Consider the following 288,358-nt stretch of genomic DNA (forward strand, 5'->3'; position numbering starts at 1 on the left):
CTATGGGGACTATGTTGTGATTCTCCTCTTGAGGCTGCCTATAAACTCCACATGGTATCTTTTCCACCAGTGATACAATTAGAACCATGGGTTCTGCTGCTTGAACCACAGCCTGGACCTGGTGTAGAGCCCTCTCCTGTTCTAGGCACTACTCATACCTGAGAGCATTCCACATAGATGGGTCAGAGCAGTATTCTGTGAAGTAGTCTGTTAAGAGTTATTAGTTCCATGTGTTCTAGACTTGGAAAGTAAAAAGAAAGTAGGATATTATTATTATTATTACACTTTCTGAATGTCTTATAAAAAGTGGGGCAACCATAAAAATGTATGGAGGAAATCTCTTTAATCCACAATCATGAATGCAGCAGAGTGTTTAAAGCAAACACTAGAAATGATTAAGCTTAGTGAGGAAGGCATGTTGAAAGCCGAGACAGGCTGAAAGCTAGGCCTCTTGTGCCAGCTAGTCAAGTTGTAAATGTGAAGGAAAAGTTCTTGAAGGATATTAAAAGTGCTACTCCAGTGAACACCTAAATGATAAGAAAGTGGAACAGCCTTATTGCTGATATGGATAAAGTTTTGTGGTCTCGATTGATCAAAGCAATCAGAACATTTCCTTAACCAAAGCTTAAACCAGGGCAAGGCTTTAGCCCTCTTCAATTCTGAGAGAGGTAAGGAAGCTGCAGAAGAAAAGTTGGAAGCTAGCAGAGGTTGGTTCATGATGTGTAAGGCAAGAAGCCATCTCTTTAACATAAAAGTGCAAGGTGAAGCAGCAAGTACTGATGTAGAAGCTGCAGCAAGTTATGCAGAACATCAAGCTAAGATGACTACTGAAATTGATGATAATAAACAGATTTTCAATGTAGACAAAACAGCCTTCTGTTGAGAGAAGATGCCTCTAGTGCTTTCATAGCTAGAGAGAAGTCAATGCCTGGCTCCAAATCTTCAAAGCACAGGCTGACTCTCTTCTTAGGGGCTAATGCAGCTGGTGACTTGAAGTGAAAGCCAATGCTCATTTGCCATTCTGAACATCCTAGAGCCCTTACAAATTATGCTCAACCTATTCTGTGTGTGGTCTATAAACAACAAAGCCTGGAAGACAGCACATCTATTTACAACATGGTTTACTGACTATTTTAAGCCCACTGCTCAGACCAACTGCTCAGAATAAAGGATTCCTATAAAAATATTACTGCTTATTGACAATGCTGCTTGTCACCCAAGAGCTCTGATGGAGATGTGCAATGAGATGAATGTTTTCATGCCTGCTAACACAACATCCATTCCATAGCCATGGGTCAAGGAGTAATTTTGACTTTCAAGTCTTATTACTTAAGAAATACCTTTCATAAGGCTACAGCTGCCATAGATAGTGATTCCCCTGATGGATCTGGGCAAAGACAATTGAAAACCTTCGAAAAAGGATTCACCATTCCAGATGCCATTGGAACATTCATGATTCATGGGAAGGGGTCAAAATATCATCACGAACAAGAGTTTGGAGGAAGTTTATTCCAACCTTCATGGATGACTTTGAGAAGTTCAAACTTCACTGGAGGAAACAGCAAGAACTAGAATTAGAAATGGAACCTGAAGGTGGCTGAATTGCTGTTCTTTTTTTTTTTTTTTTCCTTTCCAATGCATCAGATAAAACACTGGCTAATGGTTCAGCTGGATCAACAGGGTTAATCTGATGGGGAAAAATGTTATGTCATCAGCTGCATTATTGCTTCTACCTTATGATAAAAATTTAATGGGTGAGGAGTTCCTTCTTATAGATGAGCAAGGAAAGTGGTTTCTTGAGATGGAACCTATGTCTGGTGAAGATGCTGTGAAGGTTGTTTAAATGACAACAAAGGATTTAGAATATCACATTAATTTAGTTGATCAAGCAGTGGCAGGGTTTGAGAGGATTGACTCCAATTCTGAAAGAAGTTCAATTGTGGGTAAAATGCTATCAAACAGTGTGATATGCTACAGAGAAATTGTTCATGAAGGAGTCAATTGATGCAGCAAGCTTCGTTATGGTTTTATTTTAGGAAATTGCCACAGCCACCCCAACCTGTAGCAACCACCACCGTGATCAGTCAGGAGCTGTCAACATTGAGACAAGACCCTCTACCAGCAAACAGATTATGACTGGCTGAAGATGGTTAGCATTCTTTAACAATAAAGTCCTTTTGTTTATTTTTATTTTTTAAAAATATTTATTTATTTATTTTAAAGAGAGAGAGAGAGAGCAAGCAGGGAGGGGCAGAGGGAGAGAGAAACTTTAGCAGACTCCTTGCTGAATTCGAAGCCTGATGCAGGACTTGATGTTGCAATGCCGAGATCATGACCTGAGCTGAAACCGAGTTGGACACTTAACCAACTGTGCCACCCAGGGCCCTAGCACAATGTACTTTTAAATTAAGGGATGCATATTGGTTTTTTTTTTGACATATTGCATACTTAACAGACTACAGTATAGTGTAAACATAACTTTTATATGCACTGAGAAACCAAAAAATCTCATTTGACTTGTTTTATTGAGATATTCACTTTATTGGGGTGGTCTGGAATTGATTTGCAGTATCTCCAAGGTATGCCTGTAGTTAATTTGAAAATGATTTCTGTAAAGATTTGACTAAATTAGAAAAATGGATGAACTATTTTGAAGCTGAAATAATCCATCAGTATATGTCATCTACTTATTTTTTAAAAGCACATATGAGGGGTGCCTGGGTGGCTCAGTTGGTTAAGCATCTGCCTTTGGCTCAGGTCATGATCCCAGGGTCCTGGGATCGAGTCCCGCATTGGGCTCCCTGCTCAGCGGGAAGCCTGTTTCTCCTTTTCCCTTTGCCACCCCCCCCCGCCCCCGTCCACTTGTGCTCTCTGACTCCCTCTTTTTCTGGCAAATAAATAAATAAAATCTTAAAAAAAAAAAAAAGCACATAGGAAAAAAAGCATAGGGTTAAAAATGACATTGCTGTTTATATCCTTTCAGACCTCTCTGAGTACACACACATATTTGGATATGTACATATCATTTTCCGTAAACAGTGTGACACGGTATCTAGGTTGGGTCCCGGTGGAAAACACATGGCACACTCAGGAGTGATATGCTTGAAGACAGTTTTGTGAAGTGCTCATAAACAAAGGTTTGGGAAGCTTTAAAGAAAACAGAAAGGGATGGTGATGTACTCTAGAACTAGTAACTATAGGAAGCTATTACCACCTCTAGACCTGAAGGGGCAAAGAGAGAGAGTAGTTAACTGGAACCTGAGAAGAAGCTGTGGCTATATGGAGGGAGTTGTGACCTTCTGCTCAGTGCAGGCTGTGGTCTTCAGGAGAGGACAGCAGAAATGGCCAAAATATGGCTCAGCAGAGAAGGAAAATAAATATCCTGACCTTTCTCTTCTCCTTTCATTTGATCTCGTGTTGGTGCTTTCCAAAGACCAAATCCAATCAGAAGCCATTGAGAAGGGTACTTGGTTGATGCAGTCTATAGGGGGCCTCCTAGGGCACACATCAGAGTGGAAAAGGGCAGAGAGTGGGGAGAAGGGGGGAAATAAAGAATGTCTAGCTCACAGACAGAGCTTTCAATAACAATAACTATACATATATGTAGTCCTAGCTTTGCATGGTTCTGATATATACAACTCTCAGTTACCACTGTTTTGTTAAATTACACCAGTCTTCTAACAACATGGTTCAAATTCCAGTTATCATGGTATATTACAATTGCAAAAATACAAACTTCACGGCTAACTCTCCAGTCCACAAATCGTTCTGCAAATAACAGATGTTCATCATGTTTAGGGATCAATCATGTCACCTCTTTCAAAATCTGTCAGTGATTGGTCACTGCACATGTTGTTAGTTTATACAGACAGCAAAATGTGTAGTTGCGTTGCCTCCTTGTCTCCCACTAATGAACCTATGTGACATTTTATAAAAGCAGATAATTGAAAGAGGGAACTGGCTAACAAAGATGAAAGTAACACAAAGAGGGATGCCTGGGTGGCTCAGTTGGTTAAGCGTCCCCCTTCAGCTCAGCTCATAATCCCAGGGTCCTGGGATCGAGTCCCACATCGGGCTCCTTGCTCAGCAGGGAGCCTGCTTCTCCCTCTGCCTGACGCTCCCCCTGCTTGTGCTCACTTGCGTGCTCTCTCTCTGACAAATAAATAAATAAATAAATAAATAAATAAATAAATAAATAAAATCTTAAAAAAAAAAGTAACACAAAGAAAAACAGAATTCCATAAGTGAAATCTGAATAGAATGTACATGGAGTCAGAAATAGTAGCTGACCATGGAGACATGGTCCTATTTGAGAAACTCCAGATATGCAGCCAGAGGAACTTAGTAAAGATGAACTTATTGACATGAACAAGGAAAGTAGTTGTGATTGAAAGGATGAAGATATCTCAGAGGAAGTGACAACAGCAAAATATTTCACATTAAAGGAACTCTTGCAGATATTTCATGACACTGCAAGTACAAAGGATAAAGTGTGGGAGGCTATCTGAACTCAGGAAGTAGTATGGTAATTCACCAAGGTATAGGAGAGTCACTCCATACTGAAAGTTTTATGACTAGAAGAGCAGTACTGTTCAAATTACTCTTGCTAAGTTTTCTTACAAAGGAATAAAACAATTGAATTCTTAATCTTGTAATGTTTTAAATCATAATGTACTAAATATTAGTTTTCCTATTTTTTGTTTGACAAATTTTAAAAGTCATAGAATAATCCTATTCTCCTCCCCTCCTTTTTTAACATTGTTTTGCAATTTAGTTTGTATGGTGATTTTTAGGGTCCTACACAACTGTGCAAAGCAAGGATTGCCTGTATTGTGTTTTCCAATGACTGATTAACATTCTATAACATGCACAAAAGCATTATTTAGTGGAAATTTGGGTTTTTTGCATTTTTTCTACTGGTATAAACAATGCTGCAATAAATATCCTTAAAACATCTTATTTTGTGCACCTGAATTCTTAGGACAAATTCTAACAATGACGGGTCAGAGGCTATGCACCTTCACATTTTGATATGTGCTGCTAAACTGCCTTCCTGACAGGCTGGCTGGTGCCAGTTTACACTTCACCAACAGTGCCTCCAAGTTTCCAATTCTCCGTCCATGTCTTATCATCATTGCCAGTTTGATATCTCAGTGTTTCAATTTGATTGCCAGAGAAGTTGAAAATCTTGAAGAGATAAGGTTTTAAGAAGTTACTTGGAGGGGCGCCTGGGTGGCTCAGTTGGTTAAGCGACTGCCTTCAGCTCAGGTCATGATCCCGGAGTCCCGGGATCGAGTCCCTCATCGGGCTCCCAGCTCAGTGGGGAGCCTGCTTCTCCCTCTGACCCTCTCCCCTCTCATGCTGTTTCTCTCTCGCTCGCTCTCTAATGAATAAATAAATAAAATCTTCAAAAAAAAAAAAAAAGTTACTTGGAAAGAGAGTTCCCTAAAGATTACTCATGTTGTAAGTAGACAGAGCGTTTACTTGCTCTAGCGACATAATGACGTCTTGATCTATTAAAAACAAGGGAAGCCACCAGTCCATCTCTCTGAGCAGCAATTAAGAGTCTGGTGTTTCGTTTTAATTAAGCAAAACAAACAATGATTTGAAGAAAGAGTGTACAGAAAAGTGGTAAGACTTTACAAACTGGTGGCTACCACTCTACCAGATGGCTTGTTTTTAAAGGCCTCTGGGTCACACTTTGGTCTTTCAACTAAATATATACACACAGGGTCAGATTTAAATGAACATAATATACTGTCAGATGTGAATGTAAAAATAAACTCCTGTGTAAAAACATTTTATCCTGGGCTTATTATTAAGTTTCATCCCTGAACTACCAAAATTAACCAATTTATAAGTAGTATCAGGCACAAGCCATGTATTCGTTTTGCTATGAATATGGGGCTATAAAAAGTTTAAGATGCGGTCTCTGCCCTCATCATTAACAATACCTGTTCAAGGAATATATTTTATATGCATAGAACTACAAAGGAGCTTTTACCTGTGTCTCTCACTTAGTCCCCACAATCCTGCAAGGTAGGAATTAACTACTATGCAGATGAGGAGATCTGAGACTCAATTACACACCTATTTCCTGTCAGGACTGAACTCAAAGTTTTCTAATTCCCCATTGCTATACCAAATTGTTTAAAAAATCCAGTTGAAGAAACAACCGGAATGAAGAGTAACAAGAATTTTAGACAAAAATTAGGTATAAAACCATGTGGTCTCAATAGTAAGGTGGTATAGTTTTCTATGGGTTGAATAGCCTAGGGTGTAGTCGATTGGATAGATCAATATTTAGAAGATCCTGAGCAACCTTGGGAGCAAAAGAGCCATTCTTCTAAGTGTGTGGGATCTTGAGAGACAGATGCAGGTATGGGAAAGGAAGGGTTGAAGGAGCTTTGCCAGGGTCCTATGAGATAAAAGGAAAACATTTTATGGCTGAGCAAAGGGAAGGAATGACAGATGCAGCTTCTCTGAAGAAGGGTCAGAACATCAAGGGGCAGGTGGTGTGGGCTCTGCTGTACTGGTGAAGTAACGTATCATACAGTTGAACAAAGGGCTACTCTGGTGAGTTCACCATAGTCCTTTGTGTTGGTGTTGACATTTGGAACAAAGTGGCAAAATAAAAATGTTTCTATTGGACTTTTGAGAAACTGAAGTCACCAGATAACAAATACAACTCAAAATCTAGAGAAATCCTCAAATGCCAGCAGGGTGAATTAAAACAGAAATTAGGGGAATGTTGTATTTTCTCTACAACTAGTGCCAAAGCCGGTATCACTGAGTCTGTAACTGCAGCCTTAAAAAAAAAAAAAAAAAAAAAAAAAAAAGACCAGGCTGACACATGCAAGAGAGTATTTTAATGGTCTAAATATTTCCAGATATGTCAATTATATCTCAATAAAGCTGGAAGAATAAAGAACCCCTTCCCCGTTAAAAACCACCTTCCAGAGCTTGCAGGAGGCTGTTTGCTGAAAAATATATTCTTATATGATCCATCTGTATAGTAATGTACTAAAAAGAAACATTTACTTCAAGGAAAAAAAATTTAGAAGTCTTGAACTCATGTTTCAGCCTGAGTTAACAAAGTTTTACTTCATAAAGTGCTGTTAACTATAAATAAGTTACAGAGAAAAAAGAAATCTGAAATACAGGAAGTTATTCAGTCCAAGAGATGGTCCATGGCAAAAACCTCAAAACAAATTTGACTCTACCCTAGAACCCTTTGTCTCTCCATGCAACAGCCAAAGAGAGAACTTACTGTGGAGCCTGCTACGCTCAGCCACTACAAAAGCCAACTGGGCAACAATTCAATATGAAAACTACTGTGCTAGGAGATAGCATTTACTCATTGTTCAGATATTATTTTCTTCTTTCATGTTATAATCATCCTCCTCAAGATGGTCCATAGGGTTTACATGTGATAACTCCTTCTATGTGAACACATGTCAAGAACAAAACCAAAATAAAATCAGCCAAAAATATTTTGTAGGACAGTATGATAAAGCATTTATTGAAAGCATAAATGATGGCATAACTCCCAGCAAAGAATATATGAACAAAAATAGGCATAAATGAGGTAAGAACTAATTAGAAATTTTAGAAATGAAAAATATAGCCACTGGAAAAAAATCAATAAATGGGGTTTAGACTAGACATATTTGAAGAGTAATTAAATAAATTAGAAGATAGCACTGAGGAACTCAATCAGAACATAGAACAGAGACAAAGATGAAAAATATGAGAATAGGGGTGGCTGGGTGGCTCAGTCGTTGGGCGTCTGCCTTTGGCTCAGGTCATGATCCCAGGGTCCTGGGATCGAGCCTCGCGTTGGGCTCCCTGCTCAGCGGGAGGCCTGCTTCTCCCTCTCCCACTCCCCCTGCTTGTGTTCCTTCTCTTGCTTTGTATCTCTCTGTCAAATAAATAAATAAAATCTTAAAAAAAAAAAAAAAGAAAAATATGAGAATAGTTAGAGACCTAATAGAATATTCAGAGGCCCAAGCTTAGCCAACTGGAGTTAAAAAAAAAATGGAGCAAATGGTAAAGAGCAATATTGAAGAGATACTTGCTGAGAAGTTTTCATAATTGAAAAATAGATGTGGGTCTTAGACAAAAAGCACATTCATTACTAAGCAAGATGAATAACTGTTGAACAGATCACAAATATCAAAGATATCTTTGATATCTTTGATATTTGTGTAGAATATCAGAGATAAAGAGGCAACTTAAAAGCTTCCAAGGAAAGAGGCCAGATGATCTACAAAGAAAAACAATTATACTGACAGCAAACTGTTCATAGACAACAAGAGAACTGAATGGTATAGTATTTTAAAGTGCTAAGGGAAAAATAACTGCCAACGTAGAATTTTATACTGCGCCAAACTATCACTCAAGAGGACAGCACATTTTAGCGTTTATAATCAACAGGCTCTAACTTAAAGATATACTAAAGGAAAGAATACTAAATAATACTAAATACTAAAGAAGAAGTGAACCCAGATGAAATGTACAGATATAAAAAATGGCACAAAACTTGATAAAAATAAAAGTCAGTATATTAACTACAGACTATAAAAAAAAGAAAACTGTAACTTAGCAAACTAGGGGAAAAAAACCTTACAGAAAGCAGAAGGAAGGAAAATGATACAAGAGCAAAATTAATGAACAACAACAACAAAACAAACACAGAGGATCGATAGGATCAAAAGCTCAAGATATTAGGTGAAGTAATTTAAAAAAATAGAGAAATGCCTAATAAGACCTTAATGATTAAAGAGAAAAAAAGTACAAGAAGATGAAGTTAAAAAATTTTAAAACCCTAAGAGAATACTGGGAACCTTATCCCATTAAATAGAAAACTTTCTATCTCAAACAAAACTTTTCTTTCCTTTCCTTTTTTTAAAGATTTTACTTATGTATTTGCTTATTTATTTAGACAGAGTATGAGCAGGGGGAGGGACAGAAGGAGAGGGAAAGAGAGAATCTCAAGCAGACTCCACACTGAATGCAGAGCCTGACTGGGAGCTCGATCTCACGACCCTGAGATCATGACCTGAGCCAAAATCAAGAGTCAGACGCTTAACCGGCTAAGCCACCCAGGCACCCCTCAAACAAACCTTTTCAAAAATCAGAGGCTGATATGCCATAGATATCCAAACTGGAGAAAAAATATAAAAAAGAAAACAATGGCTATAAACAGAGACATAAAATCCTTAAATAAAAAATTAGTAACTATAAGTGGACTATAGAAGTTAAGAATGTACATTATAGTCTCTAGAGCAACCACTAAAAAACAATACAAAGAAGTTCAATTAAAATACTAATAGGAAAGTGAAATACTAAAAAAAAAATATTTAAAGTCATTACAAAAAAGACAAGAAAGGAAAAACAGGAACAAAAAACAGAGGAAGCAAGTAGAAAACATTAAATGGTAGATACAAATCTAACCATATAAACAACTACATTAAATCTTTTGGGATAAACTTTCCAATTAACATGTAGAGATTGTCAGAATGTATAAATAAGACCCAACTATATGCTGTCTGTAAGAAACTCACTAAACACAAATACAGGTGGGCTGAAGGTAAATGATGAAAAAAGATATGTGCAAACAATAAGCACAAGATGTTAATAGCAATATTAAGATCAGATAAAACAGATTTTAAGAGGGAGCATTACCAGAGTTATAAAGGGACATTTCATCAGATAAAAGGGTCAATTAATCAGGAATATGTAAAAATCATAATATGTATTGCATGCCTAATAACATATACAAAGAGCTTCTCAATACTCGAATCAAAATTTTATGGAATTAAATAGACAATTCCAAAATCATCTGTTCAATTTCTGCGACTGATAGAACTAGACAAAAAACCCAGCAAAGATGGAAGTTCTGAACAACACTATCAATACTATTTCTATCAGTATACCCAACAAGGGCAGACTATACAACCTTTCCAGAAGCACACGGTTAGATTTACAGAGATGTGATGAACTAGTACACGGAACACCAAAAACTACTAAATGCGATGATATTTCATATTCTTGGATTGGAAGACTCAAACTATTAAGATAGCAATTCTCCTCAAATTGATCTATAGAATTAATAAAATCCAAGTCAAAATCCTAGCAGACTTTTTTGAAATTGACATGATGATACAAAAATTTAAATGAAAAGTCACAGGACTTAGAATAGTTAAAATAAACCTGAAAAAGAGGAGGAACAAGACTGGAGGACTTAAACTCCCTGATTCAAGATTTACTTAAAACTGCAAAAATCAAGGTATTGTAGTATTGATGCAAGAATAGACAATATGGGGCGCCTGGGTGGCTCAGTTGGTTAAGCGACTGCCTTCGGCTCAGGTCATGATCCTGGAGTCCCGGGATCGAGTCCCTCATCGGGGGGTCCCTGCTCAGCAGGGAGTCTGCTTCTCCCTCTGACCCTCCCCCCTCTCATGTGCTTTCTCTCTCTCTCACTCTCTCTCTCTCTCAAATAAATAAAATCTTAAAAAAAAAGAACAGACAATATGGATCAATGGAATAGAACAGAGTTTAGAAATAGACCCATACCTATAGGGTCAACTCTTTTCTACAAAGGTGCTAAGGTAATTCTACAGGGAAAGGATAGTCTTTTCAACAAATGGTGCTGAATCAACTAAATATCAGTATGAGGGGGTCGGGGTGGGGGAAGAACCTTGACCCTTACAAATACCATATACAAAAATTAACTCAAAATGGATCATAGACCTAAATATAAGAGCTCAAATTACTGAAATTATAGAAAAAAATATAAAACACTTGTGACACTGGCTGAGGCAGAGATTTCTTAAACAGATCATAAGCACAGCCATAAAATTTAAAACTTTTGCTCTTTGAAAGGCAGTTAAGAAAAAAAAAAAAGGCAAGCCACAGACTGGAAGAAACAAGTTGCCAAACATACATCTGTCAGAGTCCTCATATTCAGAATATATAGAGTTCTTATAACTCAAGTAGAAGACAATCAACCCAATAAAAGAAATGGGCAAAAGATATAAAGACACTTCCACAAAGATACAGATATAGCCAATAAGCATATGAAAAGATGCTTAACATCATTAATCAGTAGGGAAATGCAAATTAGAGCCACAATGAGATACTACTATACAATCACTACAACAGCTAAAATTAAAAAGCCTGACATTTCTAAGTGTTGGTGATGATGTGGAGCAGCTTAAATTTTCATTCCCTGCTAGTAGAAATGCACAATGGCACAGCTACTTTGGAAAACAGATTGGCAGTATCTTACAAAGTTAAACATAGACTTCTCATATTACTCAGAAATTTCACTCCTCAGTATCTACCTAATAGAAATGAGAATATGTCTACACAGACTTCCAATGTTCACAGAGGCATTATTTATTATAGATTAAAATCTGGACATACTTATATGTCCATCAACTGAATGGGTAAGTAAATTATGGCATATCTATTCTATACACTCATCAATAAAAAGAAACATACTGGGGCACCTGGGTGACTCAGTCAGTTGAGCATCCGATTCTTGATTTCGGCTCAGATCATGATACCGGATCAGGTCATGATCTCAGGGTTGTGTGACTGAGCCCAAGTGGGGCTCCACACTGGGTGTGGAGCCTACTTAAGATTCTCTCCCTCTCCCCCTTTCCCTTCCTTCCCCTCTCCCTCTCTAAAAAAAAAAAAATATATATATATATATATATATAATATATATATATTATACATATATACTATTAATACATGCAACATGGATGAACCTCAAAAGCATAATGAATGCTTAAAGAAATCAAGCACAAAAGACTATTATATTGTTCCATTTATATGGAACTCTAGAAAAGGCAAAACAATTGTAATTAAAATAGATCTTTAGTTGCCAGAGGTGGAGACTGACTAAAAAGATGTACTACAGAACTTGCTGGGGCAATGAAAATGTTCTGCAGTTTGATTATGGTACAGGTTACTTCACTGTATAAAATTACCAAAATTAATCAAAATGACACACTTAAGGTAAGTGAATTTTGTTGTATATATTAGCAAGTTGAATTCAGTAGTACATACATACATACATAGTAGTACATACATACATTACAAAGTAATATGTAGTGATCAAATACTATTTGTTCCAGAAAAATACTAGGAATTTCTATTACTGTAATCTACCATATTCAAAACTAAAAGAAAAAAAAATTGGGCGCCTGGGTGGCTCAGTTGGTTAACCGTCTGCCTTCGGCTCAGGTCATGATCCCAGGGTCCTGGGATCGAGCCCCGCATCGGGCTCCCTGCTCTGCGGGAAGCCTGCTTCTCGATCTTCCTTTCCCTCTGCCCCTCTCCCCCCACTCATATTTTCTATCTCAAATAAATAAAAATTAAAAAAAAAGAAAAAAATTGCAGCAAATACAGAAAAAGTATTTGACAAATTCAACAGTCATTCGTAACAGAAACTCGTAACAAATGGAATCTTCATTAACCTGACAAAAGCATCTGTTAAAAATCTACAGAAAATATCACACTTAATCTTGAGACTTTACAAGTATATAAATAACAACCAAGAAAAGCATGGCCCCATCACTGCTTTTATTCAACCTTCTACTTGAGGGCTCAACTAATGAAATAAGTAAGTATGATATAAGAATTAGAAGAAATAAAACTGCTTATCTGCCAGATATTACTCTAGATGACAGGCACTGTTCTAATGGTTTCACGCTTTTTAAACCCCACAATAGTCCCATGAGATAGGATTATGCAAATGAGGAAAGTTAAGGATAAGCCAATTACCCAAGGTTATACAGCTAGCGAACAGCAAAATCAGGATGTGAGTCCAGGCAGTACAGCCACAGAATACATACCTTTTACTCCTGTGCTACCCTTCTTCACATCTGTCTACGTTGAAAATACAAGACACTCAATACAAACTATAAAACTAAAAGTTCAAGTATGTTGCTGCGCACACACAAAAACATAAAAACTGGTAACTGATAGTGTTCTTATGCCTCAGTAACAGACAACTTAAAAATGTTGGAAAAAAGATCCCATTTCCAATAGAAAATAGTAAGGTACTCTAGCATAAACTAAAAATTAAAGAACAATTTTCAAGGATAGTCAAGAGTACCAATATATTTTATAATTAAAAAAATACCAAAATGAAGGGATATACAATGTTCATTCACTGGAATACTAAAGAGAAGAAAATTCCAAGTCTTTCAGATTAGTCTACAGATTTACGGTAATTCCAATCAAAATCCCAGAATATATCAAATAAATCTGCACAAATAAATACTAGGTAATGTTAATAGAAAGATAAGTATTTAGGTAAAATATAACATGAAAAAGAATTAAAAAACACTGCATTCGGGGGTGCCTGGGTGGCTCAGTCGTTAAGCATCTGCCTTCGGCTCAGGTCATGATCCCAGGGTCCTGGGATCGAGCCCCGCATCAGGCTCCCTGCTCGGTGGGAAGCCTGCTTATCTCTCTCCCGCTCCCCCTGCTTGTGTTCCCTCTCTCACTGTGTCTCTCTGTTAAATAAATAAAATCTTTAAAAAAAAAAAAAAAAAGAATGCTAGCAGATGGCCCAGGGTGATCATGAAAGACATTTAAAAAACAAAAACAAAAACAGAAAAACACTGCATTCATATAACAGTCACCACTAGGGTAGGAAAGAATAGGATCAGAGTGGGTACACATGACACCTTAACGGTTTCCATGTCTTTTCCCCTAAAAAATGAAAATAAAATATTTGAAAGCAAATATGACCATGTTAAGATTTGATAAAGCTGGGTGGCAAGTACATGGATGACCTTTTTATCATGATCTAATCTGGTTGGCATGTTTGGAATACTTCATAATAAAAAAATTAGATAAAAAAGATCATTTATCAGGGGCACCTGGGTGGCTCAGTTGGTTAAGTGTCTGCCTTCAGCTCAGGTCATGATCCCAGAGTCCTGGGATGGAGTCCCACATTGGGCTCCCTGCTCGGCAGGAAGCCTGCTTCTCCTTCTCCCTCTGCCCCCCCCCCCCCAGCCCACTTGTGCTCTCTGGCTTTCTCTGTCAAATAAATAAGTAAAATCTTAAAAAAATATCATATCATTCTAATACTTTACATTTAACAATTTACATTATTTTGAAAGAAGCTATGATTCTATGAATTTGAGAATAGCTTTAGGCTATTTTATTTTAGGGCCTGGGAATTAATACACAAAAAGATGGTTAGTAGTCCATTTATTCTAGGTGTAGCTTAAATTTATTAAATAGTTTTAGAGTGCCTACTATACTCAAGATAGTCTGTAGGATATGAAGGAAAGATATAAAAATTTAGTCTCTACTTTCACAGAAGCTTATAATCTAGGTGGTGAAATAAATTAACTTTCCAAAGTAACAGGCAGATGTTTATGGTCCGGGGTAATGTCCTACCTTTCAGACCTCCCTGTTTTTCTGTGTTATTTTTTCTTTTCCTGTAGGAAAATATCGGTTTTGTTTCTGCCCATTACATGTGGTTCACTGTAAAATTAACATTAGCATCAACCATCTAGAGGGAAGGTGTTCCTAACTGTAATTGTTACACAAAAGTTTCTTTTTGGTAGGGAAAATGAGAGTGCATTTTAGTGACATTCACTAAATATTAGTACCAGTTAAGAATAAAAAAAAATTCTGTAGTATTTTTAACCTATATGAAATAAACTACTAAGCAACCCAAGCTTTCAGCTTTAAGAATTCTATCCTCTTATACCCAATCTGAACTTATATCTTGATATGAATATATGTTATGAATATATCAGCTTTCATTTGTTTTTAGGTATTTACATAAACTAATTGTGTACTTTTTCTTTTCCCAAATTATAAATGCCAAGAACCAGTTACAAAATCAGACTGCCATGAAGTTACACAAAGACAACTATGACTAGCTTTAAAATTTTATTGAAATTCAGGTTAGAATTCAACAATTTAATACAGCATTATATTGATTATCTTCTAACCAGTATTCTCACCTGCTTTACATGATTTCTGGGCACAACTTTAAAGAATTGATACTTTCTGCCTAATTTTCCATGATATGCCAATTATACATTCATTAAAATCTCAGATACTGCCCTAAAATTGTCCTTATTTCAATGTCAGAATTTAAAAAAATAAGCTCAAATATTGAAAATTTAAGACATTAATATCATAGCTACTATAGTATAGAAAAGAAAAAAAACCTTACACAATCTGAACTGTTTAAAATTAACATTTATTGTACTAATGCAATATGAATTTTTAACATAACCAATTTTTCATTAAAATGTTCAACCATTTCCTACTGAAGCATGTCCAAAGTTATAAAAATCTTCTCTTTTAAAGTAACCTATAGTGAATTAATCCAAAGTAACTGTGGCATTTTAGAGAAGACATTTACTCCATTGCATATTTTAAGTAACTAAGGATAGCCTGATCAATAGCACGTTACTGGAAAGAATAAAGAAAGCATAGCTTTCTTTAAGGAGTGAGTCGTTTGGGATCACGGGGAAACATTGAGGTCTGACGAACATTGTGCAATCCCAAAAAAAGCATCGTCACTCGTTCCAACCCTGGGGAAAACAAAATAATCATTAATTCCTTTTCTGAAAACCTTTCAGGGTCTTACTTACTGAAACTACCAACACAGTATCACTGATCAAAAAAATACTTCTATTATTTTGAGTTTATTTAAAATGAATTATTTTGGAACACCTGGGTGGCTTAATCAGTTAGTTGAGCATCTGATTCTTGATTTCTGTTCACGTCATGATCTCAGGGTTGTAGGATCCAGCCCTGTGTCGGGCTCTGCACTGTGCAGGGAGCCTGCTTAGGATTCTCTCTTCCTCTCCCTTTGCACCCCCCCCGCCCGCCCTTGTGCACCTATTATTCTCGCTACAAAATAAAATATAATAAAATGGACTGTTTTGGGTCTGACTCAGGAATAGAAAAAAAGAAATGATGCTGTATGTGGGAAGGACTAAATCAGATATCCTTAAGTTCTCTGGATTCTGTGAACTACAAAAATCTTGTAAATGTCCAAAACTTACAATTTAAATAAACACAGAAAAGCCATTTTATAAGTCTATATGTGGGGCGTCTGGGTGGCTCAGTAGGTTAAGTGTCCGACTTTTGATGTTAGCTCAGGTCGTGATCTCAGGGTGTGAGATCAAACCCCACATTGGGCTCAGGCGCTAGGCATGGAGCCTGCTTAAGATTCTCTCTTTCCCTCTCTCCCTCCCCTCAAGCTCTCTCTTAAGAAAAAAAAAAAAAATACACACACACACACACACACACACACACACACACACATATATGTGCCTACATGTTTGCCTATATGTTTTCAAATGGGACCAGAATCTTAATTATGTAGTCCAGGCCATCAATATAAGATGAGAGCCATAAACTTGTTCAAGGAAGTTTATTAATGGAAATACCAGAAATTTATTGTAATTCAATAGATAAGTAACATGGTGGTTCTTAGTATAAAAGACTCTAGGATACATTACTGTAAATGTTCCAAGTGCAGAAGAGACTGATTTTGACATGTGACTTAAATATTGTATTACTGGCAAGAATTAAGACCATGTATCACCTAAGAAACAGAGCAGAACTAGCAAATGAAACTTCATGTGTGCAATTTATCTATTTTACCCAAGTTGTATAAGACATGTATTACAGAAAAAAGGCAAGGTCAAAGAATATTTTTATATAGTAATGACTTTTAATTTTAAAGGAATGTATTTAACACTAAAACAAATAAATATAAGAGCATTAACATTGTTATTGCTATTCCTTACCAAAAAAATCTGCAAATATTTGAACCTTGTATTACAGTAATCTAATACTAATCTTAAAATAAAAACACCATATCCCATCTTCCCTTCAATCATTAATTACCAAAAAATGAGTAGTATTTGATAACCATTCAAATGGTCTTCACAAGTATGATTAAAATTTACACTGTGTAACAAAAATTTTCAAAATATACAAAATGCACATTACTGAATATTTTAAGAGAAAATAGTTGTCACTCTCCCATTAAAAATTAAACTATATATCCAACGTAGCACTGGTATCAATAACAAAAGGCTGGTATCAATCCACATGTCCATCAGTAAGAAGCTGGTTAACAAGATTATGGTGTACCCTTTCAATGGACTGATTCTATGTAGTATTAAAAATATCTTTTTAAAAGTATATTTTTGCATATGCAAAGATTATTTTTGCAAAGGTATAAAGAAAACTAGAAACAATAGTTTCCTGTAGGGAGGTGAATACACACTCTTCTATACCCTTTTAATTTGGTAAATTTTAAAGTATATTACCTATTCACCAACCCCCCCAAAACAAACAACAAAAATTTTAATAAAACTATAAATTCAGAATTCTTTTAAGAGTCTCTGATATGGACATCCAAAATTGAGCTAAACATTTATCCTTTTATTTATTTATTTTAAAAAGATTTCTTTATTTTTTTAAGTAGTCTCTACACCCATTATGGGGCTCGAACTCACAAGCCTGAGATTAAGAGCTGCATGCTGCACTAACTGAGCCAGCCAGGCACTCCTTACCCTTTTTAAATCAGAGTGGTATCTTACATATACTCTAGAAGTGGTCCTAAAAGTCAATGAAATGTTACATTACAACAAAAAATTTCGCAGCAATCTGAGCTAACTTGAGGGAGAGCTTTAATTTGGGCTAATCAGAATGAACTCATGGATGCAGAGAGAAAATAGGATACTCAATTTATAAGATGTTTTGCTTCTAAACTCTTCAGAGAAAAAGATGGCTAGAAATGTATTACAATATTTTAGAATACACAAATTAGCTGTTCATTTTGTTCCCTTGAAATCAAATTTTTCATTTAGTCACAACTCAACTTAAAAATTTGTTATAATACTTAGCACGCATGGACTTATTTGTAAGCAACAGCAATATACAAAATTTAGTTTTTGGAGTCCAGTGCTGAAGAAATTAGAACTGAATGAACACTCTGCCAAATGAAATCTGGGTTGGAAATATATAGTCATAATATTAAAATAATATTACCAATGCCTCCGCCAGCATGAGGAGGGGCTCCAAAGCGGAAGGAATCAATGTATGCCTTAATTTTCTCCAAATCTAAAAAAAAGACAAAAACAAACTCAAAAACCAAACATAATGTATCATCTTACTTAGTAACTTAAAAAAAGGTACAAAAGCAATTATCGTTCAATAAAAATTAAAACAAATGATGATGTTTCTAAGAAGTCTTTAAAAGGTTTAAAATGTATTGCTTTCACAATATATATTACTCTCCCAAATATATTTAAGTTGCTTACCAATTCCATGATGTAAGGCTCGCTCTGTTAGCAGCTGAGGATCATGTATTCTTTGAGCTCCTGATAGTATTTCTTCTCCTCTCATGAACATATCATAAGAGTTGGACTGTTTCTTCAGGGAAAAGCAAACACAAGAAAAGACCACTCTTCAAGTTACTGTCATTCTATTTCCATTACTCACATGAGGAATAAAAAAAAAATCTCTTTTGCACGAAGAACAAGTCCATTTTTCCCTACAATTAATGATGCAATCTCCTCCAATGAACACAATTGTTTCTCTAAAACAAGGTTAAACTAGTGAGAGCTCAATAATAACTTCTTCCTTCCCTCTATCAGATTTTATGATCCCCTTCTCCTACACCTTCCAATAACAAATTAGAGTGCCATATCTAACTTTAAGAAGTAGTGCTGATTCTCATTTCACTTTATTTTTTATTTTTTTAAGATTTTATTTATTTGACAGAGAGATAGAGAGCGAGCACAAGTAGGCAGAGCGGCAGGCAGAGGGAGAGGGAGAAGCAGACTCCCCGCTGAGCAGGGGCCCAATCCCAGTACCCCGGGATTATGATCTGAGCTGAAGGCAGCCGTTTAACTGACTGAGCCACCCAGGAGCCCCTCTCATTTCACTTTATCATCTGAAATGTTTTTAGGTGTGATATGATTTGGGGTCATTCTTGGAACTTCAAATTATCAACAGGTGTTAGTCTTTTTAATTAAAAAAAAATTTTTTTTTATTTTAACAAAAGTAAATGGAACATCAATTTGCCATAGCTTCACCTATTCCCATATCAGGTTTTAAGTTATTTTCCCTGTCTTTGGACAAACCAATGGTTCTCAAAGTGTGATTCCTGGATCTCAAAGTATGATTCCCGGATCTCAAAGTATGATTCCTGGTAGCCTCAGTATTACCCAGAACTCGTTAGAAATACAAATTATCAAGCTCTCCCAAGACCAGCTAATCAGGAAGTCTGGTGATGGGGCCCGGTCATCTGTGTTTTAAAAAGCCCCCCAAGTGATTCTGACGCACACTGAAGTTTGGGAACCACTGCAATGGAAAAACAGTAAAAGGCCACAAAACACAAATTAGATGAACTCCCAGGACAAACTGTTGTTCTTAGTTCAAAGTCAATGATAATATGATGTGTTAAAGTCTGCAAGTCTAATGATACTATTTACTATTTAAATGGCATCTCTTCCTCATAAATCTTTAAAAAAATGACCCTTGAAAATGATTTTTAATGCAGGTTTTGGGACTAATTTTTTAGAATTCTCACATTTCATGGTATTCTTTTGACTTAAGAATTGATAGAAACTAGTAGTAATATGTATAACAATGGCCCATTAAAATTGCAAATTACTAAGGAAAACCATTATTCCCATGGTCACAATAAAGTTTTCCTTCTCACCAAAACAAATTACTTAAAATAAAATTACTTACAGGATTTCTTGGGTCAGGCATGGTATAGAAAGGTCTTACAGCCAATGGATATTTATCAAGAATATAAAAGTCTGTATCATACTATAAAAAGAATGATTAAAATTAATTTTAAAAAATTTTAACAAAAGTAAAAAGAAGGCTAACATTTTGATAATTGTCCTTTTAAAAGTAAGTTTTGTTCTTCAAAATTACTATAATTACATTGTATATACAATAAGTATTCTGTTTCTTTCAATTAACATTTGTATCCTCTAGTATTTTGCCATCATGTTAAAAATTTCTCCAATACTTAAATTGTGGGAGCTATTGACTATTCTATCATAGTTCAAATATTCGTTTTCTTTTTTTTTTTTTGGACTTGTAATCTCTTTCCAATTTCTTCCCCATTGAAAACTATGCTGTGATAAACTTCTTTGAATTTCATTCTTTTCTTTGCTAATCTAATTCATTTACTCTTTCAGATGCAATTTGTTAACTTCCTGTTAAATTATCCTAAATCTCTTTGGGTTTTACAAAAACTACATTAAATCTATAAATTACTTTAGGAAAAATTGACATCTTTTACAATATTCATCTTCAAAAAAACCTTGATTATTTTCCCAATTTAAATTTTTGTGCGAACATCTAAAAGGAATTTGGTAGTTTTCTTCATATGAAAACTATAATTGAACTAAATAAGTAACATTAACATGAAATTATGACATTTTTGTTACAAAAAATAGTTACTACATGACCTAGATTTAATTAAAAAGAAACCAATCACATTTCAACTCTTTTGACATTAAACATTTTTGCTAAAACTCAAGCGTAGAGGGAATGTCAACAGAGCTGACAAACTGGAATCTGCTCTGCTGAAACAGCATTTTGAAGCTATAAACTCAACACAGCAGTTTCAGAAATAGGTTAGCTCCCCAGTCAATTTTGAGTGCAGCCAGCAGGAGGAGCTCAACGACTGTTTTCATTTATACACAATTCTCTTAATTTCTTGGCTTCTTTGGAGTTTTAGAAAATGAGATAGGAAAGCAGCTTTCACAAAAGAGGCCGAAAAGAACCTCATTCACCTTCAAGTCCCATGAGTCATCAGGGGTACTCAGGGAAGACCATTTCTAAAGAATTTCAAATCATCTTGAGATTGTTTCTAATCTAACAGTCTGATACAGATACCACTTTTAGAGGGACCTCAGTACAACTTAGTACAAAAATCAGATACTGAGCTAATCAAACTGAGCAAAGCCTATCTGAATATTTTTTATTTTTCCAAGAATTAAAAAAAAAAATTGTTCCTTGTGGTTTTTTATTTGTTCTGGGATCTTACCATTCTGGAAAACTGTTCCCCCTCAACTATTCTTTAGTACCAGAATATGTTTCAGATTTAGAAAAAGAAATCCAGCATGCACAAGAGTCCTACCTTTTCCTTTACCAAACGACCCAAGAGTTTTTCATTTGGTGTACTGAAAAACAAAAACAAAAACCCCCATGAAATTAGGTGTTTGAAGATCAAATAGCAACTTAAAGAGTAAGGCCCCTCTTCTATTTGAGGTTCTCAAAGGATAAAAAATGTGGTCAAAATACATAGTTGTCTATCCTGCTCCTTTTTTAAAAGGCAAGTACAGTCACAACATTTAGTAGGTGCTGCTCAAAAATATTTAAATAAAACAATAAACAGATATAGCAATTCACAGATTCAGAAATAACATGGATGAAATAATTTCCTACAATTATATATAATTAAAGTTCACTATAGCAACATAGGCTATTCTTGCCATTAAGTGGTTCTACTTCAAGATGCTCTCTCCTTTTGTTACTCTTTATCAAAGGTTTATAAAACAAAAATCGGTATTTCCAAGTCTTTAAAATGTAATCGTGTTTCTATAGCTAAGAGGCTGTTATTTTAGCTTCTATCCTAGGTAAGAACAACTGACAAAATACTCAAGAAAATATTGCTCAGCTTAAAATAATCATAGAATTTATAGTTTGCCTTAAAAATGTAATCTAGCAATGAAGGAGATGCTTAAAACCATAAACGTATATTTCTGTTAAACAAAAATAAAGGGTTTTGAGCAAAATATGCTTAAAAAAGCCCCAAAAAAGACAATAACCATTCCTTTCATTCCTATATCCATACGAATTATTGTGAGGGCTTAAATATTTTAACTTAAGAACCCTTGAGAAAAATGTACTAAGTACTGTAGACAATAATTTCTTTATTAAACTACATAATTTATTCAAATTATAAGTTATATGATCTGAATTTAGATAACATAATACTATATAACAAAGAACAGATATTTTTATAACTTTTGGAGATATTAATTTTATGCCCTAGTCCGGTGTGGGGATGGATTAAGACTGCTGTCTACCCTCTCTAACACCACTGATTTAGAGAGGTAACATATTAGATGATAAAAAGATCACAGGCCAAAGTCCCTATATATTCTTTAAAGTGTTACAAATATGGGGGTGTGGTAGGGTAAAAAATGGTGTTTATAAACAAAACTATCAAAGCTCAGGCAAACCACATTAAACATAATATTTTATTTCAGATCACACATTAAACAAAACAGCATCATACTATATATATACCAAAGTTAATAAAACTGAAGTTTATCAGCTGGGTGGAAAAAATCATCATTCATTAATATATGCATTCTTTCATATCTTAAACCTAATTACTAAAGTTTAAAAAATCAGAGTCAAACCTCAGATCTTCTTCATCTCCCATTTCGATTCCAGCTTCCCTAAGCATAGCCAATGCTTCACAATACTCGAGTCTTAAAGTTGGCTCCAAAAATTTGAATGGCTCACACGGGAATTGTTTATTCACTGTCTGAATTTCAGTTTGAAACCTATTTGTACAAGATAGAGTTAATAAAAAAAAAAAAAAAAATGTGTCGTGTTCTCCCCACAAGAGGTCACTGTAGCAATACATAACACATTTTTTAAGAAAGATTTTACTAATATAAGTGAGATAATGAGTAGATAGCTTTATTCTTCTACAACTTGATACATTTTTTTTTTTTTAAACAAAGAAACAACATTTTTAACATTTCACAGGAGTCACTGTATGTGCGATGATGAGGAAAGGGCAATCTGAGTAGGTTCAGGGGTAGTAGCAGCTCCATGGTCAGCGAAGTGCCTTTTCCAGCTGAGCCACTCAGCCCCACCCCCACAGACCCTCCTAGCTGTCTGGGAAACCCATTCCCTAATGGCTGGCTGACATGAACCCAAGAGTCTACTCTACATACTATTAGTTCTATGTGTTCCACTGATAACAATTTTGAAATTCAGAGGTAACTCAAAAGTAAATGCTTTTATTTTATTTAATTAATTTATTTTTTAGAGGGGGGAAGGGAGGGGCAGAGGGAAAGGGAGAAAGACAATTTTAAGCAGGCTCCATGCTCAGCACTGGGCCCGACGCAGGGCTCCATCTCACAACCCTGAGATCATGACCTGACCCAAAATCAAGAGTTGGGCGCTTAACCAACTGAGCCACCCAGGAGCCCCTAAAAGGAAATGCTTTTAGAGAAAGTTGTTTTGTGTAAAATCAGCCTCAATACAAAAATTGGAGACTTGCAGTCTCTTTTTTTTATTTTATTTTATTATGTTATGTTAATTACCATACGTTACATCATTAGTTTTTGATGTAGTGTTCCATGATTCATTGTTTGTGTATAACACCCAGTGCTCCATTCAGTCCGTGCCCTCTTTAATACCCATCACCAGGCTAACCCAACCCCCCACCCCCCTCCCCTCTAGAACCCTCAGTTTGTTTCTCAGAGTCCATAGTCTCTCATGGTTTGTCTCCCCCTCTGATTCCCCCCCCTTCATTTTTCCCTTCCTGCTATCTTCTTTTTTTAACATATATTATTTGTTTCAGAGGTGCAGGTTTGTGATTCATCAGTCTTAAACAATTCACAGCGCTCACCATAGCACATACCCTCCCCAATGTCTATCACCCAGCCACTCCATCCCTCCCACCTCCCACCACTCCAGCAACCCTCAGTTTGTTTCCTGAGATTAAGAATTCCTCATATCAGTGAGATCATATGATACATGTCTTTCTCTGATTGACTTATTTTGCTCAGCATAATACCCTCCAGTTCCATCCACATTGTTGCAAATGGCAAGATTTCATTCCTTTTGATGGCTGTATACTATTCCTGTGTGTGTGTGTGTGTGTGTGTGTGTGTGTGTGTACACACACACACACACACACACATCTTCTTTATCCATTCATCTGTCGATGGACATCTTGGCTCTTTCCATAGTTTGGCTATTGTGGACATTGCTGCTATAAACATCAGGGTGCACGTACCCCTTTGGATCCCTACATTTGTATCTTTGGGGTAAATACCCAGTAGTGCAACTGTAGTAGTAGAAACAGCTAAGAAAAAATATCTGGTAGGTACTGAGTACCTAACTATGTCACATAAAATCATTCTTTGAATCAGTGTATGCACCAGGAAAAAGTGTTACCAAGAAATTATTTACATTAAAGATGAAATTTAAATACTCAAAATATTTAACACCTTTCTTAGTCTCCTCTTGTTTTGTCACCACAGTGGCATTAAAGGATTAAAAACTTTATACCTCGTATCAGCTAACACTGTTAGTAACGTAAAATACCCATTTTATGAGGCATTAGAAAGAACTGACTTTTTAATCCTTTAACAACACTTGTTATCCGCAAGGTAGACCAAATTAATGAATATTTGTCTTATCTTCCCCCATTCCCATTATACGGTAAGTCTGTGAGTGCAATCTCCCATTTTAATAACCACTATAGTACAGTGTCTAGCCTTTAAACAGCGGGCACAAATGTTTACTGTATTGAATTGTGGAAGATCATATTTTAGTAAGATTTAAAAAGTATATTTTTGCCACTTATGGATGAAATGATAGCTGGGATTTGCTTCAAAATAATAGGGGATGGGAGAAATGGGTAAACAAAACTGGCCATGGGTTAACAATGGCTGAAATTGGGTGATGAGTACATGGGGGTTCATTAGGCTAGTCTCTATTTTGTATGTGTCTTGAAATTTTACATAATTGACAGAATTGAAAAAGTATGTTTATATTCCATGAAAACACTAGAAATTAAAACATTATCATTTCCTGATTAGTCTTAAAGACTTTCATGGGAGCAATAAAGCTTAGCCATTGATTTATTCAAATCTTGATGTAAGAAGGGTTAAGAAGATCCCAATAATTGATTTCTAAATTCTTTCTTTGCTTTGGATATTAACCCAATCATGTCTATCAATATTTTAAAATACATTTGCCTATTATTCTTCTATGAGAGATAAGTACTAAGGATAAACATGAGAGGTATATGACACTAGCCAGGTAACACAACTTACAACTGACAGAGAAACTCAGAATTCCTAAATGACTTACAGAATATAAAAATAAGGCTTTTATTTCTAGGTTGCCACCTTAAATCTACTTGAAAAAGTCCAGTGATGATGGTGTCTGAATCTCTAATTTGTAAACAGAGATTTGATTAATCCCAAGGGCCCGATTAATGCTCGATCTATTATTACAAAAACTGAAGTGGAAATTTCATATCCCAATATTAGAGAAGATATCAATACCCAAAATAAATGGGCTTCAGAAACCTTCTTGAATTATAAATGTGGGGAAAAAAAAAAAAAAAGAGAAAAGCTCTGTTCCTTCACTGTAGTTTCAAAGGGTATTTTATTTTATAAGGAAACATCAGTTGTTCCATAGACTACGTGAACGAAAGTTGCTTAAAATAAACGGCATTGAAATTTTCAGAGTACAAAGGTTTAAAAAAAAAGGCTGTCTACAATGAGCTAGTCATCAACATACCAATGCAATGCGGAGAATGCCTGGAAAATATCGGTACTTATGCTACAAGATTTTTGTAAGATCAATGATTAATTTCTGCGTCCTTGAAATTACTCATTAGACTTGCAATGGAGTAAATAAGATTCATAGTATTTTTGAACTCTTTTTAAGTATCAATGAAGCATATCCAAATACATCAACAATTAACAGTTAAATCAGTGGTCTTTAAATAAAAATTTCAAATACAGCCCTTTGTCAATTATCAAAGTGCTAGATAAGTCTACAATAGCCTACTTAATATTTAGTACTGTCTCAAGTATGGAGAAAGTAAAAAAAGACTCTCTTGTTCCTACTTAACTTGTTTTCCATTTTCTTTTCCTATTTTCTCTGTGTTAAACATCATCACAAGTAAACAACTTTCAATGACCTTTAAGGAAGAAACTATTTGCCAGTTTAGAGGGTGTACCTAATGTGAACATTTTACATAATTCAATTCTCTGCACATCCTGAACATGTCTAACAATTTTCTGTAAGATTCTTATCACCACATTATTACCACTACCAGTTTAATAATAAACTGCTATAAAAGTAACATAGGTGCTATTTCTTTCAGACATTCAGGATATTTAATATAAAGGGAAAAAAAAAAATAGTTAGACTGGTTCACAATCTGGTAAACTTCCCCACCAAAATAAGGTTAACTAGCTGATCCAACTGACTTGGATCCAGAAGTACTATTCTGACTGTTCATTTTTTCACTAATTAACTATTGATCATCTATGTGGCAAGTCCTCTCCCCACCATATATATATGTATATTCAATATAAACTTAGTTTACATGTTTCAGTTCAAGAATTACTTTATTTTGGAGAACCCAAATTGGTTAGACATTAAGTCCATCTAAGGGATATACAGTATTTGTTTTTACCTTTTTTGGAGTCCTTTGAATATTTGTACTAAGGTGTCAGCAATTTCTTCCACAACTTCATGGTAATGGTAATTAAAAGCCATTTCAATGTCCAAACCAACAAATTCAGTTAGATGTCTGTGGGTATTTGAGTCTTCAGCTCTGAATACTGTAACGTTATTAAGAGAAATAAATAGTAAATAGTGCTTTAAAGTTTTGCAAAAATTGTGATTTAAATACAAAATTTTATTTACTAGTACTCAAATGGTATTATTTTCATTTATCATTATGGGGTTCTGGAAAGACTTTGGATAAGCCATATACTTCAGCATTCTCTTGGACAGCAAGTTCATTACCAACTCCTACAGTCATGTAGTAAAAGCTCTAACAAATGTAAATTAATAAATGAGGCTTCGGAGAATCCTAAGGGAATGCAAGGTCCTGAAGTGCCTTCTCAATGATTAAAAATAGTGAGTTCTTCTCAATTTTATTAAAACTTGACTCCAGCTAAATGAAATCTGTACCAGTGAAGTAACTTTATATATATATTCCAGCCATTACCTCTGTCCAGCTCTTACTGTCCTCACTGCACTTTCTTCCTTTTCCAGTCTTCCTGACTCTAGCTCTGCTCCATCTTTCACATCACTTTAAGACTAAAATTCCTACAACACATCCTTGCTCAGTAATTAACTATTGATCATCATGGTTCCCAAATAGCACTGTAATAGAATATAAAATGACAAAAAATCTAAAACCTTTATGCTTTCATATTTAATCTTACCCTATATTTTCCGTTTATTCTTAACGCTACGTAGCCTTTTTATTTTCTCCCATGCTCTTTACTCATTCTGCTTCTGCTGACTAGAATGCCATTTCTGTAGTCTGTATCTCCTACTCTGTTCTTAAAGCCCACTTCAGTTTGCATTTTCCTTTATGGTAACTATAGCAAATTCCATCTTCTCCCTCTTTTTACACTATCTATACCCCATAATTAACACCAATCTTGCTGTGAAAACCAGTTGATTATTCCCTGCAACTGCTATATGTATGCATGTCTTTTTCTGTCTTGGGAGAAGGAACAATGTTTCTTCCCTTGTCACTCAAAACATAGTTTACTAATTGGCAGCATCAGCAGTACCTGGGAGCTTGTGAGAACTGTAGAATCTCAAGCTTCCCTCCAGACCTACTGGTTGGAATCTGCATTTTAACAAGATCCTCAAGTAATTCATGCACACATGAACATCTGAGAAGTGCTGGTTGATTTTTCTTTTATGTACATGTTACCTAGCACAATGCTATGTATGTAGCAGGCATTCAACAAATTAGTAAATTCAGAAAATTAACACAATTAATGCTCTTGCCAGTTTCTCTAACAGCAGGCATTTAATTTTTATTTAGCTATCAAAAAACTTACATATATAAAATAACTTGTAAGTTTTACAGAACGAAGCAAAGCTGGTTTTTGCTTATAATCGGCTTCATTAAAGAATCTACCACATGATTATGTGTCCATGCTTAACTTTTAATTTCTAATGGACTTTAGCATATTCTCAATAGTAAGAACAGTACAAATAGTGATAGTAAAACAGAACAGCTTTGAAATAAATTGGTAGCAAAGTACCCAGAAGTACATTTGTAAACTTACAAGAGTAGTAAGGGGCTATCAAGGACAACAAAATACATTATTTGGAAGACTGCAACTACTTGTTCGAAATTTCGTGTTCATGGAGAGTTGAAAGGCGAGTCCAAACAGGAGCTAATTCTGTTCTAATTACACTGAAATAATAATAAATAATATACTCAAGGTATATTTCAGAGGGTATATATTTTCAAGGCATGCATTTTTAAAATGAGATATTCCCAAGGCAAACATTTTCTTCAGCAATCCTCTGTAGGAATATAAAATGCTTATGAATCTATTCACATAAATGATGTTCAGCTACTTAAAGAACTATTGAGCATACAATTTTTTTTTTTTTTTTAGGAAATGTCTACCCAAGCACATTATCATTTTTACCTAAAAGTCTAGTGTTTATATAGCCAACATATAAAAGGATTTAAGCTTCCAAAATGTCTGTATGCAAAATGTGTTCCTAAAACCTTAACTATTGTACAATTAATAAATTTTGAGAAAACTATAACCACCAAAACCTTACCTGGTCCAATACAGAAAACCTTCTCAAAATCAGCACAAATACACATTTGCTTGTACAGCTGTGGGGACTGGGCCAGGTATGCATTATTTTTAAAATATGACACAGTAAATACATTGGCTCCTCCTTCACTGGCAGCTGAAATGTAAACATTTATGTTATTATAACCAACTGCAAGCTTATCAATGCAAATTTCTAATAAAAACAGTTTATGCTTTTAAGTATTTCACTTAAAAAAAATAAAAAATTTCAGAGAAACTATATATGATTTATACCTGATTCTAAACCATTTATAATTTAGGAGAGATTTACTTCTTTGGCTATATCTTCACTTTATCAGATATATACACTTCCTTTCTGCATCAATTTCAAATCTATTAAAACTACTTTGGAGTTGTAAATATTTTTTTCAAAAAGGAAAAGATATTCTTACTGATTTTTCTAAGTATCAAGAAAGCAATGTTCAATTCTTGATTTATAAATAAATGCCACTTGTAACACATTTTTTAGTGTTATTTAAGCAACTCTAAAAAGGGTAAAGTGATTAAAATAAGATTCTCATATGAGACTGAGAATTAATGAGATTTTCCCACTTGCAGTATTTAGTAATATTACAATGCAGTTTATACAAAACAAAATTGCAATACCAATTTAGAAAGAAACCTACATAATGAAAGTAGTTTCTGGTACAACTTACATAATATCAATCTTGCTTCATCTGTTACTGCCTCATTTTATAATCACTATACATAATGACTCTTGAAACAAGAAGATGCTATATTATTGATGTCAGTGATATGTGACTGCTGATATATATATATATATATGGCATAGTCTTCAAAATAAAAAGTCTCACGGATAAACCTTAAGGGACAGTTGGGATTCTCAATTTAAAAAAAAAAAACAAACTAAGCAACTTGGGAGAAAGCAAATTTATTTTTAAAAATTAAGAGAAATGTCTTAAAGCATACCTGAGATAATTTTAGGAGTTTGGATCTCCATAAAACCCTTGTGAATTAAAGTTTCTCGGAAAAGATGGCAGATGCCAGACTGGAGACGGAAGACTGCCTGACTAGTTGATGTCTAAAAGACAATAATAAAATCTAATGAAATCAATTTGACACATTAACTGAGATGGAGTATTTTCTAATCAGGCCACCTGCCTAGAAGGTTCACAGAGAAAACAATTCATTATATGAGAGAAAAGTTAGGTTATATGACAATTAGTATAAGGATATATCTTGGAATTTCTTCCTATTATAGGAGAATGGCAATTTTGCTCTTTAAAATCTCCAACATCTCCAACTTGACTTTGCTGAGAGTCTATAAAAGATTAGAGAGTAGTTTAAACATAAACTAAGATGCTTAAAAGACTTCAAGTACCAACAATGCTTCCCAAAATGTAAAGTCAAAGTAGAGGTTAAAACTGTGAATGCCTAGGGGCACCTGGGTGGCTCAGTCCGGACGTTAAGTGTCAGACTCTTGATTTCCACTCCGGTCATGATCTCAGGGTCATGAGATCAAGCCTTGTGTCAGGCTCCTAGCTCAGCACTCAGCGGGGAGTCTGCTTGAGATTCTCTCTCTCTCCCTCTCCCCTTTGCCCCCTACCCCACTTGCGTGTATATGTGTGTGTGTGTGTGTGTGTGCACGCGTGCGTGTGTGCACTCTCTCTCTCTCAAATAAATAAATCTTAAAAAAAATGTGAACGCTTACAAGGGCCAGACAAATAACATAAATGGAATAAATGAATGATACTTCCTGGGTGGTGCAGGGCATAGCAGAGGACATAATGCCTCATCTAGAGTGCTAGCTAATGTTGCCATGCCACAGTATTGCCAGATTCACCTCCAACTTTTTAAGAAAAGCCATCTAGATTTAATGTGTAAATCCTCACTTTTCAACAGTAGCAATGAATTTAAATTAAAAAAAAAAAAAAAGATGCTGAAGAAAAATACTTTGGGGCCAAATTCTATAGGCACAACCAATAATTTCTGTGAATAAATAGCATGGGTAAAAAGAGTATGATGTCTACCTACTGTGGCCAAAATTATGAAACATCTGAGGTTTCTAGGCAGTATCAAGAGGACTACTGATTATTGTTATAGCCTTTTCTATAGACTACAAATTAAAATGGAAAAGGAAAGGGACAAAAAAGCAAATAATCAGGGGAGACATACGAGTGTATAATAAAGGTAGACCCATACGACCGCAGAAAAGTTGTAAAGAACTCTTAAGGTGACAAAGGATTTAAGCTTTAGGTAGAATATTTAAGGAGGAAGATGTGGTCAAAACATTAAGAAAGAAAGATGACATTGGTTTTACTACAATGGTGAAACCACTGAACTCTTTCACTTGCAACCAAACCAGAAAGGGAAACAGAAGACCTATGAGATTACTAAATAAACCACCAGGGCCAACTACTTCTTTATTATTAATTCTGGGCTCAGATCAAATTCAAAGGATTGAGGCATTAATTACTAATCTCCACCTGGTCCACATTCTAGAATGTCATACAATTTCTTTCACAATTTTGTAGTGATATTAATGGTTATGTTTTTACTTATTAACTTGTCTAAAACAGGTATCACCTGGCAGCAAGCCCATTTATTGGCTTCATGTTCCTTTGTCATTTTAAAACAAAGCAAGTCAATACCCTGTGAATTATTACTTGACCGTCCTCGTTGCCTGCAATTATATTTAGGGAAAGGGTCAGTCAGAAAGGTAAATTGTTTCTTGTATTGTCGTACGTACAGGCAAATGCCAATTAGTTCTATAACTCTGAGACAGGTGTGGTATCCCTGCCCACCTTGATTTCGGCACAGTCACGTCACTTAATAAATAAATGAGGCATACCCTAAGATCAATGACTCTGTTGTCTAATCTTGTATCCTGGTTAACAGTAGCTCTTCCTTCCTAAAAAAAGATGAAAAAACAGATTTTACTAATTTTTTTAAGAACACAAAAACACTTTTAAGAAGCCATGTTTACTTCTAAGTGAGAACAGGTGTGCTTATGTGTGTTAATATTACACCCCCAAATCAGGGATTCAAGAAACAAGAAGCAGGGCCAGAGAGAAGCTATTGTTAAAAGAGAGATGGAAAGAAGAGAAATGCAAATGAACAGAGGTTAATGCTTTCCTTCCATCTCCCACCCCACCAAAGCCTGGCCTCATTACTGGGACATGAGAAGAATTAATCACTTGCACCTTCATTGATTCCTGGATTTTACCTGCTACAGACTAAAGGACTAGATAAAAGCTGACAGAGTAGTGGTTCTCAAAGTATGTTCTGGGCACCACTGAAGGTCCCAAAGACACTTTCAGGGAGTCCATGAAGTCAAACCTATTTTTCACAGTGACAAATTTTCACTCTGTACTGAGTTTTCCCAAGGCTTCATGATGTGTGCTACCACAACAGAATGAATGCAGAGGCAGGTATGAGAATCTAATTGTTGTCCATTAAGGCAGACATTACAAAGATCTGTAGATATGTAAGACAATGTCACTCTTGACACTAAATTATTTTTTGTTTTTGGAAATATTTTTCAAGGGGCGCCTGGGTGGCTCAGTCATTAAGCGTCTGCCTTCGGCTCAGGTCATGATCCCAGGGTCCTGGGATCGAGCCCCGCATCGGGCTCCCTGCTTGGCAGGAAGCCTGCTTCTCCCTCTCCCACAACCCCACTTGTATTCCCTCTCTCGCTGTGTCTCTCTAATAAATGTTATTTATTAAATAAATAAATAAAATCTTAAAAAAAAAAAAGAAAAGTTTTCAAAAATGTTATTTTTATCATTCATATAGGATTAATATATATAAACACATAATATACCTACATTACTGTTACTTTTATTAATACATACTAAGAATTTCCTATTCTAATTTCTAATATTATAAATATTGATAAAGATATACAAAAACAAAAGTTTATGGGGGAAATTATTTTTAAGAGTGTAAAGGGATCCTGGGACCAAAAAGTTGGAGAACTGTTGATGTGAGAGTAAATTTAGATAAAAAATGAAGCTCAAATCACTTCACAGGTACCCTTCATACAAAAATAGGACATCAAGTTTTCAATGTTCTATAAATTAAACATACAGAGGAAGCAAAATATTTCAAAAATGTAATTTTAACCTCTTCTCCTTCCACCTCAGGCCGGACAGCATCATCCAGCTGCAGGGGCAGGCGGGGTTCAGCCAAACTGATCACATAAATCTGAAAGTGAGAGATTACCAAAAATATCATGAAGCACACAAAACCTGTTATCTTTTACTTAAAAAAAATCTACAGTTGACATAAATATGAAGCTATGTTTGCATATATCTTAACTGAAACTACTTGCTAAAATCAAACAAAGATGTACATGTTTTTTCACTTATAAAATGGGAATCATAGTATTTCTTGCCTATTTCCCTAGGTTGTTGGAAGTCAAATGAGAGAACATATATACAAATACTTTGTAAACTCTAATGTGCATACCAGTGTGACAAATAAGTACTAACTGGGGTCAAGGGGTCTGAGTTTACGGCCTTGCTTTGTCACATAAAAGCTGTTGTTAGGCAAATCATTTAACCTCAGAGCTTCAATATTCTACTCTGTAAAATAAGGTCTGAGGTAAGAATCAAATGGAGTAATGAATATGAAAACACTTTGCTCTTTTGAAAGGGCCATTAAACAAATGTGTTATTATCACTGTTCACAGCATTTGGCCATTTCTACTGCTAGGACCAAAGTCACCCCAACTCTGCTGTCCATCAACTCCCTTTTCTCATTCTTTTTCTAAATATCCTTTCCTTGCCATCTTTCATCAAACATGTTATATCTCATTTCCTGCTACTCTCCTGGTTTGGAGCTGCCATAGAAGGTATTCCTCTATGGTGTTAAAATTCCTTTTTATTTGTTAAATTCACTCACATTAATTGCACATTTTAGTGCTAAAATGCAGTTAGGTCATAAAAAATGAGCTAGGGTTTTTTGGCTACTCTTAAAACATGTTACCCTATTAGTTACTCCCAACTATGCCTGGAAAACCTGTTAAAGCACGAAAGGGAAACAGACCTTATTTAGTTAATTCAGGAAAGGAAATTACATTCTTCCAGTTGGTAGATCATATTTAGCGTTCAGTTCAGACTCTTTAAGAAAAAGTGTCAGAAGGATACTCCAGTCCTTCTGATAGTAAAATAGAATTGTCACCACCTTCTATGCTCAAGTATAGTGTTTCCCTTCGATGAGTTAATAGAAACTTGATTTCCAATGCAAAGTTGTAGAATGGAACAGCTCCCTCTTCTATTTTTATAACTAGTAGAAATTCACTTCATTAGGTTGTGAGCATCCTACAAATTCACACAGTGCTGGCTCAAAGTATGTACTCAGTAACTGCTGGCTGAATAAATAAATAACTGATAAGAGTCAGTGCTTACTATAAGACCCTTTTTAAAATATAACACTTTATACTTTGTGAGATACTTTATAATTATTTCCATTAAGGCAAAATTTGTAAGCTCTTTAGGCTTTATATTTATCATTTATATTTATTAGGGTTGTATTGAATGCTAGATAATTAGAATATTTTAGAATACATTTGCTCTACCCACTAAAATTTTATTTATTGAAGTATTGAAAAAGATATGTTACTTGGAGGATGGGGGTTGTTTTACTTGGTCAGCATACGCTTAGGTTGGTCTGCCTTTATAGGTTACACACTTCTTGGTGTGGTTGGTTTGAAATGAAGCTCACACAAAGAAAAAAAAGTAATCTGGCAAGTTAGGTCAGTAAAAAACACAAGATTTTCTAAGTCTTGAGGAGTTCCCATGATGATTCCAGTTAAATATGACCTTACTCTCAAATGAGTGGTATGAGTCCATCTTTCTGTAATCTGTCAATCTGCCTGACTGCTCTATCTTATATATGCTCACACACAAGCAAATAAACATATAGGGATAAGGGCAGGAAGTGGCTACTTTAAGAGAAATTTAATGATGCATATGGTAGATACAAACTAGGCCTGGACCTGAGAACTGCAGGTTCGAAACTGCAGGGTTATTTCAAAAGTACTAAATATGTGTGAGTTCACTTATAGTATTTTAAAAGTCAATGATAACGAGCACTTATAGTTTTTATTTCTGAGGAGGAAATAGACGTGGGAAAAATCTTGTATGAAAGGAAGTTATTGCTGGAATGTAAGACCGACACAGTTTTGTCTCTTTTGATTTCTCTATAAAGTATCAGTAATATAATGACTATAAGGAAATATAATCATTAAAAATTAGTATAATTAGTCAACCTTTAGAGGTATACTGTCATAAGAAAGTTCATAGCAAAATACATGCATAATAGCAAACAAAGCTTTTTAGATGTGTTTTCTATTTTTCCCTATGTGACTATGGTATATTGTTTGTTTGCAAAAAATGGCTCTAATAATTCCTCAGCCTCCTATATACATGTCTTTTTTCAATGATGTTGCCTCTTCCCATCAAGAGGTGGAATCTCTTTCTCCATCCCTTAAATCTAATTAAGTTATTTCATGTGACTTGCTTTGACCAATGACATATTTAGCAAACGTGACACAAGGAGAAGCTTGAAAAGTGCTTGCACACTAGGGCTTCCCTCTCTTGCTGCTGGGAACCCTTCTGGTACCATGTCAGCAAGCCTGGGCTAGCCCGCTGGACGCACAGAGGCCACAGGGAGAAATGTCCCAGAAATATCAGTAGGCCCAGCTGATGTCATGCAGAGTAGATGAGTCACCCCAGATAGGCTGACTCTAACTGCCCCATACACAGAATCATGAGCAAATAAATGTTTTAAGTATTGGGGTGGTTTGTTATAGGACAAAAGCTAATTGATTCGGTAATCGATTTATAAATCTCAATATTTTATATCAACTCTAAGAACACATAGATTTGATATGAATGGTTATGAGAACCACTCAAATCTATTTCTGTACCCAAATTTATATTTTGAAAAAAGTTACCTTTTGAACATGTAACTCTACGTCTTGCTGTGTACAGCTTCCAATTTTCTGATTCACTTTTCTCACTACACCTTCTACATCTACGATGCTCTCTTTGTTAATGCTGTCAAAAGAAAAAATTCACAACTTTAATCATCTCATCAGAGGTGTCAGAATTCATTTGGTGTTTCAACAGTAAAGCCGAAATATTAAACTCTTTTTTAATACAGTAAGCCACTTGAGATAAAGCCAGTCTATTTAACCTACTTACAATAAGCTATTATGTAGCACACCTTGTGAGATTTCTTGAAGAGATGATTTTCTAGATGCCATAATTTAGTTACCATTCATAAAATACTCTGAACATAAATGGCAACAGGACCAGCACTGAATTGTGAAAAGTAGAAAAAAGTCTTTCAATTATTTATCAAAGAACATTTCCCTTCCTATAGTTGAAATTTACAAAGATCAGCATTTCTTCCTATAAGGAGAAGCATGGGCTTCAATAAATGCAATTACTGGTATGTAATGGAATTAAATAATAGAAGAAGGTCAACTGAAAAGATTTCAAGGTAATAAAAGGATATTAGTTGCTGCAATTAAGCTCTCCACACCTATAGTTTCTGAGTACACACTGTCAGTGAATTTATGGCAGACAGCCCACAGGATTGTGCAATCCCATTTAAGAATGTCTACATGAAGCTCAATATACACTAAATGGGTCACCTAGGCAGTTGAATTTTATAACAAACTTGAATTTTGAACATAAGACACTCATATTCTGAAATACAAAATTTATTAAGTAGCTTATTAAGCTCACCAATTGATTATTTTTTGATTTCTAGGACATAACCAAGGGAGAAAGGGTATAATCCAAAATGGTGGTTCCCATACAAAATGTACCAGTTTTATGTATATTATTGTACTGACAGAATATATCATAATATATTTGTGGAAAAGGATAAATATTTAACTTTCAGTTTTGGAGAGTGATGTCAGCATCATGGCAGCTCAACTGGCCAAAATTATCAATGTAAAACTACCAATTAAAACTCTCAGGTGATAATTGGAACTGCAGAAGTGAGGTGAAAAGAGAAGAAGGAAGAAAAATGCAAAAGTGGTAACTGGGAGACAGTGGAGTTTCTGACACAGCTGGCATAATAGAAAGGGCAAACATGCATCAAGAAAATCTGTTCTGGACTCCCTGTTTATCTGCTCTGTCATAAGCCCCCGTTAACTTTTATATTGACCTTTCATGGCTAAAGTCCCAACCCAGAATCCTGCAAAATGAATTACAAGAATCTAAAAAAAAAACAAAAGAAAAAAAAAAAGAGGAAAGAAAAAGAAGATTTAACTTTCACAGGAAAAGTTCTATTTATTCTGATGAGGAACTGGATCCTTAGTAGTTGCGGTGCCATTTGACAAGATTTCAGAAATCCAACAATGCTTATTTTACCCAAGAGAACACCACAATCCATTTCAATGAACATTTGCTCAGGGTTGGAAAATGATCAAAATGAGGATAAGAGGTGAAAAGTGGTGAAGAAAGGAAGAAAAATTTTCATTTCACTTTACTACACTGTCTAAAGCTCTATATGTCTGGTATCAACTTTAAAAGAAACCCAAAAATATGCCTATTTCTTACATTCATAAGTCTCCTGCACTAGAGCCATTACCTAATATCTAGCTAAAACTTCATAGCCTCAGATAATGTACTAATGAGTAATGCCTTATTCTTCAATGTTGCCAAAAATTTTTTTTAAGGTCTTAGCTTATCTCTATGGTGCACTGAATTCTTGCTCTCAAGTCTTTGCTCCCCTATTGTAGTAGTATTCATCCACACTTTTGCCATAGATTCAAGGTAGACAGAAGGTAACTTTTTGCCTCTTGGCTTTGGCCATATGACTTGCTTTATTAATGACATATCAGTGGATGTGATGCCAGTAAAGGCTTGAAATGTGCTTGTGCAGCTGAACTTGCCCTTCAGCATTTCTGCTTTTCTCCATAAGATGATGTCTCAAGTAGCTGTTGGTCCAAGGAAGCTGAGAAACACAAGGAGCAGACCAGGACACAAACCACAGCTTCAAAACAAGCTTAGATGGGGCGCCTGGGTGGCTCAGCTGGTTAAGCGACTGCCTTCGGCTCAGGTCATGATCCTGGAGTCCCTGGATCGAGTCCCGCATCAGGCTCCCTGCTCAGCAAGGAGCCTGCTTCTCCCTCTGACCCTCCCCCCTCTCATGTGCTCTCTCTCTCTCATTCTCTCTGTCTCAAATAAATAAATAAAATCTTAAAAAAAAAAAACAAGCTTAGATGAGCTGAATTCTAGCTGACCCACAGATATATGAGCAAGAAATCAAGGTTTATTGTTGTATGCTGCTGAATTTTTACTATTGGTGAAGTATACAATACATACAACTTACCATTTTAACCACTGTTAGATGTGTAATTCAGTGGCATTCACAATTTTGTGCAACCACCACCACTATCCATTTCTAGAACTTTTTCATTATGCCAGAAACTCTGAACTCATTAAACAATTAACTCTGCACTCATTCCAACTTCCTCCCACCCCCACCTCAGCTCCTGGTAACCTCTATTCTACTACTTTCTGTCTCTATGAACTTAATTACTCTAGGTACCTCAAGCATGTGGAACTGTAATATTTGTCCTTTTGTGTTTGACTTATCTCACCTGGCATAAAGTTTTCAAGGTTCATCTATATTATAGCTTGTATCAAAACTTCATTCCTTTTTAAGGCTGAATAATATTTCATTATATGTACATAATACATTTTGTTTATACATTCATCTGTTGATGGACATTTGGGTTGTTTTAGGTTATTGTGAAAAATGCTGCTTTGAACAATAGCATAACAAATATCTGTTTGAGTTCCCACTTTCAACTCTTTTGGGTATCTATCTAGAAGTGGAATTGTTGGATCATATGATAATTTTATGTTTAACTTTTTGAGGAACTGCCATATTGTTTTCCAGAGCAGCAGTACCATTTTACATTTCCCACCAGCAATGCATGAGGGTTCCAATTTCGCTACATCACTAATACTCATTATTCTTCCTTTTTTTGGGGGGGGGTAATAGTCATCCTAATGGATATGAAGTGATATCTCGTTGTGGTTTTGGTTTGCATTTCCCAAATGACTAGTGATGTTGAGCATCTTTTCACGTGCTTATTGGCCATCTATATATTTTCTTTGGAGAAACGTCTATTCAAGTCCCTTGCGCATTTTGGAATTGGGTTGTTGTTGTTATAAGTTATCGGAGTTTTTACATGTTCTAGATATTAATCCTTTATCAGATATATGATTTGCAAATATTTTCTCCCATTCTGTGGATTGTCTTTTCACTCTCTTGATAGTGCCCTTTGATGCATAAAATGTGTTAGTTTCAATGAAGTCAAATTAATCTAGATTTACTTTCGTCACTTCTACTTTTGGTGTTGTATCTAAGAAATCACTGCTAAATCCAATGTCATAAAGCTTCTGGCCTATGTTTTCTTCTAAGAGTTTTATAGTTTCAGCTCTTATATTTAGGTAATTGATCTGTTTTTTAAAAAAAAGATTTTATTTATTTGCCAGAGAGAGAAAGAAAGAGAGAGCACAAGCAGGGGGAGTAGCAGGCAGAGGGAGAAGCAGGGTCCCTGCTGAGCAAGAAGCCCAATGCGGGATTCAATCCCAGGACCCTGGGATCATGACCTGAGCCAAAGGCAGATGCTTAACTGACTGAGCCACCCAGGCGTCCCGGTAATTGATCCATTTTCAGTTAATTTTATATATGGTGTACGGTAAGGTCTTTGGCATATGGATATCCGGTTTTCCCAGCACCATTTGTTGAGAAGACCATCCTTTCCCCATTGAAAGGTCTTGGTACCCTTGTCAAAATTCCGTTGGCCATTTAAGCCAGGGTTTGTTTATGTGCTCTCTCTTCTATTCCATTGGTTTATATGTCTATTTTCTTTTTTTTTTTAAGATTTTATTTATTTATTTGAGAGAGAGAGAGAGAGAGAGCACATGGGGGGGGAGGGTCAGAGGGAGGAGCAGACTCCCTGCTGAGCAGGGAGCTTGATGCGGGACTCGATCCCGGGACTCCAGGATCATGACCTGAGCCGAAGGCAGTCACCTAACCAACTGAGCCACCCAGGCGCCCTATATGTCTATTCTTATGTTAGTATCACATACTTTTGGTTACTATAGTTTTATAGGAAGTTTTGAAATCAGGGAGTGCAAGTCCTCTAAATTTGGTTTTTTTTTTCTCAAAACCGTTTTGGCTGTTCTGGGCCCCTTGAGAGTCCACATGAATTTTAAGATGGATTTTTCTATTTCTGCAAAAAATGCCATTGGGATTTTTGAAAGGGATTGCACTGAATCTGCAGATGGCTTTGAGTAGTCTTACCATACTGCAGAATTTAAGATGGTTTGTTACACAGTAGTTTTTTTGCAATAGCTGACTAATAATACAATCGTAAGTTTAAAAACATAAAATTAAAAAAAAAAATGCTTGAGTTCAAAGCGATCATCTGATCCTAAAAAAGGACTCTGAAATAAGTGAAAGTTTATTTGTACTTATTACATACACACTGGAATCCTCCAGTATGTATTATGCATTGTAAAGGGATTTAAAAAAGATATACAAAATCTGACTATGAAATATTAGGCTTGATTTAATATCAAACACAGCAGAATTTACCCATTCAAATGAATACTGCCCTCTTCAAAGTGACTTTCAGGGAAAGGTTGTAGGGACTCTAAATGTGTTTCAAAATTAGCACTGCCTAAAACAATCTTAAAACAACTTATCTGGAATTACCTCTTGGTTTTGTCACATAAATTATTTTTTGAGGGGCCAATCTCATTTATACCTATTGTTTACTACTTGTCAGAAATGCCGACGACCATGACGGAATTCTGTGTGGGGGATAAAAGGAGAGCCCCTCCAAAAAAGAAAAATCAAAAGAGAGTGGCATTAGAGATGCAAGGAAGCAACATGTTTCAAAAAGGAGAGAATAATATATCAGCTATAGGGTTAATATAGAGATTAACCTTACATATAGGATTAATACAGATAGATTAATTAATATATCAACTATAGGTTGACTGTCTCCAAACATTTCTGATAATTTGATATACTCTATCAGTAAAAAAAATTGGAGGGTATGTACCCCAATGTGTATATAATTTATTTTTTTCAGATTTTATTTATTTGAGAGAAAGAGAGAGAGAGAGAGGGAGAGCACGTGTACAAGCAGGGGGAGACTGCCTGCTGGGCAGGGAGCCTGATGCAGGGCTCAATCCTAGGACCCTGAGATCATGACCTGAGCCAAAGGCAGCCACTTAACTGACTGAGCCACCTAGGCACCCATATTTTATTTATTTTAAAATTATATACATGTAATCCTAAGCGTAAGTATTACCCTTAGACAAACATAAAATCAGGGTAAGGTTCATAATTAGCAATAGTGAATGCAGATTCATACTTTACGAGTCTTCCTGGTAATTCCTTATTTGGAAGCAATGACATCTTGTCCAATCTTATTAGATTCTCCCTTGCCCTTCTTTCTCACACACACACACACACACACACACACACACACACACAAAGCAGTGCAGAACCTGGCTGATACAAAGATCTGTAAGAGTAGAAGTGTCAGCATTAACATTTCTCATACGTGCTTATGTTTTAAATTTCATCCTCAATCTGTGGTCTTTATATAAAAATATAATTTTTAACTTTAACAACTGGTATTCAAATTAACTGTAGCCCTTTATAGGAGTCACTATAACTTTAGCTTGAAACTTCATTTTTTTTCTCCAAATTTTTAAATTAGAAAAAAATGGAACGAAGACCACTGAAGGAAATATTACAGATCACTTAACCACTTGGACCTTAAACTTGCTACTCCTTCTTTCTTTTTTTTTCCTTCTAGCTTGAAACTTTAAACACTGTTTACATTCACTGTACTCCTTAACAGCAGTCAATACAAAAAAGGCCTCTATGGCTGCCTTTAAAAAAATTTTGTCTTTACAAAACTCAACCATAGGGCGCCTGGGTGGCTCAGATGGTTAAGTGTCGGCCTTCGGCTCAGGTCATGATCCCAGGGTCCTGGGATTGAGTCCTGCATCGGGCTCCCTGCTACTTGGGAGCCTGCTTCTCCCTCTGCTTCTCTTTCTCTCTGTCTCTCATGAATAAATAAATAAAATCTTTAAAAAAAAAAAAAAACTCAACCATAACTAACACAAGATTACTGTGTTCATTACTTTAAAATGGCACTAAATAAAAAATAATTTTAAAAAGAAAAAAGAGATGACTTCTTCTCTTAACTCAAACACCAGCTACTAAATATTAGAAAGTTAATGTCAACGTAAGACGGAGATCCAGAAACACAGGCCTGGATAGGTATCCCATCTTCCTGCTTCCAGACAAATTTCATTTAAAGACCACAAACCATTTTGGACACACAATTAAGAACCTCTTCTTAAAGATCTCTAGGGAATGAGATGTGCCAACCTTCCTATGTAACTCATTTAGTTGCTTCATTTTTATATGCATTCAACCATGAGAAAATTGATCTTTCCAACAAACTGATTAAAATAACGTGTCGAAGAGTCCTGTGGCACTTAAATCCAATTAGTGAGTCAACTTTTCAGATTAGTATATTGATGAATTGGATATTCCTAGGAAAGATAAGTGGGGAAAACAACTGACCCTATTATTAAGTGCCAATGTTGCTCTTAAGGAATACACTCAAAAGCTAGAAACTGCTAGCGGTACAATCTAGTTAGTAAGGCAAAGATAAGCACCTCAGATTTAATATCTAAAGTAAATGCTAAGATAGTTATCCACTTAAGATATTAAAAGTGACCTCATATTTTGCCTTTTAAATGATTGGGAAACCCCAGCTGGAACTATCTGATTTGATATTTTTAATAGTGGAGTCCTTGCTTTTTTCCACCTGGTATATGGCCAGAGGGAATAGACTTAAATGTAGGGACTCATGGAATTAACATATAAATACCATTATTTCTGCCACTTTGTTGCGTAGGAGTTCACATGTTTTAAATGTCCAGTCTCTTAGGGTAGCACTATTCAAAATGGAAACACCTTGAGAATAAACAAACAGTCCTTAGGCACTCCTCTAAAGATAATCGCAAGCATTTCACAAATAAGAACTAAGACAAAATGAAAATTAACTGAGGATTAGAAATGGCCTTTTTCTCATGGACATATTTCTAAGCATGCTATTTTCCAAACCAAAGACTCTAGCAGAAAGGGTGGTTAGCTGACTCACTAACTAAGCTGCTACCTTTCCAAAGTGAATGTATTAGTAAATATTCATTTGAATTACTCATGCTTTGCTGGTCCTCAAATTTCTAAAGTAAGCTAAAAACATCTATAAGTAAGGATTTTTGCTTCATTTAAATAAGTAACAGAATCCACCAGAATTTATATGTTGCTGTTCATGTGTTGTTTTTAATCATAATACAAGGCTGATGATATATTGAGCAATACAAGTCATAGTGTTTTCCAAATTTTTCTTTTCTAATTATAATTGTAGTTAGAAACCAAGGGATGAAGAGGAATGAGATACTGAAGAGTTCAGTGAAACAATGAAAACAGGGGGCAGCCTATAAACCTCTATTTTCATTATAAAGTAGAATACATTCCACTAGGTCCGGCTTAGAATAAAAATCAACTGTTGTGCCACAAATACACAATATACTCCTTAACCTCGTTGTTAGATTATGGGATCAGGAGTCTATGGGGCGTTCACATTCCAGGGCAAAAGAAAGGGGAACAGTGGGTAAGGATGCAGTGTGGGTAGTTCTGGGAATGGAACTGGCTTGTATAAGGTCAGATGAGGACAGAAAAAGTAGGACAAAAAGGGGAGACTGGTAAAAAGACCAGAAGTCTTGATGAGGTCCAACAGAAGATTAGGAGGCATGGGACAGGTAAAAAGTTGGAAATTATGGTTAGAGAGAATCGCCACTGGAGTTTAAAATTAAGTTCTAAGGACCGAAATCCAAGTGACGGCCCCAGGAGTGAGTTATTAAAATGAATAGTGAAGCTAGTGGAGGAGAAGTAAGGAATTTTAAGGCCAAGCTATTCCAAATGAATACCTAAAGACATTTAGCATGAGATGATTTGAAATGAGAGGAATACAGTACTATCAGCCAGAAAAATAAAATGGCTTTGAGTAAAATATCCTATTTCATTCAGTCTTTGGAACTCCATGAACTCAAAAGGCTAGAACTTCTCTCCAATTTACTCAGCACAGATAAGCTTAGGTGATACTGCTAGCTGCCTATTCAAACCCACTCTCCTTGTCTTCATGGCTAACAGAGCCCCACTCCCATTCAGTATCCACTCTATCTGGCAAAGTGCTCTAAGAGAAGGTGAGCCCATCACAGGTCCAGAGAGTGGGTCGTGTTTAGTCCCAGCCCATCCTGGGAATTTAGTCCAGATTGACAGTGTCATTTCCACATAGTATCTCAAACCGGAAACTCTGAAGTAATTTTCCACTTCTTTCTTTTCCTCACCCCCACACATCAGCAGTCAGTAAACAGATAAGACTCATGTTTTTACCTACTCACTGGGCAAACATGGTTATCTCTTAAGAGTACCATCAGTTTTGCTATAATACTTGTTTTGAAAATGTGAATTCCAACACAATTGATACATTAGGTATCAATTGAAGAATAATGAGAAGTTTATGCTACCTATGCCAGACTTCATCAGTTGAGAAACACAAGGTCAATATAGACAACTGTACTCAGGTGAACTCAAAACACATACACCTCAAACATCTATCTATGTTACATGCCACACCTATCCACATCTGGCGGTACAATTTTCCTTTAGCTTTCAGCCAGCCTTCCTTCCACCCACTTCACAATAATCTACAAGCTGTAACTCTCTGCCACCCATTTCCACAAGGAAACAGCATGTTTTTAAAATTTTTATTTATTTGAGAGAGACAGAACAAGAGCATGAGCAGGGTTGTGGGAGGGTCAAAGGGAGAGGAAGAAGCAGACTCCCCGCCAAGCAGGACACCCGATGCGGGGCTCGATACCAGGACCCCAGGATCATGACTGACTGAGCCACCCAGGTGCCCAAACATCATGTTTTGATTTGTTATGATTTCTCTTCTATGTAGAATCTAAAAGAAAACCAAAACGAACAAACGGCAAAATCAGACCTATAAATACAGACCTATAAATATATCAGAGCACACTGATGGTTGCCAGACAGGAGAGGGATGGAAGGACAGGCAAAATAGGTGAAGGGGAGTGGGAGGTACAGACTTCCAGTTACAGAATGAGTAAGTCATGGAGATGAAAGGTATATATATAGTCAGGGAACATAGTCAATGGTATTGTGATAGCACTGTATGGTAAGAGATGATAGCTACACTTGTGGTGAGCATAGCACAGAGCTGTCCAGTTACTATGCTGTACACCTGAAACTAATGTAACATGACATGGTGTGTCAACTATACTTCAATAAAAAAAATAAAAATGTGATACTTACTGTAGTATTATTTATGTATTTCTCAACCATTCAAGATGTATCAAGCTATTCTACCTATATTTAAAAAAATTAGGTTATTTTTAAAAAATTATGTCACTGATGACCATTGTGCTACTAATCCATTTTCCATATAAACGTTGAGGTTTTTACTGCATAATTTTGCACAGCACATGATTTTTAGGAAAGCATCTGTTATGTTACAGCAGAACTGAATGATTATTAGCTCTACTTTATAAAAAGTTAACCCTAAAGGACAACCATATTGTGACTGCCCCAACATCTCCTCCCTTGCTGACAACAGAGCAATTCTGAGAGGATTTTTGTTTGTACAAGTGTGTAACAAAAGCGATGAGTTAAGGAATAGCATCGGTTATCCAGCCAAACTCTTTCATTTCCTTCCTGAGTCCAGAATCTTAGTAAACGATAAATTCTTTTTTTATATTCAGAATTTGTGGACTTATTTTCCACATCAATTGCATACACGGTTGCTTTGTTGATTGACTCTGTTTTACTACTCACAAGAGTGCTAAGAATGTGCAAGATGCACTGTGTGGCAATGTTGATGATGATAAGAAAAAAAGACAAAAGGTTAAGTAAAAGTAGATGCAGTTATTAAATCTGCCTAGTGAATTTTAGGTTTCATGTTTATAATTATAGCTATCAAATATTTTTCATATTGAAATTATTCAAGAAAAATAATTATCTTTGCAAACACAAACTCTTTCATTTCTCCCCCCACGCCCAACGCTCCCCACCCCTGCTGTTTCCATTTTAATAGCATGCTTTTTAACAATGGGGTGACTCCTTAGGAAGCCAACTACTGCTTTATGGTAGAGGAGACAAGTTCACTAGTATTAATGATAGCTAGAAAAAAAATTTTAATTTCTCCTTTGGAACTGTTTTTAGCATTAACTTATGACTCAACATAAAAATATTTTTATTACTTTATCATCAGTTATACTTTTAAAACCAAAATTATTATTTTTAACCAGTTTTGGTTTTCAACTCGGGCAAGTATCTAAAAGTCATTATCACCATCAGGAAACAAAACAGGTATCTATCTATCTATCTATCTATCTATCTATCTATCTATCATCAATCAACTATGTATCAGAATAAACTACACACTGGAGAAAAGATACTGTTTAGGCAAAAAGCATTACTTTGAGACCGAAAGCATTTCCCAGGCATGAATATATTTCAATAACAGTAAGGTTGTATTCTAAGTGAGCTATATTATGGAGGGCTTTGAACTACTATCATTAGACTATCTCAGAGAAATAGGATGACATAGGAGGAATGTGAGCCCTAGAGTCAGAGACCTTACACTTAGTATTTAAATTTCAATTTCCTCAGCTGTAAAAATGAAGACATAAAAAAAAACAGTCTATTATCTCATAGCGCTGCTCTGAGGATCAAGGGCAAAGTACAAGTATGGCATTTTGCAGCTTCATATTTAGTGTATAGGAATATTTAATTATTACTGCTGCTATTGTTATAAGCAATAATATTAATAATGTTGCTGTTATTTGCCTGTACATCAGACTCTGATGCACTGCATCCCAATAAGTATAAAATTCATGCTAGACACTGGAAAGCTCAGCAAGATAAAGGAAGGGCAGGCACTATAATGAATTTTAATTATAGATTGTTTCTTAAACATTTTTTTTGTTTCTTAAAAATAATATTTCACATGTAATAAAAGTCCAGGGGTGTATGTGGGGGGGGTGTGTGTGTGTGGGCAGGGGCTTCCTTCCATGGTCTTTCATCAAAGAAATATATGTCGCCAGTTAACAGAGGTCACTGAAGAGTATCCCATCATTATTCATATAATCTGCTCAATACATTCAAGATAATGATGGAAGGTTAATAGCATAACCTTTGTATGAACAGTAGTTTTTACCTTTTATTTCACATTATTTTAGGTACCACATACTTAAGCCCCTCAAAGTGCTTCTACCAAATATCCTGTCACAGTAAAGGCCTAAAACATATTTAGAAATCCTATATATGAATATATGCTAATTGTTACCTGTTCATAGTAGGGATAAACCTGGGAGTTGGATGAAAGCTAGGTCATGACTACAATTACAATTTTAGGTAGTCCTCAGCTCATATTTTTCAAAACCATTCCCATTTTATTCCTATCTATCCTCTGCTCCCTCCGCCCCAAATCAATAATGGTGAAAAAGACACTATTTTAAGCTTTTCTTTTTTGCATATTTACATATTCTAATATCAACAGAATATCAACAAAAACTATTAAAATTTTAACACTTCCAGAAACTTGAGTATTAAAAGTTTATAGCAAAAAACAGCAACAAATTTGTTAGCTTTCTGGTTGTTAAAAATAATTTCTTGAATCTTAACCATACTCAGTGAGAAGTGTGCCCCACAGATCTACATAACCACCCATATTCAAAATGAATAATTTGTAAATCTTGGGAAAGGTGTAATAAAAGATTTAAAAAAAAGGATAGACTATAAAGTTGCTACACACTAGTTTTTCAAGTAATGCACCAACATAAAGTGGAACAATGATGTAAATTAAATATACAATTCATTGAGGCAAAGAACTGAAAACTCCCAAACATGAGAAACCACATATTTGCCAGTTAAATCAAAATAGCATCTGAAAAGCATAAATTATGTAAGTTGTTTTAAAAATAACAAACCACCTTTTGATAATAAAAATCTGTATTCAATTCTTTTTTTTTTTTTTAAGATTTTATTTATTTGTTTGAGAGAGAGAATGAGAGAGAGAGAGAGAGCACATGAGAGGGGGGAGGGTCAGAGGGAGAAGCGATGCGGGACTTGATCCTTGGACTCCAGGATCATGACCTGAGCCGAAGGCAGTCGCTTAACAAACTGAGCCACCCAGGAGCCCCCCCCCCGCTTTTTTAAATGTAGTCTTTATGCCCAGCGTGGAGTCCAGCACGGGGCTTGAACTCACGATCCTGAGATCGAGACCTGAGCTGAGATCAAGAGGTGGATGCTTATCCCACTGAGCCACCCAGGCACCCCTCTGTATTCCAATTCTTTTTTTTTTTTTTTAAGATTTTATTTATTCATTCATGAGAGACAGAGAAAGATAGAGAGAGGGAGAAGGGAGCCTGACTCAGGACTCAATCCTCAGACCCTAGGATCAGGACCTGAGCCGAAGGCAGACACTCAACCGACTGAGCCACCCAGACACCCTGTATTCTAAATCTAAGGTAGGCACAACTTGGTTTATAGGTCAAATAACTTCTATTACAGTGAATCAGTACTATCACTCAATCTAGACTTTTATATTTCCCAGGCAAGTAGAAATGAAGATGTTTATTAAAAAAGGTTCTTGGGGCGCCTGGGTGGCTCAGTTGGTTGGGCGACTGCCTTGGGCTCGGGTCGTGGTCCCGGGGTCCTGGGATCGATTCCCACATCGGGCTCCCTGCTCAGCAGGGGGCCTGTTTCTCCCTCTCCCTCTGCCGTTCTCCTGCTCTCTGTCTGCCAAATAAACAAATAAAATCTTAAAAAAATAAATAAATAAAGAAGGTTCTTAGCTGTAAAGAATGAAGACCAGCATATGGTAAAAAAATTTATGAAGTCACATGGCTAGTTAGTGGGAAGCCAAGTTTCTGGGCTCTCTGGCCCTCTATTATTACACCCAGCTGCCCAAAGGTGGTTTGTAAAAATTAATGGTTTAATAAATCATCCTAGTAGTTCTAAGATGACTTATTTTGTGAACTCATTTGTCTTCACCAAACTCCAATAATGAGTTCAAAATAAACTAGGTAAAAAATTAAGTACTACTCAATATGGCACAGACCACTGGTTCTCAAACTACTACATGGGCTCTCTTTCATGGTATAAACAATGTCAGGGACCACTTTATTTGGTTTTATCATGTTACTTAAATACCTACAAATATAAAAGTAGTATGAATCCATATGCTTAAAGCCCTTAACTTTATTCTATTTTTTTAAGTTTTAATTTAAATTCTAGTTAGTTAGCATATAGTGTACTATTAGTTTCAGGTGTACAATATAGTGATTCAACATTTCCATACATCACCCAATGCTCATCACAAGTGTACTCCTTAATCCCCCATCACCTATTTCATTCATCTTCCTCACCCACCTCCCCTCTGGTAACCATCAGTTTGTTCTCTATAGGTAAGAATCTGTTTTCTTGGTTTGCCCCCCTCTCTTTTCTTCCCTTTGCTTGCTTGCTTTTTTCTTAAATTCCACAAATGAGTGAAATCATATTTGTCTTTCTCTGACTTATTTCGATTAGCAAAATACTCTCTAGCTCCATCCATGTTGTTGCAAATGGCAAGATTTCATTCTTTTTTATGGCTGAGTAATATTCCATTGGGTGGGTGTATGTATGTATATATATAAAATACATATTTTATATATATATCACATATATATACATATACTATATATATACTATATCTTTTTTTTTTTTTTAAGATTTTATTTATATACTTGACATAGAGCAAGATCAAGAGAGAGAGAGCACAGAGGAATGGTGAGAGCACAGAGGCAGAGGGAGAAGGAGGCTCCCCACTGAGCAGAAGCCCGATGCGGGGCTCAATCCCAGGACTCTGGGATCATGACCCGAGCCAAAGGCAGACGCTTAACCGACTGAGCCACCCAGGCGCCCCTATACTATATCTTCTTTATCCATTCATCAATTGATGGACACTTAGGCTGTTTCCATAATTTGGCTACTGTAGATAATGTTGCCATAAATATCGGGGCACATGTATCCCTTTGAATAGTATTTTTGTATTCTCTGTTTAAATACCTAGTAGTGTGATTGCTGGATTATAGGACAGTTCTATTTTTAACTTTTTGAGGAACCTCCATACTGCTTTCCATAGTGTATAGCCCTTATATTTTTGCGACAATTTATTGAGATAACATTCACACACCATACAATTTCTCATTTAAAGTGTAAAATTCAGTGTTTTTTTACAGATATTTACAGATTTTTGCAACCACAATTTTAGAACATTTTCATCACCATAAATAGAAATTCTGTACCCTTTAGCTATCACTCTCTTATCCCCTCATTCTTCCCCTAGTCCAAGCAACCACTAATGTACTTCCTGCCTATATTAGCCCTTAACTTTACATCAAAATGAATTTTAAAGGAAAATGAAAGCAAATATTAAAAATAACAAAATTCAAATAATATTAAAGTTTGCTAAAACTCAAATGCTGACATTAAAGTTATAGTCTCAGATCCAGTTCTATATTTAATCTGTTTCTGTATCTTTACTTTATTACCAGTAAGGTGAAGAACGTCTGCTCACAATTATATAACATGTTAAGTCTGAGGTTGATTTAGGACAATTAGGCCCCATAATTAACCCAAATACTGCAAATAGCAATCCAAGAATGATAATTTAAATAAAGTATCAGTTGATAATTTTATAAAACTATCTTGTTCATATGAAAGTTAATAATGTAGCATTGTTAACAGAAATTTGAATCAAATAGGTATCTAATCTGATAACTACTAGAACTGGAAACATTTTTCCTTGCATAGGAACTATTATATTGTTAGTGATCTGCTGTCTCTATATAGACAAAAATAGGATTCAATAAATCTGCTGGAATAGCACAGGCTTTTAAAAGTTAAGGATGCCTCTTAACTATTAAGTACCACCTGTAATCCAACTTGTTCTCAGCACGTGTTGCTATTCAAACCACAGTAAAATCATCATTAGTACAGAACATGGATATCGTCTGGCTTCAGCTAGCATGAACACAGCTGTAAATATGACAGTAAATGCTATATGAAAAGTACTGAATTCACACAGCAGTTTTCTGTTACAAGTTAGCATTTAAAATGACATGGAGGGGCGCCTGGGTGGCTCAGTCGTTAAGCGTCTGCCTTCAGCTCAGGTCATGATTCCAGCGTCCTGGGATCGAGCCCCACATCGGGCTCCCTGCTCCACGGGAAGCCTGCTTCTCCCTCTCCCATTCCCCCTGCTTGTGTTCCTTCTCTCGCTGTGTCTCTCTCTGTCAAATAAATAAATAAAATCTTTAAAAAAAAAAAAAAAATGACATGGAAAAATACCCTTACATAATAACTTTAAGATAATCACCGAAATGTACACTAAATTAAAAAAAAACAAACAAAAAACTTCCAGCCTCCTAAGAACATATATCTATGGACCCCAAAGAAATGAAAAGAGAAATGAATGACTGAGGATCATCAAAGACATGGGCTTAAGCTAAGTGACAAAGAATGAGGATTCAACGAATAAAAGCAAAACCTTTAAAATAAGAGGAAGAGAGGTCACTGCCCAATATGAAGACATATATGGCAAAGTAGTGGGAAATAACATTGTGGTGAGGGAATCAGTAGGCAGAATTAATATTGCACATGGTTGGAAACAGGAAGCCATTAAAGATTTTAGATAAAAATACCACTTGAAAATAAACTGGCAAGTATAGACTTAAGGAAGAGCAAGAAGAGCTTGTATAAATATTAAGTTTATATATGACTGGACTATTTTGTTCCAACCCAACTAACATGTGGCAGAAATTACAAAAAACAATACTAAAAAGAGAACCAAAAAAAAAAAAAAAAAGTCAAATGCCTTAGAAAACTCATTTGGAGAGACAAAAAGAAGATTTTACTCTCAAAAAAATTTTAGAAAATAACTATATGATTACTTTCATTCTAGTGTCATATCTGAAAATTATTCTTCATGCTTAAGACTATAGATAGTCCATGTGAGCTTAAGGGTTTTGCAGTATGGTATAATAATAATATGTGAGTATAACTGACCACAGCAAGTTATAAAAATACTTACTTTTCATCTTTTACTGTCAAGTAATTTCTTTCTAATGTTATTTATGATTTAACAATAACCTCACACCTTAGATTCTTGTTTTACAGAAATGCCAGCACTGCCAGAGCAAGTAACTTCAAAGATAAATGTATGACAGCTACCTTAATCTTTGTTTTCACAATGGAGCCAATGAACATCCATTTTATTTTTTAAAGATTTTATTTCTTTATTTGTGAGATAGAAAGAGAGAGAGTGAGAGCACAAGCAGGGGAAGCAGCAGGCAGAGGGAGAAGCAGGCTCCCTGCTGATCCCAGGACCCTGGGATCACGACCTGAGCTGAAGGCAGATGCTTAACCGACTGAGCCATCCAGGCGGCCCTGAACACCCATTTTAAATAAAATAGTTTATGTAAAGCCTAACTAGTAACGATAATTTTTAGGAAAAGGATTCTGAAAGATGAAGAAAAAAACCAACACAATTTTTTCCTAAAAAAGTTCTGAAAGTTCTTTAGAATTCATATTATAACCTCACTTGATTTATTATTATTCATGAAAGGAACAGGTAATTTTCAAAGGAAAATTTTTCTGTTCTTGATTTTCTTCTTTAAAAATTGGCACTTTGATTATAAGATCATACTACTGGCTTTCTGTCAGAAATGACATGTGCCTTAGACTATTACCAAGAAAGATCAGGATTTCAGAACTACCTGAGAAGTACAGTCTAAAGTAATGTAAAAAAAGGCAAGTTGACTGACCTATCAGCAGCATGAAATCATGTTCCTAAGAAAATTATCAACCAACCACAAAAATTAAAAACTCATCATTTTTACATGGGCGGACCTAGAGGGGTATTATGCTAAGTGAAATAAGTCAGACAAAGACAAATACCGTATGATTTCACTTTTATGTGGAATCTAAAAAACAAAACAAATGAACCAATAAAGAAGCAGAAATATACCCATAAATACAAAGAAAAAACCGGCAGTTGCCAAGGGGAGGAAGAATGGGAGGATGGGCAAAAAAAAGGTGAAGGGAGTAGGAGATACAGGCTTCCAGTTATGGGATGAGTTAAGTCACAGAGATGAAAGGTACAGCATAAGGAATAGTTAATGGTATTGTAATAGCATTGTATGGTGACAGATGGTAGCTACACTTGATGGTGAGCATAGTATAATGCACTGAGTTCCTGAATCACCATGTTGTACACCTAAACTAATATAACACTGTGTGTCAACCATACTTCAGTTAAAAAAAAAACAAACCTTTTTTGCCACAGAGTCTTAGTCATGAGAATCTTCCTCTTTCACAAGGTAGCGAAGTTATTAACACACTTACTCTTAATTACTCAGGCTAGATACTTTAACGTATGAGTAGTGCCAAAAATTAAATAATTAACCTAACTAAGTACCACATGTTAAGCCTATTGTATAAAATTGGCTTCATTCACTTGTATATAACCAAAGGCTTTATAATTTGCAACAGCTCTATTATGAAACCATCTTTTCCCACACATTACTAATTATATAAAGTCCATTTAATACATGTTCTTTGCTTAAAAAAAAAAAAAATCTGAGTCACAATTTAATTAAGCTGAATTACATCTAGATCTTGAGTTCTACTTCAGGATTATGAAATCCAGACTAATTTATCTAAATTCTTGCCTTGTCTAAGACAAAAATCTCACGTTATACTATATCATTTATATGAAGACCCTTCTTTAATTTATGTATTATGAGGACATTAGTGAACTAAATTCTATTTGGGAGACCATTTGCAAGTAGGTCTGCCAGCTAGTAAGCTTTGGTTGACCTCTCATATGGTCAATTGCTGTTAATCAAGTCGCAGAAGTTTGAGAAGACCCAAAGTAATAAGAAATAACTATTTGTGGACTACTTCTAAAGACATCAAATGAATTCACTGTCCTTTTGTCAGTAGGATATCTCTTAGTAAATACTAAGGGTAAGTGGGAATTTCAAAAGATTTTTATTTTTTATTTTTATTTTTAAAAAAGATTTTATTTATTTATTTGACACAGAGACAGAGACAGCTAGAGAGGGAACACAAGCAGTGGGAGCGGGAGAGGGAGAAGCAGGCTCCTGGCTGAGCAGGGAGCCCGATGCGGGGCTCGATCCCAGGACCCTGGGATCACGACCTGAGCCGAAGGCAGACACTTAACCGAATGAGCCACCCAGGCGCCCCTCAAAAGATTTTTAGACTAGAATATTTTCTTTAGGCATGTAACACTAAGGTTATAATGCAATTTAATGGAAACACACATTCTATATAAACTGTCAGCTTCATATATTAGTTTTCAGAACCAATTTAATACACAAAAGACAAAAGCCATAAGGTTATTTGCTGATTTGAAGTTGACTTTTTCCCAGTATTTTTCAGTACATTTAATATAATTTAGCATATACATCTATGGTTTCCAGGGGCTCTATTTATAGAAGGCTCTGTGTGGAAAGTTTATTTCTAGGGACCAAGTTTATCTATGTCCCATGTCACAGGACTGACCTTAAAAGGCTAGTTGACAATGTACCCCACAAGCACACACCATTATAGACCATGAGATGAAAACAGCAAACCTACTCACCAAAAGATACAGACAGAAGAGATAGAAGTCTCTGGGTAGTAGGATTGGGAGAGGGTGAGGTGGGACTACTGTACCAGTAATACAAATACTACTGAGTTCATCAGTGAACTGAGGTAATTAGTGGCTCTGGAGTTTTTAAACCAGAATACAGACACTGCTGTGGTACAATAAAACTAAATGTGATAAATAAATCTCTAAACCCATACCAGTTACTGAGCATCCACTACCTGTGAAACACTCAGGGAGTCAGGGAGGGCCCAAATATAAATTAGGATGTTAAACTAGATCGTTTTTTAGTTCCTTTCTAGTCCTAAAATTGATAATTCTTTCTATATTCACTCATCTTTGAAAGTATACAACTAAAGAACAGAGATAAAAATCAATCGAAAAATATAACATTTATCCTAGATTTAATTTCTTTTAAAAAACATTTATGCCTATGAAGTATGCTATTACTTAAAATATAAAGATCATCCATTTTTCCAAATCAGATACCTTGATCATTATCATGGAAATAAAATTTTGATTAAATTGAGAAAAACATACAAACAAAACTATCCACATTACCAACTATTATTACCTTAGAGCTACAGCATGCACAAGCACTACACTATCTCTATATCCTGCCTCTTGCAAACTTAATAAAACAATGCATTTCTACAGGAACTCTGAGCCAGACAGCAAGACTTGGGTGGGGGCGGGGGGGGAGTGGGTTGATTTTTACTTTTCTTTAACCCTTTTAATGTCAAAGTTAAAAGCTGTAAAATGTTATGACATCTGTTTTACCTCCTTTAGAAGGGAATCATTTGCAAAACTACACTCTCATTTTATATGCTTTTATTTTTCAGTTAGAAAACTTGTTGCTTAATACGCAAATCTCAAAACTGGGGGAGGGAGGAACTGAAGCTCAACAAACACAACAAAATAAAGTTGCTTTGCTATGTTGAGGCTGCCAGGCTTTTTGTTACTCTACTTGAAAGTAAATGTGACTTGTCTGTAGAGAGTGCTGCTTCAGCAGTTCCAAATGAATTTCAAGCCTGTGCTCCATATTTTCTCTTTTGTAAGTTTAATGTATTCAGCAATACTGAACTGACAATTTAAATAACTACATTTTTAAACAAACGAAGCATTGATGTTAATGTATGAAAATGGTCCAAACCCCTGGGAGTCTTGGTTCCCACCATTGTTTATTCTGACAACAGGATATAATTGCTTACTTACTTGGCAGCAAATTTAACCATCTGCTTGCTTGCATGGTCTCCCACCGCCACGAGTGCCTGGACATTAAACTGCTGCTGACGTAGGACTAAGAAACACTGCTTCCCTGAATAAGACAGAAAGAACACAAGTGTATTAAGGACACGCTACTTCAGGTTTTACAAAGAAGAAAAATGTTTCTCTACTTTAAAATTGAGCCAAAATTTACTATACTCATTAGGTACGTACATACATGTATCTGGCTTCCACGGCCCAAATACTCAGACTGTTGACAAGCTTTAAAGAAACCCAAGTTCCCACTATGAGTAACAAAAATGCTTTTAACATGTTTGTTATGAGAACATAGGCAAATCACCAATTCCAAAAAAAATATTATAAATCAGAAAATTATTCTGTCATTGCATTGATTAAACAAATTTCAAGTAACTTCAGATCACTTTCAACATTCATTCAAATAACAAGTGTATTCTTCAGGCAAAGGCACTGTGCTAACCACTATGGGATCTTCGATCATCAATGATGAAACCACAGAAGTGCTAATAAAGTGCTTAATATCAAGAACACAAGCATTCTGTGCAGGTGGTCCATTTTACTTCCCACCAAAGTACATTTTAAAGAGCACTTAGAATGACAGGCCAGTTTCTTCCATGTTCTATTTTCCTCTGTTTTCCTTTATCATATTCCTCATCTTTCATCCTTTATAAGAGTTTCGCATTTTCCTCTTCACTCCAAATATCTTTTTTTTTTTTTAAAAGATTTTATCTATTTATTTGAGAGAGAGGAAGAGAGTGAGCAAGAGAGCACAAGCTAGGGGAGTTGCAGAGGGAGAGGGAAAAGCAGGCTCCCCACTGCGCAGGGAGTCCAACGCAGGGCTCAATCCCAGGTCCCTAGGATCATGGCCTGAGCCAAAGGCAGATGCTTAACCAACTGAGCCACCCAAGTGCCCCTCCAAATAACTTACTTTGCATATAAAAGATCATTCCCTTTATCCTCTATAACCAGTTTTATTTTTACATATTCTGGGCCTCATGAGCCCCCCAATCTCTCCTCCTTTCATAAGGAACTGCCATTTCCTATTCTTAACCTTTTCAAAAATATTATTCTAATAGATTCAGTGACTCTTTATCCTTGTGACATCCTTTTCCTCCAAACCAGATTCTTTTTAAGTCTCTGATCAAGTTTTGGGAAATTAATTCCTCATAAAACAAGTTAAATCTTTATAAGACCACTTTTCTCATCAGATTGTTTTATAAAACATCAAAAGATTTCAGTTTTTAAAGTCCTTGCAAAAAAAAAGCAAAAATGCAAGCAGACTTAGTCATTACTTTCAACATATAGTGTTTTGAAACACAAATCAGACCACAATCATGAGTCTAAAAAAAAACTTGCAAAGTGCCAACAGAGACATAATTTATGGACTTCAGAGTAACATATGACTTACATATTTTTTTTTTAAAAGAGATTTTATTTATTTATCTGACAGCGAGAGAGAGACCGCGAGAGCAGGAACAGAAGCAGGGGGAGTGGGAGAGGGAGAAGCAGGCCTCCTGCGGAGCAGGGAGCCTGATGCGGTGCTCGATCCCAGGACCCTGGGATCATGACCTGAGCCAAAGGCAGATGCTTAACGACAGCCACCCAGGCACCCCATGACTTACATATTTTTAACCACCAAATATACATTTATTTTCCCTTTCCTTTGGACTATGATGCAGTCATAAAGTAAAATCTTAAAAACGAAAGTTACACGTACTAAACACATTCAAGGGGATTTTAAGATACTGAATGGATAAAGATTGTTACCGTGAAGAAATCTGCAGATGGATCAAAATGACATTATCCTGGGAACGACTGAAACCACAGAATGTTTGAGAAACCTTTAACAGAATGTTTCTGTGAAATGGAAGGGAATGTGATTTAGTAAATATTTTAGCTGCTCTAATAGGGCAGATAGGCAGCACAGACCTAGCTGCACTACAAAGCCATGCTGTGATGAACTCCAATGCTACACAAAAGACCTTGAGAGAGAAAGGAGCTCTAGAGGACTTACAAAAAGGGTTAGCACATGAAAATGTCTCTGGGTCAGCACTAGGGGGTAACAGTGTAAGGGTTGGTAAAGAGTAAAAGGTTTGAAATCAAAAGACCTAGGATCCTATCCTATCACTTCCTAGGAAGGGGCCTGAGGGAAAATTATTAAACTACTTTATGCTTAAGTTCTTCATCTGCAAAATGGAGAAAATAATAGTATGTCACTCATGGGGTTTTCTCCTACAATCTTGAGGATTATACAGGTAATATATTTAGAACTGTGACACACCCAATTAATGTTAAGTATGAATTAATGTTATTAATTAATGTTAATAATTATTAATAGCACCACTGCTACTGGCTACTTATTTGATTGACTACCATTCCTTTTTCACATTTGGATTACAATGTGCAACAACCATGCCAGGTGCTGGGAACACAAAGTAAATATTTGATAGACAATCATGATAGACTATTATGCGAAGAAGGTGATAAAACCATATAAAGTATAATCCCAATTTTGTCTAAGTATATTAATATCGTGCAGAGGAAAAAAAACAGCAAAATGTGAAACTGATTGGATAGAAAAAAACACCACAATGTGGCTACTAACAGATGTGAAATTATGGGAAATTATGCTGTTCTTCGTATTTTTTTTTTTCTCTGAACTTTCTACAGTAAGCATGTACTATTTTTCTAATCAGAAAAAATACTTTTTAAGGGAATAATACAGTCAGGGAGGTAGGTATAGAAGAAACGTAAGGGTTGAAAGGAAATCTTGGCCATCTTCAAGATTTAACACAAATAGTATGTAGAACCTGGTGAGTTCTAGGAGGCTAAATATAGAAGCAAATGTGCTCCCTAAGATTTGACCTCACTGCTAGGGAAAACAAATCAAGAAATCAGTGGTAATGGGTGGAGTGAAAATTGTTCACTGTTCTCTTTTAATGTTTAATGTGTTTATTGTATGTAATTCTAAATATTACACCTCTTATTTTTTAAAAAAGGAAACAGATGGAAGGGAGGGGATGAAGTAGTAAAACCAGCACCATGAGATATTATATAAACCTACAAGTAAAAATGTATCAGCACAAAAACATCCAGATTAATGCAACAGAAAAATAAACTCAAAATAGACCCTATTAGAGAAAAGAAATTCTAATTCTAGATAGAATTCAGAAAATTAAAAAAACCCAACAAATAAAAAACTGAGTAAAAAATGAAACTGAATATTAAACTGTACAAAAAAGGAGGGGAGACCTTTCCAAGTTTAAAAGTTACAGAATATCTATATACAAAAAAACTGAAATACTGGGAAAAATTATTTGCTGAATGACATAACCTATATGAGTTAACATCCTTAATACATAGAGATCATAAAGATTTATAAGTAAAGGACACTGAGATTCTAATAGGTAAATGGGCAATAAACTATAACAAATCATTTGAAAGAAAGAGAAAAAGCCTGAGTAGGTAAATATAAGGAAAAAAATGAAATGAAGGTAATTCAAGTTGAAGCAAACAATGATGACACATAATTTACCTCTCAAATTTAAAAATATGTAATGTTATCTAATGCTTGATAGAATTAAGTGAAAACCGTTCCTTCATAAGTTGCTGATGGCAAAGTAAAGTTGCATATGCTTTCGGAGAATCATTTGGCAATGGGCATTAAAAGCTTAAAATCGTTCTCTTTGCTTCAAGAAATTTATTTCTTAGAATGTATGTTAAGGGGGCACCTGGGTGGCTCAGCTGGTTAAGTGTCTGCCTGCGGCTCAGGTCATGATCTAGGGGCGTCCGGCTCCCTGCTCAGCGGGGAGTCTGCTTCTCCCTCTCCCTCTAACCTCCCCCCCATGCCCCGGTTCATGCTCTCTCTCTTAAATAAATAAAATCTTTAAAAAAAATGTATGTTAAGGAAATTGAGTATGGAAAGAGTCAAAGTGACAAAGATGTTCACAGCAGTATTACTTCTATAAAAGCACTGAAGCTCTATTATCACTCCATATTTAGGCAGTCTTTACTAGTGGAATGATCTACATGTGACTTTAATGCTATGGTTCCCAGGTTTTTGGTGTTCAAAGCACTTTCAAATACTAGAACCTTGATGGTCCACTCAAAAAGATTTTTAAAAGACTCAAAAAACCCACAAAAATCCAGTACTGGTTTCCTGGTAAGTAGACCTGTCTACTCAGACTACTTCTATCAAGTACTTTCAAGACCAAGTTCTTGGCTGTTCGTAAACAAAATTGTTCCTTCCTTGGCTCTGGTTGGTGATACACTGCACTGCATGACCTGCTTTGTTTTGCATTTTGCAAGGCACTATCTCATAGACATTGGTGAGTGATAATGGGGAGCAGCATGTGAACTGCCATACCTTTTATGTAAATTTAAAAAACAAAGAATATACCCATGCTTGTAAACCCATTTTTTCCTGGAAGGATACACAAGAAACAATGGTCATTTTGGAGGGGAAGAGATTGTGATGACATGGAGAAACTAGAATTGTGAGACTATTTTTCCTTTTATATCTTTTTTTTTTAAAGATTTTTAAATTTATTTTTGCGAAGAGAGAGAGAAAGTGAGACAGCGAGCATGAGCAGGGGGAGGGGCACAGGGAGAACCAGACTCCAGGCTGAGCAGGGAGCCCAATGTGGGACTCAATCCCCGGACCCCAGGACCATTACCCGAGCTGAAGGCAGACGCTTAACTGACTGAGCCACCCAGGCGACCTTTCCTTTTATATCTTTTTTGCACCTTTAGAATTTTAATTTTTACTATATCCATATATTACCTTTTATTCTAAGAAGCAAATATGTAATTTCTCACTTTAGCAAAAAAGTCCTCTCTGTGTAAGTTAGTATTGGAATTTTATAACAAAGACTAATCAACTGTTAAATATTTCTCATCTTTCTTCTTGGAACCCGCCAACCAGGAGACAGTTTATAGAAAGGAAGATAGAGTCAATGTTCAAAATAGCTGAATAAATTTGCTACTTTTGGATATTTTAAATTTAGCTCCTAACAGTTACGAATTTGTGTTGCATTTTGATTCTTAAGTTTTTAGAAGAGGCAGTTTATTTCTTAAGTTTACACAAGAGTCCTGTTCTGGAAAATGTAAAGTTTGATACCTTGTATAGCACCTGGTGCATTCTTTATTTCTAAGCTGAAGAACAAACACGGTCCTGGTCAGGACAAAAAGGCTCACCCTCATCTCCATTACGGTGATAGCTCAGTAATAAAGTGAGCTTTTGTGGGAGAATTACGTTATCCAACATGTGAGGCAATCTTATGTTTTCATCTCTTCCTACTGTCTTTTAGCTTGCCAAACTCCTGAATTCATTATTTAGATAATGTACCTTAACTTCCTAATACCCAACATTAACATTTTCCTTCATCATTTATGTTAATTCATTACCGAATAAAACAGCAATGACCTAAATATTCTAAAGTACTTTCCATTTGTTATTTCCCCTGAAATATTCTTGCATGAACATAAATTGAGGTCCTAAACTATCTGATAACCAAAATAAACTAGCTATTTTAGAAGTATAAGTAAGTTTTCAGAAAGGACAGTACTGAAGGAGAAGTATTTTGTGCCAATGACTTCAATGTAGTATATATAAAATGTGAAAGGAGTCACAGATATTTCAATTACTCTTTCAGTATGCAGGCTTCAGCTCATAAGCTTTCACAATCTAAAGAAATAAATTTTAAGTGTATCACTAAGAGTTCAAAATTTCTCATTGCTCCTGTATAAACCACTTGATTTTAGGGATAGGATACATAAATCTAGTAAGAAATCTGATTTAATTTTTAAAAATTTATGAAATACTACCCTTAAGAATATTTGTTATAATAAGTTGTGGTTTGGTTTTTTTTTTGACATAACAGGATTCTAGTTGTCATACTTCTGACACTATGATTTTGACACTTCCATTTCCTTATTTGTGGTTTTCTAGAGCTTTGCACTACTTGAAATTGCCAGCATGGGTTATTTCCCCCAAGTCCAGTTTTAATGTGTTAACTACTTTTGGAGTTAAGGCACCTGAATGCTTCCAAGTAAGTCATATTTACTGGCAATTTTTCCTATGTAAGGAAGAAGGGAGTAGCAGCAATCAGGGTTTTGCAAATTCAAACCATAAGACTCTATTTCTTTCTTTAGATAATCTACTTTTTATTTTTTTTTAAAGATTTTATTTATTTGAGAGAGAGAGAAAGAGAGAAAGTGAGCGCGCACAAGCAGAGGGAGCGGCAGGCAGAGGGAGAGGCAGGCTCCCCTCAAAGCAGAGAACTTGATGCCGGGCTCGACCCCAGGACCCCGGGGATCATGACCTGAGCCCAAAGCAGACGCTTAACTGACTGAGCCACCCAGGCGCTCCTAGATAATCTACTTTGGCAGAAATAAAAAACATTGATGATCATTATTGGTAACAATATAGAGAAAGTGGTACTGTCATATACTTTTGGGACTATTACCTGACCAGTTTTTTTGGAGGATAATCTGGTGTAAGAAATTTTAAATAAGCATACATATGCCCTTCAACCCAAGAATTTCACTTCTAGAGATCTACCTTGGAAAAATACTGCCTTATGTAGATCTATAACTAGTATCATGGAAAGATGTCCAAGAAACACTTAATTGAAAATTTAAAAAGTTGCAAAATAACATGTAAAATATATCATCTACGTAAAATAAGACAAGTTAAAAGTCACATGCACAAAACAAAAACCTATATGTGTGCATATGTGCATTAAAAAGAAAGATTTTTAGAAAGACACTGAACAAATTATTAGGAATTAACAGAAAGGCTGAGGCAGAGGATAGTGTGTAGAGAAGAAAAAAGGGAGTATCAATTCTGTATTCTCAGAAAAATTTATGTAAAGATATTGATGTATTACTTAGGTAACTTACAGCTTAAATACAGATACAAACATATATACAAACTTAAAAACAAAAAGATTTTCCAATAAAAAATTATGAAAACCAGATTAATGCAAAATTCCAAGGAAAAAAACACTGAAACTTAACCTAGTACTATACTAAAAGAATACTACCCACACCTTTGCCAAATTCAGTTTATTCCAAGAATCCAAAAATGGTTCAACATTAAGAAATCCAACTACTATAAATCATTACAATTACAAAGAGTTGATTCTTGTTATTTGTGGTAGTTATGTTCTATAAAGTCAGCATGAACAATGAATTTGCAAACACCAAACCATTTTTCCTAGGGGAAATACAAGGTTAGGTTCCCGTGAGCCTCTGGTCACAAAATTTTCACCAGTCCATCAATACATAACCTTGTTTTGTAGGTGTTTGTTTGAAGGCACACTCTTTAATATATATTGTTGATTCATTAACATTGAACTAACGGCCAACAGCACTGTAACTCATGCTTGAATGAAGCTTATCTAACACATGTATTTTCTAAGCAAGGCATAAGCCTTCTTGCACTTAGGGACACTAAAGTACTTTAGCACTATGCTTGGTGGCCACTGTAAACAGCCATATCACCAACTTTTACAAAGCACAAGACTATGAAGAATGTGGCATTAAATAGATTGTGAAAGAACACTTGTTCAAGAGAGCTGATACAAGAAGGCAGAGCTTCACTGTTTGACCTCAGCTGGGAACATGTGCATTGGGCGACTCAAGTGTTTTGCCTCTCTGCACATGTACATGTCTGGCATTTCTGTGAATGAGAGCGAAAGTGCTGCAGGTATTGATTTTGGGGTTACAACTACATTTTAGCAAGCAGGAGAATTTGCAAATACACAATCCATGAATAAAGAGGATCAACTACATTTTAATTTTTTATTATATGGAAAATCTCAAAAAACACAAAAGCAGAGAGATTAGTATATGAACCTCTATATAAATACACTCAATACAATTATATTTTGAGGGAAAAAAAACTGATGAAAAAAGGTCTAGTAAAATTTAACATCTATTCCTGATAACAGAAAATTTGGACTAGAAGAAAACTTCTTTTAATCTAGTCTTTAAACTTTGGCATTGTTTTCTAATGACATTTTATGCAGAACACCCAAAGTCATGAAATAACTCATCAGGAGTTTAAATCTCTGCTGTTTGAAAAATTCTTCATTGAGGGAATCCCCGTAGTACTGAAGAATCTACTAATCATTGCAAAGAGAAACAAAAAATGAGATAAACATTTGAAAGAAAAGGACAAGATCATTATTTGTAAATGATACCAATGTCTACCTACAATCCCCATGTACTTCAATAATTATCAACTCATGGACATTCTTGTTTCAGCTTTATCCCAATCCTCATATCCCTCTATTCCTATACTACTGTGAAGCAAATTTCAGCCACATTATTTCATCCATACATAATTCAGTATGGATCCCTAAGAGATAAGATCTTTTTAAAAATAACATTACCACAGTACAATTATCCCAACTTAAAAAAGAGTATTTTTTAACATCAAACATCCAGCCAATGTTCAAACTTCCAAGAGTCTCAAGTGTCCTTCCTTCCTTCATTTATTTAACTATATATTTAACTTCTGATCCAAATAAGTGACTGTTGAGAGATAAAATTCTTAAGTCCATCCCTCCCTTTTCAATTTATTTGTCTAAGAGATATGGTCATTTTTGCCCAGTAGTTTCCTATAGTCTAAATTTTGCTGATTGCATCCTCATTGTTACTTAACATATTCCTTTGTCCTATGTTTTTCCTATAGGTTGGTGGTTAGATCTAAAGGCTGCATGAGATTCAGGTACAATTTTTTTGGGCAAGACTACTGCATTGGGTGGTGTTGAATTCTTTCATGAATAGACATAAAATATTTCTGGTTGTTTCTCTATTGTGTCATTAGCAGTCACTGGTGATGAAAGCCTGGGTAATTTACTAGGGGCAAAATGATGAAGTTCTAACATACTTTTTTTTCATTTTATTAGATGGAATACCTCTCCAGCAACTTCCCCCTATCTACCATTTGGTTAGCCAGTGATACTCAACTCATTCAGAAATGGTACTTTCTCTTTAACAGTTTTCAAAATAATGAGCTTGTTTCATTGGTGACCAACCAGGTTTTGTTGCCTGTCTTAGCATTATTATAAATTTAAGGATTTAAAAATATCTGATGTGTTTCGATTCACTGCGGTTATCCTTACTGATACTCAAATTGTTCCATTTGGGGGATGGGTGCAAAGGGAAATATTCTTGGCTCAGGCCTACATGTAGCATGCATTGTATCTTTTAACTTGCTAAATAACTATGTTTAGGAAACATACAAAGGCTCCCAGTCTAATGGGAGAAAGACAAGTAAATGAAGGATTACAATACAATGTGGTTATCTTTTGGTAGAATAAATGGCCCAAACTTTCAGAAAGGCAAATCAACATTTTTGAAAAAATTAAAACTCCACCAGTTTTCTCAAAGTCCAACAGTATTCAGCTATTTGAGGGGGGAGTATATTGGAAGAATAGACAAACGTTTAGTTCTAGTGATCCTGAGAGTGAGATATACGTATATGTACATGAGATCTATGTATAAAATGGTGTACATTAATGCTATAATAAATATTTTAGAACAAGTAAGAAATGTAACATAGAATGTATTAGATATTACAGAAGTAATTAGCTCTGCTGGGGAGACTAAGTACCTTAGAAAACTACCACATTCCGTTCATATTCTACCAATTACTAGGAGTTCTTGGGCCTATCATTTGAAGCGTCAGTATCCTCATTTACAAAGTGGAATAACAAAGCCTGTTCTGCCTACTTCACAAATTTGTAGGGATTATCAAATGTGCAAAGTGTGTGAAAAGTATAAAATTATAAACTAATGTTAAGTGTCAATATTTTTAGACAATTTTGAACACTAGGCTAAGACAATTTTCTATAAGGAACAGGCCTAAGTTATCCTCATCTTTCTTCTTTGTTGTTAATGCTAAATTCTTAGTACTGCCTGACAGAACTTTCTACACTGACAAAAATATTCTGTATTTATGCTATATTTGGGAGCCACTAGCCATTGTGGCTATTAAATACTCAAAATACAGCTCGTAACTTGAACTACTGAATTTAAATTTAAATTTAAATAGTTAAAGGTAGCCAGTGGTCACTGTATTGGACAACCTGAACGTAGCCTTATTTCTTTGTTACCTATCTTGCTATCTAAATTAAATATTACAAATATAAGAATATTAACATATGAAAAGCTTCTCAAACATACTCTTCACTTAAAAAAATTAAACTTTTGGGGTGCCTGGGTGGCTCAGTTGATTAGGTGTCCCATTTTTAATTTTGGCTCAGGTCATGATCTCAGGGTTGTGAGACAGAACCCCGTGTTGGGCTCTGCACTCAGTGTGGAGCCTGCTTGGGATTCTCTCTCTCTCCCTCTCCCGCAACTCAAAAACAACAACAAACCCAAAAAGAAACAAACAAACAAAAAAACCCCAAAAAAACCAACCTTAAAATTTTGAGAGGTGCTAGAAAAGTACCTTAAAGTCTTGGATTTAATCTGAGTCTTTAAGGTCAAATTATTTTTAAGGATGTCTTTTATTAATTTTTTGTTTTTAAGTAGGCTCTACACCCATGGCGGAGCCCAACATGGGGCTTGAACTCACGACCCAGAGATCAAGACTTTAGCTGAGATCAAGAGTTGGAGTTCAGGAGGAGTAAGATGGCGGAAGAGTAGGAGACCCAAATTTTGTCTGGTCCCAGGAATTCAGCTAGATAGTTATCAAACCATTCTGAACACCTACAAACTCAACAGGAGATCGAAGAAAAGAATAGCAGCAATTCTATGAACAGAAAAGTGACCACTTTCTGGAAGGAAAAATGTCTTCTCTTGAGCACAGATATAAAGGGTAAGAAATATCAGCAGGAAAAAAAAAAAGTCTGGGGAGTTTAACCAACTGAGCCATCCAGGCACCCTAAGGATGTCCTGTAAGAACTAAAATTAATTAAACATGGATTAATGCTTCACAGTGATTTAAGAAAGAAAATAAATCTTTTTGTTTTGTTTTTAAAGATTTATTTTGGTCTGTGAGGAATTTGCAAAACAAAAAATTCAGAGTCCTTACCAAAAGGGCTATAATTATGAAATCAATCTTACCTTTAGCTCTACTTGTATGAACCCTTGCACGCACCCAAACAACTTCATCAGCTTTGTGTACTGTCAAGTCACTAACCCGAACCAAAACTCGATCTGCAGCAAATAAGTAAAACAATTTTGTAATTCAGAATTTACAAAGTCATAATTATTTTGGTTTAACAGCTAGCGTAAGTACTCGGTATTATCTTTTTTTTTTTTAAAGATTTTATTTATTTGACAGAGAGACACAGTGAGAGAGGGAATACAAGCAGGGGAAGTGGGAGAGGGAGAAGCAGGCTTCCCGCAGAGCAGGGAGCCCGATGTAGGGCTCGATCCCAGGACCCTGGGATCACGACCCGAGCCGAAGGCAGACGCTTAAGGACTGAGCCACCCAGGCACCCCAGTACTTGGTATTATCTTAAGTAATTTTCAATCTCTGATAACACTTTCTTTTCTATCATTCTCCATATGCAATTTGCTTCAAGTTTTATGAATTATACTAAGTACATCTCTAAAATCTATCCAATTCTTTCATCTTCATTGCCACCATCTCAAACCAAAATACCATTTAGTTTGCCTAAACTACAGCAACAGCCTCATAATTGGCATTCCCTGATCCCCTAATTCTGTCTACATTGGACTCAAAGAGATAGTTTCAAAATGCAAATCTCTTGAATACTTCAGTGACTTACAGGGCCAAATACAGCCTGTCTTCACCTGCCTTTGCCTAAAGGGACATGGTATTTTCCCTTGCCTGCCATAGTATATAAGTGAACCGCACAGGGTTGGATTTTCTGCCAGGCCTGGATAGTCATGGTACCAGGACACAAAGAATGATCCAGGGAAGGCATGTTCCTCAAAATGAACTAATCAAAGTCCTTCTGTGGGACTTACTAGAGAGACATGGGAATGAAGCTCTCTTCCCTGGGGTTCCTGAGCTGAGATGGTGTAGGCCTGGGCTGTAGCCACTACTTTTCCCAGTACTTGAGATGGCAGGTTGAGAGAATAAGGCCAATAACCTAAAGGAAGTGGAGCCAAAAAGTGAAGACAGAAAGTATAGATGCTGCTTGAGCCTCTAGATTCAATTATGCTGTCTGCTATCTCATACTTTGTTTCCTATAGTTATGTGAGCCAATAAATTCCCTTTTTGGCTGTAAGTGAGCCCCCCAACGCTAATTACAAAATACTATATTTATCCAGAAATCCCCAAATAGGAAAACTGTGACAAAACAACTATTATGTCAAGATAGTGACATAAGGCAATCATGATCCAGAAATCATTTTATTATTTTATATGCAATAATTTGAATATCAAAGAAAAATTTAAGTATTAATTAAAAACATAGTAATAGACATGACATCATAACATCAAGAGTAATAAAAGATCTCTATTCTCAAGAGTTACATTGCCTAATTGTAACCAAATCTGTCAATATCACATGCAGCAAAACCTAGTTACTACATTACTAAAAATACTTTTGGGAGGATATTATAATGAAATCAAATTATAAATCTATTTTACCTACTTTGCTAAATGTATTTGTAACTTGTCTCTTGAAACAAGAAGATGAAGCTTAGAGAGAATCTGATTTACAGAACACCATGGTTCTCATTGCCAGAAACAAAGAGAAAGAATGAGGAATTTTTAAGCCATTTTGCAGAACATTGCCAACAGACCTTATAAATTAAGCCAATTTCCAAATTTGCTGTGTAAACTCAGGCAAAAGAAAGTGTGAAAGAGAAAAGACAGACAAAGCAGCATAAAAATTTAAAAGACAAATCTGAAAATGCCAAGACTGAAAAAGGAAATGACTTATTAACTAGTCAGTCAAAACTCAAAAGCAAATGAAACAGAGTAACATAAATCTAAAAGAATGAGGTTATAAGTGGCATGATTAGAGTAATTTTAAGAGTACTTTTTAAAAAAAGATTTTATTTATTCATTTGAGAGAGTGAAAGAGATCACAAAGGGAGAGGCTGAGCAGAGAGCCTGATGCAGTATGGGGCTTGGGACTTGATCCCAGGACCTAGAGATCATGACCTGAGCCCAAGGCAGATGCTTAACCGACTGAGCCACCCAGGTGCCCCTTGATATTACTTTTGAAAACAAAGAGTATCATTTCTTTTTTTGTGTAGCATTAGAACTAATTAGCACGGGGTTCTCAACCTTCAACACATCCACAAATACTTGAGACACATGTCACACTCTCATCAGTATGACTGGCTGAGACAATGATCATGGGCAGCAGGATTTCAGTTTGAAAATCTACTGCCTCTTCCACACTTTTAAGTCACTAGCATTAGAACAAAGGAATTTGGAGAAATGGAAGCACATGCGAAGGAAACTTCGTGTTGAACCAAGTATTAGGATTTTAGCAGAGATAAACCAAAGGTAGAATTTTCCTGTTATATTACTGTTACCAGGTGACATACATAGTTTATCCCCCCTACCCCATGAGAAGAAATTATAAGTGGAAGACAGTAGTCTGGCTTTGCTAACCAAATGGGAACAGTGTAGCAATAGGTGATTGGAGCTCACTTAAAAGACTGAAACTCCAGTGAGCTTCTTTGTTATAGTTCAAGGAAGTTCAATTCAGGAAGATACTGAAAAAAAAGTCTCAAATCACCCCTCCTGCTTGTCCTGGCAAGGGAATGTCATCTTCTATACTATATTGTTTGTATTCCATTTTATACTAAATTATTTTACTCCAGCATCTTTGCTTTTGGAAATAGTTTATTTTTAGCAAACCATTTGTCTTATATTGTACATTTTTCCAAGAAAGTTGAGAAGTAAAAGTGACTTTGTGGCAGTGCAATAAATCAAATCCCAAAGTACAATAAAACTGACCTGGAGGTTATTTCCAAAGCATAAAATTCATAGGCAGGCTTCTGAATCAGAAGTACATAAAAAGAGGAAAGAAAGAAAGAGAGAGAGAGAGAGAAAGAAGTACCTAGTACTTCCAATGGGCCAGAACTTAAAGTTCTGCAGTTGTACCAAAGTTTGAATGATCTGGGGTGTCTACCAAAAGAAAAGTGATTGTTAAATAGTTGACACTAAGATAAATCTGATATTACACACATACAAATATATAAAAATACAAACAAAAGGAAGAAATAAATAGAAATAGAAAACCTACAGGTCTGAGTGAAACAGCATGTGACAAGTCAATTGCAAAGAAATATAATAAAGTCAAGGGGGAAAAGGAAAGGAGGTGGCTTCATAAAACATGCAAAAAGGCTGCATATAATGAAGGCAGTTAATATTAACCATTCTTCTTTATCTCCTAGGCTAGAGCTAAATCTTAGTTAAAGCTTGTACCTTATCTTTTTAATATAATTTACCATTTAAAGTTAACTCTTTAATGTATTTTTCTTCCCTTTCTAGAGTAGTAACCCTAGACTGACAATGATTATGCAGGGTTATGGCACTTGCTTGGGTTATTCATTTAACCTTTTCAGAGTTATGCCAATCTTACTTAACTTCATGAAGAGCTTTCCTGGAATTAGAAAGACCAAAAAAAAAAAAAAAAAGGCTTTATTATCATAAAGCTACTAACCTGGTTTTTCTTGTGATTGTATCATTGAAGATACTCCATATCTCTCTTTAGCATAATCCTACAAAAAAATGGTTTTGGATTATGATTTTTTATTTACATACAAATAGCACATTATACACATACATACAAATAACAGAATATAAAAATGAATTTATTTTGGGGCGCCTGGGTGGCTCAGATGGTTAAGCATCTGCCTTCGGCTCAGGTCATGATCTTAGGGTCCTGGGATCGAGCCCCGCATCGAATAAGCAGGGAGCCTTCTTCTCCCTCTACCTCTACTGTTCCCCCTGCTTGTGCTCTCTCGCTCTGTCAAATAAATGAATAAAATCTTTAAAAAAAAAAAATTTATTTTAACTTTCAGTACCATTTTATTAATTTAGAGAGCCAGTAGTTTCAAAGTGTGGAAATCTGCCATATCATTTACCTATATATAGAAAAAGTTTCTTTTGTTTTGAAGATCACCTGTCCTGGATGGATATACCATATACAACAGCACTCAAAGATAAAATTTTCACACATATACAACACATCTTAACTACCTTCTTCAAAAAGAACATTAAATGACTTCAAAGCAGGGATATAAATTTCCTCTGTGAAGGGAGTAGGATGAAGTACCAGTTTTTATTAACTTCCTATTACAGCAAGAGATGTTCAAAGAGAACCAACATTTTTGGGTAAGCTTTCTGAGCACCAGATGTCCTCAGTTTTTAGAAATCCGAGATGTTGGATATAAGCTACTACAACTTTGTAAAAATATTCACCAGCTTCCTGTTTCTAAAACTACCTTCAGCATATAGGATTGCAAGGGGTTGGAAATAGACAATATCTAACTTCTTGTTACATTTTAAAGTCAAGAGCAGGAAACAGGAGATCTATGGTACAGACTATTAACAACATACTTACAGAATAGCTAAGTGGCCTTTTATTTTAATCTCACTTTACTTCTAAAATGGTATCTTAAGATCCTTCTAGCTATAAAATGACATAATTCCATCAGAATGTCTACCTTATAATCTAGATCTATGCTATCTGCAAAGGAGCACAGTTTACATAATTAGATCAAGAAATAGCGAAAATAATTTCCTTAGATTTTACAAGGTACTTTAAGACATAAGGAAGCAATTAGTTTCTGTCACTCCCTAGTTATCTGCTGGAATCCTCTCCTTTAGATCTGGCAGATATTGGAGTTTGTGTTTATACCAAAATACACCAGACATATTAAGGTGAATACTGAATAATTTTTTTTTTCCAAATTAAAAAAAAAAAAAAACACCTAAAGACAAAGATAACCCAGCCCTAACAGATAGTCACACAACGCAGCATGAGGCCACCATAAACAGACTACAGCGTGTGAATACAGGGTCACTTACCAGTACTGTTCATATTTCAGCAACTTTTATTTCATCTAATATTATTAAGATGACCCATTCCTTATGTAGCTTATCACAGATTCATAACTCCTCAAGTGAAAAGTTAGGAGCTGGGTAGGGCTATTGAGGCTCGGTTATCCTACAGCACAGTGTTGTAGGACGGCTTCAAACTTTCATTTCTGAAAAGCACTGAAGGACCACTGGGTATTATGAATTACCCACATGATTTTGAATCACTTCATCTCAAATGCTTGCTCTGCAAACTTCCCTACCTACCTCACTGGGTCACTAGAAGGGAGAAAGTAAATAAAAATGGCAAGCGTTCTTTGAAGCGGTCACATGGTAAATAGTCATTAAACATATCGGCAGATCGTTTTACTAAGTACCGTCATTACTTGCAAAAACATTAGGAACACGAGAGCTGAGGAAAAAATCGATTACTAGTGGACATTAAAATTTTACGGGGCAAGGAGTAGGGGCGATTACATGAGGGACGTGCCTAACCCAGGGAAGCGTGTGACCCCGCCGCTCCTACTTCCGGGACAGTCGGTGCTCCACGTCCACCCCACCCCGGGACACGCTTCTGTTAAGCTAGGCCTCCCAAGCGTCCCTGTGAGAAATGAGATCCGGGGTGGGTCTGGCCACGCTGCTCGCGCAAGGGCCCTGGAAGCGCAGTGAGGGCTCTGGGCATCCCGGCCCCAGGCCCGCGGCCTGCAAGCCAAGTGCCAAAAGGGAGCCGGAGGCAGGGCCCCGCTCACCCTACTCCCTCCCTCAGCGCGGTGCGGCCCAGGCGGTCTGTTTTCCCAGCCCCGAGGAAGGAGGACACCCACTTCCGCGGCATCCATGATCTCCCGCGGCTTCTCCTGACTCTTGCGGCTTTGGTTGGCGCTGGGCATCGGGACAATGGGACGGGGCAGCGGTCACCACCCTTCCTCGCAGGCTTCCGTAGGACAGGCAACGGGGCTGCTCTCTGCCACACAGTCTCCGCCCTCCCGGCACTCCAGCCAGCACGCGCGCTCGGACTCCCTGTGGAGGGTCGGCCTCGGAAAGATCGCGAGAACTGAGATTCTTGAGCGTGTAAGGCGAGCTCCTCAGTGCCGCCGTCTCTTCTTGCCCCGCCCCTACGGGCGTTTACCTGGAGTTTGAGGGAGTCCCTGGGAATGCGTTCGGAGTCTCGCGGGACTGGCTCTGAGGACTTGGGTGCCTGAGGAGTGGGCATGCCCCGGACCTCCGTCGTTTTTCACTCTTATCCCCGCTGCGACTTTTGCTCGGTTCTCATTTCAGTCTTATTTACCCCTACTGGCTTTAAATGCAGACTGTTCCCTAAAACATTCACCCAAGCTCAGGCGTCGGCTTTTCCTCCCTCGGACTTTCCCGCCTTCATACTCCGCAGCGGCATCGTAGCTGCCTGCGTTTACGGGAGACCTCTTCGCAAACTGCTCTCTGTATTGGGGTCACAGGAGTGCTGGGTTAAAAGCAGTTGGCTTGCTAAGGTAGGATTGAGTACCACTACCCAAGTGATAGGTGAGGTGTCAACATAATGGTAGAAACCCCATACAATTGCACTGATTACCTGGACCCACTGCATTATTTCAGGATGTGCATAATGTTGGTTGTTTAAGGGACAAATCACCCTGTTAGGCTTTTAAAAAATTGTGATCCATGAGCCGTTTATCGCAAGTGAAAGTAATTTGGGGGCTAGATTACTGTCTCTCCTGCTAGACTTCTTTGCACTCTGTCAAGTTTTAACTATCTTAGTAATGTCTTAGCCAGGCACAAGTGGCACAGTTAATACTCGTTAAAGAGTGCAGAGAGATCCCAGGGCAAATAAAAGGGCTCTGGAGGCTGCCTAATTTAGGTCCTTGGATACAGTCGTGAGAAGACAGACATTCCTGCCCTTGTGTAGCTTACCTTTTTTCTGATTGTAGCTGAGAAGAGAGATGCTATGAAAGTTTCTTTGAGGGCATTCACCTCAGGGTTCCCTGAGGAAGTGATTCTTCAACTAAAATCTAAAGTAGGTGTAGGGGCCAGCCAGGTGAAGAGGGACTGAAAAAACAGAATATTCAAGACGAGGGGGTAAAGAGAGAAAGATCATGGTCAGGTTTGGAGGTAGTACGCATGAAATGCTTTTGAGACATCCGAGGGGAGATGTCCAGCTAATCACTGGCCTTGTGGGGTCTGGAGCATAAAATAGAGGTCTGGGCTACGGATAAAGACGGGTAAGACAGGAGAGGTAGGTGGTAATTGAAGTCCTGGACTAGAAAAGAATGTTACAGGAAGAGAGTATTAACATTGATCCTCAACTGCTACGTAGACCTCAAGTAAGATGATGACTGAAAAATATTCGTTGGATTTAGTAACATAGAGGCCATTGGTATTCTTAGTAAACACTGTTTATGGCAAAGTGATGGGGTCAGAATTGGCTGAGAAGTGAGTGACAGTGAAGAAATGAAAGTACTGCGAAAGTGATTCTAACAAACCTTTATATGGTGCTTACTATTTGCCGAGCATTATCAGTGTTTTAAATTTTTAAAAATTCTTAGATGAAACAATATTAAGTGTACGATATAGTGATTCAACTTTTATATATGTTATGAAATGCTTACCACATAAACTGCAGTTACCATCTATTACCATATAACTTTATTACAATATTATTGGTTATATTCCCTATGCTGTACTTTATATCCCCATGACTTATTTTTTAAATTTTTTTTTTACTTTTTAAAGATTTTATTTATTTGAGAGAGAGCAAGAGAAAGAGATCAGAAGGAGAGGGAGAAGCAGACTCCCCGCTGAGCAGAGAGCCCAACTAGGGGCTAGATCCCAGGACTCTGGAATCATGACCTGAGCTAAAGGCAGACGCTTAACCGACTGAGCCACCCAGGCTCCCCCACCGCCAACAACTTATTTTATAACTGGAAGTTTGTACCTCTTAATCCCCTTTACCTGTTTTGCCCATCCCCTCACCCTCTCCCCTCTGGCAACCACCAGTTCCCTGTATTTATGATTCTACATTTTGTTCTTTTCTTTTTTAGATTCTACATATAAGTAAAATCATATATTTGTCTTCCTCCGTCTGACTTATTTCACTCAGCATAATGCCCTCTAGGTCTATCCATGTTGCCCTCGATGGCAAAATTTCATTCTTTTTATGGCTGAGAAATATTCCATTGTGTATATACCACATTGTCTTTGTCCACTCATCTATCAGTGGACACTTAGGTTGCTTCCATGTCTTGGCTATTGTAAATAATGCTGCAATGAACATAGAAGTGCATATATCTTTTTTAATTAGGGTTTTTTTAAAATTAGGGTTTTCATTTTCTTTGGGTCAATACCCAGAGTGGAATTACTGAATCATATGGTAGTACTATTTTTGATTTTTTGAGGAAACTCCGTACTGTTTTCCATAATGGTTGCACCAATTTACATTCCCACCCACAGTGCCCAAGGGTTCCTTTTTATCCACATCCTTGCTAACACTTGTTATTTCTTGTCTTTTTGATACTAGCCATTCTGACAGGTGTGAGATGATATCTTACTGTGGCTTTGATTTGCATTTTCCTGACGATTAGTGATGTTGAGCATCTTTTCATGTATCTGTTGGTCATTTGTATGTCTTTGGAAAAATATCTGTTCAGGTCCTCTGCCTGTTTTAATCAGATTTTTGGGGGGTGTTGAGTTGTATAAATTCTTCATATGTTTTGAATAGTAATCCCTTATCAGATAACGTCATTTGCAAATATCTTCTTCTATTCAGTAGGCTGCCTTTTTGTTTTGTTGATGGTTTCCTTTGTGTGTTAAAGCCTTTTTTTTTTTTTTTTTTTTTTGGTGTAGTCCCAATAGTTTATTTTTGCTTTTGTTTCCCTTGTCTGAGGAAAAATATCTGGAAAAATGTTGCTAAGCCTGATGTTAAAGAGATTACTGCCTCTATTCTTCTAGGATTTTTATAGTTTCAGGTTCTATATTTAGGTCTTTAATCCATTTTGAGTTTATTTTTGCCTGTGGTGTAAAAAAGCAGTCCATTTTTATTCTTTTTCGAGTAGCTGTCCTGTTTGCTCAGCACCATTTATTGAAGAGACTGTCTTTTCCCCATTGTATAGTCTCCTTTGTTGTAGATTAATTGACCATATAAGCTTGGGTTTATTCCTGGGATCTCTGTTCTGTTTCATTGATATATGTGTCTGTTTTTGTGCCACTGCCATACTCTCTGATTACTATAGTTTTGTACTATAGTTTGAAATCTAGGAATGTGATACCTCCAGCTTTGCTTTTCTCAAGATTCCTTTGGCTATTTGGCATATTTTTTGGTACTATACAAATTTTAGGATTATTCATTCTAATGATGTGAAAAGTGCTATTGGTATATTGATAGGAATTGCACTGAATCTGTAGATTGTTTTGGGTAGTATAGACATTTTAATAATATCAATTCTTTTTTTTTTTTTTAAAGATTTTATTTATTTGACAGAGAGAGACACAGTGAGAGAGGGAACACAAGCAGGGGGAGTGGGAGAGGGAGAAGCAGGCTTCCCATGGAGCAGGGAGCCCAATGTGGGGCTCCATCCCAGGACCCTGGGATCATGACCTGAGCTGAAGGGAGACGCTTAACGACTGAGCCACCCAGGCGCCCCAACAATATCAATTCTTCTAATCTGTGAGCATCTTTCCATTTATTTATGTTATCTTCAATTTCTTTTATCAATGTTTTATAGTTTTCAGAGTACAGGTCTTTCACCTCCTTGGTTAAATTTATTCCTAGATATTTTATTCTTTTTGATGTAATTATAAATGGGATTGTTTTCTTTTTTCCTTTTTAAAGATTTTATTTATTTATTTGAGAGAGAGAGAATGAGAGACAGAGAGCACGAGAGGGAAGAGGGCAGAGGGAGAAGCAGACCCCCCGCCGAGCAGGGAGCCCGATGTGGGACTCGATCCTGGGACTCCAGGATCATGACCTGAGCTGAAGGCAGTCGCTTAACCAACTGAGCCACCCAGTCGCCCAAATGGGACTGTTTTCTTAATTTCTCTTTCTTTTTTAAAGATTTTATTTATTTCACAGAGAGAGAGACAGCAAGAGCAGGAACACAAGCAGGGGAAGTGGGAGAGGGAGAAGCAGGCTTCCCACGGAGCAGGGAGCCTGACACGGGGCTTGATCCCAGGACCCTGGGATCATGACCTGAGCCGAAGGCAGACGTTTAATGACTGAGCCACCCAGGTGCCCCTTAATTTCTCTTTCTGCTAGTTTGTTATTGGTGTATACAAATGCAATATATTTCTATATATTAATTTTGTATCTTGCAACTTTACTGATTCCCTTTATCAGTTTTAATAGTTCTTTGGTGGAGTCTTTAAGGTTTTCTCATATAGTATCATGTCATCTGCAAATAGTGAAAATTTTACTTCTTTCTTGCCAATTTGGATGCCTTTTATTTCTTTTTGTTGTGTGATTGCTGTGGGTAGGACTTCCAGTTGAATAAAAGTGGTGGCAGGGGGCATCCTTATCTTGTTTCTGATCTCAGAGGAAAAGCGTTTAGCTTTTCACTATTGAGTATGATGTTAGCTGTGGGTTTGTCATAAATGACCTTCCCTCTATACCCACTTTGCTGAAAGTTTTTATCATGAATGGATGTTGAATTTTGTCAAATGCCTTTTCTGTATCTATTGAGATGATTGTATGGTTTTTATCCTTCATTTTGTTGATGTGATATATCACATTGATTGATTTGTGGATGTTGAACCATCCCTTGTATCCCTAGAATAAATCCCACTTGATCGTGGTTTATAATCCTTTTAATGTATTGTTGAATTAGATTTGCTAATATTTGTTGAAGATTTTTGCATTTATGTTCATCAGGGATATTGGCCTATAACTTTCTTTTTTTGTGGTGTCTTTGTTTGGTTTTGGTATCAGGTAATGTTGGCCTCATAGGATGAATTTGGAAGTATTCTTTCCTCTTCTATATTTTGGAATAGCTTGAGAAGGATAGGAATTAACTTTTAAAATATTTGGTAGAATTCACTTGTTAAGCCATCTGGTCCTGGACTTCTCTTTGTTGGGAGTTTTTGTATTGATTCAATTTTATTACTAGTAATCAGTCTGTTCAGATATAATTCAGTCTTGGTAGATTGTGTGTTTCTAGGAATTTATCTATTTCTTTTTTGTTGTCCATTTTGTTGGCATAATTTTCTAGTCTCTTATAATTGTATTTCTGTGGTCTCAGTTGTAAGTTGTCTTTCATCTGATTTCTTTCATTTATTTGAGTTCTCTCTTTTATTTCTTGAGAGTATGGCTAAAGGTTTATCAATTTTGTTTATCTTTTCAGAGAACATTTCTTAGTTTCATTCATCTTTTATATTGTTTTTTGTTTGTTTTGTTTATTTCTACTCTCATCTTTATTATTTAATTTCTTCTACTAACTTTGGGCTTTGATTATTCTCTTTTCTAGCTCCTTTAGTGGTAAGGTTAGATTGTTTATTTGAGATTTTTCTTGGTTCTTGAGGTGGGCCTGAATTGCTATAATCTTTCTTCTTAGAATTGCTTACTGTATCCCAAAGATTTTGGACCATTTTGTTTCCATTTTCATTTGTCTCAAAGTATTTTTTAATTTTCTCTTCGATTTCTTTGTTGACCCATGGTTGTTTAGTAGTTTGTTGTTTATTTTCCATGTTTGTGTGTTTTATTCTGACTTTTTTCTTGTAACTGATTTCTAGTTTTGTACCATTGTGGTTGGAAAGGATGTTTGATATGATTGTAGTCTTCTTAAATTGACTGAGACTTGTTTTTTGGCCTAATATGTGATCTGTCCTGGAGAATGTTCCATGTGCATTTGAAAAGAATGTGTCTTTTGCTGTTTTGGGATGAAATGTTCTCTATATATCTGTTAAGTCCATCTGGTCAAATGTGTCATTTAAAACCACTGTTTCCTTGTTGATTTTCTGTTTGGATGATCTATCCACTGATGTAAGTGGGGTATTAAAGTCTCTTACTATTATTGTATTGCTTGTCAATTTCTCCCTTGAAGTCTTTCAACATTTGCTTTACATATTTAGGTGCTCCTTTGTAGGTGCATAAATATTCACAAATGTTATATCCTCTTGTTGGATTGATCCCTTTATTATGTGATGCCCTTCTTTGTTACTTGTTATAGTCTTTGTTTTAAAGTCTATTTTGTCTGGGGTGCCTGGGTGGCTCAGTTGGTTAATCATCTGCCTTCGGCTCAGGTCATGATTCCAGGGTCCTGGGATTGAGCCCCGTGTTGGGCTCTCTGCTTGTCGGGGAGCCTGCTTCTCCCTCTCCCCCTGCCTGCTGCTCCCCCTGCGTGTGCTCTCTCTCTCTGTCAAATAAATAAATAAAATCTTTAAAAAATAGTAAAGTGTATTTTATCTGATATAAGTATTGCTACACCAGTTTTTTCTTCACTTCCATTTGAATGGAATATCTTTTTCCATCCCTTCATTTTTGGTCTGTATGTGACTTGAGATCTGAAATGAGTCTCTTATAGGTCTTGTTCTTTACCTATTTAGTCACCCTTTGTGTTTTGATTGGAGTATTTAGTCCATTTACCTTTAAAGTTATTATTGTTAGGTGTGTACTTATTGTCATTTTGTTAGGTGTGTACTTATTGTCATTTTGTTAAATGTCTGGTTGTTTTTGTAGTTCTTCTCTATTCCTTTTTTCTTATCTTGCTCTCTTCCCTGGTGAATTAATGAATTTTTTTAGTGTTATGCTTGGATAACTTTCTCTTTATTTTTTGTGTACCTGTTATAGAATTTTGGTTTGTGGTTACCACGTGGTTCATGTGTAACACCCTATGTACATAGCAGTCTATTTTAAGTTGATGGTTGCTTAAGTTCAAACACATTCTAAAGGCACTACATTTTTACACCCCCTTCCACATTTTATGTTTTTGATGTTATATTTTATGTTTTTTCATTTTGTGTATCCCTTAACTAATTACTGTAAATGTAGTTGATTTTTACTACTTTTATCTTTTTAACCTTCATAATAGCTATGTAAATGATTGATCTATTACCTTTACTGTATGTTTGCTTTTACCAGTGAAATTTTTCTTTCATAATTTTTTTTACTTTTGGTTATGATTTTTTCTTTTCCACGTAAATAAGTCCCCTTAATATTTCTTATAAGTCTGGTTTAGTGGTGATAAACCCCTTTGGAAATTTTTTGTTTCTCCTTCAATTCTGAATGATAACTTTATCAGGTAGAGTATTCTTGGTTGTTGGTTTTTTCCTTTCAGCACTTAGAACATATCATGCCACTCTCTTCTGGCCTGCAAAATTTCTCCTGAAAAATCAGCTGATAGCCTTATAGGGTTTCCTCTTATAGGTAACTAGTTGCTTCTCTCTTGCTGCTTTTAATGTTCTGTCTTTATCTTTAATTTTTAACATTTTAGTTTTTATGTGTCTTGGTGTGGCCTCTTTGGGTTCATCTTGTCTGGGGCTTTCTGTGCTTCCTGGATCTGGATGTCTGTTTTTTCCCCCAGGTTAGGGAAGTTTTCAGCTATTATTTCTTCAAATAAATTTTCTGTCCCTTTCTCTCTCTGTTCTGTTTACGGGACCCCTATAATGTGAATGTTAGTATGCTTGATGTTTTTCCAGAGGTCCCTTAAAATTCTTCATTTTTAAAAATTCTTTTTGCTGTTCAGCTTGGGTGATTTTCATTACCCATCTTCCAGATTCCTGATCTGTTCTTCTGAATCTTCTAATCTGCTGTTGATTCCCTCTAGTGTGTTTTTCATTTCAGTTATTGTATTTTTTAGATCTGATCGGTTCTTTTTTATATCTTTGTTAAAGTTTTCATTGAATTCATCCACTGTTCTCCCAACTTCGTTGAGCATCCTTATGGACCATTACTTTGACCTCTTTATTAGGTTGATTGCTTATCTCTGTTTCATTTAGTTCTTTTTTTTTTTTTAGTTTTATTGTAAGTAATCTCTACACCCCATGTGGGGCTCAAACTCATGACCCTGAGATCAAGAGTCACATGCTCTTCTGGCTGAGCCAGCCAGGTGCCCCTCTTTAGTTCTCTTTCTGAGGTTTTTGTCTTGTTCTTTCATTTGGCATGTTGTTTCTGGGTGTTAGGAAGGTCAGCTACATCTCCATGTCTTGAAAGTAGTGGCCATATAAAGAAGGTGTCTTATGGGGCCCAGAAGCACAATCCACCCTGGTTACCAGAACCAGGCACTCCAAGGATATTCCCTGTGTGGGCTGTGTGTACCTTCCTATTGTAACTGGGCTATAACTACTGTAGATGTGCTGGTGGATGGGGCTGGCCTTCCTCCTTTCCCCTGGGTGGAAATCATTTTGAAGGAGCACTGGTCCTGGTCAAGGCTGTCTATTGGGTGTGGCAGGATGGTAGTCACTTTGGGGAAGTGGTGCCTGCTGGAATATGTGGGTTGGGTGGGGCAGGTCTGCAGGGGAACATCAGGGTAGGTTGAGTGGTCCTGGCAAGGTGGAGGGAGAGTGTCAGAACTGGCACCCACCACTGTTGGGCCAGGTAGGATAAAGGAGGGGAAGAGAAATGGTGCCCACCAGCACTTCTGTTCCTGGGTAAAGTTCTTACAGATCCCTGCTTCTCTACACATGTCCTAAAAGTATTTTTGGGTTTGGTTCCTGACCAGACTGCATCTCTCTCCCTCCTACCCTCTGGATGTGGCTTTTTCTTTATATTTTCAGCTGTGGAAGAGCTGTTATGTTAGTCTTCAGGTCATTTTCAGAAAGTTGCTCTATATTTAGTTGTATCTTTTGTGTGTCCGTGGGAGGAGGTGAGCTCACTACTTCCTACTCGGCCATTTTCCTCTTGCCTCTGTAACTCACTTAATTGTTATACCAATATTATTAGAGAGACAATATTACAATCTTTTTCCATACGGGGAAATTGAGGCAAAAAGATGTGAAGTAACTTGCCTATGGTTACAGAGCCATTAAAAGATATATTTGAATTCAGGGAGTGTGGTTCCAGAATCCGTGTTCTTAACCTCTTACATTGGTTAAGAACACTGCCTTTCTGAAGGAGAGGATGCTAGGATAGCTATAGATGTTTGGTTTCAGGAAAAGGAAAGAACTCCCATTTGATGAGTTCTGTTTTCTCTAAGAAGAGGCTAAGTCATGAATGGTGGGTGTGGCTGTAGGGGAGGGAGAAAAGAGAGATTGGTGATTTGAGGAGAACAGGAAAGATTAAATAGTCCTGGAAGTTATTTAGTATTTGGTATTATTTCTGGGGATTGTAAGGACTCGTTTGGTAGGGAATCATGAATTTCATGGAAGTGAGCCTCCTCCAGACCATGGCTGGTTGGTGCTTTTATTCCCTCAGTTAATTGTAGTCCTAATGTATGAACTGATGGTCAGAAATCTGAATACACATTATTGTCCTTTTGCTAAAGTACAGATCTTACTTTTTAATCTTTCCATTGCTTATGAAGCCTCTACATGTACTTCTTCCTTGCTTTGATCTCCTTGTCTCAATAGATTAATCTTATTTAGGACATAGCCCTGGGGGAAGACTGTAAATATAAACTCTTGTTTCTGGCTTTCTTAATAGTGATGGAAAAGAAGAATTTGCCAGATCAGTGACCATATACAATGTGCCTGAGGTCTTGTGAATGTACTCTAGTAAAGATAGCACAGCTGTAACTACTTGCTTGAATTTGCAGTAGTCTACCATCAGTTTCCTGTATCTGTCTGCTTTTTGCAGGAGCCAATTGGTGAAAATAGAAATATGATGGGGATGGTCAACTATGAGGTCTCTAAGGGTTACGCTAATCTCTGCCATTTTCCCTAGAGATATGATAATGTTTATGATTTACTCTCATAGTTGAGGACTGGGGAAGCAACCTTGCAGGTATCCAAATAAACCATATAGGCAAGGGCTGACTTGAACTGCAGCTAATCTGAGCCTTGGAAAAATGCCATGTGATCATCCTAGAACAGAAGGGGCTGCAAGGCCATCTCCTTTTTGCTTCCCTATCTCCCCTAGGATGCTGTCTAATGAGGTATGGGACTCTGTCATGCCCTTCCCACCAGTGGAGCTACACAATGTGAACTGCATCAGTGGAGTCTAGAAGTGACTCCACAGCAACATGATGTCTGTAACTCATATTGCAGTCATCTGGTCCCTTTTGTTTCAGTGTCATCCTTTTTGGTGTGTAGGACAAGGATCATGGGGAGCTGGCATCTTTAGCTTATTCTTCTTTTCGCTATTTAATAACAAACTGTCAAAATCTAAAAGTGGCTTTTTATATCTTTACCGATCAAATCAGTCTGGGCTTGACCTTGGCCTTGCTTGTCTTGTGTGTTCCTATCTTGACAGGAACCAATGTGGGGTTCTACCAATTACCAAATGTGTCCATTCCAAACTATACATTTAGGGATCAGTAAAATGACTATGGGTAGGCCCCCATAGACCCATTCTAGGTGTTGCTGTTAAGAGGTTTGAAGCACCATTGTGATTCCTAATCCTTTGTATGTGATTCTTTTTTCCCTGGGAAAAAGAAGTTTGCAGTAGAAGTTTGCTAGTAGGTTACCACTCATCCTTCTCTTTGTTCCCAATGCTCTGGAATTTCACAAAGTGTGTCATCCTGTAGGTCTAAATTTACCCTTGTGCTGGACACTCAGCAGGCCTTTCAATCTGGAAACTCATGTAACTTAGTGCTGGGGCATTTTCTTGAAAACTTTCTCTGATGATACTCTTCATTTTCTTTCTGCTCTCTTTCTTGAATCCTTATTATTCAAATATTGGCTTTTCTGAGTTGGTCTTCTAATTTTTTTATCGTTTTTCTCCATTTTCCATCTCCTTGCCTTTTTGAGCTGCTTTTGGGAGATTTCTTCTACTTTATCTTCTGATCTTTCAATTGAGATTCTCATTTCTGCCATCCTGTTTATTATTTCCCAAAGCACTTTTTTGTTCTCTGAATAATCTTTTAAAAGAATAGCATCCTGATTTTTTTACACAAAGGCAACATCTTATCTTTCTGAGCATAGTAATAAGGTCATTTTTGGGGGGTAATTTTTAAAGTATTCTCTCTACGTAGCCCATTTCTTACAAGCTATTTTTTGTTCATTTCTGGCCTCTATCTTCCATGTTAGAGACCTACCCCAGTTGTCTGGTGAATATTTATTTAATTTTCTGTATATTGTGATATTTTAGAATCTTTTTTTTTATGAATCCTTGATTGCTTATTTTAAAAATGGGGACTAAAAATATAATTAGAAGCTCTGAGCATTTGGATGGGGTTTGTCCATTTTGAGTTTTACTGTATAGTAATCTCATTGAGCCATTTGATAGGCAACCCCAGATGTTAAGATCTTTAGATATTTCCCCGTTGGCTGGTCAGATTGTTCAAGAAAAAACTCTTCTAATCTGCTTGAGGAGTGTAAGTCTGCAGTGTTCTGGGAATATTCAGCATTCAACATGCTTTTAGTCATTGAATCCCCCTATTTTTGGTACAGTACCCAGTTCCTAAAGTCCAAGAATTCACTCTTTTACCCTCTCCAGAGAATACACCACGACAGGGTAGGAGAGGACCCTTGCCAAGAGAGTGCAGTAGGGAGGGATGCAGGGATCAGACTTCTCAGGTAGCTTTCCCCAAATGTTCCTTTTTATAACTCCCAGTCCCTGCTTCCATTTTCAGAGGTACTTGGTGCTGCTTGTTTTGATTCTTTTGAGGTTTCTATGGTACAAATTAGGTTGATTCTCAGTGCTACCTTAGGATTAAACTTTTCATATCTGAAAAGTTGGTTACCATTGGTCTGTCTGCTCTCTAGTTTCCCATATTTTGGGGCTATTGTCTCCTGTTCTCATATACTCTTGGTTGTAGTCTTTGTAGGATTAGGGGCAGGAGCAAAACTGGATCTGCTGTCTTAGCACAGAAGTCACTTTTCATGTTTTATTTTATAATGTCAATGTATACAAAATTTTTAGCAGATGACTTATAATTACCATGATGAAAACCAATGCTCATTCATTCTTTCAACAAATATTTATTGAGTGTCAACAATGTGCTAGGCATTAGTCTAGGTATTTGGGACACACTAGGGAGCAAAGCAGATAAAGATCCTAGCTCTTTTTTTTTTTTTTTTTAAAGATTTTATTTATTTATTTGACAGAGAGAGAGAGCACAGGCAGGGGGAGCAGCAGGCAGAGGGAGAGGGAGAAGCAGACTTCCTACTTAGCAGGGATCCTGAAGCAGGGCTCCATCCCAGGACCCTGGGATCATGACCTGAGCTGAAGGCAGATGCTTAACCAACTGAGCCACCCAGGCGCCCCAAAGATCTTAGCTCTTGTGGATCTTATCTTTTCGATGGAGGAGGCAGACAATAAATAATAAAATAAGTAAATTATATAACATGTTAGAAAGTGATAATAAGAAAGAAAGAAAAAATAGAGCAAGGTAAGGGGAATGAAGATTGCTGGGGGACAGGAGGGCAGGTAGGTTGCAGTATTCAATATGGTGGTCAGAGTAGGCTTTGTTGAGAAAGTGACATTTGAATATTTGAAAGCAGTGAGAGATGTGGCAATATACAGATGTGGGGGAAGAGCATTCCAGGCAGAGGAACAACCAGTGCAAAGGCTTTAAGATGGGAACAAGGCCAGTGTTCTATATAATAATGTCTTCAGGCCTCTGAAGTGTGAGCATAAATGACTCCAGTTTGCCAAGCTATTTTTTTTCATTGCATAAAAAAATCCATATAATATAAAACTTTACTCTCTTAACCTTTTTAAGGTATACTGTTTAGTAATGTTTATTCACATTGTTGCGTAACAGATAAGTAGAACTTTTTCATCTTGCAAAACTGAAACTCTATGCTCATCAAACAACAACTCCCCATGTCCCCCTCACCCAGCCCTTGGCAACCATCATTCTACTCTCTGTTTTCATTTTGACTACTCTAGATATCTCATATACGTGGAATCATACGGTATCTGTCCTTTTGTGAAAGCATTTGCCAAGCTTTTTAAGTTCTTGTATTGCAAATTTATTCTGGCTCCAGCCTTGCTCTTCTTTTAGCTATTACTTCTCTCCTACATGCATGTAAGTCAAATCTTAACACCCCTGTTTACCAGCTGAATCAGATAGGATGCCTTTGGCTGCAAGGGAGAGAAACCCTGACTCAGACTGTTTCAAACAGTAAAGGAACGAATGGCTCACATAGTATAGAGTCTAGAGAAAGGGAGCTGAAGTTTGTTCTATCCAGCGCTTCAGCAATGTCATCAAGGACTGAGGAGTTCTTTTTTATTTTTTCCTCTCAGCTCAGCAGGTTTCAGCCTCAGGCTGGTAGCAAGAGGGTTGCAGCTAATTCAGGCATTATATCCAGTCATGACAATATCAGGGAAGGAAAGAGACCTTCTACTTTATTGTTCCTGTCTCTTAGACACAGGAACCTTTCCTCAAAGTCCTTTCATGAGGCTTTCCTTCACATCCAATTGGCCAGAATTCTATCACATGCCTGTGTCTGAACCAGTTCCTGGGATGGGCTGGGTCTTTGCCCCCATAGAAGCACATGAATGCATGGGAGAGAGGTGGACACCTATATAAAATCAGATTCTGTTAGAAAAGAGGAAAGGGAGAAGGATGCTGAGTACATAGCTGAGGTATTGTGATATAGTAAGAAATATATATTTGGTATTCATCTCTGGTTCTTGGAACAGGACTTCTAAACCCTTGGAATCTTCTGAGTGATAGAGGTGATAGGAGTATGTTTTGTTATTCTTTTAACCACACCTGAATTTATGTTAATGAGATAATTGGTGGCTGAAAGCCCCGATAGCTCTAGGATGCAGGCTTATTTGCCAGAAGAAGCAACCATGTGATTAGAGGGTTGCAATTTTCAGCCGGACTCCCATCCCTAACCTCTTGGGAGGAGAGGCTAGGCATTGAGTTAATCACAAATGGCCAATGATTTAGTCAATCATACCTACATAGTGGAACCTCAATACAATACCTAAATGAAAGGGTCAGGACAGCTTCTGGTTTGGTGAACACATCTGTGTGCCAGGAGGGTAGTGCATCCCAGATTCCTTAGGAACAGAAACTCCTGTGCTTGGGATCCTTGTAGAACCTTGCCCTATGTACCTCTTCATCTGGCTATTCAATTGTGTCCTTTATAATAGCCTTTATAATAAAACGATAATAGTAAGTAAAATGCTTTCCTGAGTTCTGTGATCCATTATAACAAATTCTCAAAACTGAGGAGGGGGTCATGGGAACTTCTGACTTGTAGCCTAGCCAGACAGAAGTGTGGGTAACCTGAGCACCCACTACTTTCAGCTGGTGTCTGAAGTGGGGCAGTCTTGTGGGACTGAGCCCTTAACTTTTGGGGTCTTCGCCAATGCCAGGTAGTGTCAGAATTGAATTAATTGCAGGACACCCTGTTGGTGTCTGTATGGAATTAGAGAATTACTTGGTGTGGAAAATCCATACATTTAGTGTCAGAAGTGTTGTGAGTAGAAAATGGTGCTAGTAGTTACAGTACAGCCAACAGTGTCGGCTACAGCAGCTGTATGATTTGAGGAAAGTTATTTAACATCTCTGATTCTCAATTTTCTTGAGACAATAAGAATAATGCTATTTTTCTCATGTGAGGATTAAATGATATAATAACTGAAGTGAGAAAACATACATAAAACCACCCAGGACAGGCCATGGCACGTAGTATTGCCTGGTTCAGTCGTTCTGCAGTTGTGGAACCTGGACCAACAGCACCAACATCAGCATCACCTGGTGTTACGGGCTGAATCATGTTCCCCGCTTCTCCTCCATTCATATGTTGAAGCCCTAACTTCAGGTACTTCAGAATGTGATTGTACTTGGAGATAGGTTTTATAAGAGGTAATAAAATAAGGTCGATAGCATGAGCCCTAATCCATTATGACTGGTGTCCCTGGAGGAAGAAATTAGGACCCAGACACACACAGAAGGATGACCATGTGCAGATACAGGGAGAAGACAGCCATCTATAAACCAAGGAGAGAGGCCTCGAAAGAAACCAACTCCGCCTATACCTTGATCTCAGACTTTAAGGTTCCAGAACCGTGAGAAAATAAATTTCTGTTATTTAAGCCACCCAGTCTGTTGTACTTTGTTATGGCAGCTCTAGCAAACTAACATTATCAGGGAACTTGTTAGAAATATAACGTCTCTGGCCCCACCCCAGACATACTGAATCAGAAACTGTGAGGGTGGAGCTCAGCATCCTGTGTTTTAAAAGTCCTTTAGGGGCACCTGGTTGGCTCAGTTGGTGGAGCATGGGACTCTTGATCTCAGGGTCGTGAATTCAAGCCCTGCGTTGGGTGTGGAGCCTACTTTAAAAAAAAAAAAAAAAAAAAAAGCCCTTTACATTACTTTGATTTAACACTTAAGTCTGAGAAAGGCTGGCCTAGTTGTTAAAGGATGGAGGAACTTGACTAGCTTGGGTTCATATCCCAACTCTACCACTTAGCAGCTGTGTGATTTTGGGTACTTTTACAAATGTCTTTGTGTTCCAATCTCCTCATCTGTAAAGTGAGGATAATCCTAGTCCTTACCTGTTAGGTTGCACTGGTGATAAATGAGTTGATCCGTATGGAATTTAGAACAGTGCTTGGTGCATAGTTAATGCTCAACAAGAGTGAACTATGACTGTAGAAGATAACATGTAAATGTTGAGTCTGAATCTCATTTTAAATGGTTGGGTTTGGAAAAAGAGATAGTAGCTGAGCTTATTGAAATTATTTGTAGAGTGAGGTCCTGGAGACTCTCTTAAATAAAGTTGAATACTCCAGCCCCTACTTTGGCTGCTTAAAACCCTTTTTTTCTTACTTCCTCGTTCATGATTGTGATGTGGAAGATGCAGACGGTGCCAAGTTCTTTGTAGTTTATGCAAATAATACACAGCACACATTGTTATGTTGCTCTTCATTTTCTACGAAGGCCCCATTGTCATCAATTTTATATCCTGTTCCCATGAGAACTTTACCTTTTTCTTCTCTGCATTCCATTCTTGATGGATTATCTAGTTTCTCATCTAGACAACTTACCCTCTTTTCCCGATGGCCCATTTAGAACCACCTCCTATTAAAAAATAAGTTTTCCATCGAGGCATCTGTATACTCATTTCCCTTGTTTTTTATTTGCCTTCTATCCGAAGTGATTCCAGTTGTTTTACAGTGTGCAGCTGCTACTAGATAATGCCATTTTCACTGGGGGAGTTGCATTTTCCAGCCTTGTTTCTGTATATTTGATTGTCTTCAGTACTTTATGTGAGCTGTAAACACACTGGGTAGAAACAACTCAATAAATGACAAACAGTAAAATGAATAATAAAAAGTTATAGTCTCATATAAGGAGAATGAGTGGGGTCCTTCTCCCATATAGAAGTAAGCCAGGGATATCAATATGTTTAGAAAACTACTGGCTAGCTGCTACTTTAAAATATTCTTTAAGTCACAAACTTGTTTTCCCCTGCAGTATGCAATTCACTTTCCCCTCTGCTTAGCTTCTTAATCACTCCAGGAACCATCACCATTCATTTATCATCCAGGCCCCAAACCTTGGTGTCCTTTCTTACTGCTTTCTTTTCTCCCCAACATTGAAATATCTACCAAAATCTTTCTGTTATTGTATTTCTAACATTATCCATTTCTAACTTATCTCAGAGACCAGACTTTCTACAATCATGAGGCACTGGACAGTCAGGGTAAATAATAATTCATTTGGTTAGATTACCTCCAATCTTATTTTATAATTCCATGCCTTACTATAGCCATGTCCAGAAGTTCTATACTTTTAGACCCCCTCCCCCAATAAATTGAAATGTAAAATACAAAGTAAGTGTAAAGTATACCACACTTTTAAAAGAACTGTATATGAGCCAGGAGGTGGGGAAAAATAAAAATTTCAGTAATGGCAATTACAGGACTCTTGTGGACCTCTTGTCTGACTTTTCCTATTTATTATTCAGATGCTCTTTGTTGTCTTCTACTTTGTTCACTTCAACATACTACCTTTCAGTTTTTCACTATAAGCTCACCTATGTCTCTATTCAGGGAGCATGTGGTTTTACCATCTACCATTTCTTTAAGGAAAAGCTTTTACTTTAAAAATGCTCTTTATTAAAAATTATTTTCTCCAACCTATGTCCTTTATTCTCATTATGCTTCCGAATATAACTTTAAGCCAAAGGAACTGTTTTCTATATTCTGAAGAATGACCCTATGTAAGTCATATATAAACAAGTTATGCTAAATTAAAACATTTAATTCCATTTACTTCTTCATTTTAGTAGGTAAGTTGGTGATCCAAGCTCAGACCGGCTTCCTCATTGAGTCACTCAATCCAAACACTGTTAAGAAAATCTAGTTTCTTACTATTCCCTGGGTTATGGTAGATCATGTTTCTAAAGATAGCTGCAACAATATCTCCCATCCCAGATGTTCTTTTGCAATGTGCTAGCTATTCCCTGATCAAGAAGTAGAGTTTATAGTCATTCCCTTTGTTTTTTTGTTTGTTTGTTTTTTAAAGTAGGCTCTACGCCCAGTGTGGAGCTCAATGCGGGGCTTGAACTCATGACTCTGAGATCAAGACCTGAACTGAGATCAAGAGTCAGACACTTAACTGACAGAGCCAACCAGGTGCCCCTATTGTCACTCCCTTTGAATCTAGACTGGTCAATGACCTATTTTGACCAATAGGATGCATCACAAATGATGCTGTCTAAACTCCAAGCCTGGGCCTTAAGAAATCTGTACCTTCTGCCTTAATGTCTTGGAATGTTCTTTTTTGGAACCAGCTGCCATACTGGGAGGGAGCCCTAGAAACCATGTGAACAGATCTCATCAAGGAAAACCAAAGACCTTGGCCAACAATCCCAGCTGAGTTTCCAGCTGGGATGTGAATCAGGCCATTTTGGTTATTCTAGACAACTCAGGACACTAACCAACACTCTATAAACTAGAACTGCCTGATCAACCTATAGAGACATAGGAAATAAGAAATTGCTTCTCTTTTAAGCCACTATGTTTTGAGATAATTTGTAATGCAGCAATGCCTACCTGGACCACTGGGACTCCATTAATCTTTTTTTTTTTTTTGAAAGATTTATTCATTTATGTATTTAAAAGAGAGAGAGAATGCACTAGTGGGAGGGGCAGAAGGAGAGGGAGAAAGAATCTCCAGCAGACTCCCTGCTGAGCACAGAGCCTGACATGGGGCTTCATCTGATGAACTTGAGATCATGACCTGAGCTGAAACCAAGAGTCAGACACTTAACTGACTGTGCCACCCAGACGCCTCTCCACTAATCTTGTTTTTGAGGCCTTGTGCCAAGTTTACCAGCTTACCTCACCACCCTCAGACCTCTGCAAGGAAGTAGGTATAACTTACTTTCTGGGTCTTCACAATCTCCTTTTAGCTCTATGGACAAAATAGCTCATGCTTCAGTGGAAATGGCCAAATGATAACCATACTAATACTCATGAACGCTTTTTGAATGCTTATGATGTGCCAGGCACTGTTTTAACTATAATATAGTTATTAATATATCTAATCTTTAGAACAACTTTTGAGCTCAGTACTATTATCTCCATTTTACAGATAAGACAACCACGGCACAGAGAGATGAAGTAACTTGTACGAAGTCCAACAGCAAGTGGTGGAATCACCATCAGAACCCAAGCCTTAGGTTCCAGAGCCACACACTTAGCCACTATGATGAACTGCCTCCAGTTCATCCGGTTAATCCTAAAGTGACTGAGGTAAGTGATGTTTCTTTGACTTATGTTACTTGATCCTCTTACTTTGGCTAAGAAAGTCCTTTAAGGCTTTGATTGCTTCATTCATGTATAGTAGATTCTGGACTGCGTCCCAAGCTACCACTTATGTTTAGAAAAGCCTAACGTTAGAAAAGTCTGAATGCTTGACTGTTTTTACATTCGCAGTTGAGGATAGGAGAGAACCACAGGTTCCTCATCCCCACTCCTCCACAGAGGGCAGCAGAGTGACAGGCAGGCAGCGACCTAGGGGAGGGAGCAGAAGAGGAGTGCCGGTCTGGGGCAGAGCTCTTTACTCATCCTCCAGACCACAAGCACCAGGCGGGAACGCGGCATAAAGCCTCTCGGCACCTATCAGACTGAAGGAAAGGAAGAACTGCAGCTTCTACTGGCAGGGGCCGGAGGCAGCCAAAGCCGTGCCTGTTAGACTTAGAGTGGAGGAAAGCCTCTGTGCTTGTTCAGCAGTTGCAGCCTTAAGACAGGCTCTCAGTGCCCCTGTCCAGCTGCACTGCTGCCTTCTGGTCTCTTCTAGGTAGCTGCTAGAGCTGTCACTGAAAGGGCATGGGGTTTTGCGTCAAGTAGTCTTAAAGTCCGTCTGCTTCCTATCCTGCCTGATAACTGCCTCAAGAACTCTAAGGGAAATAAAAAAGCTAATTATGAAATTCAATAGGTCTGCGTTCTCATGCTATATTCAGAGCATGGCCTCTGGAGACAGACAGTTTTGGGGTCAGGGCCCCATTTTTGCTGCTTAATCGCTGTGTGATTTTGGGAAAGTCGCTTTCTCCTTTCCGCCTCAATGTCCCTTAGCTGTAGAACAGGTTAGTGATATTTACCTTGAGTGGCTGTTGTCAGGAATAAATAAGTACTACGGGCAGAGCTCTTGGCCTCCTATATACCCAGCAACCATCAGGGTACCTATTATTACATAGACCGTATATATTCGACATCTCTATAACCACAAGATACCATTCAGTCTTAGAGTGTAAGCTGGTGTTTCAGGCTCTCCTACATAATGGCTGCTCAGGGAAGAGGCAACTGCCACGATCTGTTTTAGAAAAGTACTACCTTTTAGGCCCTTCCCTTCTACTTTCATCCCCTAAATGCTCTGGAGGTATGTGGTATAAAACTGACTTCTCTAGTTTTAAAAGATATCTAAGTCTTGATCGCCTGTTCTTAATCTGAGGTTTACTGGTCTCCAAGAGTCCATGACCCCTTGAAATGGTGTGCCACATTTTGTGTGTGTACATGTATGTGCATTTTTTGGGGGAAGAAATGATTCATAATCATCAAAAGACTGTCAAAAGGGTCCATGTTGAGGGGCGCCTGGGTGGCTCAGTCGTTAAGTGTCTGCCTTCGGCTCAGGTCATGATCCCAGGGTCCTGGGATCGAGTCCCGCATCGGGCTCCCTGCTCAGCGGGAGGCCTGCTTCTCCCTCTCCCACTCCCCCTGCTTGTGTTCCCTCTCTCACTGTGTCTTTCTCTGTCAAATAAATAAATAAAATCTTTAAAAAAAAAAAAAGGGTCCGTGTTTGGACAAAAGCCTAAAAAAACTCTAATATAGAAACAGCCTTTTAAATCTTCTATTGAAAGTAACTTGGAGGCCTTCCCTGACTTAAGACAAAGCAGGAACAATTGTGGAAAACACTGGAAATGGATCCTGTCTTCCAACCAAGGCCCAGTCTCTTTTCCCCAGTGTGTCTCTAACAGAGCGGGATGCTGGCTGTTCCCACTGGCACAGGTAGATGCCATAAAGACAGGACTCTGTGGATGAAGAGGCGTTGCCTTCTCTAATTACAGCTCACAAACACCAAAGCCTAACCTCAGCTGTACCTTCTGTCTCTGGGAAGTCACTTATGGAGGAGACCAACCTGAGATATAATTCTCAGGATGACGAATATCTAAATTACGTTCCCAGACACATACCTGAGGCAGAGCCCTAAGGGCTGATGGCCATGGGCAGGGGGGCTTGTGGTATTCTTCATTCAGTGGGGATTAATAAATGAGGATGATATCACTCAGAATCTCTGAAGGGGCAGCTGTCCAGGAGGCCCTTTTGGCTTCTGCAATGAAGCCTAACAGCCTGTGTACTGGGCTCAATAATTTATGCCTCCCGCACAGAATTTGCACAAAGCAGGAGTGGCCACATCAGCATTTTGGGATTTAAGGCCAGCCTCTCTTTTCCACAGATCCGCTCCCCCAAATTGTAAGGATGATTCGGCTAATTAATCCCGCTTCATTTTTAAAGAAAATGATTGTTGGTGTATCAAGCAAATGAAAATATAGCTCTTGGGGGAGGGGATTTAAAGTAATTTAAAAGTTCAGTGGATGATGACTAATTTTGCAATTGTTATGCTTACATCTCTTTAATGAACAGATAATTTGTGAATTATGGAGTATACAATATAAGATGTATGGACTATATTAGGGAAACATTTTTGGTCCATGTAAATAAATTGAGACAAACAGTGGGTGCACCTGTCCCTAGCCTGTCCCAGGAATATACGAAACTCTGGCACAGGATGAACGTCTGTTGGTGTCAGTGTGACAATAACAAAACAAAGCTGGCACTGGGGTCAGGAAGTCTTTGGTGGGCGGGGAGCCACGGTCTGCAGCCAGAGCCCAGCACGGCTGTGCGTTCTGATGTCCATCAACCAGGAAAGGGAATCTAAGGTTTTCAAATGATTTTCCCCCTTCACAAAGCTGCTGTAAAATAAAATACAAATCCTTCCTGAATGTTCCTAGCTTTCCTTCCTTTAGGAAGTTTTCAGTCAATGGGAAACAAAGTCTTATTCAAAGGATTAAAGCCATAGTCATTCTATTGTTTACAGCTTCAATAATGTGGCTTTCCTTCCATGGACAAAATTTCCAATTCACAAATCATCTAAAAAACAGGAAATTTGGGGGAAACACGTGCTAATGATAACAAACAAGGGAGCTAGCGTGCGGTATAGAAGTTTATGCAAGGAGGCATCCGATTTTAAGGTTTTTTTGGACTGCCGTGCTTCTGGATGCATTCTAGGAAGATTATTCCTTAAAAGAAAAAGCCATATGGCCTATAACATAAAACTACTCTGTTCCCATCCCTCGTCCCCAGAGAGGGGAGGGGCAGGGAAGAGGGGAGGCAGATTCTGGCTGTATTTTCAAGGCTGTGCTGCGGAGGATATGGGCTTCTACCCTCTTCTCCCTGCCCTTGTTAGTCCTCTGTTTCTCCTCTCTCTCCAACCAAGGCCATGGCCCTTACCTGGGGGATGGAGGGAGAAGGGCCAGCAGCATTGGTTAGCAGGGCTGGAGAGAATGCATAAGAGAGGGAGGGGCGGGCAGCTTTGAGCTCCGGCTGAGGGCAGTAGCCACAGGGAGCCATAGGAGGTTAAAGAGGTTGTGGAAACAGTCACTACTCTTGCAAGCAGGGGGAAAGCAGGGCTGGTGGGGCCAAGGAAGAAGCAGCAGCACTAAACCATGAGCAGACAAACTCACTCTGGAAATCTATTCCAGCTGCTTCTAAATAAACTACCAAGAGAATTCTTTTTTTATTCAGATTCTTTATTTTGGTGACAATGTCTTAGTCTTTTTACCTGTATCCTAGAAGGAACACCATAGTTCCTCCTGAATAATAATTTTTAGTGTCTGAAATTCCCCAACATTGTGATTTTTCCCCAGTCCCCATCTTTCACCATTCCCTTTAACTTTTATCCACACTTCAGGGAAAATACCACTTTTCCCTGATTGGGGGATGACAGAACCTAGTTACTTCCTAACGTTTTCTTCTGTGCCCTTGCTACTCAAGGTGTGGTCTGGTTCCCAGCAGCAGCAGCACCTAGCTTAGCAGAAATTCAGACTGTTGGGCGCCTGGGTGGCTCAGTTGGTTAGGCGACTGCCTTCGGCTCAGGTCATGATCCTGGAGTCCAAGGATCGAGTCCCACGTCGGGCTCCCTGCTCAGCGGGGAGTCTGCTTCTCCCTCTGACCCTACCCCCTTCTCATGCTCTCTCTCTCTATCTCATTCTCTCTCTCAAATAAATAAATAAATAATCTTTAAAAAAAAAAAAAGAAATTCAGACTGTCAATCCCTGCCCTGTGCCTACTGAGTCAGAGTCTGCATTTAAGGGAATCCTTGGTGATTTGCATGCATGTTAAAATTTGGGAAGGGCTGGTCTGTTCCCTACTATAGACCTGACTCATAATCTATACCACCAAAACTTGCAGGATCCTACATTCTCTGGCCCTGCCCACTTCTCCAGTCTTATCCCATAACATCCTACTGCTCATTCACTAGGTCCAGCCTCTGAGCTTTTGCATTCCCCATTCCTTCTGCCTGGGGTGCTCTCATCCCCTCTTAGTATGGCAAACTCCTTTATGTCATTAAGGTGTCAGCTTAGATGTTACTTCCTTAGAGGAGACTTCCCTGACCACTCTATATGAAGAACCACCCCCAACCCTGCCATGATCTATCCCATTACTCTGTTTCATATTTTTTTATGGCACTTGTTATCTGGTATCATTTTATTAACTCATTTTTGGGTCTGTTTTGTTGAGGGTTGTATTTTCAGTGCCAAAAGCAATGGCTGGTACATTGAAGGTGCTCAGAAAATATTTTTTGGATTAATGAATAAAGTTTTGGGGATCATGAACAGTGAAAACCTATGCCCAGAGAATTATATGGTAAGATCAGGAACCCTCAGAACCAACTCAACAGCTTTCAGTGAATTGGCCTGAGACCAATGCTTTTTGAGTCCCACATAAGTGGTTCACAAAGCCTGGTCTGTAGATCAGAAGCATCAGCATCCACTGGGAACTTGGTAGAAAGGCAAATTCTTGGGCACTACCCTAGACATACTGACGAACTCTGATTCAGAAATTTAACAATTACCTTAAATTTTTAAGTCTAGCAACCTGTGTCTTAACAAGGCCTTTAGGTGGTTGATGCCTTGCCCCAGACAGTATCGACATCTTACCTGTGTAGAGAACCCATAGGGTTCAAAGCCCTTTCACATATATCACTGTAGATCCGGACTTCAGAAAAGCCTTGAAAAGTAGGCAAGGCAGGTGTCATTCTCATTTTACAGATGAGGATACTGAGCCCTAAGAAATGATTCAGTTTGCCTATGGTCATATAGTTTGATCAGAATCACCTGGGAGGGGCGCCTGGGTGGCTCAGTCGTTAAGCGTCTGCCTTCGGCTCAGGTCATGATCCCAGAGTCCTGGGATTGAGCCCCGGACCCGCCTCCCTGCTCAGCGGGAAGCCTGCTTCCCCCTCTCCCACTCCCCCTGCTTGTGTTCCCTCTCTCGCTATGTCTCTATCTGTCAAATAAATAAATAGAATCTTTAAAAAAAAAATCACCTGGGATACTTGCTAAAATTGTGGATACCTGGGCTCTATCCCAGACCTACTGAATGAGAATAAGTGAGGTTGGGGCTCCAAAATCTGGATTCAAAAAAGAAGTAAGCTTTCTAGGAGATTTGAAAGCTCCCAAAAGTTTGAGAACCAATCATGCTAGAGAATAGAGGAATGAGAATTAGAACTCATAGCCCCTTGTTGCTAATGCTCTGCTTTTATGGGGTCTTGAGAAGAGTAAGCACAAATGATACTGACCTTTAGTGAAAATAGTTAAAGCAAAGTCTCAGTAATTCCGTCACTTTTATTAGACCCTGACTCTATTTGCTGCTCTTGTAAGTGAGGGAGAAACAAACTCCGTGACAAGGGGCTGTTTTGGTAATATGAGTTAGTTGTGATTATTATGGAATTAACTAAATGGACCATCACTTAAGGTTTGGTAGGTATTGCTAGTTAACGATGCAAGAATTAAAAAAAATTTTTTTCCTACTGTGAGAATTGTTGTAAGATACTTCACCTGTTTGGCGTACTCCTATAGTACTTTACCACTGCTGTACTTAACTTTCCTTTGCTTACGTCTTCTAGTTAAGAAGAAAATTTTAGAAAAAAAAGTCTTTCAAGCTAAAAGCTATGGCTGTTTAAGCAATCATTACAACCTCAGACATCATTTATTTACCTGGCTAGCCTGGAAAAGATTAACTTTTACAAGGACTTCTCCAAATTGTCAGGTAAATCCCAGTCTCTCTCTCCTGCCCAAGCAACTCCTACAAACTCCAGACTCATAAATTCAACTGTACGTGAAACAGCTCTCTTCTGAAAGCCCTGCAGATATCTTAAGTGTGTCCAAAACCAAATTCATTACTACCCCATGCATTATTCCTCCTGGATACACTCAATAAGCTAATAACTATACCACCCACTGCGTCATCCTGGCCAGAAATCTAGGCATGGTCTCTGGATTCCTTCCTTCCTCCTTCTGGATAGCCAAGCACTCCTTTCATTTTACTCCCTAGGTCTCTCTCTAATCCCTCTCTTCCTCTTCATCTCCACTACATAGTGCCACCTCAGGCCTTCCTCATCCCTTGCTTCAGCCCCTTGGTTATGCTTCTACCTGACTTCATGTCCCGCTGTTCCTGGCTTCAGTGCTGCTGAGCTGTGTTCACTACTTAATGAGGTTTTGTGCTTCTGTGCCTTTGTACGTGGCAGCGGCTTCATTGAGTTTTCTTTCCCCACCTCCCGGGGATGGCAAACTCCTACCTGTTTTTCATGATACTGCTCAGTACTCTCTTCTCTGTGAAGCCTTCCCTGCGGACTCCTCTATAGCATGGACCATTCCCTCCTTTGTGCTGCCAATCTAACATCTAGTCTGCCTTCATTAGACTATCTCGCTCACGAGGTTGCATGTATGTTTATGCTTTTTTTCTCCCTCAACAGAGCACGAACTCCTTAAAGGAAAGGAACGTGTCTTATTAATGTTCGAATCTCCACCTCCTAACGTAGAATCAGCTCCATCAGACACCCTCAAACATGCATTCAGTGAATACCTGGCTAGATTTCTGGATTCCAGAGATGTTTGGGGGTAAGAGGAACTGATAAGTATTGAGCAACTCTTAGGTGTGAAGAGCTTAACACCCATTATCTATCTGATTTTTACCAATAATACTTGAAGTAACTATTATTCTAATTATATGCATGTTGAAACTTAGACTCGAAGTAATTAAATTGCTCGCTTTAGGTCTCACAGTTCGTAAGTGATAGTGCTTAGTTTAATTCAGGCTTTTCTAACTCCAAACTCCATGTCCCTCCATCCATCTCACGTGGCCCCTAGTGTTACCCTAGCAGAAGCCATAGGTTTTAAAATGACTTTGTACTCTGTTTGCAAAATATTAAAACATATTATCTTTAAAGAGTAGTGGTGATATCTTGTATAGTAGGTAGTCTCCAAAAATGGTCCCTAATGAGCCCTGCCTCCTGGTATTCATGCCCTTTTATAGTTCTCCTCCCATGTACCTAGGCCTGTTTTGTGTAGGCAACAGAATGTAGCAGAAGTTGGGTCATAAGAAGCCTCACGATGTCCACTGAAATGCTTGTTCTGGGGAAAGCCAGCTGCCATGTAAGAGATCTGACTCCCTGGGACCACCATGTTGTGAGAAGTCCACCTTGTCCACATGGAGAGAAAGAGACTTTTGACCAGCTCCCAGCTTTGCCAGCCATCCCAGCTCAGGTACCAGACAGGTGAATAAAAAAGCCTTCTTAGATGTCCAGCCCCAGCCACCATCTGATTGCACCTGCATGAACTATCCTAGGTGTGAACTGCCTAGAGGAGCCAGATACTATTCTCTCTCACAGAATCATGACAAATAATAAAAAACTGTTCTCTAATAATAATAATAACAAATAATATAAAATATATTATTTTATATAACAAATTATATAAAATATAAAAATGTATAAAATAAAAATAACAAATAATAATAAATTGTTCTCTAATAATAAATTGTTTTGTGGTGGTTTGTTAGGTATCAATAGGGAGCTAAAAGATCATGGCTTTTTTTTTTAAAGAAAATTAACCTAATATTTATAAGCACAGCTTTTTAAACTTCTTTTTGCTATTTTCCCTTTATACAAGTACATTCTGCAATATAAATAGATTTCTTGCTCAGTCCTTAACAAGATTTATGACCTTAAGCGAGTCTCTGTAATAATGTCACTGAGCTGCTCTTGCCTCAGTTCTAAGATGAAGGGCTGTACTAGTGAATCACTGAAGTCCATTCCAGTTCCAAAATTGTATCATTCCCTTCAAACTATCAGAGAAAAACTGAATCTTTGCCTGACAAGTTTTAAGTTGCAACAAAATTGTACGGGCGTGAGAATTTTCAGCCGAACAACCAATGGCAGGGCAGTGCTGACTCAGCACAATGCTGTGTTAGCAGAAGGAAAACCAACCCAGGAGCAACCATAAATCTGATCCTCTCGCTCCTTCTCCCTGAAGCAAAATTCAAAGAGATGATTATCTGTAACAAAACACTTGAAAGAGGATTCTTACTTCTCCCTCTTAAAAAAATCTGTTACTGAAGTCTGTGGGTGACTTCAGATCTTTTTGGCTGACTATTCAGTGCTGCGTAGTTGAATCAGTCTCCGGAAGATCCCTACACACAAATACTAAGTTTAGGGCAAGTGGACTGGGTGATTCCTAGAGGAAATAAACTCTCGCCTGAGAACAACAGCTGGAGTAAAATCCCATAAGCCAGGAAAACAGCCACACAATCGCAGTAACAGGTGGTCGGTTTCAAAACAAATTTCAAGGTCTGACTTGCATGGCACCTGCTCTAGAACCACAGACGGCAGTGTAACTCTGTCTGGGTCCGAGTTAGGTCATCCCTGCCACGGTATGGAGGAAGATTAACTACCTTTATTAGCTGAGCTAAGTCATGGTAGGTTAGGCGACCGCCTCTGTTTGGTAGTAACCCTTGGGTTCCCTGTCAGAAAGGAAGAGGGAATGAGAGAATTTGGGAACCAGAAGGGAACTTGGAGATTGACTAGTTCGACGCCCTTGGTAGCTGAGCACAGTGAAGCCCAGACAAGTCAAGTAGAAATTGGCTCAAGGTCATATGACCTATGGAAGCAGACCCCTCCCCACTAATTTTAGTAGGAAAAATTTCAAATAAACAGCAAAGTTGGAAGAATTTTTGCAGGGAACACCATTACCTAGATTCTACAGTTACCATTTCACTGAGCTTATTTATCACATACCTAGCCATCTAGCCATCCCTCAATCCTTCTACCTTATTTTTTGGATACTCTTTCCCTTAAAGCAGCACTATGTTTTATCATTATTTCTTTTATTTTATTTTATTATTTTATTTTATTTTATTTTATTTTATTTTATTTTATTTATTTGACACAGAGAGAGACAGAGAGAGAGGGAACACAAGCAGGGGGAGTGGGAGAGGGAGAAGCAGGCTTCCCGCGGAGCAGGGAGCCCGATGTGGGGCTCGATCCCAGGACCCTGAGATCATGACCTGAGCCAAAGGCAGACGCTTAACGACTGAGCCACCCAGGTGCTCCTGTTTTATCATTATTTGTCTAATTATTTGATACTTCAATTTTATATATGTTATGGAACCAGACAAAAATTATAAAAAAATATCACTGGACACAGCACATGTAATTTAGCATCTGCTAGTCTGAAAGGCAGCCCAGCTTCCTAACTACTGGGCCCTTGAGGATTCTTACTAAGAGCAAACTCCAGAGGAGGCAGGGATACTGGTCAATACACAGCCCTGCCTATGCGGCTCCCCCTACCCGGAATCCTGCTCTTGCCCATTCCTCCAAGAATGGTCTCAGATGTCTACAAGTAACAGAGACCACTGTTATACATACTATATATACTATATATAGTAATACATACTATATATGTATTCCTGTTTTAGGAAGGAAAAGTTATTTAAAAAAACCTCTGAAAAGCCACCTCCATCCCAATGCCTTTCCTGAACCCTGAGTATTAATCTTTCTCATTTGAATGCTCACAGGCCTCCCTTGTTACTTTTCCTACTTCGTTCTACCTTGTTACAATTTAATGTGTATTTATCTATCACTGCTACTGCTACTACTATTACTACTATTGTTGTGGTTAATTCCTCTTTGTGAGGGACCATATCTTAAGACTTATTTCTGTATCTCCCACCTTTCCTGACATAGAGTCAATGTTGAACATTAAATAACTTCAGCCTTCAAATCAGTGTTGGGGCAGTTTTGTGAAAGTCAGATCTTAAGGACCTGAGGGATTTGTTTAATGTGCAGATTTCTGGACCTCCTGCCCTCAGAAATGCTGACTCAGTAGGTTTAGGGTGGGGTCCAGAAAGCCGCAGCTTTAGCAAGTGCCCTGGTCTTTTCAATGCAGGCAGCACAGAGATTGCACTTGGAGAAATCTGCTCACAGGTCCGCATTACCAACCTGACTTTAATCAGTTTTAAGCCAGCAGTCCCAATCTGCCTGTTCCTTTGATGGATCCTGGATAAAGGTGTCGCAGACAAGGAGCCTGTCACGGTGGAGTGTGACAGTCACGGCATCATCCTTCACCACATCATGTGCTGCCAGTCACCACTTCTGCTCTTGCCACCAACCCCCAAGTTTCCCTTTGTCACTTCCCTCTTGCCGCCACCAACTGCTACTAACTCTCTTGCCCCTCACCCTCCAAGGCTGAGTCAGATCCACTGTGGAGCCCTCGGGGAAGCACATTTTGGAAGACAGGATGAGGGTGTTCTTATTCTACCTTCACATGCCCCCATGTCGGGGAGCAAAGGAACACTTGCTTCTGATCCTGGCTTCTTAAGAAGTTTGGCAAACCTGGTTAGAAAGTTGGGCCCATGGTTTGGAGTTCCTGCCACCTTTGATTTTACAATGAGTGGCAACCAAAGTTGAGTAACAGACCTCTTGCCAAAGCAGTAAGGGCCACCACAAAGCATAGAGCAATGGGGCAGGAGCTCATAAGATGTGGTTGTTCCCTCCTCCAGGCCCAGTATTTCTGTGTAGGGAATGTTGACTGTACTCCTCTCCAGGGTCTGGTCTTAATAGTATTTTTTATTGCTGAAATTTACTTTCTTTTAGGTGCCCAAAGGATAAGCCTGAGAAAAACTGTGGACCAGAGAGTTGTTTCATGAAGCATAGCCTGAAATATATTTTGAGTTGAATATACTTGAAATCATTTTCTCTGAGACACTCACAGCATTATCATTTCTAGTTCAGCGTATGTCTTTACTGTGGTGATTCCCAAGCTTCAATAGGCATCAGGTTCATCTGAAGGGCTGGATCTCACTCACAGAGTTTCTGATTCTCTAGGTTTGAGGAGGGGCTGGGAATTTGCATTTCTGACAACTTGCTAGATGCTGCTGGTGATGCTGATCTGAAGGTCATGCTTTGAGAACTGCTCTAAGGGAAAGCAAAATGGTACTACTTAGGCCATTTGCTGATCTGCCTGCCTGTCTTCTTATATCACAATGGCTCATAGCCGTGACTCTCAGCCCTCACTGTCCATTAGAATTACCTGTGAAGCCTTTTAAACACAGTGTCTGGGTAGGATGCTCAGACCCTACCTTAGAGCCAAATAAATCTGCAGCTCAGGGATGGGGTCTGGGTATTTTTGAAAAAGATCCCCAGGTAGTTCTAAGGGGCATCCAGGATTGAGAACCACAGGCGTATAGCAAACTCTGGCCCTATTCTGTGTTAACATATAATTCTCACTTGACAAATATTTATTGACCACTCAATATATGCAATAGAAAATGACGAAGTGTCTAAGAAATGGTCCCTGACCTCAAGCAGAGATAGATCACATACCCAAACATTTAAACAAAAAGCTGGTGTGTGGCAGGTGCCAATTAGAAGAATAAACCATTACCGGAAACAGAAGGCTAGATGATCCAAGGTAAATCAGTGCTGTACTAGAGCCTGACATTGTTTGTGATAAGTTATGTGTGCCTTTGCCACACAGGAAACATATCCCTTTGGTGGGGGATATTGCTCATTTATTGGTTCATTGAGGATGCTCCAACTGATTCACCGTGGTAGGCGTGATTGAACCATGGAAATGATAGAACATTAAATCAATAGCTAGTCAGCTGGCAACTATTCGTTTGCTAAGTATGCTATTAAGGTTCCATTTCACAAACCCTGTGCTCAACAGAGGTAAAGCTTTTCAGGGGAGAAATGAAACATGAATTCTGTTTAGAAACCACTTCAATCTGGAGTTTTAAATAAACATTCCATAAATATATAAAAAATTTGGGAATCAAGAGGTAAGGATCTTTAAAAGTGTGTACCTATTTACACCCACTGGAATACAAAATAATTTCATGTTTCGGTGTCAGCTGGCCCATGAAGGGGAGAGTTTCTAGAAATGAGAAAATAGATCCTCTTCAGATATTACTTATGTATTCATGACATTATTTAATTCATTGTGCTATTTAATTTGGTTACTTCTTTTGAGGTTTTCTTTTCACGTGGGGGACTTTTCCCAAGAATAAGAGATCCCAAGGACAACAAAAAGATAATTGTTTTCAAGAAAAGGAAATAAATACTTTTTGAACCGTTACATTAATTTCCATTCAAAAACACCAGAGGCAGCATTTTAGGCATTGTGGGAGAATAACATGAATATGACAAAATAACTGGCTCTCAAGGAAACTTATAACCTAGTAGAAGGGAAAGATAAGTACCTATTTGAAGCAAAATATGATACATGCCTTCAGAGAAGAATAAATTTTAATGAGGCTTCAAAGAGCTGGAAGAAAAAGAGGTCAAGGTTCAAAGAGCCTAAGATAAGGCGTAGAACTGGGCTTCTTGTGCAATGCATTACTGCATGGCCAATTTTCAAAGGCCAGCTGTTCCCCGTCAAACGAAGACAGAAGATGAGGGTGGATGCAATCAATGGGAAAATCATGACACTCTCCCTTATTTTCCTGGCAACGTAGTTTCAAGATCAATAGTTTTACAGTCTCATTTCAGGAAGCAAAATGAAAATGAATCTGGTGCATTCTTTTTAGTTCACTTCTTACTAACAACATCCAATTTAAAGGATTTTATTGTCGCTATATGGCCACTAATATTTAATAAAAATGTTTAACCTCTTTAGTAGTCAAAGAAATGAAAATTAGAATAGCAATACAATAACTGTTTTGGGCCTATTAAATTGATAAAGATTTTAGATGACTACCAAATGTTGGGGCCTCCTCCTCCTGCTTGTAGAGTGCTCTTGGTTCTGCCTTGGTTCACCATAGCTGGAGAACAATTCATATTCTATAGCTCATCAATTCTTCTAGGAATATATTCTAAGGCAATAGTATGGGTATATGCAAATACATATAAAAATATTCCTCAGCACTTTGTTATTATTGAGAAAAATCAGTAAAGAAATAAATGCCCAACAATAGATTAATAAATATAAAATGTATTAGGGTAGGGGCGCCTGGGTGGCTCAGTGGGTAAGCATCTGCCTTGGGCTCAGATTGTGATCGTGGGGTCCTGGGCTTGAGCCCCGCATCAGGCTCCCTGCTCAGCAGGGAGTCTGCTTCTCCCTTTTCCACTCCCCCTGCTTGTGTTCCCTCTCTCGCTGTGTCTCTCTCTGTCAAATAAATAAATAAAATCTTAAAAAAAAAAGGTATTAGACTACGGAAGGAATAGTAGTAGTCCACTCACCCGGAAACCTAGAAACTGTGGTCTGTAACAAATCTTCCAGAGTGTTTTAGGTAAGTCAGTCCCTTCTACCCAAGGTCAATCCCCTTTCCTTCATCACCCCTTCTGCAGATAGTCTGTAATCCTCCAAATAGGACCACTTGTTCTTTGTGCCCTGAACTGATTCTCTACATTTTTTTTCTGCCTCCTGGCCATTGCTCATGCCTTTCCCAGTGTCTGAATGCCTTTCCTTAATCTCTGAGGTCTCACCTCTTCAAAACCCAGTTTTGTAAGCCACCCAACATGATGTGATAATGATGTTCTACTACATCACCCAGACAGAAGGGTTTATTCTCTTCTTGAACCCTCGTAGCAATTATTGTTATTGCTTGGTTATCTTCTATGGCCTTTCTCACACTCTGTGCTGTATTCGAATGATCTGAATATATATACATATATATTTTATTTTCTCTATTAGGTTTTGACCCAATTGAAGACGGGCCAATCTTGTTCAGATTTATATCTCCTCATAGTTATAAAGCATGTTGGGTTTGCTTGTTGAATGAGTGAATGAGTGGTGAATAATGCAGAAGTGCACTTGAAGCTAAATTCTAATATTCTCCGCAGACATGGGATGAACTTGACAAGTGCCAAAGACACTCTTTGGTGCCTCCTTTTTGTGTGGCACAGGGCCTGAAACCTTCCATCTCAGGCACGATGATGAGACTAGTGAAGACCAGGACTTAGAGGGAGTGGTCTGAGCAGGGAGACCAGGATGATGAACCAGAATTGCAGTCATCCCCCACATTTACCTCCCCCGCAATTATTGGAAGAGCGGTAGATAGGAATTTTAACCAAGAGGGAAAACTGATGAAGACCTTTGCAAAAGAAAGTAAGCACTTCTGATCAGTTATCAGTTCTTTGACCATCCCAATAACATCTGTTTTAATCAGTAGGTCTTAAAAATAGCACATTTGTCAACAAAATGAAGAGAGGAGATTACCAGATAATTGAGAGGCAAAATAAAAATGAAATGTTTTCAGTGGGAAGAAAAGACTTTGAAAGAGTTTTAATGATGCACATTGATTTATACATTCCCAGATTCAATAGACAGCATAAATGCCATTCATGTTAATGATGAAAATGCCTCGATGCTATCAGTGAGGAAGTTAATAAGCTGAGCAGCTGAACTACTATTCAAAATAGTCAAGCTTAAGTCTTGCTAAGGCATTTTCTGTCCCCACCTGGTATAACCTACATGTCCTATTATACTTAGCAATACACCTGCTGGCTTTTGTGGACCTTCAGGAAATGCCTTTACTTCCTGAAGACTGCAACAGACTACAACACAAAACACCACCGTGGCCAACTGATACCAGACTGTAAAGTGTAGTTACCTCTCTGACAGGGTTAGGTACTTGGGTGATTAGTATTTGCAGGTTGTGCTGTGGCCAAGTTCACAAAAGAAGTTCTTACATTAAAAAAAAAAAAGAAACACACACACACACACATACATATGCTAATATGTATATGCTAATCCAAATAGTATGGATTCTATATATGTATGTATAAATCCATGTATGTGTATATGTCTGCATTTGTAATTTTTTTAGGGGGGGATCATTACTTTTTTTTTCTTATAAAGCTCCCTGGTGTGACAAAAGTAAGCCTCACTAGAATAGATTATTTTTATCAGTAAACAACAACAAAAACTGCTTTTCACCAGACAAAGGTCTGCTCCCTCTGCCAAGTAGCAGTGATTTACAGACCTAACATGTGAGCAAATGGGAAATACTATATTTCCAGACTTGGGTAATGAATAACCTCTGAGGGCTTGAACTTTTCTCCGTTCCCACAGACGACATCCACAGAGCGGTGCTCTTGCCCTGAAAGGAAGGATTTACTCCGGTTTGGAAGGAAGTAGAATAAATAGAACTGGAAGTGGCAAGGTCACCTTTAATATCATATGAACTGCCTCTTAACAAGCTTCACAATTGCTCTGTTTCTTCCTCCCTCAGTTCTATAAACAGGCAAAGTCAAAGCAAACTCTTAGAGCACACACAGTGCGTGGAGGAAGCTCCCAGAGCTGTGAGGAAGGGGAGGCTGCAGGCTCCGTGGGGCCCATCCCGCACGCCAGGGTTACAATTGTATTATGGTGTGGTGGCCAGAAGGGAAAACTGCTTGTTTTTAAAGGAAGGAGTTATATTGTCCTAAATTCCTGTGTATAAAGTATAGCACAAACAAGTTACAGTGGGAATCTTTAATTTGAGTATGTGGAATATATGGCCTATTTGCCTTTCCCTTGTCTTTTCCCTACTAACTTTAAGTATTGCATGGTGATTGCATAAATACAAAAATGTAATTTTAAAAACGCCTTTCCCTAGAACCCTGTTCAGTTGGTATTCCTAACACAGTGCAAGCTCTTTCCTGGCATTCTGCTTCACAGAAAGAGTTTTCGTCTCTTCCAAGGTCCTTCAGGCGCATTCCCACCTCTCTGTTGTTTCTCAGCATTTCTTTTTGAGTATCTCCTTACATTCAAGGGGACGAAAGAGTATCTAGGAAGTATAGAAAAGGCACTAACAATGTTGGGATGCCAGAGGGTTGGGCAACAGACAGGACTGGGATTTTGGTGTCCTGTCTTTCAGTAATTCTTTGGTAGTCCAATGTATAACTCATCTTGGAAGACCACATGGGTGGGTAGTACTGTCATTATCAAAGCAAAACAACAATTCACGTTGGGGCTTCGAGTCTAAGGTAACCTCACATGGCTTACAGATCATCAAAGAGAGCATGAACCAAACAAAACTGAGTTGGTACTTTGTAAATTGTTACCCACTGTATAGATTCTCCACATTTGGCAAAGGCGTCTAGGAAAACCTCTCTTGTATTTTTGAAAGTGCAATAGAGCTATAGAGTATTGTAATTATAAAAAAGTGTGACTAAAAGGATATAAGAAAGATACAATAAAAGTGTCTAAGGGGTAGAAAGAGAAACCTAGAGGGCATTCTCTGTCTAATCTGTATTTTGGCCATTTCTTTACAATTTCAAGATGAGATGAATTCTTGGCATTACAGATAATGGGTCAGAGCTGAACTATTGCAGAAACTGCTAGATGGAGCTGGAGTTATGATATGACCAAATATTTTGATCTGTGGATAACATGTAATATTGAGAGATTCTGATCTCTGGTAGGTGTCTTAAATTGTCAGGGGAGCAGACATTGAGGCATCAGTCTAGAAATTCTAACGGGCATGCTCTACTAAAATGCTATGCTAGAATGGACCTGACCAGGCTAATCAACCTCTAAAGTGCTTCCTACGCTGTAATAGCCAGAAGATATTTTCTCCCCACCGGTATGAAGGGTGGGTGGGGAAAGGGCAGCTCTTCCCTTTGTCCTCCGGCCACCTAGAACAGCATGGCTAATTTGCTTTGTCTAGCAGCAAGAATCTTCAGTATATGTTTAACTGTCAGGTTGGGTGTGTGCATTTGCACACACTCCTGCTCATGCTCACTTCATATCTTCACGTTTTTCACCTTTTCTAAAATATGAAAGCAGTGAATCCAGACTGAAACTTGCCACTCTCTTCAATCAGACAACCCTTTTCTTTGAGGACAGGAGGACATCCTCCAAATGTGTCAGCTGGGCAGTTGTGCTGTTATTTCTTCCCAGATGACAAAATAGCAACACGCTTTGTGATGATGAAACCCAGTTTTATTTTTTCTTTTCCCTGTAGTTCTGTTTGTAGCATGAATCTGACACTGTTTATTCTTTGGGCAGAAAGTCCCACACGTCTGAACTACGTGACTGCATTAGCCCTGCACCCTGTTCATTAAGCCTGCCCCCTTTGAAACGGAATTGATGAGTTTTCCACAGCCATTTGTAGCATTTGAGATCCGTAGGCATCGAGGCTTGATGCATGGTCCTCATCTCTGTGGGCTCCTGTGCAATGATTCTCATCTGTCTTGGTTAGAAAGTGAATTAATCTTGACCTTGGCCTCTGGGGTGTGGTTCTCTGTCCTCTCACACATCTTCAACTCACTTCTTTATCAGAAGCACTTCTTGTTTCAGGCCCAAGCTCCCCCAATTTCAATTTCAGCCTTTTGTCTTTAAATTGCATTGCTTTGATTTAACCCAAAATCTATATTTCTGGTATTGTAGATTATATTTCTAGTAAGTTCTCATTCTGAGTTATAACTTAATTATATGGATCATTAAAGCTTTGAAGGATGCTAAAGGGCAGAAAGGGATTGACAAAATGAAAGTTATTATTAGGAATTACAAATCACTTAGCATTTCAACATCGCTCATCGGATGTGGGCATTTTGTTGAAAGAGACCTTGTTTTGAACAGTGACAGTGCAGAAGACCTTTGGAAGAAACAGACTTCCAACTTGATTTCTCTTTGTTACAGCATGCATAGGAAATTATCAATTATATTTTATATCAATAAGGTAATAGATTTAGAAAAACTACTAGCAGAAAACTTGATGTATCAGTGCTATACCACCTCAGTCCAACCACTCAGCTGTACTTATTTCATCCATACTTTCTTTGGTTGTAAGTGATGTCAGTATTTCACAGTGAAAGTAAAATTGCCAGATAGTTTTGTTTATGCCTTCAGTGGGCTGAAGAGTTGAACCATGGTGACAGCACTGTTGGTTAGAAAGATAATGAAAACTTAAGGTAGTTTTTCAGATTCTTTTTTTTTTTAAGTAGATTTAATTATTTATTTTTATTCTTTTTTATTTTTATTGAAGTACAGTTGACACAGGATTATTCTTATTAGCAAGCATTAGGTAAAAGTTAAATTTGGGAAGATATCACCCCAGTATTAAAAGTATTTAAGCCATTCTGCATAAGTTTAATAATGAAACATTGTATGGCTACATTTATATTTCTACCAAATTTCATTGAGTTTTCATATTCAATTTTTGTGCCGTAGGCAGTGACACATTGCAAGTAATTCTTGTCTGAAATGAGGAGCAGAACAATAATATTTCAGGTACACAGACAGTAGACATGGCTAGAAAATCACAAATAAGTTGTTAGTTATTCGTGTCGAGTTTAAAGCTCTCAGGTTCTGCTGATAGGCCATGCAGAGCAAATGAGAGAAACAGAATGGTCTCTAATAAGAACATTTACTACCATTGTGTCCCCTGCCCATTCCCACTCACTGTGCCCTAACTTAATTGGCTCCCTCCATCCAGGCCACTGCAGGGAAGGATGCTGAGCTCACAGCTATCTGGCTTTCACTATGGTCGTCAGTTCCATTTGATATGGCTACAAGTTTATATGCTATATTTTGAAAACAATGGGGATCATGGAGATTGTTCATACTGAGTTGCAAGCCAATGGTTGTGTTTTCCAAGGAATGACCAAATTCCCCGACAACATAGCCATAGAGCAGAATGAATAGAGATAGATGTAATGGCACATAGAAAAATACTCTCACCCTGTACTATTCATTTTTTACCATCCAGGTACACAGGAGGGGGAGAAACAAGACAAACTGTGATGGTGGGAAAAGAATGCAAATGAGGGGAAGTAGAGAGAGGAAAGAATTCAGGAGGGGCTGGTATGAAAGAGGGGAAGCGGGAATGCAACCAAACCCATGGGGTAAGTGGAATCGCTATTAGAAGAGATTTTCTTTTGAATAAAAACTCAGGTTTTTATTCAAGTATAAAAGGAATAAGAAAAGAGAAAGTAGAAAGAGGCAAAGTGTACCAAGACTACATGAGGTAGCTTTTAACATAGTAGAAGGTTTCTTTTATTTTACTTCTTATGACTTATCCCTTAGAAAAAGGTCCCTGTTTTATTGAGTCAGTGACCAAGGAACTAATTAGAGATAGCTGCTTCACAGAAGACTTGAGTTGAGTGGCATTTTCCCTTTTAGAACTTAACTGGTCTAATCAAGTTATTTAAAAATTGTGCCAAAGTGCATAATTTCCCCTAAATCCCAAGTTCTGTTGAACTACTTCGAGGAACTGAGAGTTATATTTTTATGTAATCCACACAACGGAGTAATTTGTGAAGCCCTGGAAGGGAAATCTGAGTTGTGACGGTATCTCAGCATGAAACACATGAAGCGGAACCTGAGGTCACACTCACAACCTATCAGGAATTAAAGGAAGTGATTCCACTTGAAAGACCCTAATTGTGTGTCAAGACTAGAGAAGATAGGTCCTTCCCCAGAGTGGAGAGAAAGGGAGAATGAAGGTGCAGAGGTGATCAAGAGGGAAAACAGTTACACGTATTTATTGTCCCTGGGTGAGTGAGTGTCTATCCTGCTGTGTCCTAAGTTCTGAATCTGGATGTCACTGATCTCCCATTCCCACTTCCTCTGAATTCATTAAACCACTGAAGCCACCGCTTGATTCCTTCACCAAGTTCACAGTGTAGGTTAATAGGTGTTTTTATTGGACTGAGATCTCTGTCACTACCAAGGCTGAAAAGAGCAAGCTGAGGGAAGATGAGCCTGACTCTGGGCTGATTCCAACCCCAAGGGAGCACTGGACTGCACCGTGCACCCGCCACACAGACCTTCCCAGGGAATCCTTCACCAGGCACTGAATGCTTGCTCTCATAACTAGAAAAGCATGCAGGAGATTATCTGAAGAGCACAGGCTGGGTTTGGAACTAGTTGGCCCTCCTCCGCTTCTGTAGATTCTGTACATACCTCTCTGATCGCTTCTCATGGCTTAGTAAAAGGCAGGTTTCCAAATGGCTTATTAAGAATGTGGCTAAGAGCTAGCACCTTGTACTAGATGTGTGACCTTGGGCAAGTTACTTAACCTCTCTAAGTCTCAGTTTCCACATCTGCAGAATAGAGATAACCATAACATTTACTATTCCTAGAGTTGTTGGGATCAATGTGTTAATATGTGTAACATGCTTGGAAGACTGACTGAAATGTTAGCCATTAATGTTATTATAAATCTATCTTTTCCACTAGAATGTAAGGTTCTAACAGGGAAAATTTGTATATCCAATCCTTAGCAAAATAGAGTATTCAATAATTTATTGAATGTTATAAGATACTTTAGGTAGGTTTGGTTTTAGAAAGATGATTCACATTCACTATTCATTTACTTAGTCACTCAACAAATGTTTCTTGAACCTTGTAGTAGGTGCCAGGGATCTTGCCAAATATTCGGTGAACCAAAGGAAGAAGTTTTCTGCTCTTGAGGAATTTAGTGATAGAACTATTATAAAAGACTAAACATAAAAATAAATTTGTAATTATAATTTGTCTTAAGTGCTTTGAAGGGAAAGACTAGAGAGCTATGAAAGAAAAGAAGCTTTGTATATTTGTGTATTTCCCAAGATTAACTGAATTTCCTTTTGTATATGTGCTTCTCATATTATGTTAAAAATTTGGGTGATCATGGTAGAAACATCTCAATAACTGATCTTTTGCTGGTTTTTCTTATGCTTTGGCTTAATCAACATGTAATGCTCTCTGATGTCCATGGCTGGTTAGCTCATTTGGTTAGCTAATGAGGTCAAGGTCAGAGGCCAGCATGGGTCAGCGAGCTTTTCTCCTTTCTGTGGCCAGATTGCACTCTTAACCCCAGTCATCTTTCAAAAGTGCGTGTTTGGTCACAGGAAGGCTGTGTCAAGAGAATGTGGATAGAGGAGCCCCAAAATCACCCTCACTGATAGTTGGTCTCTGCTGACATTTTCATATATTAATGATGGTATGCTATAATTTATTACTCTCTGTCACTAGGGTCTAGTCCCAGTTTTGACAGAGTTTTTTCCCAGAAAGGAAAACTGCCATTCCAAATATTCAAGCCACTTTTAAACATTATGTCTACCAGATGGAAGCTATAGACTAGGGCAGTACTTCTCCATTGGTAATGTGCATAAAAATCACCTGGGGTATTGTTAAAATGCAGATTTGGGCATAGTAGGTCTGGGTCGGGTTCACAATTCTGCACTTCTACTCCCAGATGATGCTGTTGTAGCTGATCCATGGAACATACTCTGAGGGGCATGGGACTAAGCAGACAGTAATGAATCAAAGCTAGGTCTAGATTTTAGAAATACAGCAAATACTAAGCCAAAGTATGATGAGTTTGACCAAAGGTACAACTTGCTGAAACTGTTCACTGTTTAAGGCACTTCATTGTTTATAGACAAGTTCTCTCCAAATGTTTCCTTTCAGCTTTTTTTTTTAAATGGTGTTCTATTTTCTGGGGAGGGTGAGTATAAGAAATTCAATAAACTTTCATTTTAGACAATATATTTATTATATACAGTATACAGGAAGCTCAAAGGGCTGGAGCTAGAGCTAATTCCATGTTATGCAACATAAAATGCCTTTGAAACACACACAAAGCCTTTTGTTTTATGGAGGAGATTTTAGTTTCATCTTCAACTTACTTCACCATATGTGACAAGTATAGTAAAAATCTTTTGTGTCTTCTGTATTTATTTTTGGTAATAAAAGGAGACAGCTCCTTTTTCCCACTGCCCAGAAGAGGCCTATTCCCCTGCTGACATGTCTGCGTAGCTCCTATTGATACTAAGATGATCATGAGCATGAAGTTGCCAAAGAAACAGCTTCTCTGAGGAAATTTCCATGAGTGTGAAATCATGGGAATCAAAACTGATGGGAAAGTCCCTTTGAACTGGTGAAAATTGCCAGGATTCTTATAGCAAAAAGCCTAGAAATGCCATGATTATCTTCTTTACTATTTAGTGAGATGCATTTCTGTTGGCTTTGGAGAAAATTGTCAAGCTCTGCTCAGTGCAAAATGCTTCATTTCTTTTTCTTCTAATGCTTTAGGTGGATATATATTTGTGAAATTTGAATTTTCATACTTTAGATTATTTGGTCTGATCTCAGCATTTAGCAGGCAAGGACACCCAAGTGCAGAGGATCTAAATGACCTTTTAAGGTGTCACATCCAAGCTAGAGGCAGAGCCTAAGTCTTACCTGGTCCTTTCTATTGCATCTCTGTGCCTTGGGTACCTCCAGGTAGTCAGAAGGGCAGAAACTTAAAAACACATTGATCTGAAGAAAAGTTTAGGATTTATACATATCTTGGTTCTCAATTTATTTAAGCAGTCAGTCAATCAATAAATATTCAATTAGCTTCTGCTGTGTGCCCAGCACTGCTTTACATAATGTAAAGTAATTTAATATTTATTTATTGATTCAGATTATCTGGCAGGAAACTACTTTAGAGTGAGTTAGTCACTTTAGGTTGCTGAGTTAACTCTTGGAGTCCACTTGGGAGCTATTTATTATAACAAACTTCTGAAATTTGAAACCTCTATCACTTTTTACTCCTTTGTCTCATATCCCCCACATAAATCAGTGGCTAAGGTTCTTTCTCAAGTGCCTCTTACATCACTTCTTTCCTTTCTTCATCTGCTTGTCTTGAAGGCCCTGTTACACAATTGCCATCTCTGGCCTCTGGTTGAGGCTTGGGGCCCCTTCTTCCAGAGATCTCCCATCACCCTGACGTCCCTATTCTCTTTTCCTTCAAAACATACTTACCCTGTATTTGCTCCCCTGAATTTTCTAGTTAACTGAAGCTAGTTTACTACTTATCACCCTAGTTTCTTTCCTGCAGTCTTTGAACTAGACTCTTCCAAACTTCTAATCAGTGTCCTTGATTGCAGTTTTTTCTCCCTCCTACTTGTCCTGCACATACAGCTCCTAAATCCATGTTTCTAAAGTGTGGTCATCTGTATGCATGACCTATCTTGCCTGGAACCATACCTGAAACACTGCAGGCAATTAATAAGTGTCTACCTTCTTCTTTTTCTGTCTATCTTACATATACAAAAACTGGAAGAAGAAGTCACTAATGATTCTTTGTTTCCACATATGTAAAGTGGGGATAATAATAGTACTAATTAATTTCATAGAGTTGTGAAAGTTTAGTTATTACTTTACTGAGAAAAATTCCAAGCTATGAATAGTTAATCTTATTGTCCTCTATCACTTGGTATCATCATGTATGCTAGTTTCATTCTTTTAAAAACCAAATAAGGGGCACCTGGGTGACTCAGTCAGTTAAGCATCAGGCTCTTGATTTTGGCTCAGGTTATGATCGCAGGTGGTCAGATTGAGCCCCACATAGGGCTCTGTGCTCAGTGCAGAGTCTGCTTGAGACTGTCTCCCTCTGTCTCTCTGCCCCTCTCCACTGCTCTCTCTCTCTAAAATAAATAAAAATAAATCTGTAAAAAAAACCCTAAATAACAAATACCTCGAGGAAAAGACAATGTTTTGCTTTTTAGAACTCTCTTTGCCCTCTACTCTGCTTCTTAGCACAGAGCTTGATCCCAGTGGGTGTCAGCAGTAGTGCTCCACTGGCTTACACCCTTACAGGCTACCCACGCTGGGTCCATGCTCATTGCTAGGTGTCTGTTCTGATGGGTCAGTTCTTGTGCCACATCAGTTGACAAATATTTGCACATCACTGCCTGCTTGATTGATTTAAGGTAACCGGAGTTTGACATTGGTCAACTGAAAAAGTTGAAGTAGATTCAAGGCATCCAGGCTTTTATTCTCTCCCTTCTACCCCCATAATATGAGTTCTGTATTAAACATGTTATTACTGTATATTTGGATCCCTCTCATAGCCCACTTTATTTCACTGTGCCTGGGTTTTAACAGAATATTATGGGGCAAGGGAGCCAGAATAATGAGAGAAACACAAAGAGTGGCAGGGGGCTGCACGCGCAAGGTACACCTCGATTCCCACATGGGCAGTAGCCAGTGTGCAGATATGGGACCAGTGCCTGTGCCTCCGCCCGGCCTGTGGATGGCGCTGTGGGTGGGCCCACACTTGGGAACCCTGCTGAACAACAGGCATTTCACATTGCTAACAATATAAAAAAAGCCAGGTGGCATAGTGTTGCCTTCACGCACTTCTCCCTCAGCAAGTAAGAACTGGTATCAAAGGGCTGATGGTAACGCTCTCTGTCCATGCTACACTGTGGAAGAAAAGTACTCATATCTTGGCATGCTTTTTTTGGAGAGAGACCCCTTCCAGCTTTTACATACAATTGCTCCTGAGTGTGACTTAAAATTTCTCTTCCGAATTCGCCACCGAATTTCCCCGAATCCAAACCCAATGCTGAACACTGGGTCAGGGTATAGAGGGTGGTGAATTAAATGTAACTCTCTTCAGACTGGAGGACGGAGAGGGTTGGAAAATCCCGAGGAGTCTGAGCGGACTTCAGTCTCTGAAGTTTGGGGAGTTTGGCAGACACCATAGAAAGGCTCCCTTCATCTCTTAAATTGTTTGAGTTCCATGGCAACAGCAGCCTTAGAAACTTGAGAGAGAGGGACGGGGGAGCGGGGGGATGATTGAGAAAGAGATAAGAAAAGATGACCGAATGGGCCTGGGATTTTATATGCGGCGCTTGAGAGAGAAGGAAGCGAGTGGGGAGGAATGCCCAAGACCGCCGCCGGAGTGATCTCATACCAGCCAAAAGGCAAACGAGGGCCTGGCCGCCAGCTGAAAGGAACAAAGGCGGTAGGTGGGTGGATGTGGCAGAGGGAGGGAGGCGGACAACTCGCCCACGCTTGCGAAGCGCTTCAGCCAGCGTGTGACAGGCCCGGAGTTCTGGCACCGGGAGCGGAGCAACCCAGCCTACAAAGGCGCTGGCCCAAAGAATGGCCTGGCGCGTAATTCAGTGCAGGCCCCGTGACCACACTGGAGTTGTAGCCTTTTGTGTGAGCTACAACAATGGAGGGGAAGAAATCAGGCCACAGGCTCGCGGCGCAGACGGGCTGGTGCGGATGTGTCTCGGCCCTGGCGGCTACGTGTGCTGCCTTTCAGGCCGTTGCCCGGCAACCGGACGCCGCCCGCCTGGGCCTGCGGAGCCCATTGAAAGGCGCGGCGGCCGGTGAAAGGGAGAGCCGCGCAGTTCACAGGCCGGGCTGGGGAAGAGGAAACAAAAGACAGGGGACTGGGGCCGGGATCGCGTGGGACCAGGGGGAGGCCTCACTCCGTACGAGGGGCGACCTTGGACGCCCTTTCTTCTGAGGGGCCTGAGCTGAAGCCCTGCCTTGGCCTAGCGTGGGGACTGTGAACAAATATAGCTCTTCCTCCGTCCTCAAGTTCATGGCTTTCCTGGCCCAGATGTATTAAATTGTTTGGCTATTGTGTAAAACATGTAAACAACAAAAACAAACCCTGTTCAAGTGGCCAGCAGAAATTCATTTGTTAGGCAGGAATATTTTCCAAAGGACGACCAGTTGCACCTGGTGGGTGAATAGAGGTTCACGGCACGGAAGTGTTCGCTAAATGCACTATGGTATCCTGGATTGCATCGTGAGACATTAGTGGAAAAACTAGTAATATGAAGTCCGTAGTTAATAGCAATATTACAATGTTAATTTCTTAGCTTAGACAAGTTGTCAGCAAACTTTTTCTGTAAAAGACCGGGAAGTAAAGACTTCAGGCTTTGTGGCTTTATGGTCTCTGCCGCAGCTACTCACCTGTGCTATAATAGTGATCAAGCCCCCACAGACAATATGTAAAGGAATGGGCTGGCTGTGTTCCAATAAAATTTTATTTATGGACACTGAATTTTGAATTGCATATTCTTTTCACATGTCATGAATTATTCTTCTTTGGGTTTTTTTTCAACCATTTAAAAACATAAAAACTCTTCTTTGCTTGCAGGCCCTAGGAAAACAGGCAGTAGGCAGGATTTGGCCAGCAAACTGCTGCCGTTTGTCATCCCCTGGTTTAGACAAATGGACCAAGGTTATGTAAGATGTTAACATTAGGAGAAATTGATAAAGGGTATATGAGAACTCCCTTAAAAATATTTAAGAGGAAAGCTTTTTAGATAGAATGTTTGGATAGACTGGCGTGTGTGTGTGTGTGTGTGTGTGTGTGTGTGTGCGCGTGCGCGCGCTGGAGATATAAAGGGATGTTTTTCTAAGTATTTATTGACATATGGTACTAAGACCTCCCAAAATGAAACTCTGCTACATCACTAAATGGGTAATCAAGCCATTAACATAAAACAGTCTGAAAACAAAATAACATTCCCATAATACAGAACTTTTTGACCCTGAGGGTTGGGTGAAGAACATTTTCAGCTCCCACTGAACCAGGATGAGGGACACCAGAACAAGGAATAAAACCCATTTTGCTCTAATAAGAAACTAGAAAATTCTTGGCAAGCTGATTTTTAACCGCACACCCACATATGTGTACACACACTCCCTTTTTCTTTCCCAATCTGGGTAACATCTATACCAAATAAAGAACATACAAGACTTTTCCTTACAAACCAGGATCTATATCCCTTCCTGATATTATTAATTGTACAAATACAGACTCTTCTTTTAGTTGCCTGAAAATGGTATGATATTATGAGACCCTCTTTTTGCCTTCTTTCAGATTGAGTTCTAAAACATTCTATCTCAGGCTGGGCACTACCAATTAAGAATGGGTGATGAGAAAGTACAGGAGGGCATTTAACAAAAAGCACACCTTTCTGACTGCAATACTAGAAGGGTGTGGGATGTAGTGTAAAGATGATATAAAAGCCCGCAAGTAGTAAATTGATGGAACACTAGGTATGGTGGGCAGGGGAAGCTCAGTAATGAGAGTTGATGCTGAGAGTGAGGGAGAGACTTGCAATAATGTTTCTTGGCAAAATGTGAAGCAACAGGACATTTGATGACAGGGATTTTCCACCGCTCTTTTCTTCTGATTTCTTTTCCTGGCCTCACACTCTCAACTAACTACTCCACATTAAGATTTTATTTGATGTTTGTTTTTTCATCCAGAGATGTTTCAGGACTCCTTTATTCAATAACTTTTTTCAAGCCTAGACTTTCCCTGTGCCATGGATTGGTCCTGGATTGTGGGGAGCGGGGGGGAGGGTATAAAGATGAATTAGAGATGGCTTCTAGCCTAGAGTGTCAAGGGGCTCAGGGTACAAATAAGGCTGAGTTCTCCAGTGTTGTTGGTGGACACCAGCATCAGAATCGCTAAGGAGGGTTTTATTTACAAATGGAATCTCCTGGGCCTGTTCCACATTCATTGACTTGAAATCTCTGTACATAGCAAAGGGAATCTGTATTTTTATTTATTTTATTTTATTTTATTTTTTTATTTTTAAAGATTTTATTTATTTACAGAGAGAGAGACAGTGAGAGAGGGAACACAAGCAGCGGGAGTGGGAGAGGGAGAAGCAGGCTTCTCGTGGAGCTGGGAGCCTGATGCAGGGCTCGATCCCAGGACCCTGGGATCATGACCTGAGCCGAAGGCAGACGCTTAACAACTGAGCCACCCAGGCGCCCTGGGAATCTGTATTTTTAGCACATTCCTCAAGTGAATATTTTGCTCACTAAACATTTGAGATCCACTGAAAATGTTAATAGATGTGAAAATGCCTTAAGTATGCTCCTGCTGCTGCTGCTGCTATGACCTGGCTATTATAGAAGCATAGAGAAGGGAGGCGGGGTGGCACCTGGCTGGCTCAGTTGGTAGAGCATGAGACTCTTGATCTCGGGGTCCTGAGTTCGAGCCCCACCTTGGGCATGGGGACAACTTAAATAAAAACTTTAAAAAAAAGAAAAAGAAAAGGGGTGAGGGTGAAGTCAAAAGGGAAGTTCCCTAAAAATGACATCTGAGTCAACCTTGAAGGAAGGGAAGATAAGAGTGGGGATGAAGGTGAGGGATACCAGGTTAAAGGGAATGAGAGCAGAAAATGAAATCCTGTAGTGGGAAAAACCATACCTCCTTATGTAGCTGGAGTGTAAGCAGTAAGGAGGAATGAATGTTTAATGGTGGACTTTCAGGCATTTTGATAGACAGTGGAAAATTTATTTTGAGCAAGGGATCCTCCTTTATGTCACTCTGCCTGATGATAAGTTCAAGTCCGCTCCCCAATTATGGGTATTTGGATTTTGGTAAAGGCTTGGCTTTTTTCCTCTTAGTATATTCTCTGTAACACAGATACCTGGAATGCAGTTGTGCTCTGTGCCAAAGGGTAATAACAGATAAGGGTGTATCCGGTCATTTAGGCTACTCTGCTTCCAGACTGGAACATTCCTGGAAATAGAGTGATCTTCCTTTTGATTAGAGTTGGGCTGTCAGCTCTGTGATGTGTAACCCAGGGAGGATGTGGATTATCCTTTGGTGCTTTTAAAAGAAGGCAGGTAATGCTTCTATTTGGCGGAATGGCTATGAGGTAGCTATGGGAAAATAATATGGTCTCCCCTCGCCCCCCAACTTTCATTTCTAGGTTGGCCTATCATTGCATCCTCATCAGTATTTCTATCTTCTTCCATTGTTTCTTTTCCTGGACTTAAGCAGGTGGCCTTGGCATTGCAGGTCTTTGATTCTTCTGAAAATGAGATGGTTGGGTTGTCAGCCTTATCTTCTTTCCCATGGTTTCACATTTCCTTCCAGGTTGATCTGGTTTCTTTGACTGTCCTATTTTAAGAGGGAGGCATTTTCGGAGAAAGGGGGACCCTCCTACACTGTTGGTGGGAATGCAAGCCAGTGCAGCCACTCTGGAAAACAGTATGGAGGTTCCTCAAAAAGTTGAAAATAGAGCTACCCTATGACACAGCAATTGCACTACTGGGTATTTACCCCAAAGATACAAATGTAGGGATCCGAAGGGGGTACGTGTTCCCCAATGTTTATAGCAGCAATGTCCACAATAGACAAACTATGGAAAGAGCCAAGATGTCCATCAACAGATGAATGGATAAAGAAGATGTAGTATATATATACAATGGAATATTATGCAGCCATCAAAAAACCCCCGAAATCTTGCCATTTGCAACAACGTGGATGGAACTAGAGGGTATTATGCTAAGCGAAATAAGTCAGTCAGAGAAAGACACGTATCATATGATCTCACTGATATGAGGAATTCTTAATCTCAGTAAACAAACTGAGGGTTGCTGGAGTGGTGGGGGTTGGGAGGGATGGGGTGCCTGGGTGATAGACGGGAGGGTATGTGCTATGGTGAGCGCTGGGAATTGTGTAAGACTGATGAATCACAGACCTGTACCTCTGAAACAAATAATATATTCTATGTTAAAAAAACAAAAAAGAGAAGATCATAGGAAGGGAAGAATGAAGGGGGGGAAATCGGAGGGGGAGACGAACCATGAGAGGCTGTGGACTCTGAGAAACAAACTGAGGGTTCTAGAGGGGAGGGGGTGGGGGGATGGGTTAGCCTGGTGATGGGTATTAAAGAGGGCACGTATTGAATGGAGCACTGGGTGTTATATGCAAACAATGAATCATGGAACACTACATCAAAAATAAATAAATAAATTAATTAATTAAAAAAAACCTCAAGGGAATGTCAAAAAAAAAAAAAAGAAGGAGGCATTTTGCTTGGTCAAGTGCATAAATTAATGTAGCTAGGGCAGCTAATCTAGACAGAAAAATACATAACACACAAACCTCCCAACAGCTGCAGAGACCATTATCTATGCTGTTTTTCTTTACCAGCTAAAGAACCTCAATTCATCAAAAATAGTTGAAGACGCTTGAAAAGTTAGCACTGACCATTTGGCTCCTGAAAGAGAGAACCATTTGTTTTGTGCTAAAAGTAACCCTTTGTGTCTTGTAGTAAGAAGTCATAGATTTAGGTGAAAGCAGAGTGGTGACCAGTTTTACTAAGGTAGAGAAGAGGTATTGAGGGGTGGAGAAATTAGGGAGCAAAAAAATACATTTCTATCCCATCCCTACACAGCCACATCTGTGCCCAATTTCATGGAGCAGTTGTGAAAAAACAAACAAAAACCAACCCCAAACTCTAGTTCAGAGTATCTCAACCTAAATGCTATTGACATTTTGGGCAAGATAATGTTTTGCTGTAGAAGGCTGTTCTAGGCCTTGTAGGATGTTTAGCAGCATCTTTGGCCTCTACCTACCGGATGCCAGGAGCAACACCCCTTCCACCACCTACCACCAGCAGTGACCATCAGAAATGTTTCCAGACATTGCTGCATCTCCCCTGGGAGGTCAAATCAGCCCCTGTTGAGAATCACTGCCCTAGTAGAATCACTTACCACTTTAATAAATCAAGCAGTATCCAAAGTGTTTATGGTTGTGATGGGAAGGCAGGATGCTCCAGTGGCTGCATATTTCTGTTTGGCAGCTTTCATGGACAGATCAGGCTTAAGTGGACATGGAGCATAGCTTCACTTCAAGAATGTGACAGTCACAGCTGTGAGTTGTAGGATGGTTGAAAGAAGTAAATCCTTTTGGATAAGATATCCTGTGAGCATAATATGTGATATTCATCAGTTTTCAAAAGTAGCTTTAAAGTTTTTTTTTTCTTCTTCTGAGGCTTTGTGCTGTTGCTTGTGTCTTCAAGCATATAATTTCAATTCTTCACAGTTCATGGGAGTTGCAGGAGAAACATTTTTTTCTCCCTTCGTGTACTCTGTAGGTCTCCTTGACAATATACTAGTATCCATAAAAAAGAGAAATTCACCTGAACTTCTAACTTGTGGTATTTGATTTCACTCAGAGTCAGAGAATGTTCCGTACCCCCGGACCCATTAATCTTATGGTAAAAATTAAGCTATAGACTGGTACATCCTTCAGTAGGAAATTCCCATGGTTCCAGGCCCCAAGGGTGGGTCCCTGTGCTGATTCTGGAGGAAGTCCATGCTGCCTTCTCCAAACTGTGTTAAGCCTTTCCTTTGCTCTTATCAGGCTTGCCCTGCCTTTTAATACAATAAGGCCCAAACAATGAAAAAGTAATGCTGAGATTTAGACCAAAAAATCACAAAGGAAGGAAATTTTGAATTACTGCTTTCACTCAGGCTCTCTTTCAACAAGTCCCAGTGTTATCAAAAGATCAGGGAATCGTATTATACATCCCACAGCATATAATTATCTACAAATATACTATTATAGGCTTAGAATCTTAAAATATCTCCATCCCTGAAGTGGTAGGTAAAAATTCCAGAGTACTAGGCAGGGAGTCTTGGAGAACCTGGAAATAAATTGTGGGTACAATTATAATTCAGCTTAACAGAATGCTGTTAAGATTGGTAGTTAACAGTACTTTGGCCTTTGATCAAATTTAATTTGGTCTAGATCTTAACACAATGCTTAGCTATCCCGACCTTCTTATATTGTCATCATAGTTGGATATGCATTGACATATTGACATTGATATGCAGGGATCAAGTTGCTTTCATCTTTCCAATGCTGACATTAGTTATGTCTCCTTTAAAGCAGCAGTTTAAGCCTGTGGGTTTTTTGTTGTAAGTCAGTTGTAAGTGAGTGATTGTAGTTTCACTCTATTCTCGTGGGTGTAACTTAATGCTGTTGGGTTTACCTTGGCATGTGAGATAGTCATAATAACATTAAACTTTAAAATCTCTAGGACAAAATCTAGGGTTTGAGTTTCCCTAACTCTTTGCAGAGCTGTTACTTAGCTGGAAAATTACATTTCAGTTGAACATTCCATAATGCTCTGAGGTAGTGCAGTAAATGAGTGTGAAAATGCCAAGCACATCCCATCCTGGCACTTCTTATTAAGCATATAACATTTTTGAGTGGAAGTAATATTGCAGAGTAATTTGGTTATTAAGGCAATAATAGCATATCTTGTCCTGATGATAAAGTTACCTTTTCTTAACAGTTTTTCTGCCCCATTTTAATAGCTGCATTAAGAAAGACGGGTAATGAATTTTCTCTGCAAAGATGGCCTGATCCACATTTTCTTCTACCTGATATTACCACTATGTCCAAGGCTGATCGATAACAAAGATGACTATCCATAGGGCTAGTAAATATAAATATTTCACATAAATGACTGATAAACTAAAGACTTTGTAAGTTAGACCTAGAAGGATATATTCTTTTTTTTTTTTTTAAAGATTTTATTTTTAAGTAGTCTCTACACCGAGCATGGGATTCAAACTTACAACCCCGAGATCAAGGGTCACATACTCTATTGACTGAGCCAGCCAGGTGCTGCTAGAAGGATATATTCCAGGTGCTTATTCATAGATGGTAGGGGTACAGGTGATTTGTTAAAGATTTTTTATTTGTGCTTATCTGTGTTTTCAAGTTTTTCTGCAATTAACATGTATTATTGTGTATTTCAAATAAGAGGGTTAATGGATCCAGCTTTCTAGCTCTTTTACCACAGAAACCCGCACTGTATTCAACCACAGAAATTCAGTAAAAAATTTTTTCATTCTATGATGGTATTTTGATTGCTTAAAATGCATAAAGGCAATATTTTTACTCCTAAAGCTTGTTTAACAAAGAAAGAAGCAAGTCATTTTTAGCTTTGGGTTTAGGATATTCCTAGGTTGATGTGAGTATATTATGCATTCATTTAGGCATCTCAGGTGGATCAAACTGAAACAAATGAAAGAGTTCATTACATTCAGTTGACTTGCTCTTTAAGGATAAGTGATGCTTGGAATGTATTCAGATACATTCCTGATAAATGTTTTTAATTTGGTGAAATATAACTTGAGGAGGCCATAGCTACACAAGAGCAGCCTTATATTGTAAAGGTACGAGAAAATAAGCACAGCTACCTGCCGCTCAATTTGCTCCAAACTTTTATGTTCTTTCTAGGCATCTATTATTCCTCAGTTGAAAAAAGAAATAAAGAGAGAAAAAAAATAAGTAGGAAGCAAAAATGCATATCAATAACCTATTAGTCAACAATGTATCTTGAGAACGTACTACATGCAAGTCATTTGGCTGGGTGCTGGGGGAATTCAAAGCTGTAATAGTTTTCTACCATCATAGAATGTGACACATAATAGGTGCTTCATAAATATTAATTTTGAGTGAATGCATGAAGTCATAAAAGTTAAGTTGTGATCATGAATAAATAAATGTAGAGATTCAGAGAAGGGAACCAGAGAAGGTCTGGGTAGTTTTCACCAAGAAGATGGAACTTCAGTTTGGCCTTGAAATATGGGTACTTCTTAGGTGGAGAAGGCAAGGATCAAATGACTCAACTTAAGTCCCTGGATTCATAAAGATCGGATCTTTCCTAAGCAGGAAGGGAGGTTGCACTTAGGAAGGGAGAGAGAAAGTGGTCAGGCAGAAGAAGAGCTGTTCAGACACAGAGATAAACCCAGGCCTGCTCACTCCACCTGTGTGTTAGGTGGACCCCAAATTATGTCTTGAGGGGACTCGGGCCTGTTTTTAGGGAGTTCTTTGAGATCTCTGGCCTTCCGTTTAGTTTCCAGTTCTTGTCTAACTTCTCAGCTCCTCACTAATGTCACTCACTCGTGCCCCAGCACCTGACACCTATCTGGCTATAGGGTTCTTCTCACAGCTATGAGTTTAGACTCCTTGCTGCTCAGAGCTTAAGGAGAACGGAGTAGAGAAAACAATCCAAAAGGAAAGTTGTCTGAAGAATTCCTCTAGTTAGTGGTTTTCATGGGAAAAATACATCATGACTATAAGTTATATATTTACATATATCATGATGTCATATATATATCATAGTTACTGTGCCTTATATATATGTGCACGCACATACATATTTTATTTATTATGTTAAATTATATGTATTTCATATAATAAATATGTATGTATTCACAATTAAAGAATACTCTAATTCCATATCCTTGCAATTTGGGACATGTATATTCCAGTCTGTTCTAGATATATTCTAGTCTATTCTGTTTTGTATTTCATTTCTTAAAATGCTCATCATGGGGCACCTGGGTGGCTCAGTTGGTTAAGCCTCCGACTCTTGGTTTCAGCTCAGGTCGTGATTTTGGGGTTGTGCGACTGAGCCCTGGGTCAGACTCATGTGCTGGGTGTGGAGCCTGCTTTATAGTCTCTCTCTCCCCCCTCTTCCCTCCCCCAACCCCTGCTCACACACTGTCTCTCCCAAAAAAAAAAAAGAAAAGAAATGCTCATCATGCCTCAGTGAATTCATTAAACACCCCATAATGAGTCTACCCATAGACCAAAAAACTTGGCTGTAGTCAAAGTTTCTCAAACATCAGTGTGCATCAGAATTGCTTGGGAAACTTAAAAAAAAAACCAACTAAGTTTCTGAGGCCCCTACCTCAAAGATTCTGATTCATTACATCTTAGGGGAGTTCCAGGAATCTACATTTTTTAATTAAGTATCCCAGTCTGTATTGATGATATATAGATCACATTTTGAGGAACACGGTGTCTAGAGATTTAAAAGAAAATCCATCTCCAAATGAAGCCAGACCAGCTAAAAACAGATCCTGTTGCTTTGGAACTTCTCATTTCCATTATTCTCACTGATTTTGACTCCCCCCCAGCCCCCACCACCCCAGTGTTATAATATCAACTGCCTACATGACTGGATGTATTTACTCTAAGAGTCTTACTGAGGACAGCTATTGTTCACCAAAGAGCACAATATCCTTCTGTGTGCAGCCCTTAGAGAGAAATTTCTGTCTGTTCTTGGTATCAGAAACTATTGGGCTTATCCTGAGAAATTGGTTTGTGTTTTATCTTAGTTACACAATGATTCAAGTGTCAGATTGTGTACTTCTTGCAGCATGCATTTTGTATAACAACCTTACTTGTGGTTTTATCTTATTTTCTAACCATAATTATTCCTTTGTTTCAATTTAGTGACCAACTTATTTTAAATTCTCTGTTATCTTGTATGAAGTTTTGTAAACTCCCTGAAATTTTATTATGGAAGAAGGGAGATATATAAATAAAGAATAAAAATAATAGGGAAAATTGTTTAGGACTCATCTAATTGATGCTGTGGTCCCACTGTCTAGCCTGCCACCCATTTTTGTCTTTCTCCCTGAGCTACATCCACTCCTTTCTGCCTTAATTCATAGCCACACAACTTCAGTCCTTAACTACTGTACTTAGTCTTTTTGTCTCTAGTTTGCCTTGAATGTAACCATCCTGTATACATTGTGTTCTCCCCCTGTTAAAGACCTTTAATAGTTCCCTGGGGAGCCCTCTTCAATCTGATCTCATCTGACTTCTGTGCCGACTTGACATATCCTCGTACTTCCTGCAGGTCTAGCACAGTATTAGGCATCAAGGGTAGTATTCCATATATGTTGATGGAAGATGATGTAATCTACTAAAGTCCTACTGCCCTTTTTCGATTTAGCTTCCAAAGAAGATTTTTATTTTTATTTTTATTTTATTTTATTTTTTGAAAGATTTTATTTATTTATTTGTCAGAGAGAGAGAGTACAAGCAGGGGAACGGCAGGCAGAGGGAGAAATAGGCTCCCCACTGAGCAAGGAGCCTGATGTGGGACTCAATCCCAGGACCTTGAGATCATGACCTGAGCCTAAGGCTGACGCTTAACTGACTGAGCCACCCAGGTGTCCCCCAAAGAAGATTTTTAAAAAATAACAATATTAAAAGTTAGATATGTTCAATATCAAGACTCAAAGAGGCAGATGTATCTCTGTCTTCAGAGAATTCATACATGGATTCAGAGAATCTATACATGGAAATTAAAAAAAGATGATACTGAGTACACCCTGCTAAGGTCCATATGAGAGGTTCTGGTAATATATTAAATCCATGTTCAGAGTGAAAATTGTTTAAAGTCCTGGGCAGAGTCTACAATCCTCTAATTGTACCTCTCAATGGACACTTAGGTTCCGAGAAAGAAAATCCAACTCATGGAAGAGAGAAATGAAGAAGCTGTTCACTGGAGAAAAGTTATTTGTGTTCTCTACAAAACTAGAAATGTTTAGAAACATTACTTAATATCTTCACTTAACTTACTATTTATAAAATATATTAATCTTCTTCTCTTCCTTCTCAGTATAGTAGAATAGGCTTAAAGCATGATTACATTAATGATACCTAGAGGTGATAGTCTAAAGCAAGTTAAGTGCTAGGTAAACTGCCCTTTGGTTGAGAATCCCATAACTAAAGAGGTCATCAACAGATCTCCAAGGAAAGTCTGCAAAGGTACTTAAGGCTGCCATAAAAACAAACAAAGATCCACATGCCTAGAATCTAAAACATAGTGACACAAAGTGAACCTCATGATATTCAGATAGTGTCTAAGATAATAAGTAATATTTGCTCATTTGCTTTTTGTTTAAAGCCCTAGAAGGGTGTGGTTGTTTTAAGCAATGGCAAAATAACTAAATAGATTTTTGGAGCAAAATTAAGACTTGGTTTGAACATCCTTGTTTTCATCAAATGTTTAGGTCCCAGATGTATGTTTAGGTCCCAGATGCTCTATGAAGCACTCATAACTGATGTGATTTCTCTCTTTAAGAGCTGACATTTGCAAGGAGCTTCTCAGTTAAGTGTAGATATAAAATACTTTGTTGTAGAAATAGAGTGTGATGTCTTTTGCATAAGAAGATAATGTTCCTGGGATGCCTGGCCTGGGATAGGCTCTTGATCTCTTGATCTTGGGGTTGTGAGTTTGAGACCCACGTTGGTTGTGGCGATTACTTAAGAAATAAAATCTTAAAAAAAAAAAAAAAAAGAAGGTAATATTCCTGACCTACCATCATTTATTTTGAGGCTTTTTTTCTCTATATATACTCTTATCCCGCTACACTCAAAACCAAGCACATATTTACTGAAAGAACAATTCATGGAACAAAACAAAATGAGGCAGGCTGCATGAAGTTAGTTTATCACTCATGCTTTTAGAATTTCAGTGATCTGTGATAGCTGACTGAACTAACCTGCAAAAGACACTTAGATTGGAAAATGCCTTAGTTTGGCTCTGGGCAAAATAAATATTTAAATTATATAAATGAAATTTTTTCTGAATCTTTGCATTATATACATTTAAAAAATAGCTTTCTTTCTTTTTTTTTTTTTTAAAGATTTTATTTATTTGCCAGAGAGAGACACAGCAAGAGAGGGAACACAAGCAGGGGGAGTGGGAGAGGGAGAAGCAGACTCCCCGCCGAGCAGGGAACCCAATGCGGGACTGGATCCCAGGACCCTGGGATCATGACCTGAGCCGAAGGCAGACGCTTAACGACTGAGCCACCCAGGCGCCCCTTAAAAATAGCTTTCTTGAGGTGTAATTGATATACAATAAACTGCACATATTTAAGTATACAACTTGATAAATTTTGACATATGGGTATGCCCATGTAACCACTGCCACAAATCAAGATAATGAACATATTCCGTATTCATCACTCCCAAAATTTCATGTAGTTTCCTCCCCCCAGCCTATCCCTTCTAACACCTCCAGGTAACTACTCATTTGCTTTCTGTCACTATAGATTAGTTTGCATTTTCTAGAATGTTATATAAAGTAACCATACAATATGCACTCTTATCGGGCTTTTTTTTTTTTTTAAAGATTTTATTTATTTGGGAGAGAGAGAATGAGAGAGAGAAAGAGAGAGAGAGCACATGGGGGGGGAGGGAAGAGGGAGAAGCAGACTCCCTGCTGAGCAGGGAGCCTGATGCGGGACTCGATCCCGGGACTCCAGGATCATGACCTGACCCGAAGGTAGTCGCTTAACCAACTGAGCCACCCAGGCGCCCTATCGGGCTTTTTTTACTCAGAGATTATTTTGAGATTCATCCAGGTTGTAGCATTCATCAATAGTTCATTCCTCTTGGGGTGTCTGGGTGTCTCAGTCTGTTAAGCATCTGCCTTCGGCTCAGGTCGTGACCTGGGGGTCCTGGGATTGAGCCCTGCATTGGGCGCCTTCTCAGCAGGATGTCTGCTTCTCCCTCTCCCTCTGCTCCTCCTCCATGCTCATGCTCTCTCAAATAAATAAATAAAATCTTAATAGAAATAGTTCATTCCTCTTTATTGCTAAGGAGTATTCCATTGGATGGATATACAGCAATTGTTGATCCATACATCTGTTAAGGATATTTGGATCATTTCCAGTTTTTAGCAATTACAAATAAAGCTGCTATGAACATTCATGTAAAAGTCTTTATATAGATGTATTCTTTCATTTCTCTTGGATAAATATGTAGGAGTGCAATGGCTGGATCATGGGTAGGTCTAGGTCTAACTTTTTTTTTTTTTTTTTTTTTTTTTAGAGAGGCTGAGAAAGAGACAGGGAGAGGGGCAGAGGGAGAGGGAGAGAGAGAATCTTAAGCAGGCTCCATGCCATAGCTCAGAGCCACATGCAGGGCTTGATCTCACAACCATGAGATCATGACCTAAGCTGAAATCAAGAGTTGGAAGCTTAACCAACTGAGCCACCCAGTCACCTCTCTATGTCTAACTTTTTAAGAAAGAAACTATTTTCAAAGATGGTTATACTATTTTACATTCCCATCAGCAGTATGTGAGAGTTTTAGTTCTACACATCACAAACATGTAGTATGATTAGTCTTCATAAATTTCTTGTTTAATCTCCAAATATTTAGGATTTTCCAGGATTTTAGGATTTCTTGTTTAATTCCATTATGGTCTGAGAACATACTTTATATGATTTCTATTTAAAAATTTCATTTAGGTGTGTTTCATGGCCCAGAATATAGTCTATCTTGGTGAATATTCCATGTAAACCTGAGAAGAATGTGTATTCTGCTACCATTGGATTAAAATAATCTGTAAATGTTAGATTCAGTCAACTGGTGGTACTGTTTAGTCCAACTATATTCTTACTGATTTTCTTCCTTTTGGATCTATCAGTTAATGAAAGATGGATGTGAAAGTTTATAGCTATGATATTTGTCTTTCTTTTTGCAGTTCTATCAGTTTTTACCTCATGTATTATGATGCTCTGTTGTTAGGTGTATTCATGTTAAGGATTGTTTTAGCTTCTTGGAGAATTGACCCATTTATTGTTATCCCTGAAAATTCCTCTTTATTCCTGAAAATTTTCTTTGTTCTGAAGTCTACTATGTTTGAAATTAACATAGTTACTCCATGTTTCTCTTTTGGATATACCATAATGGTATATCTTTTTTTTTTAGCATGGTATATCTTTTTCCATCCCATGGTATATTCTTTTCGATCCATGTACTATACATTTAAAACTAATCTAAGTTCACCTTCAGATAACTATACCACTTAATGGGTAATTGGTAATGAATTCTTCCAGCTTTTTTATGTTTGAAAAAAAATTATTTTGCCTTTGTTTAGAATGATATTTTCTCTGGGTATAGAATGCTAGGTTGACATTTTTTTCTTTCAGTTCATTAAAGATGTTGCTCCCCTGTCTTCTCATTTGCCTTGTTTCTTAATGAAAAATCTGCTGCCATCATTATCTTTGTTCCTCTGTCTGTAATGTGTCTTTTTTTTTTTTTTTTAGGATTTGTCTCTTCCTCACTGAATTTGAGCAATTTGGTTATCATGTGTCTTGGTATAGTTCTCTTTGTTTCTTGTACTTGAGGTTTGCTGAGTCTTGGATCTGTGGTTTTATAGTTTTTCATCAAATTTGGAAAAATCTTGTCTGTAAGTTCTTCAGATAATTGTGTCTATCCCTCTAAACCATTTTAGGGACTCCAATTACTTGTATATTATGCCCCTTGAAGTTGTTCCAGAGCTCGCTGGTTCTCTATCCTTTTTTTTTTTTTTAAGATTCTTTTCCTCTATGTATTTCATTTTGTATACTTTCTATTGCTGTCTTCAAGTTGACTAATCTTTTGTTCTGCGATGTCTCCTTGGCTCTTAATGCCATCCAGTATATTTTCATTTTCAAATGTTGTAGTTTTCATCCCTAGAAGTTTTATTTTTTTAATGTATATCTTCCATGACTCTACTTAAGTTTTTGCAATATGGAATACAGTTATAATATTTGTTATATTGGGAGCCAATTGCTTCTGGTTGAGAACCACTGATTTAGGGATTTGAACAAAGACCCCTCAACCTGGTATTTAAGCCTCTAAGATATATTCCCATCTAACCTTTCCAAGCCTCATCATCTAGTTTTTTACTCATTCCACTCTCTAGCTCAACAACTCTGTACTGTTCCCCTATCATGCCTTAAAAACCAGTGCTCCTCTGCCCTCTTTTTTTTTTTTTTTAAAGATTTTATTTATTTACTTGAGAGAGAGAGAGAGAGAATGAGAGACAGAGAGCATGAGAGGGAGGAGGGTCAGAGGGAGAAGCAGACTCCCTGCCAAACAGGGAGCCCGATGCGGGACTCGATCCCGGGACGCCAGGATCATGACCTGAGCCGAAGGCAGTCACTTAACCAACTGAGCCACCCAGGCGCCCTCCTCTGCCCTCTTTCATGCTGATCTGTTTGCCTGAAATGCCCTCCCCTATCTTTCTGTATTCCAAAACTCTCCCTGCTTTAAAAGACTTATTAAAAACACCAACTTTTCCATGAAGCCCATTCTGATTTTTTTTTTCTTTTTAAAGATTTTATTTATTTATTTGAGATAGAGAGAGAACATAAGTGGCAGGGAGGGGCAGAGGGAGAGGGAGAAGCAGACTCCAGTCTGAGCAGGAAGCTGATGCAGGGCTCAATCCCAGGACCCTGAGATCATGACCTAAGCTGAAGGCAGACACTTAACTGATTGAGCCACTCAGGTGCCCCCATTCTGATTTTCTAATCTGATATGATTTTCTTCTACTAGTGGGTTTGTCTCACTCCCACTATTAGTAATTGTAAGCATCTTGATGCATCTGTCCCTTACTTTCTGCACACTTAGCACACCCCCTAAACTGCACATAAAATGTGATCAATATGTATTTATTGAATTGTTAATTTGTGTTTTCACATACTGAGGTTCTTTTAAAAATATATGTATCTGTTAAAACTCAATAATAAAAAGACAAATAATGCAGTAAAAATGGGCAAAGGATCTAAATAGATATTTCTTGAAAGAAGAGATACAGATACAGCACTTGAAAAAATGTTCAACATAATCAGTCATTAGGGAAATGGAAATCAAAATGACCACAAGGTACCACTTCATACTCACTAGGATGGCTATAATCAAAAGGACAGATAAAACACATCTTGACAAGGATATAGAAAAATTGGAACCTGCATACACTTCTGGTGGGAATGTAAAATGGTGCAGTTGCTTTGGTTAACAATCTGGCAGTTTCTCAAGTTGTTAAACGTAGAGTTACCATATAATCTAGTAATTCCATTTCTGGCTATGGACAGATCCAAGAGAAATGAAACATATGTCCTCACAAAAACTTGTATTCAGATGTTTGTAGCAGCATTATTCATAATATTGCCAAAATGAAAATAACCCAAATGCCATCAACTGGTAAGTGGATAAATAAAATGTATTATATCCATACAATGGAATGTTATTCTTCACTTAAAAGAAATAAAGTACTGACACCTACTGCAATGTGGATGATCCTTAAAAACATATGAAAGGGGGCGCCTGGGTAGCTCAGTCGTTAAGCCTCTGCCTTCAGCTCAGGTCATGATCCCAGGGTCCTGGGATCAAGACCTGCCTCAGGCTCCCTGCTCCATGGGAAGCCTGCTTCTCCCTCTCCCACTCCCTCAGCTTGTGTTCCCTCTCTTGCTGTTTCTCTCTGTCAAATAAACAAATAAAATCTTAAAAAAAAAAACCCAAAACAAAAAGCATATGAAAGAAGCCAGTCACAAAAGACCACATTTTAAATGATTCCATTTATGTGAGTGCATGATCCTGAATATGCTAAAGCAATTGAATTGTACACTTTAAATGAGTGAATTGTGTATGAATTACATCTCAATGAAACTATTTTAAAAAGATATATCTGTAATTACGATTCAAAAGAGAAATATGTAACATGTGAAATATCAATATATTTAAACTATCTTGATAAAAAAAGAGTCCTTTTCTGTGAGAAAACAATTGGATGGCAAAGCCAATTTTCTTGGCAAGAAGAAAATTGCTCAGGCTATCACAAATCTGCCTGCGGACTAAACAGATGAATTCTGCTAGGATGGATGCCACTTTTTTTTTTTTTTTTTTGCTAAGACATCATCCTTTTTGGCACATTGTTATTAAGCTTTGGCTTGTCACCACTTCTCACAAAATTGATAAAGTCCCACCTGAGCACTCTCTTTTCCTGTATTTTATATTGTATTGCTAGAATGTACATCCAAGCCTTGTCTTTGGTCTTTGCAAAAACCAAAAAGAGTCATTACTTTCTATACTCATTATATCATCATCCTGAGTTAAGTAAGGCAGGCTTTACTCTCACATAGGGAGCTAGTGGTTGAAGCAGAATATTTAAGAAGCAGGTATGAAGACCAGATCTGATATACTCCCTTCTGCTTTCTGGATAGGCTCTCCAGAATATGCTTGTACCCCTTCAGGTACACAGTTACATGTTAGATGTCCTTTGTGCAAACTGCTGTAGATTCATGTCTTGAGTTTCACTGGTGTAAGCACTCAGAGAAATAGAAATAAATTTTCAGAGGACTCCAAACCAACTTTCAAAATAATTTTGTTACCTGCTGAAAAAGCTTTATATGCCCAAAGAATGGTAGAATTGATCAGGCATTTAAAATAGTGTAAATCTGTGTTGTTTTTTTTTAAAGATTTTATTTATTTATTTGACAGAGAGAGACACAGCAAGAGAGGGAACACAAGCAGGGGGAGTGGGAGAGGGAGAAGCAGGCTTCCCGCTTAGCAGGGAGCCTGATGCGGGGCTCAATCCCAGGACCCTGGGATCATGACCTGAGCCGAAGGCAGACGCTTAACGACTGAGCCACCCAGGCACCCCTAAATCTGTGTTTTTGATGTTATTATGACCTGGGTTAGTGCAAAAACTAGGCACTTAACATATTTTCTTCTTTTGTCATAAACAGTAGAGTGAAAACATTACCTATTTTAACTCTTGTTACTAGGAATATTTTAGGTTATTAATTTGGGATATTTTTCAGATAATAATAAATAATATGCTATCTTATACACATTCATTGTTAAGATAGGCATTCTAAAGACCACATGTTAATAAACTACTGAAATAGAATTATGTTAATTCTAAGATTTTTCAGGAAAAAAATGCACCTTGCTGGAAATCCATCCTGTGTATGTGTTTTGGTGCAGGCTGTAGAATTGTACCCCTCTGATGGTTAATTAGTTTTGGATAATCTGTTTTACTGGAAGAGCCAAAAACATAATGAAAAGAGCTTTTAGAATCTTGTTTTTTAACTAGCTTTATCTTAGCATGTAAATAGTAAAAGCAAATCAAAGGGCTGCTTGGCTGGGAACCTCTTGGTAAAGTAATCAGCTTTGATGTTTGTCTTTTGATAACCCACATAATTTTGGGGAGAGGGAAGGCCAGCTCTTCAGGATTTGCTTCCATTGACCAGGATCTGATAAACTTGCAAATTCTAACTTTATATAGCAGCACCTGGAGTACTGGGCTTTGGCTGTGAGCAGGCAGATAATAAGCAATGGGAAAAACTATATTACTCAGTGGAAAATATGAAAATAAGAAAAAGAACAAAAGCCAAAACCTGTAGGAATAGGACACATTTGAATTTTGAATTGGAAAAAAGTTTAGAGATTTTGATTTTAATGTTGGTCATGGAGAAAAGTGGATCCCAAAGAGGTTAATGAAATTTCCAAGATCAATAGAAAGTTAATGCTAGAACCCAAACTGGAACCAGCATGTTTTTATTCCTACACCAATCATTTATTCACTTGGTCATTCACTCATTTCACAAATATTTATTACATGCGTATGATGTTCTAAGTTCTGTGGAAGGCACTGGGCTTACAGTAGTGAATAAAACATAAAATCATTCTCACCCTTGTGGATCTTGCAGTTTGGTAATGGAGATTGATACTAATCTCTCTTGTTCATACACACAGTTGTGAACTCTGGAGGATAGACACAGGGTGCTATAAGAACACATCATGGAAAAGCCTGGCTAGTGAGGGCAGTCAGCGATGGTTCCCCACCTATATATAAATCCATACCCCATTTTCCTAGTCCCTCAAGTCTACCCTCCTATTTTGACTTCCAGGCCTGATTGTGTCTATGTTCACATCTCTCTGCCTGAAATGAACTCTCTTTACTTTTTTACATGGCAAACTTCCACTTGTCTTTCTGGGCCCTTAAATATTATTTCCACAGAGCAGTGTTCCTTGACCCCACGGACTAGATTATGTACCCCCACGATACATTCTCATAGCACCACACACTTTTCCATAGTAACACCCCCCCACCATTGATTGTACAATTGTTTATTTAAGATCTGGCCCCATCACTAGACTGGAAGCTCCTCAAGGGCAGAGATCATGACTGCCCTTCTCAGTCCTATGAACAGTCCTGTCACATAGTAGACGCTCAACAAATATTTACTGAACGATTGCTTAAGTGAATGATTTGATCTCTGAGCTGTCATTAATAATGTTGACCACCTTTCTCCTTGAAGCCTCTAAAGTCCATGAAGCCAGAAACAACTTGATTCATGTAAGGGACACCTTCTCTGCTGCTCTTTTTCCTTGCTCTTCCTTCTATCCTGAATTTTTGTAGTTTTTGACCTAAAACAATCCTCTCCCTAGACCTTGCTTCCCTCTTTTAGTCTTTGGGAGAATTAGCTAAAATTAGCTCAGGGATCTAATTAGTTTTGGTTGCAAATGGGAAGCTCCTTATTTGAGGTTTGTCTATCCACATGCCTCTCCTTGTATAGCTGGCATACATGCTCTGGAATAAAGAAACCTCCTCTGAGTGTTGTGAACATTCTTTCAAAATACACACTTCCTTGACATGTCTGGGCAAGGGCATGGTCTGATAAGAAAATTCTGTCAGTGTATGCTGGTCCATGCTTTCCTGAAGTGGCCTGACTTCCTTGTAGAGATAGAGACACAAAGGAAGAGTAGTTCAGAACAAAAATAAGTTTTAAAAATGAGAAATACCAAGAATTACAGAAGTCTGGAGGGGAAGCCCATGGAAAAAGCAATGTGCTGATATAGAAAACAACAAAAGATACTAAAAAAAGCATAAGTGAATTTTTATAGATTATCTAGACTTCACTTGTTGGCTATGCTTATTTAAGGAGAATATATTCATGCACCTTGTTTGTCCTTCAACTCAGTTCCACACATTAATGAACATGTGTTGAATACCTACTCTGTGTAGATCTAGCAGGACTATGGAAATGAATAAGATTATGACTTTCTTCAGAAACACAACAGTCTAGTAGGGGCTATAGAAATGTTTATCACTATAATGCCAGGTATAAATAGTGTCAACCAAACAAGAGGCATAAACAAAATGTAACAGGAACCCAGAAGAATGCACGGCAATTGTGACCAAGAGGAATCAATGCTGTTCTTCATGGAGGCTTTAGCATTAATTAGGCTAAAAAAAGTGGGCTTCAACAGTCATATGTGGCACAGCAGAAAGAATGGTAGCAGGGGGAATGGGGAATATGAGGAACGCAGGAGGGAAGGATATTCTAGGCTGAAGGGATAGCTTGACTGGAACCATAGAGTTCCAGTATGTTTGAAAACTGTTGAGTTGACCCTAAATTATATGGTATGGGGCTGGAGAGATTTGGTAGGGGATAAGAAAAGAAAAATATTTGAGGCCAAATTTTAGAACGTCTCCAGTTCTGTGCTAAGGAGATTGGATTGAAATAGACTGGAGGCTTTACAAAGTTCATGAAACTCAAAGTGCTTAATCATCCTCCAAACCCATAAACTCTATGGACATCTATTTTAATTTATTTCTAGTTCATAATTTTTGGATTTATTTCATGAAATAGTTTTGTTAGATGCTTGTTTTTTTTTTTTTGTTTCTGTATTCCTGGCACTTAGCATACAGCTTAGCTCATATAGGCATTCAATAAATTTGTTGAATGCCGTTCACTTTCCCTCAGGCCTTGTTTATACACAAATTAAAACTTCTGTCACAACACATCAACCCAATTCCATACAAGTGACCAATCTGGAGCATTCAGCCTAAACGAAATTTTCCCACTAGCCTGTATTCTAACCTGTCTGCATAATCAAGCCAAGATTTCTAATTTGTCTTGTTTTCATGGACATAGCCAACTTAAGCTCCTTTTTGATTTTCCTTTGGATTGCCAACATTCTATTTGGTAAGAAGACAGCCAACCTAGATAATTGGAGACAAAAAAAAGAAAAAAAGTGTTTTTCCACTATGAGCAGTCAGTCCTTTAGTTCCTCTTAATTTTCCTGATAATTGCTTTAACCCAGCACTTCAAGCTGCCTCGCTTAGTTTCTACATTTCAGGGTCTGATGCACAATTCCTTGGAATCAGTTGACATGTTAACTTTGAACCTTGAAAGAAGAAAAGCTTTCACTCCTGCACAGTCACATATGCCTGAATGGCTAGCCTTTTTACATACAGAAAAGGCTTGGTTGCCTTTGCAGAAAATTAAATAACTCATCCTTTTTATACCAGTGCCAAACATCAAAAGGGCCAACTACCTACTGAGTAGTGTTCAAAGACCAGCTTAAAAAAAAATCAAGAGAGGAATGAAAGCCAAGGTTTTTTTGCAAAGCAAATGCTTGCAAGAAACCTCTGGTAGTCATGGAGTAAAATCCCATTTTCATAGTTTCACTCTGTGCTTTTAGATACATTGGGCTGGGGTTTTTTTTTCATTGCTTATCTTATTCCCAGGGGTAAGTTGGGTATTTCTGCCCTTTTGGGAATGGAATTAATTTAGGCCTATTTGATGAGCTGTACAATAAAAATGTATTCTAAATGCTGGTATCAGGGAAAGGAGGTGACACTCCTGTGGGAAGAACGATAGGACTCACGGTATGGCTGAGTCCATGGAATGCTTTCTATTGGGGCAGGATTGTACCACAGGAGCCTGTTGGATTAGTCTAGCTTATGTCACCCATTAAAACCTCTGTCTTGCATGAAGCCACCTCTGTTTCCCATTGGTTCTGGGCTGAGTTGGGAGCTGGCTTGGACCTCACTCCTCCATGGCTTTGCTTTCTGTCTCCCTCTCTTACTAATGTGCCAAGTCTTTGTCATCAACACCTGTCTGCGCCTCATCAACACCTGTCTGTGCCTGTCAAAGACAATAGCCTTTTGCCCTGTTCTTTCTTCTCTTTCCCTCCCTCTATCCATCTATCCTTCCTTTCCTCCTTCCTTCCTTCCTCCCATCCTTCCTTCCCTCCTTCCTTCCTTCCTTCCTCTCTCTCTCTCTCTCTTTCTTTCTCTTCTTCCCCAGTAGCAGTCACCAAAGTTTATTTGGGGACATCTTGTCTTTTATTTGTGTGAGACAGGAATGTTTCCAGTAATAACAAACAGACAAAAAGTCTTAGAACCAGACTAATTTGGTGGGACATGCACAGAGATAAGGGGATAACAGCACAGGGCATTGGTATCTCCACCTTTCTGCTCCCAAGTGCTGCTGTACTAGACCCTACGTATCACTGACTGACCAACCCACTGTCGCAGGAAGTCTTGTTGAAGGGGCAGCTCTCTGTGGCTCAGTTTTATACCATGTGACCTTGTTGCTCCAAGCATGGTTGATTGGACCACGACAGAATACTTGTGCCAAAGGTAATCTGTAAACTGGCCAGTAGCTTGTGGTATGGCCTGGCAGAAAAGATGTGTTTGGTCAATTGTATTTTCTTCCTGAAGGATTTCAGCAGATATATATATGATTTCTAGTGGGAGCTGTAGCTAAAAGGCCATTAAATTAAGAGAGACTTGAAATGCCCTAAGCAAACTGTATTTGTGAGCAAGCAAAAGATATGAGGCAGAGAAAAGATCCATACAGTCAAGCACCTGAGTGAAGATCTCTAAAATTTCAAGTGAGGATTCCTGCCTTGGATTTAGAACTACTGTTCAATTCAGGCTCTGTGAGGCCTGGCCCTATTATTAGAGCATTATGAGATTCTGTTTCCCTGTTAGCCATGTGAATCCCTATAATAAGCCCCTTTCTTGTGCCAGCTGAGTAAGTACATGTAAGAAATGCTTTCAGCTGCAAGGAACAGAAAACCCAACCGGCAGCATCTTAACCATAAGGACATTTATTATTTATGTGACAAAAATTCTAGTTGCAGCTTGATGATGTCATGAAAGATCCAGGAATATTTGCCCCTCTGTATTGCCTTGTGCCTGAGGTTGCTGCAATTCCAGGCATTACAGGACAGTGCCCCTTCAGTAGACAGGAAGAGAAGTGGGTAGAAAAGTCTTTTCACCTTTATGATAATTTTTTTTTTTTAATCTGGGAGGAAAATCTACCCATAAATCCATGGAGATGATGCAAGACTTTCCAAGAACTATACTATAGGGCTCATAGTCTTAGGCTATTTATGAACTATCTTTATTCTGAAATTGCATGTGCGAGTTGATTATTTAGAACCCTAAATGATTTTTTTTCCATAGCAGTAGTAATAAGGTTTCCTAGTAAACCCACAAGATACCATAACATACCTGAAGTATGGTATGATTTTACCTTTACCAATTGCTATTTATAAAACTGTTTCTTCACAGTAAGATACATAGTGGATTCCAGGAAGGGGCATGTCTCCTGTGATAGGTGATTGGAAATTGAGCCACAGGAGAGAAGGCAGCACTTTATTTCTTCCATACGAGAATCAAAGAAGATTGGACTGGGAGTTAGGAGCTCTGGATTGCATTTCTGCCTTGGCTGCTTTCTTAGAACTGTCAGGGTATCTTTTTCTGTTCTGTCAAAGGAACTAAGGGTCTAAAGGGTCTCAAAGAACTAAAGGGTCTAAATAGATAATCTCTAGAGCTCCTGTGTCTCTAGCATTCAGTGTCTCTTTAGAGCAAATAATATGAATTAGGGAACAAAAAATTTGTATACCATAGGGCAAAAACACAGTTACAAATTCATATTTTTCTGAGGTTTATTCATATGCACAGAATTACGTGGTGACATAATTAGTAAAAATGGGCCTCCATGCTAAATCTAACGTGGATTTCCGCTGCAGATAACAAAGAGGCCTCTGTCTTTCTCCAAAGGAATGAGCTTGGTTAAACCAGAACAATGTTGTAGTCAGGGAACAGGGTGAAGAGGGTGAAATCCCCTTTCCCTCCAAGCCCTGCTGAAGGTAGGAGCAAACTTTTCATAGAGTAGAAGGCTATTCTTCAATGCCTTTGCTACTATAGTTGCTTGTCGTCACACAAGATATCTTGGGAATTGCCTGAGGTCTGAGCAGAGGTAGAGACCCACCCATATGCACCTGTTCCCAGTCTGGTCTGGCCTGGACTTGGTCCTCTTTAGTTCCCAGGCCCATAGCCTGGTGACACCATCCCCACCGCTCCCTTGGAGTATCTAAGGACACTCATAGTCCATGGGAACTGTGTCAATGTCCTTGATGGATAGGCTTATTGTGACCAGTTATTTTGGAGAAAGTTGTATTGGGAATTTGGAGTTATTTATATTCAGACCAGAGTATAATTTTGAAACTCTCATTTCTATGTGTAAGCTACCAGTTAAGCCATTTACAGTTGTCATTAGAAGTCTCCATGTAAAGTTATGTGTAAGATCATAGTGGATAGGACCATAGCTACAGTTATCTAGGTCATTCAGGAAATAGTCTCAACTTTGGGATGAATTTCAAAGGTGATTCAGGTTAATGTCCCTGCCTTTGCCTGACTTTTCTGGGAAATTAGACAGAGCTGACATGCTTCAGAAAAATAAATTATATACTCTACTTAAATGTATGCCTTAAGCTCTACTGCCTAATGTCATACAAAAATTTCATTGATCACTGATCTGCACTGTGTCATTGAGTCTCCTTGAGACTTAACACAAGTCACTGAAACTTGTTTAGCTTCAGTTTATTCATTCCTGAAATCAAGGATTATAAAAAGGTTCTAAAATAGTTGAGTGTTTTTATATTTTTATTTTTTAGTCTTTTGGATGGTAGAGTCTCAATTCCTTGTGGATACCTGATATAGAAGAAATTTATATCCAGTTCCCCCCAAATCTTAAGGATGCATCAGTGTTGACAGTGGTGATTAATATTTAGGGATCATAGATCCCAACATGTTACTAATAGCCAGTTTCAAAATTTCTTTCCTGATTCATCTTTTTACCAATGCTCGTATCTAGTAGAAAGGTGTTTATGTCTGTATTATTTAAGAAGAATCAAATAATAGAGTATTTTTTAGCGATTTCTAACAGAAAACTTGTTTGCATCTCTCACCAGTGTGCACCATGCTCTCTTCTGCTACTGAGCAGACTACAGGGTGATCTAATATACATGCATGCAGGTCAGGCTGACCCAGCTTTTAGCTTTGGCTTTGTCACCAGCTAATGTGTGGGTCCAGTATATACTAGGTGCCCAACAAATGTTAAATGTAAGTTTCTTAAATTCTCTGGCCTCAGTTTTCTTATCTGACAATTAAGACAGTTTTTGCTTGTGGCAGTTACTATTGGTTGGCTAACCCTGCAGTCATTTCAACACCCCCTTTCTGCCTACTTCTCAGGATAGAATAGAGCCTGAAAAATGAAATAGGACTTTGCTCAGCCTCCCTTGCAGCTAGGCCTGGCTCATGTTACCCAAGGGGCAGTCTGCTGGAGGGTTTCCAAGAAGTGTTATTTTCCTAGATAAAGTGCCAGAGACATGGGAAGAACACCCATTCTTTGCCTTCTGCTTCCTGCCTTAAAAACAGTTGTGGGGGGTAAGAGATGCCTAGAATTGTGACAACCATCTTTCTTCCATGTGTAAATAAGCATGAGGATGAAAAGCCAATGGTCCGAGGGTCGTGGGGCCTAGAGACAAAAAGAGGCTAAGCCCCTGGCCACACTGTTGAGCCATTGCATCAACCTTTGAACTGTTTATCCATGGACTTCTTATTATATAATCATATATCTTTAGCTCTTAAACAAAATCAAGTTTAGCTCTTAAACAAAGTCAGTTTTTTTTTTTTTCTTCCTTACAGCCCACATCACATCTAGAAGCATCTTAATCACTACAAAGTGATGATCTCTAAAGTTACTTTGTTCTATGGTTCTTTTTCCTCCAGTTCTGACTGAATTAAATGTTTTCTCAGTATTGTCTAATTATAGATGAGTTTCATTTCCTTTCCTGTGTTGTAGTAGAGGTGCTAATGAGCACCAAAATAACAATAAAGTTAATTAATAGGAGGAAAAAAAGTAGGAAATTAAGATTTCAAAATAACTCACACTTATATATTTAGAAAATAATCATGAGGAAAATACAGGAGGAAGCTGGGGTTCCTTGGAGAGATGATCTCCATTTCCCCTGCCTAGTCCCAGAAGACTTAGGATGCTTTGTGAGCAGGAATATCACAAGAATTTTAGCAAGTCACTTTCTCCATCCTATGAAAGAATTTTAACCTCAACAAATCCCGTCCCCAAATAATCCAGGGAGGAGGGTGGCTTCCCTGAATAGGATGGAATATCCAGTGAAGGCAGTCACATCAGGACAATGGAGGAAAAAAATCTGGTTTTGTATTTGTGTTGTGTCTCTAATTCTGGTATCTGATAGCCGTTTACAAAGTCCAAGAAGATGGAATTGAAAAGCAACTGTGGAAGCACTTGTTCAAAGCCATTTTTTGAGCTGCCCACATGGGGTACTGGTTAGTTTCCTCTGGGAGGCAGAGCGCCCAATAGCATCAAGAGGGATGGTGTAGGTTTGCTTGAGAACAGAATTCATGCCCCAGCATCTGTGAAGATTTTGCTCTATTTGAGTTGCTGTGAATAATGGGGCTTTCCGTAAACATACATTGTAACCACGTAGACTAGGTTGACTAAAACAAGTCTGCTCTGGGTGTTCTTCCTGTAACCCGCCTGACCTGAGGCTGAGACTCAGTGTGTGCCTTCTGGTGAGAGTGGTCAAAGCCTTTTAGGCCTCACCAAACAATATGGTTTTGACTAGATCATTCTTAGATAATGATTTTTTAAATGGATGAAATCGTCAAAGTCATTGATAAAACAAAAATACGTTAAAAGAATATTTCTCAATCACGCTTCCCTTTTATTTTTTTACTAATCTCACATACACAGAGTTGTAAATTCTCTCCCTTCAGGTGCATATATACCAGTTCTCACATTTACCTAAGTTTACAGTCAAAGAAGAAATGCAGGAGTTTGTGAGGTTGGTGCAAATGTAAAAACTCCGACCTAGAGAGGTAGACCAGTCATGGGAGAGGTGATGAATGACTGATCCTGAGCTACTTTTGTCACCTTTCTGGGCCTGAGTTCCTAATCTGTAAAGGGGAGCAAATGTCCTAAAATTACCTTTAGGATAGTTTCCCATAGGTCTAACGTGCCATGGTTCTACTGAGTCTTCTGAATGAGGGTAAGGCTAGTCATGACTTTTTTTCTAAAATGTTCTTCTTAAACTCTGAAAATGATTTCAAAGGAAGCAATCCCTTGTAATTTCAAAAGGATTTTGAGTAATACTTTTTTACCACAGTGAAAACACTGCAGTGTTTTCTGTAGGCAACTTACATCTTGAGCAAGCTTTTACTATGTTCCTTTGGTACTTGGTTTCTCTTTTAAAATAGTGATGGCTGCCACTGCCTATAATATGATATCCATTTTTAGGATACTACTGAAGCGAAGCCTTTCTTTTTTGAAAATAGTTTTAAATACATGTTTCGATGCATATAATATAATGAAACCTAGGGATTTATTTAAAATATAAACAGTTGCAAAAATTATTTTTAGAGGGGACAGGAGGAGACATTGGGAGGTAATGGATATGTTTATGGCATAGATTGTGATGATGGTTTCATAGGTGTATACTTACCCCTCACCTCATCAAGTTGTACATATTAAATATATATAGCTTTTTATATGTCAATCATACCTCAATGAAGTGGTTTAAAAATTATTTTTAGGTTTTTCTAGTACATCTCTGTTAACTGGTAGCAAGTATTAGAATTACATGATAACATGTTTATAAAGCCCGTGTTAGCTTTCATAATAGAAGCTGCAAACTCTTGTAGAAAATCTTAAGAACCTCAAGAATATAATTAATAACTATCTTTTAAAAGCAAGTTTTAACAGTATGTTAAGTTATTCTATGGAACACGAGAGAAACCCAATTCATGGTAATGACAATGATGATGAAAGTTGCTATCATTAATTGAGTGCCTTCTGTTTGCCAGTTGATTATTATATCCAGCATCCTGTCTAATTTTTATAATGATATGAAGAAAGTATTATTAACCCCATTGTACAAATAAAGAAACTGAGATTTAGAAATGCTGGGGAGTAGCACTGGCACTTGAACTCGGGTCTGTCACACTCCTTCCATTATGCCAGGCTGTAAGGCATTTCTGTTGATTGCTTTAGCAAAAAAATATTATATACAGTGAAGAGGCCTGTTGGGCCCAAACCGTGGTATGCAAAGCTGTAAGATAAGCAGTCTGAACAGAAGCCCTATTTTAGTAGAAAAGAAACTGTTAGAAGAGAGTAGGGACATGAAAAATGGCAGCAAGTACACACAATACTGTTTTGTACAAGACACTGTTCTAAGTGCTTTATGACTATCAGTACATTTAAAACTCATAAAGCCTTATGGGATAGGTGCTATTATTATCACCCTGGTTTTCCAGATTAAGAAACAGGGGCATAGAGAGGTTAAGTAGCTCACTCAAGGTTGTAAATAGTAGAGCTAGGATTTGATCCCAGGCAATCTGGTTCTAGAGTTCATGTTCTTAAACCCGTCACTCTGCTACCTTTATCTTGTGTTTAATTCTTCTTATAAGAATCTAATAACAGATCCTGTTGAGCCTCCTATAAACCAGGGTAAGAAGGCATTTGAAGATCCCTTAGATGTGTTATTAGTTTTTGCTTGGAGTAGAAGGAGGGAATATTGTCCCTTCTATGGCAGGAAGATTTCTGTGTACTTGTACGATGCCCAAGCAACACCATTTGCCTCTTAAGGGTGGATTGGGTAGAATCACCAAGATAATAACCTCCCAGTCTCTATCCAGTCTTCTCTACACTCTCTCCTCCATGTCCTTAAAACAGGAAATAATCAGCACCCCAATGAGTTTTGTAGTGGTTGCTGTTAGGTATACATAAGTATAAAATATTATTTCTGCCCTTTGGAAGTTCATTGGTCAGTCAGAGGTGGGGGCGGGGAGACCAATTACACAAAATTAAGGGCAACCTGATGGGGAACCAGTGTGGCCTGCAGTTGTCCAGGATGGCTTCACTGGAGATGTAGGATTACTCTGGGCCTTGAAGAATGGTTTGGCCAGGCAGTAGGAAAAGGAAGGATGTCAGAAGTAGAATGAAAGGAAGAGGGTAGAAAGACACTGTGGCTGAAGGGGCACCATCTTTCCCACTCCCACTGCATCTCTTTGTGGTGTGTGTCCTGCTGTTGCTGAGTACCTCTAATTTACCCTCTTAGGAGTCCCAGACCTTCCTTAGACTCAAGAAGCTGGGTGGCTAACATAGTCCCATGTGCAAAATGGATGACTTGGGTCCAATAAGACGTTCATCTTCTAGTGAGTTCTCTATGAAGAAATGAAAATTATGTATTTGAAAAAAGTCAAGGGAGTAGCTACAATGGGTGGGCATTGGCACAATGACTGGATGGATTGAAGCCTTAGGTTATGAAAGACCCAGTAATTACATAGTGCAATAATGTAAAATTGGACAAGGGCTACAGTTTACTCTGCACTCAAGAGTTCATGACAGCCACATTATTCCTTCACAGAAGTACACAAAGACCAATACATTTTAATCTGTAAAATGGGGATAATGGGGATAAATGGGGGTAATGTCTGTATCTGACTCATTGGGTTGTTGCGAAGATTAAGTGACTTAATATACCTAAAGTGCTCAGCCAGTCCCTGTTGGTTTATATTATACACATGGAGACGTGTTTTTAGGAAGATGTGCTATCTAGCTACAGAAATGATATAGGCCACATGTGAAAAATGTATGTGGAAGGAGGTGAATTTCAGAATTGGGGCCCAGAGGGACAGATTCTTTTCCAGGGCCTAACAGGGGATATTTAGGAGAAGATATGCTAAGTCTCCATTTCTTTCAGACTATAAAATGAGTAACTTTCTTTAAGAAATGTCATGTGAATTCAGGTCTGATTTATTTGAGCACAGTGGAGTATATAAGAAATAGAATTTGCTTTATTTTACACACGTTTTTAACAGCCTGGTAGTTGTTTAACAAAACTTTATTATATTTAACATGAAGCAAAAATCAATGAAAGGCTACAAAAACGATCCCAATATGATAACTCAGTGGCTCTCATTCTTTTTTGGAAAATTATCTGCATTTTGGGGAGGGAGGGAAAATAAGATCAGAAAGATTACAAAGGAGGCTTTAATTAGATCTGTAACATTTTATTTCTTAAAACAAAGGAGTTGAAGCAAAAAGGCATAGTGTTAACATTTGTTTAATCTGGGCACTATTAGATTATTTCTCTACCATGTTGAAGACTTTCATCTTTTATCTATAAAGAAGTAGCCCCCAGCTCATCTTCTCTTGCCCTATAATTGACTTTGTGCCATTTTCCCGCCCCCACTCCCACTTCGGTTCCACAAATTTCTCTATCCCTACTAGAAACAGTAGAGTGTTTTGCATCTTTCTCTTTGGGGATTTCCACTTCAGCCTGACCAGTTTCGGTAAATACTAACCCCATTTTTCCTTTCACCTCAGCTAGCCCACTTCGTAGCAACTTTTTGCAAGGCTTCATTCTGAGGGTAAGATGTCTGCACCCACTCCCCAGTGACGCAGCAGACATAAGAAACCTACTAAAAATGAAACTTCAAAGGCAGCCTCGATCCGTGTGAGCATCAACACCATGGACAGCTGTGGGTAGATTGTGGGGGAAGGAAGGCAGTCAAGGGGTGAGATGAGGGATATGTCACCCAAATGCCAGAGGGCTGGGGGCCTGGTGGGGGGGTGGGGGGTGGGAAGGGCTTTGGCAGCCAGTTCCAGGCCTACTTGTGTTGCCTTGGTGTTGGAAGGCAAGCAAGGAGACAACTTGCTGATTGGATAAGAGCTGGTCGGATGACTTGTTAGCCCTGCTGGCCCTCTACCTGATGCTTACTTGAGTCAACATGCAACTTGAGCTTGTTGGTTTGTGAAGAGCAAAGAGGTCCCTTGAGTTGCATGGACTCTAGGGCCAGCTCTCTACACTGACAAACCTCTAACTAGCATTGAGCCCAGTGCATAGTAGATTCTCCCATGTGCTTACTGAGTGAATGACCATTGTACCCTAATTATAAATATTAAAAGCAATAGTAGCCTTTCAGAGCATATAGACTTTTTGGTGTCCCTGTTTCCTCCTTGTTGTACAGAGTGACCAGGGGCTGTGCTCCCTAGTGAAAGTGTTAGGGTATATGAAAGCATGCTCTAAAGCTTGTCCTGTCACACTCACCAGGTCAGGTTTCCCTTGAATTCTCATGGTTAATCCTTTTTCAAATATAAGGCCCTGAAAGAGACAGCCCATGTCTTCTACAGGCTCTTGGATGCCCTGCCAGGACCTTATGGGCTCTCAATAAATCAATAAATCTGCCAACCAAGTTTTACTTGGTTGGCAGATACAAAAACAGTTGTGATTTCCAGGGAGAGAAAGAACTGCTGAAATTGTTATCTTTGACTCTGTATTGTCTTTTATCTCCTGCTTTAGATAACACTCTTCCCCATTTTGCATTTTACAGTCAAATAAGCTAATTAAAGATTCCCCTTTGACTATTTTGCTATCTCAGTGCACTCACTTTGAGTTGCTTCCTTCAAATAGTTTGTTTCCAATACTTTAATTGTGAATTCCAAATGACATTTTCAATTTGCTTGAGAAAGAAAGTTGAAAGGATATTTTGAAAATGTACACATTGCTCCTCATTGATTTACTCTTTCCTTCAATAAAAATGTCAGGATCCACTCCCTAACTGTGTCATCCTGGATTAGCTGCTTACCCAGCCCATCTCTGCCTCACTTTCCTCCTATGCAAAAGAAAGCCAGTAATAGTACTTATCTCATAGGTTGCCATAGAGATTAAAACTAACATAAAAAACTTGCCCTCAAGAATATGACCATCTAGTTAGGGAGACATTAGCTATAAATGATGTGAAATAACACCACAAAGTTGAGTTGCCAAGTGAATGTATGGATGACAAACACTCTGGAGCCGTCTAAGCTCAGAAATGATTTTCTCCATCCTGTCCTGTCCCTGATCTACTCCCAGGCCAGGCAGAGCCTCCTGCAGAGCCCCCACCAGCTGAACTCCCAGCTCATCCAAAGAGCCCTTCTGTTCCAGTTCTGCCTCCTAGCTTGCCTGAGCGGGCAGCACTCTTGGCCAAGCCCTGAACCTCAAGGCTGGTGGTGTCCCCCTTCTCTCAACCAGCACAGGTTTCTCCTTCTCTAAGAAACCACCCTCTTTCTCCCACTCTGACATAGCCTTGCCTGGAGAGAAAGTCTCTCCCTGGCTTGCCAAAGCAAAATTCTTGCTTGTTCTTTACTAAAAACTTGTAACCGGCTCTAGCCATTAATAGATGTCAGCCTGGGAACACCAATTCAAAAGGGTGGTGCTGGGAAAAGGGGGTGTTTTTTGTCCACTTGTGTCAGAGGACAGTCAACTTTTGACATTAGTCAGGAAATAAGTCCCTCTCTAGTCTAAATTTGTTTAAACTTATTTTTGTCTTTTCTATTGCTTTTTCTCTTTGAGATTGCCAATTTCAAATATTCCTATAGTTGGCCCTTTAAACTCAAACTACATCAAAGTTAAGCACTTTTCTTAGTCATTTTATTCCCTATGATATTCCCAAAGTTATTCTCACTAATCTCCAATGCTCACCCCAGGGCACTCTGTACCAATATTTTTATTGCTTACTATAATGCAGTCTCTGCCACCTCTTTAAGGTCACAAAATGAACTAACCTTGTTTAGGATCTTTGAAATGACAGATGTTAGGTGAATTTCCTATCACTTTGAAACAATGGAAAGGTAGAGTGAGTGACAGGTACAATCTAAAATTTAAATGGTTTGTGGGACTTGTCTTTCCCTCAGAGTTCAGCAAGAATACATGGTGTTTCCCACGGAGACTTTGCAGTAGGCAAAGGCATAGATCTGTCACCCAACCACACGATGGCTATGAGAAAACCATCACTCTTCCAACTTATTAATTTAAATAGGCAAAATAAGCCAATTCCTGCCCCAAATGTAGCCATCCAGAATGGAGATGTGTGCACATCCCAGACTCCCAGGAACTGGAAGAAGGCCATCCTGGGAGGGTGGGACTGTATCTCTTCATTGATGTCTCTGCATCCCCAAATATGAGTAAGTTCTGGTTAAGAAAAACATGGAGGGTAAAAACATCTTGAAAAGGAAATGAGCTGAGACTTACGGGCAAAGGCTCCTATACCCAGCTGCCTGGGAGGGAGTGAGGTGCTAGCAACCAACTCGTAAGTACTTCTCTCTTTCTTCCCTTCAGATTCCCCCTGGGAGGTCTGGACCTAGGGTACCCAATTTCCCCATATTTTGACAGGCTGTGTCAGTTCAAAGGCTTAGAGCAGAGCTTCAGTGCTGGGGGAAATTGAGCTCATTAACGTATTCCACTGCACACACCAGAAAGCTCGCAAAATGATTTGCATGCCTAATGACTGTGCTTAAGTTCCATTGCCTCAGTAGATGCTTCCCCTGATATCCGGCCCTTCCCGATCGCTTGAGTTTCTGATCCCCTCTAGTATCTGATCTGAATCATGTACCCCTATCTAGTTATCTGCAGCTCTAGCTGTGGAAGTGCTCACAGTCAGTTGGGTTTAGCTATTGTACATAGGTGCTGGTGTACAAATCTGTGCTCCCCAACCAGATTATACATTCATTGAGTGCAGGCAGGATCCCTATGAGTCTTTGTATTCCTGGAAGCACCAAGCACAGTGCCTAGGGGAGTAAAAGCAGAGTTAGGGCATTAATCCCTGTCTTTCAGACAAGACCATTTGAATGAGAGAAAAAGGAAGAATAGAGAAGACTCTAAACAACAGTTCTTTTCAGGGGGAACAGTCTTCCCAGTGGTACCTTGCCTGAAAGGCATCCGTTCCAAAGCCATGGTGTTGGGAAAATGGCCTCTCAATATGCCATGTGATGAAAACAGATGAATGGGTGCTTCCCAAGGGTCAGGGCATACTGAAGACAGGACAGAGAGCCTTATATGAGGATTGTTCAGACCAGAAGGGTATATGGTCAGTCAAAGTTCACTGGTCAGTGTGACCACAATCCTCAAGGGGACACTTAGTGCTCCCGAGTGATCCATTTCTGATTGGCACACTCTTTGTTCTCTTAGATGTCTGTTTTACACCTTCTCTCTCCTAAACCATCAACACCTCCTCCCCCTTCCTTACTCCCACATGATGACTTTGCTTCTTATTTCTTACTGAAAAAATAGAAGCATTCAGAAGAGAACTTCCACTAGCCTCCTCCAAGAAAACTACTGTGTCCATCTTCCCTGTCTTCCTTCTCTGAACCCAGAATGAACTGACTGTGCTCTTATTTAAGGCTACCTCTCTCGACTGCACAATTGGCCTTTTTCTCTTTCCTACATTATTTTTTCCCCTCTCTACTGGATCATTCCCATGAGCTTACAAATCAAAATAAAACAATGCCTTCCTTGACCCCGTGTCCCCTCCTCAATTTTCTGCTTCTCATTATAGCAAAATATTCAAAAGAATTGTATTTCACCTCGACTCCTTTTGCTTTCCTCCTATTCCCTCTCTTGGATCCATTTAAACCAGGTTTCACCTACACCACCCTACCAAAACAGCTCCCTTCCTATTCACCAGTGAGCACTATATTGCTAAATCCAATGGTCAGTGCTCAGCCCTATCTGATGTCAACACAGTTGATTACTGCCTCTTTTTTTGAAACACTTTCTTCACTTAGTCACTGGGGTCACTCTCTGAACCCCCTCCTACTTCATTCAGTTGCTTTTGCTGGATCTGCTGAACTCTAAATGATGGTAAGCCCCTGTGCTTAGCCCTTGGGCCTCTTCATCTGCACCAACACTCCCTCATGAGATGATGTCACCCAGGTTCATGACTTTAAATACCACATTTAGACTGATAATTCCTTAACATATAACTCCGGTCCTGACCTTTCCTTCAAGCTGCAGAGCTGAAAATCCATTGCCTACTTGTCATCTACACTTGGATATAGAATAAGCATCTCAAATCAACATTTCCAAAACCAAACTTCTGACATCTCACTGCCTTTGTATTGTAGTCAAAGCTGCTATCATTTCTTGCCTAGACAATTAGAATTGCCCATTAATAATTTTCCCACTTTCATTTTTACCCCTCTGTAGTGTATTCGCCACATAGCAATTAGAGTGATCCTTTTAAAACTAAGGTCAGATCATGTTATTTTTCTGCTCGAACTTTCCAATGGCGTCCCATTTCTTTCAGAATAAATTCTGAAGTCTTTACCATGGTCTAAAAGGCTGTCTTAGGGGCGCCTGGGTGGCTCAGTCGTTGAGTGTCTGCCTTCGGCTCAGGTCATGATCCCAGGGTCCTGGGATCAAGCCCCGCATTGGGCTCCCTGCTCTGCAGGAGGCCTGCTTCTCCCTCTCCCACTCCCCCTGCTTGTGTTCCCTCTCTTGCCGTGTCTCTCTCTGTCAAATAAATAAATAAAACCTTTAAAAAAAGAAATGACCTTCTGTAGAGGAACAAATGACCACCTGGTAGAGGGAGGGCCAGGAGAATAAAAACCTTTTCTTCTTGTTTTGACCTCCCATCTCTTGCTGGTACCCCACATTGGCCAAACCCACCCAAAAGCTAGAGGTCAAGGCAGCCCATGTGATGCAATAGATAGAGGTCAGCTTCTTGACGCAAGGTGGAAAAGACGCAAAGTGTAGACCTGAAGTGGCAAAGAGAGACTGTCTAACACATATTACCTATCTGTTTATTTGTTGATGGTGTTTTTCTTTCAGTAGATTGTAAGCCCTGTAGAAGCAGGGACTAAAACAGTGCCAGACACAAAGAAGGTGCTCAATAAACATTTTTAAAGTGAATGAATGGATAGCATATGGCATGTAGTGAGGTGAGCAGCAAGGTGTGGTCCGTGAGGTCAGGACCTGTGACCATGTCTGAGGGTGGCAGGTTACTTGGAGAACCAGGAAATCTGACAGCCCTCTGCAGGGGCAAATGGTCAAAACTGGACCCAACAGCCCAGAGTAGGCACCTCAAAACTGAGCCAACTCTGGGATTCTGTAGGACACACAAATGTGCTGACTCTAAGAAGCTGCCAGCTGCAGCAGCAACAGCAATAGCAGAGAAAATTTGCTGGCAAAACAAGAAAGTTCTTGCATTATAATCACTAGAAATCAAAAAACACAGAGACCCCAAAAGCCCTGTTGTAGTCATCAGGAAGATTAGCGTAAAAAGCAAGAAGCAGATAAACTGGATCCCCTTTGTGGCCCATGCTTGGGGCATGTGGGGTTGCCCTCATTTACCTGGGCTTGGCACTGTAGCCTTGGTAGGCAGACCTAGTGCCTTTACCATTTCTACACTAAAAATCTAATCATATTCATGTTTTGTGATTTTTTTAAAAAGTATATGGAAGATTTCAGAGAGAATCAGAAAAAGTAATTTCTATTGCACACTACATAGCAAACAACTGCAAATATGGTCATGACAAGTTTGTTTGCTCAAATTCCTTCCTCCTTCTCCATCTCCTCCACTTTTTTCATCAGACAGCTCAGTTCAGTCCCCAGCTTGTATGCCTGTTCAGTCTACAAAGCAGTGGCCCTCTTTGGAGGATGGTTTAGGCAATATCTATTGCCTCTAGAGAAGGCTCCTTACGGGTCTGACTCCCAACTCAAAGGAGCAAATAAAATACTTCTCTCAAGTACCCACATCGTCTTTCTGACAAGAGGACCATAAATGGAATTTTCTGTAATTCATTACATGTACATAAAGACCTTATCTAGGACAAGAGGTTGTTCAACAGCCCATGCATAGGTCCTTCAGCTTCTTCCTTTTCATCTCACTCATTTTGTTAATTCTTTTTTTTTTTTTTTTAAAGATTTTATTTATTTATCTGAGAGAGAGAATGGGAGACAGAGAGCATGAGAGGGGGAGGATCAGAGGGAGAAGCAGACTCCCCGCCGAGCAGGGAGCCCGATGTGGGACTCGATCCCGGGACTCCAGGATCATGACCTGAGCCGAAGGCAGTCGCTTAACCAACTGAGCCACCCAGGCGCCCCATTTTGTTAATTCTTTAATCGCAAGTTAAAAAAGCCCCTCAAGTACTGTCAACCAGACATCCCGAGGCAGGGAGACTCACCTCCCATCAGCACTGATGTATGGGCTGAGGCAGGACAGTCCCGTGTGAGGCCCCCGGCCCGCCTGTTGCACAGATGCCGGGTACAGCTCAGGCACCAGCTGTGTTACCCTGGAACCAGCTGGGGGGTGCACAACAGAGCAAGAGACACTGCTCTGTTAAGAGTCTTCAGCCTCTCCTCGATACCAGGGTGGAAGCAAAAGATTGTGTCAAAAGGCATAGCAGAGACAAGACAGGTCATACTGGGAGACAGCACGTGAATAAGAAGCACCAGCTTGGAAAAGTCTTCTGGAGAATGTGGTACCCAGGAAGACGAGATGCAGTTCACATGAGGAGCTGTGGTACAAGACTGAGGTGAATTTCACCTGCTGGGAAGACATCTGAAGCCCCCAAGTTACTGAAGAGCTTCTTCTGCTCACAGAGCAGAGAGAATGTTCAAGGTCTCTGAAGTTAACTCAGCAGAAGGCAGTAACGGGACAGAGGGAAGGCCAGTCTGGCTGAAGCCCTGGGCAGGGGGAGTGTAGCTGAGGGCCAGACACTGGGGAGGAGACAGGTGATGAGAAGGTTAGGGAAGCACACTGGTTGGAAAGAACATTGTCATCCTGCCCTTGTGTGGCCTTGACAATGGTGTTTCATCTGACCTGAGAGCAATGATCCAGAGGGGCAGTATTATCACAAATTTGGGGTGAAGTCACTCTTTCTCTGAAAATTCCCTTAAAAATCCAGTCATTCTCAAAATTTGTGATATTTTAGCCCCGCAGTGGGTTTCCTTCTCAGTGGGGAGTTTCTTTCTCCCTTTCCCTCCCTGCTCCCCACTCATGCTCTCTCTCTCTCAAATGAATAAATGAAATCTTTTAAAAAATTTGTGATAATTTAAAAAAACTTTGCTGTAGAGTTTATGCACTTATTTATTCCCTGTGATATGAATGTACCTTCTTTCAACAAATTCACCATATTCACTTTTCTCTGAAGAGTCAATATAGATGTGCTCCATTTTCTGTGCTCTGGAGTATATGACCAACCTTCAAAATCCTTACAACTGGCTTTCCCTTGGGTCCATTTGAATCAAAATCACCCTAGAATTGAATCAATGAGGGTGAGGTGAATAGAGAAGCTGTGGCTGGGTGTGTGCTCCCAGGGGAATTTGCAGGGTTGGTTTATGCCAGTTGGTTGACATTCTCAAGCACTGATTTCTCCAGATTCAGGGATGGAGGATGGAGAAAGGCTCACATCTGCACTGCACTTAGATTGCTTTGAGCTCTAGGAACTAGCACGGTCTAGGGAGCTAGCCTGTGGAGGGAAGCGGAAGAATCAGCCTGCAGTTGAGTGGACCTCCCTTAAAGAGAGACATCACCCAGGTCTACATGGTCCATGCAGTGAAATGGCAGAGCTGGGCACAGCATGGCACAGACTGTGGATGGGTGAATTCCGGAAGCCAAATTCCATTAAGATGCAGCACTGCTTTATACTTCCAAAAGTGCTGGACAACCTGAATTTGGGCCCAGGAAACAGATTCTCACTGACAAAGTTTCAGCAGACTGCTTTGAACTGTTGGGAGTGTCCAAGGCAGCGAGCAAGGGGCAGCTGGTGGGCACTCAGTAGACTGACTTGACCATGGGAAGCTTCCAAACTCTGCCCTGCACACAACTGCTCATCCCAGAGCAGCTGCTCAGAAAGGGGAAAAAAAAAAATTAGACACCACAAGGCTCCCTTATGGCTTAAGAGTCTCTTTACCTCCTGGTCTAAAACAGCCCCGCGCCCCCCCCCCCCCCCCCCCACTGCCGCTGGTATGTGGTGCTTTGGGCTATGGTTCTTTGACTTTCTTTCTCATTCAAGATGTCTTTGAAGCTAGACTCAGCGTAAGCAAGGCTGGGATAATAGAGGGCAGGTTGTAGCTTGATCTCCATTCATATTTACAAAGTTGCTTAAAAAAGAAAGCGAATCATGGTGTCCCAATACCCAGGTGACATGAATGCTGTTACAAATGGCCTCCCCAGGGCCCGGTAGTTCTAGGTGGTCCTCTGTCCTCTGTCCTTGCTTCACCTTCCCCATTCTGTTAGGCTGTCTGCCTCCCACCCTCCCTTCCTTCTCTCCTTCCTTCCTTTCTGTTTTTCCTTTTTCTTATTCACATATTTTACATAGGGCCTGACCCTGTCACTACCCCAGGTTTGATTAACTTAGGCAAACCCTTCATCGTACCCAGCTGCTGATTTCAGATGCAGACCCGGGAGATACAAAACTGTCAAGAGGGGAAAATGGATGGGCAGTAGATAAATGGGGAGAACCGCAGTTTGCTCAGGCACGGCCTGCCACTTGCCTGGCTTATAATTAGAGGCGTAAGAAATGTGTTTTTCCTCCTAGTTTCGGACGCTGTTTTCCTCTCTCACAAAAACATCTGAATCCTGTCTTTAGTGTGATCTTGTGCTATTTTGCTGGCAGTTCCACAATAGCCACCAACTTAGGGATGCCGAGAGAAGGCAGCTATCTCTGCCAGAGAAAATGCATTCCTGAACCTGACATCTGGGTCTTGCAGCTGGAGGGAAGGAGGAGACAAAAAAGAAATAGTCCTGAGTGTCATCAAAGGCAGTTGATGGTGCCAAGTGAGTATGGAAATTACATACAGTACAGATGCCATTTTCAACATCAGACAAATAATGCGGCTATTTAGAAAAACAAAGATGTGCTTAGAAATTGATCATCCATGTACGTGCAATGAAAATGTTTGTAGCTTCCAGAGCGATAGGAACGGGCTGAGTGCTCATTTCCAAATGACTCACATTTTTTTCTGACTGCATTCTGAAAGGGTAAGGCTGAAGTAGTCAGATTTTCCCTCCTTTTTTAAAAAGGAGGGAAAAAGTAACTTTACAAACACTCCCTACATGGATATTTAAGTTTTGAAGATTTATGCCCACTTTCCTTGTAGGCAGCATTTTAGATTGCTTTGTGTGACAGACAAGGGAATATGAAAGCAAGAAAGTACAGCCTGTTATCTATAGGCCATGATCAATCACAAAGAATTGTTCATTGTGCCAGATTTGAGAGAGGATGAAGAGGGTGAAAGAGGAAATTGGAAGTGCTAATGAGCATGTAAGCACCTTCCTCCTCTTTCCTTTCTTTCCTCTTTTGAGTTAGATCTGTTCAAGATTAGAGGCTCCAGGATGCCAAGAGCCACCAATATTCAGGTTAGAGGCACAGTACACAGTCACTTTTGGTATATGCAGAGTGAGCATTGGAGGAAGGAAGTATGGGCAAATACCAGCTCCTGGCCCAGGAGCAAACATTTCAGAAAAGGGCTTTATTATCTCTTCAAGATTATTTTTATTTGTAAAACACACCTCTTCAGGAAAGAGGCCTTTTCTTTGTAAAAGTGCCTTGCCAAGGAGAAGCCCGGCAGGAGATGGGGTCCCTCTAGTCTAAGAGAGGACTTGAAACTGGGAATCTCGTGTTTGAACAACAAATAGGTTTAAGTTAAGTGGTTCTGGTTTTCAACTGCTCCTTTAAAAATCTTATTTTTATTGATGTTTAAGATGAAATTACAGCTTGGAAGTCAAAAGGGCACTCCAGAACTTCTGGGTATTGAGTTCTGAGCATGCTCAGTGGTATCTCTAGACTTCCTTTATAGCAGGGCTTAGAGGTGGAGATTGGTTAGAAGAGGGGTGGTTGGGGGACTTGGCTTAAAGCTGCGTTTGTGTAGCAAGCACACCATTGTCACTTAGAATTATTGGTAGTGACTTGGAGAACTTTTGAAGCTAAAGCCCCTAAGCCTCCTCCTTGACATCACCACTGATCTTGTCCTGAGCTTGTGTTTCTCAAAGTAGGTACAACTGGAATTTTGGAATGGACCAATTTTCTTTGTGTGGGACTGTCCCATGCTGCAAAACTTTCAATGTCCCCAGCCCTGCTCATTAAATGCCAGGGAATGGGGATTGGGGGTGGGGGGGCTTTGTGACAACCAAACCAAAAATCATTCCCACATTTCCAAATGCCCTCATCAAAAACCATTAGGTTTATTTCAATCCTCAGGCAGATACTTTTTTTTTTTTTTAGAGGAGAATAAACATATGTATCAGCAAGACAGAGTCACAGAGAGACAGTGTTATCTCTATCAGTGGTTCTACATTTTTTCCCCCCACTCCATACCATTTATTTGCACAATACATGCTCATCAGTAACAGCTCTCATTAAAAGAAAACTTTTTCCATCTACAAGATGAGGATAATAATTCACATTCTACCTACTTCCTATAGGGTTGTAAGCACAAACCTATAAATATAAAATTGCTTTGAGGAGTTTCAAGCGTAATAGATAAAATGGTGTGACCAATACGGAAGAAGGATGGAGTTTTCTCAAAAAATTAAACATACAACCACTATATGAACCAGCAATCCCACTTCTGAGTATTTATCCAAACAAATTGAAAGCAGGGTCTTGAGGAGATATTTGCACACCCATGTTCGTAGCAACATTATTCACAATAACCAAGAGGTGGAAGTAAGCCAAATGTCCATTGACAGATGAATGGATAAACAAAATGTGGACAAAATACATTGCAGACTATTATTCAGCGTTGGGTACCTGGGTGGCTCAGTCGGTTAAGCAACTGCCTTTGGCTCAGGTCATGATCCTGGAGTCCCAGGATCAAGTCCCGCATCCGGCTCCCTGCTGAGTGGGGAATCTGCTTCTCCCTCTGACCCTCCCCGCTCTGTGCTCTCTCTCTCTCTCACTCTCAAATAAATAAATAAAATCTTTAAAAGAAAGAATATTATTCAGCCTCTAAAAGGAAGGAAATCCTGTCACATGTTAAAATATGGATGAACCTTGAAGACATTATGCCAAGTGAAATAAAGCTGCACTGCCTCTAGGCCTGATGCTGCTAAATTCTAAATCCACTGTCACTTGTTTCAGATCTACAGCCCCGGGTAGGAGAATCCAGTGGACTGAGTTGAGTTCATGTGCCATGGCTAACAGGGTCAAGATAGTGAGCACATGACATTTTCAGCTTTGTGGTAGGAGGCAGGCCCTACTTGCCACCAGGACACACAATGGGGAATTTCCCCAGCAGAGGAAGGGGACTCAGACATTGAACAAATGACAGAAGTCCATTATGTATGTTTCCATTCCCAATCCAACCCAATGTAAGAATAGAGAGGCAAAAATCTTTCCCAGAAGATTCTAAGTCACTTTCCCTCCACCTCTACTCCTATCATTGCATATCTTGCTGTTTTAGAAACAACAATTTTGACAATCATTATATTCTATTTTCTTATGTCCTAATGACAATTAAACCATCATCAGGGCCGTGGCTAACAGTGAGAAAAGCTGCCTAAATTCCAACTGTACCTACAGGCCTCACCCTGGGATGGACTCAGTGAGGATGCTCCCAGATCCAAGAATCTGAGACCAATTCTAGCTATCTTAATTAGTTTATTGGGAGTGTATCAGGACTTCTAGAACCAAAAAGAGGCCAGAAGTGTGGACTTGGGAGTGGGCATCAAATAAAGCAGCACTGAGGGCTGAGAAGCTGGTGTTTTAAGGAATGGTTAGGCCAACATTACCTCTGAGGCTGCTGGATTCTGGCTTGGAAGTACACTACTGTTGGAAGATTCTAGCCACCTCTTCTTAGTCAAGATTTAAAGGTCATGAGCCTGCCCAGGCCACTTGCCTGTACCTTGATTCCTGAGGGTGGCAAGAGGGAAGATCTGGCCTCAGCTTCTCCCTTTTCCTAAGATTAGTCACAAAAGAGAAATTTCCCCTAAATAGGAAGGGAAGCCAGATGCTGTACAGTAAAAACCAAAACAAAACAAAATCACATAAGACACACACTCTCTCTCTCTCTCACACACACACACACGTCCATGACTACTTTTCTAGAAGCAAAGCACTGAGTAGTCTCCCTTATATTTTGTATTGGCCATTTTGATCCTACATTTCCCTATTTCAGGATCTATTTCTAAAATTTGATCTGTCCCTGTCTCTTCTACTGATACCTGTTCTTCCTCTTATCTCCTGTGGTTGTCATCAATGCTGTTCACCAAATATTTCCATTTCTATTCCTTTTGGGTACATGATTTGATTATACTTTCTCAATCCCTTTGAGGTTGAATGTGGACATAGTTTTATTTTGGCCAGTAAGAAGGGAATGGAAGTGACTTTCATGCAGAAGCTTTAAGAATCTGTGCCTGGGGGCACCTGGGTGGCTCAGTCGGTTAAACCTCTGCCTTCAGCTCTGGTAATGATCACCAGGTCCTGGGATCAAGCCCCACATTGGGCTCCCTGCTCAGCGGGGAGTCTGCTTCTCCCTTTCCCCCTGCCCACCCCCCTGCTTGTGCTCTCTCTTGCTCTCTTTGTCAAATAAATAAATAAAATATTAAAAAAAAAAAAAAAAAAAAGAATCTGTGCCTGATTTGCCCACACTCACCTCTCCCTGACATGGTTGGTGACATTGAAGCACATGTCCAAATGGAGCCTCTGTCAGCCTGGGTCTCTGAGGGCTTATGGTGGATGAAGCGACCAGCTAACTCAGCGGACATGAATCAGGGCAAGAAATAAATCTTACTTGCCTTTAAGATTTTAGGGTTGTTACTGGAGCATGATTAGACCATCCTAACTGGCCTAGCTGATATTTCCCCTCCCTCCATCTCTAGCTGAGCTTTTCTGAAGATCTTAGATCTCCTTCTCAATCTAACAGCCTCAGCTTTTACCTCCACACACTAGAGTCAAATTGTGTTTCCCGCCTCCCACACCCACTTCCAATTTCCACTCGGATACCTCTAAATTTTCAAAACATGCAGAGTTGAACTTCTCCCAGAGTTAATTCTTTGTAGAACTTCTCTATCTCTACTAGGTCACTATCGTTTTTCTACCCACCGAGTTCTAAATCTGAGACACCTCTTTGACTCACTCGCCGCCTTCATCCTCACTTCTCATTAGTCACCAAATCCTCTTTCATCTTCATTCGTGAGGTCTCTTGAGTTCATCTTTAGTGCTACTTACTTTCTGCCACTTCCCAGGCTCTCTTGCATCAAGGAAAAGGCATAGGAATCAGTATTCATTTGCTAGCACTGTCATAACTAAATACCATAAACTGGGGGTCTTAATCAACAGAAATTTATTTTCTCAAAGTTCTGGAGGCTGGAAGTCCCCAGGCAAGGTATTGACAGGTTTGGTTTCTCCTGAGGACTTTCTTGTTGGTTTGCAGATGGCTGCTTTCTCAGTGTGTTCTCACATGGTCTTTTCTCTGTGTGCATGCACCCCTGGTTTCTCTCTCTCTTCTTATGAGGACACGGTCATCCTGGATTAGGGCCCTACCCTTATGACCTCATTTAACTTCAATTACCTCTTTAAAAGCCCTATCTCCAGATACAGTCATATTGGGAGTTAGACTTCAACATATGAATTTGGGGGGTAGAATAAGATCAGTCTGTAAGAGTCCACCAATGAGTCACATTGGGACCAGGCTTTGACTCAGGGACTAGTGAGGGAAAGATACCATGCAGAAACAGTGGCAGAAGCCACTAGAAGTCAAAGCCATATGAGCTCCTGGTTCAGAAATTATAATGGGGCTGGCAGTGGTAGAAATTGGTCTGAATTTCAGTTCCAGGCTCAAACATTGCTCAGAAGTGGCACAAAAATGGCAGTGCAAACTGAAATGCCTCATATTTTGTGGTAGCAGCTGTGATGATCACATCAGACCAGTTCTGCAATGAGGTGAGCATCATTTCTAAAGTTTAGTTTCAAAGCTGATTCTCCAGTCTTCTTAACAATTCCATTTTGCCTTATGTATATTATGTTTACAGTATATGAGTAAAATAATATGGCCCTTGTAGCTTATTTGGTATAAATATTCAATATGACTTATATGTCTATAGAAAGTGTTTTGTTCAAATATTTTTAAAAATACTCATTGAAAATTATTTGGCCACTTTCAAATAAGAAAATGTCTGTAATTGAGATCATCTACATATTAGAATGGCTTGGCCAAGTTGTAGGGCCTGAGTCTCCCATATCTTTTGCATAAACTCCCTTTCTACCTAATCACTTACAATTGACTTCTACTGCTTGAAATAAAAAATTCTGATGCTTAGATTATGGTAACAGGCTCCCAACCTGGTGCCTATACTCTAATTTATCTTAAGAATCATTGTCAAACAAATATTCCTAAAACACTGCTTTCATCATGTCTGTTTCTATCTACAAATTCTTAGGGAGACTTGAATGTTATGTTAGCATTTTGTCCTCTCAGTTGCAAGTGTCGGAATACTAATTCAAATTAACAAAAGCAAAAAAGGGTAACTTATTGGCTGTCATAGCTATCAAATCCAAAGGGATAAAACTTCAGGCGTTCAGGCATGGCAGCATTCAGGGGCTCAAATTATGTTTTTAGGGCTGTGTCTTTCTTCATTCCCAACTCCCTCCATGTGTCACCAAAGATAGACTAGTACTTGACCTTTGGAGGAGAAAAAGATATACATTATCTGTCTCTGTCTCTCTCTCTCAGCAAAACTGAGTGATTCTGCACGAGTCATGGGTTCTTCACTAGGCCAATCACTAGGCCAGTCAGTGTCCAGAAGGATAGGATTCCAGTGGGCTAGCCTGGGCTGTGCACTGACTGCTAAGGTGGGAGAGGTGGCCACAGTTCAGGCCCTCTAGGTCAGGGAATGCCAGTTTCCCCAAAGGACAAACTGTGCAAACAGAATAAGTTCAGAAACACACGGTTTTGTGGGCAGTGTATTCTCCAGCCCTCCAAATCACACTGGCTGGTTTCCAGTTCTACCTTCAGCTCTGGTGTTCTGAACACTAGTGATGACCCTGGGCTTTCCCAGGAAGAAGCTGCCTGTGTCTGAGGGAAATAAGCTTTCTCTGGACGTGAGTGGAGATTGTCCTCCTGGGCCAGACAGCTGTGTGCCGTGTTTCTGCTTTCCACCCTACCTCACTGCTTTTGAAGCTGATCTAATTCACTTTTCACTAGTGCTGGCAACATCACCAATCCCTCTTTCTGCTCACAGCCCTGCAGGAAGCATATGTGGTCTTTGACAGCCCACTCCTTGCACCCAGGGAGAATTGGACCCATTGTTTCATGGGTTTCCTTTAGGCTAATCTGAGGAGTGTGAAAGAACCCATTTAAAGGGGTCTGATGAATAAGGACAAAATAAAGATCAAACCCAGGCACAATCAAAAGCTGTTTGTTAACAGGCAAGATGTTCTTCAAAGCATTTATCAGGAGCCAGGGGAGACTTATCTTGCAGCATTATGTGGAGAAAGTAGGCGGGTCTGAGGGCATTCATTTGAAGTTCTAAACAGATGACCGCTGGCCTGGCAGCTGGGCTAGGAATTATCAGTAAGTCTCTTGGGTTAAGTGGGCAGCACTGGTAGATAAGTATCTGGGAAAAATAACAAATCATGTAGTAGGTAATGTTTATTGGGGAAGTCCTCCAAACCCTCTGTCCTTGCACCCACTTCTAGTAAGGAGACACATGCTGTAAATTTTCCTAATCCTGATCCCTGGTTTAGGAAATTGAGCTATTCTGGTGTCGTATAAGCCTTGTATCCACTTTTGAGATGATAAACGAATGCAGAGAGGCATTAATTTACTCAAACCAGCACGAGACTGGGGCGTGATGCTACTTCCAGGGCTGGCCTGTATAATGTCTGCTATTAATGGTAATAGGTAACATTTATTGAATGCCTACCATATGCCAGGTAGGCATTGTGCCCAAATGATCTCATTTGATCCTCACCACACCCTAAACTCTTATTATCCCCATGTAGGAGCTGAGACCCTGAGAAGTTCATGTAATTCACTTAACAGTACATAGCTAATACATAGTAGGGCTGGGAGCTAAACCTCTATGGCTTGCTCTATCCAAAGCCTGTGCTCTTAATAGCTTATCATACTGCCATTTTAACTAGACCCACCAAGGACTTCATCTCTCTTTTCCTTAGAAAATGGGAACTGAGTTTTTCATTTGAAACTTCAGTCATTGAGGGACATAGAAGTTAAAGTAACTCAGCTGGAACTGTAATGGTTCGCAGAATTGACCATAAGGGATAGATTTTTTTCTTATTATAAAAGACAAGCTATGGGTCCAACACCAACAGATTTAAGGAAATGGGGTAGTGGTGGCAGAAAGGGTACCCAAAATGCAATTCCTCTGATACCCATTTGAGTTAATGTTTGTAATGATTCCTATCAGCATATCACTCCTTAAAGGAACAATTACAAACTATGTTGCCCCAAAACAGTAGCCATTATAACATGTAGCTATTTAAATTCAAATTAGTTAAATAAAATTTAAAATTCAGTATTTCAGTTCTATCAGCCACCTGTCAAGTACCCAATAACAGATGCAAAACATTCCCATCATTGCAGAAAGTTCTGTTGGACAGCACTGCTGCAAAACCTCCCTTGACCCATGCTGCATGCTAGTTACCACCTCATTTCTTGCTGCTCTTCACTGCGAACTTCTGGAAAGCGTGGGCTCTACTTGTTATCTCCACTTCCCCACCTCCCTTTCTCTCCTCAGCCCACCCCATTCAGGCCTTTCATATCAACCACTTCACCAAACACTCTTTTCCCGGGGTCATTAATAATCTACATTTGCCCGTGCCAGTGGTCAGTGTCCTCACCTGGTCCATCCTCTTGGCTGCGTGGGATGCTATGGGTCACGCTCCCCCTCTTCATATACTTCCTTCTCTGAGCTTCTGGAAGACCACACTGTCTTGGTTCTCCTCCTACCTAAATGGGACACATGGCGGTCTTCTTTACTCCTTTGTCCTCCCCAACAAGACCTCTTATTATGGGGTCCTGGAGCTCAATCCTCCAATCCCCTGTCTTAGGTATTTACACTCTCTCCATGGGTGATCTCAACAGCCAGAGGGCAGAAAGCATAGCACTCAGCTCCTGGGCTTAAAGCCCTGCAATGGCTTTCCATTGCAACCAGAATAAAATCTAGGGTCCCTATTGTGGCTTTCAAGGCCCTGAATGAGATAGCCTCTGCCTTCCTCTCCCTCTGTTCTATCTGTGCCGGTTTTCTCTCTGTCCTTTGGCTAGGTTGTTTGCTCCTGGCTTGGAGCCATTGGATTAAACTGCTCTCTTCCAGATTTTTCAATGGCTGATGTCATCATTTGGGTCTTAACTCAAGTATCACCTCAGAAAAGTTGTCCTTGACCATGATTCAGCAGTGCTCCCCTTCACACACTAATGTATCTTGCCCTATTTTATTTTATTCATGGCATTTATTAGTATTTGAACTTTCCTTATTTATGTTTTATGGTCTGTTTTCTGACATTGGCATGTAAGCTCCTTGGGAGCAGTTCTTCTGTTTCTCTTATTTACCACTTAGTACCTACTACAAAGTTTGGCACATAGTAGGAGCTCAATTAGGGCTTCTTGACTTAAAATGTTTGTTGACTAACAATTTGTTCAGGAATCAGAATGGGGATATTAGGACTATAACAGACTCCCTCAAGAGTTAATCAGAGACAGAGGAAGGGCCAATTGCTGTTAGTGGGATATACAGGCAGGAGTAGACAGCTTTGTTGAATGAGTTTTTTGCCCCTGGCCAGCTTGGCATGGCCCATGTTTTAAACCAATTTCCTTCATATTTTGTGACTACCTATACCTTAAGAATGTCAGTTTCCCTTAATCTTTTTGCTGATTTCCTCTCAAAGATGTCAGCCCACCATCAGTATGACTTTGGACAAACCATTCATGGGCCTTGGTTTCTTTATCCATAAAGCAATTTGGTTTTTAGTAGAGAATTCCTACTTTCTCTCAGCATTATATTTCTAATTGCCTGATGTCACTTTAAAGAACTTTCGGTTATGCTCTTTCCAAAAAGTAATTTAACAATAATTTATAAAAGACTTTAAAAATAATTTCATTTCTAAAATGTATCCTAAGGAAATAGTCATAAATTTGAGCAGAGATTTATTCACAATTATGGTCATCTTAGACTTATTAATAATAATTAAAAAGTCAGAAACTTTTAAATAACCAACAGTAAGAAAGGCTAAATAAATTCAGATACTTGTATGTTTGAATATTAAAATATTGAAATATTGGAATAAAAATTCCAAGAACCATCAGAAATGGAGATTCCCCCCCAAATACGATAATGAGGAAAACATTTTACAGTTCATGTTAAATTGTTTATCATTTCAATCTATAAAATACCTGTATTCATAGGAAGAAAAGCTGAAGAAAATCAAAATGTAACTTGCAATTATCTCTAGGGCATGAGATTAGTTTTCTTTTAATATTTGTTATCATTTTCCTAGGCAATGAGTATGTAGTTCTTGCAGCCAGTGAATTACATTTTTAGGCAGGAATGGATTCCAGTGTTAGGAATTTGGAGTTGCAAGTCTCAGGTTTAGTACAGTTTAGCTCAACAAATATTTATTGAATGCCTTTTATGAGTCAGTTACTGTTTCATGAGCTGGGGATAAAACATGGATAAGGCAGAGTCTGGTCTAAGAGACAGACTGAAAACTGCCAGGAAGGTTATCACAGGGTACTGTGGGAACATGGGGAAGCAGAAGAGGGTGTTTGGGAGAGAGCTATGAAGGGGACACAGAGCTTCAGACAGTTTCCTGAAGGTTCTGGGTCCTGGTTCTGGTCCTACTTACTTGCTCATGACCTTGGGCCAGTTATTTACCCAGTAAGCCTCTCAGTTCCCCATCTATAAAATGGAAATAACACTACCAACCCTCTCTACTAAAGCAGGTTGTGATTTTTGCAGATCATATCAAGACGGAGTATAGAAATGCTTTTGGCACCTGAGAGGAGTTATCAGGGGCTTATGAATTTAACCTACTAAAGACAGCAGGAAGTAGAAGCTTTGATTTAATGATTAACAGCTCAGCAAGGCCTGAGGCCAATTGGATGACAATTCCCTTGTGTCTTGGGTGAGGTTGCTACTTCTCCCTTCCTCTGAGCCTAGCAGCTATTTTGTGGTATGTCATCACTCAAAAAAGTACAGAAAAGCTGATATGGGGACAAAATGGGTCTCCGTGGGAGATTCTCAGCTTCCACATTGTAGAATGCCCTCCTTTTCCTTCCTGGCTTTAGCTCTGGGGCGTAACCTTCTGAAATCATCATGTTTTATGACCGAAAGGAAATTGTGCTGCAGTTGAGGACCCCAGTCCCTATTATTTTGAATTCACAAGCCCGGGTACTGTCTGGAATTAGACTAGGGGGCTTTGGGGCTGGTAGCATTGATGTTCAGTTTGCAGCTGTTGAAGCTGGATTCTTTTGTGTCAGTGGCATCTCCCATTGGCCCCAGTCCCTGGGTTACCACACATTTCAGAACAAAAGGCTGAAGCTCCTCCTTGCATGGCCAGATCTCAGATCTGCATACTCAGGAAGGCAAAGCCACCAGAGATGGGATTTGGTAGTTCCTGAAAATTGTCAGGGAGTGTGCTTCTTCTGCTCTTCTTTTGGGGTGGTGCTGTCTCTTCCCTAGGAATTCTTGCATAGAGTAGTTAGTTCATTCTTTCTCAGTTTCCCTCTCTCCCTCAGATCTTTCTCCTTTTTATTTCCTCTCTCCTCTTCCTCCCTTTCATTTTCAACAAATATTTATGGACAATCTATTGTGCATCTGGCACTGTGTTATGCACTGTAGGGAAAACAAATTGAAAATGCTGTCCAAAATTTTAGATGAATACTCAGGAACTTTTGGAGAGCTATCACTACCAGGTGAGATGATCAGGGCGGAGTTCATGGGGTTCTCTTGGTAAGGCTCCATGGGAAAGGTTTTTTTACTCCTGAATTTTATAGTAGAGCTAGAGTCTAGATATGCAGAGAGAAAGTAGAGAGAATGGCCCAAACAAGGGCCTGGAAGTGGGGACCAAGTGCAGTGGAGGGTAAGGTGCCAGAGTGGACAGAGCCCAGCCTGCCTTTGTCTCTCCTGTCTCTCACAGGGGATGGATAAAATCTCACTCAGCCATGAGAATTCCCTTTCTTAGCATAAAACCTTCCCTTCCTCTTCTGGTTCTAAAGGAGTAATCCTGTATGTTTGGGCTCTTCTGAAACTTTTAACCCCTTGCTGAAGAATTTTGGCATAAAAAGATGAAAATGGAAACATTAATACCTCCAGTTCAAAGAAGGTCTTTCCTTTTAAGTTACAGAAAGCATTGGCATCATAGTTAGCAACATCCATGTTTTTTATCCGCCTGTTCTTTCTGTGTGACACTAAATAAAACCATTTTATAATTTCAGCCCCAGACCTTAAGAAGTTGAAACTTCAATGAATTGCACACTGCCTTGAAGACAGGCACTGGGTCCTATTCTTGTAACCCTAATATGGTGCTTTGTAAAAGTTTGTTGACCAACAGTACTAATGTGAACAGACACATAAGAGCATGTATTCTGAAAAATCTGGAAATAAGAATAAAGAGGTAGCAGCCCCATTTTCCAGGAAGACAAATTGAGACAAAGTGCACGAAGAGCTTTGCTTAGTCTTTCTGCCAGAATTTGACAAGTTTCTCTTCTGAATTGTGGCCCTGTGGCGAGCTCTGCATGGCCTTGGCAGAGTGGGGCCTGTCATGTCTACCACATGGTTGCTCCCCTGCAGTGCCAAAGGATGAGGCCATTTGGAGACAATCACCTTCTGTCTCTGGGCTTTGACATCTGGAAGGTGGACGACCAACAGGCCTTGGCTGGGCCTCCTGGCCCTTCAGCTTGCCGCATGTTTGTTGGAAGCCGTTTTTCAGGAGAAAGCTGTGGCGGTGAAGGTCACCTTCTGGACAAATAATTCCGGTCCAGGGGCACCAGATGCAATAGGGAGTCTGAGGCAATGAACAAATGAGCAAATGACTTTGTCTTAAAAGAAAATAAGATTTCAACAGAGCTGTGAGTGTCCTTTGCTCAATAGGATTGGCACTCTGTAGAGAAACGACTGAGGGTGGCTTGGTTAGAATCCAATTTTAGTAATTAGTTCTATTCACAATAAGGCATGTTAATAGGTCCCATGTTGAGCAGGCAGAATCCCCTACCTCAGGTGCCAAGTGCCAATTAATGAAATCAACATTCAGGTCCCCCAGGTAAACAACCATTTTATATCCATTCTCTTGGAGCTGTAGGTAGGCATTTCCCCCAGTAGCACAGTTCGTAGATAAATAGACTGTAAGCTCCAAGAAGACAGGGGTCATTCTTGTTTTGTTCACCACTATTCTCAGTTGCCTGGGTTACCTGGAGTGTTTGTATTAGATTGTAAAAAAACAAAACAAAACCCCAAAAAACAAAAAACCAGTAATTTTCCCCCTCCCTCTATTCTTGCCTGTTGCAATATGAATTTGTAGTTCCTGGCCTTGGGACTTGATTTGGATATACAATATGACAGAAGCTCATTGTCTCAGTTCTGGGCCTAGACTTTAAGAGCCCTTGCACACTTCTCTCCTTCTTGAACCCTGCAGAGCCTCTGTGTGAACAAGGTCAGGCTGGCCTGCTGAAGAGCAAAGGATATATAGGCCCACTCACTCTTATCACCCCAACTAACAACCAGCCAACCCCTAGAAGTACAGTGACCTTGATGATCAGTAGCTGACCACAGATGCATGAATGAGTGTAGCTGAAACCAGAAGGATTATCCAACTAGGCCCAACCCAAAAGGTCACCCAAGAAATATGAACTAAGGAAATGGTGATTGTTTCAAGCCATTAAGTTTGAGGTGATTTGTTATGCTATAAAAGCTAATTGATTAAGTACCCAATGTATATTTGTTGAGAGATGAATGGATTATTGATTGAAAGTCAACCAGTCTTGGCTTGCCCAGATACTCTCTTTTATATTATTGTTTTCCTTTTTTTTCTTTTTCCTTTTTTTTTTTAAGATTTTATTTATTTATTTGACAGAGAGAGACACAGCAAGAGAGGGAACACAAGCAGGGGGCTGGGGGGAGGGAGAAGCAGGCTTCCCGCTGAGCAGGGAGCCCGATGTGGGGCTCGATCCCAGGACGACCTGAGCGGAAGGCAGATGCTTAACGACTGAGCCACCCAGGCGCCCCTGTTTTCCTTTTTTTTTCTAACACTTACTACAAGCAGAATTATCTTGTTCCCTTAATGGTTTGTTTTTTTATTTACTGTCTCCTTTTCAAGTATGTAAGCTCCACGAGGATAGGAGGATATCATACCTACCTTACTCATCTTTCAATTCCTATGGTCTGGAGCAGTTCTTGGCACATTGTGGCTCTCTAAATATTTATTGAATGAAAGAGTGGGGCACATAATGGGCTATCAATAAATATTTATGAATGAAGAGTGAATGGATTTCATTAATATCCCTTATAATGAGGCTAGATGAGCAAAGAGCTTGGGAAGTGGGTATCACATCTAGTGGCTAAGGTATCCTTTACTTTGTGTGTTTTCCTGGACCCTCTTAGGGTCCTTGACTGGGTCTGAAAATTAAACTGACAAAAATTAACAGGAGAGAAACAAGTTTATTTAATATAAGTTTTATATTACATGGGAGCCTTCATAAGGAAATGAAAATCTGGAGGAATGGTTAAATCTGAATATTTTTGTGCTAGGTTTAATGAAAGGTGGACAGTCATGTAGGCCAAAAAAGCATGAGCTAAATGTAATAAACTCGGGGAAACATAGCAAAGCCTGTTTGTTCAGATTCTTCTCTGCATCCCTTTGTTTTTTGAGGTAAGGATGCTCCTTTTTTCTGGGTATAGGGAAGGCACCTCCCATATGAGGGCTTTATGAGGGGAAAAGAGGGAAGGGGGAGCGACCTTCCTTTTACTTTTTTCTCAAACTCCTTCAGCTCAGAATATTCAGTATGCCAAGATGCCATATTTTGGGGGTAGTGTGTTCCAAACCTCATCATCCTTAATTTTTTTCCTTATAAGTCAGCACTTATTAAAGCCTAGCAGGTAAAAGTAAAGAACTTTACTTTTGTGGAGCTATTGTTATATTTCTTTTCTTCTACCTCAATTCTTAGACCCTATTTCCCTTCCCCAGGGATTGACAGCTTCATTTTGAAAAAAATATAACATAATAAATGAGTAGATTTGCACTCAGGTTGGAGTCTTATTACAAAATGGCCAAACACATGGTAGATTTCCCTTTGCCTTTATGGTCAGGGGCTCTAGCATCTAAACATCTGTTGGAACAAAGAGATGGACCTTGATTTTACCAGAAAGCTCTAGTGCTGTTAAATCTGTCGTCTTCCACTTCTAGGGTTGAAAAAAAAATTTTTTTTAAGATTTTATTTATTAATTTAATTGACAGAGAGCGAGAGAGAGAGAGAGACAGCGTGAGGGGGAACACAAGTAGTGGGTGTGGGAGAGGGAGAAGCAGACTTCCGGCAGAGCAGGGAGCCTGATGCGGGGCTCGATCCCAGGACCCCGGGATCATGACCTGAGCTGAAGGCAGTCGCTTAACCAACTGAGCTACCCAGGTGCCCCTAGGGTTGAAAATTTTTTAATTATATGTGTTTGGATGATTTGCTTGGATTTTCTCCATTGAAAACATCACCAGTGGAAAGTTGCTATTCAACAGGTTATAGTTTCAATTAAACAAGAAGAATAAGTTCTAGAGATCTTCTGTACAAAATTGTGCCTATCCTTAGCAATACTGTTTTGTTAAGAGAGATCTCATGTGAAGTGTTACATGTGTTACTACTACAGCTTTTAAAAAAAGGAATATAATATAATAAAAAAAGGAATGTAATTTATTGGGATTGACAGAGATCAGAGCATCCCTATCTCTGAAGACAAAGATACACCAAGAGGAAGCTGAACCAACAGGCCCTGCTAAGTTTTCCCCAGTTTACCACACTTACCTCATACTCTTTTGTCCTCTCCTGGTTTTCCATGGCTATCCGTTTTTCATCAAAACTAGTATAAAAAAATACTCGGGTTGAACTGTTTCTTCAGGTCTTCATTTCCTTATGAAGGCTCCGGTGTCATGTGAAAGTTAAATTAAATAAATGTGTTTGCTTTTGTTAATCTGTCTTTGGTCAGCTCAATTTGCAGGGGCCCGAGCCAGAGAAGCTAGGAGGGAAGTAGGAAAAAGATGATATTAAGAAGAGAATAGTGGCAGTTTTTGTGATTCTAAAGATTAGTTCTTTGGCTGTGATCAGAATCTGAGAGTGGGAACATCACTCATGGTGTTAACAAATACATCCTTAGCAATTACAAAATGAAAACCATTTAAAAAAGCACCACCACCATCAGTAGCATCATCAACAACAGAAGCAACAGCAACAAAATTTTGTTTCTAAAATTTCCTATCTCAGGGGCGCCTGGGTAGCTCAGTTGGTTGAGTGTCTGCCTTTGGCTTGGGTTGTGATCCTGGGGTCCTGGGATAGAGCCTCATGTCGGGCTCCCTGCTCAAGGGGGCGTCTGCTCCTCCCTCTCCCTCTACTCCTCCTCCCCCTCCCCCCCATGCTCATTCTCTCAAATAAACAAATAAAATTTAAAAAATAATAAAAAGTAAAATAAATAAAATTTCCTATCTCTTCCTTACTCTGCTCCTACCTCAGATATTTACCTTGGCTTCTTGGCATTTAGCTTCTTAGAGGAAATAAAGGTTTCCTTTATTTACTCATATTTGTTTTCCACCTTAGATCTAAGTAGACAGAGAAATGACACAGAAGACAATGCAGACAAGATGGGCACTTTAAAATCTGAATTATACTCATTCACTTGTTAATCAATAATAAAATTGCAATGCACTCTTAACCTGCAACATACACCAAATGAAGTCTTTCTCTTATTTCTCATTGGCTGTTGTTAGTGAGCTAATCTCTATGTTTTGGAAGGAACAAAATGTGTAATTAGTATTTCATTATACAGCTTCATTTTGAAAAAATATAACACAATAAATGAATAGATTTGCACTCAGGTTGGAGTCTTATTACAAAGTGGCCAAACACATGGGAGATTTCCCTTTGCCTTTATGGTCAGGGGCTCCAGCATCTGAACATCAGTTGGAACAAAGAGATGGACCTTGATTTTACCAGAAAGCTCTAGTGCTGTTTAAATCTGTCATCTTCCACCTCTAGGGTTGAAAAAAAAAATGCAAGAGTCAAGGAATGGATTACTTTCTAGTGTAGCATAGGGGAGGAAAAGTTTTCCCGGACCCTCTTATGGTCCCTGGCTAAGTCTGAAAATTAACTAAAATTTAAAAAAACCTGAGTATTTTTATGTCAGATTTGATGAAGAGTGGACAGTGATCAGAACATGATCGGTTAGAGTATCAGAATACACCGGGGAAAACTTAGTAAGGCCTGCTTGCTTGGCTTCTTCTCAGTGTCCCTTTGTCTTTGGAGACAAGGATGCTCCTTTCTTCTGGGGATAGGGAAGGCACCTCTCATAAAATGAGGGTTTTATGACCTGCTTCAGGGGTGAAGGGAGGTGGAGGTCAGAGTGACCTTCCTGCTTCTGCTGTTTTCTCAAACTCCTTCAGCCTAAAATATTCTATATGCCAAGGTACCATATTTTGGGGTATTGTGTGTTGAACCCCACCATTAGACATTTCAGACACTTTGGGCATTCTCACAAATTATAGTCATTTTTACTTTAGGAGTAGGGAAAGGGAGGTGGGGGAGAAAGTTCCTTTTGCCACTCAGATTACCCCTCCCAGATAATGGCCAACATTGCTTCTCTTCAAGCCTGGCTCAGACCATGAGCCACACATGTCAAATGTGACATGAAATATGTGACTGGCAGAGTGCCCAGTTCTCAGAAAGCATTTTATGGAGGGATTCAACTGGTCGGTTAAATCTCTCGATTTTTCTAAGACAGTGTGTGCCCGTTCCCTTTCTGGTTCTAAATGTTTGCTTTGTCAGGATCTTTCTTTTCACTCCTCTTTTCCATGTGGGGCTTTCACGTCATTCCTTTTCCTTAGTCTGGTTTTTGGGCCATTTATCTGGCTTTCAAATCAGCCCATCAGGGCACTGACTTCAGGGAGTGAGTGAAAAGAAAGGAATCCAGAGGAAGGTCCACCTGCACCTCTCCCTGTCACTGACATCGACAAAAGGGATTTATTAAGCACTGACTTGTGCCTAATCTCCCCTGGAGTCTAAATTTATTGTTGAGAAATCTCAGACCTTAATGGGTATCCAAGCGTTTCAGATTCAATTGCATATGAGCCTTAATGGCAATTCAAATGTTTGAAATTTGAATTTCTTCTCATGCTTTTATTCAATTACTACTTGTTATTATCGGTTTATAAATTGATTGCACTAGACTTACACTTGCTGAGCAAATTTTTATAAAGATCTCAATCCAGGAAGTCAATGTCAGTGGCATCTTTAAGCTAATTCTTCTGCTTCGGACAGCACACCCAGCCTATGCTTCCCATTTTCCCCTATCAGTGCCCGGACCCTTGCTTGCACAGCCAGGACATCAGATCATGAAAAGCCCAAGAACAGGGATCAAAATGTGGATGACAGGAAGCTCAGCAGGAGGATATTAACACTAATTAGAATACTTTTTTCTGACCACAGATAATGAAGGCTTTCTTTGTTCAGCATCATGAGTAAATCCCCTCACTACAGATTTCCATACTCTGAACCAATCTGAGCATCTGGATGGAACTGCTGTTATGGCTGAATTAGCCATTCCAATTAGAGAAAGTAGGGAGTTGCCTCCGTGTTTCGATTCCCCAGTCATCTGTGATAACTGGATTTAAGGGGGGTTTATGAAGCCGTTCTTGGAAGGAAGACGCATTAACTATGACATGACCTATTAAGCATGTGCAGAAGTTATGAGCTCAGAAAGGGTAGGGACACACATAAGTATTTTGAATTGACACTTAATTTTTTTCCCCCTCACTGTGCTGGCTCTGTGCTGAATTAATTCCACTTTTATCTTGCTTTTAAATAAAAATTTATGGATGGCAGCTGAGGTCCTTCTTAGGATCTTTATGATTTGGGATTAAGATCCTTAAGTATCTGGGCAACTCATTAGCATGTGCACTCTAGCCACTTGTGTGGAGTCAGTGGAGGAAAGGAAATGAGGGAGAAGGATGGGGGAAGAACAAAGAAACAAATAGGTGGCCATTAGATAATAATAATACTAGTTATAATAATAATTATTATTATTAAAATTATTATTATTATTTCGCTGAAGCAATTAAAAGCCTTCCTTTAAGGGCTAAAGATCGCATGCTACCCCCAACTGTAGCAGAATAAGCATCTTGGTCAAAATTTAAATTCATTTTGAAAGTAAGGATTTAAACACCTAATTTATTTATTTATTTTTTATTTATTTTTTTTTTTAAAGATTTTATTTATTTATTTGAGAGAGAGAGAATGAGAGAGAGCACATGAGAGGGGGGAGGGTCAGAGGGAGAAGCAGACTCCCCGCCGAGCAGGGAGCCTGATGCGGGACTCGATCCAGGGACTCCAGGATCATGACCTGAGCCGAAGGCAGTCGCTTAACCGACTGAGCCACCCAGGCGCCCTAAACACCTAATTTAAATTCTAAACCTTGAATTTTAAAAAATGTTAGGAAAACAAACATTCAAACAACATTCTACTACACAGAAATCTAAAGGCACTTTTTGAGATGAGAAGCAGTGAGCTTATATCCTTTCCAGATACACAGCATTGCTCTTTCAACATATGCATCTTTGACCAGCCCATTCAGAGGCTTTTTTGCCAGTGGGGGATTTGGGCAGGGCTGAGTGGATATGAAGACTAATGTGTAACCTTGACCCTGCATCCCAAATACTTCCAAGCTAGAGAGTCTCCTTTCCACCCCACTAATAATAAAGGTAGTGGTGAATCTCAGAATGTCCCTTCCTTGGCAGACTCTGCTGTGGCTTTTACCTGCTGGAGCAACCCCATGGGGACTTAGTCACGTGGAGTCATATGTCATGGAGCACGAGGAGTTTTTATAATGTAGCTCCTTTTACAGGGTTTGAGCTGGCCTACCCTTGACCTTTGGGGTTCTGGGTAAAAGTGCCTCCTGTCTACTTTCTGTGAACTATACTGCCCGGTCAGCATAAACTGGCATTACACAGTGTTAGAATAGCTTCTTAAAGTGTTCATAACCATTTTCCTGAAAGGGAGATTCCTTGATGCTTTCCTGACACCTTTTCAGTGTTTAATAAGTTTTCTTTTATCTCTGAGCTACACCTACCCTTCAGTGGCCCTTCCACAGTGCTGAAAACAAATACAGAGAGATTAAAAAGCTGGTTAAGAACATCTCTGGTCCACAACAAACATTTATGTATAAGTCATCATAGGGATGATTAACATATCTCAGTAAGATTCATAGAGGGCTATTTGAATTAGAGAAGAACTTGATAGGGGGTGCCTGGGTGGCTCAGTCAGTTAAGCAACGGACTCTTAATTTAGGTTTAGGTCATGATCTCAGGGTAGTGGGATCCAGCCCCTTGCTGGGGCTCCGCACTCCCCTCTCTAGCACTCAGGCCCCGGGGATGGGGGGTGGTGGTTTGTAGGGATGTGTGTGTCTGCTTCTCTCCTCTGCCCCTACCCCCCTCGCATGCACGTGCGTGCCCCCACTCAAATACATAAATAAATAATTCCTTAAAAAGAAAAGAACTTGGGGCGCCTGGGTGGCTCAGTCGTTGGGCATCTGCCTTCGGCTCGGGTCGTGGTCCCAGAGTCCTGGGATCGAGCCCCACATCGGGCTCCCTGCTCCGCGGGAAGCCTGCTTCTCCCTCTCCCACTCCCCCTGCTTGTGTTCCCTCTCTGGCTGTCTTTCTCTCTGTCAAATAAATAAAACCTTTAAAAAAAAAAAAAAAGAAAAGAAAAGAACTTGATATCTCCAAATATTAAATATATTTATTTACTCAAGATAGTTTACACGAGATTCAGTACACTTTATAACATATGAGTGGAGGGATTATAGTGAGGTAGGTAAAAGTAAGCTGATGTGGGTGAACTTGTTGTTTTTGTTAACTGAATCAGTCAAGATGGGGCTTTACTTTATGTCTATGCCTAGGCTTCACTGTTTCTTGGAAGACTGGAACATAGCTGGACATCAGGAAGGGAGAAATTGATGCAGACTCCAGTTTCACTATCTATAGAGCCCCCAAGGGCAAGACTTCATCTTGTTCATAATCACAGAGACTGACACTTACCAGGTGCTTAATAGATGCTTGATGGGGAACTATAGAAGGAACTGAAGCAAAGGGATGTTAGTGAAAAGTGCAGTTAGTGGGGCATGGTGTTTCAGTGGTGCTCATTAATGAGGATGTGATTAAATATTAACTTGCATTCTTTTTTAAATACAGAGAAAATATTTTCATGTTTCTTTGACTTTAGATTTTTCATGTGTGAGGTGGAGATTTGGATCAGATAATACCAAAGGTCCTACCACATCTAGCATGCTAGGAATCTATTTCCAATTACTGCACTCAGAGTCAATAAATATTGAGTACTCATTAGCTTGGGTACCTGGTTAATCCTATTAGTTTCTTGGGGATATGGAATAAATGTACTATGGTCTCCACCCTTAGGAGTTAGAGAGAGAAAAATATCACATAAAATGTAATGAGAAAACAGTTTATTCCTCAACTGTGGGCTCTAAAGATGCCTTCATGAGTGAGGAGCCTTGGTGAATGAGGATAACTTGAGTTAGATAATGGGGAGAAATACCAATCCAGGTTGAAAGAAGAGTATGATCAAAGATGGGAACCGGTTGAGATGTTTGGGGACTAAAATCATGGACATGATTTTAGATGGGAAGTAGAGAGAAATACATTTGGATAGATAGACTGAAAACAGATTTTAAAGACTCTGAAGCAAGTAGAAGTTAGGAAAGGTAATAGAGATACATCATCATTGTCCATATCCTCATCTTACCAAGCTTCTGATTAATATGTTATGCAATGGGCCATCCTTCTGGAAATGTTGTCTTCTCTTAGCTTCCATAGACCACATGTGTTTTGTCTGTCCTTTTACCTCACTGGTCTCCTCAGTCTCCTTTGCAAGCTCATCCTCCTCTAACTAACTTCTAAGTGTTGAAGGCCCTCGGGGTCCAGTCCTTGGCCCTCTTCTCTATCTACTGTACTTCATTTAATCTAGCGTCATAACTTTAAATGCCATCTTCATGGAGGTAACTAACTCCCCAATACATCTCTCTGACCTCATCTACCCCTTGAGCTCCTCAGCCCCATATTTCCATCTCCACACTTGACATCTTCATTTAGATACCCCACAGGAACCCCCCATTACATAGTCATCATTTACACTTACATATTGATCATTCCCCACTGTGGCTGAGGCTGCTGGTGTCCACCAACATCCTTTCTACTCTTTTTCCTTTAGTAAAATAGCTTTACAATTTTAGCTTAAAATATAGCTGCCCAGCCAAAAGCTATATTTCATGGCCTCCATTTCAGTTAGGTGTGGTCATGATGTGGCTAGGCTCTCACCAATGAGACGTCAACAGAAGTGGTGCGTGCCACTTCCAGATGGTGACTCCAAAATTGTGCTTTCCTTTGTGAGCTGGGATACAATTGGGATGGCTGAAGCCAGAACAGCTAACTTAGATCCAGAAATAGAAACATTGCATTTAGGATGGCCAAGCTATCCTACCAACTGTGGACTCTCTACCTATGGCTTATTATGTGAGAGAGAAATTGTTCCGTATTTTTGAGCCACTATGCTCAGGAGCCATTTTGTATAGCAACTTAGACTGTACCCCTAACCAATCTACCCAATCTTCCCCATCTCAATAAATGGTATCTTCATCCCCCTATTTCCTGAGCCAGAAACATGTTGACTCCTCATTTTCTTCAAATCCAATTTATTAATAAGTCCTATTGGTTGTACCTAAAAAAATATACCTCAAATCCATCCACAATCCAAATTCATTCATAGCTACTACCTAATCTCCAAACTGATCACCTTGTTTTGTGTTTGACCCCATACAGCCCTTCTCCTGACTGCAGGCAGAGATAGCTTTAAAAACTTAATGCATCAGGGTGCCTGGGTGGCTCAGTCAGTTAAGCGTCTGCCTTCGGCTCAGGTCATGATCTCAGAGGTCCTGGGATTGAGTCCCACATCGGGCTCTCTGCTCAGCAGGGAGTCTGCTTCTCCCTCCCACTCTCCCTTTGTGCTCTCTCTCTCTCAAATAAATAAATAAATAAATAAATAAATAAATAAATAAAATCTTAAAAAAAAAAACTTAATGCATCATGTCATGTTCCTGTTTGAAACCTCTCAGTGCCTTCTCATTTTATTAAGATAAAGCCCTAAGTCCTGAACTTGACCCTCTATGACCAGGTTTCTGCTTTTTTCCCCAACCTCATCTTGTGTCACTTTCTTCCTGCTCACCAGTCTTCAGCCACAGGGGCCTTCTTTCCATTTCAGTTTCTCAAACTGGCCAAACCCTTTCCAGCCTCACACCTCTGCTCACGTGTCATTTGTCTAGGGAAGTTCTGTTCTTCAATTCTTTGTCAGGTTGGCTCCTACTCATCTTGCAGGTCTTGGCCTAACCCTGCTGCTTAGCTCTCCAATTGTATTTCATAACAACTTATTGTTTTCAATTATAGTACATCACAATTTATAATTCTACATTAGACGGAGGCTCTGTTTGTTGGATGTCTGTTCTTCCGCATAGTCTGGAAGCTCTCTGGAGGCAGAGACCATGCTGGTGCTGTTCACCTCCACACACCTAGCATAGTCACGGTGCTTTTCACACAGTAGTTGTTCAATAAATCGAATGCTTCCTGAAATGAAATGAGTAGGAGAGAAATATGAAAGAGCAGAGATTAAGGAAAATTTATCTATGAGAAATATGTGAAGTGGATTTTAGTTGGAGAGAGACTAGTTTAGTATTTAGTTTAGTATTAGTTTCCCAGGGCTGCTGTAACAAATAACTACAAACCAAGGGCCTTAAAACAACACAAGTTCATTCTCTCATAGTCGTGGAGATCAGAAGTCTGAAAGCAAGGTATCAGCAGGGCCAAGTCTCTAGGGGAGGATCCTTCCTTGCCTCTTCTAGCTTCTGGTGGTTGCCCACAATCCTTGGAGTTCCTTGGCTTGTGGCAGCATCACTTGAATCCTGCCTCTGTTGCCCCATGGCACTCTCCCTGGGTGTGTCTACTCTCTTTATGTCCCTTCTCTTCTTATAAGGACAGCAATAATATTAGATTTATGGCCTACTTTATTCCAATATGGCCTCACCTTAACTAATTACATCTACAAAGACCCTGTTTTCAAGTAAGGTCACATTCTAAGGCTCCAGTTAGGCATGAGTTTTTGGGAGGTCACTATTCAACCCAGTGTACTGGAGGTATAAGGAAACCAATTTGCTATATTCTAGGCAGGAGGCGAAAAAGTCTGACCTATGTATAAGCATAAGAACAAGTGACAATTGGTCATAATTAAGAAATGATAGACCATAGAATTTTAGGACTGGAAGAGACCTGAGAGGCCTAAAGTCTTGTGATTCTCAAGTTGGGCTTCTTATATTCTTCAAATAAGGTGGCTCAGGGGTGGTTAGAAAGTGGCGGGGCGGGGGGGGGATAAGGAAGGTTTTCCAGGCCCACCACCCCTTTATAATCAGAACAATTACAAATGTATGTTTTAGATGCTTGGTATTCACAGAAGATTTTGTTTGAAGATTGGTTTTGTTATAAATCTTGTCTAAATCTCTCTTTTCACTGATCACGAAATTGCAGCCAATTAAAGAACAAGACAATGATACAGAAGTAAATTGCATAGAGTGAACTGTTGGATTTAAGAATGTGGGATGAAGCCAACCAGAGCAGTACAGGAAATTAGCATGAAAAAGAAGTTTTAAACCTAATGGTCACATTTGTGAAATACAATGAGAAAACAAAGTTCAATTGTCTTTGTTCCTATAAACTATAGTTCTTCTGGACAGGGACCTGAGGGTGGCCCTGTCCCTGGAGCAGGGACACAGGACAAAGTAGAAGGAGCCAGGAGATCTGAGTATAATTCTGTCCTGCCCAGGTCACTGAGCAACAGACTGGACATAGGGATGAAGGAGAAGGAAGTACCACAGGTGGCAACTGGGTTTCATAAGTAAATAATGAGGAGACAGGGTGGTATGACAGATGGAGAAAGGTGGTTTGGACAGAGATTAAGTTCATAGAGGACCTTTTGTTTTGTTTGTTTTGGACATACTGGCTTTGAAGTGACAGTGGAAAATGAAAACTTTGGCAAGTAAACCCGTGTCTATTTTGTAGCCCCCATGACCTTTTCATTCCAATGATGGACAGGGTAGTGTCTCCTAGTTCATGGTGTCCTTCCCACAGTGCCCATTTTGGAATGCACTTTGTAGAAGTTAAAGAATCACGTGATCTGTGACTGGGGCCATCATCTCTCACCTGGACCACATATGTATTCTCTGGCTAAGTGATCTTCCCAAATTGACTCAGGCTCATTTTAATTTCTTCTCCACACTGCAGTTATCATTGCAAAACACAAACCTGATTGTATTATCTACCCCTGCTTTGAAATACTTTTCATTGCTCAAAGATCAAAGTCCCCGAAGTTCCTTATGATATGTGCTCTTTCAGATAGGTCTGACCCCTGCCTTGACTTCCTAGCCTCATCTGGCATCACTTCTCCCCCTGGCCTTGGAGATCTAGCCACACTTAGTTTTGCTAACTTCTTCCTGACGCAGGGCCTTTGCATGTGTCCTTCATGCTATCATTTCCTGTACCTTTTACCCTCTCCAAATACACAGTCATCCTTAAGATGCCAGCCAGCACAGTCAACATGTCTTAGGGACTTTTTCCCTGACCTAGGTCTAAGTCAGTTTAAGTCACCTTCTTTTGTTTCTTTCAGAGCACTAAGCTCAGTTCATAAATATGCATTTTTTTTGCCTTGGATATTTGTTTAGTGTTTAGCTCTCCTATTCTAGGTCCATATGAGTAGGGGCTATGTATGTCTTGCTGTGCTCAGCACCTAGCACAGCACCTGGCATGTAGTAATGGAATGAATGAATGAATGAATAAAAACCATAATTCAAATATTTGACTCCTTCAGATTCCAAATCCTAATGTTGAATTCAAAGCACAACCTTTTTTTTGGGGGGAGGCAATTGCTGCTTTTGCATATAGGTTATATCACACTTTAACAAAAATTTAAAATTTAAACCTTCCCACTATATAAGTATTTGGCAAGTTATATTGGGTATTAAAAATGCATTTCCTTGAAGACCTTGGTTTGGGCTATTAAAGCACTTGCTGAGAGACCTTCTTCTTCTTCTTCTTCTCCTTCTTCTTCTTTTTTTGCTGAGAGACATTCTTATGTTTTAAGAGCAAAAAACAGCAGATGTTGGTGAGTATATGGAGAAAGGGGAACCCACTTACACTGTTGGTGGGAATGCAAACTGGTGCAGCCACTCTGGAAAACAGTATGGAGGGTCCTCAAAAAGTTAAAAACAGAACTACCCAGCAATTGCAGTACTAGGTATTTATCCAAAGGATACAAACATAGTGATTCGAAGGGGCACATGCATCCCAATGTTTATAGCAGCATTATCAACAATAGCCAAATTATGGAAAGAGCCCAAATGTACATTGACTGATGAATGGATAAAGAATATGTGATATGAATATGAATATATATAATATTCCATGTAAAATGGAATATTACTCAGCCATCAAAAAGACTGAAATCTTGCCATTTGCAACAACATGGATGGAGCTAGAGTGTATTATGCTAAGTGAAATGAGTCAGTCAGAGAATGACAAATACCATATGATTTCATTCATATATGGAATTTAAGAAACAAAACAGATGAACATAATGGGAAGGAAAGGACAAGTAAAATAAGATAAAAACAGAGAGGGAGGCAAACCATAAGAGACTCTTAACAATAGGGTACAAACTGAGGGTTGCTGGAGGGGAGGTGGGTGGGGGATGGGGTAACTGGGTGAAGGGCATTAAGGATGGCGTTTGTTGTAATGAGCACTGGGTGTTATGTGCAAGTGATGAATCACTAAATTCTACCTCTGAAATTAATATTATGCTATATGTTAACTAACTGGAATTTATATCAAATCTTGAAAGAAAAAAAAAGTAAAGAAATTGCTTGACTTTACTTTTTATCTTTCTTAAATGTATTGAACAATTTCCTGATTTCATAAAAAGAAGATATTTAATATAAGTAAATGGTTAAATGGTTCTTAATAATGAGCATCATCAATATAAACACCATTGGCTCTTCTCTGATATAACTATAGTTCTCAGCACTTCTTTTATGGCAGAAGCAAAGCACTCATTTATATCTTTCTTTTTCTTTTCTTTTTTAAATTTAAATTCAATTGACTTTAAAAAGCCTCTCTACAAAATCAGGTTACTATTTTACCTTTTGAGGGCTGCAGTAGCCATGGAGGTGCTGCTCAGAACTTCCTTCAGGAAAGAACTTGTCTTGAGCCCAGTTAGCTGACAGTTTCCAGCTCTGAGTACCTTCAGGTCACACCCAAGCTCTCTAGCAGAGGCTACCATGCTGGCTCTTCCCAAGCAGCCCCCAGCAAATGATAGAGCATGGTCAGAATGCCAGGACCTGGTCGTTTCTGCCCAATGTGGGGCTTCTGTACTAGGTGCGCTTTCCCCTGGAGCTACCAGCTGGGTTGGCCAAGACTTTGCTGGGTCTGCGCTGTGGTCTGAGGCTCTCTCTTTCCAATCCTGCTTCCTCCCTAAGATTGCAGTCTGAAGGCTTTTTGTGCTCAATTCCCTTCCTTTCCCTTTGATCTTTCCTGGGATATCCCCTCCAATAGACCTGTTGCCTTCCTAACCCTCTCTCAGCATCTGCTTCTCAGAACATCCAACCAACATAGAGGGCTTCCAGTAATATAATGATATAAGATTAAAATGTTAGGGTTTTATTTCTTTAGATTTTTCAATTTTCCTTTCCTAGCTCATTCTCTCTGAAGATTTTTAGTTGTTCACTGTATAAGGCCTACTTCTGAAATGAAGAATGATTCCAGAAGAAGAATAATTTCTTGTTATGAGCCTGTAAGCTCCATGAGACCTGAGATTTTGTTTGTTACTGTCACAACCCAACACTTGACACATAGCATATGCTTGATGAATATTTGTTGAATGATTGAATGCATATCTTAAGAATCATTTTTTCCTGTTTATATTAAATAGAAGAGACAAGAACAAGACATACTATAATAGCATTTTCTATAGAGGCTATATTAGTTTGGTAGGGCTGCCATAACAAAGAGCCACAGACTGGGTGGCTAAAACAACAGAAATCTATTTTCTTACAGTTCTGGAGGCTAGAAATCAAGGTGTCAGCAGGATTAGTTTCTTCTGCGGTCTCTCATGTTAGCTTGTAAATGACCCTCTGTGAATGTCTGTGTCTTAATTTCTTCATAAAGACACCAGTCATGCATTAAGGCCCACAGAGACCTGATTTCACCTCTTTAAAGAACCCATCTCCAAATACAGTCACATTCTGAGGTACTGGGACTTAGGGCTTCAACATATGAATTTTGGGTAGTACAACTTAGAGCCCATAACAGAGGCCCATAAAAATGTGCCAGTAAGCAATTCTTTGGTTTAAGGTATTTTACTTTGTGTTGGATGCAAATGGAAATAGGAATAAAGTACAATAAAATAATATGAAAAATAAAAATTATATGAAACAAGGCAAATGTCTGATTTATAGCCAAAGAATTATATAAGTGTATCTAAAAAGCAGACAGTGAGGTATAAAGGCTAAAATTCTTTGGTAATTCCTGGGTGGACTTGTAATGCTTGACCAAGTACATCACACATCATAAAAAAGAAACAAGTTACAACTCATAAATGACCATATGCTTGAAACTACCAGTGGAAATTTCTTTACCATGTGAATTTAAAATCTAAATCTCACCAGATAGTATCTTTCTCATTAAAATATATTTTTTGAAGAGAATTTTTGTTTTTAAAGCTTTTATTTATTTATTTGAATGAGATATATAGAGAGAGATAGTGAGAGAGCACACGAGGCAGGGTAGGGGCAGAGGCAGAGGGAGAAGCAGACTCCCCCCCTGAGCAGGGAGCCTGACTTGGGGCTTGATCCCAGGACCCTGGGATCATGACCTGAGCTGAAGGCAGATGCTTAACCAACTGAGCCACCCAGTCATCCCTGAAGAGAATTTATATACATTATATACATGTAGGACGATTTGTTTCCCAGAAAAATACAAATTATGAAAAATTATGACTTATTAAAACATTAATTTCATTTTAACCGTAGGAAAAAATGTTAATTTTTCCTTGCTGGTCCCTGCTGTCTACCTGATTCCTGAGCCTATCTCAAGTTATAAAAGTAACGGGCTGTGGTATGCCCTCCACAAAGGTGAACACTGGTTTTTCTCTGCTGGCATTTCCCACCTCCGAAACTCGCATTTTGTTACATGCTGTAAACCACCATTGTTGTGTGCCGCTATATTTTGGGGACTTATTAGAATGAAGGAAGTTCTTCCCTAACATGACATTTCCTTTCTAATACAATACAAAAATAGAGTATTTAGGGTTGACCACTTACACATTGTTCCCATTTTCAGGCCCCACGGTATTGCCGTCATGTATGAATGCCTAACACTTCTAGAGATTTCCTTTAGGGTTTTCTAGTATGTTTACTTTCCTGTGGATTTTGAAAGACTTGACCTCTCTGAGAGAAGTCTTTTGAGAGACCCCAGATGCATATCACCTCTGTGAGAGCCTTAACAGGCCAGCCTTGTAAAGATGGTGCCATAACTATGTATTGATTCGAAATTGCTTTGCTCACCATAAGCACAGTCTGACCCGTGGCAACCATTCTCCTCTACTTGTGAAATTCTCTAGACCCTTCCTTGACACCATGACTGTCAGTTCAGAAACATTGGATTATATCAAAGGCTCTATCGGGAATATGATGTTAAGACTTCTGCTATTAGTAAATTCTACTACTAGATTCTAAATACCTTGAGGGTAATGTACATGTCTGATTTAAAAAAAAAAATCAAACTGTTAAAAGATAAACTGAGGCACATTAAAAAGTGTAAGATTTTCTTTGAGCAAAAATGGATTGGAATAGGGTAACATCATAACAGAAGTGGTTTGGAGCACTCCTTGATAGGAGCCCAGAGACACAGACTTACACAAAAAATGATCCAGAAGCAAAGAAAGGAAGTTACTTGATTGGCTATACCTTAAAGCCTATTGTCTATTTTCGATTCTTTGTCCTTAGCATTTTGATTTTGTAACCTTGAGGCATTTACTATAGGCTTAGATTTTGATTTGCTTATATATTTAGCACCTACTTGGGCCCCGAGCTAATTTAAAAAAAAAAAAAGGAAAAGACTGGGTTCCTATCTTGGAGTGTTTATAGCCTAGGAAGGAGCTCGTACACTTCTTTCTTTCCTGCACTATGCCTTTTAAAACAAGCTGATTATCTTTTCATTATTCATTATAGTAAATTTTGAAAATACAGAGAAACCAAGATTTAAAAATCAACCAAAAAGCCTATGGCTTAATTACTGCTAATAACATTTTACTTTATCTTTTTTTCATATGCATAGACTTTTTTAAAAAACATTAAGTATTGGGGCACCTGGGTGGCTCAGTTGTTAAGCGTCTGCCTTCAGCTCGGGTCATGATTCCAGGGTCCTGGGATCGAGCCCCTCATCGGGCTCCCTGCTCGGCGGGAGGCCTGCTTCTCCCTCTCCCACTCCCCCTGCTTGTGTTCCTGCTCTCGCTGTCTCTCTCTCTGTCAAATAAATAAAAAATAAATAAAAAACAAAAAACAAAACATTAAGTATGTTTATTTTTTCACTTAAAAGAAATTTATTTAAATTCAATTAATTAATGTATAGTATATTATTAGTTTCAGAGGTAGAGTTCAGTGATTCATCAGTCTTATATAACACCTAGTGCTCATATGCATAGACTTTTAAAAACGTTTATAATCAGATAGCACGCACAATTTTGTAACCTGCTTCTTTCATCTCACACATCATAAATGTTTTCCAGTAGCCTGTGTGAACATTAGTTAGGAAGCTGGATTATATTCCAGGGAGTGGATTCACCATAGCTTCCTTAATCCTCATTTTGCTGTCAGGTGTTTATTCGACTTCCTGCCTTTTTTTAAATTCTAAATGCAAAACTCAACTTTGTGCACATTTTTTTTTTTAAAGATTTTATTTATTTATTTGACAGAGAGAGAGATAGCGAGAGCAGGAACACAAGCAGGGGGAATGGGAGAGGGAGAAGCAGGCTTCTTGCCCAGTAGGGAGCCTGATGTGGGACTCGATCCCAGGACCCTGGGATCATGACCTGAGCCGAAGGCAGACGCTTAACGACCGAGCCACCCAGGCGCCCCTTTGTGCACATTTTTAATATTTAGGATTGTTTCCTGAAATTAAACGTCCAGAGACGGTCTCTCTATGTCAAACGGAATGAACATCACAACTCCCAGGGCATGTACCAGTGACTTTGGAAGGGTCTGGTCCATTTGTCCCTGCCCCGCAGCACTCAGTAATGCCTGGCTCACTGGGTCCTTACCCTTGGGACATTGCTACTTTGAAAATGTTTGCTAGTTTGATAAGTGAGAAGTAGTGTGTTGTTTTGATTTTTATTTATTTGGTTGCCAGTGAGGTTGAACATTTCCTCATATTTTTGTTTATCACTTTTATTTCCTCTTTTATGAATTGGCACTTTATGTCCTTTCTCATTTTATTTATTATTTCTCCCACATCTCTCTCTCTCTCTCCTTTTTTTTTTTTTTCCACTCCATACTGATGGTGTTTTGGCTCAGCCAGGGATTTTTTTCCCAAGGCCACTTTAGCCAGTATAGCTTGTCTTCCTTCACTCTGGATGTGGTGACCGAACAGTCATTTTTATACTATCATGCAGATATAACAGAAAACACTCTTTAAAACAGAAAGTACTTTAAAGTTGCTTCAGCTTTTTGGAGTCTTCTCATCTGAGACAGAAGTTGGGCTTCTCACCTTGGAAAGAATGTTCTATAAAGTGAGGAAGTTCACTTGGGGACATTTTTAGTAAGAACCCTAAGAGTGGCAGCCACTTGGAGATTAATCCTGACATTCCCCTGAGGCACCTGAAGGCTAAAAGGGAAGAGCAGACTATCCTCAGTCCCCTAAAAGCTGGGGTGAGATCCAAAACTGCTTTCTGCACCATTGATTTTTCTTGGGCTTTTGTGGCTGGGAAACACTATTCATTGCAGTGGATTATGGCTTTTTCTTTTGTCCTATTTACTAACTGGGGAGCCGTTGCCAAAAGTTGTGACTGGTGAATATCATTTTGGAGGAGTAGAACTTGTGCTGCTCACCCCCGAGAAAGGTTAGTCAGCACCTCAACAACTTCTATTGGTGAGCTGTCATTGTTCTCGCTACAGGGAGTTATAAAAGGAGATGCCACCTTCACCCACACTCTGCGAGATGAGAGGGGTAGAGCACAAAAGTGGATAAGAAAGGAAACTCTGTTATCCCAGAACTTTCTCTCCTAAATAATAGACCTAGTAAGGCAGCAGGATCTTGCCAACTAGTATGGCACAAACCAGCATACAGACCCATGTTGAGGTCCCACCTGTGAAAGCGTTTTGTGAATGGTAAAGTGCTTTATAAGTGGTAGGTGTGATATTTTTGCAAGCAGTTGAAGGTCACTGGTTCACTGGGTTTATTGTTGGTTCCTTAAGGGTGAACTTTCCTATATTTAGAGTTTCACTTATTCATTCACGTTTACTGAATTTCTACTATATTTTAAGCATCGTTTAGGCCTAGGGTCAGCAAACTATAGTCTGCAGGTCAGATTTGACCTGCCACCTGTTTTTCATAGCCTGGGAGCAAAGAATGGCTTTTACATTTTTATAAAATTGTTTAAAAAAGTCAAAAGAAGAATAATATTTTATGATACTTAAAAAGCATATGAAATTCAAATTTCAGTGTCCACAGTTAAAGTTTTATTGGAACATAGCTATGCTCATTCATTTATGTATTGTTGTCTCTGGATGCTTTCCTGCTACAATGTCAGAGTTGAGTAGTTAAGAGAAACTATATGGCCTGTTGAGGCTAAAATATTTACTCTCTGGCCCTTCACAGAAAAAGCTTTCCACTGCTGTTCTAGACACTGGGGATAGATCTATAAACAAGATAGACATTGTCTTTGCATCTATGGGTATCATTACTTTAAAGATGGTCCCGGTGGGACTCACCCTTGATCCTGGCTTTAGAAACCTCAGGTTCTAACCAACTGAGCTAACCTTATATAATTTTAGCCAACACTGGCACAACCTTATGGAATCTGATTATTTCTTCATCAAATCAGATCAAATCTATGAATTAACAATGTTAGACTGCAAAGTTCTCTGCACTTAAGACATTAAACGAGTTAAGGAGCAAAATTTATTTTCAAAATGAAAAAAAGAATAACTGTAATGACACACAAAAGCTGCTTTTAACTTTTCAAAAGCTTTTTATTTGTGCTAGCTTACATACTGCAGACTTCATGAGCTAAGAATTTGAGATGGAAAAGCTCACTTTGGACTGATAGAGACTGAGCAGGCTTGCCAGAGGAAGTAGGATGTGGCCTAAAATGATGGTCTTGATTTCCTTCTTCATTCCCAGGGGCCTAACAAGTTGTCTCCTATGGACAGAAGGCCAAGAAACTGCCTTTAGGGCTCTTTCCCATATCCTATGGTTTGGCAGATTTCTGCTCTTAGCCTCATGATGTGAACAGACCAGGACTGGGAGCTTCTCACCGGCTTGTGAGGTGGGCAGGGATCTGCTCTTCCCTAAATGGGGAATCCGTGGAAATAAGACTGGGAGTGAGGGGGTATTATATAATAGGAAAATTAGGTGGGTGGGTGGAAATTTTGATATCTTAAAAAGTAAGGCAGTTTGGAAAGTCTGGGAATCCTTTGGCTAACTTCCAGCTTATCTAGAACACCAAAAGATTACATCTTCCTCTATACTGTGAGCAACTTGCATACCTGCCTGGCCCAGGGTGTTGTTCAATAAACGGTTCAATTAGAGAATGCCTGAAAGAATGAAGGAAGGAGGTCAAGTCACATGCCAACATTAATCAGAATGGTTAGAGTGTGATGTGCTCTTAGGAAGAGAAATTCATGGGTGTTCATTCATTCGCTCATTCAACAAATGTTTATTGAGCACCTACTATGTACCAGGCACTTAATCCCATTTTATTTCAATGACTAATAGTGAAAACCTTTCTCTTTTTTTAAAAAAAAGATTTTATTTATTTATTTGACAGAGATAGAGAGCACAAGTAGGCAGAGCAGCAGGCAGAGGGAGAGGGAGAAGCAGGCTCTCCACTGAGCAGGGAACCCGATGTGGGGCTCGATCCCAGGACCCCAGGATCATGACCTGAGCCGAAGGTAGACACTTAACCAACTGAGCCACCCAGGCACCCTAATAGTGAAAATCTTTCTAAAATATCAGTGGGGGTGCCTGGGTGGCAGAGTTGTTTAAGCATCTGACTTTGGCTCAGGTCATGGTCTCAGGGTCCTGGGATTGAGCCCCGCATCGGGCTGCCTGCTCAGCACGGAGTCTGCTTCTCCCTCTCCCTCTGCCCCTTCCTCTCCCGTTCTCTCTCCTCCTGCTCATGCTCTCTCTCTCTCAAATAAATAAATAAAATCTTCAAAAAAAAAAAAAAATCAGTGTCTGCTTTGTTGCTTTACAAAGCATAATCACACAAGTGTCTGTTATTGAGCCCTAAAGAGGACTGAAGAGCATGGAGGATCTTTTTGACCTCATGGTTTTTACCCTGGCTCACAGGGTAGAAGATGATGAAGTTGCTGTAGTACTTAAGAAGACACACACTGGTGTCAGCATGCCTGTGTTCAGATCTAGGCTTTACCACTCATATGATGTTGGATAAATTTTGCCTCAGTTTCTCCATCTGTAAAACGGATAATAATATCTCCTACATAAGGTGGTCATGAAGATGAAATAATCTAAGTACCCTGGTACATAGGAAGCCCTCAAGGTAAATGGTAATTGTTTTTGTGATCACACAGAAGTCAACCTAGAAAAGATAGAAGCATTTGGACTGAAGATACTGAGAACTTGAGGACATGCCCCAGAACTTGGTGGTTCGGCTTCAGGGCCATTTATAGTATGCATAGGGGAAATAACACAACCCCGTTATTGTAATTTAACTTCTCTGTGTTCTTGCCTGAAAATGGGGGGAGTGATACCAAACTGGTAGGGCTCTTCTGAGGAGCATATGGACGAGTGTGTCCAGAGTTCAGTTAGTTCTCAATAAATATTACTTTCCTTCTGATGGAGTCAAATATGAGGAAGTAATTCCCTTTAATTAAGAGTGTTGATGAGTTGGGTTCTAGTTAATTGAACTGTAATATGTAAATCAACTTAATCGTGGACTGGCTCTACCAGATAAACACCCAGCACCTGGTATGGTTTGGTTGAGCACCTTTATTTGTTTGATTTTGAAAAATCTTTCCCCCTTCTGTGGATTCTTAATATTGTGGATCCCTCAACTCAGCCTGCAAATACTTTGTGTTTTCAGTTGAAAGAAGGCTTTTCAGAAGGTTTTAGATTTTAATTGTTGGTCTTAATAGGATTGCTTTAAATTAATCCAAGTCACTTGCAGACAATGGAACAATGGCCTGGTACCTCATCACTCCTTGTTTATTTTTTAAATAAAAGGAGCAAAGTGGGACGTGTTCCAAATTGAGTCACAGGCTGGGGTGAGGATTAACTGAGTAAACATTGTGGTCTTTGGGGAGACAGATATTGGATGGGAGCTAGAAAATCTGCAGCAGTCACCCTTTACCATTTATTTTCCTTTGTGCAATGTCTTCCTAGCATAGCGTGAGAGAAGACAAACAGAAAAACATGTTCATTATGACAAAGTGACGTTGAAGTAAAGGTGGAAGAAAATGTGTGTTGAGTAAGGGGGCATGAGAACACATTGAAGTGAGACCAGGTAGAGGTGCTGAAGGGAGACTTTGGAACTCTGTCCGTTGATAATTTCATGGGATTATACTGTTTGGATATATCCTTATTTTCATAATCATTATCATCCTGTGGCCCTCATCTTGAAAAAGCATTCTCAATCTTGAGCACTATGGGCACTTTGGGCTGGATAATTGTAGAATGTTTAGCAGCATCCCTGCCCCCTACCCACTAGATGCCAGTAGCACTTTATCCACCCATCCCAGTATAATAACCCAAAATGTTTCCGGAGTTTACCAAATATTTCTTGGGGGGGCAACCCCTGCCCCTCCCCCACCTGCCCTGCCCAGTTGAGAGCTACTGCTTTGAAAGGATTCATTTCAACGATGTTCTCTTAGGCTGTGCTCATGGAAAGGTCATTCCTCTGGCTAACTTTTGAATCTCCAGCCCTGACTGGCTAAGCCACATTGACAGCCAAGTAGAGTCCTCCTCAAAGTGGGCTGGGTACATCCCTACGATGCCAGGCTGCAGTGTCACATTTTTAAGTGTTGGGGGGATGCCCAGATTATTTTCTAAGGTAATGTGAATTTTGTCTCCAGTGGTCCTTGCCCCTTCTCAGTATTCCATGGACATAATGACAACTCAATTCTGTTTGTGGGGACTTCACTATCTGACAGTAAGCTTGGAGAAAGTCAAGCTTATTAGATTGTTAAAAATAAAACCTGTAGGTTATCTTCTTAAAAGGGTACCCCAGAATTATTATTTTAACATAGGCATAACCACAAAAGGAGGCTGAGGAGCCCACAGTAGGGGGAGGTGAATTGCCCAGTGGCATTTTAGGAAAACAAAGGCTTTGCAAGATAAAAACATCTTCTTTCCTGCCCAGTTATAGGCTTAATGTTATTAATAACTCAGATGTCATATTTATGCCATTGGTGGCAGCATGCATACAATTTAAATATTTTATCTTCCATCATACAACTCTGGATCTACATTACTGACTTTCAAGGGCCCCATTCATAAGGGATGAGGAGAGAGAACAATCAGCTACTTCATGCAAGGGCTGGCTAGCAGGCTGGGTTTCCCAGCATTGTCGGATAAACCACGACACAGGGAATGCTTTGGAGCCACTTGGAACATGGCAGGGTGGGGACAGAGAATGATGGGGGGTGGAGCTTTTGGGGCAAGGAGAGAGCCAAACCCTTTTTTCTTTTTAAAAGGGTTATCCCACCTTTGTTCCAAGGGAGAATGAAATATCCATTAAGACTGGTGACACTGGGAATTTTGTTTCAGCTCAGTTCCTTTTGTTGTGACTCCAGGGTAAAGGATAGGAATCTGGGGTGACTAGGTTTCAAGCCAAGAGGAGAAAGAAAACGAATTCCTTCCAAGGATTTCTTCTATTGTCTCAAGAATAAATATTTATAGAGAAAGTTCAAGTGAAGTCTTTTACAATGGTCATGGTTTTAAGACTAAGCCTTCCAAAGAGTACATGTAAAACTATGCTTAAATGAAGGGTGATCCAATTAGGCTTCCCAGGGAAAAACCAAGAAACCTCAAGATAATTTCCTATATAAAATCTAATTGTGTTCTCAAGTGGAATACGAATACCACTCTGAATTATTCCAGATCCATAGACTGCAGCAGAAATGTACAGCCAAATTGGATTCTATTTTAAGTAATTAAGTTATTTCCCTTCACAGGATCTATAATTTGCCTTCAACAAATGTGATTTGCCTCAGAAAGATAATACATTGCAATTTTTCCTCCAAAATAGATTTTCTGTGCCAGAAACAATTATGAAAAGTAGACCAAATATTGCCTTGATTATATCCTGGTTATTATCTTTGAGTGCATGTCTGGAGTGCCCTGTTTGTGTTCCAAAATGAGATAGGTATGGCTGCTGTTATCATTTAGAAGTTATCTTTAAATGGAGACCTGAGCTGAAATTTACTTAAGAGCCTGGGGCTTGCACAACGCTAGTGTAAATAGCTATGGGTGTTACTACATAAGACTCCAAAATCTTGTGCAAAATGTGGCCAATGAGGAGCTTGGTTCAGTGGACCTTTCTTCTGAGCTCTGAAAGTACCAATTTAACTTTTATCTGCTTGGTTAAACCCTTGAGATGCTAGGTGTTATAATAGATCAAGTGTTGAGATTTGCATAGAAGATATTGCAAGAGGGGTATTTTTGGCTTGGTTAGTTTTATGAAGAATACATTCACTTTTGGCTTTATCTTCAATAACAGATCAGTTGACTTATGGCCAGGTGTTCTGGGGAACAACAGTGGTATGGTGAATAGCATGGGCTGAAACGATGGGTGAAATCAACTCCTGGTTTGTCCCCTTGAAAGTGCAAGTTACAGAAAGTCTATGAATCTCAGTTCCTTTGTTTTTGGAAAGGGAATGATGGTATCTAGATTGAGAGAATCAGAGGAGAAAAGCATACTAGGTTTGGCACAGCACAGACCTGGATTATACAAGGGGTCAGTCGTAGTAAAATCTAAAACATGGTGTTGCAGACCTTTTCTCATTTACACACACTTATCCTTCAGAAAGATTCTTTTTCATAGGAATAGGAACTGGCTGGACGTTCCTAAATGTCTAGGAGTTGAAAGTGGTTGAGACTTAAGATTCTGAAGACAGATTCCCTGGTTTGGGATACTGGCTGTGCTGCTTACCATGCCTTTAACCAGGTCACTTGGGATTTCTGTGCCTCAGTTTCCTGCTCTACAAACTGTAGTTCTACTATTAATAATTGAGCCAGAGTTCCTGTCATAGAATTATGATAAGGGCTAAGCAAAATATTACAACAACCAGGACAGGAGCTGACATGCCATAAATATATTATTTTTGACTCCTGTTAGCCAAAGGAATGTCAACAGAACTCAGAACATAACGCTGAGTAAGTTTATCATGAACTTTTATTAACAACTTAATACAAGACTGTACATTGTAGGTGCTGAAATCAATCCACTTCTGAAAACTGAAAAACCAGCATTTCTATGCCACACCAGGCTTTGGTTATAAGTGCCACCTTCTACAGCAAAATCACATAGTGTAACCAAACAATTTAAGAACAGGAAAAAGAAAATGTTCCACTGGAATGGAGAGATTATTTATGTACAAACAGCTGAGGATCATTTCTAGCTTAAGTGACTCACTACACACTCTGGAATGTTCAGTTCCCTTTTCTACAGTCCTACAACCAGACATACAGCAACCAAGAACTTGGCCACAGGTCCTGTCTACAGACACTCATCCACATGAAAAACAAAAAAAAAACATTTATATAAATAAGTCAATTAAACCTCACAAAAACTAAAGGAACACAAGAAAAAAATCCAATAAAAAACTGTACAGTATCGGTCAGTCTTTTATATCTGAAAAAAATGTGTAACATAAAAAAAAGTTCTTTAATGTATACAAGTCTTTTCGATCAGTGTTAGCTGGAGTGAAAACTTGAAGACTCGGACTCGGTTGAAACAGAAGAATGTCCTCCCCGCTTCCCTTTGGAAAGGATCTTGAGGCTGGACCCTCTGCTCACAGAGGTGAGTGCATGCTGGGCAGAGGTTTTAAATTTGGCTCCAAGGAAAGCATAGAGGATGGGGTTCAGGCAACAGTGGAAAAAGGCTAGGGCCTCAGTGATGGAAATCCACTTGTGCACAGTGCTCTCAAACTCACATCCTTGCTTGATGATTTCCAGGAGGATGAAGGAATCAATGCTGATCCCAATGTAGTAGGGCAGCCAGCAGGCAAAGAAAGCCAGGATGAGGATAACTGTGGTCTTGAGGGCCTTGCGCTTCTGGTAGCCCTTAGAGTGGGACAGCTTGGAGATGATAATGCAGTAGCAGGACAGGATGACGATGCCTGGCAGGATAAGGCCAACCATGATGTGCTGAAACTGGAACACCACCAACCACGAGTCATTGGGATAGAAGCGGTCACAGATATACCTCCCATCTGCCTCCCTGACATTGGCAAAGATGAAATCAGGAATGGTCAACAGGAGAGCAGGTATCCAGACGCCAACATAGACCACCTTTTCAGCCAACAGCTTCCTTGGCCTCTGACTGTTGGTGGCATGGACAATAGCCAAGTACCGGTCCAGACTGATGAAGGCCAGGATAAGAACACTGCTATAGAGGTTGACTGTATAGATGACATGGACTGCCTTGCACAGGAACTTTCCGAAGTACCAATTCGCCACAGCATCAACTGCCCAGAAGGGAAGCGTGAGGACAAAGAGGAGATCTGCCACAGACAGGTGCAGTCTATACTTGTCTGTCATGCTTCTCAGTTTCTTCTGGTAACCCATCACCAGGATGACCAATCCATTGCCCACTATGCCAGTCAAGAATATGATGGAGTAGACCGTGGGCAGAAAGATACGGTTGAAATGGGCATTTTCCTCCCGGAAGCAGGGTTCCTTCATGGAGTCATAGTCGCCTGAGCCCAAGTCATCTTCTGTGTAGTTATCTGAAGGGTATATCTGCAAAAGAGGCAAGGGAATGGACATTAACTTTCACGTTCAGCTGGCATTCTCCAAGTTCAAAAAAATGTTTCTGCAATTTTTAAATAGTAATTTATAAAACTAACTCATCCCAGCCTTCTTCAGGACATTCTGCTCCCAATGAAATAGTGAGGGAAGAGCACAAGAGAATTATTATAGACTCCTACAACCCTCCTCCCCATCCTCCCCCAGAGTCAGTTCATTATATCCTCCTTTAGTAGAATCAATTACAAAATTCTTTGTTTAGAACAAAAGGGCGCTAAGATTCTGAGGGTTTCAAAGTCACATCTTCGCTAACTGTTCTACCCCGCCCACTGGGGAAGAAAAAAACCTTGGGAGGGAAAATACCAAAACAAAACACAAAGAGGCCACTCCTAGGCTGCGTGGATGGGGGGGAGGGCGGCGCAGGTGAGGAGTGGGAATAGAAGCTTGTGTTCTGAGGAGCTGGGATTAATTTTCTATATGAAGATTCACCAGGACAGGGAAAAGGGGAGGAAGGAGCTGGGCGGGGGGGGAGGGGGGGGCAAAACTTTCTCCTAAGGCGCAAAACATTGCCTTCCCCTCGCTTGTCTAAACACAAACCGTTCTGTACTTCAAGCAACATGTAATGGGGAAGGAGAATACGCCTTAAACGAAGAGTCTTTAGCGCTTGGGGTATTGAACAGGGGTGTTAGAAGAGGATACTGCCCCACACACATGCCCGCAGCTGGTGCTCCTCAGGGGCATGGGTGTCTCTGCCCTATGTTTATCTCTTGGCGCGTTTGGGACGTTAGGGAGTGCAGCATTTTACTGGGAGGGGAAGGTCACGGGGTCTGCACTCATGGTCCTCGCCCCAAGTTTCATTTCCTCACTCTCCCGGATCGCTTCCCACCCCGCCACTGACCCAGTAAATGGGGTCGGAGGTCTGCAGCTGGAAGCCTCCTGGCGGAGGGCGCACCAAGGGCCGGGTGGTCCAACTCCCGACCTCCGCGGCTGCCCACCACGCCCACGCCCATCGCCAGCCGCAGCAGCTCCAAGGGTTCGGCCCGGTAGCTCGCCAAGTTCAGTCCCACACGGTGCTGGGGAGAGAATGGGCGGCTCCTCCGTAAGCGCCTTTGAATTGCGCGCCGCTGGGGGAAACGAAAAGCCTTTCTGGTAAGGGGTTTTCAAAAGTCTCCAGGAAACCACCAACGGTTAAACAGCGCAATTGGGATCGGTGAGAGCCAAACGGTCTCCCCACTTGCACCTGCCCGTCTGCGCCGCAACTACCGGCAGCCCACTTGCCCTCCAAGTCCTCACTGCACCCCAGTCCCCGCCGAGCACACCTCTGGGTCCTGCTGCGCAATGACTGCTTAATACTCCTCCCTCTGTACTATCCCAAACTACCGAACCCCGGGGTCCACTCGCGGCGCTTCCGATGCCCGCGAGGTCTCTCCCTCAATCCCAAGGCGCGCGGGCTGCTCCTGGCCACCTCCCTGCTGCGGCCAATTCTCAGACCTCTCTCAGGCAAGCAGCACCTTGGGTCCGCCCGCCTTTCCCGCCCTCTGCTCACTGTGCGGGGGGTACTGACACAGCTCCCCAGGAGGTGCAGAGTTTAGCGAACACGCGCCTAGCCTCAAGAGTGGCCCGCAGGAGCTTTTGCCTGAAACTAACCAGTGGCGCCGTCTGGCTCGGGAACTCAGCCCCGGCGCACCGCCCTCCACCTCTAAATTCAGATCTAACTCCCAAAAAACCCCTTCCCCTCTCCTACGGGAGAGACCTTTGGTCGCAGTCCGGGGGCAGCGCGCACGCCTTCTCTGCACTTGTGCACAGAACGTTCTTATGTTTGCAAACAGCGTGCAAGCCTAGCGCGCACCGCAGGACTCAAGGGGAGACACATGCAGCCACCGGAAAGGTCCTTCCAGTCTTTTCTCCTCTACTTTCAGAGTAAAAGATTCCAATCCTACCCCCTCCTCAAGCGCACGAAAACTCCTTTCCACGCTCCTTCTCCGGGGTACCGGCACCTCCCCTGTTCTGGTCGCTTCTGCCCGCTCGGAGAGCGCTCTAAGTTTACGTGTTTGTACGTTTAAGAAAAAGCAGGTTGAAACTGGACTTACACGGAACCCGTCCATGGTAACTGCTCGCTCTCCAGCCGCAGTGGCTACCGGAGCACCCAAGTAGTCGGGGTCACTTTGTTACCTGCTACCGCAGACAACAGACTGAAGTTTCTGGGTGAAGCTAGCCTTTTATAAAAACACGCTCGGCGGGCGGCGCATGCGCCGCGAGGGTGCGCGGGCGGGGCAGGGAAAAGGGAGGTGGGGTGGGGGAGACGGGCTAGACGTGGGGGAGGAGGGCTTCTGGGAGGGGCGGGGGCAAGCACTCCCGCAGTCCCAGTGAGGTTAATTGGGGTAAACCTGGGAATCCCCTGAGCGGCTGCTGCTAGCTGGAGGTCACCTTGTGAGTCTTGAGCTGTGGAGGGCCTCCCGGAGGCGTTCCCCAACTTGGGAAAGCTTGATGCGCCTGAAGGGAGGTGGGAAGCGCGGGCGACCAACGCGTCCCTGTGTGGCGCATCCATCCTTGCTCACGTGGATGGAATTCCAGACCCGGCAATGCTACAAATGGAGACACTGAGGCCCGGAGAAGGGTAGTGACGTGCCAGAATAACCCAACCAGTAGGCGGCAATGCTGGAAGGGGGTCCAGCATCTGATTCCATTCCCTGCGCTTTCAGCAGATGCAGTCCATTCAGAAAATAAAATGATTCTTCGGAGCACAACTGTATGTAACTATACACGCACCCACAGTAATAGTACCGGCATCAGGTATACATAATAAGGAAACACTTTCAGAAGAGGGTAGGATTATTTGGCATAATTAGGGAGGGAGCCGGTGATAGAGAAGTAGATGTGTATTTCCGGGCAACCAATTAGTGAATAGTACTTAAAAAAATACGTTAAGTGTGCTTTATTATAAGACAAATTTAGCGAATAGTATTTTTTGTAACATCACGAGTTAAACTTGCACAGAATCACTCATTCATTTTCACAACAGCCTGTGGGTGTTACCATTACAGCGATGCATTTAGTCATTTAGATATTTACTGAGGGCCAATGTGTGCGACTCACTGTTCCAGACGCTGGGCATACAGCCCTGAACCAGAGGATAAGGCCCCCATGCGGAGGAAACAGAAAGCTGACTGGCGGAGATGAAATGCCAGGTTTGGCCCAGGATTCCAAGCCGGACTTGAACCAAGATCTGGCCCCATGTCCAGCGTCTTCTACGACTCAGTGGAGGACAAGCGTCCGCAGGGATAAGAAATTAGGTTGAGGGTTGGCGGGTGGGGCGGGGGTGGGGCTAGACGTTTAAAAGTGTGCCCGACGGACTGGGGTTTGCAGTGAACGCTCAGACAGTGCTATCCGTCCTCGCGCCGCTTCCCGCCGGCGCGGAGCCTGGGTGGGGCAGGGGAACGATTGAGGGGCGGGGCCGAGAACTAGTGCGACCGCTGGCGGGGTGACCGCACCAGTGACTGCGGGGGACCGGAGATGTGAGCGTTAGCCAGCGAAAGCGATGAATGCGCGGTGACGCGCACCCCGGGACAGTCCCAAGAAGAGAACTTGCCCAGACTGGACCCGGAACACCAACCCCTTTACTTCAGATAAAACCTTTCACTCTGGAGGTGCTCCAGAGATAGTCTGGGAGCCGGGAACCTTTTCTCTACGAAAATAGAGACAAAAAGTAGGATTCAAAACTATGTATATAGTGTGAACTCAGTTATGTTTTCTCTTCTCCCTCTTTCCTCTTTTGTCGGCACCCCTTCCCTAATGTTTGTTGGTGAAGGTCCTCATCTACTGAAAGCTGATGTTGGGGTCAAGAGGTGGGACTCTTAGAAACTGCTAATTTAAGACACAATAATAACTAGATGAAATTATATTGTAATATTACATTAGGTAGAATTAAAAGAAAACTTTTAAAAGCACTTTTATTATGTCACTGAGTAAAACTTGGGATCCTCACATTTTCACATCCTAGGATAGGAGGCGATATGAAGGACCAGAATTTCAGACAGGTTCCATGACTTGCTTTTCACAAAGCTCAGTAGTGGCAGAATCGTTATGTTTTGACCCAGAGTGTCAGCTGCATTGTACCTCAAAACTTTTCTCTTCATTATGGTGGAAACCTGAAAGGTGGAATCTTCCAAACCTGCCCCCAAAGGGGAGAGAGAATAAATCCAGAGTAAAATGATTTGCACAATAACTATTTGTTGATTGCAGACAAAGGAAAGGTTTTCCTTTATCTGTGGGCTACTTTAGATCCTTTTAGGTATATCTGCTAAAAGGAAGCAGATAATTAAGAGAACAATGAAATGCTATTCAGTGACTGTCAAATTAAGCAAAAATTTTTCTTTTCAAAGATAATATCTGGATATTAAGATAAGACCAGGTGTCTTTCCCTTGTGGCTGGTGGGGAATGTGGATTGGACATCCTTTCTGGGTTTTTTTTTTTTAAGATTTTATTTATTTGACAGAGAGAGACACAGCGAGAGAGGGAACACAAGCCAAGCAGGGGGGGGTGGGAGAGGGAGGAGCAGGCTTCCCGCTGAGCAGGGAGCCCGATGCGATGCGGGGCTCGATCCCAGGACCCTGGGACCGTGACCTGAGCCAAAGGCAGACGCTTAACGACTGAGCCAACCAGGTGCCCCTGGACATCCTTTCTGGAGAGCACTTTGTAGTCAGTAGGACTTAGAACAGTAATTCCACCTATAGAAACATCCCAAGGAAATAGAATTTTGCCACAAAGGTATTCATGGAGACATTATTTATAACAGTGAAATATCTGAACAGCCCTAAATGTCCATTAGTGGAACAGTAGAGAAGATTTTGGTATATCCATATGTGGAATTCCATATGTGGCCATTGCCAATGATGTTTGTGAAGAAGAATTTTTAATGACATGGGAAAATACTTATGAAACATTAGGTGCAAAAAGTAGGATTCAAAACTATGTATATAGTGTGAACTCAGTTATGTTAAAATACGTACTAGCAAAAGATGGGAAGGAAAACCAAAAAAAATTTTTTTGAAGATTTTATTTATTTATGGGGCGCCTGAGTGGCTCAGTCGGTTGTGTGTCTGCCTTCGGCTCAGGTCGTGATCCCAGGGTCCTGGGATTGAGCCCCGTGGGCTCCCTGCTCAGTGGGGAGCCTGCTTCTCCTTCTTCCACTCCCCCCTGCTTGTGTGCATGCTTGCTCGCGTGCTCTCTCTCTCTCTGTCAAATAAATAAAATCTTTAACAAAAAGATTTTATTTATTTATTTGAGAGAAAGACAGAGAGCACAAGTAGGGGGAGGGGCAGAGGGACAAGCAGATTCCCCACTGAGTGGGGAGCCCGACATGGGACTGGGTCCCAGGACCCGGAGATATGACCTGAACTGAAGTCAGACACTTAACTGAGCCACCCAGGCGTCCCGAAAAACAAAATGTTTGTAGGAATTTTCACTGGGTGCAGAATTATATTTGATTTTTTACTTTATTTCTTGCATTTTTCTATGCTTTCCAAATTTTCTGTAATAGGCATGAAACATTTTCATATTCAGAAAAAAGTCGGTGTTTAAAAAGGAAACAGAATGCCTCCCTTCTCATACTTTTCCACTTCCTAAAGTATTCACTAGATAAGATGACTTTTTCCATAATAGTCCTCCTCTCTTCTAAGGAATGGTCTCTCCTTATTTTCCCCTGGGCCAAACCTACCTAAACTACTTTTTCAACTACTCTATGATGTTCTTCAAAAGAAAACAAAACAAAAAACTCAAACATTTGTTGAGTGTTTGTGATGTGCAGCTGACCTCCTATAATCCCTTCAATCACTCCACAAGGCATGAAACTGACATCCAGAGAGTGCAAGGAACTTGGCGGAGATCACACAGTGAGGATCTGCACCCAGTCTGTCTGGCTCCAAAGCCCAGACTCTCTCCACTATATCACAATGTCTTCTTTCTCTAATGGCTGCTATTCACCCTCTGAAAGCTCCCGCCTCGGAAAGGTCACTTGGCATCTACTTACATACTGCTTTGAGTGACATCTCTTGGGATGTTATTCAATGTTTAAATGAGTGTATGTCTTTTCTCCTCTTCCTCAAATATTCTGGGTTCCTTAAAGTGAATGCTCAGATCTCTTCTACGCAGCTAGCCCACTGATGAACAAATAATGGGCTCTCTAATCATTTACTGAAGCTCTATTTAATGAATTAATGACTTTCCTGTGTGGCTCTGGCAAGAGCGAGGTTTAGGGTCTGTCAGGGCTTTGGCAGGGTCCCCAAGTTCTCAGGCTGGCTTTAGCCCAGGGAATAACTAGCCTTGGCCACGGTGTGGAGGGGATGCTTGCAAATCCAGTGACATAGTGGCAAGCATTCTGCCACCTCCTGTTGCTGTCTGTAGCTGGGTGATTTGTGTGTGAGTGTGTTTACATGTGTGTATCTGTGTGTGTATGTCCCCAAAGAGGCTCAAAGCCAGTCAGGCAGAAACCTTAGGGACGGACAGACATCTTCCTGATGGTGGATGGTAGGAGGCAGCAACATCACAGGCCTTCTGAATGCACCAAGTCCCCTGTCCCCTCGCTGGCTCCTCCCCTGTCTTTTAAAAGAGAAATTGCCACTTTTGCTTCTGAAAGAGAAAAAAAATACAAACTTCATTGATGGTAGTAGGGAATACTTCAAGGGACAAAGTTAATGTTTTCCCAACTGATTAAAACAAAACAAAACAAAACAAAACACAGGAGACTATTTCCCAAGGGGCATGTAATTCTACCAGAGGGTTACAAATCTCAAAGAGACAGTGCTATCAAATGTCAACTATTTCCAAGCCGGTGTTAGGTGGAAGCAATGGTTCCTCACCCCACTGCACCCAACCCACTCCTCCTTTCTCAACTCTGTATGTCTCTAATGTCTACAAGTGAAGAATGACTTTGGGAAATAAACAAAATTTAGGAAAATTATTACTGGTTTTCTGTGTACCATTTTTATCTTACATCTAAGTCATATTTTGAATTTCTAAAAGGTCTGACTTCACTGAAGTCAGATTATTAGTGATTTCCACTGAAGCTTTGTAGCAGTCAAGAATAGTCAACAAAATCTATACAGAGAGAAAAGCTAGATTGGTAAACAAATACAATTTAGAGTCACCCTGGCCTTAACAAAGCCACTTAATTAACAATGCAATGATTATTACTTGACTAGTTAGTTCCACTGCTAGGGAATGCATTGCTCTCAAAGTTGGCTGTGCTCATGTGGCAGGTTCAGTGTGGCTTTGTGGATCTGAAGAACAACAGACTCAGTGCTGTTTCCTCAAAAATTATGGTGTCAAGCTGGGAAAGAGGGCACGACTTTAGGAAATAATTGAGTGAGCAAACTCTGTTCTCCATGGAAAAGGCTTGTCATTGTTTTCCTTAAACCAGTAATTTACTAGCGGTGACCTCAGGCAGCTATATAACAAGAGGAAGTGCCTACAGTTCTGTGGATGCTGTGCTCTCTAAAGAGAACTATGCATCCCATAGCAGAGCCAGGGGACAGCCAGAAATGTGGTGATCTGATCACCCATACAGATAGGCTTTGAGATCTCGCTGAGATCATTCTACCACGAGTTTTATATTAGCAGAATGATAGGGTGGGAATTATTTGTGTGTGTGTGTGTGTGTGTGTGTGTGTAGGGAGATCCATGCAATGTTCATGCAAGAGCAATTTTCTAAATCCAGAGCCATGATTGTGACTTTGGAGCTACTTACAGGTATAAGGCACAAGTGACAAACCCTGCAGATATTGTAAATAAACAAGGCCATAGGGAGTGGTGGTGGGGACTGTGGAGAACTGGGGAATCTAAAGGGGATAGCCACCATCCTTGATTGTCCTATGTGGGAGTTTGGGCCATATCTTCCCAATTGTTAAAGAGAAGCTGAAAGGTCTGATTTTTTAAGGTGAAATCTCTTGACTTTAAAATGTTGATTCAAAACACACAAGCAAACAAACAAAAACTGTATGAGCTTCCATTTACACTGGCCTAAATTATGATACTAGGAATCAAAAGAAAGATTGGGGCTTGGGGGACCAAGAAGGATGGAACAGATACGTAAAAGACAGCAATGGAAATAGCCAGAGCTGTCCACAGAATTCTTTTAGGATAGCCCTGTGCCATAATTTGTCCATCACTTTGAAACTGAAATTAATAACTTTGGATTTCCTGAGTTGGTCCTTCTTTGTGGCTCCCAACCGCACTCAGATTAATATCTGGGACCCTGAAGATAACTAACTCAGCTCCACTATGGCTCTATTATATTCCCTCAACCTTTTCCCCATCCTCGGGCTCTTAGTCTTCTCAGTTACCTCAATGCATGAGGCAAATGGATTGTTCCCCCATTACCCATAGAAGTGAGGTGAAAGGAAATGGAATCTTAAGTAAAGTGTGAAATGTTCTTACTTCTAATTATGGGGCAGAAGAAAGACTTATGTGGTGGGGGAAGGAAAGAGAAGTAATAAAGATTCTCAAATGTGCCTTGAAAGCCCTCTCCTGTAGTCACAAAGACTCAGATTCAGGGTTGGAAGGGCTCTTTGGACTCCTTTGGTCTCCATTCCAAGGAGCTCCTTCTACAACCATATGGGATGCTCCCACCTCTAAGGACTCCCAGGGATGGGCAGCCCATTCCTCAGAAAGGGAGCTCATCCATGGTTGGGTGAACCTGAGCACTAGACAGTCCTGTTCTCCAGGCACCTGCCTCCCCTATTTTCTTTCCTCTGCGTCTAATTTAACTAGAGTTTGGCTAGATGAGATGCCGTGGGAGGAAGCCACAGTGAGCTGCAGCCAAAACCATCCCCAGGCTAAAGCAAAACCTGCCTTTCCAGAGATACTTATTTCTGCAGCCACAAGGATGAGTCTAATGAGAGCCCTCTTTATTCCATTAGCAAATTTGAGAACGGAATTGGACCAGGTTAGGGTTTCTTTCCATAAAGGAAATTATCCCCAAACATGGAAGATTTGGGGGATTAAATGACTCAAAAGATTTAGTGCTAGACTTTTTAAGGCCTCCGGAGACTTTCAGATGTATTTGCCTGGAGAGAAAATGTGGGGAGGCAGCAGCTTCGGAAGCAGGCTAATAAAAAGAGAGATTAACCCCATCTCTGCTTGGTGTTACATTAGGGGAAAACAGGTTAAAATGAAGGCTTACAAAAATCATCTGAAGATTCACTCCTAAATGGAATTCTTTTCCACAGGTGCTGAGGGGTACTTGGAGAAGACATTGCTTTATCATCCAGTTGCCCCTCATACTCTTTCCAACCAAAAACATAGGACTTTTCCTGGAATGCCTGTAAATTGGGGATGGCTTTGTGTTGGAGCAGTTTCTTTTCAAACAGAGGAAATAAAACAGTTTTCAGAGTCATTTAAATATACCAAGGTGGCGTGTTTCAGGTTTTCTTCCTTGTTTTTCTATTCCTTTATTCCTGTAATCAGCAAGTTGTGGGATCATCCTCTGAGGTACGTTTACCCGGGTCCAATTTGCTGAGTGCTGCCCTCCAGGGCCCTGCTTGCCTTTGAGAGCCCAGGTGGGGCAGCCCCTCAGAGGGAGCAGGCATCAAATATCCCATCTCTGCCCCCGTTGTCCCTTTATGGTTTGGAAATTGGCTCATGTGCTGCTAGTTGATGGCTTGTTTGGGGGCAGAAAACAGTGACATCCACAGCAACAGTTTGAACAACTTGGAACAACTTGGATGAATCCTTTCCACAAACAGGTCCCCATTTGCAAGTCCAGATTGCTAAAAGCTTTATCTTTGATGAAAGTGGGAGGGCATCCATCTCCATCTTCAACTTCTCCCCAAACTGATTTAAATTAAGCTCCCCAAGATTGAGGGGGATTTGTTCTCTGCCAAGTAAATTTTCACTTCAGGGTTAGGCGAACCTGTTATTTTTTTTAGAGGGATTTTTCCTCTCTTTTATGCCACCCCATATGGGATGTGCTCAGGTTTTTGTCATAAATTGGTTATTTGCCACTCTAAAAAAAGAACCACTCTCTGTGCCCTTCAACTAGAGCCCCTCCCTCAACTTCTTTCTTTTTTACACACACACACACACACACACACACACACACGAGTGCGTGCGTGCGCGTCTGCCATCATAATCAACCATCCCACAAACCCAAGTCCTCTGGTGTTTCTGGATTTTTTTTTTTAAAGATTTTATTTATTTATTTCACAGAGAGAGACACAGTGAGAGAGGGAACATAAGCAGGGGGAGTGGGAGAGGGAGAAGCAGGCTTCCCGCTGAGCAGGGAGCCCCATGTGGGGCTTGATCCCAGGACCCTGGGATCATGACCGGAGCCGAAGGCAGATGCTTAACGACTGAGCCACCCAGGTGCCCCTCTGGATTTTTTGATGTCCCAGCAGCTCCTGCTTTCTCTCTTCTCTGTCCTATGTCTGCTCTGAGCCTTAGCCTTGGTTCAGGTAAGGGGAAGACCTACTCTGGCATTGCCATGAATTTCTATCTAGGCTTCTGTTTAAAGAGTTTGGGTGTGCAAGGTCACCAGACTGGCCTAGAAACTGAGAAGAAGTCCCCGGTTCCTGGTAGGCAAAGACTTCCTCTGCCCTCTTATGCTAAACATAAACATTTAATTGACCTCATTTTTGATAGGTTCCAGGAGAAATCTCCAGCCTCTTCCTTGAAAGTAGGAATATACAGAAGGTATTTCTTCTGTGCATTTCCCCCCAATCAAGAAAGTTTTGTTGAACTTTACCTATTTTCTGTGGTTTGTATTGTGAAAACAAACTTTTTTTTCCCCAAGTCTGAAAAAAATACATAATTAGGTATATTTTTTCAAATTGTATGCTCTATTTTTTTCCCTTGAAAATCTTTGCTTTACCCCCACCTTAAGTCACAGAGAACCACTTAAATTGGTCTGATCTTCTGACCTGTTGTCTGCGGTCTCTGGCCCCATGCCTTGTGTCCCCTGTGAATAGAACAAGCTGTTTTGAATAAATTCTGCAGAAGAAAGAGCTGAAAATGCAGGCGTGTGAGGCCTCCACAAGAATCTGACAAAAATAAGCCAATACAAAATCAGAGTTTCTCCCCTACCCACCTGCTGTCCCACTTTGTTGTAAGTATAAACAGTTCTCTTCTTTTCTCCTGAGAGCAAGGGATGTGGGTTTTATTATGCAGCTCTCCCTTCCCTGTGTTGCCAGGGACAGATGTGTATAGATGAATGTCTGTGATTTATCACTGGCCAGGGTTGTGGGTCCCCTAATCTCCCTGGTCCTGAGTCCTCTTCCAGAACTTCCACAGAAGCTGAGGCAGCCACAGAATGCCAGGTGTGCCTGTTCGGTGATGGACACCCCCTATCCCCCGGAGAGGAATCTGGAGAGTCCTTTCTGTGCTGCTACTCTGGTCTCCCCGCTCCCCCACCAAGAAACCTGGCTTATAGAGGTGAAGATTGTGAAGAGCTAAAAGAATCCTACCCAGAGAACCATATGTGCAAGGACATGGAAGTGTAAAGCAGCAGGCTGTGTCCTGGAAGATGTAGTAGAAGGGTTTCCCTGAGTGTGACTTGGCATTAAGGGAGTAATAGAAACATGAGCAAATACCGAACAAGATGACTGTGTAAGATGAGGAGCTTTGCAGACTCTAAAGTGCCAGACACCTATCAGAGAATTGTAATTTATAGGCCAACTTTGTAAACTGGACCAACATTAATTCAGAGTTAACTATTATAGAGATAAGATGTTTTAAATAAATCTAGATGAAGTATAAGACGAAGGTGAATTTCTATTCATAAATCATAGGGACCAGGTTTCAACCTGGAGACCCTAGCCCTACTCTGAGAGGTGGGGAGATAAGGAAATAATAGGATCTGCCACTGGGATCAAATCAAGGTCGGTGTTAAGTCCTCTCATGGTACAAGCAAGTGTTCTTGGTTCTTCTTCCCTGCAAATCTGGAACACACACTCTCCCACTACCCGGGATCTGTCCAACAGCATTTTATTTAATTTTTTCCATTTCTCTTTCGGAACTGCCTTCTCCTTCCATAGTGGATTCTCTTCCAGCTCTTCCTGGCCCCTTCTGAGCTCCTTTTTTTACTTCTGAGAACTTTTCATTCCCTTCCTCTCTCCCTGCCCACCACCCCAACCCTTCCTTCTTTCTGTAAACTATTTGAATGCCTGTAACGTGCAGAGCTCTACCAGGCACTGGGACACAGTCCTTAGTCTCAAGACATGTAAGGGCAACGTGGGAGGTGATAAGGAACATAGAGAACTATAATACGAGCTAGAGCAGGATGGACAAGACACGCAGAGTAGAAACAAGGTGCAGCAGGGAAGGACAAGGTCTTTCACACAGCAGGATGTATATGAAAAATAAGTAGGATTTTGATGTCGAGAGAACTGAGCAGGAAGGAGGACATTTGGAGTGAAATAAGAAAGCACAAATAAAATGTTGGCGCCAGCAACAGGGATCAGCCAGTTTGATTGGACTATAGTTGGAGTTCTCTCCGGGGAGGTACATTGAAACTAGAGCAGAGATGTTTTATAGGCAAGGTGAATAGGTCTGGACTATATTCTGGCAAGTAACATGAAAGCCATGAAGATTTTGAGTTGGAATATAATATGGTTAGAGTTATGCTTTAGAATAACTAGTCTTAAATAGAATGTAGAATGGGTTGGAAGAAGGAAGCTGAGGTGGAGGGAGCAGACAAACCTATCTGGATAGCTTGGGCAGGGGATTGTAAAGGTCTGGGCTAGCTGGGGAGTGGTGGGAGGCTGATAAATAGAAGAGATCTTGAGGAACTAGCATCTGGTGCTCACTGATGTGGGTGGGTGGAGGACGAAGGAGATGACTGGAATTTCAGCTTGGATATGATGAAGAGAGGTCAGGGAGAGAAGCTATTTGGGAGGGGAGGTGATGCTGTTTAGAGAAAGTCTGAAGGCTGTCCTTTTATTTTTCAAAGTCTGGGTGTTGGTTTCTTACCAATACCTGCGTCTGACTTGTGGGCCAATGATATCCTGTTACTGATGTCATTGGGGTGACTTCATCGATTTGTACTTCTTGAAAAGATAACCATCAGAAGTGGCAAAACTTGAGAGACCAAAAAAAAAAAAAAAAATAAGGGTAGATTTCAAGATCCTTCCATTATATGTCTAAGTTTTCTGTCTTGGTATGATTTGGAGTTGATTCTCTGGGGTAGGACACTATGTCAGATCAAAGCATATTGATATGTGGTTTATTTAACACCAGTTAAAGGTGGTGCTATAGGAGAAGAACCAGAAGGAAAGGATGCAACTGTCTGAAGAGACTTAAGGTTCAAATCAACATCTGCACTGTAGTAACAGTTCACATACAGATGTTCATAACTTTTATGGTCACAAAAGAATTCTACAGAAAACAAGGAGCTGATGGCACCTGCCCTCCTCAGACCTGCAGAATCAGACTTACCAGGGGTGGGGCACAGTAGTTCAGAGGAAAGAGCCATTTCAAACCAGTGTGCCTGGGAAAAGCTTTGCAAAAGAGTTGGAATCTTACAGGGAGCCCACAATGCCACTATGCATTCACCTCCTGGTTGGGCACGTAGATGGGATGTCCTACCCAAGACACTTGCAGTTAAAATCATTTCAGGGATCCTTAGCTACAAAAATAAACTTTATCAGAACATTGAAAATAACTTGCTCTACATTTGTGCTTTTACTTGTGAATTGTGCTACAGTCATTTTTAAGGAAGATAGGAACTTTTCTTTCCAGTCCTTTACTCACTGTAATAGTTGCTTTGTTGAGTGTTCTGGTCTACCTGTGGGGGTCCAACTTTGGTTCTCAGAATGTGGCTAATGGCTATAGGCAGAGTTTATCTTCAGATTCATTTTTTCCTTTCTTCTTGATCTTATATCACTTTCCTGGCCCTTTGGCTACTCACTGGTGGCTCATTTCAAACACTGCTGTTCCAGAATTGAATTCTTTGAGTGATATTTACTATTCAGCAGCAAGTGAGTGCAGGTGGATGGGCTACTGGACTTTGACCCTGACAGGGTGGCACATGATATTTCCCAATCTTCAGGCGCTGGATCCCCAGGAAAGTTTTTGTAAAGGGTACACATAGTCTCAAGTCCCAAATCTTACTTCAGACTGAATAAATAATGCACTACAACTTTTCAGATGCATGTGGATGCTTTGTGATTAATAAAATACCAAATTTATTTGAAAGTGTCTTGAATTTTTGGTTTTGTTAGTTTATTTTTGGGTGTGGGTATGTGCGCATATGTGTGTTTAGAATGTTCTTCATTAACAGACACTGACAGCATAACCAGCTTTCATCTGGTGATTCACGAAACTTTGTGGTTGTTAAAAGTGATCTTCTTGTTTGACAGAAGAAAGGCAGCCCTGGAGGAAGTGCATTTTTTGTCTGGTGCCTAGAGCCTACCCCTATTGGGGCTACCAGAGAGAGAGCTGGGGAGATAACCAATATGGAATGGGACAGAAGGAATATTTCTCTGTATACCAATTACTACTCAGCTTGCAGGAGGGAGCTACCAACCAAGAACCAACCAAATAAGAGGGTTGTTATTTAGAAGACAGCTTCTAGGTCCTCAACCTACCGTCTACCTTGGGCAGGAATCCCTTATGGAAACTTGTGGAAAGGTGAACATCTAGCTCAGCCCAGGCCCCCACACAACAGGGAACTTACTATTAGGCAAAATCCAGATCCCTGGACCTCAACCTTGGTGTTTCTGATTGGGTCGGGCTGAGGTGGGGCCTTTGACATTATGTTCCAGGTGATTCTGATGTCAGCCAGTGTTGAGACACAGGACTACCATGAAAGGACAAAAATACTCCATTACAATGCTTTTTGTTTGTTAAGTGCTCACTAATGCATGAACAGCGTCATGGTGAGGCCCCTGTGGGCTTTATGTTTACACCCCTTTTCTTACTTCTCACACCCACCCTGGTAGATAGATCCCTATTTTAAAAAAACCCGAAAGAATTAGGGCCCAGGGAAGTGAAACCAATGTGCTAGCTGGGGAGTGACAGTTGGAACCCCAATGCACAAATGAAACCAGGGAACACTGGGTGTGACAAGCTCTTGAGGAGGGACAAACAGTTGTGACCTCCAACCCACAGTTGAGACTGGTGAACATAAAATAGGCACTAGCCCATTAGTAAGAGACTGATGCTGCTGAAATCAGGGGAGGGGAAGTGCTCTGTAAGAAGCTTCTGACACACCCTAATCCTTTGTGCATCCAGTCTACCTTTGGCACAGGAACAGAATCAGTTTAAAGCTTGGGTTCTGGAGCTAAGAGACCTGGGTTCACTAATGGAGGGGCTTTGGCAAGTTACTTGATGTTTTTAGGGCCTCAGTTGCCTCATCAAAATGGAGATAATGCCAAGTGGTACCTACCTCTCGCTGTGAGTTTAGCCATCAACATCAACATTTATGGCACACCTGCTCTTTGCCAGTCCTATGCTGGGGATACCACTCTTTAGAAGCTGATAGAAGCCTGTGTCAAAGATTCAGGGGAAGGAGGAGGACAAGGGTATCAGACGCTTACATCATTCTTTATGTGAAGGAGTGTAAGACCAAGGAAGCCAGATGTTTGCATGTTCTCTCCTGCACTGCATAGTGGATGGATGCCTCACTGGGTTCCCCCAGAGGCTGGTGGTGAGCAGGAAGATGGTAGCCACCATTTCTCATGGCTGCTGCAGTGTATGACAAAGGGTTGCTCCCAGTGCAGCTGCCCACCCCCTACATTGCCTGTCTTGTCCCTGAGGAGTGGACTTCTCATTAGGAGAGACTCTTCTTTTGGTCACAGGAATCCCAAATCACTGGGACTTGGGTTGTTTCAGATGCCATGTGGAAGTTCAAGTCCACTCCCAGAAGGGCCCAGAGAAAAGGATGGCTCCTGTGGTGAGGACAATCACGTGATATATCCTCATCCATATGGGGCTTTGCTGCCTTGTGTGCAATGACATCTTGGCCCATGGGACTGTTGAGATCTCTAAACCTATAACCTCCAGGTGACCTTCCCCTGGGGAGGAGCAGAACTATCATGAGCCAGTCTAGGACTCTTCTTTAGAGAGAAGTCACACTTTTCTACTAAGTCTGCTCTAGGTTGGAGTTGAATGCAGGCAGGTATCCCTAAGAGTATGCTTCCTCTCTCTTCCAGCCTCTCATTTTCCTGGCTATTCCTCAAAGATAATGTCTTGTGAGAATGGTGTGAGTCAACGTTAGATACCTGCTGTGTTTTACCCCAAGGTAACACCTTCTGCCTTGGATGTGGGGGAGGGGCATATTTTATATCCCCACTTCTATTGTTCTCTATGCCTCATTGTTCCTCCTTCACACCCCCTTTTCGGACAAATCATTTTGCTCCTTGATTTTGATAATTCTGTGGATGAGCTCTAAGATAGCAGAAACTGAGCCCTCGCTGCTGTTGACAATTATAGTTCTTTTTCTCAGAACTCCTTTCTTTTTTGTAAATGCCTACCAGGTGCCCCCAAGTGAAAGATGATACTTGTTTGTTTGGTAAAGGCCTCCAGATAAGAAGAGTTAGAACCAACAGCTCTCCAAAGAGAAGTGGTTTCCTTGGCCACTGAGTCACCACATTAAATGTTCATCCTGACTCGCTGGCTGAAATGAATCAGTGGTCCTTTTAGAATTCCCTCTAGCACAGTGTTTCAAAGAAATCTGTAATTGAGATTGCAATTCATTTTTTCTTCACCACAGCTGACTATTTTGCATTTTCCCAAGGTGAAACAGCCTCTTTTCCGGTGTTGAGAAGAGTTGAAACTTAAAGTTGAGGAGTGAAAAAAGCCCTGCTACCAAAGGGAAGCCCCAAAGAGTTCATTGTCAAGTGTAGGAAAATACTTCTCAAAATCAGATTCTAAAACTGAGTGAGTGGTTTGCTGTGTGCAGCTTTCTCGTGCCTTGGATTTTTAAAATTCTCTTCTTTTTAAAGGGTGACACATCTTCCTTCTGGTTGCCATCATCCTCTTTGCATCCCCGACCTCCCAGTTGGGGAGACCTCATTGGTCTACCCAATAGCACCTTCCTGATCCTCTTCATCAAAGGTGACTGTTCTGTTCATGGGAACTGACTTTTCACCGGCCCAGATTGTGATGATTTTTCTATGGAGGTGGGGTGTTATCCACCAATTTCTGGATCACCTTCTGTGTTGATACAAATCCTTCCAATCTTAGAGCTCACCCTCAGTCCACTTGCTGACTAAAATGTTCCCAATGGACATTCAGCTCCTTCCTTCCCCAGACATTTACTGACCACCAGGTATGTTCCAGGTACTAGACATGGGAATAAAACAGTGCACAAGGCCGGCCAAGAGCCTGTCCTCATAGAGCTCACAGGGACCTAGACAAGTGCATAGGCACTTACAGTCCAACCTGAACTAAATCCAGGAAGACTTCCTGGAAGAGACAAGCTCAAAACTAAGATAAACCAAGTAACTTAACCAGGTGAAGGGAGTAAAGAGGGAAGAGCGTTTCATTTTTCCTGTGCTCACGCTATTAAGCATCTTCTTATACCCTGCTTTGAATTAGTTTGTATTGTTTGGGTGCCGAATGTGTACATGTTACTTTCAAGATATAGTAACTGCTTGAGGACAAGAGACTGCGGTACTTTCCCACTCATCCTTATCAGGGTTTGGCACAGTGCTAAATACTTTGCCAGGAAGGACAGTAGCATATATTATGCCTACTCTGTGCCCATCAGGTTGTGTGCAAGTGATTGTTTGAATTACCATGTTATGGGGCGCCTGGGTGCCTCAGTCGGTTAAGTGTCTGCCTTCGGCTCAGGTCATGATCCCAGGGTCCTGGGATTGAGCCCCAGCGTCAAGCTACCTGCTCGGCGGGGAGTCTGCTTCTCCCTCTCCATCTACCTGTCTCCCTCTGCTGGTGCTCTCTCTTTCTCAAATAAGTAAAAATTTTAATAAATAAATAAATAAATTACCATGTTACTGAAAGAAATTGGAGGTAGGATGACTAGGGCAATAATACCCACAGCCTGGAAATCAGGATGCTGAATAGTTGTGTGACTTTGGGTGAATCTTGAAACTGCATCCGGCCTTGATTTCTCCATCTGTGGAATGAAGGGATTCCACTACAGTGCCACCCAGCTCTGTAATCTGCTTTCTCCTGTGGCCTCACAGGGCCATCTTGTTGTCATTGGACCGGTAGGAAGATAACTGCAAAAGGCGGTTCAGGGGTTAAGTCAGGAAACCCAACATGGAAATGAAACCACAGCCCCAAATGCTGAAGTGCTAGGCCAGTTGGAGATCAAGGAAAGGATGTCCCTAAGAAATGACCCCAGTGTGAGCCCCAGCACCTCTATCCTGTTCTCTGTGCCCAGGGCCTGGCATGCACAGCGCAAGTTGCCAACTAGGGAGGAACAGTGCTCGCTGGGGCTTTGTTCTGAGGGGCCAGTGGAGCTTTCACTCCACAGCATCAACACCTGCGGTCTTGTAACCTAGGCTACGAAATAGCAAGTGGGTGCGCAGAATGCAAGTTGATGAGATAGACAGTGCTGGGTACAGACGCTCACAGCAGAGCTCACTGCTAAAAACACCTAGTTGAGGACATCATGTACCAATTCAAGGGTGCCCCCCTTTTTTTTCTCAAATTTTTCAAAACAGGAAGAAAGTATTGTTGAACTGCAGACACCAGTAACCTACGTCCTTCTAGAGAGATCTTTCTGGAAGCCATCCAAGAAAGCTACCTTCACTAAGGGATGCTAATCACTTTTTTTTTTCTCTTTCTTTCTTCTTCTTCTTTTTTTTTTTTCTCTGAGCTTCTGGTACATTTTGGAAGGTTGGCCCAAGGCCATCTGAAACCACAGTGGGGTGTTAGGTAATCATGTTCTCATTAAAATGCTGTTCCGTGGTTTAATTTTCAACGGTTTCTTTGCAGCTTGGAAACACACATACTGTATTTTTGAGGCATAGAGAGACTGTTACAAGGCAAAAAGGCGGGAAGATGGGCCGCTCATAAGGCACTTCCTTGTGTGTTTCCAGAAAAGAAACAGCTGTTTTCGTTCTAGAGAAGGCAAACTGAGTGGAGGGTAGCACTCACAGGGCTTCCTAGAGATTGATGATATTTAATTGACCCTGGGAACAATGCCTCCAAAATATCCCAAGACTGTCCAAATTGAAAGTATCAAGTAGCGTCTATCCATGACCATTTGTCCACTTAGTTGTTGAGTTGAGCACTTTAATTGAATGTCTACAAAATGTCAGGCACTGGACTAAGTCCTAAGGACAGAGAGATAGAAGCCAGCACCCACAAGGAAATCGCCACCAGTTGGAGTGGCCAAAGAGTAAGTGAGCAATGCATTATGGGTAAGTGGGCCCTAATTCTCCTCATTTTCACCTCTGAGGAATTTCCATTTGGGGCCTTTGAATTTTATCCGTGAAGACAGAAAACTAAAGCCCAAGGTTATCATTTCCTTTTTATTTTTTTAAAGATTTTATTTATTTGTTTGACAGAGAAAGCGAGAGAGCATAAGCAGGGGAACAGTAGAGGGAGAGGGAGAAGCAGGCTCCCCGCCAAGCAGGGAGCCCCATGTGGGGCTCGATCCCAGGACCCCGGGATCATGACCTGAGCTGAAGGCAGACGCTTAACCATCTGAGCCACCGAGGTGTCCCTCATTTCCTTTTTAAAAGAGAGCATGTGAAGCCTCCAAATGTTCCCATTAGATAGTCTTCTAGAACTGCCCCTGATTTCTCCCTCTTCATCCCAGCCAACCTGTTCCCACCTGACCAGCTCTGGCTCTGTGACCGTGACAGGTCCTTGACTTGGCCACTCCTCCTCTGCTGTTTGTGCATTCCCAGCAATAAGATCTTGGCTTCCTTCCTAGTTCTTCAATTCGGCTCTCAGCTTTCCCGGAGCCTCACAGGAACCACACCGGCCCCTGTCCTGTCCTATCCTTTCAGAGGGAGGTACAGAAAAGTAGTCAGAAATGCTATCTAGTATGATGAAGATGGCCCCAGGTAAATGGAACTGAATAAATTCAGCCCCAGACCAATTGGACCCTAGGCCTGCTTTGAGCATTTCAAATCAGATGAGCATTACCAATCAGACCTATTCTGGTAATAGATGTAATTCTACCTGTTCCAGAAATGGGTGAAAAAGAAATCCATCTTTGGATCTTTTTCCCCCTCCAACGTCCTTCCTCTTTCCTCCCCCTCTGCCCTCACTGGTTGTGCTGTTTCTCTTTTTCTCTCTTTTGTTTGACAGTGTTATTGTATGCATATTAAGGGAGAAATTTGCATAGTTACTTTTGGCATTTGCTTTGGGGGATTCAGGCTTTCACAAAGTAGCTACAATGGGTTGAAATTTAGAAGTGCCTTTTTTTCCCTCTCTCAATCCTTAAATACTTAACTGAAATGAGACATTCTTGCAGGGATCTTTAAAAACATTTTAAAATCAACATGAAGGCTTTGGATTTAATTAAAAACCCTCTCGTTGGTGAGCATTTTTGAGGCAAGTCAAATTTGCTGACGCTTCACTGGAGGTTTTTATAGAGACCAAAAGGTGAATGTGGAGTGAAGTGGACTGATTTAATGCTAGTTTCTCAAAACATTGACATTAAAGCAGGTAAAAATCAGTGTGGTTTTCTTCATGGGGGGTTTCGCTTTGACTTTCAACATTGAAATCTGAGGGTTTGATGAACCCAGAAATGCAAAGTGAAACTTGGGAGTGTGACTGCACATCAAGCCAAACAGACTTCTATGAATGGAAGCTGAGTTCCAGGTAGTTTCTTATCACCATTTATTAGATGTCACCTCTACTCTTCACAAAAAAATATAGTCCCTTGTCTTTAAGGAACTTATATTTTAAAATAAGATATATTGTCAGTCAGCCATATAGCAAGGCATTTTCTCATTCTCCTCAAAGTTCCCACTCATAGGATCACTTTATTTAAACCAGAGTTGCCATCCTTGGAGAGTGGATTGCAGGGCCTTGATGCCTCTGTCTTCTGAAAGATTGGAGGAAAGGGAGTAGTGAAAGGCAAAAGCTCTATCTAACTTTGATTGTTATCCCCTCTGGGAGAGGTCCCTCCCTCCCTCCCCTGCAGCCTCCTCCCCCCACCCTCCTCCTCCTTTGGCTGTGGCAGCTCTGGAAAGCAATGGAAGGGCCAAAGAATGTGGAAGGGAGGCCTAGGGCCACAGAAAATGCATTTTTCTGTCTTGCCACTTTTGACTTGTTGGGCTCAAGTAAATCAATAAAATAGCATAATGGAATCCTACCCAGCATATTGCTCTTGAGTATACATTCAACATTTTGAATGCTGAATTCACTCAGACTCCTGAAAGTAAAATGTGGAAAATGTACAGAAGAACATTTTGTTTTCATAATACTTTAAATGGATTTAGTGGTGTGGATCAAAGTGGATCAAAATGGATGTCTGGGGGTTTGCCTGTGCAGGGAATGCAGCCCTTAGGTCCTAAAATCCCGTTGAGTCAGGGTACCTGAATTGGAAAGGGGCTCTTTCCCCACACCTCCCCCTGCCAATTGCTTGCTTACAGTTGTCCAAGTTTAGCTGAGGATGGATCAAAATCAGTGATTGAACAGCAAGGTGCTATCGTATGGCTCTGTGAGAGTTTATACATGCTCAGAATTTCAGACGTGATTGACAGAGGAGTGTGTGAATCAAACCCCTTGTTTGGTTTCGTGGTCGCAAAGAGCCCTTTCCCTTTGAAACCCAAGAAGGTCCCCTTCCCCGGACCTGTGGAGGAAATTAGGCAGCAAATAACCATGAATTTAAAAAAAAAAAACAAAACCAAAAAAACAACCCATTAAAACTTTAATCAATGTAGCATTTATGGGGCATTTAGGAATTTTAAGATGGCTTTCTTAACGTACCTTCTGAATGCAGCCACCTATAGAGAGCACTAATACTAGTAGGTGTATCATCTTCTCTAAATTGTCTGATCTGACCGTGGTTATTATTTAAACTTTAAATAAATTGATTTTGATCTAATTAGATGATATTAAGAGAAAACTGACCCAGTGATCAAAGGCTCTCTTTCTCTCTCTTTTCCTGATAATAATTCAGATCAGAATCCTGCATAGAGATTAGTGACTCTTTGGAACAAAGATTTTGTGTTTGGCTTTCAGAAATGGCTGTGCAAATATTCTGTCTGAAAGCCCTTTTAATGGCCGAAGATGGAGGAGTTGACAATCTGGGAAAGGCCAGGTGGACCTGAACTGGGATGAGTGGTTTCTTGGCAGGGAGCCCATTCTCATGATGAAAGCTGGGAAAATTTGCTTGGGGAAAGTAATCCAATGATATGAAAGGATTAGGCAGGCTTACATTTAGCAAACTCTAAACCATGAATCTGAATGATGCACCTCTTCTCCACACAGGCAGCTGCTTTCCTTGTAAAATAGAGCAACCACAATTAAATGAGAGGAGAAACTAAAGAGAGAAGGGTGTTTCAAAATGATATTGCACGCATAGAAACCAAGTTTGCCATCAGTAATTCCTCATCAGCGCTAACAGAAGAGTCATCTCGGCAAAGAGAACAGCTCCCCGACACAACCCCAAAGAGAGGTGGAAACTTCTACCACCTCAAACTTGCACAGACTTCAAGTTCACCTTCCATCTCTTGCTCGTATTGGTCCAGCCACTTAATTATTTCACCTCGGAATACTTAGCTATTAGTGACACTAATTAAAACCTGCCTTGCCCTTAGATGTATTATGAAGCTGTTTGTAAAATGCTGTGAAGGTGAATTGTTCCAAGAGCTATCAATTCTGGTAGAGGCCGTGTCAGCTTCAGTTATGTGCTCATAAATGCAAATCCAACCTGGTCAATAATCTCCAGGGATGGTCTGAATTGCACAGCTGGCTTTTTAGAAAATGTGTGTGGAGGAACATGAAAAGATTGCTGAAAATGCCTAAGTAAGGTTAGATAATAAGTGGAACTATATGGGCAGGGGGAAGGCAGAACAAAGAAGATATTATTGGGCATCAGATATGTACTGTATTGTACAAAGGGGTGATTTAGGCTGTGTCAGCAAGGTATTGGGGAGGAGGTTATTAAAGTAAGAAGTCAGCACAAAGTATAATTAAGACTGATGACACAAGTTCCCAATTGTGCCTGCTCCAGGTCCTTTTTTCTTTTGCTGGTTGCCCTCTTGTCATTGCCCATGGTAGCACCGGGGAAATAAAGGTGGAAGACGGCTCCTCTAGTCACCAGTGTGTTGGATCTATGGACTTTCATCTTAGGACTCCTTCTCCAGAATATTATTTCACATAATATAAATATAAAACTTACTCAGTCCTTGAAGTAGATAACAAAACTCACTCACTAGTATGCCTGGCTTTCTCATATGATGGATGCATAAATACATGATGGATACATAGGTAAATGGATGGTTGGATGGATAAGTCAAAGCGTCATTCATTGAGTTATTAAGCAAATATTTAGTAAGTGTGTGCTTTGTGTCTGGCATTGTTCTAGGTGATGGGGATACAGGGGTGAAAAGACAAGGTGTCTGTACTCAGATTATGTTTCAATCCGGAAGACATGCAACAAACAAGTAGACAAATGTACGTGATAATGACAATGAGGATAATAAAACGGGGTAAAATTTGTGACATCATGGATGGACCTAGAGGGTATCATGCTACGTGAAATAAGACAGAGAAAGATATTGGCAATCTTTCATTAAGACTTCATAATCTATTTGTATCAACCACTTGAGTCATCGATCTGGGCTATACCAGGTACTCTTTTTTTTTTTTTTTTTTTTTGCTTCTTTTATCTTTTCTTATTTCTTTTTTATATCTCAGTCTTACACAGATCCAGAAATTTTGGTGAGAGTGCTCTCTGAAGACTGCATCTGATGTTTATCAGATGCTCAGTGGATGAGCTTATTACACTTAAATGTGGGACAGTTGGATGCTGCAAATCAGGAGATAATGGCAAATAGATACCTAGTCTATTCTTGGGTTCCACTGGGCTCTGGAAAGTATTTATTTATGTCTTATTGTCACATTCAGGTGTGTGTTTAAATATATAAAATAATACATAGTAGGTTTTGCTTTCTCATAAGTGAGGAAAGCCATTAAATGCTGGCAATGAGTAAAAAAATTATTATTATTATTTGTATTTTTGAGCTGTTAACACCACATGATTCAGTTTAAAAAAAAAAAAAAAATCCGGCTATCTTATCCTTCACATGTCCATACAGGCTGAGGCTACTGATAATGCTGAATATGTCAATGACATATATGTACCTTATGCAAGCCACTGGAAATCATAGAAATGATCATGAAGAAATTATTATTTTTTATTTTTATTTTATTTTTTAATTTTCACTTTATTTAAACTACTTCATCCCATCCTTGCCTCTGGCAACCACCAATCTGTTCTCAGTATCTATGAGCTTGGTTTGTTTATTTAGAAAATTCCGCATATAAGAGAAATCATACAGTATTTTTCTTTTTCTCACTTATTTCACTTAGTGTAATGCCCTTGAGGCCCGTCCATGAAGAAATTATTTTTATCTCATCTTTTGTTTCAAAACCTCCTTCCTCATGAGTAGCCAACATATGTCATTATCTATCGGTGACTGCAATTTCATAATGTTCCACTTTTCACCATTTCCTTTGTGGTGGGTGCTGTGGTGTCCACTGCACAGATCTCCCTCCAGAAATGAAGGACTTGTTCTCTGTCCCCCACACCTCCCAGTTGCTGGGAGTGCAACCAGAAGGCAGCTCTCAGCCATCAGCTCTCATCAGTTCTCATTGAAATGATGATGATGAAGAAAAATGCCCCATCCAAGGTCATTTCTCCTAGGGGCTGACTGATCAGTGTGGGGGTAGAGGGGCTCCATCTGATGTTCCAAATGGGGACAACTCTGAAGGGTCATGCCTCCTTCAGAACTCCCTGTGGGGTTGACTTAGGACTGAATCACAGCTCAAATTCATTCCCTTTGCCCAATCCTGCTTCCTTTCTCTCTTTTTTGTAACTGTTGGTTGTGAGAGTAAGCCCTAATAAATGCCCCGCATGTTAACATCTCTCAAATCTATTTCTGGAGGAAATCTAATATGTGATAGCTGGCACCAGAAGAGATGGGAGAAAGCAGTCCCTGGGGTGGGAGTTTGGGCCCAGGTCATGTGCTGCCTGGTGGTAACAAGAACCCCCATCACTGGTGTACATGGGGCACAGATAGCCACTAATTTAATGTGGTAGCACCCCTGAAACTCTTATGAACTGGGATGATACACAGATGGAAGACAATGTGATGGCTCATGCAATGTCTTAGGCTTTTGAGAAATAAGCGGTGGGGGGGGGGGGGCGCCTGGGTGGCTCAGTCGTTAAGCATCTGCCTTCGGCTCAGGTCATGATCTCAGGGTCCTGGGATCGAGCCCCGCATCGGGTTCCTGCTCAGTGGGAAGCCTCCTTCTCCCTCTCCCACTCCCCCTGCTTGTGTTCCCTCTCTCGCTGTCTTTCTCTCTGTCAAATAAATAAATAAAATCTTAAGAAAAAAAAAAAAGAAAGAAGGGGGAAATGGTAACTTTAAGGATGGTGGAATTTGGTAGCTAAAACTAAACTTCACTCTGGAAACAGGACCAAAATCAGAGAGTCATTAACTGGTAGTTAAAATCTAAGTGTGAAATTCAAAGGGCCTCCTTGGTAGCATACAAAGAGGTTTTCATCTCCTTCAATAGGAGAGAATGCTGAGGATATGGCCCAGGATCTAATTTTAAGAGTAATTGAGCTCTAAAAATGTATTAAAATCCCCAGCCAAGGCTGGTCTGCTATTATAAGGTTAAGGTCTTCGTTGGGAAAAAATGGGACACTGAAACATGAGTTTGGGACACCTGGGTTGATGCATCCAAGTATCTTGAATCCTGAGAATATCTGAGCCCTCTGAACCTGCACAGGTGGCCCACATCTCCCATTTGCCTGAAGATGACACAGACACCTTTCCCTATAAGACAACATGCATTTCTCCCTTCCCTTCCTTTTCTGTTCATTAAATCAATGACTAGGGCTAAATCACAACATAATCCAGGTGAGGACATGCTGGCCATGTCCAGGGAGGGAAGTGCAGGACCTAGCCAACTTGTACCAACAGGATCCAGGAGAGCACTGGATGCTGAGAGTTCAAGGCTGAGGAGGGCAGGACATACATTTGATAAAAGAAAAGTTTATTGACATGGGAGCACTCTCCTAAGATACCGGATTTAACACCTTGGTAAGGACCCCCAGGAAATGATACAAACACGTGGCTAGGATGGCTCTTAGAAGCTTGGGAAAAGTGATGGTCTATACTGATTGAAGCAGAAATGACAGAATTTCTGTGGCAGATGGTGGAAGAAGGAATTAAAAGGCTCAGAGAAGTGGGCACATGAGAGTGGATATACTATGTAAGGGTATAAAATCCACACAATGATTATGTTCTTTGGAAGGGCCAGGAGGACACACCATTGACCAAAGCAATAAGGAATGCTGGTGCATCACTAAGAAGCTCAGTGGTGCTTGTGTTCTGTATTCCAGGCCTGACAATAGGAGATGCTATTACAGAACTGGGTTCACAGTTATCAGGGATCAAAAGAATCCAGAACAGTAGAGGCTGTTGGCAGTGCTTTACTGTCAGAAGCCAGGTGGGGACAATTATTGTAATGGGCAGCAAGGTCAAATGGCATCCAAGGAGGCCACCTGACCCACAGGTCATTGTAGAGATAGTTAATAGAGCTCAGTGTCCTTAGGGGCAAAAGAATTGGGCAGCCCATAAGTGTGCTACTCTAAAGGAATCATGGATGGATGATCAGGAGCCATCATTTCAATAAAAATTCATGATCTCTTGCCCAATTTCTGGACATGAGTCAATTTTTGAACCAGGAACCTATCTACTGAAGGAGGCCTCCAGGAGGAAGGATGCTGAAACACCTCAGTGTGTTCAGAAATGAATCCCTCAGTCCTTCCCCAAAGGGACTATGGCCGCTTACTCTGATAACTTTGCATTGGGAAAAGGGGAATGCTCAAATATGTTCAAAGACTGTTGAACACAGAGCCAGAGTTGACACTCTGGAGACCTAGAGCATCATCTTGGGCCCCCTTTGATAGTGGGGGTATATGAAAGCTAGTAATAAATGGAGTTCTGGATCAGGTATGGCTCACAGTGAATTCACTGGATCTGTGGACCCACCTGATGATTATTTCTCCAGTCCCTGAATGTATAATTAGAGTAAATGTACTTAGTAGTTGGCACAACTCCCACGTTGGATTCTTGGACTGTGGGGTAAGAGATATAGTAAAGGTCAAATGGAAGCTCCTGAAATGGCCTCTCTCCATGCTGCCCACTGACAAGAGAGAAAAGCAGAAATAATATTGTGTTCTGGGGGTAATAGCAGATATTAGTACCAGTCTTAAATATACCAGATGGTGGTCCCAATGATATCACACCTTATAGACCAACCTGGCACCTGAACACAGCAGATCAATTCTGAAAGATAACAGTGGACCACTGTAAACTTAACCAACTACTAACCCCAACTGCAACTTCTTTGTTGAACAAATTACCATGGCCTGAGATATATGATATGTGGTCATTCCTCTGGCTATCGCTTTCTTTTTCAACCCTATTAGAAAAGAGGATCAGAACCAGCTTGTTTTAACTTGGAAAGGACAAGAATATCCACTTATGGTTTTGCCCCAAGGCCATGTTAATTCTTCTGCCCCCTGTCATTAAATAGTCTGAATTATCTGGACATGCTATAGAATATTACTTTGGTCTACTGTGTCAATGATATCATGCTAATCAGGTTGCCTAAGTCTTACTTTGGTAAAAGGCATACACTTCAGAGGGTGGGAGATAAGCCCTATAAAGATTCAGAGACCCACCATATCAGTAACATATTTAGGGGCTCCTACTCTGAGACATGCCAGGATATCCGTTCAAAAGTGAAGAACAAATTATTGCATCATATACCTCCCACCTCAAAGAAGAAAGCATAACATACAACTCTTGGTAGGCTTCTTCTGGTTCTGGAGGCAGCGTATTCCATATCTGGGAGTACTGCTCTAGTTCATACAGTAGATTACATGGAAGGCTGCCAGCTCTGACTGGTGCCCAGAGCAGGTACAGGCTTAGGCCATATGACCAAGTAGGCCCTACAGTATTGGAGATATCAGTGGTGGGAAAAGATGCTTGTGGAGTTTATGGCAAACCCAGTAGGAGAATTACAATATAGACCCTTAGGTTTCTGGAACAAAGCAATGCTATCTGCAGTGAAAATTATATATAGCTTGTGGGGTCTAATAGAGACTTTATTCTTGACCATGACAGTACATCAAGTGACCATATGGACTGAATTCAGTCAGACTCCTAAGGCTGAGAAGACCTAATAACAGTCCATAGTAAAATGAAATTGGTACATCCAGGAATGAGCATGAATAGGACCAGAGGGCACAAGCAAACTGCAGAGAAAGGGAATCCAGAGCCCCAGGTCATTTACCATGGTTGCACCAGTGCCCTCCCCTTAGCTCACTTAAAAAAAAAAAAAAAGATTTTATTTATTTATTTGAGAGAGAGAGAGAGAAAGAGAAAGGGAGCACACAGTTGGCGGGGGGGTGGGGGGTGGGAGAGGGGCAGAGGGAGAGAGGGAGGAGCAGAGGGAGAGGGTGAAACAGACTCCCAACTGAGCAGACTTCCTGCTGAGCAGGGAGCCTGACTTGGACTCCGTTCCAAGACCCTGAGATTGGGGCTGAATGCAGATGCTTAAACTCCTGAGCTACCCAGGCACCTCTCCCTTAGCTCACTTCTATAACTATATAGACTATGACTCTATGACTATGACCAGCTGATAGAAGAAGAAAAGCTCTGAGCTTGGTTTGTGCATAGCTTGACTTGGTATGTTTAAATTGAAATTCATGGTGATTGCACTACGTCCTCCTCAGGGTGGCCTTGAGAGAAATGGTGATGGAAAATTCTCCCAATGAATAGGGCTTCTAGTGGTGCACCTTTGTGTAGAAGAAGTGACCTCAAGGTTAGAATATATTCAGACTCTAGATCAGTGGTGAATGGGTTATTAAGGGGCCTGGAAGGAGAAAGATGGGAAGGTCAGAAACAAGGATGTCTGGGGTAGAGTCATGTGGATAGACATATGGGATTAAGAAACAAGGTAGGAGATCTTTGTTTTTCATGATAAAGCTCACAGAGAGCATCCAGTGTGGAAGAGGCACTAAACAACCAAGTAGACAAAGCAACTTGGCCAGATGACATCAGCCAGCCTCTGTCATCAACTCCCCCAGTGCTGGTCCAAGGGGGCATGAATAAAGTAGCCATGGTGGCCAGAATGGAGGCTGTGCATGGGCCCAACAGCATAGACATTCATGCTTCTCATCCCCAGGACTCTGGCTTTATGGTTGAGAGATCCTACTCCTAAAGGGGACCATGAACACTTCTGTCAGGTCCCATTGAACTAGAAGCTATGGCTGCTACCTGAACACTTCAAGCTCCTTGTGCCAAGGGATCAGCAGGTAAGAAGAGGAGTCACCATCTTGGCAGGGGCAACTGGTCCTAATCATGAGGAAGAGGTAGGGCTGCTGTTACACAATGAGAGCAGGGAGGAATATGGCATTCAGGTGATCTACTGGGTATCTCTCTGAACTTCCTTATCCAACTTTGATGGTAACTAGACAAGTTCAGCCACCCTGGCCTGAGACAGGCATGGTGACCATTCACTTGTGAGGGTCTGTGTCATGCCACCAGGAAAACCAGTGAGACTAACCAATGTGCTAGCTAAGGGGGAGGGGAATCCAGAACCAGTTGTAGAGGTGGGAAATTCAGTTATAGCCCTGAGACCAGCTGCAGTGATAGGGGCAATAGTTTATCTCACTAAATTCCTCTCCTAAGTTTCCAGAGAATGTCAGAGTTGCTCCCAGACTCATGTGAAGAAATGGATCTGAGTTGAGCAAGGGGTGGAGTGTGCTGGATACCAGGACACACTTCCCAGATCTTCCCTTAGGGCTGAAGGACAAATTCCTCTTCCTGCTGGGAATGCTGCTAGAAGATGACTCTCAGCTTTTAGCCCCTTTGTGATTGACTTAGCTAAAGAAACTTCCTTGCCCAAGGGACAGCTTATATCCAGTGACTGATCCATAAGGGGGTATGAAGTTTCAGTCCCATCCCCTCAATTCCGTTAAGCCCCAAAGAGCTATCTCCTAGATCCATGGCTCCATGGGGGATGGCTGAGGACTTTGTTGGTATACTGCAGCTCAGCTTCTGTCTCTGCTCAATCTTGCATCTTTTCTTTCCCTTCAACAGGTGTTAATCCAAAGCATATGCCTTAATTATAGCACACACATCCTGTATGCTAATCTCCACCTCAGAGCCTGCTTCCTGGGGAAACACCTTCAAAACCATCAAGGTATCAAGACATGTTGCTGATGACCAACTGATCTCTTTGAGGGAAGCAGTGAATAGATTGGTGTTCAGATGTGCTATCTTCAACTCACTGGGAATTCCTTCCTTGAAGCACAGAGATGGAACTTTGCCAAAATTGATGCCAATTTACTTTCCCACTTTACATCACAACTCACAAAATAAGTGTTAAAAATTGTCTTTACATAGAACATGGATTCTTCAGTGATAAACCATCATCAGATGGACTATATCTCAGTGAAAAGAGTCTTGTAGATAATGGTGATGGCTGCACAACATTGTAAATGTATTTCATGCCACTGAATTGTTTGCCTAAAAATGGTTAAAAGTGGCAATATTTATGTATATATTTTCACCACAATTAAAAAAGATCAATAATGCAACGTACCCAAAACCACTGACTTGTGTAAGTGGGTGAATTGTATGGTATATAAATTATATCTCAATAAAGCTATTAAAAAAAGAGGCTCGGGGGAGTACTTCTCTTTCATATATGTGCCCTCTTGCTGCACTGAATTTTGTCCATATAGGAAGTGAAATATCTACACAGACATCATACCAGCTTTTTCCTACAGATATACTACTGATATTATGCAACATCTACCAATGTTCTTTCATAGAGAAATCTTGCTGATAGTTCTGCTTCTTTCCCAACATAATCATTACCTTAGTAGCTGGTTTTACAAACTTCCTGGCAATAGTGCGGCATATTCCTATTTTCTGTGAAGAGTGCATCCTTTATGATGCCTCTGTAGTTTTGGTTTCTCCATCACTTTTAGCAATAAAATTCATCAATTTTGTGTTGGGAAGCACTTACAATGTTTGTAGCTATTCTGGAAAAACTTTATTGTTCTATCAAAGAAGTCATTGTACTTTGTGGGAAAATACCACTGAAGTTTTCATGGTTTCCTGCTGTTATTGGAAATCATTTTTATAATGGATGTCACCCTGGAGGGCTAGGGGCAAATGCATCACCAGTCCACTACAATCCAGTTTTCACATTTTTCTGGTCATAGTTCCTATTCTTACAGGCTTACATTTTTGTTAGCTTATTATCACAGTCATATTCTCACTTCTCCCAGCACATATTGCTTTACCCCACTTCATTTTTCCTTGAATCTGTTCTTTATATCTAAGATGTTATCTTGAGTTACGGTATTTACAAAACTATTTTCATAAGTACCACTTTTGAGTCATTGATCTGTTTTTGTCAATAAGAGATAATCATAATATCAAAGACTGAACATACAAATTCAATAAGCAAGAACAATGACATATGTTAGCTGAGACAAAATATACTTACACTGTAACTGAACGTTGGCTAAATTGAGCTGGTGTGATGCTGGGATAACCCAGGGGTTCAAGAATCTCATTTTGAGCAAACACACCTGTTTTTTTCTCTTTCCTTCTCTTTCTCTCTTTTTTTTTTCCTTGTTGTTCTAGCTGGTTTCCTCATCTACATTCTTCACCTTCTTACTCTTCTTTCTTTTCCCCATTCCTCTGTTGTTGTTGTTGTTGTTTTTTTTTTTTGAGAGTTATGGTATTAAAATGGAAAGAGATCTTGTGATCATTAAGTCCAATGACTTCCTTTTACAAGTAAGAAAAATTGAAGTCCAGAGAGGTTCAATGAACTAATCCAAGTCAGAAGGATCAGACCTGGTCTCCTGGCTCCTTTCACTCATGGCCAGTGTGTTTCCATTTTGCCGGGAAGCCTTCTCCTTCAGCTCTTCTTCCTGGTCTTTTCTTGGCACTGACAGTGGTTGGACCCATAGTGATTAAGGATGTTCATTATCAGAGCTAAGAAAGTAGCGTGTTAAGTGAGTCAAAACTTCCCTCCTCTGTCTCCTCTCATCCCTGCCGCTATAGAATATTCACCTACAATCTCTGTGCATTCTCCCCCCGAACATATGTCGAATTTTTACACTATGCTGGTACCATTGCCCTAATTCATGCTGTCATCATCTTTCTCTTATACTACGTCTACAACCTCTCTTCTAGTTGCTCTGCTTTTAAGAACTACTTCCACCCCTCAAGCCCTAAAATCCAAGTATCCATCCATCCAAGTATCCATCCATCCATCCATCCATTTCGCTGTGGCCAGAATGGCCTCACAATGTCACTCTCATCTCTTTTGATGATTCTTAAATCCCTACAAGATAAAGTCCAGCCTTTGAACAAGGCATCTGACCACCAAGTCTGTTTGTGGTCTGGTTCCTGCTCTCCTGTCTGGTCTTATCTTTATCACTCTGTGTATTAGTCAGGCTAAGTTATGATATACTAAAAAAAAAAGGCTCCAAAATCTTAGTGGCTTAATACAACAAAAGTTTATTTCTTATTTATACAAAGTGTGCTGCAAGTCTGGATGTCTCTCCAAAGGGCCTGTTTTCTATGCACTGATTCAGAGATCCAGCTGCCATGACAATGTGGCATTTCCATTTTACTAGGTTTCCTCCACAGTTGCCATGGAGGAGAAAGAGAGAGCTGGAAGGTGAGCATGAGTTCTGTGCTTGACCAGTTTATCACTTAATTGCAAGGGGGCTGAGAAACGTGGGGACTACTATCTCTACTATGTTCCCTCCTGGCAACTAGAGATCTGGAAATACCTGACTACTTATTTCCTGAGTACAAACTCTTTTAAAGCCTCCTTGTCTTTCCACCAAGGCATTCCACCCTGCCTAGAATATCCTTCTTGCTGACCTCACAAACACAAACTCAAGTCTCTGTTTCTTCTAAGCCATAGCTGACTTTCTCAGGCTAACTTGGTGCTTATTCTCCAGTGTTCCCACAGCATCTTGTAATTACCTCCACCTTAGCTCTTTTTATATTGTTATAGACATTTGCCTGGCTGTTCCCCTCTAAATGGAAATTTCTTTGTGGATAGAGAAAGTGTATTTTCATCTTTAAGTCTTCAGTTTTAATACAGTGGAATGTAGAGACTTTTCTTATCTGTCATTGAACAAATAGTTGAAAGAGATGACTAAAAAAGTGTAGTTTGTTTTGTTATATCACACCCCTGCCACTACCACCTTAACCCAAGAAGCCACCTTCTCTTACTTGGAAAACCACAAGACCCTTTCTGATACTCCTCTTTCATTCTTGCCCATATCCAGCTCACTCTCCACTCAGCAACCACATCATTATGAAACATGAATCTGAGTGGGCCTTCCTATTTCCTTAGAATAAAATCCAAACATTTGAATTCCTTCCCATGACCCCCTGCCTGCCAATCTGGCTTGAGCTCACTCTCTATCCTGTGGCTCCCACAGTGGCCTCCTCTTAGTTTCCTGAACCCACTAAGATTTTTCTTTCCCTAGGGCTTTCTCAGGGCTGGTTCCTATGCCTGGAATGCTCCTACTTCCTCTTCTTTCTTGGTTAGTTCTTTCTCAGTCTTCAGCTTAAATGTCACTTCTCTAGTAGTTATGATTGTTTTGTTTTGATTGCAAATGAGAAAATCCCACTCAAACTACCCTAAATAAAAAAGGGAATCTATTTGTTCTTGTATCTAACAAGTCCAGAAATAGTGCTTGCCTTCAAGAAAGGCTTGATGTATGTCACTGAGGATCCTATTTCTCTCACTTACTGTATAGCTGTAGCTCTTTCCTCATGGTCACAAAATGGCTGTCATTGTTCTAGATTCACATCCTCACAGCATCATCTCCAGAAGAAGAGAGAGGACCTCTTCTGGTAATTCCTATTCAAGTACAGGGGTTTTCTCTCTTATTGGCCTAAGTTGTATCACATTCCTGTGTCTAAACCAGTCACCTTGGGAGGGACATGAAGACAGTGGGGAGGAATTGGACTTGCTTATACCAACAGGATCCTTCTCTGGCATTGAGGATGGGACCCCACATAACCTAACAACATGTCTGCATATGAAGGAGAGTTTACATTTTTAAAGGATAAAGAGTACTTTGGGTGGGAAAAGTGGAAAATAAATGAATGGAATTTAACCAAAAAAAAATTCATTATTCTTTCTCAGAGGAGTCTTCATTGTCCACCCCCATCTAAGGAAGTCCCTTCTGTTATCTTTTTTTTTTTTTTTTTTAAGAGAGGAAGGGAGAGGAAGGGCAGGGCAGGGGAAGAGAGAGAGAGAATCTTAAGCAGGCTCTATGCCCAGGGCAGAGCCCAATGCAGGGCTCACTCTCACAATCCTGAGATCATGACCTGAGCTGAAATCAAGAGTCAGATGCTTTAACCGACTGCACCACCCAAGTGCACCCATCTGTTATCTTCTGTTACTGAATCCTACTCACTTCCCTCAAAGCACCCGCTACCGTTTGTACTGTTTATTTGTTTACCTGTTTGTAGTCTGAATCTCCCACCAGGCTCTAACTTCATAAGAGCAGATACCATGCATGATTTATTCCCTAGTACTGAAACATACTAGAAAATTCAATAAATTCTTAAGGAAAAATGAGCAATTTTCTTCCTTTTCAATTTAGTCCTGGTTTTTACCAAGGGATGAAGGAGAGGAGGAGGGGTTGGAAGGATAAGGGTGAATGTGAGTACTCTTGAGTGTTAATTTGGCTTTTCTTTGTCTAGAAGCTTAGTCCTCTTTCCCTCCCAATAATCCCTCAAGGTCCCCATCCCCAGATCTTTTCTTATTAACCCATCTGCTCCTGGCTCTCTGGTAATTTGATGTTCCTTTGGGTTTTTCTTTTTAAACCTAGCTTGAATTAGAGTCTCAAAAGGAATCTTAATTTTTAAAAGAGACTTAGTTAAATTATGTTTGTTCAGAGAAGACAGGAACCAAGTCTTTCTCTTTGTGTTTCCTCAGCTCCTACAAATGTAGCAGGTGTGCTTTACTGAGTGAAAATTCAATCTCCCTCATGGAAACTGACACTGAAGTCGATGCCAGGTAGTAGCAAGAGAGAGGAGAGGTAGCAGTGAGCCAGGAAAAAGAAAAAACTGCCAGGAAAGAATAAAGGTTGGTAAACAGTGAAGTAAGACGTCTTTGGGTTAAAGGGACATGGCTCAAGAGAAGGAAAGTTAGAATAAATTTGGGGAAAGGAGGCAAAATGTACAAAATAAAAGTAGAGCTGGAGGGATCTTCTTTCCTTCTTACATGTACCCATTTATTCATCAAGTATTGAGCATCTAGTATGTGTCAGACACTCTTCTAGGAGTCAAGGATACAGGGGTGACCAAAACATACCAGTTCTTGCCATCATGGAGCTCATATTGTAGTGAGGGAAGATAAGGAGATGGAGATAGATGATGGGCTGTTGGATACAGATGTCAGATTGAAAATGCATCTGCTTTTACTCCCTCCTGAGACCCCACAGAATGAAATAAAGGCACTTTTTAAGGCATAGATACTCATGGATAAGACAAAGGGACAAGGAGGTGACAGGAATGAGGGGGAAAGCTGGAAGGCAGACTTGAGAAGTTTACATCCTCAGTGGGCAGAGGAGAAAGCTGAGAACCAACCCAGTTTACATGCATCACCTCCCAATGTGCAGGAAGTGGTATGCCGGGTGAATCTGGAATAGTGTGTGTGTGTGTGTCTGTGTGTGTGTGTCTGTGTCTGTGTAGGGAACAGAAGATAAAATAAAGATCACCAGTTTGGAGTCAGCTCTCCAGACCCTCTTGTCTTTTCCACAGAGAAGAGCCAAACCCCTCTGGCAGGATGATGGAACCATATTCTCTGGAGAAGAGTTCCTGCCCTGTTGAGGATGGCGGACTGGACACAAATCAGAGGATTAAGTGAGTATATGTATACTGGATGCTGAGGCCCTCTTTCTCCAAGAATGATGGCAGCCAGGCCTATACCCACCAGCAGGAGTTTGGAGAAATGCTCTCTGGAGAGCCTGACCATTTCAAGAGAGTAAGACCTAAAGACACTGATATTGGAGTTTTCCAACCAAATAGTGCAACCCGATCACACCATAGAGTGAAACTCTGTAGTCAGCAAACCCCACCTGTCTATTCAGAGCTATCAATCAGCATTTTGTTCCCTTTTCCTCAGAGGAGCAGATGGCCAAGGATTACCAGACATCTGAGGACAGGTTCTCATAAGAAAGACCAAATGAAAACCAAATGCATGGGAAAAAGCAACCTGGAGGAAACAGACTATGTAGGTAGAAGAAAACTTATAAGAGAGAGGGAGAGGAAGGGAGAAAACTCATTAAATGCTTAAAGAGATAAAAGATATTGCAACTTGGGAATAAGAACAGGAAGCTACTTAAAAAAAAAAAGTAATATTCAGAGGACAAAAAGGAGCAGCTAGAAATTAAACATATGATGGCAAAAATGAAAAATGCAGTATAATAATTGGAAAGTTGAAGAAACCTCTCAAAAAAGTAGAATAAAAAAAACAAAGGGGTGGGTAAGTAGGGGAGAAAAGATGAGAAAATTAGAAGAGTAGCCCAGGAGGTCCAAATAATGGGGATTTGAGAAAGAGAAGAGAGACGACAAAGAGGGGGAGGACTGGCAAAGAAAGAATTCAATACAAACTCCTAGACTTGAAAAAATGTGAGTTTCTGGATTGAAAAGGCCACCAAGGGCCCATCACAATTGCACAAGGGGTGGAAATAGTCCCACACTCACAGCATCATGAAGTTTCAGGACACTAAGCTGAAGAAAGGGCTTAAAACCCAGACAGCAATAACATGTCACTTACAAAGGATCATTAATTAGAATGGTTTCTATTGAGAAACTTTGGGAGCTGGAAGACAATGGAGCAATGTCTTCCAAATTCTGAAGGAAAATGATTTCAGACCTAGAATTCTACTTCCGGCCAAATTATCAATGAGCTGTGAGGGCAGAAGCAAAAGCATTTTCAGATGTGCAAGGTCTCAAAAAATTTTTTTAAATAAATAAAAAAAGGAATGTGTCTTCCATGCAGCCTTGCCTGGGAAGCTTTTGGAGCATATGCTCCACCCAAATGCCAGAATAAACCAAGAAAAAACAAAGATGTCAGAGTTGGGAAACAGAGGGTGCCTAGGATGATGGTGAAGAGAAATTCTAGAAGTCAGCAATGTCCCACACATACAGGGAAACCATTTTATTATTATTTTTTGAAGAGTTTATTTATTTATTGAGAGAGAGAGAGAGAATGAGCGAGGGGGATGGGCAAAGGGAGAGGGAGAGGCAGACTCCCCGCCGAGCAGGGACCCAGACCCCAGGGCCCTGGAATTATGACCTGAGCTAAAGGCAGACACTTAACTGACTGAGCCACCCAGGCACCCCAGGGAAACCATTTTAGTTTGGACCATGTCAGAAGGTAAAGGGAGGATAGTGCTCCAAGAAATTAAAATGATGGGATACATAATGTATTTGAATGCCTGTTGAGAACATTTAGGTCACTGGTGAAGTTTGGTTTTTTTTAGTGATAAGGACACAGAACTAAGGAAACAGTAAAATAGGAAACTATAAAATTAGTAACTCCAGGCAAACAGAAATAATTGTAAAGAAAAAGTAATAATATAATATTACATGATTCATTACATTTGCATAGTCATGGTTAAGTAACGCTGACTGTTGACCGATCCGTAAGTTCTGTATATTAAGAAGGCAGAGGGGTGGAAAGTGTGTGCTCCTGTGTGAGAGCAGAGGGAAGAGGGAGTCAAAATCCTCACCTTCCATAGTGGAAAATCAAGAGATAATGCCTAGAAGTGTTTTGGTTCTGTTTTGTTTTGTTATGGATTTGGAAGCAATAACCAAAAAAAAAAAAAAAAAAAATCAGGTACAGTTGTTGAAAGTGGTTGGCTTGAGTAGGGGGTATGGAAGAGGTAGGAAATGGCTGCTTTTCATAATAGATCTAGTTGGTTATTTAACTTTGTACACGATTAACTCTGAAGAAGAATAAGACCAAAAGAGGGGAAAAGGAAAATACTAGAAAGAAACATAGCAAAATACTAGTTTTTATCTCTGGGCTTATGGTAATGAATTATTTTTATTTTCTTATTTATATTTTTTCATATTTTCTCCAGCTTCCAAAACAAACATGGCCTAGTTTTTAAATCATAAAACACATATTTTAGGTTAAGGAGAGGGAGAAAGAGCTATAGTGAAAAGCAGCTTTGACAGGAGGATTTGGGAAAGCTTCACTGATCATGACTTTTGGCTATATCTTTGAGGGAGGAAGAGCATTCCAGAAAGTTATGCAAAGGTCCTGGGGTGGGAATGTGCTTGAACCATGCCTGGTGCCTGTGAGGAAAAGCACAGAGGCTGGATGTGTGTTAAATGTGGTGGTGAGAAGGTGAGGTCAGAGGGAGAGCTTGGGGCCAGCCCCTGTGGAATCTTATGGGGCATGTTAATGACTTTAGATTTTATCCTGACTGCTAAGGGAAAATGGCTGAGTTTTGAGGAGAAAAGTGACATGATTTGATTTGCATTTTAACAGGAGGATCACTGTGGCTGCTGTTGTGGGGGGGGGAGGGGTTGTGGGGGAGGGAAGAAGGGAGGTGGCAAGAGTGGAAATGGGAAGACCATTTAGGAGGCTCTTGCTGTATGTAGTTCAGATGAGAGATTCTTTAGGGTTAAACACTAATGTTCAAAGAGTTTTTACTTTCTTTAAGCAGCAGAAACCTTTTTTCAAAGGAAATCTTACAGTGACCCCTCATCTATAAAACATTAAAGTGAAGCATAAAAGTGAAGGGGCTTTAATTGAAGTAGGGAGGTTAGGGGTCCAGAGTCACCCCCCCATCCTCTCCTCCCAGCCTCCTTGTCCTGGTGATCCCTGGGAGGTGTGCCTTTGAACCCAGGGTTCTGCAAACTCTGATTCCACCTAGCTCCCTTCTTTCATTGAGGAGGTCCAGTTCAGGGAGGAGTTAGATGAGCAGTGGGTTTGGGTAGGAGCACTTCCCAGGAGGGGTTCATGCTGTGGCAAAAGCTGGTGAGGTAGGAAAAAAGAATCATGCTCCATGCCCCTGTGAGGCAGAGCAATAACCAAGCATCTTCACTCCACTTCCCACTGCACATACTGCTTCTGGCGGCTTTTGAGCCAACTGCGTATGTCAGGCTTTTACCAGGTTTAGTGCCCCCTTCCCCCATCCCTTCCCAAGGGGACATGATTTGACCCAACTAGAATCCAGAAGGGAAGCTGGGGCAGGGCGAGATGGGGCGAGAACCAGTGAGGACAATGGGTGAAGTCTCTGCTGTAGGGAAGATCTAGGCTCTTTCCAACTTTCCCCACCCCATGGTGTGTTAGTAAATTTGACAACTGCTCTCTGGAAGAAGGAAGGAAGGAAGGAAAGAAGGAAGGAAGGAAGGAAGGAAGGAAGGAAGGAAGGAAGAAAGGGAAGGAAGGGGTTAAGGATGGAAGGAAAGGGGGAAGGAAGGGAGGGAGGAAGGGGGAAGGAAGGAAGGAAAGGGGGGAGGAAGGACGGAAGGAAGTAAGGGGGAAGGAAGGAGGGAGGGAAGGAAGGAGGGACTGAAGGGGGAAGGGGGGAAGGAAGAGGGAAAGGTAGGGAGGAAGGAGTCAGGCACCTGATTTGTAGCACCTGCAGATTTCCATAGTGTAAATAGTTTCATCTGACAGATTTAATGGCAGCAACATAAAGACACTGAATGGGAGTTTGGGAAGTTGCCCATCACTATATAGTATTCCGACCATAGAGATACAATAGATGAAATAACCTCATGATCTTAGATAATAGTAAAATCTAGTAACATAATTAAAAAGTGATGAGTTTTGAGCATTTAGTTCCTTTACTTTTAATTTAACTTCTTGTGGCTATGTTTAGCAACTGGCTGGCACAATTTCTGAAAAGTTAACGGTCATCTCTCACCAGCCAACTGGAAGCAGCACCTCACTGCCCCACCCCTCAAACAATCCCTCTGAACTTCAAATCAAGAATTTCAGTCTGCCGGTAAATTGTGGTACATCTATACAGAGGAACACCACACAGTAATAAACAGGAATGAACTACCGATGCACCAAAACCTCAAATGACACAGGCATTATGCCACATCAAAAGAGCCTGTATTAAAAGGTTACACAATGTATGACTTCACTTTTCTGATAGGCTTGAAAGACAAAACTATGGTGATGGAGAACAGATCGGTGGTTGTTGGGGGTTAGGGATGGCAAGAGGGAGTGACGAGAAAGAGGCAGCACGAAACAGGTTTTTGGGGTAATGGACTATTTTATGTCCTGATTCTGGTGAGGATTACATGAATTTATACATGTGTTCAAATTCATACAACTGTAGACAAAAACAGTTTTACAGTATAATAATTTTTAAAGTAGAACAAAATCAGCATATTGTTAAAAATAACAACAAACAGAATTTTAGTCTGAATTGGGCAAGCCATTCCACCGTTTTGGGCCTCCTTGGAATCTGCCGTGAAAAGAGAGGTGTAGATAGTCAGGAGCTGCAGAATTAAATGCCTATGAGGGTTGCAGTGGGTAATGCAGATGGAATACAATAGGGAGTGGTGAGGACTTTGGAGAACTAGTGAGTTCCCACATGTCTACATGGAGTAGCTACAGCTTCTGCCTCTGCTGATGGCTACCATGCTGGATCGTGGGCCTAGTTGGTCTCATCTTCTGAATTTTATGATAAATGAGGATTCTAGATTTTTTTTTAAGTAGGCTCCATGCCCAGTGTGGAGTCCAACACAGGGCTTGAATTCATGACCTTGAGATCAAGACCAGAGCTGAGATCAAGAGTCAGACATTCAACCCACTGAGCCACCCAGGCACCCCAGGACTCTGGATTTCTTCAAGGTGAAATTTTCTAATTTGTAAGTACTACCGGAACCCAACAAAACATGTATATGAATCAAAATCAGCCTAGGGGCTACCAGTTTGCAGCTGCTGGACAGGATGCTTTGTACCATTTTTTAAAACTCTTTGGGGGGCATCTGGGTGGCTCAGTCGTTAAGCATCTGCCTTCGGCTCAGGTCATGATCCTAGGGTCCTGGGATCGAGCCCCACATCGGGCTCCCTGCTCAGGGGGAAGCTTGCTTCTCTCTCTCCCACTCCCCCTGCTTGTGTTCCCTCTCTCACTGTGTGTCTCTCTGTCAAATAAATAAATAAATAAATAAAATCTTTAAAAACAAAACAAAACAAAAAAACTCTCTGGGCCAGGATTGTAGGCCCTGATAAGCAGTTTCCTCATCAGAGAGTGCATCAGAGATTTGGGAGTAACTCTGAAGGTTCTTGCATCACTGAAAGTAAAATTAAACCCTGTTTTACCCCACGATTTAAAAGTTGTGCAATTGAAGTACTAAGTGTTGTTGTGGTTGTCAGAGTCCACTAATGTGGAAGAGGACCCAGTGCTGAAGTAGGCTCCGTGGCTCTGCTCCTTTTCCTGGCTGCCCTGCAGGAACACTTGGAAATGTATCATTTGGTCTTTTACAGATCATAGCCTCTCATAAATGGGCCCGACTTCTCTGCACACATTACTGATTTTGTGATGATGAGTGAGAATTGAGGCCATCTTTCATCCCCATTGCCAGACCATGATTGATGCTCTTGCACACTTAGATTTGCACTTGGCATAGAACAGGGGAAGGCCCATTATAAAGGGCTCAAAAATGGCATCAGAGAAGGAAACGACATGCATCTGGAGCACAAAGCTGGGGAATTGAGCATAAATGCTAGTAGGACAGATGAGCCATGAGTTGGAGGGCCTCGTCTCCGGCTGGAAGGATGGCTCCTCTCCCCTGTCCAGTATAATTATGTTACACACCAACATGGTACACCATGGGAATAACCTTGTTTCAGAGTCTGTGGGGGTGGGCCTGGGGTTGAGAGGGGACTAGAAAGGGGCTTGCCTGAAGGTGCTTTAGTCCTCAGGGTTGCATCCCCAGGACGCCCAGATCCAAGCTGAAAGAAAGTAATAGGAAGAAGTCTGGATTCAGGAGTCTCACTCCTCGGGCCTCAGAACCCTTGAAGGGAAGTGGGACCTTTGCTTGCCAATGTGGCAGCCAGAGCTTTTGCTCAACATGGTTTCCCTTTTCCTTTTCATCTAATAACCAAAACTTGTTTTTTAGAGGGAACCTATTCCACATAGCTTGGCAAGAAAAGTGACCTTTCTCTCCCTTCCAGAGGAGAGAGGCCTCTCTAAGCAGAGCACCCACAATTCTCCTAGCTTCAGTGATGAGTTCAGGGACAGACTTGTGACACTGGCTGGTATAATCTGAGTTCTTCCTGGGACTTGTGCTGGAACTAAAGAGAAAGAGGTACTTTGTAAGCATTAGCTTTGAGGATGATATAACCTAGAGCATCTGGCCCCATGTAGAAGAGTCTATGAAAGGAAAATTGAACTGGTAAGTGCTATTGATTGAGCTCCTGGAGACAGTCCTACCTGAAGTCCATCTCTGAACTTTGTTGTTACAGGTGCCAATTTCTTCCTTCTTCCCTTCCTTCACCCTTCTTTTTCTTTTATCTTGGTTTGTTACGATTTCTGTCATTTGCAACCAGAAAGTTCTGATTAATATTTCACCCTATATAATGCTAAACAGGCTGATGTCACATATTGCATATATTAATATTAAATTTAAAATTATGTGAATATAAGATTTATTCATTCAACTCATGTGCCAAAACTATGCTAGATACTAGCAATCACATTATGAACAAGACAGACGATATGGTTGACCTAACCCCTAATGGCCTGATTAATATTAAATTAGATACTTTGTGACCGTAACATTCAAATAATTCACTTAGCTATTGCCTCCTATATGCCACGATAATGTCATGATAAAGGGTGAACAAAACAGATACGGTTGCTTTCCTCATGAAATGTTACTCCCTGTCCCAGTTCCCTTCTCGTCTACAGAATGAGTATAAGAGTCCCTAATTCCCAAGGTTTTTATGACTATATGAGATATCTACAGTACTTGGAATAATGTCTAGCACATGGTCAGTGCCCAGTAAATGGTAGATTGTAGTTTTTAATACTGAACTTTTTGGATATTCAAGGTTTTTGTTTGTTTGTTTTTAAAGTTTGACCATTTTCTTTTGTACTGTAATAAGAAGTCAGTTTGGGGGTTAGATAATACTAGTTCATATCCTGCTTCTTCCGTTACTAATTAAAAGACTTCGGGTAAATCATTTAATTTCCCTGAGTTTCTGTTTGTTCATCTATAAAATGTAAAATGGAATAATCATACCTTCTTTGAGAAGGCACAGAGCAGGAACTTAATTATTATTATTAATCCATCCACAGAATATAATGATAACATTGCTTGAGAAAAATCATCTCAGAGAAAGCAGTAATAACTATTATTATTTTTGTAAATAGCTCTCAGAGTCTCTACCTAGTCCAGTTCTCATACTTTTCACCAAAATATTTCTGGGAACAGGAGGGGAGAAATTATCCTGAGGGTGGAAGTCTAAGGGACAGTAATGACCCACAGTGGCCTCCTGAAAACGAGAAATCAATTTGTCTGAACCTATCAAGTTTTTGCTTTCCAGTCTATGGTAAATTCAGGCCTCTTTTAATGTGAGGATGTTTTGAATGACCTCCCAGGTAAATTACTTTCAGCCCTCTTCTCTCTATCTGATAGGCCAGTAGGAAATGTCTGGTTTAACCTGGGCCTTCATGTGGGCCCTCCCATCCTACTCACCCCTCACTGCCACCCAGGGGGATCTGTGCCGCATTTTGAGAAGCACAGCCTCAGTGCATTCTGAGTGGCAGTGGGCTTGGAAAGGATGTCCTACTCAATGCTGTGTCATAAAGGGGTGGGCTCCCAAGACACCCACAGGCCCGGGGTGAGAACAGGGGTGAGTGGACTCAGGTCAGCCTCTCTCTGCCTAATTTGGTAAATTTGTACTAGAGGCAACATATATTATGTAGTTCTGTCACCAAGATGATGAAAAGGCAGGATAAAGATGTGGAGAAGTACATCAGTCAGGGCCATAAATCCTAAAGGACTATTCCCCCCCACCAGGCTGTCCTGGAAAGATGCCTGCAGAGGGAGAACCAGATACCACCAACCAAGCATGAGAGTCAGTAGGCTGAGAAGGGGGTCAGCAGAGCAAGGAAAGCAGGCAGCTTGGTCATTGAGAGTGAATTGCATGCATTTGGGGAGTAGGGGTGATGAAAAACTTTAGGACTGGGCACCCCACCATCTTTTAATATGATCAGGGTGAGACAAACGAGCATCGAATTTGCTGGAGTTGACCTGGAGCCGGCTGCATGGGCCATATGGTTTCTCTGACCCATAAAAGTCACTAAGTGAGGAAGTAATTTATTGCTGGAGATCACTGTCTGCCCCATAATATCCTGGTGTGTTCACTTCATTGTTTCCTTAATATGGGAATGGGAGAGGAGCCGGGTAGTGAGCAGGGTGGGGGTTGGGGGGCAGCAAAAGGCTTTGGGTTATTTGCTGGAACAGTTGGACCTCCTTTGCTGGGGAGGAGGGAGACTGGGAAGTCTGATGCCTGGGCTGCTCGGCTGCTCTGTTCACTGGGGTTTTTCCTGCCCAGCAGCGGAGTCACCGGTGGGAGAGGGAGAGAGCTGGGAACCTAAAGAGGGAAAAGGGGTCATGAACGTCAAATGAATAACTTGGGATTTGCAGTTTGAAGAGAGGACATTTCATAAATGGCAAATCATTCCGGAGCCTGGGGGAAAAGAGGCCAATATGTCTAGTGAATTGGTGCCATAAAGGAGAGGGCTGTTTCCTCCCCTAAACACTGCCAATGAAGAAACATCAAAACAATAGCTGGTGACAACCTTCCAGGGAAGCAGATTCCTTTGCGAGGGGAGCTACCCTGTTTAACAATGAGCTTCCGACAAAGGCTCTGGAGCTGAGCTGGAGGACCCTGGCAGGAGCCTTGAAAGTTTGCTGGTACAATTGAGAGTCTTTTCTTTCTTCTGCTTCTTCTCTTGTTAATAGCCCCAGGCTTCGCAGCAGCATTATTTCAGAGCAGATATCCTGGGTTTCTTACCTAGGTCTTATCGGGAGATGTCATCTGTATGAACTTGAAATAGGAGCATTTCTCCAACACCTGTGTGATCTGCTTCTGCTTTTAGTGTAAAAACACATGTTCTGACGCTAAGAACATTTCTGACTTTCTGTTTTTCAGGCTGCGTGAAAACAGATTCTGCTGAGTTGCTACCTGGGCGTTAAAAAAAAAAAAAAAAAGAAAAAAAAAAGCTTCCTTAGAGGATTCCTGACTTAGCTCTGGTAATTTTAACCATCCCATGGGCTAAATGAACTCTGGGATCATTTGTTAGCCCTTGGGCAGGTAGGATTTTAAGAAGTTAGGCCCACATGAAAATGCTCAAATAGTACCCAGAACAAACATTTCACATGGGCCTATATAGCCCACACAACCCATAAGGCTTCTGTCTTCTCTCAGACTGAATCATGCTAGCCACATTCTTTTGGATCCCTTCCCATGATCTTTCCAGCTTTGGTAACCAAAGAACTAGGTACCACCTAGAAGGGTTTATATCTGGGAAGGAAGAGAGAGAAATCTGGAGAAGAATACAAGCTCCAGTCATACTCTTAAATGACAGCCATTTGTCCTCCGAGACCGGTCTGGAAAGGAGGGGTGCTAGGAATCACATGTAGAACTCAGAAGAGAGGGGTGAAGTGCTGTGTGTCCTGTGTGTCTCCTTCAGCATTGCAGTCCTACAACCTTGACCTTCCCAGTGAAATCGTTTTGTTTTATGAAAAGATCAGGGACTGTGGAATCAGGTGACCCAGGTTTAAATCCCAGCTATATGGCTACCAAGCTCTGTGACTTTGGGCCACTCTCTTAACCTCTCTGGGCCTTTAGTCTCCTAAGCTGTAAAGAAGGGCTCATCATACTTATTTCAAATAGGTTGTGAGGATCAAAATCTGGGGCATGTTGGGAAGAAAGTGGGATGAGTCCTTTGTTTGTGGTCCAGCAGGGGCTCCCTCTCTCTCTCCATAATACAAGAGATGCCATGGCCCCACTCATTTAGGCCATTACTTCCTAACTCAAAAATCATGTCCTTAAAATTTCCTTCTCCCCAAGTTCTTCTTTCTGTGGGTAAATTTTCAAAGGCTTCTATTAAAGTCTTTGGAAGGGATAGCATCCATTAACACTTTAGCTTGAATTAGTTTAGGAATGAGCTAGATTGATGAAGACAAAGAAGGAGAAACATAGCAGAGAGAGGTATGGAAATAAGTGAAGGCTTTTCCGGGACAGGGAGCTCCATTCCTGGCTGTGACTGAGGGGAAGTATACAGCAGGGCGGGACTCAGGGCAGTGTTGAGGAGCAAGGAAGAAATTGAAAAATCCAAGAACCATTAGAAGATGGGAAGGGAGTACAGAGGAGGCAATGACGGGCATAGAGTGGCTGTTAGCCCCAGGTAGGAGGGACCACTCTTCCTCTGAGATACAGAGAAGGGAGCAATCATGGAGGCTGAGGAGAGAAGGAGACTGGCAGAAGTGGTTCAGTGGGCAAAGGGTGAGGCTTTGGAGACAAGTAGCATAGATGTGTTCCTTTCTGGGACATGCACCATCTGATCTTGGGCAATCTGTGTATTTCCAGTGATATATCAGTTACTACATCTATAAATGGGGATGGTATCTAATTTGAAGAGCTGACTCAAACAGATACTGCAAAATACCCAGAACATGCAGGCTCTCAACAGACAGCCCACTGCATATCATTGTCATTTTCATTGTCTGCTGGGTAGCCTGGGGACTCGATGAGAGGGACCAGTGTTTGGAGGAGTCACTGTGGGATAGTAGCAGTAAAAGGAAGCAAGGGCTCAGTGGAAGTAACACCAGAGTAGATTAATAGTGGACCAAGTTCATGGTGCCTGGTGATGTCCAGCAACAGCCCCAGCCCAAAATTAGAACTACAGAACACAGAACTGGGTGAGGGGATGGATCTAGGCCTGGGACCTGATGTTCGGACCCAGCAGATGGTTACAGAAGGATGGGAAATAGGTTGCTCCCGTACTCTGCACCACTGACAGCTGCACAAGGGGAAGGCAGATGGGTCGAGTCCAGAGAGGTCTTGGTGATGATGAAGAGCTGATGCCATGGTGGAAGGATGCTGTCAGAAGGGAGAGACCTCAGCTGGGCACTGAACAGGGAAACAGCCCAGAAATACCAATGTAAAATGAGGCTGTAATGCAGGGACTAGGGGGTCAAGAGGTCTGATGTGTTGTCAATAGGGATGTTGAAGTACTGAGAATTCCTTCATGGCTAGAAATAATATGGACTGCAGTTATCCAGAAATGAATAACTGGGTCATGGGGAGGGTCAGTAATCAAGAAAAGCCATAATGTGAAGAGGCCTTGCTAGATCTAGCAAGTCCACTAGGGAGAAGGATAGGCTCTGATGGAAGAATGGAGAGTAAGCTCTTGAAAGGACATGCCCATATTGTGTTAGGCTTGCATATTATTTAAGAAAAACCTGAGCCAACATTTATATATTTTTATGAAAAAAGAATCTTGATTTCTGACTTCTGTAGAAAAGTAGGATTATCTGGAAATCCTGTGTCTATATTCATTTTATGTCAACACTTTACTATCCCCATTAGAAAGGGATGTGATTTGTCAGTTTGTCACACTCCCCACCATTCCCTATTGATCCCCAACACTGAGGTTAAATATCATTTGTTATTTATTCTTGAACTTTCCTTTGGTTTCTCTATGGTAGGAAAATATATGTGTGCAGAAATATGCATGTGGAGGCATTTGAGTTTGTGAACTTGATTTGGAACAAAGGCTGTACCAATGAAGCTAGGCCTTGATCCAGTGACAGAAGAGGGGACCCTAGTTGTTCTAGGAGCACCTTGTGACCATACTGCCAGGTTAAAAAGGGCACAGGGAGACAGAAGTAGTGTGTCAGAAAGGACTGAAAGAAGGTAAAGAAATGTTATAAAAATAAGGAAACCATAGTTCCTAGGGCTACTTGCTTGGGTCCCTTGCGAAACTTGTTCATTCAAAGTGGTTGAACCTAGCTCTCTGTCATGAGGACTGGGCCATTGGGAATGAGGGCTTTGTGGCAGGTCCTTCTGGTTGCCTGTCCAGAGGGGGAACTATGAAGTCCCTACTCCATCTACTTCCTTGCTGGCAGAACTTACCTTCTGCTATAGAAGTGTTTGAAAATGTCAGATTTTCCATTTTCTGGTCTTCCTTACAACTAAGGTTTAGGCACTACTGTTTTAGTCTGTTCTGGCTGCTATAACAGAATACCACAGAGTGGGGGGCTTATAAACAACAGCCATTTACTTCTCACGGTTCTGGGGGCTGGAAAGTCTAAGATCATGGCACTGGCAGCTTTGCTATCTGGTAAGAGCCTGCTTCCTCATAGACAGTGCCCTCTCACTGTGTGCTCCCGTGGTGCATGGGGGTGGTGGTGGGGAGGCAGCTTTCTCGGGCCACTTTTAGACCAATCATCCCATTCATGAAGGCTGTGCCTTGACCCAGTCACCTCCCAAAGGCCCCACCCCCTAGCACCATCACCTTGGGGGTTAGAATTTCAACATAGAAGTTTTGGGGGGGACACAAGCATTCAAAACACAAACAAGTTTTGGGGGGACACAGGCATGTGGCTCAATTATGGCCAATGGGACTTGAGAAAAAGTTTCTTGGGGAACTTTGGGGAAACATTTTCTTCCCTAATTAAGCATGGCCATGAGAGGGAGCATTCATTTTCGTCAGCCAGATGTTGTGTTCACTTAGCATGCCTTAACCATGACACCTATCTTGTGTGCATGAGAGGACAAACCAAATGAGCTAGCCAGCATACATTCTGAGACTGGCAATGTGGAAAGCTGCCAAGAACCTGGGCCCTTGATGACATTTTTGAGGCACAGAAACAACGTTGAACTCAACATCCACCTCTGGAGTATTTTATGTGCAGTAATACATTTTCGTCACTGTTTAGGCTACTTTAAATTGGATGTGCTGTTACTTGCGGCTAAAAACATTGTAAAGGATAGAGACTTTGTCCAGAGCTGGACTTATTAATGGGGATACAGGCCAGTGAGCTGGGGCTACTCCCAGCAATTGGATAAACACAGTGTTATTTTCCCAGTGGATTCATTTAACTTGATGACAGTTCAAATAGTATTTCATATGGAAACAAACATGGATAATATTGGTATAGAGTACAAAATTCTTAAGATAAAATAGGAGTCTTGAGGCTACTTCCAGACAAGGACCCCAGAAGCTTGGGATATCATAAGATATAAATACATAGTATTTCTCTTTCTGTTGAGCACGAGACATAAAACAATTCAAATTAAACTGCAGTTAGAAAGATTAAGTTAGACACAGGGAAGGATTGTGTCTGTTATGATTATTAAAGGGACCCTAAATTGGAAACGGGACAGATCAATGGAATGTCAGAGCTTCGGAAGTTTTAAAGAGAGGAGTATTGTGGTTTCAAATGGAGTTTTGCCTGGACTAGTTTTCTCCGCTTTCTACATCCTTGTCAATGTCTTGCCATTGTTTTGTATTTGTGAAGAATAATTTTTTTTTCTTAGATGATGATTGCATTCCAAACCCTCCAATGTTTCTTTGGTGATTTATCCTTTATTTTAATGTAATGTGCTACTCAAATACTGCCCTGGAGTTTTCCTTTAAGTAGTTAATGTGAATGAAAGGAGAAAATAGCCAGGAGTCAGCCAAATGTTGACACAGATTGTAAATACCTGTAGGGAAAGTATTTAAGCATTTCCGATAGGAAGGATACTGTAAATTTTACATGCAAGGGCTCTGCATCAAAGCCCAAATCCCAGCTTTTCTTCCCACTTTGTGACTTCTTAGACAGGGTCAGCACAAAGAACCCACTGTTTCCACAGGCATTTACATCACCACTCTATCTTGTTATTCCTGACTTCTTGCCAATCATATTGAGAATTTCTTAAGGGGAGTAAAAAAAAAAAAAAGAATAACCAAACCAGATTTGCCTCCTTGACAGTGAAGTATAGAGAGACAAAGCTCTCTCCCAGGAACAGGCTTTTCTTGTCTTTTTCTTCTTTATTTTAGCTGTATATTTGAACTGGACACTGCCTTTGACAACCCCTGCAGTCTGAGCCGATGAGAAGCTGAGTCAGTTTTTTCATCCACAGCTCAAGCTCACATTATTTTTTTTTAAACAGGAACTTTGGAGAAGCATTGGTTTAGGGAATAGGCCCATCACACTTCTTCACCGGGTTACAAACCCATATTCCAGGCCCCCAGACTGAGAATGTGGTTGCTTCTTTTACTTCTGTTAGCAATGGCAGACACAATGGGCAACAGCAGGAGGGTGGAAGGAGAGATGGGAAAGCCTCCTACAATCTGCGTTCCAGGGACATCAACGCCACCTTTTGAGAAAGGTGTATCCTGTGATAGGCTGTTTGTCCAGGCTAGACTTGCTCTGTTCTGCTCTAGCAGTTCTCTGCTCTAGCCTTTAACCTCTCAGTAAGCTAGAATGGATCCTTCTTCCTTTATCCATGCATTTAATCTTGCAGCAGATTGATTAAACACCTAATCATTGTTGCAATAGCTGGCATTCTATGAAGACTTTGTTTGCTATTTCTCGGAGGAGTGGAGGGGAGCAGTTAAGAGCATGGAATCTGAAGCCCAGTTGTTTGGGGTTGAATCTTGGCTAACCGAATGACCTTGGCCAAGTTCCTAAACCTCTGTAGGTCCTTGATAAGAGCATCCCACTAGCTTCTTGTGAGGACTGAATGAGGTATGTTATCCTTAAAGCTCAGCCCAGTACCTGGGAGGACAGGAGCTGGTAAATGGTTATTGTTAGAATCATTGCCAGTGGTGTTCAGGAACTCACAAACATGGTGGCCCTTCCCATGGAGCTCTTCTCCTTTCCTGAGTATTTTCTTACCTTTTTTTCTTTCCTGAGCCATTCTCTGCGCACCTCAGTGATTTACCAAGTGAATATTCAATACCTGCCAGGAGCTCTGCACTGTGTTTAGTGTTGTGGGGTGACAAAAAGACTGGGTGTCATTGGGTCTTCAAGGGGCTGCTGCCTGAATGGAACCATATGTTGAGACACACAATGCCAGGCAGGACTTACTGTATGCTGATTTGTGTGCTAACCAGTGGGAGGGAGCCAGGGGGGGTTAGCATGTTAGGAAGGGAGTGGAGAAGGACTGGATTCCACCCTGGTCTACAACAGAACCCTGGATAAGTCACTGTCCCTCCTGGGGCCTCACTTTCCCCATCTGTAATACCAGAAGATTGGTCAACAGTTTTCAAACTTTTTAGGCCAGGAACCACAGTAAGAAGTGTCCCCAGTTTTACATCGTGACCCTCAGAACTACATACATAACTGAAACAATAGTTTTATGAAACAAGAATTACCATTACTATGTGAAATTCCCTTTGTTTTCTATTTTTAAAAAATGCTGATCATAACCCTTTATATTGACTTCCTGATCCCCTAATGGTTCAGTTTGAAAACACTGGATTGGATGATCCCTAAGGAGCATTTTAGCCTAAACTCTCCATAATTTTAGATCTACATGGGCTGTTTGATTTAAGAGAAGAAGGAATAATTAATCTCCCAGGGTAGTGACTGGCTACAGCCCAGCTAGATTAATCTAAAAAAAATTATATGTATATGGTTGGCTCCCATTCCAGCTTTCTGGAATTCAAGGACATAGTCTAATGGAAAAGAAGAGGCTAATTGTTGGGATTCATTTGCTGGAGCATGATGAGGCTGTGAACAGTTACATTGTGCATTGCTCATCTGAATTGGGTTTTCATTTGTGGAGAGAGAAGAAAGAATCCTGTCATCAGAGTTTGCTCCTGCTCTCTAAAGTATGGGAATTCTGGAAAGAATCCACTCTCCTCAGGAAAAAAAAAAAAAAAAAGCCAGCTTGTTTTCATCCCTAAATGGTTACAGTCCTGTGAATTAGGACTTGGGAGAAAGAACTTCCCTGCCTATGTAAATGTTTGTTTTTGCTCTAATGTGTTTGTCCATTTGCTTGACTGCTCAGGAGATAGCCATCTAGAAACACAAGCTTCAGGGGAAACTTAAAAACCAGAACAAACAAAACCTGCCACCACAACCCCCCAGACAGAAAAACTAACCTGCGACCACCAAATGCAACATCCTCAGGCTGTCCTCTAGTTCACGTTTACAAGAGAAAACTCATATCCCAGTGGGCCTTTCAGGACTAGGCTCTGTACAAGGGCTTACAAACACCCAGGCATTTCAGTGAAGCACCTTCGTATTATCCTGAATCAAATCAATTAGAAGACTTCTCTACTTATTAATTAATTAATTAATTAATTTAAACAGATGGCTCTCTCTTGCCCTTTGCACCCTAAGGAAACTTCTGGAATTTTCAGTGACTCTCTGAGATCGATGGCTTTTTTTTTTTTTTTTAACAGCTTGAGACTTTCCAAGTGCTTCCATGAGCAAAGCCTGATCAGCACTTGCAGAGGCAGGCCCTTTGGGAAAATGTCAGCCCGAAGTTTCATGGATGCAGACTTTGGCTTAAAGAAGTCAAGGCTGCTTTTCTGTTCTTTCTAACTGTTGTCTGGCTTAGATTTTGGTCAAGAACACAGGATTCTAAGTCGGTGGGTTAAGCAAGTTCGTGAACCTTCCCTGCCTCTGTAAAACAGTTAATAATAGTATCAAGGGGCACCTGGGTGGCTCAGTCGGTTAAGCATCCAATTCTTGGTCTCAGCTCAGTTCTTGATCTCAGGTTTGTGAGTTCAAGCCCCCATGTTGGGCTCCATGCTGGGTGTAGAGCCTACTTAATAAAAAAATAGTATTGAATTTATAGGATTAAATTATGTAACACATATACCATGTGTGGAACCACTGGTAGGTTAGTCAGTAGAGAGCAGCCTCTAGTTTTACTGTTGATCTACACACTATCCTAGAAAGAAGGTGGAAAAGTCAAAGACAGAGATGGCAAGAATGGTGCTGAAGGAGGTACTACTTGCCTAAAGCCATGTTGCAAGTCCAGAAGGATGGAACCAAGATAGTATTTTGGCTCCTCTGACCCAGCCCATCCGTCCAACTGGGGCATGGGAGGGAGGTGGCCATGCAGTCTTGGTGAAAAAGGGTCAAGGGTGAGGTCTTTGGGAAATGGGGATAGAGACACCAACCCTGAAGGGTTGCTAAAAAGATAAACTAGAGGATGGAGCCTTTAATTGGAACTTGGCACATAGCAGGGCTGGATAAATGGTGAATCTAATAATAGCCTTCTCTTACCACAGCTTCACCCCTTCATCAGAACTTCAGGCTTTCTGAATTCAGAGCCATCCTCCAGGTAAGGAAATGGCAGTTTGCTGGAATACAATGGTCTTTTTAAGGCAGCTCAGATGTTTATCTTATTCCAAAATTTACCTTATTGAATAGGATTCAGGTGGCTTATTTTTCTATTCCCCTGGGGAGTAAGGTTTCGCTGTGTTAAGTTGAATAACTTTTAAATGAAAAATGGATAAAACCTGAGAGAAAACCCTCTTTTGACCCAGGGGAGAAAAATGCTCTGGCAAAATCTGGCTGGGATTCTTCTCCACCCACAACCTTAGGGGCAGGGAACCCAAGGGAAAGCTGGAAGGAGTTAGGATTGTCTGAAATAACCACAGAGCTTTAGCAGGAACCCTGTCCAGGCTTGTGGCCAGGGACATCTGGGATGTTCTAGCATTTGATTGCATATCAGCGGATGGTAACTTGTCCTGAGTGCAGAGCAGCTCTTGATTCCCAAGATACTGGGAGGCAGGGAGGACACTCAGCTTCTTCCACCCGACCTGAGCAATTTCATTTGTTCTCTTTAGTTGATGTGTGTCATGAGCACACTATGAAGGCACACACACGAGTTGTGTCTTTCCACAATGGCAGCTTTATTCAATCATAAAGCAAAGTTAAATCACAATGATAAAGCAGGTTCAGGATTCCAAACTCAATGACAAGTCACCATGGGATTAAACTTGGCTTCTTACACAGCATACAGAGCAGGACAGAGACAAGCCACACAACAAAGATAACAGAAGGGCGCAGGAAGTGAACGAACCCAACACAAAGTCAGTCTGGGGGCATGCAGTTGAGATAAGGCCTCGCCACTTACTGCTTCTGATGTTCACGCAGGGAAGGCTCTCGGTTCTGTTTGGAGATCCATCGGGCAGAGCCTTTGGCAGCAGTTGCCTTTTTTAAGTGGTCAGACATAGAGGGGTCATGTCTGAAGAGTCTGACAGTTTGCTACCCAAATCCTTCCCTTTTTAAAGGGATTTCATCAGTTTTGGGTGTCTGCAGATCTCTGTTCTGCTTGTTATCAGTTCTGGGTGTCAGCTGACTTTGGTCCCGTGATATCTCCTAGCTGCAGTTACCTTAACTGCTTGCGTCATTGTTTGACTGGGCCCCTGCTTGACCCAGGCCCCTGCTTGACCCAGGCTCCTGCTTGACACGAGAGACTCCATTTTGCTCTCTACAATGGGGGAGCCATGGGCAAGTGGTGCAGGGAGACAAGAGTGGAGTTGTGTCAGACAGTGGGCATTCTTCTAGTCTGTACCTTTCCTGCAAGCTGAGGCTGTGTGAAAAGAGAAAGGTCATGAGAAAAAAAATCTCAACGCAACACTTAAGTATAGTACTAGCAAAGCCCTTCTCCCCCAGACTTCTACCTTCAAACATGAGAATTTCCTCAGTGATATTTGAAAGTCTCCCATCAGCACAGATTTGCTTATTTGTTTTGTCCAACCCATAGTGTCTATTGAGAATTATGTGCCAGGCACTGTCACAGACACTGGAGATACGAGAATGAAAAGATGGACAGGTTTGATGGCATTAGAAATAATAACAAAACTCTGATGTAGAGAAAGATGGTACAAACAACATTAAAATTAATAAACAGAGTAAGAGAAAATAGCACTATATATTCCAATTATCAGGTTAATATCCATGATATGTAAAAAAGCACTTATAAATCAATAAGAAAAGATACACTCAATAGAAAAAAGGGCAGAGAATAGAAACAAGTTATTTCCAGAGCGCTTGGGTGTCTTAGTCAGTTAAACATCCAACTCTTGGTTTTGGCTCAGGTCATGATGTCAGGGTCATGAGATCGAGCCCCACATTGGGTTCCACGCTCAGTGTGGAGTCTGCTTGAGATTCTTTCTCTCCCTCTCCCTCTGCCCCTCCTCCTCCCACTCACACACACACTCTCTCTCTAAAATAAAAATAAATAAATAAAATCTTTAAAAAAAGGAAAAAGAGACAAGTTATTTCAAGGAGGGGGAACCCCTTGCCTTGGACTCAGAATTTAGCCAGGGAGAAACTCATTCACAAGTGGTAAGTGCTACAAATGGAAATAAGTACAGAGGAGTTACATCACCTGTGCATTAGTTTCTGAAGTTCAATGGTAGCAAAAATCAACTGAGTAAAAATTACCCTTAATAGATCCCTTAAATCCCCAATGTACTGTTTACCTGATATTGTGTATATAAACCTTTACCTCTTGGCATTTAAGAAGCACTTGGAGAGACTAAATGAAGGAACAGAAGGAATACAGAGGTCTGGAGATTCAATCGATTCTGCTCTTAAAGGCAGTGGAGGGATATAGGCCAGTTTGGGGCCTGCTGGGTTTGAGGTGCCCTGGGGACCTCTGGCTGGAGCTGTCCAGCACAGTTGTACACATGGCTTTAGGCTTAGCTCAGAGCTGGGAAGAGAGTGTTAGGACATTGCATTAAATCATCTGCTCCTGTGAGGAGAAGGGCCTAGACTGGGAGTAAGGAGACATGGCTTCTTTTGCTCAGTGAGGTCTTCTTCCCTGGAGAACTCATCTCTAAGATGTGAATGATCTTATCAACACCCTCCTGTCTCTCAGGGGAGAACTGCTAGAGACTCCTGCTTGACTGCTTTTCGAGTAAGTGGCCCCATCGCCACACAGGATTTAGAGATTTTGGATGGCTAGAGGTAGGAGTTGGGGTAAGGAGGAAAAAGACACACCATAGCTCCTTCTGGCTGCCTGTGTAGTGTAGCCTCCTTCAGGGCCCTCAGGAACCGAAGTGGAGACTCTCAGACTTCATTGTCCATAAAAATTATCTGGGAGTTTATGAAACTGCATAGTCATGGGCCCTATCCTCAAAGACTTTGAATCTGCATTAGTTTAGCATAAGGTCCTAGAATCTGCATTTTTAAAAATTTTTATTTATTTATTTGAGAGAGAATGAGACAGAAAGCAGCATGAGTGGGGAGAGGGAGAGGGAGAAGCAGACTCCCCTCTGAGCAGGGAGCCTGATGCGGGGCTCCATCCCAGGACCCTGGGATCATGACCTGAGCCGAAGGCAGATGCCTAACTGACTGCCACCAAGCGCCCTAGAATCTGCACTTTAATAAACACTCCAAGCGCTACTAATGCCGGATTCTAAGTGGTCTAAAGGTATACACAGTAGAGATATATATTTAAAAATACAGGGAAGAGAAAGGTAAAAAGATCCTTTGAGAAACATTGGCCTTAAGGACAGTCCAAAGGACTGAAGCTTCAGCACATGGATATTTAGAAAGGGCGTGTCTTGGTTGAAAGGTGCTTTGGCAATTGCCTTGGGCCCACACTGAGAGAATTTAACAGAAATTGCACGAGACTCTGGCTGTCTATGCTGAAGGGCTGCTGGGCAGGACCCAGGCTGCCTGGCAGGACCCAGGTTGCCATACCACAGAGCTTCTTCCCCTCTGCTGATCCAGGGAGTAGTGTTCTCGTGTCCCAGTGCTGGGAGACCTGGGCTTCTCCTCACTGACTGGTTTGCTCTTACCCTGTGGGATATGGGACTCACCTAACTGATTGACTGGTTTCTCGGTCTGATCTCTCTTCTGGGAATCATAGCTAAATTGGTGACCCACCCCTAGCAGCTATGGTTTGCATGTATAATAGTCACTACTCCAACTCCCAGGTTCCATATTAATCTCTTTCCTTTGTTTTCTCCCATGCTTCATTACTATTAAAAAAAATTTTTTTTTGAGGTAAAATTCACATAACACAAAATTTGCCATTTTTTTAAAAAAAAATTTATTTATTTATATTTAGAGAGTGGGAAAGGGCAGAGGGAGAGGCAGAGAGAGAATCTTGAGCAGACTCCCCGTGGAGCACAGAGCCTGACGCAGGGCTGGATCCCACGATCCTGAGATCATGACCTGAACCAAAATCAAGAGTTGGCTGCTTAACTAACTGGCCACCCAGATGTCCCCAAATTTGCCATTTTAACCATTTTAAAATGTTCAACTCAGTGGCTTTTAGTACATTCACAATGTTATGCAACCATCACGACTATCTAATTCCAGAACATTTTCACCACCCTGAAAAAGAAACCCCTTATACATTAAGTGGTCACTTCCCCTGTCCCCTTCCCTACAACCACTGGCAACCACTAATCTGCTTTCTGTCTGTATGGATTTTCCTATTCTGGAAATTCCTATAAATGGAATCATACGATATGTGGCCTTTTATGCCTTACTGTCACTTAGCACAATGCTTTCAAGGCTCATTCATGTGGGAGTGAGTATCTGTGCTCCATTCCTTTTTATGGCTAAATAATATTCCATTGTAATAGATATGCCAATTTTTTTTAAATCTGTTTATGAGATAAAGGACATTTGGGTTGTTTCATTACTCTCTTTAAAAATATTCTTTTGTACTATGTGTAGCTTATAGCCACCTCAAATTCTTTTGTAATAAGGCAGAACTCGGTTAGGCAATTAAAATTTATCCATATGTCTATATATATATATATAGCTGCATGTAAGACTCTGTACAGCAACCAATACAAATAAAATACTCTCATCATTTCTGAGCTCAGATAATAAAATGTGGTTTTTAATTATTCAGCGAAGTAGTGATCTATCATTTGTGGCCAGTTCTGGGTCTCTCCTGGGTCCCCACATGTTGCTTAGTGGTCAAGACCACCTGGAGATGTGATCCGCTTGTCCCGGTGATGACTGCTCACCTGACCCACTGCCACTCACCAGCACAGACACTGTTCTTGGAGGCAGGAACAAGAAAGGGAGTGGAATTGAACCACTTTTCCCAAGTCCATTTTACAACCATGGATGGGTTTCAATTAAAATGAGGTCATGGGCTATTAAGATGACTGTGCAGGCGCTGGGGTGGGTGAATCACCTGTGCATGTGAAATGCCCATGGCTGTTTGGTAGAACTCGGGCTCCAGTCTCTGTTTGCTTCTGTGGGTGGGTTTAGGAGTGGGCAGCAGAAGCGTCATTGGAAATGAATGTGCTCTGTGGGCATCCAAGATCACCTCTCTGCCTCCACCCTCCCCCTTGTCTGGACTCATAGAACAAAACCATGTGAAAACAACTGGAAAAAGGGGCCATGCTTCAGTTGGTTATGTTCTTGGAGATCTTAGTTATATGCAGCACCGTGAACTAGACCTTGATGGTGGGAAATGAGGATGGGGTTAAGGCAAGGATGTGCAGTGGGTGTCTTTAGGGCCACCCTACTTGGTCAGTAGTTCTGGAGGGCAGCCGAGGAGGCCAGGAGAGATTCTGCCTGGCTGCCCTTGGCTGTTGTTGATGGCTGTCCTACTGTCCTAGGAACATGCCAAGAGAGACTGGGGGTGCTGGGCTGCTCTCTGAGAACAATGACAACAACACTGTGTCTGAAATCAGTTCAAGACATGCAAGGATGGGCCAATTACCCCATGGCTTTTTTTTTGGGTAGGGGGATGAGCCTATCTGGGGGCACAAATTCCTAACCTTTGAATTCTTACCAGAAAGTGTGACTGTAGTCCTGTGATGAGGTCACTCAGAGCCCCTTGGTAGATGCAGAATTCCAGGCCGACTGAACTGAGCAACTGGCTCCAGTGGGCATGGTTTTATTCTCTGATGATCTATGGGACTGTGCTGCCTGGTAAAATGTACTTCCCACCATCCCATCCTCCGCCCTCACCAGCCCCCCACCCCGGCAACTTGGTGAGCAAGGTAGGGCTGCAGCAGAAGAGGGTCTGCTGATGTTGGGCTCGTTGGGTTGGTTAGGTTGGGTCTCTGACCAGGTGAGAGATGTCAGGGTTTGGATTCTTTAGAGGTTTAAGCTAGACCGTGGTTGTTTCAGATCTGGGTTGCAGGTCTCATGAGAAGTAAAAGAAATTATTCTAGTTCCAGTGGGCCCAAGGTGGGGACAGCGGGCCAGAAGTAGGCTCACGTATGCTGCAGGTACATGCACACATATAATGTTCATGTGTGAGCACACGTGTATGCTGACTGTGGTGTGTATGTGTGCATATGGGGTTTGTGTTTATAGAGTGTGCTGGGTGTGTTTATGTATTTGAGACCAGTGTGCAGATATGAATGTGAGCAGTGGGGCCCTAAGCACCTGTATGGACGTTGGTGTGTGAACTGGCAGGTGAACAGTGGTGTTTGGGTTGTGGGTTGGGCTGCTTGTGAACTTGTCCCTCACATGTGGTCGAGGCCAACTGTGCTCAGTACCCTGTCTTCTGACAGTTGCTGTTCTTAAGGGCTGTTAGGAGTTGAGAATCTGGGGTTGCATTTAGACCTTTCTAGGGTTGCACTTACTGAAATTAATGGAGCAGTGAAACCTACTGAGAGAGGTAAGTGCATTTGCTGGGACTTTAATAATAAATGTGGGCTGACCATTCTCAGGGAAAAATTTCTCCCTCAAATCCGGGACTTCCTAGTTTCTAGTTCTAGCTTCTGAGTTCAGATGCCTCCCATAGGCTGTGACCTCAAAGGCAACTCATAGGTTTAAATTGTATTTTGAGCTGTCAGCAAGTCTGATGGAGTGTACTTGGGGGAGAGGGAGGAGAATCAGAGTCATGAAAGAGTTGGCGAGCCCTGCGGAGCTGTGGATGAACTCTGGGGTGGGAGTTTGGCGTGCCGAGTTCTGGATTGGGCTCTCCTGGGTGAGGCTTCTGGTCCTAGTGTCTCATGGGCAAAACCAGGGTGTTGTTGGGAGTGGGCTCTCCACGCCCCCTTTAATTGTGGCAATGTCAGGACCGAAGGCCACAGGGAGGATTTCGGGTAGTGTTTGTGCTCCTTTTCCACCACTTCGGAAAGTGGAGCAATGCAGGTTTCTGGAAAAATGCCCAATTGTTCCTAATGGGCAAAGTCCTTTACTTTCCGACCAATCGATACATGTTCACAAAATCAATATTTTTCTATAAAGGTGTGTGTTTTCTGGTGTTTCAGGCAGGGTTAAAAAACAATAAAGTGCACTGGCTCCTTCCATGCACTGAATAGCTGCTGAGCTGCCTGCCCTTCGCAGGCTGGATGCTGGACTGGTAATTACTCAAGCCTCTCAGCATCCCGTGAGGCACCCCCTTTTGTGAATGAGAAACAGAAACACTGAGAGGCTGAGGAGTGGAGGCTTGTGTACTTTACCACTCTGCTAGTCTCTCTTCTCTGAGTCCTAAGCTCTTGGCTACATGGGATCCCTTTCTTGATCTAAGAATACGCTGCTGGGAAAATGCACTGTGTTTGAAGGGAAAAGCAAAACCCCAACAGATTCCACGTGGTGAGAAAGTCCAGTCCCTCTGCCCAGCTGGGACAAACCTAGGTACGAAGCAGCGGCTCTGAACAGCTGAATCCAGGAGCCGGCTTCCTGCCACCCACCCATAGCCTCCTGGTGGCGGGGGGGAAGGCAGGGGGTGGGCGTGTGGGGCCAGCCGGGCGGACCTTTGGTTTCAGGCCCTTCTAGGAATATTAGCACAGTGCTCTCAATGTCCAGTGATGGGTGGTGGGATTTCATCCTTCCCACAAAGACTCGTTCACACATTTATTAATGAATTATGAAGCATGATGTTTAGAGCCATTTTCCTGCTAAAGAATAATCCTCAAGTCCATGAAAACGAATCAGTGCCCCTCCTAACTCCCTTTCAAAATCTTCCTCCCCACCAGCGTAGCTGCTGGGTTTGTGCCCTGGGACTGACTGAGGTGTCTTGCTTGGGCCCCCACTCTTTGTTTTTCCCTCCACACAAGTTAATTTTCCCAGGGTTAGGCGGCGGAGGTTCACTATGGACACAGCATTTTCCTGCAAGATATTTTCTGAAGCCACCAACAGCCTTTTGGTTTTCAGAATTCTTATTTAAAGAAATTTGCATTAATAGCTCTTTGGGCCCCCTCATTTACATACATGTTTGAAAGGGCAGGGGCTTGGGGAATGCGATGAAAAAAACCATGAATGTGCTGGCGATGTGTGCTCTGCAGGGATGCCCACGACTTTGAAAAAAGTAGAAATTTAACTTCCAGTTATCTCAATATGTTTCCGTGCAGTTACGGAATCTGGGAAAAGAATAAATGCTGTCAATTTTTTCTTACTTTTGCCTCATATGATAGAGAACAACGTTACTAGTTTTTGGTTTTCCGGAAGAGAAGAAAGTTTTTTTTGTGTCATGGTTTTTCTGGGGGTGGGGGACACAGGGTATTAATTAAGACCCATTAGGGAATGAAGTGGAATGTGTTCTAAGGAGCCAAAAATGTTTTGCAGTTAGTACCGGATCTGATTGGGTGCAGTCCCCTACAGGCAAGATTTCTTTGAGTTTATGATTCTGAAAAAGAGAGGCCTATGGGACAAAATACAATTATTTTTAACCAGTGATGTTTTGTATTGTTCAGAAATTAGGTTGTATCAATGACATTTGCTAAATCCTGTTGAGACATGAATATAAGTGTTTTGTGTTTCATATAGTAGATCCTAGGGTAATTACTGAACCACAAGTGTAAATTGTTCCAAGTTTTAAAATGAAAAAAAAAAAAAAAAAGACAAGGAATCATGCTGCCATATTTTTTAAAGGAATATGAAAAATAAGATGTAAATTTGAAGGGCATGAAGATTTATTTAGACTTGTTGAATCTGACTTACACTGGGGTCCTCCCCCACAAAGGAGTTCATGCTTAGAATTCTGAATTTCTCTAATTGAAAATTAACATGTCCTTTAATTATGAATGTAGGTGACAAACCACATAACATTGGCAGGCCTATGATTGTCACCAGTAGAAATCATAGCTATTTCTATAGCACACTAAAATTGTTTCAGATATGTCAAAATATGATTTGCTTCACTACTTCAAAATTATGGTGGTTACTAGACTGGCCCCTAAATTTTGTTTTAAGTGCTTTAAGATATAGTAATATCTGTCATTGCTACATATTACTATATAAAAAATAAAAAAAATTTATAACCATATTTCAGCATAGTTGGTTTCCTTTTTATCTTGGGTATTTCATGTCCAGCATTGAAAAACATGATTCTGAGAAGAGGTTCAGAGACTTCTCCAGACTGCCACAGGGGACCAGGGCACAGAAAGCAAAGATCGTTCATCTTCATCCCTTCATCCCTTCTCTGCTATCAGACTGGAGGGACAGTAGGTGTGTGTGGGGGGGAGGGGAGCATGGGAGGTCCTGGCCCTGTGCACACACTGCCTCACAGGCCATGTGGTTTGGGGCAACTGACCTCTGAGGTTGTGTGTTCTGGTTTCTAAAATGGTGATGGCAATAATAATAACGTTGCTGTTTCTAGGACGTCCAACTACATCCTGCTCACGTAAGTTACTCAAAATGACTTCCAACTTTCCTTTTCTGCTAAGCTAGGCTGAAGGCAGATGGAAATTTCCAGTAGCTCCTAAATATATGTTCAATTTGATAAAAATAAAATTACCTTCGAGGTCTAAGAATTACTAAGATGTGAACTGAAACTATTGTAATTGTGTGTTTAGAAGAAACAGAACCTGTCTTCTTTTCCTCTAATCTACATGTGGACTCCAACCACCAACTCATCTACTGAAATCATCCTCCGTTTTTGCTGGTCACTTGTACTGTCCAGGCCAGTGGCTCTCAAAATGTGGTCTTTGGGCCAGTAGCATAGGCATCGTCTGGGAGCTTGTTACAAATGCACATTCTCTGGTCCACCCTAGACTTCCTGCAAGTCAGAAACAATGGCAGTGGGGCCCGGTGATCTGTGTTTACCAGACTCTCAGGTGATTTTAATGTTCCTTAAAGTGTGAGATCCTGTGCTTAAATCATCCTTTATCCTACCACCGACTCTGGGATTGAATAAAATTGGAGGCAGCTGGTCTCCACCACGTGCTTGACTCTTTACTCCTTGCTCTTGGTTTTACCTGGGATGATCTCAGCTTTTGACCTATGTGAGCTTGCCTTGGCTTTTGGACCTTCTGGCTTTTTGGGATTTATCTTTGAGAATGAACAAACCTTACTCTCAGACTACTTTTCTTTATCAACGCTGCAGGTAAAAGTGACCCTCATTAGCTGGATTCCAACAGTGGGAGCGGAAGCTGGGAGGTAGAGGTGTGGGTTGGATAAGATTAAAGTGAGTAACTCATTCTCAGTTCCTCTTAGTTTCACCTTTGCCCTTGGTCTTCATTCACCTCTTTTCTGCCCCAGTCCATTGGTGTGAGGCAGGCTCTTTGTGGGTTGAAATTGGCCACAATGGGAGCATTCAGACCATGGGAATCACAAATGCTACAAATCAAGGTATTTTTTTGTTTGTTTCTTTGTTGTCTGAAGAGTTGATTTATGAGCACACCACTGAATGCATGATTTATATCATAACTGGCACTAGTTAGTGTGAACTTGGGAATGTCACTCAACCTGTCAGCTATCACTATACAAAACCGAGAACACATAATAGGTCTAAATAAGAGAATGGAAATTATACATAATTCAAAGATAATGATATTTAATGTTTTGATTCATTTCTTCCATGCTATGCATTTTGTTTAAATATTTGAGATTATATAATTTGGTATCCTTTTGATCAACCACCATCATATCATAAGCATTCTCCTGTGTTTTTATTAAAAGTATTTGAAAACATGTTTTTTTAATGGCTATATAATATCCCACTCTTGGGATGAAACACTTTACCTGATTTGCGTTATAAATAATGTTACAAAGTCTCTCTTTTTTTCTGCATTTTAAGTGTTTTCTTAGGTTATATTCCCAGGAGAAAAATTACTGGCTCAGCTTTTGAGGCTTAAATACATATTTCCAAATTGTTTTCCAAAATGTTTGTACTAGTTTGTATCCCCTCCAGTGGAGAGGGAGTAACTCCTTTTAGTTACTATGTTGACCAAATCTAGAGCTCTGTTTTAACTTAGAAACCAGCATTTTGGCACACTGCATTTGGATGTCTGTTTGTTGTCTGATAGCTTTAGAAGGAGACAACCAAATTTGGAGTGTTACTAAAATAATGTTGGTATCAAGACAATTCCTTAAGCTCTACTGATGGAGGGAGGTTGGCCAACTTGAATAAAAATGATAGCCATACTCCTTTAATGTGCCAATCTTTCGTAATTTGAATGCATTGCAATGAAAGTTGAAATGTGGGTAGAGGTTTTGCATATGACCATATTGAATGAGGGTGACTGTGACACATGGTTTATCCCAGAGCAGCAGTGGCTGGGGAAGTTAACCACCATACTTTATTCCTCTATTGTCGGAAACAATGTAGCCCTCCTCTTCCATCCAGGTGGTGGTAGGTGGGTGGGGCGTGAGAAACAGGAGTGAGAGAGGGGGATATAGCCAAGCTTGTACCCTCCTTTTATTTATTACAAATTTAAAAGAGCAGCACCTTTTATTGTTTTATTCTTTTTACAAAAGGAATGTATGCTCAACATAAGAAATTTCAAAAATACAATCTAAAATAAACATGACTCAAAAAAATAAGCATTACTCATCAGTTGTATTCTTCCAGTCCTTTTTCCTGTGCACCTGTGTGTACATATATATAGTTTTTATCTTTTGCGTATGCAATTTTAGACCAAAAAAGCATGCTGTACAAGCTGTTTTATACTCTCCTTTTTTCTTCCTTTTACTCCCTTTAAACTGAAGAGACTGTAAATACCTCTCCATGTCATTTAATAGCCTCCTAAGCATCCTCTTAAATGTTTGTCCAATATTCTATATATGGACATACTATTTTTATTTAAGCCATCCCTTATGCTTGGACACTTCTGCATCATGTGTTTTACATTATTGTCAATAATACTTTTATCCACCGAACTCTGGGTTTTATAGCTAGCAGCCTTGTTTGGGAACAGTTCAGAGAGAAGCTGACTCAATTCCAGAAGGTCCCAGTTGACCGACTCCAAGATGGATTGTTGTGCCTGCCCTTTTCATTTCTTCTTTTCCCTCTAATCGTTCTCCTCTCCTCCTCTACAGATCTAGGACAGAGAGAGGTACAGGGCTCTCCATCTTCCCCGCTCTCTCTGACTTCTCTGCATCCCAGGAGCCTACAGAGCCTAAGGCTGAGATAATTCTAACTATACCATGCAGCCTCCGTTCCCCATTTGTTTAAAGTAATTAGGGGCACTATTACACAGTAAGATACTAGTATGAGGATTAGGTGAGAAATGACAGTCTCCTGCCTGACCCCTGCCAGCCTCCAATTATATGTCACTCCTCAGAGATAACCAGTTACAATTGCTTAACTTGTTTCCTTGGATGTTTGTTTCCTTCTTTCTTTTTTTTTTTTTTTTTAATTTTATTATGTTATGTTAGTCACCATACAATACATCATTAGTTTTTGATGTAGTGATCCACGATCCATTGTTTTCATATAACACCCAGTGCTCCATGCAGTACATGCCCTCCTTAATACCCATCACCGGGCTAACCAATCCCCCCTCCCCCCTCCCCTCTAAAACCCTGTTTGTTTCTCAGGTCCATAGTCTCTCATGGTTCATCTCTCCCTCCAATACCCCCTGCCCATTTTTCCCTTCCTTCTCTTAATGTCCTCCATGTTATTCCTTATGTTCCACAAATAAGTGAAACCATATGATAATTGACTTTCTCTGCTTGACTTATTTCACTTAGCATAATCTCCTCCAGTCCCATCCATGTTGATGTAAAAGTTGGGTATTCATCTTTTCTGATGGCTGAGTAATATTCCATTGTATATATGGACCACGTCTTCTTCTTTTTTTTTTTTTTAAAGATTTTATTTATTTATTTGAGAGAGAGAGAACGAGAGACAGAGAGCATGAGAGGGAGGAGGGTCAGAGGGAGAAGCAGACTCCCCGCTGAGCAGGGAGCCTGATGCGGGACTTGATCCCGGGACTCCAGGACCATGACCTGAGCCGAAGGCAGTCGCTTAACCAACTGAGCCACCCAGGCGCCCATGGACCACATCTTCTTTATCCATTCATCTGTTGAAGGGCATCTCGGCTCTTTCCACAGTTTGGCTATTGTGGACATTGCTGCTATGAACATTGGGGTGCATATGCCCCTTCTTTTCATTACATCTGTGTCTTTGGGGTAAATACCCAGTAGTGCAATTGCTGGGTTATAGGGTAGCTCTATTTTTAAATTTTTGAGGAACCTCCACACTGTTTTCCAAAGTGGCTGTACCAACTTGCATTCCCACCAGCAGTGTAAGAGGGTTCCCCTTTCTCCACAACCTCTCCAACATTTGTTGTTTCTTTCCCTGTCCAGTTTTGCCATTCTAACTGGTGTAAGGTGGTATCTCAGTGTGGTTTTGATTTGGATTTCCCTGATGGCTAATGATGATGAACATTTTTTCATGTGTCTGTTAGCCATTTGTATGTCTTCTTCAGAGAAGTGTCTGTTCATCTCTTCTGCCCACTTTTTGACTTGATTATTTGTTTTTTGGGTGTTGCGTTTGAGAAGTTCTTTATAGATTTTGGATACCAGCCCTTTTTCTGTAGTGTCATTTGCAAATATCTTCTCCCATTCTGTGGGTTGCCTCTTTGTTTTGTTGACTGTTTCCTTTGCTGTGCAGAAGCTTTTTATCTTGATGAAGTCCCAAAAGTTCATTTTTGCTTTTGTTTCACTAGCTTTTGGAGATGTATCTTGAAAGAAGTTGCTGTGGCTGATGTCAAAGAGGTTACTGCCTATGTTCTCCTCTAGGATTTTGATGGATTCCTGTCTCACATTGAGTCTTTCATCCACTTTGAGTTTATCTTTGTGAATGGTGTTAGAGAATGGTCGAGTTTCATTCGTCTGCATGTGGCTGTCCAATTTTCCCAGCACCATTTATTGAAGAGACTGTCTTTTTTCCATTGCATGTTTTTTCCTGCTTTGTCAAAGATTATTTGACCATAGAGTTGAGGGTCCATATCTGGGTTCTCTATTCTGTTCCATTGGTCTGTATGTCTGTTTTTGTGCCAGTACCATGCTGTCTTGGTGATCACAGCTTTGTAATATAGCTTGAAATCGGGCAACGTGATGCCCCCAGCTTTGTTTTTCTTTTTCAACATCTCCTTGGCGATTCGGGGTCTTTTCTGATTCCATACAAATTTTAGGATTGTTTGTTCCAGCACTTTGAAAAATGTCATTGGAATTTTGGTCGGGATGGCATTGAAGGTATAGATTGCTCTGGGTAGCATAGACATTTTAACAATGTTTATTCTTCCGATCCATGAGCATGGAATATTTTTCCATCTTTTTGTGTCTTCTTCAATTTCTTTCATGAGTGTTTTGTAGTCCCTAGAGTATAGATCCTTTACCTCTTTGGTTAGGTTTATTCCGAGGTATCTTATGGTTTTTGGTGCTATTGTAAATGGAATCGTTTCTTTAATCTCTCTTTCAACAGTTGCGTTGTTAGTGTATAAGAAAGCAACTGATTTCTGTGCATTGATTTTGTATCCTGCCACATTACTGAATTGCTGGATGAGTTCTAGTAATTTGGGGGTGGAGTCTTTTGGGTTTTCCACATAAAGTATCATGTCGTCTGCGAAAAGAGAGAGTTTGACTTCTTCTTTGCCAATTTGAATACCTTTTATTTCTTTTTGTTGTCTGATTGCTGTTGCTAGGACTTCTAGTACTATGTTGAATAACAGTGGTGAGAGTGGGCACCCTTGACGTGTTCCTGATCTTAAGGGAAAGGCTCTCAGCTTTTCCCCATTGAGGATGATATTTGCTGTGGGTTTTTCATAGATGGATTTTATGAGCTTGAGGAGTGTTCCCTCTATCCCTATACTCTGGAGAGTTTTAATCAGGAAAGGATGTTGTATTTTGTCAAATGCTTTTTCTGCATCAATTGAGAGGACCATATGGTTCTTCTCCCTCCTCTTATTAATGTGTTCTATCACATTGATTGATTTGCGAATGTTGAACCACCCTTGCATCCCGGGGATAAATCCCACTTGATCGTGGTGGATGATCCTTTTAATGTATTGTTGGATCCTATTAGCTAGGATTTTGTTGAGCATTTTGGAATCCATATTCATCAGGGATATCGGTCTGAAATTCTCCTTTTTGATGGGGTCTTTGCCTGGTTTGGGGATTAAGGTAATGCTGGCCTCATAGAATGAGTTTGGAAGTTTTCCTTCTGTTTCTATTTTTTGAAACAGCTTCAGTAGAATAAGTATTATTTCTTCTTTGAATGTTTGGTAGAATTCCCCAGGGAATCCATCAGGCCCTGGACTCTTGTTTTTTGAGAGGTTTTTGATCACTGCTTCAATCTCGTTACTGGTTATTGGCCTATTCAGGTTGTCAATTTCTTCCTGTTTCAGTCTTGGCAGCTTATAGGTTTCCAGGAAGGCCTCCATTTCATCCAGATTGCTCAGTTTATTGGCATATAGTTGTTGATAATAATTTCTAATAATTGTTTCTATTTCCTTGGTGTTGGTTGTGATCTCTCCCCTTTCATTCATAATTTTATTAATTTGGGTCCTTTCTCTCTTCTTTTGGATAAGTCTGGCCAGTGGTTTATCAATCTTATTAATTCTTTCAAAGAACCAACTTCTAGTTTCATTGATCTGATCTACTGTGTTTCTGGTTTCTAATTCATTGATTTCTGCTCTAATTTTAATTATTTCTCTTCTAATGCGTGGCTTAGGCGTCATTTGTTGCTTTTTCTCTAGTTCTTTAAGGTGTAGAGTTAGTTGGTGAATTCGGGATTTCTCTATTTTTTTGAGTGAGGCTTGGATGGCTATGTATTTCCCCCTTAGGACCGCCTTTGCAGTATCCCATAGGTTTTGGACCAATGTGTTTTCGTTCTCATTGATTTCCATGAATTGTTTAAGTTCTTCTTTGATTTCTTGGTTGACCCAAACATTCTTGAGCAGAGTGGTCTTTAGCTTCCAAGTGTTTGAATTTCTGCCAAATTTTTTCTTGTGATTGAGTTCCAGTTTTAGAGCATTGTGGTCTGAGAATATGCAGGGAATAATCTCAATCTTTTGATATCGGTTGAGACCTGATTTGTGACCCAGTATATGGTCTATTCTGGAGAAAGTTCCATGTGCGCTCGAGAAGAATGAGTATTCTGTTGTTTTAGGATGGAATGTTCTGTAAATATCTATGAGGTCCATCTGGTCCAATGTATCATTCAAAGCTCTTGTTTCCTTGTTGATTTTCTGCTTAGATGATCTGTCCATTGCTGAGAGTGGAGTATTGAGGTCTCCTACAATTAACGTATTGTTATCAATATGACTCTTTATTTTGGTTAACAGTTGGCTTATGTAGATGGCTGCTCCCATGTTGGGGGCATAGATATTTACAATTGTTAGATCTTCTTGTTGGATAGACCCTTTAAGAATGATATAGTGTCCTTCTGTGTCTCTTATTACAGACTTTAGTTTAAAATCTAATTTGTCTGATATAAGAATTGCTACCCCAGCTTTCTTTTGAGGTCTGCTGGCATGGAAGATAGATCTCCATCCCTTCACTTTCAGTCTGGATGTATCTTTAGGTTCAAAATGAGTCTCTTGTAGACAGCATATGGATGGGTCCTGTCTTTTTATCCAATCTGCAACCCTGTGCCATTTTATGGGAGCATTTAGGCCATTCACGTTGAGAGTGATTATTGAAAGATATGAATTAATTGTCATCATGTTGCCTGTGAAGACGTTGTTTTTATAGATTGTCCCTGTAAATTTCTGTTGTAGATCACTCTTGGGGTCTTTCTCCTTTTATAGAACCCTCCTTAATATTTCTTGCAGGGCCGGCTTAGTGGTCACATATTCTTTCAGTTTCTGCCGGTCGTGGAAGCTCTGCATCTCTCCATCCATTCTAAATGACAGCCTTGCCGGATAAAGTATTCTTGGCTGCATGTTCTTCTCATTTAGTATCCTGAATATGTCTTGCCAGGCCTTTCTGGCTTGCCAGGTCTCTGTGGATAGGTCTGACGTTATTCTGATGTTCCTCCCTCTGTACGTAAGGAATCTCTTCCCCCTAACTGCCCTTAAGATGGTTTCCTTGGTTCTAAGATTTGTAAGTTTTACTATTACATGCCGGGGTGTTGGCCTGTTTTCCTTGATCTTAGGAGGGGTCCTCTCTGCCTCTAGGACTCAAATGTTTGTTTCATTCCCCAGATTAGGGAAGTTCTCAGCTACGATTTGCTCAAATACATCTTCTAGCCCTCTCTCTCTCTCCACTCCCTCCAGGATTCCAATGATTCTGACATTGGAACACCTCATGGTGTCACTTATTTCTCTGATTCTATTTTCATGGATTCTGAGTTGTTTTTCCCTGGTCTCCTCTTTTCCCTTTTTATCTATTATACTGTCTTCCAGATCGCTTATTCTCTCTTCTGTCTCAGTTACCCTAGCTGTTAGATTATCTAGATTGGATTGGATCTCATTGATAGCATTTTTAAGTTCTGCCATTCCCCTTTTATTTCTGCCCTTAGAGACTCTATGTTGCCATTAATTGATTTCTCCATTCTAGCCATTGTCTTCACAATTGCTAGCCTGAATTCCATCTCCGACATCTTGGTTATATCTGCATCCATTTGTAAATCTGCAGCATAAGTCATAATCTCTGAGTCTTTTCTGTTTTGGGGGCTCCTCCTCCTAGTCATTCTGTTGATGGGTGTTTGAGGGAATGTACAGAGTCCAAATTATTGACCAGAACCCAAGCAAGATGCACCTGTTTTCTTGGGACCTTAGGGTTGCTGGCCTCTTGTTTTCCCAGCCTGTCTTCTGCGGGAGGGGCCTGCTGCACTGTTACTCAGGCAACCCTGTTTGGGCGGAGTTGCCCTGCGCCCCTGTGGCGGGGGATGGGCTCAGTGGGAATCAGTCTTTGGGGCTTTTGTTCTCTGGTGCCTTTCCCTGGCGGCTTTCTGCGTCTCTTCCGTGAGTCAGAGCAGAAGAGACCATTTCCAACCCTCTGCCTCAGAGCAGAGAGACCTCAGTCTGTTCTTCAGTGAGCTCTCCAGGCCACACCGTCTCCATTTCTGTCAGTGCTGCTATAAACTGCAGCGTCCTGGGTTGTGCGCCCCTCCGCAGTGCTCCCAGTCCTGCCTGGAGGTCAGGGCACGTCTCTGCCCTTTGTGCTTCTAAAACCACCAGCCGCTTCCAGTTCGTGTGAGCACGTGTGCGCGCGACTCCACCGCTTGGGGTCCTGTCCTGGGGACTGCAGTTTGTGTGCGCGCGACTCTGCCACTCGGGGTTTCCACCCCGGAGGTTGCAGTTCACTGGCGGGACCCCAGCACACCGGGTTTCCGTCTCGGAGGCTGCAGTTCGCTTGCGCGTGACCGTGACTCCGGGTTTCTGTCCAGGCGGCTGCAGTTGCAATTCGCGTGTGCGCGACCCCCCCCCCCCCCCCCCCCCCCCCCCCCCGGTCTGGTCCTCCACCCTGGGGGCTGCCCTAAAGTCCTTTCCTGACGCTACCGGTCTGCGAGTCTGTGCCCGTCCGCAGCGCGCGAGGCTGTCACTCACCGGCGGTGTAGGATCCCCACCTCCAGGCACCCTCCCGCTGCCGTTTATCCTCCGATATCTGCCCGCAGAATCACGGCTTTCCGCTTTGTACCTCAAAACCAACCGCCTGCGATATTCTGTTTGTAGAGATCCAGATCTTCTTACATCTCAGGCTGGTTTCGTGGGTGCTCAGAGTGGTCTGGTAGATATCCAGCTCAATTCCGGGGACCAGTTGAAATAGGGTCCCCTACTCCTCCGCCATCTTTCCCCCCTCCTCCTTATTTCTATATAACATGCTTATATTGCTTTTTTCCCCATTTTCCATTTTATCTATTGTTTTCCTACTATAGATATAAAGAGTATTCTGCTATCTTAGAGTCTCCAATTCCACCCCCAGTTACATTCTATTGGTAGAGGTATACAACAATTTTAATAGATCAATATTTGGTATTCACATCACTGTAACTAGATAGATGTTGTTCACAGCTGAGCCAAGTAGTGTACTAGAGTTGTAATTCCTTTTTTGTGAAACATTTCATTTTCCCTGCAGCCCATAATTACTTTTCTCAGAGGATATTTTCATTTGCACCTGTTATTAATATATCCCTAAAGTCTTTACCAGAGTAAAAAAAAAATTCCTCTTAATGTGGTCGAAACTATCTGATAAATTTTGTCTTCCTAGTTCCCTCTTTGGGAGCCATTTTTCCTAGAACCCTTTATCTACTTTCTCCTCAGCAGTCCTGGGATTTTTCTTCATCATTATTTTTGGAATTCACTTAGCATTTCTCCTAAGTGGAATTCTCATTTCCAGGATCCCTTGTCTTTCTCTTTCTTAGTTTATTCCATTGGTATGCTGGTAAATATTAAACAACCATCTGGGGATGGGCTAAGAGAGAGGAAGTCCTAATTTGTACTATTGCTGATTTCTGTGGTGTTCCCACCTTGACCAATTTTAAGCCACCAATGGGATGTTACTAAATTTGGTGTATTAGGGTTCTCCAGAGAAACATAACCAGTAGAAGATATATATATATCTCCTGAAAAAATATATACATATTTTTCTCAAAATAAATCTTTTCAGACTGATAAATAAATAGAAACCTCTGTCTGTCTGTCTCTCTAAAGAGATTTATAATGAGGAATTGACTCATGTGATTACGGTGGCTGAGAATTTCCATCTGCCTCCTGCAAACTGGAGAACCAGAAAAGCTGGTAGGGTAATTCTAGTCTGAGTCCAAAGGCCCAAGAACCAGGGGAGCCAACGGTAGAAATCCCCATTTGAGGCAGGAGAAGACCAATGCCCCAGTTCAGGAGGCAGCTAGGAAGCAAAAGAGGCAAATTCCTCCTTCCTTTGCCTTTTTGTTCTCAGTCCTTTCCTGGATTGGATCATGCCCACCGCTGTGGGGAGGGCAAAATACTTCACTGAGTCTGCCAATTCACATGCTCATCTTATCCAGAAACACCCTCACAGACACACCAGGGATCATATTTAATCTTGGCACCCCTTGGCCCAGTCAAGTTGATCTAAAAGTAATCATCACACTCAGAATTGGGAAGAGATGTTCTTGTGGGCTGGTAAGAGCCAGCTAGAGCACATCACTGGATTACCACCTTAATTTTGATGGAACCCATCTTCTAATAGCTTTCTGAGAAAGGGTACATGGAAGTAAATGTTTTGAAAACTTTCATTTTTTTTAAATGACTTTTTTACTCGTACTTGATTGAAGTCTTGATAAAAATCTGGGTGGGGTATGGTTTTCATTCAGAACTTTGGGGGTGTTGCTACATTTTTTCCCCTTGTTTCCACTGTTGCTGGTGAGAACTCCAGTGCCATCCTGGGTCTAATCCTTTGTATGTATCTTACTTGTCTTCTTTGGAAGCCTCTAGAATCTTTTCTTTATCCCTGATGATAGGATGCACCATCATGAAATTTCCTATCTCCCAATTGTTCTGTATCCTTAGCAGATCCTTTTCAATCAGTAAGCTCATCCCTTTCAGTTTTGGGAAACTGTCTTGTATTTCTTGATTTCCTCTCTTCCATTCTCTTTTCCTAGAACTGTAGTTTGTTGGATATTAGATATCTTGTTGTGATCCTTTAATCTTCTCCCTTCCTCCCTCCCTCTTTCCTTTCCTCTCCTCTCCTCTCCTCTCCTCTCCTCTCCTCTCCTCTCCTCTCCTCTCCTCTCCTCTCCTCTCCTCTCCTCTCCTCTCCTCTCCTCTCCTCTCCCCTCCCCTCCCCTCCCCTCCCCTCCCCTCCCCTCCCCTCCCCTCCCCTCCCCTCCCCTTCTCTTCCTTCCTACTTCCTTTTGATTGCCAAGAGTTTTTCTCAACATTATTCTAGCCCTTTGGTGTAGTGTTAGCTGTTCCTATCAGGTTGATGACACCTTGGGTTTGGGGTCATGCCCTATACTTATGTCTCCTCCAGAGTGTCTACCTGGCACAATGCTTGACAGCATAAAGACATAGAACCAGCAAAGACTTTTGATCCAGGTAGATTTTGAATCACACACTAGGGACGAATTGTTTAACTCTCTGTTCTTTAGTTTTCTTGTTCACAGCTGAGAGCGTGTCTCCCGATGGGGAGGGAGGCCAGAAAGCCTGAGGGGTAGTCTACCAGATCTGGTGCAGGGAGTGCGCAGCCCTCCCATTCTCCCACCCTCCCATCAGCCTGCATTCTAAATAATGCATCTTAATCTTAAAAATGTAGAATCTCATGAGAGATTACTTTACATTTTATGGTACCCAGTGCCACAGTTAAATAATTCTATCTTAAGAACAAGGAGTATTTTGGTACTTAAATAGGACTATTACTGTTCAATGACGAATTTAAATTGTCTTCTTCTAGCTGCCTCCCATCTGACCTCCCTTGACCAAAGTAATGACAATAATAATGGCTAAGGTTTATTAAGCATTTACCATATTCCAGGCCCTGTTCTAAGTACTTAACATGTATTTATTTAATTCTTACTAAAACCCAATGAGGTAGATGGTATTGTTATTCCCATTTACAGTTGAGAAAACAAAGGCTCAGGCCTAGGGTTACACAGCTAGTATATGTAATGTTGAGACTTAAACCCTGCAATTAACTATGGATCCTTTTCTACTATGAAATCTTCTTCATGGAGTAGCTTCTGTATGTGGATCCTCCACTTGAGGGAAGCCAGAAGCCCCAGGAACTTCTCCCCATTGGGGAGGCTGAGTATCTCAGGACTCAGTTCTGAAGCTGGGTGAGAATGCACAACAGGCTTAGCAGATGTCCCAACCCACGAGGGAGGAGGTTCCTTGGGGCTGGACACCCTTTACATCTGTTCCCAAGAGCAGCCTTGACAGGCCTGGCCAACAGTGGGACCTCTCCTGTGCAAGCAGCCTTAACCACTAACGCTGTTTTGCCTCAGCGGCCGGGCTCATCTCCCGACAGGCCTTGTTTAAACAGGCGGCTTGTAACAGCTGGGGCTGGCTCAGCAGAGCGTGCGGGCAGCCAAGGATGTTCTGAGTGCAGGTGCCTGTCTCTGAATGTGCAATCATGCAAATCCGAGCACCCAGACTGACGTGAATTGAAAGCCTGGTGTTCAGTTCCAATAAACTCAACTGTCTATTGCCAGAGCAGCCTGGACTGGCAGTCCTCTACTCATCAATTCAAATGAGCATTTGTGGTGATAGAGGAAAGAAGTGTGGGGTGAATCCCAATCAGAGCTCACTCCCCTTGGGTAGGTAGCATCTGCAAAAGGCTTCAGACACCTATTAATTCTCATAGGAACTGGCCATGAGACAAAAGGTGTTGCTGGAGAAGGAGGGGAGGGAAATTACACCCTCCGCTCATAGGATCTTGGAGATCACTGATCTTCCCTCCTTTTTTTTTTTACACTGAGGTGTAAAGGTGAAAGCCAGAGAGGGCAAGCAGTTGCCCAAGGGCACACAGCTCACTACCAATGGGCTAGACCTCTGGATTCCAAGTTTTGGTTTCCTTTTAGCCATTCCACCCAGCAGATTGTCCCTTCTAGCTCACTGCTCTGAGCACCAGGTCACCAGTGACCTTACCACCTACCACCACCTCTTCTCCCAAAGCCACTCTGGGAGATGAGCGATAGCAAACTTGGTAGAATGCAAAGAACTGAAAGGATTGCTTGAAACAGAAAAGGGGAAGCTGAGGGCAGGTTGTGGCACAAATTGTCTCAGAAACAAAGCAGCTCTCAGGGCCACAAGACCTGTCATCCCCTCTGCAGACACTCTGTTGTCATGGACTCTCAAAGAGCCTTCGGGTTGGATCTTAGCTATTAAAGGTCTGCTGTGTACGTGAGAGTTCTCCTGTTGCCAGTAGCAGTAAGCAACTCCAGCTAATGAAAAGCAAACCTGGGGCATCCTTTCTCTACCGGTAGAACAACATTCTCTTCTTTGGTCCATCTGGCCAACCGTGACTGTCCTACTGCCCATGGGCCTTGTCACATAGACCTTTGACAACTCCCCACTGCCATTCACTGCACAGCCCTGCCCTCCCCTGGCCTCCGATGTCCATGTAAATGCTCTAGAGATGCATCTCATTAGCCTTCTAATTTGCAGTAAGTGCCAGGATCACATTATTCAAATGCTGCAGAGTCAAGTGCAAGGGGAATGAATTAAATGGTATAAGCTTCCCACCTCTGAATCACCAATTCAGGAAGTTACCTTCAATGCCATCTTTAGGCTTGCCTGCCAAGCCGGTCTACACGTGTAAGTCCCCACACCATCCCTCCCAGCCAGGCAAACCGGCAGAGAGGCTATTTTGGTCCAAATGGTTGTTAGACAATTCCTATTTTTTTCACCCCACCCCCACCTGGTGTATCACATCCCAGGAGAAATGGTAAAAATTAGGGTGGACACACCTAGGCAGTTGTAGTCTTTTTAAAGTTCAAAGGTTAGAAGGCATGGATGGAGGATGGACATGCATCTTCTAGCTTAACCCAGGCAGCGTGCAAACACTGTTATAATCCCAGTTTTAGGTGGAAGCTGACTTGTAGTCTCACAACCCCGAGTCTGAGTTCCTGGAAGAGGGAATCTGATTGGCTCTCCATGGGTCAGGTGTCTATGGTTGGCTTAGTCATCAGAAGGGGTGGGGTCACCAACCCTGGGAGCCCCCTGTGAAATGCTTGGGGGAACTTTCTCAAGAGGAAAAGGGTTTCTGGTGACCTGAGCAGTCCCTGCATTGCCTAGTTAAATATCCAGGTTAAATTGGCTGTCACCAATTAGTCTGTTTAAGTTTGGGGACTACTAGCCAGTTTTCCCAAGGCCAGAGAGCCCTGTATTAAATTAGCTTCTTAGGTGTGTGGAATCCAGGCTCTAGGCCTGGAATGGCAAAAGGTAGGGTGCCCTTAAAACTATCTTCTTACAACTCAGACTTGTAGCATTGGCTTAATCCCTTCCTTTTTACAGACGAGGAAACAGGTTTGGGGAAGATACATGCCCTGCTCAAGGTCAGCCCATCCCCAACAGGTACTTTGTAAAGTGGGGAGGCTGGAAGAACCACCTTGCTAAATCCTTCACCAGCCATCAGCACACTGTGGAAATGCTGACTGGATAAATACTGTATCGCTGTGGCAAGATTTGTGGCCCTCGGAGGCCTTCCTGTAACAATGCCTAAGGAGGTTTTAATGATCTGCCTACTGGGCATTTCTGAAGCATTCATTTCAGAGAAGGCCAAGGTGCTCAGACTGTAATTCTGAAGCTAATTTCTCCCTGGACTCTCATGCCCTGGCAGCAAGAGAGAGCGAACAAGGAGAATGACTAGGATTGCGCCAGCCCTTGATTCTTGTCCTTTTGACCTTGTGCTGCGGAAAGAAAATTGGTGTGACTTTTTACACCTGCTGCAAAATGTTACAGAGGGCCTCGAAAGAGGGGATGAGAGAGGCTGCCATAGCCCAGTGCTTCTGCCTACAAAATACCTTCCTATAGTTCTTAAACTCTTAACCCCAAGATCAGACCATCACGGGCAACCAGTGGAGCATAGGATCGAGCTGGGGGAGGAGGAGGGAGGGGGCTGATGTGAAGAGAGGGCATTGTTGCAGCTTCTTGGAGCACACGGTGGTATCCCAGATCATGAGGAAGTGGAAGGATTAGGGAGGAGAAGATGAAAGGTAAGCCAGGGAAAATAGGTGAAGGAAGTAGGTATTAAAATAAGAAGTGAAATTCATGGGAAGCATATCCACTGTTTTGTCCATGCTCAACTGGATTAGGAACATATAATGAAAGCAAACAGATGTAATGGGGTGGGGATGATTAATGGTGTCTTGCAATATGTCAGGAAATGACTTGGTTCAGGAGTGCCACAAGAGGAAATTGAACTTAATGCTTAAGTTTTAGTTGCTTAACTTCTGAGTACACACCTGTAAAACCAGAAAGAAAGAGAAGCCTGAGGTTTAATGTGTTGTTTGTAAAGTAACGTGAGATATGAATGTCTTGAGCATGTGATTCAGTTTTATCAAATGATGAGGTTTTTCCTAGGCAATTATTGTTGTAAGTGGATGTCCCCAGTGGTACTGGTGACTGATTAGAAGTCACCTTTCAATGAAATGAAAGTACAGCTTCTCTCCATCTATTCACTCCAGTGATTTGTTGGCTTTCCAGAGTCCCAGTGACGTTTCCTCTGCACCATAAACCCCATGGCACATCTTTCCTCCTTGGAGCTCCTATAATGCTCCATTTGCTTCACTCCTCTTTGGATTGCATCATGTATGCTTTTGCACTGCTAGTGCACTGCAGTGGGATCTGAAGCTTTCAGACCACTGTAATATGGGGACTTACGGCAAAGAATGGTAACTGTGCCCTCCTTACCTTTTTTTTTAAGAGTTTATTTATTTATTTTAGAGAGAGGGAAAACAAGCAGGGGGAGGACCAGAGGGAGAGGGACAAGCAGACGATGTGCTGAGCATGGAGCCCAACGCAGGGCTCGATCCCACCACCCTGGGATCATGACCTGAGCCGAAATCAAAAGTCAGATGCTTAACCGACTGAGCCACCCAGACTCATTACTTTTAATAAGACAGCCCCACCCCCTTGTAGAAGGCAATGACAAACTAGCTAGAATCTCCATTTCTCAGCCTCCCTTGCAGCTAGGTGTGGCCGATGATGGAATGTGAACAGAAATCCACAGTTGTTCCTTGCAAGGAAATTGCCTGCCCTCCCTTTTCTCCCTCCTTTCTTCCTAATTGGCTAGAATATCCATCAACATATACCCGTGGAATAATGGAAGAAGAGAAGAAATGTGAGTCATGGGTTGGCTTTGTAATTAGAGTTGTCTACCTACTTTGGACTGCCCATCTACCCCTTGATATGAAGTAAGAAAGACATTGATACCTTGTTTTAGCCTCTGCAGTACTGATATCATTGTAGCAGCTTATCCTATATCTAAACTAATGAAGTTCAGTGCTTTGTGTTTCTTTCTTTCCTGGTTGGTATAGAGATGTTTTTCCCAATCTCCTGGGAGGATATGAGGGTTCTATCCTTCTTGCTCCTCAGGAAAGGGGGACTGATTTTTCTCTTATTTGAGTCCTGGGTCTGATGGCCATCATACTGTGAAGAAACAAAAGAGGGTTTGAGGAGGAGGTAGAGAGGAGGTGCCTCTGTGGAAGGAAGGCTTTCATTTATACTAAAAAGGAAATGGTGGTAGGTGGGCAGGAAAGAAGAAGGAGGGAACTTCAGGGTGGTTGCAGGAGCTGGGACTGAGCCTAGAAGTTACTAAGGAGGGAGAGGGTCTGTGTATGGATAGAGATGTGAGTGCAGAGCTAGCAAAAGACTAGCAAGAGAAGTATTGTTCAAGCACTGTGTGGAAACAGTCATGACAATTGGGATGAACCCGAGTACTATGCCGGCAGAACTTTCTGTAGGTATCTGGTGAGGTCTTCCCTTCATCAACATTTGGTAGCTTGACCTGTCACTGCCTGACCAGAGTGACATCCCTCCATGCTCCAAGACTGTGCTCAGCCCCACTGATCACCCTGTGTAGCTCTTCCCTGCATCCTCCACCTTAGGATACTACTGGACTCAGGAAAGGGCCAGGGGGAGTAGAAGTTCCCTTAGCATCTGAACTCAGAGGTGGAGTTGCCAGATTTAGGGGAAAAAAACCAGGATGCTAGTTAAATTTGAATTTTGGATAACGATGAATAATTTTTTTGTATAGGTATGCCCCGTGCAATAACACATGTACTTTATTTGGCTACCCTACCTCGGAGGAGGAGGATTGCTAGAAGTCTCTTGAGCTGGGCCAGTGGTAATAACATCTCTGTTACCTTACTCTTTCGTGAGTGTAGATGGTACAAATCTAAAGCAGGAAGATTAATTCCAGTGCTATCCATGGCATGAGGATGAAGTCAGGGTCCCCAACCTGACTGTAAACTACTTGGAGGGCAGGCACTTATCAGATAAATCTGATGATTCCATTCAGCAAGAGCACAGGACGGGGCACATGCATTCAGTGAAGGCTTGCTGCCAAATTGAGTTGAAAGGCCCTGTGCTGAACTGGAGGGAGCACTGGGTTGGGAGTCAGGAGCCTGGGTGCTGTTCCTGGTGTTGTCTTCAATTTGGCATATGCTCGTCAGCAGTTTTCTCTACCTTTTTGGTTCCTTTAGGTATAAAATTAGGGGTTTGGATTAGAATTTATGACTTTCACTTGCCTCCTTTAGGAAAGTGGGAGAGGTAAGAAGAGAGAGGATCCAAATAGGTAGGGCCAGATCTCTGTTGCCTACTGGAAGCAAATTACAAGCAGCAGCTTGGTATGACACACAGCATCTATTAGTTATTTAATAAGACTGATCTCGTTTCCCCCTTTTCTTCCATTGAATGGATTTGGGGAAGTCCATCCTCCCGTGATTCTTCTCCCAGAATGCTCTCAGGGAGCTTCAGGGTTGCTCCCTGTCCCAGAACATCAGCTTGGTTACTGTGGTCAGAAAGTCTGGCCAGTCTGCCGGAGGTCTCGCCACCCACTGCCATCAGGGCTGTCATGTGGACACCCAGGCCATCAAACTCAGCCACAGGCTTCTCTGCTCACTGCTGCCCTGCTACCCTGCTACCCTGGCCCAGATTTCCAGGAATAACCAGACCCTCCCAATTTGCTCCAAGCCCAGTCACAGGCCCCTCCCTCTTCTCCTGAAGTCTAACTAGGGGTGGACTCCATGACTCAGACTGGTAATCCACAGCACATTTCCCACTTCTCAGGCATTTTTTAAAAAAGATTTTATTTATTTATTTGAGAGAGATAGAGAGCACAAGCAGGGTGAGGGGCAGAGGGAGAAGCAGACTCCCTGCTGAGCAGGGAGCCCGACGTGGGCCTCGATCCTGGGACTCTAGGATCATGACGTGAGCCGAAGGCAGTTGCTCAATGGACTGAGTCACCCTCAGGCGCCCCTCAGGCATTTATTCTTAACCTCTCACTGGCTAGGAGGTGAAGAGAGCTGATAGTTCAGTATGAATTTCTCTCTAGGGAAAGCCATTTTTCTTGTTTTTAGGTGCACAGTGTGGCTTGAGAGATTACTTTCCATCCCTTTCTGTGACACAGACATGCAAGTATAAGGAGCCCTCACAGTTTCCTCCTAGGACAATGGCTGGGGACCTGTCTTTCACTGATGGAACTGAAAGGCCTAGGCACCTCCCCAAAGAAAGGGAGTGGGCTCCAAAGGAAATGATGACCTCTGCTTCCAGAAATCAAAAATAGAAGCCAACCCCCAAATACTAATTCCCTCACTGAATTAAAAAAAAAAAAATCCAAAATCTCTCTTCACCAGGTTCTCTACTAGATAGCCAATGTCCTTCTGTATTAGGTTTCGTTAGAGGCTATAGTCCTGTAGAGGAGGTGAAAGTAATACGAAACAAAATGGGAGAACCTAGGACAGGGCACCACTGGCATCAGAAGCCAGCCCTGGGAAACGTGAGGAGTGGGAGATGAGGCAGGGCTTGGGGCATCCTGGAGGCTCTTTGGAAGGAGATGGAACATGAGCCAAGCCTCAAAGGATGACTCTGCTTTGAAAAATCGAAGGAAGAATATTCAAGTTCAAAGTCCTGATGTGATGATGAGATGCAAATGAGCATGTTGTGTTTGTGGGAAGGTGAAGGAACTCCAGTGGCACCAGCTGTCCTCACTCCCTTTCACCAACTGGGATAGGAAGAGGGTTCATCTAGGTGACAACTCTGATCAACTGGGAATGGCTTCCGGGAGTGCTGTGCTGAGAACAGTATTAAGGCCACCGTGCTCAGCAAAGAAGAGTGTTGTCATTGATTAGTAATGTCTGCCATAGGTATAGGAGGAGGGAGGAGTGACATATGTTTCAAGAATATGTCACTCTGTCCTAGAAACTGTTGGATTAAGTTCAAAAGAACCTCCAGTGTGGGGACTTTCTTCCTTTCTCCTGTTCTGAATTTAAGCCAGTGGACACGGAGAATAAAGCCTGTGACTGAACAATATCTTACTACATTTCTGCCAAGCCCTCAAGCCTAACAGTACCAATTCCCCATTCTTGCTTTTCAAGCTGCTCAGAGGAGCCAGGGTCCTTGTCTCTGCTCCTTTGTTATAAGAGAGAACAGTCTTTTCAACTGGGACAAATAATTTTGGTTCAAGGGAAGACAATGAAGGCACTAAAATGTGGAAAAGAACAGGGGAAATTCTGCCTATGGACACTTGCCAATACCCACGTGAGCATGTCATTACCTAACGTGCGGTGCTGGGCTTGTATTTCTTCATGTACCCAAGTCTTATCTCCCTATCAGAGCTGTAAGTTCCTTGAGGTCAGGGATTGCTGTCTTTATCTTAGGGGTTGAAGAGACAGGAACTGGGTCAGTACTCTTTGTGTGTCTACCACGCTTTGCATATGGTGGACGTCGTGTCCTTCAGAGCGTTAGATGCTTATAGGATGACTATTGGATTGCTTGAGTCCTGCCGATGACTTGTCTGCTTTAAAGAAAAATCAAATAAAATTGAGCCGTGATCCTCGAGTCTAAGCGATTGGCAGAACATATCAATGTGCCATTCATTCCACCCCCTTTCTGGATTTTTTTCTTAGAGCCTGAGCCTTCTCTCAATTCACAGGATCCTCCCTGGAGGGTGGACGAGGACTGTGTGGGGACAAAGAGAGGACTGACTGGGTGGGGCCCCTTTTTAAATATTTTCCCTGGGGCCTGCAGAATGGCATTTTTCTGTTTGCGCTGAAGTTGTCCAACAGGTATTTTCAAAGGATGGATTTCTGCAAAATTGGACCCTGGAGGGTGACTTTTCAGGAAATAGTCTCTGATCTTTGATTCATTTAAAAAACTGTATACTGGTCGGGAGAGTGTGTCGCTGCAGCAACAAGGTAGCCTGGCCCGCATGCTAAGTGGCTGGGGTGATTCCGCATCGTGGTGTTCATGATGAAGTAAGGCTGTGGCACTGTGGAAGGAGCAGGGGGTCGCGGGGGGGCCACATCGAGTCACAGAGAGCCAGATAGACTTAGAAAGCATACAATGGAAGGCCAGCTTAGCTCAGTTGCAAAAGCTCTGCAAAATTAGAAGACAGTTTTAAGAGTGCATACACCTTAAAATTGGATAGGAGGTGACATCTATAGAATATCTGTAGATATCATTATGCAGAGTTTGAGTTTGTCTGCAGCTTCTTAAATTACCAAGATTTAAATCTTTGGTGTGAGAGTATTGTGGCAAATAAGACTAAGTGACATCTCCTTACTTTCAGATTTTGCATCATAGCTGTTTTGTCCAGGATGCTAGGCAGTCGACTAGAGGGTTTGTGCTGATCATCCCACTGTAGGAATTTAGAGTTTACAGGGAGCACTAGTGTGTGAGCTACCCGACCCGCTTTGGGTTATAGATGAGAAGAATGAGACCTCTATGGGTGCGTGGCCTGCTCACGTGCTTTATTAGTGACTAGACTAGGCTCAGGCTCAGCATTCCTGCTTCCAGGTCTGGGCACTGTCCACCCCACCTCCCTGGCCTTCTGGTGGACAGGAGCTCAGCTGGGTCTGACTCTGGCTACCCTGTGCCCCGAAATGTAGCCCCACTAAAATCCAGCCGCCTCGGCTGCTACATGACAAGGGCAGCATGAAGCACCTTGCCTGCCGCGAAGGAGACTTACACTTTGGAAAAAGTAATACATCTGAAATCAGTCTTGGGCTCACTGTAGGAAAGGGGCTGAAGCGTGTGGAAGCCCGATAGTGTTAGTAGCAGTATGGAGGTTAAGCGTGTGGCCTCTGGGTAGGTCACTCAACCTCTTTGTGCCTCAGTGTCCTCATTTGTAAAATGGTGCCAGTAACAGCATCTACCTTACTGGGTTCTTGAACACACACACGCACACACACACACTTTATAGTCCTTGTAATGGTGCCTAGTACATAGTAAGCACACAGAAGGACAGTTGCTAATACTTATGTAAGCGTGTTATTACCTAATTGTGGCCCTGGTCTTGCATTACTTCATGTGCCCAAGCCTTATCTCCTTATCAAGGTGTAAGTCCCTTGAGGTCAGAGACTGTGCTCTCTTTATCTTAGAAAGTTCGAGAGACAGGAACTAGGTTGGCTATTACCATACTAGTTGTTATATGTCTTTCCAAAAGGTTTTAGTCGTAGCTGTTTACAACAGCAATTGAACAACTACTCTATTGTATACAGTAGCTCACTTAACGTTTCCATTGTCTATATGAATGAGGCATTAACCGCCCCTCACCCCCCCACTGCAGGGGTGCTGATGGGGTTCATGCCTCATGCCCTGAGCTTGGTCATCAGCTTCTCTTGTGACAACTTCCTGCTTTGAGTGCTTGCTGACTCTCCCAGCTTTTCTTCTTCAGGGTTTTCTCCTATGCTGTCGGAGGTCTGTTAAACCTGGGAAGGCAAGAGATGATACCCCCTTGACCAATGAAGGACAAGAGGCTCCCATCTTTCTAAGGCTCTGCACTGAGGTATCTGCTACAGTAAGACTTCTCACACTTGAATGGGCGCTAGAATCACCTGGGGATCTAATTAATATGCAAATTCTGGTCTGGAGGTCTGAGGTGGGACAAGATTCTGTTTTTCTAATCTGTCCCCAGGTGATGCTAGTGGTGATGGTCCATGGACTACACTTGCAGTAGGAAGCTCTCCAGGGTTTCCTTTGCAAGTTCCTCAGGGGCTAAACCAGAGCTGGCCTGTAGCAGTACCCAGCACCACAGCATGCTCTGATTGGTCTTCTCTCCTTCCCTGTCTCACCTCTCTCTGGCTTCCTAGGATCGCCTCCCTAGTAAACCACCTGTTCTGCACCCACGTTTTTGCTCAGACTCAGGAGCGCCTACAGTAAGGCAGCCCTCATTGATGTGGATCACACACAGTTATCCAGAGATGGGGTTCCAGCCTGAGTCCGATCTCCAGGCTCTTTGTACTATACCTTCGTACCTTGTGCTATGCTGCCACTCTAGTGGTCTGTGACCGCTTTATGTTTTGAGCTCAGCTGCAGATAAGTGAAAACCCAAATAACAATAGCTTAAGCACAATAGGAACTCATCTTCCTTGTGTAAAGGCAATTCCTTAGGTATTGAGTTGATGATGTTGATGTGGTAGTTCAGAGGTTTTTAGCTGAGTGCTCTTCGAGTCTCTTGGCATTTTCGTCATGGTTGGAGAAACACCGCTACACCTCCTGTCACCATATCTGCATTTCAGGAAGGAGGAAGAAGACCAAAGGGCGAAAGGGTACATGCCAATTGAGAAAGCTCTTTTCCTCTTCTACGAACTTTCTTTGAAACCCTACCCAAAAACTCCCCCATGTATTTCAAAGGCCAGAACTTTCATGTGCCCATTGCAATTTATAAACCCTTCGGGAAAATGTACCTTTTCTGAAAAATTGGTGTGTTGCTGCCCCAGCACAATAGACTCTAGCCAATCATCCCTGTAGGAGATTAGCAAAGCTTTCAGGGGAGTTATTTTTGAAGGCCTTTATGTGATTTTTCCAAAGCTCTGTTGTGTCAAGTTGGGGGGGCAGAGAGGGAGGTGGTGGTGGCAGAGGGGGGAGGGCATTGTATCTCTGTTTTAGGCACATTCCTAGGCACCTCCCTGGTACCATTCAAGGGTAAGATCTGGCCTGCAGGATTTGAGTTGTCAGGTGGGGACATGGTAGAGCTTTAACTCCAGGCTAGGCTGGCTTTTTCCTAAAGTATAAGAACTCAAAAAACATTTTACAACTTCTGGGACTGATTTTTCCCAAGGACCTCCATCCAGCCAATAGAAGAAATCCATATTCTTCCTATTAACATGCTTAACCCTGTTTTCTAGTGGACCAGTGATCCTTATTGTAACCCTGATCTCATTATACCAGGAGGGCATCTGCCTCTTCCCAGTCTGGGTTATGCTTCAGAGCTTGATAACATTGTCTCCCCAAGATAGATAACTAACTCAAATAATTTCTCCCTGATCTATAGTTTCTGGTCTCCTCACTCCTCCCAGCACATCCTTCTATTGTGCTCCACATCTCAGCCAGACAGGCATTGGCTTATTTAAGCAGGTATCTCATCCACTGGCTTGTGAGCATCTGCAGCTCCATGTCTTCATTCTTATTCTTCCAAGTGCCTGGAGCAGTCAGTTAATTAATTGATAGGTTATAGCAATGATATAACCCAGATCCCTTTTCTCCTGGAATTTGGAGTCTTTTTCTCAAAGTAGGTAGGGACTTTATGTGTTTGTTGATTGAATTAGTTATTCAAAGAATGGTAAAAATTTAAATATAGAAATGTTCTTGAAGATGTTTTTCCTCTGTGTTTTTAGATCAGGTAGCTCAGTTCTACTACCTAAACTCACTGTGTAAATTTAGGCAAATCAACCCGTCTGTTCTGTTTTGCCATTTACAAAATGGAGCTAATAAAAATAATGTATGTTGAGTACTTATTATGTGCCAGGTGCTGTTCTAAGAACTAAAGATGTGTTAACTAAGTTCTTAGCCTTGAGTTCTTACAAGGTGTAAGTGAACTAATACATGGAAAATACTTAGTATGGTACCTGGCACATGGCAAGCTTCTGTATATGTCAGTTATTATAATCAGTTATAATCAGTTCTCAATTCTTGCCCACTATCAATGTTGGGTTTGAGATCTGTTTTCTGTTTGCAGCATCTATTATTTTCAACTCAGGGGAGTATCCTCCAGTCCTCCAGAACCTTCTGCCTTGTCTCTATGTTTCAACCACTCACATTGATTCCTCTGGGCTACTTGCTTCGAATTGCCCTGTTACTCTTTATCCTGCTCCTTCTCTGAAAACATTTCCTTCTCTTGATGGTGGAGGCAAAAAAGGAGTAGATATTTCAGGATTTCCAATGCTTTCTAAATTTCAAAGTCTATCTACGTAGCCTGACTGCCATTTTCTTTTCTTTCCATGTGACAATAAAAAAAAAAAAAAATCCCAAGTGGTAAGAGTTGGGTAGAAGGCTGCCATTGTATAATGCATTCTGTCTATGAGGTGTTTTACAGTTTATAAGGCCCTTTCACCTACATCTTCTTACTGAAGTCTAGCAGCAACTCCAGGAGGTCCTCATTGAACTCGTGGTGATACAATTGCTCATTAAGTTTCAAAGCAGGTTTTAAGGGAGGGGACAGCTGCCTTATGCAATCATCTGGTGGGTTCTTAGTTTAGAATTAGTTAAGCTCTTAATTAAGCTCTGTGTGATGAGCTGAAAAGTGGGCATTGTGGGTAGGGAAGGAAGACTGTATTTTTAATGATGAGCTTCTTGAGGGAAGGGGTGATGTCTGTCACAGAGCATCACCTGGGCTCAGGGGAATAAATGCTTGTTCAATGAGTAAGGGAATGAATGGTGAGGAAGAGCTTGAACGTTTCATTATTTGAATGACCACAGCCAAAATTATTCAAATTTTAAAAGAACTAAACCTGTTTAGTTCTCAGTGAGTTGTCCATTGTAGTGATAATTAATTGCAGATGTGGGGACTCTTGAGTCCTCTTCAGGGGCTTGAGGTGTTCATGGGAGAGCAGGAAGAGATGATTTTGGTGAGGGAAGTCCTTAGAAGGGGTGTTTGAAAATCTGGATGCACTTTCGAAATGTATTACAAAGGACTTACCAAGAAGGAGTTCCTGACTAGGAGACTTTGGAATGGGGAGAAATGGAGGAGATAAATGAAGCAACAGAGCCAAGAATCTCTGCACACTTGTGCTTGAAGGCAGGGGATGGACCTCCTGGTTGTTTGACTTTAGAATTCTTTCATTGTGTCTTGTTTCACATTTGACCTAGTTTCCTGGGCAGCCTCCTAATGGTTCTTACTTTTTGTGTGTGTGTGTGTGGGGGGGGGGGTAGGGGGAGTAGGGGTAGGGGTGAGCGTAAAGAAGGTTCTGGAACCCTTATGAGATTCTGATGACAGTTATGCAATCCCTCTAGAAAAAAATGCACACATGCACACAAATAGATAGCTCTGCTCCCCAAATCAGAGGACCTGGTTTAACACCTCCTGTCTCTCACCACACTTCCCAGAAGGAGGGATTAATTGTCCTTTCTTACAAATGTTCTTAATGTGCCCCATTGTTCCCCGCTTTGTCCTCTTTTTGAGAGCAATTATCACCCCCTGTCCAAATCACACTTTGTGCTATCTTGGGCTGTCTTCAGTTCAGCACTTTTGTAGTGAGCTCAGACAGCTGCTGGGGAAAGGAGGGATTATCCCTATCTCCAGTGGTCCATTATCTAGGAACCACCTATTGATTGCCTGCTTTCCACAGAACCGACGAGCATCGTCCTTAGCTTTGGCTATATCTCTGGAAGCAGAAAGAAAGAAGGTGAGGTTGATGCTGGAAGAATTTGCTGAGGAATTTAAAAAGCCAGCTGTAATTTATTTATTTTGGTGGTGGTGGTGGGGAAATGGGGTCAGAAGGGAGGGAAAAGAGAGATGAATTATATAATGATTGATGGCTGATGACATCACCATGCTCTTTCTCGAATTGTACTTGTAGGAGATGATTAATCAAAGGTACTTTTTTTTTTTTTTAAAGATTTTATTTATTTATTTGAGAGAGAGAGAATGAGAGAGAGAGAACACATGAGAGGGGATAGGGTCAGAGGACGAAGCAGACTCCCTGCCGAGCAGGGAGCCCGATGCGGGACTCGATCCAGGGACTCCAGGATCATGACCTGAGCCGAAGGCAGTCGCTCAACCAACTGAGCCACCCAGGCCCCCTAATCAAAGGTACTTGAGTTCCACCAAACTGTTCCCTCTCCTGACCCTCATTTTTTAAAAAATTTTATTTTATTATGTTATGTTAATCACCATACATTACATCATTAGTTTTTGATGTAGTGTTCCATGATTCATTGTTTGCATATAACACCCAGTGCTCCATTCAATATGTGCCCTATTTAATACCCATCACCAGGCTAACCCAACCCCCAACCCCCCTCCTGACCCTCATTTTAGTTTTGCCATAGTGATCTACCAGGTTATTTTGCTTATACTGATTCCCAAAGTTGAGTGTTTTTGGCCAGTAGAGACAAGGCACGAAGCAAACTTTTATTACTTCCCTTCTGCTGGGTCTCTTGTATAAGTTCCTCCAGATGGGCTTTTTCCTTCCTGAGCTATTGATTGGCTGCCTTTGTCACGGGCTCAGTGATTTCGGATTTCCTGTTGCTGAAAAAAAAAAAAAAGAGAGAAATGAAGAAGAGTTGTTGGTTGAGGCCTTCCTCAGAGACACTTGGGGCCGTCCCCTGAGTTCACCGTTTCTACTCTTTTGTTTACCTTTATAAAAATAACTTGAAGACGTATAGGACACATCAATAGAGCCACCCACATTTGCAGTGAAAGCTTATTTTTAGTGAAAATAATTATGCTAGAATATTCATTCAAGCAATGCTTACTAGGATCTGCCATGCACAAGGTGCTGTACTTACTTTAAGGAAACAAACTGTTGAAAATGTTTGCCGTTAGCTTTTGTGTTATTGGTATGTGAAGAATGCTGGGCGAGCCCAGCAGATGTTCTCATGCTTCTTTCTTCCTACCCCTCTTCCAGATGTTCGAGGATCTAGACTCCCTTTGCTTTCTGTATCACCTCTAAACTTGAATTGCCACCTCGTGTTGGTCCATCTATTTGGAATCTACACCTCTTTGCATCTCAGGAGCATTTTACTTTTTCTGGTGTGTTTTTCAGTTTGCTTGCTTGGCTTGAAGGTAGCCATTAGTTAGCTACTTTAAATTTTACTTTGCTAACATGCAGTAGTAGAAATATCACATTTCTAGCTTTTCTTGGTGTCACCTCAATACTCAGCATGGGCTCTCAAGTTTATTGAACCACCCAGGGTCAGAAATATGAGCTTGGCTTTTTGTTGGGCTTGACCTATTGACCCAGGAGAGCAGCTGGTGTGGTTCCTACAGCTGCCCTGGCTTGTGGAGCCTTTTACCCAAAGGAGCTCCCTTTTATGGACTTCTCTGGGAGGAGGGCTATTCCTGAATGGATTTCTCTCTGAAGGCTCTACGAGGCCTGGCAGAGAAAACAATGATAAGGAGAAGACAAACAGAGAGCTGAAGGATTACCTCACAAGAACAACACATCAACAATGAGGAAAACTGCTTTGAAGTGAAGTGAACCCCTGAACTTTATTAGTTGTTCTACCACAACTGGAGGGAAAACAGAGAGGAGCACAAACTCTTTCAGGTTGTGAGGGAGAGGCTGTTTCCCTGAGGGTGGTACTGTGGCAGGGGAGACGTTAGTGAATTTGGGCATGGCTGACTGAGGGCCTTTGTTAGGAATTATCCAGAGATGCCAGTTGTCCAGCAATCTAGACTGCCCCCCCCCACTCACTCTTTGAGCTCCTCTGAGCTCTGTTCAAATGCCCATGAAAGCCCTTATCTGCTGATCACATTATGCTGAGTTAATCTGCTTCCCCTGACTATAGAGCTCTTCCAAGATAAGGACCTTTTCCTATTCTCTCTGAATCCCCAGGGCCTGGCCTAATGTAGAGCCCAATAAACACCAATTAAATGCTGCCATTGCATCCTACACCCACTGCCATCCAGCGCTCTTACACAATGTGGTTAATTCTCTCCACTTCCCTGCCTCCCCTGCTCTGTTGAGCACTTAGGAGACCGGGGACCATTTCTAAGCACTTTGTCTTCACAAAACCTGCAGGAGTGCCCAGGGCCTAGGAGGCTAACTACTATGTGGTGTTTGTAGTGTGCATGTGAAGGAGAGACTAACCAGGTTGGTCGCCCTGGCCCTGCCCCCACCATGGCTGACATCTGAAGAGAGTCACCCTACCTTGCTGGGCCTATAAAACCATCTTTATGGATCTGAAATATTCTAATAAAAGCTGAAATCTGGGCAGCTATTCTGGATATCCCTGGTGGGATAAACTGCAGAAATCATTAAGAGTTAGAAGGCCTGGATTCTAGTTCTCAACTAATTGACTGATGGCCTTGGGTAAGCCCCAAAACACAGTGGCAATAATATTCATGATGTTTACCTCATAGAGTGTTTATTTTTTATATTTATATTGACTATTTTAAAGAAATATAAAAGTAATATGTGCTTGTGATAAGTACTATATGATAGAAGAAAATAGGGTGAAAGATCAAAGTTCCATCCTTCTTCCCCCATCAACCTCTCTCACACGGGGTCTATCTGCCACTCACCCAGGTCTTTTGGGGATGTGAAATCACATGACTTAGCCTAGAAATGAAGTGGTGTGTAAACATAGGGTACTCCACATAGATGCCAAGTATTGTCATTACTACTACTGTTAGTAGTAGTGATGGTGGTTGGAGATAAAGAATTTGTATTTGAGAATTCCAAAGTGAGCTAGCTGGGAGGTAGGGGGATGTATTTTAATAGCAATGCCACCTGTGGGAATAATGTTCTCTTGCAAATCCCCTGATGGCTTCAAAATGTCCACTGCTGAACCCTTCCAGGTTAGGAGGCAGGAGGAATTCGTGGTGATTCAGAGTGTGGGGGTCAGAATGCTTGCGGCAGACCCTGCTGCACCACTTCACACTATGGCACCTCTGGAAAGTGCCATGACCTTTAAGCCCAACTCTATTCCTCTGTAAAATGGAGGTAATGAAAGTATGCTCCTGGGTGGCTCAGTCATTAAGTGTCTGCCTTCTGCTCAGCTCATGATCCCAGGGTCCTGGGATCAAGCCCTGCATCGGACTCCCTGCTTG

The 288,358-nt window shown here is 40.5% G+C and overlaps 2 protein-coding genes, 1 long non-coding RNA gene and 1 other non-coding gene across 6 annotated transcripts; 1 reads left to right on the forward strand and 3 right to left on the reverse strand.

Annotated features, from left to right (window-relative positions):
* Positions 1-1,631: 1,631 nt before the first annotated feature.
* On the reverse strand, positions 1,632-1,725 carry LOC118555301 (small nucleolar SNORD12/SNORD106). The gene has a single exon (XR_004926898.1). It is a non-coding gene; the product is annotated as a small nucleolar SNORD12/SNORD106 (small nucleolar RNA).
* Positions 1,726-14,918: 13,193 nt separating this feature from the next.
* DARS1 (aspartyl-tRNA synthetase 1) lies at positions 14,919-72,793 on the reverse strand. 2 transcript variants are annotated; one of them, XM_036123362.2, is made up of 16 exons: positions 72,589-72,793; positions 70,389-70,446; positions 66,853-66,945; positions 55,741-55,843; positions 35,608-35,710; positions 32,772-32,852; positions 31,498-31,557; positions 29,616-29,727; positions 28,648-28,782; positions 26,513-26,660; positions 22,473-22,619; positions 21,182-21,224; positions 19,774-19,854; positions 18,336-18,447; positions 18,064-18,135; positions 14,919-15,584 (listed from the first exon to the last, which is right to left on the reverse strand). In XM_036123362.2, exons 1-16 carry the CDS (start codon positions 72,652-72,654, stop codon positions 15,493-15,495), a joined length of 1,506 nt encoding a protein of 501 aa, XP_035979255.2. In that variant the 5' UTR covers positions 72,655-72,793; the 3' UTR covers positions 14,919-15,492. The 2 variants fall into 2 exon arrangements, with proteins under 2 accessions (XP_035979255.2, XP_035979256.2); XM_036123363.2 differs by lacking the exon at positions 72,589-72,793 and adding an exon at positions 71,759-71,954.
* Positions 72,794-72,859: 66 nt separating this feature from the next.
* Positions 72,860-227,274, forward strand: LOC118555290 (uncharacterized). The gene is made up of 4 exons (XR_004926881.2): positions 72,860-73,251; positions 91,351-91,511; positions 225,774-225,903; positions 226,691-227,274. It is a non-coding gene; the product is annotated as an uncharacterized LOC118555290 (long non-coding RNA).
* Positions 194,826-198,632, reverse strand: CXCR4 (C-X-C motif chemokine receptor 4). 2 transcript variants are annotated; one of them, XM_036123364.2, is made up of 2 exons: positions 198,508-198,632; positions 194,826-196,411 (listed from the first exon to the last, which is right to left on the reverse strand). In XM_036123364.2, the coding sequence occupies exons 1-2, from the start codon at positions 198,520-198,522 to the stop codon at positions 195,365-195,367; spliced, it is 1,062 nt and encodes a 353-aa protein (XP_035979257.1). In that variant the 5' UTR covers positions 198,523-198,632; the 3' UTR covers positions 194,826-195,364. The 2 variants fall into 2 exon arrangements, with proteins under 2 accessions (XP_035979257.1, XP_077926865.1); XM_078070739.1 differs by lacking the exon at positions 198,508-198,632 and adding an exon at positions 197,316-198,093.
* Positions 227,275-288,358: the final 61,084 nt, after the last annotated feature.

Source organism: Halichoerus grypus, chromosome 4 (genome assembly GCF_964656455.1).
Source record: "Halichoerus grypus chromosome 4, mHalGry1.hap1.1, whole genome shotgun sequence".
Taxonomy (NCBI): Eukaryota; Metazoa; Chordata; class Mammalia; order Carnivora; family Phocidae; genus Halichoerus; species Halichoerus grypus.

Bases quoted from the DNA above. Each gene is read 5' to 3' on its own strand.
- DARS1 (XM_036123362.2), bottom strand. From the start codon at position 72,654: ATGCCCAGCGCCAACCAAAGCCGCAAGAGTCAGGAGAAGCCGCGGGAG. The intron at 31,558-32,771 runs GTTAAAATTACA...ATCTTTTTTTAG, and splicing joins CTGAGGTGGAAGGAGAAGAG to GAAGGAAGAGCTACTGTTAA. The intron at 26,661-28,647 runs GTAAGGTTTTGG...ATAACGTTACAG, and splicing joins GGTTTTCTGTATTGGACCAG to TATTCAGAGCTGAAGACTCA.